The sequence below is a fragment of the Oncorhynchus clarkii genome, chromosome 33 (genome assembly GCF_045791955.1).
Source record: "Oncorhynchus clarkii lewisi isolate Uvic-CL-2024 chromosome 33, UVic_Ocla_1.0, whole genome shotgun sequence".
Classification (NCBI taxonomy): domain Eukaryota; kingdom Metazoa; phylum Chordata; class Actinopteri; order Salmoniformes; family Salmonidae; genus Oncorhynchus; species Oncorhynchus clarkii.
This window is the reverse complement of record NC_092179.1, coordinates 13,872,828-14,161,185: the sequence shown is the minus strand read 5'-3', so window position 1 is coordinate 14,161,185 and position 288,358 is coordinate 13,872,828. Positions and strand designations below refer to the sequence as shown.

The window sequence follows — 288,358 nt, the reverse complement described above, 5'->3', positions numbered from 1 at the left end:
CTCTGTTGTCACCCCCCTCTCTTTTCATCCCATTCACTCCCTCCCTCCCTCCCTCCTTCTCTCTACCTCCTCCTATCTCCCCCTCGCCCCTGGTCCCCCTCCTGCTCTCTCCCCAAAGCCATTGTTCCATTAGTAGGCTACATTAGAGTGCTTCAGGGGTGTGTGTCCTTCACCTTGAGGACCGTCTCAGAGGCCCGACAGTGATCACGGACACAGAAACACACTGCTATACTGAGCACAGAGCCCCCACAGGCACAGGTGTGGTGTATGTGTGCGTGTGTCGGTGTGTGTGTGTGTGTATGAGGTGTGAGTCTCGGCATGTCGAAATGACAGATATACCTAGCAGAACTTCAAGGATGTGTTTGTGTGTGTGTGTGTGTGTGTGTGTGTGTGTGTGTGTGTGTGTGTGTGTGTGTGTGTGTGTGTGTGTGTGTGTGTGTGTGTGTGTGTGTGTGTGTGTGTGTGTGTCCATATGTACCACCGTCCCATATACTGTACATGTGATAAATAGGCCCTTCTCCCATAATAATGAAGCATACATGTAAATGTGAGTCAGATTTGCCCAATTTAGTCTGAATTTAAAGAACATACAGAGGAGACCAGACAAGGTACTGTAGTGTCAGAGACACTGACAACTCCTCTCCTCCCTTCTCTCTGTGCCGTCACAAAGTATTAGACTACAGACTTGAGACAGTAAGACACGCAGGAGTAGCTTGTGCCTGTGAGTGAGCGTACACACCACAGAGAATGCATCTGGCCGGCTTTGGGGCTATGTGTAGATGGAGATTCAGCTGCTTGGCTTGGCAGCAGTGTGTGGGTAACCAACTGCAGAACCAGAAGGAGAGCGCTACACAACCAGATGCTCCATCCATCGCCTCAAAAGAGAGAAACCCATTCAAAGCATCAGCACATCAGCCTTCCCTCTCCCCCTTAACCAGTGCACTAAGTATTCAGCACACACACAGCAGCTGACAACCTCTCTGTTGTCATAATCAGCATCACACGTCTTCAGCTCTGAATGTGCCCTTTTCAAAGAGGATGCTGATACCTACGCTCAACACTGAGGAATGTAGCGCAGAGAAAGAAACACTTATTTGGCATTTATTTTCTGGCGCATCGTGCGGTGTCGGGGAGGAGCAGCACACTGTTGTCAAACGGTTCAGGCTCTGAGAAGAGGTCAGAGGATACAGCGACAGTGTGACAGTGGAGATGATGTCTTACTAAGCAAAGTATTAGAATAGATAAGTCCCATACATAGGATGGTGTGTGTGTGTGTGTATCCACAGCCCTGTGCAAAGAAAAAGCACAAAGCTTTACCAGGCAGAGAATGGGTTAATCCCATGGTTGTCTACCGCCTGACGCTTCATATTAGTATTCCAGTCTTTTCATATCTATTGTCTAGATTTCAACTTTACTGTCTGCTGAAGAAATCCAAGCACTTTGTGTCCTCACTGATTACATACAGACCTGCTGGACATGTCTATTATTATAACACTTCACTTCCCCCTCTTTTGGGCAACCGAGTGGCGCAGCGGTGCTAAAGGCGTCACTACAGACCCTGGTTCAATTCCAGGCTGTATCACAACCGACCGGGTTAGGGTTAGGCCATCATTGTAAATAAGAATTTGTTCTTAACTGACTTGCCTAGTTAAATCAGGGTTAAATATCAATCCTATGTGTGCTAGATAGAAACAGAGCCTACAGTTCTGTCAATTATTATTTTTTGTAGTTTTCATATCAACACATCTTTCAAATAGTCTGTAGTGTGTTTTTCATCAATCTGTGAAATCTGTAAACGATTAATGTTTCTGGTTGACTAATGCTTGCGCGGAGAGCCAGACCCCTCCCGCGTCCCATTGCGCTGCCTGTGACACGTCCTCTCCAGTGTGTGTGCCCGGAGATTAAATTGACACTGGCTGGAAAAGTTCCCTTGAACGACAACATTCAACACTAATATCCCAAAATGTGGCCGATCAATGTTCTGCAGCGTCAAACATATCCGCCAAAAATACATTGAAGTGAACGTTGAGAGCGAATTCAGGGACTCCACAGAAGCAACAAGTGTGTAGGAAAAAAACGGTCAACATCTGTCAGGTCCAGCTGTATTTCGACTCTAGGATATTTGAAAATGTTTCACGTTGCATTTCTGTAACATATTCTAAGATGAAGGAGCACAAATAAAATCGTATTTTCTTGCGAGTGTGCAGTGTTCATGGCACGCTTCAGCAAGTTTAGCTAACTGCGCAACCTGACCGCCGTATCATTCTGATTATAACCCATTATAGGCTACGTACATGTTTGGTGATGGTAGGTGCAGATGTGCGTCCTTCATAGCCGCTGGCGATCGACCAAGCTCAACCCAGCTCAAAGCATGATGAAACCTACAGTAGGCTGGTCTATGACGTTAGCCTATTTCGGAGAACCCGATACATGGTATTAATTGTATCGGATCACAAGTTGGATAGCTGACGAGGCCAGCACATTTATGGACATTGCCACCAACTTCAGCAACATTGTTTCTCATTCAAGCCCGAGACCAAGCTGTTCAAGTTAACTACAGAGACTTTGCAACCGATGCTGGGAAGATAACCACAGAGAGCTATAGGGGGGAGAGAGAACTTACTTGAAGGTGAGGATGCATAACGGTCTGTAGGACTTGTGGCTCGTGTTATCCGCCATCCTCTTGCCCCAAAAGTCGTTGGTGAAGATGTTCTGCAGGCTGGACCCGGGCCGGACGTCGGGGTTATTGCTGATAGCCCACACATCGTCGTGCACGAACTCCCCGTGCAGAGAGTTGCTGTAGCACAGCGCGCACAGAGCCAGCAGCACAGCATATCGACCTGCTCCTCTCCCTGCTTCTAACGGGACCGACAGGCGGAGCGGGCCAGGGGTCTTCTCTCGACCGTGTACTGTCATGTCGGCCCTCGCCTGGCAACAAGCCGCTTGGGTCTGGGAAAAAGCCGGGGTGAGTAGGGAGCCATATCCGTTCCGCTAGACAGACAGGCAGCGACTGTCTTGCCTACTGTGGGCTGCGGGGACTGACTATAAAGCAGCCAGCGAAATGAGAAGCCTCCTCTTGACGCATGCGCACGGAGCAGTACGGTCCTTCCCGGAGCTGGAGAGATTCATTTGCACCATCTAGACCGAAAATCAATAGCGCGCAGCATACTGTTTCAGCCGATTGCTATGGCACCGACATGACCTTTATCTTTAGACTAGGCCAATAATAAACTAATGATTGTCTAGGACGGGCCAGGCGGGGACGCGCTAATAGAGAGAGAGGGACATGCCCGTGTCCTGTCAGTCTGAGTGGGAGAGATGAGAAAACAAAGACATTGTCTGTCCCCGAGCTCGAGGTCACTGACTCTTACCCTGCCAAGCGCGTTATTATACACACAAAACATTTGGGGTTCAACAAGGGTTCTTCTAAGATCATCAAAGTTCTTCGAATGACCTAAGGGTTCTTGGCACTGACATTTGCCCCAAAAAGGTTATTCCAAGAGCCCAATAAGAGGAACCTCTTTAGTTGGTGGGGGTTCTGCCCAACTGAAACATTTGGATTTTGAAAAGGACAGCAAGATGATATTTGTGCAAATCTTTCTAAAACAGAAAATGGACACAATCCAATGGATAACAATCAACAAAGAAGTATGAATATGTAGGCTATGAGAATATGTTGTCTTGGGTGCAGATGACTGAACGGCTCACTTCTGTGTCTGTGTCAGCAGGTATCTGAACAATATCGGAACAAAATCCAAGGTATGAATACTGTCATGTGCATGTTTTGTTAATCATCTGTATAATTAACATTTTTGGTTTCACAGACTTCACCCTCCCTACACCTCTGAATATAACAGGAAACCTGCTCAATCACCATGCACTATAAAATTGTTCTGGCTGTGGATACAGAGAACATCAACACATCAACATCAACAGGCCAGAGGATATACCTATTGGACTTGGTGATCTAATGGGAGTTAATCTGATATTTCAAGTTTTTATTCTGCTTTGCCACTAAAATCATAATAAACACTGAGAACTAAACTATTATCTTGTGCATATTTTTATTAATAAAACCAAAAGATTCCTGGAGTATCATTTAGGGGTTCTTCAAATTGAAAATGTGGGGGAACCCCTATAAGTCTTTCAAAGAACCCTTTAAAAGGGTTCTTCAAAGAATCCCTTTTAATGGATCCTCAAAGAACCTTGTGAAGAACTTTTTGGGGTACATTTAACTACTTCCCCTCCCCTGTTATTATTATTAATATTACACATAACAATAACACAATATTTTTGTTCTCAGTGTTTATTAATAGTGGCAAAGCAGAATAAAAAACAAATCTAAATATGAGATAAACTCCCATTAGAGACCCAAGTCCAATAGGTATATCCTCTGGCCTGTTGATGTTGATGTGTTGATGTTCTCTGTATCCACAGCCAGAACAATTTTATAGTGCATGGTGATTGAGCAGGTTTCCTGTTATATTCATCAGAGGTGTAGAGAGGGTTAAGTCTGTGAATCCCAAAATTGTAATTATACAGATGATTAACAAAACATCCACACGACAGTATTCATACCTTGGTTTTTATGGTGAATGTGAATGAAAAAAACTGTTTTAATAATGGTTTTCATACACATACCTTGTCCATAATGTAGAGGCCTCTGGGATATTCATTGAAGTGGTAAGGGAGGAGGATGGTACATGTGATCTGCATAACATACCTATAGACATACCTTTGTATGCCTCCTTGTCTCTATCCCGACACAGACACATAAGTGAGCAGTTCAGTCATCTGCACCCAATGCAGCCTTCAACATATTCTCATAGCCTGTATATTCCTACCTCTGTTGATTGTTATCCATTGGATTGTGTCCATTTTCTGTTTTAGAAAGATTTGCACAAATCTGAAAAGACAATGTAAGTTTAGATCATACAAGAGACAAACCTTACCTTAAATTGAGGAGATCTTTACATTTTTCAGATAAGTGCGTGCACCTGCTCTCCTTTCAAATTCAAATCCAAAATGTTCAGTTGGGCAGTTAGGTTCCTGTAAGAACCCCCACCAACTAAGGAGGTTCCTGTAAGAACCCCCACCAACTAAGGAGGTTCCTGTAAGAACCCCCACCAACTAAGGAGGTTCCTGAATGAACACCTCCTCCTATGGGGTTCTTGCAGGAACCTAACAGCCCAACTGGTATTGCCAAGAACCCTAAGGTTCTTAAAAAAACTTTGAGGATCATAGAACCCTTGTTGAACACCTCATTTTTAGAGTGTACAGTATATGTGCCATTCAGAGGGGAATGGGCAAGACAAAAGATTTAAGTGCCTTTGAACGGGGTATGGTAGTAGGTGCCAGGCACACTGGTTTGCGTGTGTTCAAGAACTGCAACAGTGCTGGGTTTTTCCATGCTCAACAATTTCCTGGGTGTATCAAGAACGGTCTACCACCCAAAAGAAATCCAGCCAACTTGACACAACTGTGGGAAGCATTGGAGTCAACAGGTGCCAGCATCCCTGTGGAACGCTTTCGACACCTTGTAGTCCATGCCTCGATGAATTGACCATTTTCTGATCAATATTAGGAAGATGTCCATGATGTTTTGTAAGCTCAGTGTCGACACGGGTAATAAACACATGTTTACAAGAGAGATAATCATAATTCAGTGAACCGTGATGATGGCTACGATGTGGGATGTTGACCTGACCATAGCAGGTTATGATGAGTATAAGACGTAACATCCATCCACTTCCTTGTGGGTTACTGTTCTATTCCTACTGAACATCAAGCCATCAAATAAACAGCCACTTGGTCTGCATGTTTAAGCTACACTTTCCAAAAAAAACACCGCACATAAAAAGCCCCTCTTTCAAAGCATTACTTTAATCATTTCTAAATAGGCTGGTGTTGAGTTTGCCCTCAGCAGCAGAATGCAGGTGTAGTGCCAGCCTGGTCGGTGGGAACGGCTGTTGTGTTGTATGATGATCATCCATCCAGCGGGCCCTGCTACAGGCACACCAGCTGGCCACTGCAACCCCACACCACTCCTGCTGCTGTCCTCCACAGAAACCTGTACAGTCAAGACGGCTAGTAATGAAGGGCTACATTCGTGTGCGGCAGGTAAAGGTGAAGGAATCGTCCAGTCCCAGTAGAGACAGCGGCTATTCTCAGACAGCTCAGAGCCCGTGTCAAAACCATCCCCGCTTACGCAATAGGACTAATGGAGAAAATTGACTACAGGTACTTGACTTCCAAATGATGTAGCACTTAAAAATAGAGGTGTGTGTGTGTGTGTGTGTGTGTGTGTGTGTGTGTGTGTGTGCGTGTGTCTGAATATGTCTGTCCAATTAAACAGCCGTTGTCCCTCTTGTGGTTAAAACTACTCATTGCCATTTCTGTCCTGCCATGCCTGGCCAAACACCAGCCGACCACCAGTGTCCATGTCAATGACCCTCTCCATAAAGTTGCAGTGCCAAGGCAGAATCATCACCTGTTGATGGAGAGGATTGATTATACTTCTACAATGGCCTATTTTTCTTACCACCATCTGTTGGGAGGGGAATATCATCACCATCACATCCAGTATGAATTTGTTTGGGTTTGGTGTTTAATAATGCTAACAGTGCTTTAGGATGAATCCAACTCACACAGACTGATATGAGAAACATAGATGAGGATGGACACACACACACACACACACACACACAGACACACACACACACACACACACACATACACACACACACAGTTCCCTTAACTATCCAGTGTTCCCACTCACATTAACACATGTCAGTTCCAGTCTGATGCCTGAGACGACTTTAGCTCTCAGACAAATGAAGGGTAGAGAATTAGGTCTCCTTGTGCCCTGTGGGGATGGTGGGCACAGAGTGTGTGTGTGTGTGTGTGGCCTACTGTGTGTGTGTGTGAGACTGTGAACAAATCCAGTGCCACAACCTTGACAGATTGAGCCACGGGTAGGATGTTTTACCTCCTCTGTTTTAGAGGCTTCAGGACAGGAATGAGCAGTGAGCTAAAAACACAACTGCACTGAAGGACAAGTACAGATGGGCCAGACTAAGTAATGTCTTATTCAAGCAGTGTGGAGGACATCCATAGAGCAGCTACCATTATTACATCAGGTTAGTCAGCTGATCTAATGCATACACACAGTGGTGATTTTAGCATGTACATCTTGAGTGGGGAGGAAAAAAAGTGGGATGCATGACAGCAAAGCCACTACACAACACAACTCTAAACAATACATTAATTGTACTATAACGGTGACAAACGGTGCCCACAAACTGTTAGGGCCTACATAAAGCTGTCCCAACAGCAGTCCCAACACCTTACCACTGCTACACCTGGCTTTCAGCGGAGCCGTGTCTGGCAACGAAACAGTTTAATCAACCTCATTTACTGCCTTTAAAAAAAACGAGCTAATATGGCTAACTTGCTTTTAAAAAATGTGGTTTCTACTGGCAATTGAGATGTACAAACTATGGCATAAGGCGACAAGTGGATAAGAGGCCATCCGTAATTTCGATTAAGACATTAATGAGCGAACTAGGACGGATGTAGTCAATATAACTATTTGTTCAGCACTTTTGAAATGTACAGCGACCCGAATTCAGAACATGGGTCATTCTTATAGTATACTCCCAGTACACCAAGTCAGAACCGTAGGATAAATGAAGGAGGCATATAAGCAGACAATGATAGCTCTTACAATATTCAATGATTACATTTCTCTACAACAGGTTGTAGGCTACATGTACACCATCAAGTCAGAACAGTAGGCAAAATTAAGAGGGGAAAATAGACCAAGTTATTAGGGTGAGGCACATGGGCTACTAACAGATTACTACACAACATAAACTTAGTATTACTTTCTTAGCTACAGTATACATACAGTGGGGCAAAAAAGTATTTAGTCAGCCACCAATTGTGCAAGTTCTCCCACTTAAAAAGATGAGAGAGGCCTGTCATTTTCATCATAGGTACACTTCAACTATGACAGACAAAATGAGAAAAAAGAATCCAGAAAATCACATTGTAGGATTTTTAATGAATTTATTTGCAAATTATGGTGGAAAATACATTTTTGGTCAATAACAAAAGTTTCTCATTACTTTGTTATATACTTTGTTGGCAATGACAGAGGTCAAACGTTTTCTGTAAGTCTTCACAAGGTTTTCACACACTGTTGCTTGTATTTTGGCCCATTCCTCCATGCAGATCTCCTCTAGAGCAGTGATGTTTTGGGGCTGTTGCAGGGCAACACAGACTTTCAACTCCCTCCAAAGATTTTCTATGGAGTTGAGATCTGGAGACTGGCTAGGCCACTCCAGGACCTTGAAATGCTTCTTACGAAGCCACTCCTTCGTTGCCCGGGCGGTGTGTTTGGGATCATTGTCATGCTGAAAGACCCAGCCACGTTTCATCTTCAATGCCCTTGCTGATGGAAGGAGGTTTTTACTCAAAAACCGACGATACATGGCCCCATTCATTTTTTCCTTTTCACTGATCAGTCGTCCTGGTCCCTTTGCAGAAAAACAGCCACAAAGCATGATGTTTCCAGCCCCATGCTTCACAGTAGGTATGGTGTTCTTTGAATGCAACTCAGCATTCTTTGTCCTCCAAACACGACGAGTTGAGTTTTTACCAAAAAAGTTATATTTTGGTTTCATCTGACCATATGACATTCTCCCAATCTTCTTCTGGATCATCCAAATGCTCTCTAGCAATCTTCAGACGGGCCTGGACATGTACTAGCTTAAGCAGGGGGACACGTCTGGCACTGCAGGATTTGAGTCCCTGGCGGCGTAGTGTGTTACTTTTAAAAAATATATATGTTTATTATTTTACAATAAAAAATCAAATAAAAAAGACAGCAATACTAACAATGACATTCATTGTACTGTTGAATGGGATGGCCAATTTAGAGGACAAAACAAAACTTAACTCACACATACACAAAACAAAACAAAATCCTATTAGGTGGTACATGTATAAGAAGACAGTATATAGTCATTACAAGCAGTGTAGTTAAGCCCAAAATAAATATTGAGTGGAGTACAGCACAGAGTAGCAGCAGATCGTCAACCCAGTTATGAAGCGGGACTAGACCATTTATCCAGTATCGGCTGCCATATTTTGTAAAACATTGGACTTCTATTGGAGGTACTGTATTGAATCTTTTCCATATGTATTACATTCCCTAAGTCCCGTAACCACATTTCAAAGGTAGGTACAGTCTCCAGTTTCCAAAATTGCAATATGAGCCTGTTGGCTAATAGAGTACAAAGAGAGACAGCTTTCCCTTCCTGGTTATTCCCATCAACTGTACCAAACAGAGCGGTCAATGGGTCTGGGGCTAGAACTCTATCAAAGGCTCTAGATAAATAATCAAAAATGAAAGCCCAGTAAACATGTAACTTAGGACATGTCCAGAATTATTGGGTCAACGTCCCCTCATCCTGCTTGCACCTCTCACACAGTGGTGAGGTGTCCGGGAATATTTTGTGCAGTTTTACTTTTGAGTAATGTAACCTGTGTATCACCTTAAACCAGGGGTGTCAAAGTCAAATGGACGGAGGGCCAAATAAAAAAATCAGCTACAAGACGAGGGCCGGACTGTTCGAATGTTCATTGAAAATTTTTTAAATGACGCATATAGTCTAGTGAACCTAATTGAACCTACTGAAAACCTAACAAATATATTACAATATGATCAGATAAATAAAGCAATATTTTCTTATGGCTCTGTCAGTAATCTTTAATTTTCAACAGACACAAAAGACAAATTTCCTTTATATAAATATCCCCATAACATGAACATTAAATGAAAGAAACCGGTATTCAAGGCACCATCAGTAGACTATATTTTCTATTTTAGCAAAAGTGGGCTAAATTTACTTCAAAGAAAAAACAATAATAGCAATTTTCTATCATCCACTCAACTGAAATATTTTTAAAATATAATTGGATTGAAATACAAAAAAATAAAGTGCAAAAATCTATTAATCAAAAACAACACTTTGTTTAAGGAGAAGTAACATGCAGTGAAAACAAATATTAAATTTTAACTTTTAAACTTGAACTGAGTAAAAACTCTAAATATGTGATTGCACAGTAATGTTCACTTGTTTGAGGTTGAGGGTGATACTTGGTGGTGTCCCATCTTTTCCACAAGTTCATCAATGTTCGGGGTAAGGCTCTGAGCTGAAGAAATCCTCAGAATTGAGTGGAGGTGTTCAGCAGTAAGTCGACTTCTGTGTGATGTTTTGTTCAGGTTCATCAAAGAAAACAGTTGTTCACACAGGTATGTGCTGCCAAACATAGACAACGTTTGAGCAGCCTGGATGCGCAGCTGGGGCATTGTGCCGGGGAGGAAACGGGCGAACTCCGCAGCACCCACTGCCGCATATTTTGCCCTCAGTGCATCATTGCATTGGAGGTCAATCAACTCCATTTGGAGGTTTGGTGGTGAGCTTTCCACGTCAACAGCAAATGGGTTACCGAGCAGTTCCAACCTGCTTTTTTGTGCTTCAAAGTCAGCAAATCGGCGTCGAAAGTCAGCGGCAAGCATACCTATTTTATCAGCCAACTGTGTGCTCGGGAACGCACTGGTAGAGAGCTTCTCTTTCATGGTCTGGCAGCTGGGAAAGTGGCTCAAATTTTATTTCCGCATCTGCGTCTCCCACAGAGTCAGTTTGGTTTTAAATGCCTTCACTGTACTGTACATATCAGAGATGACACGATCCCGACCCTGCAGCTGCAAGTTTATTGCATTCAGATGACTCGTAATGTCACACAGAAAAGCCATTTCACACAGAAACATTTCGTCTCGGAGTTGTGTTGTGTCTTTCCCTTTGCTGTCCAAGAACAGACAAATCTCCTCACGAAGCTCGAAACATCTTTGAAGCACCTTTCCCTGGCTTAGCCATCGCACCTCTGTGTGATAAGGCAAATCACCATGCTCCGTTTCTAACTCCGTCAGAAATGCCTTGAACTGGCGGTGATTCAAACCTTTGGCTCTGATAAAGTTAACTGTGCGCGTGATGATGCTCATTACATGCTCCATTTTCAAGGCTTTACCGCACAACGCTTCCTGGTGTATGATACAATGATAAGCTGTCAGCTCACCTGTCGCGTTTTCCTCTTGCATCTTTTCCCGTATCTTCGCCACCAGTCCGCTCCTGTGTCCACACATCGCAGGTGCTCCGTCGGTTGTCAAACCCACGAGTTTTTCCCAAGGCAGCTCCATCTCATTTACACATCTTGACACCTCTTCATACAAATCATGCCCCGTAGTTGTGCCATGCATAGGACGTAAAGCCAAAAACTCCTCTGTCACGCTTAGGTTGGAGTCCACTCCGCGGATGAAAATTGACAACTGGGCAATGTCAGAAATGTCGGTGCTCTCATCCACAGCCAAGGAATATGCAATAAAATCTTTTCCCTTTTTCACAAGCTGCTCTTTTAGATTGATGGACAACTGGTCTACTCTCTCGGCAATGGTGTTTCTGCTCAGACTCACATTTAAAAAGAGTTGCCTTTTTTCTGGGCAAACTTCGTCACAAACTTTAATCATGCAGTTTTTGATGAAATCCCCCTCCGTAAATGGCCGGGCTGATTTAGCGATCTCTTCTGCCAAAATAAAACTGGCCTTGACAGCAGCCTGGCCTTGTGATTTGGCTTTTTTGAACAGAGCCTGTCGAGATTTGAGGCCTCGTTTTAATTCCTCTGCCTTTTGTAGCCTTTGTTCCATGTCCATATTCTTGTTTTTGTCCGCGTGTTTCGTTTCATAATGTCGTCTCAGATTATACTCTTTCAGTACCGCCACACTTTCTCCACACAGAAGACACACAGGTTTTCCAGCTACCTTCGTGAACATATACTCCGACTCCCACCTTGTTTGAAACCCCCGGTTCTCAGTATCCACCTTCCGTTTTGCCATTTTTGATGGGTATCTGAAAGTTAATTTTACTGTGATGCTGACGACTGCTGTGCCAATAAATATTGAAATGAAGCAGCCTACTGCTCGGTGCGTCACCTTTGCATTGTGGGAAATGTAGTATTGGTGCGTGTAAAAGATCTGCGGGCTGCCGGCTTGCTGCGGGCCGGTTCTAATAATAAATCAAGATCATCCCAGGGGCCGTAAAAAACCTTCTTGCGGGCCGGATGTGGCCCGCGGGCCTTGACTCTGACATATGTGCCTTAAACTGTACAAGGTTGTGTCTGACATTCACTGAACTGTGGTTTATATTCCTGAGAGCTTCTACCCAGTTCTCATCTGAGATTTCTGACCCAAGTTCTTGTTCCCAAGCCCTTTTAATGGTGTCTGTGGATACCTCTATGTGGGCCTGTAGCACATCATACAGTCTAGAGACCGACCCTTTTGAATGGGGTATGACAAGGATCAAGCTATCTAATGTAGGACTATTTGGCTTCATGCCATACTGTGGGATATGTGTCCTTACGAAATTCCTGATTTGGAGGTATCTGAAAAAATGTGTTGTTGGCATGTTGAACTTTCCCTGTAATTGTTGAAATGAAGCTAACTGACCATCTATGTATAGATTACCAATTGTTGTGAGCCCCTTCTCCCTCCACTGTGAAAACACCACATCATCCAATGCGGGGTGGAAAGCATGATTCAGGCAAATCGTGCTGTCAATGTATACAGTGGGTATGTTAAGAAAATACCTAATCTGTTTCCAGATCCTAAGCGTATGACAAATGACTGGGTTAGAGTCATAAGTGGCTTTTTCCACATATGCTGGACTATTAACAAGTGCAGGGAGTGAGGAACATTGACGGGAGGCCTGCTCAATCAAAAGCCATGAAGGCATATCCTTCTGTCTCATCGCAGGTGAACTTTCCCTCCAGAAAGACACAATGTTCCGATTTTCAGCCCAATAATACAGTTTAAAGTGAGGAAGGCCAAAGCCCCCCTCTATCTTGTACTTGCATAAATGCTTCTTTGAAATTCTGGCTGCCTTGTTATCCCATAAAAATGGAGTTACTATTGAATCCAGTTTCTTAAAATAGCTTTGTGGTATGAAATTGGGTAGACATTGGAAGAGGTAAAGAAACCTGGGTAGGACAACCATTTTAATAGCGTTTATACGACCAACCAAGGATATAGATTTTTGGAAAACTCTGCCTATATTTTGTTTAAGCTGATATATTTTCATGTCCCAATTCGCTTTCAATAGCTGATCAAGGTCTCTTGTCACTACAATGCCAAGGCTTGTGAACTTGTCCATCACTGTTCTAAACGGGGTAGATTGCAGAAATTGCATATCCACAGGCCGTGATATTGGCATCAACTCACTTTTTTGCCAGTTTATCTTGTAGCCAGAGAAGAAACTTGTTTATCAAGTTAAGTAATGGTGGAATAGAAGTTTTAGGCTTGGACTAAAACAAAAGAACATCGTCTGCATATAGGGACATTTTGTGCTGTGTGTCCTTTATTTTAACAGAAGCTATATCGGCACATGCCCGAATGCGAGTAGCAAGGGGTTCCATGGCTATAGCGAAGAGAGCAGGCGAAATAGGGCACCCCTGTCGGCACCCCTTGAACAAGCGGAATGACTGCGACATTTCTTGATTGGTTACCACGGACGCCATTGGGTGTGCATAAATAATTATTATCCAATTAATAAATTCCTTTGCGAACCCGAAGTGCTCCAGAACCGACATCATATATTTCCACTCAATCCGGTCAAACGCCCTCTCTGCATCAAGAGCTATTACCACTGCCTCAACCGTATGATCGTTATACATTACGTTGAAAAGACATCTCAAATTGTAGTGTATATGTCGGCCCGGGATAAAACCTGTCTGGTCAGGGTGTATGATGTCAGAAATATATGTTTTCAATCGGTTTGCCAATATCTTTGTCAACACCTTGTTTTCTATGGGGAGTAACGACACGGGGCGTTAAGACGACATCTCGTTGGAATCTTTTTTTCAAGATCAGTGCTATTGTAGCCTCATACAGTGTTTGCGGGAGTTTGGCATTTTCTTTGGATTGTTTAAACATTCGCAACATAAGTGGAGCTAGACTGGCGCAGTACTTCTTATAGAATTCTATTACATATCCATCGGGCCCAGGGGCCTTGCTGATTGGACATTGTGCTGTCGCTGTGTTAATTTCCTCCAAAGTTATCCCTGCATCGAGTGCAGCAGCTGCCCCCTGTCTAGTTTAGGAAGTTCACATTCAGCGAGAAAGCGTTCCATAGTTTGTGGATCAGTAGCATCGCATTTTGATTGGTATAGCTGAGTAAAACTGCGCAAAGCATTTATTAATATCCTGCGGATCTATTACTATTGTACCCTTCTTGTCTTTTATTTTGTGAATAGCTCTAGATGCCTGTACATGCCTTAGCTGTCTTGCTAATAATTTATGTGGTTTGTCACCCAGTTCAAAATAACTTTGTTGCGTTCTAGCAAGTAAAGAGCCCACCCGTTTCGAAAGGATGGTATTGTATTCATATTTTAACTTTGTGATCTTCTCAAGGACTGTATACGAGGAATTCGTCCTAAAAACGTTCTCTTGTTCCCCTAACTCTCTTTCAATTTCTCTCAGCCTAGTATTGGCGCATTTCTTCCTCTCTGATGTATAAGAAATAATGTAACCTCTAATCACAGCCTTTAGAGATTCCCAAAGGGTGGAGTCGTCACCATCCCCCGCGTCGTTAGTTCCGAGGAAAAAGGCAATCTGCTCCTTCAAATACTGACAAAAAGCCTCATCTTTCAGCAGGACATATTGTCGAGTTTCAGCACCATGGACACAGGAGAGTGGTCCGTAATTAGAATAGGGTGATAGGTAACCGACTCAGCTCCTGAAATTAGTTTGGAGTCCAACAAAAAATAGTAAATTCTGGAATATGATTTATGAACTGATGAAAAGAAAGAGTACTCCCTGTCTGTTGGGTGCGTCACTCTCCAAATATCGACAATGTTAAGGTTTGTCATCAATGTATTTAGACAGACACTGGCGTTTGATTGTTGAAGTGTGTTACTGATGGTAGGCTTTGTTACTTTGGTCCCAGCTCTCTGCAGGTCATTCACTAGGTCCCCCTGTGTGGTTCTGGGATTTTTGCTCACCGTTCTTGTGATCATTTTGACCCCACGGGGTGAGATTTGCGTGGAGCCCCAGATCGAGGGAGATTATCAGTGGTCTTGCATGTCTTCCATTTCCTAATAATTGCTCCCACAGTTGATTTCTTCAAACCAAGCTGCTTACCTATTGCAGATTCAGTCTTCCCAGCCTGGTGCAGGTCTACAATTTTGTTTCTGGTGTCCTTTGACAGCTCTTTGGGTCTTGGCCATAGTGGAGTTTGTAGGTGACCAAATATTTATTTTCCACCATAATTTGCAAATAAATTAATTTAAAATCCTACAATGTGATTTTCTGGATTTTTTTTCTCATTTTGTCTGTCATAGTTGAAGTGTACCTATGATGAAAATTACAGGCCTCTCTCATCTTTTTATGTGGGAGAACTTGCACAATTGGTGTCTGACTAAATACTTTTTTGCCCCACTGTATCTCCCTGGCATATTACATAATTTATGCAGCAGCATACAAGACATTTTTGGACTCACCTTGTTGTGCTGTGCTCATTTGAACAGGAAGGTGGCCAACGGTGCTTTATGGGCAAATTTAGTCATCAAAGTCTGGCATTCTCTGGATTTATGGTGCTTTCAAGACAATTGGAAAAGAACACCAAAAAAACAAGGTCGAATCATGATGACGTCAATGATCTTCAGGTCGTAGCTCTTAAAAGAGGCCCGAGTTCCAGATTCACAATTCCGAATTGGATGACCGTTTAAAACGTATTTACCCAGTCGGAGCTCTTTTTTTCCCAAGTTTATTTTTTAACAACGTTTACAAACTGATATGTGACACGTATTAATGCCAAAATAACATGCAATACAGGCAAGCCAAAACATTGTATTTTTTTTGCAAAAAATGCGGCTCAAAACAACCCCTCCCCCCTTTTGAATGTTGCCACCGCATACACAGTATAGGACTGAAAATCACCGTATCTAACCTGTGGTAGACCTTGGCAGAAGCTATAGTGTGTGTTCATGTGGGGAAATAGTGTGTAAGCAGGGTTGGAGTGTGTGCCAGCCCCCTGCCACTGGACCCAAGTTTGCTTCTAACACTCATTCACGGCAGCGGAGTGTGTGTAACAGTCCCTGGATGTGACAAGTCAGCAGCTACATGAGTGGCGGTGGGAGCAACACAAACTGACAACTATGACTGGCTACAAGACACTCACGCAATACTGCGCTAAATTACACACACACACACACACACACACACACACACACACACACACACACACACGTGTGTTTGCACTCATGATGAAAACTCGTTGGCTATGGCTTTAAATCAAATCATGTGCCGAATACAACAAGTGCAGACATGAAATGCTTACTTACGAGCCCTTTACCAACAATGCAGTTCAAAAGTAAGAAAATCAAAAAATAGATGAAAAGAAAATAGTAACACAATAAAATAATGAAGATATATATGGGGTATCTGTCTTCCCAAGGAAACTAGTTGAAATATATAGGCTAGGCCTACCCTATGGTGAATACATTCTGAAAGATCCACCATTCTGCCTTGTTTACTATATGACCGGGTGGCTCAGATTGGCCTACTGTATGGTGAATACATTCTGAAAGATCCACCATGCTGCCTTGTTTACCATATGACCGGGTGGCTCTGATTGGCCTCCTGTATGGTGAATACATTCTGAAAGATCCACCATGCTGCCTTGTTTACCATATGACCTGGTGGCTCAGATTGGTCTACTGTATGGTGAATACATTCTGAAAGATCCACCATGCTGCCTTGTTTACCATATGACCTGGTGGCTCAGATTGGTCTACTGTATGGTGAATACATTCTGAAAGATCCACCATGCTGCCTTGTTTACCATATGACCGGGTGGCTCTGATTGGCCTCCTGTATGGTGAATACATTCTGAAAGATCCACCATGCTGCCTTGTTTACCATATGACCTGGTGGCTCAGATTGGTCTACTGTATGGTGAATACATTCTGAAAGATCCACCATGCTGCCTTGTTTACCATATGACCGGGTGGCTCTGATTGGCCTACTGTTCAACTTGAGAAGGGTGCTCCTCCCTCACTTCTGCCTGGTCATCTCTAATAATGTTTTACAAGTACTGTAGAAAACTCTCACGTCCCCCCTTCCCTGGAGGGGATCCTGCCCCTTATTGGCTGCCACACACCTCCATTAAACTTAATCAAAAACCCAATAACGACAACCTGGAAAGAGGCAGGGCATTGCTATAAAAGAGTGAATTCATTTGGCCTCTTTCCACCAACCAAACCAGTTCAACAGAGTCCAGGCCAGCTAGAGCACCTGGTGTCAAAGGAAAGCCAAGAAGATCATTAAGGACCTCAGCCACCCAAGCCAAGGACTGTTCACCGGCTACCATCCGACAGACAGTAAAGGTGCATCAGTGCCAAGACCGAGAGACAAACAAAAAAAACTGTTGAACAGCCAACACTAGCCATGTACCAGGTGATGCACAGTCATTCACACAAAACACACAAGCTATGACACACACACACACACCTCATATTCACACACACACGCAGCCAACGCCGCGGTCCCATGCTATAGAGACATTGAACCACTGGTCACTTCCCGTTTCACCCTGTACGTAAATGCTGTATCTGACGTAGCTCATAATTCTACTATTGCACATGGTATTTTAATTACACCGTTTATACACCACATTTATTTATACACCTGACATACAGTAGCTTACTCATATCTACTGCTGTACATATTCTTAGCTGATCTTGTGTAAATTCTCCCGGTGTACATGCATACAGATTGCATTTGATTACTACTACAGTGCTATTTGGGTTAATCCAATTTGTCCTGTCTTTTTTTGTTGTATTTTGTTCCCCATTGCATTTTAATTATTTGACATTTAACTGTTAGTAACATAAGCATCTGACACCCGCTCTAACATCTGCTAAACTGTACGCAACCAATAAACTGATTTGATTTTAAAGATGCTTGTAGAGTAAGGTGCGTAATTGTGGGTGGCAGCCAATATTAAGTCTATCCCAATTTAAATGTAGCCCAAATATGTGTGTGTGCGTGTATATATACAGTGCCTTGCGAAAGTATTCGGCCCCCTTGAACTTTGCGACCTTTTGCCACATTTCAGGCTTCAAACATAAAGATATAAAACTGTATTTTTTTGTGAAGAATCAACAACAAGTGGGACACAATCATGCAGTGGAACGACATTTATTGGATATTTCAAACTTTTTTAACAAATCAAAAACTGAAAAATTGGTCGTGCAAAATTATTCAGGCCCTTTACTTTCAGTGCAGCAAACTCTCTCCAGAAGTTCAGTGAGGATCTCTGAATGATCCAATGTTGACCTAAATGACTAATGATGATAAATACAATCCACCTGTGTGTAATCAAGTCTCCGTATAAATGCACCTGCACTGTGATAGTCTCAGAGGTCCGTTAAAAGCGCAGAGAGCATCATGAAGAACAAGGAACACACCAGGCAGGTCCGAGATACTGTTGTGAAGAAGTTTAAAGCCGGATTTGGATACAAAAAGATTTCCCAAGCTTTAAACATCCCAAGGAGCGATAATATTGAAATGGAAGGAGTATCAGACCACTGCAAATCTACCAAGACCTGGCCGTCCCTCTAAACTTTCAGCTCATACAAGGAGAAGACTGATCAGAGATGCTGCCAAGAGGCTCATGATCACTCTGGATGAACTGCAGAGATCTACAGCTGAGGTGGGAGACTCTGTCCATAGGACAACAATCAGTCGTATATTGCACAAATCTGGCCTTTATGGAAGAGTGGCAAGAAGAAAGCCATTTCTTAAAGATATCCATAAAAAGTGTTGTTTAAAGTTTGCCACAAGCCACCTGGGAGACACACCAAACATGTGGAAGAAGGTGCTCTGGTCAGATGAAACCAAAATTGAACTTTTTGGCAACAATGCAAAACGTTATGTTTGGCGTAAAAGCAACACAGCTCATCACCCTGAACACACCATCCCCACTGTCAAACATGGTGGTGGCAGCATCATGGTTTGCACCTGCTTTTCTTCAGCAGGGACAGGGAAGATGGTTAAAATTGATGGGAAGATGGATGGAGCCAAATACAGGACCATTCTGGAAGAAAACCTGATGGAGTCTGCAAAAGACCTGAGACTGGGACGGAGATTTGACTTCCAACAAGACAATGATCCAAAACATAAAGCAAAATCTACAATGGAATGGTTCAAAATTAAACATATCCAGGTGTTAGAATGGCCAAGTCAAAGTCCAGACCTGAATCTAATCGAGAATCTGTGGAAAGAACTGAAAACTGCTGTTCACAAATGCTCTCCATCCAACCTCACTGAGCTCGAGCTGTTTTGCAAGGAGGAATGGGAAAAAATGTCAGTCTCTCGATGTGCAAAACTGATAGAGACATACCCCAAGCGACTTACAGCTGTAATCGCAGCAAATGGTGGCGCTACAAAGTATTAACATAAGGGGGCTGAATAATTTTGCACGCCCAATTTTTCAGTTTTTGATATGTTAAAAAAGTTTGAAATATCCAATAAATGTCGTTCCACTTCATGATTGTGTCCCACTTGTTGTTGATTCTCCACAAAAAAATACAGTTTTATATCTTTATGTTTGAAGCCTGAAATGTGGCAAAAGGTTGCAAAGTTCAAGGGGGCCGAATACTTTCGCAAGGCACTGTATATATATATATATATATAATCTCGTTTGTTTAACCAAGAGTATTGCTTGATATTAAGGCTATTAAGGCTGTGTTTTACACAGACAGACCAACTGATTTCTTACAGGCAAAATACCTGCTCTGATTAGTCAAAAGAACAATAATTGGGCAGAATATCAGATTTGGGCTGCCAATGTAAAAGCAACCAAAGTGCTAATTGGAGGCCATCTTTAAAGCCTGTATTACTACAGCATCAGTGACTTCATACTGATTGTTACATTTAGAATGTTTCAGTTGAAGCGTTTCCGTTATGCCCACGTCAATATGCCCTGTTGTTTGTTTTATCCTCGTAAATTCAGCAGTCATCCATCAAGACACACCGTTTTTGGGGTCATAAAACTATTTTAATAATGACGTATTGCTTGAAATCCAGTCTTTCTAAAGTACAGTAACTTTACAGTTAATGATAATGACATTTCAGATGCACTCAAGGGATGTGGTTTTTATGATTTTTACCAGCCTTTGGTTGTTGGCCCACATCTTCACAGATGTTTCTGGACAACTCCCAATTTGAGTGCCTATCTCGTGAAAAATTAAGCATGTTCACTCAGGAGTTGTCCATTTTAATTTTAGGGATGGGGGTCCAAAATGTGGAAATCCCACAGGGTGGAGGTACAACCACAATCACTACTATTTGATTACAGTATTACCGGTTGCAAAAATCTAATTACCCCCCCTCCCCCCCCAATTTGTTGAAGTACATGACATTGTTGTGTGTTTTAAAACACATTTTTAATAGGGTATGAATAACATGTTTGACAAACACACAGTTGTACTTTATACGACTTGAGAATAGATTTATGTCACCTTAGCTAGCAGGGGATACGAGGGAGGGGGTTCTGATGGCAGAGTAGAGGGTTGGCAAGGGTACACTGATCACTGAACCATGTATACACCACCAGGAAACAAACTGGTGTACAACACCTGCAGACAACCACCTCCTGTGCCCTGAGTCCAGCATGACAGGACCTGGGGAGGAGGAGGGGGTGGGGCGTGCCCACTGGGAAAGACATGCTAAAGGGCAAAACAACTAAGTTGTCAAGCACTCCTTCCCCTTACTCTTTCCTCCTCCTCTCTTGCTCTCTAGTCATAGCCAGAGGGTTGTGCGGTCATAGGATATCCTATGACAGGGGTGTGCAACTTTGATTGTGGTGGGGGGGCCCCAACAAATCTAAACTCACGAGGGGCTGCAGTTGCTCGCGGGGTGTAGAGAATGTTCGTTTTAAAGCAACTGCTACAGTTCTACTAATTTTGCCATGGGGCAGATAGCTGTAAAACAGCTCATTTTCCTAATTTCCTGCAGGTCTACACATTCTGCCATAGGGTGGAGGAATGTTTGCATCAAAATTGCATCTTGTGTATTCTAACACGCAACAGTTGAAACCTGACTGAATTCCCAAAAAAAACTTTTATTTTGTGGAAATTGATCTGAGGGCCTTCAAATGGGGTGGGGCTCGTGGGCCGCCAGTTGCCCGCCAGTTTCCCGCCCCTGACGTATAAAATGCAAATTATACTATTGCTGTATCCACATCAACATGAAGGCTGGTCCAGGCCATTTCTTCACCCAGCAGCTGGCGTCTAGCCGTCTACACGGATCAAGGTTGTCTTCTCGACCATGTGTTCCATCCATTAGCAGCTCGCTATTCACCTGTGTATAAAAACACCTGTTCTTAGGTAGGCCCATGTATCTAGCCGCTACACGCAGCAAGGTCATTTTGTCCCTATCCATTCTGCACACCAATGTTCCCTCTAAACGCCTCAAGACTGCTGCTGAGAAATATCAGCACACAGAGAGAAGCACAAGATTGAACTTCACTAAACTTTCTAGTGCAATTGTCACCAACCCGATTGGTCAATCTCAAAGGTATTCCTAGTCAATCGCCAAACATTTCTGTAAAAAAAACAACGATAAAGCCTTGTGTTCCTATTTTTATTATTCGTCTCGGGCTGTTGACGGTAGGTGCACCCTACTCAGCTGCCCTGCACGCCGGGTAGACGAACTGTTGCTATTTTTTACTGTGGTAATGGTGATCAACTCAACATTAGCCACTTTCAATTCAAAATATTAGCCACTTTCAATTCAACATTTTGTTGTAGGCAGAACGCATCGGAGTAGGATTCTATTGCAATCAGAGTTGCAGTAGACCAGCAGTGGAAAAGTACTCAATTGTCATACTTGAGTAAAAGTAAAGATACTTTAAATCTTCTTTGGGGCGGCAGGGTAGCGTAGTGGTTAGAGCGTTGGACTAGTAACCGGAAGGTTGCAAGTTCATACCCCCGAGCTGACAAGGTACAAATCTGTCGTTCTGCCCCTGAACAGGCAGTTAACCCACTGTTCCTAGGCCATCATTGAAAATAAGAAATCAGTTCTTAACTGACTTGCCTGGTTAAATAAAGGTAAAATTACATTTGGGATAGGGGGCAGCATTTTCACTTCTGGATGAATAGCGTGCCCAGAGTAAACTGAGTTCCGGATGCTAATATATGCATATTATTATTAGTATTGGATAGAAAACACTCTGAAGTTTCTAAAACGGTTTGAATGATGTCTGTGAGTATAACAGAACTCATATGGCAGGCAAAAACCTGAGAAAAAAATCCAAACAGGAAGTGGGAAATCTGAGGTTTGTAGTTTTTGAACTCAGCCCCTATCAAATACACAGTGGGTCATATACAAAATGGGTCATTTTGCACTTCCCAAGGCATGGGGTCAACCGTCGTTAGAACGTTGTTTCAGGCTTCTACTGTGAAGTGGGAGAGCTGTTTTGACTAAGGGGTCTGGCAGCAGCCTTGTTCTCAGTCACGCGCATTCACATGAGAGGTATCTCTCGTTCCATTGCTTTTCTACAGACAATGGAATTCTCCGGTTGGAACATTATTAAACATTTATGATAAAAACATCCTATAGATTGATTCTATACTTAGTTTGACAAGTTTCTTCAACCTGTAATATAACTTTTTGTACTTTTCGTTGTTTACCAAACGAGCTAACAAAATAAGCTATTTGGACATAAATGATGGACATTATCGAGCAAAACAAACATTTATTGTGGAACTGCGATTCTTGGGAGTGCATTCTGATGAAGATCATCAAAGGTAAGTGAATATTTATAATGCTATTTCTGACTAATGTTGACTGCGCAACATGGCGGATATTTATTTTGGCTGGTTTGGGCTCTGAGTGCCATACTCAGATTATGCTTTTCCGTAAAGTTTTTTTGAAATCTGACACAGCGGTTGCATTAAGGAGAAGTGTATCTAAAGTTCCATGCATAACACTTGAATTTTCATCAACATTGATAATGAGTATTTCTGTGAATTGATGTGGCTCTCTGCAAAATCACAGCATGTTTTTGAACTACTGAACATAACACACCAATGTAAAATTAGATTTTTGGATATAAATATGCACTTTATCAAACAAAACATACATGTATTGTGTACAGTGCCTTGCGAAAGTATTCGCCCCCCTTGAACTTTGCGACCTTTTGCCACATTTCAGGCTTCAAACAAAGATAAAACTGTATTTTTTTGTGAAGAATCAACAACAAGTGGGACACAATCGTGAAGTGGAACAACATTTATTGGATATTTCAAACTTTTTTAACAAATCAAAAACTGAAAAATTGGGCGTGCAAAATTATTCAGCCCCTTTACTTTCAGTGCAGCAAACTCTCTCCAGAAGGTCAGTAAGGATCTCTGAATGATCCAATGTTGACCTAAATGACTAATGATGATAAATACAATCCACCTGTGTGTAATAAAGTCTCCGTATAAATGCACCTGCACTGTGATACTCTCAGAGGTCCGTTAAAAGCACGGAGAGCATCATGAAGAACAAGGAACACACCAGGCAGGTCCGAGATACTGTTGTGAAGAAGTTTAAAGCCGGATTTGGATACAAAAAGATTTCCCAAGCTTTAAACATCCCAAGGAGCACTGTGCAAGCGATAATATTGAAATGGAAGGAGTATCAGACCACTGCAAATCTACCAAGACCTGGCCGTCCCTCTAAACTTTCAGCTCATACAAGGAGAAGACTGATCAGAGATGCAGCCAAGAGGCCCATGATCACTCTGGATGAACTGCAGAGATCTACAGCTGAGGTGGGAGACTCTGTCCATAGGACAACAATCAGTCGTATATTGCACAAATCTGGCCTTTATGGAAGAGTGGCAAGAAGAAAGCCATTTCTTAAAGATATCCATAAAAAGTGTTGTTTAAAGTTTGCCACAAGCCACCTGGGAGACACACCAAACATGTGGAAGAAGGTGCTCTGGTCAGATGAAACCAAAATTGAACTTTTTGGCAACAATGCAAAACGTTATGTTTGGCGTAAAAGCAACACAGCTGAACACACCATCCCCACTGTCAAACATGGTGGTGGCAGCATCATGGTTTGGGCCTGCTTTTCTTCAGCAGGGACAGGGAAGATGGTTAAAATTGATGGGAAGATGGATGGAGCCAAATACAGGACCATTCTGGAAGAAAACCTGATGGAGTCTGCAAAAGACCTGAGACTGGGACGGAGATTTGTCTTCCAACAAGACAATGATCCAAAACATAAAGCAAAATCTACAATGGAATGGTTCAAAAATAAACATATCCAGGTGTTAGAATGGCCAAGTCAAAGTCCAGACCTGAATCCAATCGAGAATCTGTGGAAATCTGTGGAAGAAAAAATACAGTTTTATATCTTTATTTTTGAAGCCTGAAATGTGGCAAAAGGTCGCAAAGTTCAAGGGGGCCGAATACTTTCGCAAGGCACTGTAACATGAAGTCCTATGCGTGTCATCTGATGAAGATCATCAAAGGTTAGTGATTAATTTTATCTTATTTTATTTCTTATTAATTTTATCTTAATTTTATTTATTTTCTGTGGCTTGGTGGTGACCTAACAATCTTGTGGCGCTTTCGCTGTAATGCATTTTTTAAATCAGACACTGTGGCTGGATTTACGAGAATTGTATCTTTAAAATGGTGCCTAATACTTGATTTGTATTTGGCGCCCTGCAATTTCATTGGCTGCTGGCGAAGTCTTAGACAATTTAACAGAAAACGACTCAAGTAAAAGTGAATATTACCCAATAAAATACTACTTGAGTAAAGGTATAAAATGATCTGGTTTTAAATGTACTTAAGTACAGTAGTAGAAAAAGTACTAAATTGTCATACATGAGTAAAAGTACCAAGTAAAAGTAAATGCTATACATCAAATTCCTTATATTAAGCAAACAAGACAGCATGATTTTCATATTATTTTTAATTATAGGGGCACACTCCAACATCATTTACAAACACAGTAGTTGTGTTTCGTGAGTACGCCAGATCAGAGGCAGTAGGGATGACAAAGTGTTATATTGATAGGTGCCATAATGCTGTCCTGCTTGAGCATTCTAAATGTAACTTGTACTTTTGGGTGTCAGGGAAAATGTAAGGAGTAAAAAGTACATTATTTTCTTTAGGAATGTAGTGGAGTAAAAGTTGTCAAAAATATAAATAGTAAAGTACAGATACCCCCCAAAAAAGTAGTACTTAAAATTATTTTTACTTTAGTACTTTACACCACTGCAGTAGGCCTACATGCAATAGACCATTGCCATATATGGATCTTTGCCATTTACTTTGAACTGGACTGTGTTTACAGCATGAGTGGTCATGAGTAGATTCACTTGTTTTGAGATCAAAGTGAGAGTTGCATGTAGCCACATGCACATTTTGTTCATATCCTTTGCTAGTTAGGGAATTATTAGACCTGTCTATGTAGTAATGGTATGAGACTAATAATGCATTTTATTTTGTTAAGTGGTTACTTGCATCAAACAACAAAATTTTCAGTCACCCCCTTGTCTGAAAGACAAGTGGATAAACAGGTTAATGTCAAGCTCTGCATGTTTGTTTTTTTAAGTCTCATGGAATGTAGGCTGGCATTGAACACCACACATTGGCTGCTACTGTAGGCTGAATGATAGAACAGCTATTTCCATGTTAGAATGTTATGGGATGCATTTTCTCCTTTGATTTTGATGGCAGGCCACTCTGGTAGGCCTACATTATGAGCAAATAGTCACAGTAGCCTACTTGGCCACTGTTAAAACTGTGTAACTTAAAGTAGGTACAGCCTCAGTGTTCACAGTAAACACGCACTGGAAGTCGCACAGAATTTTCACAATGTTCAAGTTTGCACTCAGCAGACCTGAAATTTGCTCAGTGCCGGAAAACATTTGAGGGAACATTGCTACACACACACACACACAGCATTGTGAGGTATATATATATATATATATAATATAATATATTCACCTCACAATTCTGGGACCAGGAGAAAACATCTGGCCTCCGACTAAAAATAATGAAATGGTTTTGCCTCCGACTAAAAATAATGAAATGGTTTTGCCTCGTTAATTTGCTTATTAGTTATTTTTTTCATTGGAACGATGCATCTGCGAGTGTTCAAGGTGCCGTTCTGTGCGCTAATTGCCTTCAGAATACATGGTGCACTCACCAACCGCCACACCGCCCAGAAGGGCTAGGCAGGCCTACATTCCTGTGGGCGACGGAGCGTGGTCGACCACAATAGCCTTTATCCATCGGTAATGATACGGTTACATGTTTGAGGCGAGTGCGGGCCCCTCTCTTTCTACAATAGCGTTTGATTTCATTACTCTAGGCTTACAGCTCGGTGGCTGATTGCCACTAAACGAGCCTGCCTGGCAGTTATGCCACCGCTAGGCTCATCGCAGCACGAGGTGATATTAAATCTCAAGGGTGTACTTGAGGATGAATAGCTCATTAGGAGGAGAGGTGATTATAATACTACTACTCTGGAATGAAGAGCTTTGGGATGGAGTCGCCAGACTAAACCTATTGCTAGTTGTTAATAGTAGTTGATGCTATTATACAGTCCTTTGCGGGTGTCACTATCACCTTAGACAGTCCATTATTGCTCATGTGCTATTACTGATTCTGTCTCATGCCGTTTATTCATTCACATCTCTCCTCTGTACAGAACCATCTCACATGGAAAACCTCCCTCTGAGGTTGCCTTATTCCTCTGACCGGGAAAGGTGACGGTGAAGCACAGACCAGCCCAACTGGAGACCCGCTCTCTTTCAAAACCCCTCCGGGGTTAAAGAAGATGAGGCAAAAGGGCAGGAGAGTGGCACATGATTCATGATATGCAATCAGACTCCCTCATTACCAAAGCAAATGCAATTAACTGGCGTGTGAGCAGAAGTTGCAATGTAGGCAAGACCTCCATTCGGAATCAAATATCCCATTACTACTGCAGCGGTGGAGGGGGAGTAGTCAGGAATGAGGCTTGAACCAGTGACCCTGTATTGTTACAGTGCGAGGCAGCACACTCTCACCTGTGCCATAGAAGTCCACTCCTCTTAGCAGAGGCCAGTTTCATAGGGAGGCTACACTGTTTGTGGATGCTCCCTCAAGTCGACACCAGCGCCTGGGAAACTTGACACCTTAATTTATTCCCACTCCTCACCAACTGTGGTGGAGTCTGGGGACCTCTGACTCACACAGCGGAGATAAAGCCACAGTCAGCGCTAGTCAGTCTGCATCTCTCAGCTTCACTGGCGTGAGGAGACAGTCCCTGTGTGCCCTGGACACACACAGACAACATCAGGAGAGAGTTCTCTGTGTGTGTGTGTGTGTGTGTGTGTTTTGGGTGGCTATAAAGGGCAGGGAACTACCACGTGACACAAAATGCACTTCACCTGAACTTTGCCTACCCCCATCCATCCAGGTAAGTGATTCTGACAGAGGCGCACACTGCAGAGAGACAACAGGCAGTTAGCTGCCCCAGAGAGCAAACACACATCACAGTACTCCACTCAATAGTGAGCTGGGGACTTCAGCTCACTTTTGAAACTGTCTGTGGAAATGGGTTATTTGGTTGCTGAACTGCAGTCAGGTCTCTCTCTCCAACTCTGGCCTTGTTTTCCCTTCTCATACTCAGATCTGATTAGCTTTGCCCAGCACACCACAGCCTATGGCCATCATCATTACCTCCACTCTGCTCCCCAGGGGGAAGAGGCCACCAGGCAGGCTGGAGGAGAGACACCCTCACTGGGACACAGTGGCCAGAGAATCCCCTTGATTATTATCAGGGCAGTAGACTAGAGTTAACTGAAGGGAGTGTAGATAGGCATGGATAATTGGCCACATTTGAAACTTTGACACAATCACCCGCAGGGATCAGCATCACTCTTTCTAACTGGTATCTTCTATACTGGGTCTCTCTATACCGCTCTCTTTCACCTCTACTGGTGTGAGACTGAAGATTAATTACTGCAACAGCATCCTAGCATGGCCTGGAACTGTCAGGAATACGCAACATCACCTACAGAAAACGATCACTCAGTCATACAGGCCAATAGAAATGAAGACAGAGAGGGGGAGGGTGTTTGTTGGAGAACATCATTCACTGCGGTGCTTAATTGCAGAGAGAAACAACTCCAGACACTAGTCAACAGCAAATAACAACCCCCCCCCCCCCCCCATGTTGGTTTCACCGCCCGCAGAGTTCGACAGCTCTTCAACGCTTGGCTGCTCCTTACTGTCTCGCACACACACAGTCTTCAGTACAAACTGCAGCTGAACACACACAGAATACTAACATAGAGAGAGGGAGAGCAAGAGCACCGTCGCCTTACCAAAACCCATCCAAGCGTCCAATCTGAAACATCAGGATCTGACTCCCAACCCTGCAAGCAGAGCCCTCTGACTCCACTAGAGAATCAAATACTGACTATAAAACGCAGAAAGAAGCCCTGTGGTATTTGGACATCTCTAACATTCCAGAGGACATTTTTCTGGACAGCTGGGGACATGAGAGAAAGAACTGTCTGGTATGGAGAGATTCTCAGCTGTGATTTGAATTTGATACCCAAGTTCAGATAGTTTGTGGACTGGTGAAAGCCAGATTTCATCCTGTTATTCCCTCTGTCTTGTGTCAGAACCATGGAGGGAGGAATCCCCTTTAAAGTATCTGAACATGGGCCCTGAGAGAAGCCTGTAAATGAAAACATATTTACTCCTGCTGATACTGTTAACCTGCATAATGTTACAGTAGTTGTTCAATCCAACTGTGTGTTACTGGGCTGGATGTTTTATAAATGAGGATTGATCGCAGCAGTGAACTCTGACCTAGTATTGATTCAACAGAGCAGGAAGAGATGTTCAAAGATGCAAAGTTTCAGCTACAGCAATATCCACATGTTCTCTGTGCGAAATCAATATAAAAATCTTAACCCCCACACACACCTGCAGGCAGAGAAGCACAAACCTACAAACACTCACTATAGTGACATAACAGGAAAAAGCACTGGCCTAGATGTTACATGAACGTTTATGATTTTCTTAAGTTAAATGAAAACAGTTATAAAAACAAGACAAAGACAAACAAAAGCTCTCCTCCCAGCATCTTGCCCCCTATTACATTTCATCAGAGTGAAAGGAACCCACCCCCCTAGTGGGTCAAAGGTCACTGACCCCTAACCCTTAACCTTTCACCCCAAACACGTCTGTCTGTCCGTCCATTAGCTCCACAGCCTTGGTTCAGACTAACTGACACATGGTTCTGATTGATGCCATGGCAACCAAGGACATCTGGCCAGTCCTCTCGAGACCATACAAAAGCCAGGCTATAAAGAAACAGGGATTTTGTGTACAATACTTACATTCACTCAGTTACAGAATCACAGACCCAAGGACTGCACTGTACTAGAAGATGAATTCGCTGGTCAGTGATACAGAGTAGGACATCAATCTCTCACACACACACACACACTCTCTCTCTGGGGTGGGTGTGGTCCAATGACGGTCTGGGATGTGAACCGTAAAGTGAGTAAAGTCCTGGTATTATGGTCTCTGGTATGTCTCCACCCAGTTCAGTTACGGATCTAGATGGCCCAGTCTTGGTGGGATCAGTAAAAGTCTAGTTAGATCTGGTCTGATCTGGACTGAAACAGTTCTTGGTGTGTTTTAAATCCACTTCAGATCAGGCCAGAACTCTGCTGCTACTCCTCCTTCCATCCAGGCCTCCAGCCATGTCCCTTACAGCTCTGAAACAACATGACACAGTGTTAGGACTCAACGTACTGGAAAATACAGCATGCTTGTCAAAATACATGTTTAAATCAACAACCTTTTACTGTTGATGTATTTTACACCCTGCATCCTTATTCTTCAGCCTCACCAGCTCCCAACCCATTGGCCCTCTGTCCTCTCTCCCCCCATTGGCCCTCTGTCCTCTCTCCCCCCCATTGGCCCTCTGTCCTCTCTCCCCCCCCCCCCCATTGGCCCTCTGTCCTCTCTTGGCCCTCTGTCCTCTCTTCCCCCCCCCCCCCCCCCCCCCCCCCATTGGCCCTCTGTCCTCTCTCCCCCCCCCCATTGGCCCTCTGTCCTCTCTCCCCCACATTGGCCCTCTGTCCTCTCTCCCCCCATTGGCCCGCTGTCCTCTCTCCCCCCCATTGGCCCGCTGTCCTCTCTCCCCCCACTGGCCCTCTTCGCTTTCCCAACTGGCCTCTCTCCCCATTGGCTCTCGGTCCTCTCTCCCCATTGGTCCTCTTTTCTGCCTCACCATTGGCCCTTGGCGGCGGTGCTCCTCCTCTGCTGGGACAGGCTGTAGATCTCCTGCAGCTGTTTCTTCTGGTCATCACTGAGGGGCGTGGTCAGAGACTGGTACCAAGGCTGGTCAGTGTTCTGGACCCCTATAGTACACACAGGAGAGAGTAAGGAATTAGATGCCTGGCATGTATGCATGCATATTCCTTTTTTCTCTGTGTGTGTGTGTGTGTGTGTGCGCACAAGTAGCTGTGTGTGCGTTTGTGAGCGAGTCGGTGTGTGTAGATGTGTAACCGCTTACTGAGTAGGGCAGCGGTGAAGAACTGGTACTCGTCCTCTCCATTGTCATAGTCCAGGGGCGTGTTGTACTCCTCCAGAGGTGTCCCCTCCAGCCCCTCTTCATCCCAGTAGTCTTCATCCTCCTCATCGTCGTCCTCGTGGCCTACGGGTGTGCAGGTCTGCTGTTGCATCGTGGTGTTACGGTTCGCATTCACCTCATCCTCATCACTGGGGATCTCCTCTGTGGACGCAACACACATGCAGACAGACAGACAGACGCAGCGAATCACACACACATAGAAAAACAGAATGAATAGAAAGAAATGACCTTTTACCTTTTTTGAAAGGCACAATTTTTCTTAATGCCGTTTTAATATACCCAATTACAGTAACAGCTGCTTAGCTAACGTACATAACAATTTCCTTCATCCTAACGTCCCCTGTACCCTGCCATTCTTTACACTTGACTGAGGAATGCCAGCACAGCTGCCCTGCGGCATGTAGGGCAATGTAGTGCAATTAATATGACCTCAAATCAAATCAAATCAAATGACCTGTATTCAGAGTGAGAAGTCAAGCGAGAGAGAGAGTCCAGAGGTGTTGAAACCTGGCCATAGATGTGTAAAGCAACACGCATGATCAGCTGAGGACTGATTCCTACCACATCCATAGCTAGGGCTAATCTTAATCTTCTACCATTGACATTATCCCTGGCCCTACCCCATGGCTTCCAAAAAGAAGGTTTGACTCAACAGTATTAGCATCTCCCTTTCTCTCCTCCTCTCTTGCCTGCTCTCTCCATTCCTCTCTCATTTCTCCTGTCTCCTCTCCTCCTCTGTCGCCCGTTTTCCACCTCTCACCGTTCTGGTCCTCCTCAGGTACCCCAGTGCAGGCCAGTAGGTCTGGCTTGTTGAGGAGGCGGGAGGAGTACAGGTGTTTGAGCCCCAGGAACAGGAGCAGGACGCTGGGGACGATCTGAGCCGCTACCCCTTCTAACACCACTGGCCTGGAGGGTAGCTCCATCAGAACACTCAGTCCGATGATACACATCTTACGGTCATGGAGCCTGGAAGAGGGAAGAGTGGAGGGAGGGAGAGAGATAACTACAGGTAGGTGGTGAATAAATCATGTATAGTGTACTGTAGTAGGTATAAATACTGTAAATCCCATATGTTTTACACTGCTATAGGAAGACTACAGTGTGACTCAGTGATGGCTAACAATATAGTTGATTAAGTTGACTGTATACAGTATGGGTCTAGTAGTATTTAGGCATCATGGTTTAGGGCACGTTGTTTAGCCACTGTGTACTTTATAGTGGGTTGTGTACATGGCATAGGATGTAGGGCGTGTCATGACGTTGGCCTGGGGGGTAGGTTTATGACAGTCATAAATACCTCTTCCCCCCTTTTCCTCTCTCTACCCTACTGATGTGACATTTGCAAAACCCTTGGTTAACATAGAGATTCTGGGAACGTCAGAAGGTGGGGGGAAATTAACTATATCCTGGTAATCCGACCAATTGAACATATGCGGTGGTACTTAATGAATATGATGTCAGTTCGGCTGTCATCTGAGACATTCTCATCAATGATAAGATGACAAACTCTACAGTGGAAAGTCTACACATCAGAGTTATCGGATTTACATGGAATTGTTGTTCAATTTAAATGTTTTCAAACACACCCTTCTCGCTCTACTATATAAAGCCTTGACGAAAATGTAACCTCCCGTTCCGAGGATGTGAGGACGACGGTCCGATGTCAGAATGGTTCAGATAATAACTACAGAACGAAGCCAACCTCAGCGTGAGCTTTGGTTGCGAATGGTATGAACTTTGAACTCTTATTCACTACAGAAGTGACACCTCCTAGCCGTTGAGTTAGCAACAGCAGCTGCAAACGTAGGCTAGGAAAGAACAGACAGAGTATCCCGTCTACCACACAATGACATTACTACAACAGCCCCTTTTCTTTTGTGTAACCAGCTGTCATATCTGTTCCGCCCGCTAGGAACGTTTTCCTTTCGACGTAATTTGTAATCAAGGTATAATTCATTCTGCGTATATGTAATTCTGTGTGATTAGTTAGGAATTTAGTAAATAAATAATTAAACTCAATTTTGTATTGCTGACTCAACTTGTTAGCCAGGGTTCGTGAAGAATTTACAACTTTCAGATGAGACTGAATTAAGGTGACGATTAATATTGACTGCTATTGATGTAAAATATTACTAGGTCTTTAAGAGTTTATTCGGAAGATAACAGCTCTATAAATATTATTTTGTGGTGCCCTGACTCTCTAGTTAATTACATTTACATGATTAGCTCAATCAGGTAATATTAATTACGGAGAAAGGATTTTATAGAATAGCATGTCATATCACTTAATCCGGCATAGCCAAAGACACGACAGGCGTATGGCTTAGTTTATACACTTACCCCAGGAAGAACTCAGTATCATTCATCCACTGGTTGATGAAGTGAGCGGTGATGGGCAGTGGGGTGTGGGGGAAGTGCATGTTGTCCAGCGTGTGGATGAGCAGGGCTGGGTTGTAGTAGAGAGCAGCGATGGCCACCTGCAGACACATGGTCCTCAGCTCACTGGACTTCACACCTCTGGTTAGCCGCTCCAACACAGCCTCCACGAACAATGGGATACACTGGAGGGGAAGAGGGAGTGAGAAAGAGAGAGAACAAGAGATAGCTATTGTTGACTGGGTAATATCTGTCTGACATTTACAGGAAGATCATTAAAACTGTGGCAGATAACATGGGGCTGAGAGAGAAGAATCAATACAATATTGATAGCAATCATCCCTCCCAACCGGAGATTCAGGGTGTGGGAAGGGAAAGCGAACTGGTTTGGGCTGAACTGGGACCACGTCTACCCTTAAATACTACCCAGAAGCCTTCGCGGTCCCTCTCACCTGGTCGATGCCCCTCCCCCGACACTGGAGGACGATGACCTCTAGCAGCTTAGCAGCGTGACACTCTGCATCTTCACCTGCATCACTGGTCAGCACCTACAGCACAGGAGTCAAAGGTCAACATGGGACACTTCATCAAACTCTACCTGAACACATACATACACACACACACACCTTTTTGCACATCGTGTATATGACCTCTAAGTATTTGGGGTTGGACAGGAGCGTGTCTGTATCCACGGTAACGTAGTTGTGCAAAAGAGGCATCATATCTGAAAGAGACCAGACCGAGATCATCATCGTGTTGGGCGAGCATCAGCGTCACCATCATGCTATTCAACATTACATTCACTGTGATATTCAATGTTCACCTACAGTGCCTTGCGAAAGTATTCGGCCCCCTTGAACTTTGCGACCTTTTGCCACATTTCAGGCTTCAAACATAAAGATATAAAACTGTATTTTTTTGTGAAGAATCAACAACAAGTGGGACACAATCATGAAGTGGAACGACATTTATTGGATATTTCAAACTTTTTAACAAATCAAAAACTGAAAAATTGGGCGTGCAAAATTATTCAGCCCCTTTACTTTCAGTGCAGCAAACTCTCTCCAGAAGTTCAGTGAGGATCTCTGAATGATCCAATGTTGACCTAAATGACTAATGATGATAAATACAATCCACCTGTGTGTAATAAAGTCTCCGTATAAATGCACCTGCACTGTGATACTCTCAGAGGTCCGTTAAAAGCACGGAGAGCATCATGAAGAACAAGGAACACACCAGGCAGGTCCGAGATACTGTTGTGAAGAAGTTTAAAGCCGGATTTGGATACAAAAAGATTTCCCAAGCTTTAAACATCCCAAGGAGCACTGTGCAAGCGATAATATTGAAATGGAAGGAGTATCAGACCACTGCAAATCTACCAAGACCTGGCCGTCCCTCTAAACTTTCAGCTCATACAAGGAGAAGACTGATCAGAGATGCAGCCAAGAGGCCCATGATCACTCTGGATGAACTGCAGAGATCTACAGCTGAGGTGGGAGACTCTGTCCATAGGACAACAATCAGTCGTATATTGCACAAATCTGGCCTTTATGGAAGAGTGGCAAGAAGAAAGCCATTTCTTAAAGATATCCATAAAAAGTGTTGTTTAAAGTTTGCCACAAGCCACCTGGGAGACACACCAAACATGTGGAAGAAGGTGCTCTGGTCAGATGAAACCAAAATTGAACTTTTTGGCAACAATGCAAAATGTTATGTGGCGTAAAAGCAACACAGCTGAACACACCATCCCCACTGTCAAACATGGTGGTAGCAGCATCATGGTTTGGGCCTGCTTTTCTTCAGCAGGGACAGGGAAGATGGTTAAAATTGATGGGAAGATGGATGGAGCCAAATACAGGACCATTCTGGAAGAAAACCTGATGGAGTCTGCAAAAGACCTGAGACTGGGACGGAGATTTGTCTTCCAACAAGACAATGATCCAAAACATAAAGCAAAATCTACAATGGAATGGTTCAAAAATAAACATATCCAGGTGTTAGAATGGCCAAGTCAAAGTCCAGACCTGAATCCAATCGAGAATCTGTGGAAAGAACTGAAAACTGCTGTTCACAAATGCTCTCCATCCAACCTCACTGAGCTCGAGCTGTTTTGCAAGGAGGAATGGGAAAAAAATTCAGTCTCTCGATGTGCAAACCTGATAGAGACATACCCCAAGCGACTTACAGCTGTAATCGCAGCAAAAGGTGGCGCTACAAAGTATTAACTTAAAGGGGGCTGAATAATTTTGCACGCCCAATTTTTCAGTTTTTGATTTGTTAAAAAAGTTTGAAATATCCAATAAATGTCGTTCCACTTCATGATTGTGTCCCACTTGTTGTTGATTCTTCACAAAAAATACAGTTTTATATCTTTATGTTTGAAGCCTGAAATGTGGCAAAAGGTCGCAAAGTTCAAGGGGGCCGAATACTTTCGCAAGGCACTGTATACAGGTGTGTAAGCCCAATATTCTCACTAACAGACTGTTGACCAGTGACTCAGTACTGTACCCGTGAAGTAGTCAAAGCAGTCGTGCTGGAAGACCCCGTAGAGAACCACCAGTAGCTGCCACATCTGAGGGGAGATGGTCTGGCAGGTCAACCCAAACGCCAGGGACAGAATCTCCTCGTAGAACTCTGGAGGGGAGGGAGAAGAGGAGGAAACAGATCATCGAATTGATGTTTCCCTTTGAGAGATAAATAATCTTCCACAGTGACCCCTCCACTCGTCCTGAAGGAAACTCTCGTTATAACAGTTTATCACATAATCCATTCATTAACATAGAGCTGTATTCTCTCCTTACACACACACAGCACAGAGGTGATTACACACACACACACACACACACACACACACACACAAGCCAATTACAGGCATGAATGGTGCCTGGTCATCTGGGATTTGGGGAAGTGCAAGGTGAACAGCTTTTGACAGTTAGACAGTGTTCATTGTGAGACGGAAATGGACAAGGTGTTATACAAAAGAGGGGGGTGGCTCACTGGAACAGGGAAGTGAGATGAATATGGTTATTGTGTGAGGTGTGTGTGAAAAGCACACACGCACAAAAGGTCACCGAGAGGAATAGACACACACAGCAAACAAATGAGTATGTGTGTACACACAAAAACAGACAGTGACGTGAGCACACACACCTGCCATACCTATGACGGGCTTCTGCAGCACCAGGCCTATCACCTGTAAACAGATGCCCTCCAACTGCTGAGTGATCTGAGAGAGAGAGGGAGATGGAGAGGGGAAGAGAGAGAACACGATAACGAAAGAACGAGAGGCAGTCAAGAGGGTGAGAGAGGAAAGATACAGGCAGAAAGAGAAAGTGATATCAAAAGGTCAAAGATCATCTATTGATCCCAGGCTAATATCGGTCTGACATAGGGCTGGCACAATTACCGTATAACCGACGGTTACGGATGAAGACCTCCATGAAAATAAGTCATAACCGTAAAATGGGGAAGGAAAAGAAAAGAAAGTGGAACGAACAGCCGGCTGAAGACAGGACGCCAGGGCATTCCCGCAGTTGACCGTTTCCCGCGGTAACGTGGACTCTTAACAACGTTATGAAACTTTGATGCTCCTTGCCCGAAATGTAATTTGTTCATTCAAATGATAACTGATGTGGCTCATGCAATGGTATGTATTTTGTGTAATGTCAGTGGAGGTGAATCAACAAATCACAGCACATGTTGATGGTTAAACACTTCCTGATTTTACTTCTATGGGTACACTCGCAATAGCTGCCAGCACACCCATTACGCCATCATTGACTTGAATGGGGACGCCCATTCTATTCATTCTATTTCTATGGGGGCACATGCAATCAGGAGCGGAGAGGAACAAAAATGCGTAAAAGATCAAACGGTTATTACGGTGAGCACAGTCATTTGGCAGGTCAATTACAGTCACCCAAAATTACATGACCGTCACAGCCCTAGTCTGACATAACATTCACACCATGCTCAATAACACTGTGTGTTCAAACAAAGCAGGGGAGAGGGAGCAAATCAATCACCAATCATCACACATTCAACTGGAGCTCCAGAGGACTCGATTTGGAATAGGGTGAGTGTGTGTGTACATCTGAGGCATGTGTGAGTGAGTATCCAGTGTCTGTCTCACCTCCTTGTGGTCCTCCATAACAGTGAGTATGGTGTCTATGGTGCTGAGGATCCCCAGAGCCATCACAGTCTTGTCTTCACTCTCCTCATACTCTTCACTCTGTAGCACCTTGGTGAAGATCTCAGCCTGGAGACACACATACGCAGGCGGTGTTAAGGCTTTCGCATGCTTCGGTTTGGCTGTGCTGGCTTAAATGACCTTTGCTTGAAAAACGGGGAAAAAAAGCGACAATAGTACTGTTTGTCCGCCTTGAGACACCGCAGCCAAAACAGTCAGAATTAATCTAACTAAAAAAATGGCCTGCTTAGGAGATCTTAGTCATGCATTTTACATCTAACGAAGATGTTTGGTGCAGTCCGCTATCGACTTTGGCTTGCCTCAAGAAAAAAAATGCGGACGCCTGTACACACACACACAGTTAAACAGTAGAGCAAGACAGTGGAGGCGTACCAGGTTCTGGGTCATGTCGACGGCGATGACAGCCACTTCCTGGTTGTACTCGCAGATCATCTTTTGAATGACGTTAGTGAGGTCATCGTTCTCCGTCTCCTTGATGACGTGGAGCAGCTCCTGCATGACATGCCGGATGTAGGGCCTGATGTAGACCTTAGCTAAAGAGAGGGAGAGAGAGGATTCAGTGTGTGTGTGTGTGTGTGTGTGTGTGTGTGTATCCATGCATGTGTGTGAACCCCAGACCTTGCTCCTGGTTGCTGACCAGTGTCTGCAAGGCAATAGCAGCCTCCACCTTGACGGGCATCTCCTTGTCTGCTAAGAGCCCCTGTTTGACCAGCTCCACCGCATTCCTCAGGACCAACTCGTTATGGAAATGCAGCGGGCTGAACGAATGCAGCACCCAGCACGACTGAGGACAAACACAGGGTTACAATCACTGATCTATATCTACAATCACTGATCTATATCCCACACGGATGGGCATCGCTATCAGTTTGGAGCCTATCCACATCATGTACAAATCAGCACTATCCACTTCCAGTCACCAAAAGGTGCAGTGGTGCTTCCCAACACGTTCACCTGCCCGAAGGTGGCCAGTAAGTAAAAGAGCAGGGGTGAGGGGGGTAAAGAAATGCAGGGAGGAGGATGTTTAGTCTATATAAAACAGGACTGACAGATTATTCTGACTCACATGGATGGACTGTATGGAATGTAGCACCCAACAGGACTGTAGATATAAAGAGGGAAGGAGCCATTTTAAAGATTGAAGAACTGCAAACACACTCACACATATTCTTACACACCCATTCTCATCTCCATGAGAAGAGTTGGGTTAGAGGGACCTTGGAGTGAAAGCGCGCTGCGTGTGTGTGTGTGTGTGTGTGTGTGTCTCTCTCTCACCCTAGCCCGGAGGTATCCCAGAGGGGAGTTGAGTAGAGGGAACACATAGTTCTGTAACATCAGCTCCATCTGCTCCCTGTACACCCGCTTCTACAGGACGACAACAGGAAGAGAAGACTCAGTCACAGATAGACTAAACAGGCCATAAAACAATAGGAGAAAGTACAGAGACACACACACTGCTGACCTTCAGTAGGAGTTCGGCCAGTGAGCCGATGACGTGCAGCGCCCCATCCTTCCTGCGGGGGTCAGCAGAGGGCTCCATCATGATCTGGTGGCAGAACTCCATCATCTGGGGAAGAACCTGGGAAGAGGGGGGGGGGGGGGGGGGGACAGAGCAGTGATGAAAGTCATATCAGCGAAGACTCAGTTAAGGAAAGGAAATGAGGAAAATAAGCTATTTAGGACTGTTGGGTAGTTTTTGTTAGGTTCTAGTGTGGTTCTCCACTCACCTCCTTCCTCTTGCGGGCTGCTTTACACAGGAGGCTCTGGGCGGCGGTGGCAGGGAGGGCATGGTCATCATACACATCTGGAACAGAGAAAGAAACCCAGCCAAGCTCACAATTCACTGTATGTCTATTCTATGGAAGCCGTACATTTTCAATCTGACATGTCATTGTGTATACTGACCATACAATGTCCCACTACCTCCGTAACTACTAACTGACTGAGTTACAGAACGTGTGTACTCACTGAACTTCATGCGGATGTACTCGTATGGATCCTCCTGCCACAGTTTCTCATCCTCGTCTTTGTAACACATTAGAGGGAAGATCACCTCTTGGCTGATGGTCTGTGGAACACACAGTACACACACGTTCAGGTTAACTACTAACTACTAGAAGTGGAATTGCAACATAGTTTTTAGAAGCATAGCAGTATTCAGATTAGATCAATTACTAAGTATATAAAACAGTGGATTTAAATGCTGACATGAAGATTGATCAAAGTTACATACTGTAACTCAATCCAAAGTGTAATGTCACAACCTTATATCAAACATAACAATGGTGTAACAAGGTGTAAATTCACACATAATCCCACATTTGTGATGGAGAAGCACTATATATTTATATATATATAAATCAAATCCATTATTATTTACATGTCACAGGGATACAGGTGTAGTGGTGTGTGTGTGACCCACCTGCATGAGTGGCTTTATGTGTTTCCAGGTGAAGGAGTGAGACAGGCCATGGTTCAGGTCGTTCAGAGAAAGTGTGTGTGTGTGTGTGTGTGACCCACCTGCATGTGTGGCTTCATGTGTTTCCAGGTGAGGGAGTGAGACAGGCCCTGGTTCAGGTCGTTCAGAGAATGTGTGTGTGTGTGTGTGTGTGTGTGTGTGTGTGTGACCCACCTGCATGTGTGGCTTCATGTGTTTCCAGGTGAGGGAGTGAGACAGGCCCTGGTTCAGGTAGTTAAGAGATTTCTGGAGAACGTGAGGCGTGACATACTGCTTCTGTCGGTGTTGGTCCAGCACCTTCAACAGGACCTGAAGGAGACCACCCAGAGACGAGGTCACATCAGATGGTATGGGGACAGACTTAACAAAAGACTACCGCTGCTCATGTACACACATACATCAACATTGGTAGATGTGGACAACAGACATATATACATTCAAGGTTTGATGTCATTTTTAGAGTGTTACAAACTCTTACCTGTTGGATCCCTACAGCGTACGTCTTCAAGAAAAAGTCTGCAAACTCAAAGTACTCCTTTGTCACGTTGCCTGGGCTTCCGTACCTGCCACGGAAGTATAGAACAACATGGTTAGACTGAAAAGAAAGGCTACGATCCACAAACAAACATATTCACATCAACATACATCCAAATTCATCAACACACAAATACATCTCCCGTGTCCCCTCACCTCTCGAACAGTCTGGTGATGATGTGTAGGGCCCACTTCTTACTCTTCCACCACACCAAGTCAGGACGGTCGTCCTCATCCACTTCCAACGTCTCCTAGCAACCACACACACACACACACACACACACACAGGTTCGCTACTCCCCTTCAATAAAAAAAAACATAGGTAGAGGAATTTGCAGAAGGTCTACACAATGAAGAAGGATGAAATAAACCTTACTGGGGGGACATCTCTGTCCATAACAGCTCTGAGGATCTCCATCCAATGGGTAATGACTGTGTTATTAATCAGCTGGAGAGGCAGGGAGTACTGTAGGAGCAGAATAGACACACACTGGTATTAGTATCACACAAACGTGCACACGCACGCCACATGCTGTTAGTCACAGACACTTGAGCGCACAGTCACACACACAGTCCCTTCTCTCACCTGTACGAGTGCGTGGAAGATCTTGAGGATCTGTTTCTGTACGAGGACAGAGAAGATGGTGCTGTCAGGCAGTAGCTGGGTGACAAGCTGCTGTATACGGGGCAGGAAGATCTGCATGGCTGCTAGCAGCGGATCCCTCTCCTCCGCCTTCTTATACCTGACACACACAGACATACACAGACAGACACACACAGCACATCAGGATGAGACAGCACGCAGATGTGATATCATCGACAACAAGCTGGGTGCAATGACGGAAAAGTGTAAATGGAATAATAATTTATGTCACTCAGCTTATACACTAGAACTACTAAACTCGGTCTAAAAATGGTGTCTCAAAACACAGCATCGTTATGACTTGATCACTAGTAAATGATCCTCGGGTGGTTGACTCACTCGTAGGTCTTGACCAGCTGGTAGAGGGCCAGGAGGCTGCCGTACCAGCTGCCACTGTTCTGAGACTGCAGATACAGACCGATCTTATCCACTATGGCCGTCCAGCGCCCCGGGAAGTCGTGCTTTATGATGGCTCTCAAACACACTGTCAACTGGGCCCTGGGAGAGAAAATACACACACATACATCAGCATTGTATTCTTTCTCTAACATGCCATCACTAAATGATCCTCCCATCGCTCTTCATTGGGCACTTGTAGTCACAGATTACCTATACAGTCAAGTGACACAATTTCAAAGGCTCTAGGTAGAGCAGAGCAGGGGACCGGAGCACGGCACCACCTGCCCTGAGTATCAGGCTAAGAGGTAAGGGTGAGTGGGTTAAGGAAGGTAAAGGAGGTTAAGACAGCAGGACCCACCGGATGGACTCGGGACACTGGATGATGCCCTCCACGATGTTGTCTCTGATCTGCGTGCGGTCGTTCTCGTGGATGTTGAAGGGGAACACCGCCTCCCCTAGAGAGGGCTCGCGGTCCTGCCAGTACTGGCTCACCATGTTCTTTAGGTAGATGGCCGCTGGCGCACAGAGATATACATCACTCAGACTGGCAAGACTGACACAATTCTACCTTACAATTCATTCATTCACGTGGCAGCTAAAAAGCCAGCTTGATGAAGAATCTCCATTGAAAGTGACATTCTGTCCAGGAGGCTTAATCTGTGTCCGGGACACCGGCCCAAAGTGAGGCTATTATCAGTGTTGTTTATAGCTGTTGCATTGGTCCAGTGATGTTTTAAAAACAGCCAGATGCAGGTCTTTATGTCATGTTCTGGGGCAGGGTTCTTACCTGCTTGGCGAACAGGGAACTCCACCTGTTCAGACACAATGATCTGGAGCAGAGTGGGGGCGAAGTTGATGATCTTGTACGACTGGAACACACAAGATAAGACTGCCTTGAAATGAGCTCAACCCAAATCGGACCACATACAGTCAAGCGCCTGACCACTTCAGCGGTCAGTTTGACAACTACAGCACACCGTGAGCACAGGGGTCAAAACATCTTTATGGTGACACGGCGGAGTGGAAGGAGGTGGATTCCCAGGTTGTTTGTTGAGGTCAGTACTAACTGAAGAATAAGGAAAATACACAACAGGGGAAGCATGTAGCTTATTCACTCGCTCCCAGACCAGTTATCAGATTTAAGGTAGTAGAACAAGCCATGGTCTGTCAAAGATATAACCAGCAACCAACAATTTAAAATAGGAGGGATATTTTGTACCGAACGCTTTCTCTTTCCCTCACTATCTCCCTCTATCCCTCCTCCTCTGCCTGTCAAAACTGCTCACCTGCTGCAGAACAGTCAGCATTCTGTCTCCAGCAAATGCCCCTAATTTCACTTGGTTGCATCACTGACAGGCATTTCACACAGACACACCAATCTTTTGTCCTGATTAGTGCAAACCTACTGAAGTGGACATTATGTAAAGTCAAGGCAGTGCAGGCCTATTGCAGATGTAGTTATTATCAGTGATGCAATCATGACCTAGGTCTGCATAAGCTACAAGTCTTATGTTACACATCTTCCAACTAACACAGCGTTCTGCCCGCCCCTAATTCAGTAAAAAGCTGAGGAAGTGGCTGAAGAAAATGAACTACTCTTAAATTCATAGACAGAGCTATGGATGCAAGGCCTGACCATCCATGAAATAAACACGAGGCTGTAGAGTTTGTTTACATTTCCCTTTGTTTACAAACAAAGTGAAACAAGTTTATATTTTGGATTCTGATGGGGTGGGAGAGTGGAACTAAACTCGGGAGATTCTTCAAGAATCAATGAGTACATATCATGAATTTATAGTCGAAAAAAAGATGTAGCAATTGCAGATTGACCCTTTAAGATGCTTTGACAAGATGCATTTGTCTATCGCATTTAGATTTGGTTTTGGATGAAAGAGCGATTCGGGCGAATTCACCGGTCAAATCCCATCAAAATTGTAAACTTTTACTATCGCTGGCTGAAATTGCTGCAATTGTTACAATGTTTCAACTCGCGCATTATGTCTACAATTACAATCCAATCGGACACTTGCTAGCTAGATTGTTTCACGAACAGCCACATCTCTGGACTGCTGCACAGTGTGCACACTCTGCCTCAAAATTCTATTGTTCTCCGGTGCAACAGTTTGTGTCGGAAGTTACATTAAATGTCAAACTACTGTTTCGTATCCTACAAAATAAACAGAGAGATGGACATATAAGTTAAAGAACGACAAATCATTGATCCCGAAACATGGCCTTATTGCGATCCAAATCATAAACACGGACAACCCTTTCTGGAAATAGGTTCATGCTGCCCGGATAACAAAAACAACAAAGTTATTTTGGCCATTCACCCACCTGATTGAGTTCGTTTTCAGCCGCTATCCGAAGGTTGGGATCTATCGTCCCTTTCAGTGCTTGAATTATCCGATTGGGATCCATAGTGTCTAATCGAGCGGTAATTGGTATGTTTCACAATCACATTTATGAACTGCTCCAAATTCGGCAAAACGTTACGGAACTGCTCTAGCCCTGCCCCATTTTACCGGCAATCAGCAGGCGGTGGACGCAAAGCAATGTAAATAGTGGCGATTTACGATAGCCATCTTTCTTCTTCTCTCTGTAATATGTATTTACAGTGCAGAGATTAGTTTTTACTGCCACCTTAAGACCTGGAGTGGTCATGACTGAAAATATCCCTTCTGTCACAATCATTTGTGGTAACCTTAGATTTTACATTATGTTTCTTAACCAGAGGCGTAGGCCAGGGTGGGCCCAATGGGGAGCCATGGCCCACTAAATCAGATTTAGCAACAACAACAAAAACTGCTCTTTACTTGTCTGTGTTCCAAACAGGCCATTAGTCTTTTTACATAAACATGCAAACACCATCATATAGAGTTCATAGCAAGCAGTGCACTGAGTTAGTCCGATTTGATGAAATATGACAGAACAGATTAATTCACGGGATGTGTTGCCAAAAAGAGCCAACTGAAAGCCACACCCCCAATAACGAACCAATAGGACTGCATCGAGGCATGTCACTGTGCTTCTACGGCTGCGGCAGGTACCCTAGTGGTTAGAGCATCAGACTAGTAACCAAAAAGTTGCTGGATGGAATCCCTGAGCTGACAAGGTAAAAATCTGTTGTTCTACCCCTGAACAAGGCAGTTAACCCACTGTTCCTAGGCTATCATTAAGAATTTGTTCTGAACTGACTTGCCTCGTTAAAATATATGCTGCTCCCTACTTCGTTTGTTAATTTTGCAGAGCTGCCAACTTTTGAAGAAAGCTTGGAGAGATTTGCTATGTGAATTTCCTTGCCCACTGGCACAACCCCTAGACAGGGGGAAACGTTACTATTTTAAAACTAATTTCCTGCAATTCTACATATTTTGACATGGCTTATGACCAGCGTGGAAAATAAAAACAAAATAAAACACGGGTCAGGTGTATTCAGAATGCTTTTGAACATGAAATGAACACTCAAAACTGGACCACTTGTTACATTGCAATTTTTGGTGGATGACAGGTGAAGTGTGCAAAAAAAGGTGGTTTGACACTTTATTCAGACAGTAATGAAATGAGATAGGGAGACAGGCCGATGCGAGAAACAGTGGGAAGGTTGGAAGCAGGGATTAATCCCTGTTCTCAGGTGGACAGTTGTATGCAACACGGTGTAGTGTTTCCACTACACCAAGATTTTGGCCAGGAAATTTTAACGGTTGATGGCAGTGGGTAACCAAATCATAGATTGCAGTCTCCTTGTCCATAGACTGCTTTCAAGGTAAGGACACAAACATTTTGTAGTTTGGGTGAACTATCACTTTAAAAAGGGCTGGAATAAAATCATGCTTGCTCTTCAGAAGGGTTGGCCACCACTGATCCATGTTTACCAAGTGCTGGGTGTTTGAAAATGTTCTTGTTATAACAATTCATTTCTCAAAATCACCAAACCTTCAAGAGAAATCTAATGAATATCAATATTCAGGTGGTTTATGCCTACTGGTTGAAGACTCTTGCCATCATCTTACTCTAGAAAATATGGTGTTTATGAGTTGCCTAGTATTTCTTATTCAAAACTGCCCACGAATGACTGAAAAAATATACAAAACAAAAATGTAAACGCATCATGTAGTGTTGGTCCTGAGCTGAAATAAAAGATTGCAGAAATGTTCCATAAGCACAAAAAGCTTATTTCTCTCCAATTTTGTGAACAAATTTGTCCACCAGAGCTGTTGCCAGAGAATTGAATGTTCATTTCAATTCAACGCAATGGCTTTATTGGCATGGGAAACATATGTTAACATTGACAAAGCAAGTGAAGTAGATAATAAACAAAAGTGAAATAAACAATACAAATGAACAGTAAACATTACGCTTATAGAAGTTTCTAAATAATAAAAACATTTCAAATGTCATTATGTGTTTATATACAGTGTTGTAATGCTGTGCAAATAGTTAAAGTACAAAAGGGAAAATAAGTCAATTTAACCGATGTGAAATGACTAGCAAGTTAGCGGGGTGCGCGCTAATAGACTTTCAATCAGTGACGTCACTCGCTCTGAGACCTTGAAGCAGTTGTTCCCCTTGCTCTGCAAGTGCCGCTTAATCCGCTTTTGTGGAGCGATGGGTAACGATGCTTCAAGGGTGGCTGTTGTCAATGTGTGCAGAGGGTCCCTGGTTCAAGCCGAGGTAGGGGCGAGGAGAGGGACGAAAGCTAAACTGTTACATTGGTGCCGTGACCCGGATCACTGGTTGCTGTGGAAAAGGGGGAGGTCAAAAGGGGGGTGAGTGTAACCGGTGTGAAATGGTTAGTGGGGTGCGTGCTAATAGTGTTTCAATTGGTGACATCACTCGCTCTGAGACCTTGAAGTAGTTGTTCCCCTTGCTCTGCAAGGGCTGTGAGCGATGGGTAACGATGCTTCGAGGGTGGCTGTTGTCAATGTGTGCAGAGGGTCCCTGGTTTGATCCCAGGTAGGGGTGAGGAGAGGGACAGAAGCTAAACTGTTACATAAACATAAATATTGGTTGTATTTACAATGATGTTTGTTCTTCACTGGTTGCCCTTTTCTTGTGGCAACAGGTTACAAATCTTGCTGCTGTGATGGCACATTGTGGTATTTCACCCAGTAGATATGGGAGTTTATCAAAATTTGTTTTCAAATTCTTGTGGATCTGTGTTATCTGAGGGAAATATGTGTCTCTAGTATGGTCATACATTTGTCAGGAGGTTAGGAAGTGCAGCTCAGTTCCCACCTCATTTTGTGGGCAGTGTGCACATAGCCTGTCTTCTCTTGAGAGCCAGGTCTGCCTACAGCGGCCTTTCTCAATAGCAAGGCTATGCACACTGAGTCTGTACATAGTCAAAGCTTTCCTTAAGTTTGGGTCAGTCACAGTGGTCAGTTATTCTGCCACTGTGTACTCACTGTTTAGGGCCAAATAGCATTCTAGTTTGCTCTGTTTCTTTGTTAATTCTTTCCAATGTGTTAAGTAATAATCTTTTTGTTTTCTCAAGATTTGGTTGGGTCTAATTGTTTTGCTGTCCTTGGGCTCTGTAAGGTCTGTTTGTGAACAGAGCCCAAGGACCAGCATGCTAAGGGGACTCTTCTCCAGACCTTACAACCATAAAAGGGCAATGAGTTCTATAACTGATTCAAGTATTTTTAGCCAGATCCAGATTTATGTTCCTTTTTGATGGCATAGAAGGCCCTTCTTGCCTTGTCTCTCAGCTCGTGGACAGCTTTGTGGAAGTTACCTGTGGCGCTGATGTTTAGGTCAAGGTATGTAATGTATAGTTTTTTGTTTGCTCTAGGGCAAAGGTGTCTAGATGGAATTTATCTTTGGGGCCCTGACGACTGGACTTTTTTGGAACACCATTATTTTTGTCTTACTAAGATTTACTGTCAGGGCCCAGGTCTGGCAGAATCTGTGCAGAAGATCTAGGTGCTGCTGTAGGCCCTCCTTGGTTGGTGACAGAAGCACCAGATCATCAGCAAATAGTAGACAGATTCTAGTAGGGTGAGGCCGGCTACTGGAGACTGTGCTAGTGTCCTCGCCAATCCGTTGATATATATGTTGAAGAGGGTGGGGCTTAAGCTGCATCCCTGTCTCACCCCACGGCCCTTTGGGAAGAAATGTGCGTGATTTTTGCCCATTTTAACCGTACACTTGTTTGTGTACATGGATTGTACAATGTCTTGTGTTTTTCCCCCAACATCAATTTGTATAGCAGACCCTCATGCCAAATTGAGTCGAAGGCTTTTTTGAAATCAACAAAGCATGAGAAGACTTTGCCTTTGTTTTGGTTTGTTTATTTGTCAATTGGGGTGTGCAGGGTGAATATGTGGTCTGTCGTATTGTAATTTGGTAAAAAGCCAATTTGACAGTTGCTCAGTACATTGTTTTCACTGAGGAAATGTACGAGTCTGCTGTTAATGATAATGCAGAGGATTTTCTCAAGGTTGCTGTTGACGCATATCCCACTGTAGTTATTGGGATCAAAATTTGTCTCCACTTTTGCGGATTGCGGTGATCAGTCCTATGTTCCAATAAGTGGGGAAGATGCCAGAGCTAAGGATGATGTTAAAGAGTTTAAGATATATTTTATAATTTCATTGAGGATACCATCAACACCACAGGCCTTTTTTGGGCTGGAGCGTTTATATTTTGTCCTGTAGTTCATTCAGTCTTTAATAGTTGATTCTAATATTTTTATTTGATCATGTATATGTTTTTACTGTTTGTTCTTTGTTATAGGGCCAAAAAGATTGACCCATACATCTCCACTTGGATAGATATCTCTTTGTGTTGTTTGGTTAGAGTTTTCCAATTTTCCCAGAAGTGGTTAGAGTCTATGAATTCTTCAATTACATTGAGCTGATTTCAGACATGCTGTTGCTTCTTTTTCCGTAGTGTATTTCTGTATTGTTTTAGGGATTCACCATAGTGAAGGCGTAGACTCAGGTTTTCTGGGTCTCTATGTTTTTGGTTGGATAGGTTTCTCAATTTCTTTCTTAGGTTTTTGCATTCTTCATCAAACCATTTGTCATTGTTGTTCATTTTCTTCGGTTTTCTGTTTGAAATGTTTAGATTTGATAGGGAAGCTGAGAGGTCAAATATACAGTTTAGATTTTCTAATGCCAAGTTTACACCTTCACTATTACAGTGGAACGTCTTGTCCAGGAAGTTGTCTAAAAGGGATTGAATGTGTTGTTGCCTAATTGTTTTTTGGTAAGTTTCCACACTACATTCCTTCCATCTATAGCATTTCTTAATATTATTCAGTTCCTTTGGCTTTGATGCCTCATGATTGAGTATTGCTCTGTTCAAGTAGACTATGATTTTGCTGGGATCTGATAGGGGTGTCAGTGGGCTGACTGTGAACGCTCAGAGACTCTGGATTGAGGTCAGATGTCTACAGTACTACTGCCAAGAGATGAGCTATAGGTGTACCAACCATGGGTGTCCCCTCGAAGCCTACCATTGACTATATACATACCCAGCGTGCGACAGAGCTGTAGGAGATGTGACCCGTTTTTGTTGGTTATGTTGTCATAGTTGTGCCTAAGGGGGCATATGGGGGAGGGAATGCTGTCACCTCCAGGCAGGTGTTTGTCCCCCTGTGTGCTGTGGGTGTCAGGTTCTTGTCCAGTTCTTGCATTTAGGTCGCTACAGACTAGTACATGTCCCTGGGCCTGGAAATGATTGATTTCCCATTCCAGGATGAAGAAGTTGTCTTCATTAATGTGGGGATTCTAGTGGGGGGATATAGGTAGAACAAAAAACATGAGCTGGCACACACCCAGAAAAATGTGTTTGTGTGGAGGTGCTGACTAACGGTGAATAAACTATCAAAATAGAGAGTCGCACACTCCATATATAAACTCCCAGTAATTTATTGGGAAACCAACATTTCGGCATCACTGTGCCTTCTACAGGGTAATGTCATGAATACTTTAACCAGGTTATGTAGACAAACAGTGCAATTAGTGCAACCAATGACAATAGTGAGGGGTGTGTCATAATGATTAAGTTAATTAGAATGAATTAGTGAAACTGTTAAAAAAAAAATAGTTTCTGGCATATTAAATATATTAGGCTATTGTTATATAGAAACAGAATTGAATATTGTACATACTATTAGTATCAACATACACATTGTTTAATTCAATGTCACATATTTGTTTTGCATACCATTTAATTTGTTACATGTCATATTTTGGTTCAACCTTAATGTATAATAAGCATCAGAGGGAACATATTAGGTGTATGCTAATAGGTTGTAGACAGAATATATTAATTTATACGACTTGTTCATAAAATAAAGAATTGTTCATAAGGCCATGAGATCAAAGTCAATAATCAGACCACTAGGGGTCAATGTTTTTAGATATTCAGTGAGCCTCCCTTTGTAATAGTAGGATCTCCATGTTACCTCCTCTCCTTGGTAGAGCAACATGCTCAATGCCTGTGTATTTGAGGGAGGATGGGATGGTTAGCTTCAACAAAGTGAGCTGCTACTGGATAGTCAATGTTTTTACACCTGATTGAGGTGGTGTTCAGCTATGCGTTGTTTTACCTGCATTTTCACTTGTCCTACGTAGGCTTTTCCACATGAACAGGTGATGATAGATTACTCCCTTGGTCTTGCATGAGATGATACCCCTAACAGGGATTTTTCAACCTGTATGTGGTTGTCTGAAGGATGTTTTTAATTGCACTGTGCAAATGAACATGTGTCATTCCCATTTGGAATGGGTGTCAAGAGTGTCTGAGTGGGCTTGTCAGATCTCACCAAGTTATGTCCAATATTGCGACCATGCTTCTAGACCACCAGTGGGGGTTCCTTGAAAAGGTGTTAAATTTTGTCTGATTGCAGAATATGCCAGTGCTTTTTCAGGATTGCTTTCATTTTCTCTGAACCCTTGGTGTACTCAGTGCAAAAGACCGAAGCGTTGTTTTTCTTCCAAGTTTTTAGTAATTCTTAGTTTGAGATATGTCATTGCAGCATCAAGAGTTGTCTTTGTAGCCTCATTTTGAATTTAGCTGTTATTTTTTTTAGCATTGCTGTCAAAATCTGTCTTGTGGCCACAGAATGATTTGACCCTGCATAACTGGCTAGATGGTAGACCATTCTTGAGGGGAAGGGGATGCATACTATCCACACATAGCAAGGTACTCCAGTCTGTGGGCTTTGTGTATTAGTCTGCCCATAATGCGTCCTTCTCTTCGATGATCCATAAATCCAGGTAGTTTATTTATCACTCATCAATCTGCATGGTGAATTTGAGGTATTCAGAGCTCTCCTTTAGTAGAGTTTGGAATTAATTTAGTTCCTGCTGACTTCCTTCCCAGAGCACAAAGACAAAATGTACATAGCTACAAATCAGGTCACCCTACCAAACGTCCCTGCTAAAACTTACTGTAGGTCTGTCTGCTGCCTTTTCGTTGTCACAGCCTAAATGCCAATCACGAAATCGACTTTAGGACATGCTGTCAAAAGGCTGCCTTATGCAATAGGGACGGGAGTAACAACCTAACTTTGACAATATTGTACATAGAGATATTCTTTTCACAGTTTTATCAACTGAGCAGATAACGTTCTTGATCTCCAATATTGAGGCATTTCTTTAAAACATGCATCCAATCCCTTACTTAACTAGACCAATCATATGCTTCAATGTGCCGTGGTTCACAGTGCTGTGGCAAGACAGGAAAATGATGAGGTTACGCACGTGATAAATTGCAGGCGCAGATTTCAAAAAGATTGGAGCGCAGAAGAAAAGTTTACGCGCCGACTATATAAAATGGACGAATTAGTTAAATAAAAGTAGTACTTTTCAAAGCGTGAGATAAATTGAGTGCGTGAGAAGAGGGTCAAATGCGTGTCACTGCCAATGCGTAGTTGGCTGGTCTGCATTTAGCAAACAATCCTGTGCCCTCAGTCAACAAGTAGTTTTCAGCTTTAAAAGTGCTAAATTCTGTAAACGCAAAATGTGTAGAACAGCATGAGATGAGCTATAGATCTGCACATTTCTTTTATGTTTCCCCTGCATCATTCTGTCAGCCTTTATTCAACATTCTATTCTGACATGTAGAGTTCGAGAGAACTTTCCTGACTCAAACACTCATTTCTGCCTGGAGTAGAATTGAATGCAATTTAACGTTGAGCTTGCAGTCAATGCTCAGTCCTACTTATAAGTAGGCCACACTTACTATACTTTTAGTGGGGCCATTTGAGCAAGTAGAAATACACTTGGGTTGTCATCAAGTAGTACTATAATCTATTTAGTACAAATAAAGTTGATCGAAAATAACATGGGCAGCCTTCACAAAACATTTTATTAGGATATTTTAGTCCTAATTGGGACTCATCTTTCAAGAGTCCATAAAACACATTAAAAACAATAAAACAGTTGATGACAGCGTGGTCCTTAGGGAACCGATATTTACATGCCTGTAAAACAGAATGGGGGGGGTTACTATTACACTTTAGCATAATACAGCATATAAATCATATTCATTGTGTTTCTGGTTGTAATGTAGACAACCTGTACGTACCATACTCCACGGGTGACCTGCCTGGGGAGTATGCAGGCCATGGAAGAACTGCGACATTGTCACCCTCCAGGAATTGTGTACAGATCCTTGCGACATGGAGCAGTGCATTAGCATGCTGAAACGTGAGGGGATTACAGCGGAAGAATGGCACGACAATGGGCCTCAGGATTTCGTCACGGTATGTCTGTGCATTAACACTGTCATCGATTAATTGCAATTGTGTTTGTTGTCCGTAGTTTATGCCTGCCCATACCATAATCCCACCGCGACCATGGGACACTGTTCACTACGTTGACATCAGCAAACCACTCCAACACAACGCCATACACGTGGTCTGCAGTTGTGAGTCCGGTTGGATGTACTGCCAAACTCTCTAAAACGGCGTTGGAAGCGATGTATGTACACAGGTGTAACTGTTTAATGATGTACCTGTGTATTGATCATGCTGTTTAATCATTTTATTGATATGCCACACCTGTCAGGTGGATGGATTATCATGGGAAATGCTCAATAACATGGATGTAAACACATGTGTGACCCAGTGTACATACATTTAAAATGTCACACAGCCTACATATCAGCATATACACACAAAATATCTAAGTCAAATAGGGGAGCAGTATTGTGTAATTAGGTGTTGCTTTATCTGTTTTTAAAAAAACAGATTTGCTGCCCACTTCTGAGATGGAACCTTGCAATGATGGCTCTATATAATACTGTACGTTTTCTTGAATTTGGTGGCATGTCTGGTGAGGTAAGTGTGTGTCAGAGCTGTGTGTAAGTTGACTATGCAAACAATTTTGAATATAACACTCCCAATTGAAAGAAAAGTGATGCAGTCAATGTCTCCTCTACCTTTAGCCAAGAGAGACTGGCATGCATAGTATTGATATTAACCCTCTGATTACACTGAAGAGCAAGACGTGCCTCTGACCATACAACTGGGCAATAATCAAGATTAAATTAGATCCTGCAGGACTTGCTTTGTGGAGTGTGGTGTCAAAAAAGAAGAGCATCTATAATCACAGACAGACCTCTCCCCATCTTTACAGCCATTGAATCAATATGTTTTGACCATGACAGTTTACAATCCAAGGTAACACAAAGTAATTTAGCCTCCTCAACAGAAACGTTATTAATGATCAGATTCAATGAGGTCTAGAATTTAGGGAACGATTTGTACCAAATACAATGCTCTTAGATGTTCCAGACTAGTTTATTACTGGTCACCCATTCTAAAACGGACTAAAACGCTTTGTTTAGGGTTGCAGTGATTTCACTAGCTGTGGATGTGTAACCTTTTATTTAACTAGGCAAGTCAAATTGAGCATATGGGGTTGAATCATCAGCGTACATACACACAGGCTTTGTTTAATGCCAGGTCATTAGTAAAAATAGAAGAGTAGAGGGCACACCACACTTGACGTGTTTAATAACATCTGAATCCATGAAATGGCAGAGGTTGAAAAGCCATACGTTTTTTTTAACACGTGGTTCATAATATCAAAAGGCTGCACTGAAATCTAACAGCACAGCTCCCACAATCTCCCCAATTTCGTGACATCCAATTGCGATCGTCTCATCGCTGCAACTCCCCAACAAGCTCGGGAGAGGCGAAGGTGGAGTCATGCTCGCTATTTAAGACCCGCCAGCTTAACCCGGAAGCCAGCCACACCAATGTGTTGGAGGAAACACAGTGCAACTGATGACCAAAGTCAGCCTGCAGGCGCCCGGCCCGCCACAACGAGTACCTAGAGCGCGTTGTTTGGCTCCCCTGCCTTTGACAAAGTGGCCACTGCCTATCAAAGGGCTGCATCAGCAATCACGTAGAAAGTCCATATGCCACTGGTTGAGAGAAATTGTCATTGTTTTGGGGCAGAATTGTGAGGTTTTCTGTGTTTGAGGTGAGTCTTGGTCAGTTTAGCTCAGAATAGGCCGCCCCTGTCAATCTGCAGCCACAGGCGGAGGCCTTGCCGGCTGTGAGGCTACCATCCTCAGTAGCTTTCCATCTAAATTGTCAATACCAGGTAGTTTCTCATTTATTGACAATACATTTTTCCATCTGACCCAAACTAACTAATTTTAAATTGCACATTTCTTTCATTAGGTATTTCATGCATGAATAGCATGGCTCAGTTTGTTGTTGGCATTTCATGCCTACGTTTGCCAATGAAGTAGTAATTATTTAATTGGCACCATCAAAAGGTTGTGATAAATGAGCAATCTGATTCAATTAGTTAATTTAGTCTGTCCATAATTTCCTTTAAAGTATTCGGAAGCTTTTTTTTCCACTATAGGTTATGTCACTTATCTTGGCTTCATAATACAATTTCTTTTCAGTTTAGTCATTTCTCAATCAGATGTGCAGCCAAACATATTCAGTGATGTTTTGGGGCTGTTGCTGGGCAACACGGACTTTCAACTCCCTCCAAAGATTTTCTATGGGCTTGAGATCTGGAGACTGGCTAGGCCACTTCAGGACCTTGAAATGCTTCTTGCGAAGCCACTCCTTCGTTGCCCGGGCGGTGTGTTTGGGATCATTGTCATGCTGAAAGACCCAGCCACGTTTCATCTTCAATGCCCTTGCTGATGGAAGGAGGTTTTCACTCAAAATCTCATGATACATGGCCCCATTCATTCTTTCCTTTTCACTGATCAGTCGTCCTGGTCCCTTTGCAGAAAAACAGCCCCAAAGCATGATGTTTCCAGCCCCATGCTTCACAGTAGGAATGGTGTTCTTTGGATGCAACTCAGCATTCTTTGTCCTCCAAACACGACGAGTTTTTACCAAAAAGTTATATTTTGGTTTCATCTGACCATATGACATTCTCCCAATCTTCTTCTGGATCATCCAAATGCTCTCTAGCAAACTTCAGACGGGACTGGACATGTACTGGCTTAAGCAGGGGGACACGTCTGGCACTGCAGGATTTGAGTCCCTGGCGGCGTAGTGTGTTACTGATGGTAGGCTTTGTTACTTTGGTCCCAGCTCTCTGCAGGTCAATCACTAGGTCCCCCCGTGTGGTTCTGGGATTTTTGCTCACCGTTCTTGTGATCATTTTGACCCCACGGGGTGAGATCTTGCGTGGAGCCCCAGATCGAGGGAGATTATCAGTGGTCTTGTACGTCTTCCATTTCCTAATAATTGCTCCCACAGTTGATTTCTTCAAACCAAGCTGCTTACCTTTTGCAGATTCAGTCTTCCCAGCCTGGTGCAGGTCTACAATTTTGTTTCTGGTGTCCTTTGACAGCTCTTTGGTCTTGGCCATAGTGGAGTTTGGAGTGTGACTGTTTGAGGTTGTGGACAGGTGTCTTTTATACTGATAACAAGTTCAAACAGGTGCCATTAATACAGGTAACAAGTGGAGGACAGAGGAGCCTCTTAAAGAAGAAGTTACAGGTCTGTGAGAGCCAGAAATCTTGCTTGTTTGTAGGTGACCAAATACTTATTTTCCACCAAAATTTGCCAATAAATTCTTTAAAAATCCTACAATGTGATTTTCTGGATTTTTTTCCCTCATTTTGTCTGTCATAGTTGAAGTGTACCTATGATGAAAATTACAGGCCTCTCTCATCTTTTTAAGTGGGAGAACTTGCACAATTGGTGGCTGACTAAATACTTTTTCCCCCCACTGTAGGTGCAACCTCAGATGGTTCCAAACACCGACCCCACACATCCTATGCCAGGACTTGGCCTCCAGTATAAAGAACTTGTTATTTTGTTCAGTACTAAGAACACAAAAGGACATATTTCGTTACTTAGTCTCCACCTTGCTAAAAAAAGAAACCAGGGGAGAGGATAATCTCCCCCAAGGCCCAAGGAGAGACTGACGCACAGACATTGTGGAGACAAGTGATTGGTTCCCCATTACTCACACCATCCCTTCACATGGTTTATATTAGATACATATTCACCTATGGAAACAATGTTCCCTTCTGACCTCCTTTGCCCTATTCTCTTTCTGATATTCTGCATAGCAACAGGGACATGTGACTGAGGCCCATATGAGGAAGTGCAGCTGCCAACACCAGAATCCGAAGGGAGACATTCTAATAACGAGATCAACAGTTCAATTATATAAGCATATTCTGCAGATCAGACATGTTACTTAACTAATTCTCTGCTTAGACTTTGCTGACGACTGGCAGATTTTTCAATCCCTGGATAGGTATTTTATGTATCAGCATGCCACATTTTGGGCACGTTCCTCTGCCCAGATGTTGCAGACACATGCCAGATCTTACACCTGGAAAGGTATTTTACGTATCAGCTAACCACGTTACAGCAATCTGGCCGTCGATAGCACAGTCGATGACGTGGCGCGCAACCATTGTTTTGATGCATGCAACCTCTAAGCAGGGGAACGCCACCTATATGTTAGGCAGCATTCATGTGCTTTGAACACCGATTGGCTAATGGCAAACCATAAACTAAAAGTACAGTGATCATGCTAGTGAACAAATTTGTTAACAATTGCATTTTATGTTTTGTTATATTTAACTGCCAAAAATGTTAGAGGTAATCTCCTTAGTCTGGAATGCCTCTTCGTCTGAGCAGGGGAACACCACCAGCATTTGAGATGCATTATTCTCAAGTAGAAGTGTTGTCACATTATTCATACCCTATAAAATGTGATTTACAATTAAATACAATGTACTCAACACCATATAAATGCACTGATAGACAGATGATCCATTATATTAACCAGATACTCAGTGGTCGCTCTAAACAGAAAGAAGTGTCATAAAGGGAAGGCAGTTGAGAGGCGGCAAGATCACGTGGGACCAGCCTAGCCAATGAGAGGGCAGGTGTGTGTGAACAGGCACACTCCACATTTGACACTCATTGACCGCCATACAATAACTTGTTGCTTGGTGAGCATAACATTTTTAGAAATTCATGTTGCAGAAGACAGATTTTGGGACCAGTTGTCTCGGTCACTTGGCCTCTTTCTCTGCTGTACTGAAAGAGTTCAAAGCTATTGTACTTTTAGTGTGCATGGGATATGCTAGTGACTTTACACACGTGCGGTATTTCTTACCATTTGCTAGTATCCTTTTGTCACTAGCCTAAGATTTTACATTTAAGTGTAATTATACCTGTAGGAATAGCCAACTACTCAGACAGTAATAAATTCACTGTGATCTGTAGGCTGAGGTGCTATGTGAAGTGACATTTCAAACCATACAGAGATGACAATATATCCTTTGGAAAAACTAATACGCTCCTTTCCGCATGGACTGTACATTAGGATGCAGAACTGTACAGCATCTAAAATGCATTTATAAAGTGAGATACAATGCCATAGCCTACTGCTAACTAAATGGATGGACCAACCACTACAAGTGAAGAGGTAGTGCCATGCAAAAACAGAAGGCAACTTATCAACTGCTGAAACATTGTTTTATTCAGGCACATAAGGATCACATCTCCATAGACAATATGGCCTTTAGTGTTCAGAATCAGACCCCACCCCGAACCATTTTACCCCGATCACCCCACACAGCAAGGCAGCACAGAATGCATTTAAAGTGCTTAGCATTGTCAAGTACAGTCCATTATAATTCATATTTCACCAACCATACATTAGCCATTCAATGAATTTACCCAGTCATTCAGAAACAAACAAAGAAAACAATTCATAACTTTTCATTTAAGGTCTTAGAGACCTGACACATTGTAACTAAAGCGGACCTGCTACTAGAACTAAAATTGTGACACCCAATACAGCAGCAGCAGTGTATAGTAGAGGCAGCTTTCTGAGTGAATGTGTAACTATTCACAATCTAACAGTTTGTCAGAAAATGGATTGTCGGTCTCAAAGCACCACAACCAAAAAAACACATTTATGGGAAAATGCTCACATTATGGGTCATGAAAGGTCAAACCAGGAATTCTTCCCCTCAACCCCTTAGTGACCCAGAAGTTAGTGGTTGCAATTTACAGGGTAAACAAAAGGGTGATCCTGAAAGGTTTGAACATACTCCATACACTCCAGGACTGGGGTAGGCAATGAACCCAGCACTGGGTGGATATGCAGTCTGTCACATCAAATGGAAAATCTCAGTTTCTCCTTTTAAGTGCAAAGCAATATTCTCTCCTCCACCTGTATCCTCCATGTTGGCTCAAGACGCCACAATAGCTCAGTCCTGGTAGAGCAGGAAGCCAGAGAATGTGCTGTACTTCCAGCTGCTGCCATAGATGGAGCCGCGGTGCAGCCGCAGCCACACCTGGTCTCCCTGGTACAGCTGCAGGATGGAGTGGTTGCTGGCCGTCTCGTGGTCCGGAGCCCCGTCGTTGGCGTACGCAGACACCATCACCTCGTCGTTGCGCATCAGGTTGACGTAGAGCGGCACGTTGACCGCCAGCTTGAGGATGTGGAAGAGGAAGACGTAGGTGCCGTTGGCTGGGCAGATGAAACGACCCACGTTGGTGTTGAACATTTCCCCCAGGTTGCTGTGGAGCTGGTCAAAGGTGATGGGCTGGTCCAGGGTTCCCGGGGTGTAGTTGGCTGTGCGGGCTGCTGTGAAGGCCACGCGGAGGGGCTGGGGATGCTGGGGGAGCGGGTACATGGGTACGTGCATCAGGGTGTGGGGGGCATGAGGGGTCACCTGGGGGGTGAGGTCCATGCCAACACCCTGCAGCGAGTCGCCGTGGGCGGAGTCCACCAGAGAGTAGTTGCCCTCCCGGTCTGGGCTGCTCACCTGGGAGGAGTCACTCCAACCTGTTGCGGAGTACCAATCAATAGCCAGTTAACTAAGCTCCAAAATACCCAACCAATCAGATTTTGTATCAAGCCAGAAGAATGACGTGAACTTACCACTATTATTGTGCCTTTGTCCTGCATTGCCTCCACCACGCCTGTAGCTGTGCTGGTAGCCAGTGTCCTAATGGTGAAGAACACACCATTACACAAGTCAAAACCTCAACATATCACTTCAGCAATCTATACTAATGTACATACAATATCTGATTGTGCGCACAGAGTCGGGAAGCAGCGTCTTACCCGAGCGCCATACAGGTGAGCCTGGGGGATGAAGCTTCCTCCTGGGGAGAACAGACCAGCCAGAAACCCATCAAACCCAAGGGGAAGGGGACAGATACAAATTGGGTTGTGAAGGCTAACTCAAAACCTTGTAATATTAAGGTCATGTGGAAACTGTTGTGAGGCAAGGGAACGGAGTTAACTTGATCCAATCCATTAAGGTTTAGAAGCTCAATCTGAATCAGTAGCAGACATGCATACGCAGAAGATAGGATAGAGTGAAAGGATGAAAGACGGGATTGAGGGATGGGAGAAGACAAGAGGATAAATACCTCTGTGCCCACCAGAAGAGCGAAAGTAGGAGTGTGCCAGCCCCTTGCCACCACGTGCAATACCTCTAACAGATCCTCTGTAGTATGATTGGTCAGAACGGCCCATGGTGCCACCTGATTGGCTAGGGGACAGGAAGATCTGCCCACCACTACCCACCAGACATTCAGACTGGTTCACTGCCCAAAGGAGAGAAATAAGAGTAGACTTGGTCATATTCATTAAGAAGAAAACAGCCAAACAAGGGGTGTATTCATTACGTCTTGGAAACCATTTACCAATATAAGAACAGGGAGGGACCCAACCATGTCCAATAGAAACATATTTCATGCGTATTGAATACACCCCGGTCTTTTTATTTATCCATTATTTTACCAGGTAAGTTGACTGATAACGCATTCTCATTTACAGCAACAACCTGGGGAATAGTTACAGGGGAGAGGAGGGGGATGAATGAGCCAATTGTAAACTGGGGATTATTAGGTGACCATGATGGTTTGAGGGCCAGATCGGGAATTTAGCCAAGACACCGGGGTTAACACCCCAACTCTTACGATAAGTGCCATGGGATCTTTAATGAGCTCAATCAGGACACCCGTTTAACATCCCATCCGAAAGACGGCACCCTACACAGGGCAGTGTCCCCAATCACTGCCCTGGAGCATTGGGATATTTTTTTTTAGACCAGAGGAAAGAGTGCCTCCTACTGGCCCTCCAACACCACTTCCAGCAGCATCTGGTCTCCCATCCAGGAACTGACCAGGACCAACCCTGCTTAGCTTCAGAAGCAAGCCAGTAGTGGTATGCAGGGTGGTATGCTGCTGACTTGCCCAATAAACTAATTTGAGTTTTCCGTTACAAAACGTTTTCTATTCCCTGCCCTAATGAACACAACTCTGGCATACCCGACTGTAGGTGTTCGTCCTCCAGGGGAGCAAAATCCGGTGGGGTCTGGGTGCTGGTGGTGACATAGCACAGGTCGTTGCCGGAGTCCAAATAGGGGATAATATCAGATTTAAAGTCTCCAGTCGGAAGTAAGGGGGCATTCACCTTGAATACCTTCAGAGACAAAACAGACCCAAGACTCATACTAAAATGTCCCTCAAAGACTACCTGGGAGTGTATTGTATGGGTATTCAGACTAAAGCCTGTTGCCCATTCTAGGAACACGTTAAAAGTATGGTAGGGTAGACTTACCGAATGCATGGTCTGGAAGGGAACAGAGGGGGCCATGCTGAGTGTACGTCTGCTGGGAGGGGTAGAAAATGGCTGCCCCTGGGTGGGGGTTGGGGTACAAGGAGGCACCACCCCGTTACAGGGGGATTGCTTCCCAGATTCAGAGATGGGAGTCTGGGTACAGAGAGGGAACACTGTCAAGGGAGACTTAAACAAAATCAGAATAGTAAGCACTTTAGACTTGCCGATCCTACATGTTCAAGGAATGAGCCGTTTTACCCGAGCAGAGGTCTTCTCGTCCAGTGTGATGGAGATGGAGGACTCCCTACGGTAGAAGGGAGGAGGAGCTGGAGGAGAGGGGCAGGCAGTCTCACTCTCAGACAGCAGCAGACATGGATCCTGGAGAGGACAACCATTGTGCTTTATAAAAAGATTCATAACAATTGTGGATCGAAAATAAGAAAATGTCATTGTTTCAATGGGTTTCATTTAACAGATAGGAGAGTTCTTACAATGGCTATGACGTGAGCCAGGACCTCTGTAGTCAGGTCCAGGTCACAGCTCTCTAGGCTACCCCCGTCTCCATTGGTCAGATTGGGTTCGTCATCAACAGGGAGGTGTTTAGAAGGCAATGGAGTGGACTGAGGACAAAAATATGCATCTTAAAATACTTACTCCATCAGTCAAATGCTTAAATAACTGAGCCCTGGTCAAAATTTGTGCACTGGAATAGGGTGCCATTTCACACTTCTCCAGATCTTACATGCAGTGTTTTGGGGAGATGGTCCACTGGGCTTCTCCTTGACTCTCTTTGTACTGTTGAGATTAAGAGGTAAAACATCTGGTAAGTATTGACTGTTCTGCTAGAAGTCAGCCACTTAAATAACAACTTTGTTGTGGTAGGCTACCGAGTGGAGAGGGGGATCCAGAGGCATGCCGGCCCAGTCTAGGATGGCCGTTAGTGGGCGATCCTTCTCCATCCAGAAGAGAATCCTGGAGACAGGGGATTAATCCAGCATTATTATTATTATTATTTATTAGACACCCAACAAAACAGACTTAAACATTGAGGGACTACATGGACTTAACCAATAAGGAACTTTTATTTTTCGCGCAGTGCCCCGTGTTAAACCCGACCCAGGTGGAACATTGGAAATGATCCATGACTTTTCACCTGGAAGTGATCTTTGAGCAGTACTGTACCTGCATGAAGCTGAAGGAGCCTCTGATCTTGGTCATCAGGTCCTCCAGCTGCTGCTTGCGCAGGATGGGGTCCTTGGGCAGGATGGGGTCCTTGGGCAAGGAAGACTGGGAGTTGAACATCTCCACAGGGGTGTCCACACGAAGTGCCTGATGGAAATTACAATGTGTTGGAGTAGTATGGACAGGTCCATCAAACCTAAGAGATTCAAGAGTCTACTCACAGCTGTGGCGTCCCGCTCCCTTTTAGACTTCGCTCTTCTCTGGGGAAACAGTCATTGAGTTGTATGATTGATCTGAACTAAGATCAGCTAGCCCAATCTTGCCCATTATTAGAAGTCACAACTAGTCTCATGTTCCAACTGCCCTGAGAGTTCAGGTATAAGAACATCTCACCTGTTTGGGTTCAGCATTTTCTTTCTTGGTAGTAACCGGCACTTTGGATATGAACACAGCCGCCCCCCTCCATGGTTTCTGGATTACAGGCTGAGTGGAGTCAGACTCAATATCCCACGAGTCCGGTGGCTCCTGTTCCTTCATGGCCTGGAACTCAGCCTTCCAGTTCTGAGTAACGGGAGTGTCTCGACACCCATTGGGGTCTGTGTCAGGCAGGTAGTGTCTGTTAAGAAACTGGCATCACCCACAGACTATCACCACAACAGTACGATATCCACAGTGCATTCAGGTAAATAGCTTAAGGAGAACACTGGTTGAACGTTGAAAAAGTAGTGGCACACAACTCGCAGGAAGTGTTAGAGGTTCTTACCTCTCTGCTAGGCACGTCTTTTTTGTTTGACGTCATTAGAGCTGCAAGGCAAAATAACACCCAGCTAAATGACAAAATGGTGTATACATTCATTGTTCTATACCCAGTCTGATAAGTGGCTTTTGAAAAAGAATAGTTGCACTGTTGTAGACTTACTAGAGAGGCTGGCTGTTTCAGACACCGTCTTCTTTGTCATGGGAACCTCTACTTTCTTGGGACTCTTGCTCGGAGGCGGCGGTACACAATCAAAGTACCCACAATCCATCAGCTTCGCCAACTTAGCCTTCAGGACCTTGTCTGGAAACATTTAAAGGCATGCCTTTTAAACACGGCAGCTAAAGTAGTTCAGCAAATGGCAGATAAAGTTGAGGATACCAGTTATAGTAAATGGAGTATCTGCAGGTGTGTAAAAAAGGTACAGGACAGGTAGTGTTTAAACTCACAGGTGGTTCCGGCTACGGCTTTATTTTTCCCCTCCAGCAGGTCCAGGTAGACCAGGGCTGCGCTCTCCATCTGCTCCTCCAAACTGGGACACAGTAGAAGGGGATCAGACTAGTCTTCAATCAACACAGACGTGTGAGATTGCGTTTCATAGTAACTTATGCTGTTGTCCCTCAAGTCCAACAGAATGTGTGTGTGCGGTGTGCACATCTATTCCCCAGTACCTCACATTGTTGTCCCTCTTCACCCCCAGTAGTTCAGCGAGCTCAAGCAGGCTTTGTAGCTCTGCAACCTGGAGCTGGGGGTTGCGGGCAGAGAGGAGGTCCTTCCTGATGTGCTCGTGCTGCAGCAGGGTCTGCAGGAGGAACTTAACCTGCAGCACTACACACAGCCTCCTCTTCTCTACCTCCTGCTTGGCCATCTGCTCCTTCCTCAACGCCTTCTTCTGGGCTTTTAGCAGCTAAAGGGGGATGGTTAGATGGATTATATGGACCAATCCCCAAAACTCCTACACCTAGGCCTGATCACTAGACCAATCGACTGGCTGTTGTGGATTTCAAATGTCTGGATTGGTGCAAGATGAAGTTCATTATGTTGTCTTGCAAAATTACAAGATGATTCATCATGAATCTGGACCAAGAAAAAAAAAAAGTGATCTGTTGACCAGATAATAGTTCTACATTACTGACACTATCTGACCATGCACTTAGAAGCAGGGAAGGCTAAAACTAACCACGAAAGCATTCAAGGCATTCAAGAAGCCGAATGGAACAGCAGTGTTCTAACTCCCAACTCAGCTTTGCAATGGGCTGTAGCCTCCAGTATACAATCCATTGATGAGGCTGGACTCCAATCCAATACGTCATACCCTTTCTACCCTCAGCGACCTATTCTCAGACGCGTGAAAATAAACGGAGAAGCGTTACTCAGACTACGCATAAGAAATTACACCCGGTCTACCAAAAAGAATGCATGCAGAGCTGCTCTGCCCACCCCCAATCATACACACAGGAGCACTATGATAAGATTGGCTAACAGAGATCCTTACTTCCTGTGTTAGGCCCCCCAGGGTCTTGTGCAGCTCCTGGGCAAACTGCAGGTTGTGGATCACTTCGTCATACTTCTCCACTGCATCCTGACACACATTGAAAGAGTTCAAAAGACAAGGCAACATCTCAATCGTCTGGTTGAAAGAAGTGTACTGCTTTTATTACCACAGTTGGAAATCCTGTTCTTACTATCTGGTCTTGATTGAGTGATTCCCCGTGTTTCAAACGCTTCCTGTAGTCTTCCAATTTAATCTGTGGATACAAACACTTACGGTAACACGCAGAAAACCCTGAAAGGAACGGTAACTTCTCCTCCTACTCAAACACCCACCAAACCCCTAATCATGTCAAGTCCTCCATCCTACCTTCTTTTTCTCCAGGTTGCGGATCTTGTGCTTGAGGCAGATGAGGCCGTCCTCGATGTAACTCTCGTAGCCCTGGTAGATGGTGGTGGAGGCTCCCAGAGCTAGCTGGAGAGGACTCAGCCCACCATGGGAGCCCATCTTGGGGCTACCTGCCTTCGGGCTCCCCTGCCTCCCCTTCTCGGAGCACTCAGGTGAAGGAGACGCATCCCGGGCTGGGGATGGAGACAGCTGCACCATGTTCAAATCCTCGCTGGAGGGGGTTCAAGACAGAACAGGTAATGGTCGTGACTGGTGTCCACAGGATGAAAATGTTGGCCATGAAATGTGTTGCTTTAATGGGCCAATTTAAGGATGTCTCCCCCCACTATGAGTTTCCATAAATGTGCGAATGTTCTAGTAACGCGCTAGCCTCAACCGCCTCTGGGTGATTGCCAAACCCGTGATAGTGCATTTTTGGCCATTGCACAGTCGGTGTGATTAAGTACGGTGTTGATGGATTTGATTAATTAGAGAAACAGCAGATAGCACGCGACAACGTTAAACAAATTAAAACAATTGTTATCATTTCAAATTATTCCCAAACACATACCCAATGTGTGCGCATTTAGTGTCGCCGACGGGATTCATCTCAGGCTTAAAGTTGTGGATTTTTTTTAAACGTTGTTTGGGAATCAGGCGTGGATGTTCATTATTTAATCTTATTAAACGCTTCCATCTTAATCGGTATCACATTCTTCAGACCCGCCGTGCCCGCATCTCTTCTTCAAAAGCCTACTCTCTCTACAGAGCACAGGCGCCCCAAACACATCCCAAACCAAAATTATAAGAATGAACAGCAACTCGAATACTGCATTTCTTAACCATTCATTATACAACTAGTATGGAGTTCTTGAAAAATTTGTAAACATAAATTGAAAACCCGTGTCGTCATTCTTGACAAAAAACAAGTGCCACGTTTAGAAAACAGCTGACTAACCTCGTGGCTGGTTGTGTGTGTTGAAAATGCTGTTGCTGCAAATCCCGACGCTTGCTATCCAAACACCAAATAAAGTACTCCCTCTCTAACCCGTCCAAACAGTGATGTTAGTTTACAGAAGGAAACGAGTGCGAACTCATACCTTTATATAGGCCTACCTTTCTATGCCCAAACATTGAGAGAGAGTTCGATTAGACCTAATTGCACCGGGCTATGGCCCGTGATATAAATGGGCAAAAGCGGGGAGGGAGGAGCGACCTTCTCAAATCGATCAGTAATCTGTGCCGCTCCGTCTTGTTGTCAAGAAGGCAGCATACATAGTTCAGAAACATAAATATATTTTCCATAAAATATATGTTAGAATTTTCAATTTTGTTTTATGTGGAAAGGCAGATAAAACCTTTTTATCAAACGCGTTTATGCAACAACAACAAAATAAATAACTTTTGCATGTGAAAACAGAATCATGCTCATTAAGCCTTCTCCATCTGCTTAACCTACATCACTTTTATTTTGAGCCCACTTCGCTGTCGGCCAAAATGGGGGACCTGGCTCATGCCTGGGAGGTAGTCTGGTTCCAAAACGTAAACAAACAAACTCGGTTTCGGGGCATTAATCGAATTCCCACATTTGGACTGCTGGGGCACAGAAAATCGACGTGACGTCATATAGCACCTGCTTTGCAAGCGCATCCACCTCCAATCCCAATTTAGGGCTGGGCTGTAAATCGTATAAACTGTATATTTTTTATTTTACTATGTACCTAGTGGGCGACACCGGTAATTCATCCACGGACCGGTTTGGGTTTTTATAAATTTAATGTTTAGTTTGTTAAATGTCAAAATTGAGTAATGGAAGTAAAACAATTATAACATGTTTTTTATTTCACCTTTATTTAACCAGTTAGGCCAGTTGAGAACAAGTTCTCATTTACAACTGCAACCTGGCCAAGATAAAGCAAAGCAGTGCAACACAAACAACAACACAGAGTTACACATGGAATAAACAAACATACAGTCAATAACACAATAGAAAAATCTATATACAGTGTGTGTAAATGAGGTAAGATAAGGGAGTTAAGGCAATAAATAGGCCATAGTGGCGAAATAATTACAATTTAGCAATTAAACACGGGAGTGATCGATGTGCAGAAGGTGAATGTGCAAGTAGAGATACTAGGGTGCAAAGGAGAAGAAAAAAAATAACAGTATGGGGATGAGGTAGTTGGATGGGCTATTTACAGATGGGCTATGTACAGATGGGTTATATACAGGTGCAGTGATCTGTGAACTGCTCTGACAGCTGGTGCTTATAGTTAGAGAGGGAGATATGAGTCTCCAGGTTCAGTGATTTTTGCAATTCGTTCCAATCATTGGCAGCAGAGAACTGGAAGGAAAGGCAGCCAAAGGAGCATTTGGCTTTGGGGGGTGACCAGTGAAATATACCTGCTGGAGGGCGTGCTACGGGTGGGTGCTGCTATGGTGACCAGTGAGCTTAGATAAGACGGGGCTTTACCTAGCAAAAACTTATAGATGAAAACATAGAACTTACTAGCACAGCCAAAGACACTTTATAGTCTATAACTCAGTGTTGGGACCATATACATTATAAGGACAGCTTCCGAAGCGGGAGAAAAGGCCTAGAAATCGGTTCAAAATAAGAACTGCCATTGAATCAATAAAAAATACATTGTCACAGAGGAAAATCAAAAAAAAATAACAGATTTTTTTTACTAAATAGAGGCATATAAAGACAAAAGAAACGTAAGTGTGTAAATAACACGAGTGCATGAAATGAAGAAAATGAGGGACTACAAGGAAATGGTGGAATTGACCAAATAACTTTAGTTCTAATCTAGAGTGAGGCTACAAGAGGATTTTGATTCCTTTGAAAAGTTAATTGGATGCTTCAGTCAATTTTGTCCTATTATTTTTGGTTGACGTTTAGAAGAGTATAAAGCATTCAGTTTTAAAGCCAATGTCCTGTAATTCTGAACATTGTTTTCATGTCTTATGAAGTGTTCATACATTGCCTTGACAGTATTCATCCCCTTGATTTATTCCATATGCTGTTATGTTTCAGCCTGAATTCAAAATGGATTACATAAAAAATCTCACCCAACACATATTTTTTGAAATTTTAGCATTTTTTTTTGAAAATTAAATGCAGACATGTCTAGAAGTATTCACAACCCCAAGTCAATACATGTTAGAGTCACCTTTGGCCATGATTACAGCTGTCTTTCAGGGTAAGCCTAAGAGCTTTTCATACCAATATTTGCACAATTTTCTTTTTTAAATTCTTCAGGCTCTGTCAAGGTGGTTGTTGATCATGGCTAGACAGACATTATCAAATCATGCCATGGATTTTCAAGCAAATTTAAGTCAAAACTGTAACTAGGCCACAGGAACATCAATGTTGTTTTGGTTAGCAACTCGTATATTTGGCCTGTTTTTCCTTTTCACTCTGTCATTTAGGTTAGTTTGTATTGTGGAGTAACTACCATGTAGATCCATTCTCAGTTTTTGCCGATCAAAGCCATTTAACTGTTTTAAAATTGGACTCGATGAAATCCCTGAATGGTTTCCTTCCTCTCCTGCAACTGAGTTAGGAAGGACGCCTGTATCTTTGTAGTGACTGGATATTGATACACCACCCAATATGTAATTAATAACTTCACCATGCTCAAAGGCATATTCAATAACTGCTTGTTTTATTTGTACCCATCTATCAATAGTTGCCCTTCTCTGTGAGACATTGGAAAACCTCTCTGGTCTTTGTGGTTGAATCTGTGTTTGAAATGTACTGCTCGACTGAGGGACTTTACAGATAATTGTCTGTGTGGGGTACAGAGATAAGGTAGTCATCATTTTTTTTCCATGTAAACTGAACAAAAATACAAATGCAACATGCAACAATTTCAAATATTTTACTGAGTTACAGTTCATAAGGAAATCAGTCAAATAAATAAATTAATTAGGCCCTAATCTATGGATTTCATATGACTGGGCAGGGGTGCAGCCATGGCTGGGCCTTGGAGGGCATAGGCCCCCCCACTTGGCAACCAGGCCCACCCACTGGGGAGCCAGCCCCAGGCAATCAGAATGAGTCTTTCCCCACAAAAGGGCTTTATTACAGACAAAAAAAAATCCTCAGCACCCCCCAACAGACGAAAAAGCCAGATGTGGAGGTCCTGGGCTGGCGTGGTTACATGTGTTCTGCAGTTGTGAGGCCGGTTGGAAGTACTGCCAAATTCTCTAAAACGACGTTGGAGGCAGCTTATGCTAGAGAAATGAACATTAAATTCTCTGGCAACAGCTCTGGTCTACATTCCTGCAGTCAGCATGCCAATTGCACACTCCCTCAACTTGATACATCTGTGGCATTGGGATGTGAAAAAACTGCACATTTTACAGTGTCCTATAGGGGCTAGCCTACTTTATAAAGACTGGATTTCACACAATACATCATTATTCAAATAGTTTTATGACCAGAAAAATCATGGTTTGTTTGAGGATGACAGATGGTTGTACTATAAAACACAAACCATGTCAAAACAGGGATCTTCGCGTGGGCAATAAAAAGGAAATATACTTGAACTTTAAGATTCTACACGCTTGCTACAAAATGACCAACAAATCAGTATTAATCACTCAGGCTGTAGCAATGACACAGGCTTTAATTATGGCCTCCAATTAGAATTCTTAGATAAAAACATAGTTGAATACAAAAAAATATATACATTTAGGCTACACACCACACTCATTACTACACAAGCATCTTTATGACTCTGTTGAACTGGTTTGGTTGGTGGGAAGATGCCTAATGAATGCAGGTGTGCACCCTTTATACTAGGAATGGCCCTGCCTCTTTCCAGGTGGTCCTTATTGGGTTTTTGATTTTCCCCAAATCACCACCAAGGGCCACACATGCCTTTATAATACAGTATGATAGTACTCTTTTGTGTCTAATGTAGACCATTTTCATGATGGGCTGGTTCAGACAGTATAGTCAAAGTACACTCACTGAACTAGTCATCTTTCAATGGCATTAAGGTCAGTTATACTTTTCAGCCATCCTATTGTACCCTTGTATTAAAAAGGGACAACGCTTCAAGAAGATTCATGGCTTTTGTGTAAAGATACATCCCTGGCCAAAACAATTAGGCATAGTCCAGAGATAGAGAGAGAAAAAGAAGAGACATACTCAAAAGCAAAACTACATTTAATGAACAAGTTTAAATTGTGTATAAAAATACAAAATTAGCTTTGAGAAAGAATTAGGACTTTCCAAGACAGATAAATAACAGTGCATATCTACCACAGGCGAGTAGCACTACCACAGATACAACAAGCACATTCTACAGCCGTATAGGAGATCTCAGGAGAATAACACCTAGTTAGTTTACATAAACCAATCTATGAGTAATAGTATAGTTTTGAAACAATCCATATCACAGTATATGGCAACATTCACATAATGTGAATTCAACAGTATAAGCCCCCTGAACTTTAATAACCTTTGTTCTATGGTAGGTTACAGGAGAAAGTTCTAAAATTAGTCAACAATAACCGAAAAATGATAAACGCATACAAATAAATTAACAAAGAGAAATGACCACTTCCCCTGACATTCAATCAAACCTGAAGATTAAAGGAACATTAAAAACAACTTGAGTCTGTGTCTGATACCTTTATACATAAATACATTACAAATAGCGTTGCGTAGTAAACCTTTGATCAAACCATCAAACCATGGTTGAAATAGCTGTCGTCATACACTGAGTGTAGAAACCATTAGGAACGCCTTCCTAATATTGAGTTGCACTTCCTTTTGCCCTCAGAACAGCCTCAGTTCGTCAGGGCATGGACTCTACAAGGAGTCAGGGCATGGACTCTACAAGGAGTCAGGGCATGGACTCTACAAGGAGTCAGGGCATGGACTCTACAAGGTGTTGAAAGCGTTCCACAGGGATGCTGGCCCATGCTGACTCCAATGCTTCGCACTGTTGTGTCAAGTTGGCTGGATGACCATTCTTGATACAGTGCCTTGCGAAAGTATTCGGCCCCCTTGAACTTTGCGACCTTTTGCCACATTTCAGGCTTCAAACATAAAGATATAAAACTGTATTTTTTTGTGAAGAATCAACAACAAGTGGGACACAATCATGAAGTGGAACGACATTTATTGGATATTTCAAACTTTTTTAACAAATCAAAAACTGAAAAATTAGGCATGCAAAATTATTCAGCCCCTTTACTTTCAGTGCAGCAAACTCTCTCCAGAAGTTCAGTGAGGATCTCTGAATGATCCAATGTTGACCTAAATGACTAATGATGATAAATACAATCCACCTGTGTGTAATCAAGTCTCCGTATAAATGCACCTGCACTGTGATAGTCTCAGAGGTCCGTTAAAAGCGCAGAGAGCATCATGAAGAACAAGGAACACACCAGGCAGGTCCGAGATACTGTTGTGAACAAGTTTAAAGCCGGATTTGGATACAAAAAGATTTCCCAAGCTTTAAACATCCCAAGGAGCACTGTGCAAGCGATAATATTGAAATGGAAGGAGTATCAGACCACTGCAAATCTACCAAGACCTGGCCGTCCCTCTAAACTTTCAGCTCATACAAGGAGAAGACTGATCAGAGATGCTGCCAAGAGGCCCATGATCACTCTGGATGAACTGCAGAGATCTACAGCTGAGGTGAGAGACTCTGTCCATAGGACAACAATCAGTCGTATATTGCACAAATCTGGCCTTTATGGAAGAGTGGCAAGAAGAAAGCCATTTCTTAAAGATATCCATAAAAAGTGTCGTTTAAAATTTGCCACAAGCCACCTGGGAGACACACCAAACATGTGGAAGAAGGTGCTCTGGTCAGATGAAACCAAAATGGAACTTTTTGGCAACAATGCAAGACGTTATGTTTGGCGTAAAAGCAACACAGCTTAACACATCATCCCCACTGTCAAACATGGTGGTGGCAGCATCATGGTTTGGGCCTGCTTTTCTTCAGCAGGGACATGGAAGATGGTTAAAATTGATGGGAAGATGGATGGAGCCAAATACAGGACCATTCTGGAAGAAAACCTGATGGAGTCTGCAAAAGACCTGAGACTGGGACGGAGATTTGTCTTCCAACAAGACAATGATCCAAAACATAAAGCAAAATCTACAATGGAATGGTTCAAAAATAAACATATCCAGGTGTTAGAATGGCCAAGTCAAAGTCCAGACCTGAATCCAATCGAGAATCTGTGGAAAGAACTGAAAACTGCTGTTCACAAATGCTCTCCATCCAACCTCACTGAGCTCGAGCTGTTTTGCAAGGAGGAATGGGAAAAAAAGTCTCCCGATGTGCAAAACTGATAGAGACATACCCCAAGCGACTTACAGCTGTAATCGCAGCAAAAGGTGGCGCTACAAAGTATTAACTTAAGGGGGCTGAATAATTTTGCACGCCCAATTTTTCAGTTTTTGATTTGTTAAAAAAGTTTGAAATATCCAATAAATGTCGTTCCACTTCATGATTGTGTCCCACTTGTTGTTGATTCTTCACAAAAAAATACAGTTTTATATCTTTATGTTTGAAGCCTGAAATGTGGCAAAAGGTCGCAAAGTTCAAGGGGGCCGAATACTTTCGCAAGGCACTGTACACACGGGAAACGGTTGAGCGTGAAAAACCCAGCAGCGTTGCAGTTCTTGACACTCAAACCGGTGCGTCTCACACCTACTACCGTATCCCGTTCAAAGGCACTTAAATATTTTGCCTTGCCCATTCACTCCCTGAATGGTACACATACCCAATCCATGTTTCCATTTGTCTCTAGGCTTAAAAATCCTTATTTAACCTGTCTCTTCCCCTTCAACTACACTGATTGAAGTGGATTTAACAGATTCCATCAATAAGGGATCGTAGCTTTCACCTGGTCTGTCTGTGTCATGGAAATAGGAAGTGTTTTGTACACTCAGTGCTAATATTAACCATATGCAGAGGATAAAATACTGTATATTGAACATGATAGCTTACGGAATAATGAGTTTGCATTAATTTGGCATGTGAGCTTGCACATCTAGATACTAATATAACAAATACATTGACTGAATGTCCACAATTAGGCTGCAGGCATGCATTGACAGAGCTCTGCAATACCCCCGGTAATGCAACGTAAATACAGAATGTGTCAGTTAAAAAAAAAACAAATCTTACCGTGGTTTGAAGAACATTTAAATTATATGAACATGAGGTACAGAACAAGAAAACACATTTCTTGAAATAAAAGTGAAGACAGAAGTAGCCTACATGAGGGATGTGTTTAGATGAAATTGACCTTGTATTGACAATTGTATAGAACCAGCCTCAATAGCCATGACAGTTTTGGGACAAACACTAAGAACTAAATGTTGGTGGCCTATTCACTACGTTGTATATTCAAAAATATATTCAGAACTGTACAGTATTTTGCCCCAAACAGAGGCAAAGTGACAGACAAAAAAGTGCTATTTCACCCCTAAGGTTATCATGCAAAAGATGTAGATGGATTTGTACAACCGAGTCCTGCAGGACATCGAACAGTTCCTGGGAGGACTCAAACCTAAAGTACAATTACAAGGCATCAAATTTCTCAATAGGAGAAAACCAGGGAATCTTTTTGGTTGGCCTACTCAGCTAGTCTTTTGACATCATAGGCCTAGTTCCACTTAGCCCCTTCCCAGAACCCTGTTTGTGTTCACAGATTTGAAAGGAATAAATGAGTGTCCACAATACCATCACCTTCAGATGTGCTCTAAGGGGCTAGGAAACTAAATGAAACTGTCCGTAGACTGAGATAGGAAGTGCTCAAAAAGTGCCAAGGTCAGTTTGTGGGTTTTAGCTTATATTGGTTCAGGTGAGGACTGGCGATCAAGAGCGCTTGCATCAAGATCACTGCTTAGAGGGCACACTACATGCTCCCTTAAAACGCTTGAATGTGCTTTGTACGTACATCCAAACACTGAACAAGATCACTGGCCTTCCATATTAAACGTGCACTGGAAAGAGTATAGTGTCAATATCTCAACAGAGTACACCTGGTGCACAATCAAGGGTGGATATGACGACATTGGTTGTGTACACGTGTCCCTTTACCAAATAATAAGGCTCTGGACAAATGCTTTAAAATTGCATCATTTCTTCCCACTTTTCACACCTCTGACATAATGTCATTTGATCAATTTTCTACATCTTTACCCTAACAATAATAGGTGTAAGATCAGTGACCATGTGGCGTAAGGGAAATATATATATATTTTTTAAAGTGACCAGGGCCGATGTGTGTGTTTGCACACACATATGTGTGAGGTATAGGACAGGAGAAGGCAGAGTGTGGAAGGCTGTTCTCTATCCTAATGGATATGGCTCTATCCTACTACAAAAGGTGCAGTTCCAGAGGTCGCCATTTCTCATACAGCTTTTGTGAATCCAAAATTTCATATTGAAACCAAATTGTGAATATTCACAATCTCATAGCACTCAGAGAGAAAGAATGGATATTTGTTAACAGATATAATAGAACAAACCTCACTGCATCCTAGTACAGAACACAACATTTGATAAGTAGTCCAGCTGCTCCGGAATAGAAAGCAATCCCAGTAGACTGTCTTGAGAGCGCTCCAGGACGTCATAAAATCCCAACGGTCTCCATCTGACTTCTGTAGAGTGTCATGGGACATTACGACATCAAATCCCCACTCTTCCTCCCGCCCCCCCCCTAATCTTCTTTAACCCGGGGGGGCGGGGAGCTGTTCGGTGGGGCGTGGCGCATCACATTCGCTCTGCTCGCCTGTGCTTCCTCCTCTCCTTCCTCTTTTGGCTGATGCTGCCGTTTCTTCTGGCAGCAAGGCTTGTAGAGGTGGGGGTCTAAGAGTACCTCTCCGAAGCGTCCCTTGTAGATGATTCCACAGCACACTTTCTGCCTAAAACCCACAGAGGACGGTCAAGACAGCAAAGCACTATAGTGAGAGAGGGAATCAAATCAAACAAATGTACCATGAAGGAGTTTTTATTTAACCAGGTAGGCCAGTTGAGAACAAGTTCTCATTTACAACTGCAACTTGGCCAAGATAAAGCAAAGCAGTGCTACACAAACACAGAGTTACACATGGAGTAAACAAACATACAGTCAATAACACAATAGAAAAATCTATATACAGTGTGTGCAAATGAGGTAAGATAAGGGAGTTAAGGCAATAAAATAGGCCATAGTGGCGAAATAATTACAATTTAGCAATTAAACACTGGAGGGATCGATGTGCAGAAGATGAAGGTGCAAGAAGAGATACTGGGGTGCAAAGGAGCCAAAAAATATGGGGATGAGGAAGTTGCATGGGCTATTTACATATGGGCTATGTACAGGTGCAGTGATCTGTAAGCTGATGCTTAAAGTTAGAGGGAGATATTAGTCTCCAGCTTCAGTGATTTTTGCAGTTCATTCCAGTCATTGGCAACAGAGAACTGGAAGGAAAGGTGGCCAAAGGGGGAATTGGCTTTGGGGGGGGTGACCAGTGAAATATACCTGCTGGAGCGCGTGCTACGGGTGGGTGCTGCTATGCTGACCAGTGAGCTAAGGCGGGGCTTTACCTAGCAAAAACGTATATGACCTGGAGCCAGTGGATTTGGCTACGAATATGAAGCAAGGGCCAGCCAACGAAAGCATACATGTTGCTGTGGTGGGTAGTATATGGGGCTTTGGTGACAAAACAGATGGCACTGTGATAGACTGCATCCAGTTTGTTGAGTAGAGTGTTGGAGGCTATTTTGTAAATGATGTTGCTGAAGTCAAGGATCGGTAGGATAGTCAGTTTTACGAGGGTATGTTTGGCAGCATGAGTGAAGGATGCTTTGTTGTGAAATAAGAAAACAATTTTAGATTTAATTTTGGATTGGAGATGCTTAATGTGAGTCTGGAAGGAGAGTTTTACAGTCTAGCCAGACACCTAAGTATTTGTAGTTGTCCACATATTCTAAGTCAGAACCGTCCAGAGTAGTGATGCTAGACGGGCAGGCAGGTGTGGGAGGCGATCGGTTGAAGAGCATGCATTTAGTTTTACTTGCATTTAAGAGCAGTTGGAGGCCACGGAAGGAGAGTTGTATGGCATTGACACTCATCTGGAAGTTAGTTAACACAGTGTCCAAAGAAGGGCCAGAAGTATACAGAATGGTGTTGTCTGCGTAGAGGTGGATCAGAGACTCACCAGCAGCAAGAGCGACATCATTTATGTATACAGAGAAGAGTCGGCCCGAGAATTGAACCCTGTGGCACCCCCATAGAGACTGCCAGAGGTCCGGACAACAGGCCCTACAATTTGACACACTGAACTCTGTCTGAGAAGTAGTATGTGAACCAGGCGAGGCAGCCATTAGAGAAACCAAGGCTGTTGAGTCTGCCGATAAGAATGCGGTGACTGACAAACAAACAAAAAAAGCCTTGGCCATGTTGATGAATACGGCTGCACAGCATTGTCTTTAATGATGCATTAATTATGAGGAAATACAGCATCTGAACCCAAACTGGTGGAGTATAACATGAGATGTATTCATTTGGGCACACTGTAGCAAGGCATTTTGCAACAGAAAACGTGTGTTTCTCAATGGACAAGTTCATGTAATTCCTCATTAGTTTCAGTCTTTTTGGTGCCTGGTAAATATGACCCTGATTCCACCAGACCGGCCATTACCTTTTCCAGTAGGTGAGGTCCAGGAAAGAGAAGACTGGCGAGTGGGTGGCACCTGGTGAGAGTTCCACGTCCGAGCCCTCGTCTGATTGGTTGCTGTAGCTGGGAGAATGGGCGGGGGAGGCACTGGAGGTGGTGCTGTGGGCGTCAGAGTCTGTGGGGGCCAGGCAGAGCACAATCAGAAACTCTTCTCAACTTATTCATAACGTAGCAGGCATGGTTCAGATAAACATCTAATATTCATTTTGGAATTAGTCCAAAAATATAAATCCAGGTCTCTTGTTTCACAGCCCTTTAGGAAGGATAAATAATGGAGAGAAGAGTTGTGATACATTTACTTTTGAAACACCAAAGTTTGCACTGCACAAGGCAGCGTAGCCGAGAGACAGAGTATCAGCTGCTTACTGTGCCTCTTGAGCTCCTTCTGCACTCGGCTGATCTGGCTTGGCCTGGCTCTCTTCATCTTCTTGGACCTCACGGTCTTCCAGCTTGACCCTGAACCTTTAGCGTCAACAACCTGTGACACAGGAGAGAAGGGTTGAGTGACATCAGAGCAGGATGGATGTCTGTTTCCAAGGTAACTGCATGAATGTATAGAATGGCCTATAGGACAGCAAACAAACAGGGTGTACTGCATCTAAGGAAACGTGGTTATTATACGCCTACAGGTGTTGCGTCAGTCCCCCCCTGTAAGTGTTGTCTTACGACTTGTTATTTGGAATACTGAGAGTGGATGGGAGTAGGACAGGGAGTATGGATGGATTCTGAGAGGCCTTACATGATTCCAGTTCTTTATGGATCCGGCTGGGAGTTTCTTCCACCTTTTCACCAGGAGAACACAGGCATTACAGATCTCCCCAAAACGCACCTCACTCAGCCTGGAGGGACACATTATAGGGGAGAGAATGAGGATGAGTTTCATATGGAGAGAGGTGTGTGTGAGAGAGAATGAATGATGACAGCCTTGAAGCTCAGTGCATGGTTATTATTATCCCTGCTCCAGTCAGTGGGAGTCGGTCAGAGCTATTTTCTGCCAGAGCGCTTCTCCTGTTGACTCACATCACTGGTTACCATAGCAATGGACTGACGCATACTGGCCCGGCCAATAGCAGAGAGGCAGAGTGACAAGGTGAGGATGTTAAACTCTTTAAATTCTGGTTTCATACAAAAATACTTATTTAAATGAGATGAAAAGGGAAGTGTGTCCTAGTTTGAGTATTTTACCCAAGGAGTTGATCAATTATTTAGGTTATTGCATTGGGAGTTAAAACAAAACTGTCTCCAAAACGCAATGAATATCTAATTGCATTACAGAGTGCATGGCTCTAACAAGGGGTTGCATAGTCATGAGAATGAGCATTGACAAAAATCCTAAAAAGAACGCGATGACTTTACTGTCCAAATCTGACAGAAAGTCTCAAGGCCTCAGACCTCTCTACCCCCAGAGTTGAGCTGCAGAGGGAAGCTGAGAGCTGGACCTGCCCAGGGTCTGAGCCAGTGTATAGAGGAGTGGTCCACTCACCCGAAGCAGCTGGGAAAGTCCCTCTCGTAGCGCTTGCTGTCGGTAAAGCGGGAGCTGGAGGACTTGGCCCGACAGATACAGCAACCGTCTAGGCTCCGGTACATCTTGGGCTTGTGGAAGCCAAACATCTGGGACACACAGGAGATACAGGAATGAAGCAATGATAGCTTACAATCACATGTACAATCTATGGATTATGTAATCTGGCAAGAATTATGATGGCACACCCATCAATCTATTTCTTGGAGAGGATAGCCTAATCACTGATTCAACAGTATACAGGTCGGGCAACTAACTGTTTCTATTCAAAAGGTTGACTGTTCATACGAGTTTCCTCTTATGAACAGCAGCATGGATTAACAGTCTTCACAATTCACGCACGTGGCCATAACTACATACGGGGACACAGAAGTCCTCAGTCATTTTGTCTAACGTGAAAAAAATATAATTTTAAAACTGTCCCACGACTCCCGTCTACAGATCCCCCAAATAAACAAAAACAACTCCTGAAGAATGACTTCTTATAGATATGTCAGTCAGTCAAGTAGGCTACCGAGAGATCGTGGTGTGGTGAGGCTGAGGCACGCCTGCAGGAGAACGCAGAGGAAGCACTCAGAGAGGTTAGTACAGTGGTTCCCAAACTTGGGAGTCAGTGCCTCATGTGGGGTGGTCTTTTGAGAAAATCTGTAAGAATATTATCAAAAACGTTAGAAGATGAATATACATCTACAATAGATCAATATACATCTTCCCTGTAGGCCTATAATAAAATGCAAACGATACAGTTCTATAAAAATGTAATATGTTTCCATTTCATCTGATGCTACAGTGTGAATCATGTATCATACTTCCCCCCTGAACATTACAATTGTATCGCTAATAGGCTGTGTTTGTCGATTGACTGAGGTGAAACAACCTACAGCAGCCAAGTTTATAATGGCCCAAATAATTTTTGTTGTTCTCCAAATAGCATTTTGAAGTGTTTTAAATTGTATAGAAAAGCAGTAAATGAGCTTCAGGACCTCACTAAAAACCTGGTTATGGCCCTGTTCAAGCATTACTACGAACATAATACAGTCATAGGCCTGCATCACACGATCCCTGCGGAGACGAGCCCCCTTAATGCTTGCACGGCCCAGAGTTCCAGACAGAGAGAACTAGGTTATCATCACGTCAATGAGACCGGAACAGGACAGCCTGTCCATGTACCGTGACGCTGTTATGCAACCACAGTGCTGATGCAACAAAAAGCCATGTGGTCCCAGGCTCCCTATAGCAGGGATGCGGGCATGTGGTAGCATCCATGTGATGCTCGATTGTCCGTGGTAAACAGATCCGATTATGATGTGAAAATGGATAAAAGGGAGTTGATACATCGTGATTGAAGCTTTTTTTGTTTCATCGTGCCAAATACATTAAAAAGGTTAAGCTAACCGCGGTGAATGTAATAGCCTACCCTACATAAAAAAATATATACACTGTAAAAGCCATACATGTGGCCAGCAGGACCAGTCGTAAATCTTTAGCGCACAAACGATTGTATAATACCAGCTCTGATGTAAGCTCTACAAAAAAATAAGATAAAAAAAAAAAAAAAAAGATAATTCATAAAAATCCAAATAACTCCACAAATATTCATTGTAAAGGGTTTAAACTCAGTTTCCCATGCTTGTTCAATGAACCATAAACAATTAATGAGCATGCACATGTGGAACGGTCGTTAAGACACTAACAGCTTACAGACGATAGGCAATTTTAAGGTCACAGTTATGAAAACTTAGGACACTAAAGAGGCCTTACTACTGACTCTGAAAAACACCAAAAGAAAGATGCCCAGGGTCCCTGCTCATCTGCGTGAACATGCCTTAGGCAGGCTGCAAGGGGGCATGAGGACTGCAGATTTCGCCAGGGCAAGAAATTGCAATGTCCTTACTGTGAGATGTCTAAGACAGCACTACAGGGGACAGGACGGACAGCTGATCATCCTCGCAATGGCAGACCACGTGTAATAACACCTGCACAGGATCGGTACATCCGAACATAACACCTGCAAGACAGGTACAGGATGGCAACAACAACTGTCCGAGTTACACCAGGAACGCACAATCCCTCCATCAGTGCTCAGACTGTTCGCAATAGGCTGAGAGAGGCTGGACTGAGGGCTTGTAGGTCTGTTGTAAGGTAGGTCCTCACCAGACATCACCGGCAACAACATCACCTATGGGCACAAAGCCACCGTTGCTGGACCAGACAGGAATGGCAAAAAGTGCTCTTCACTGACGAGTCGCGGTTTTGTCTCACCAGGGGTGATGGTCGGATTCGCGTTTATCGTCGAAGGAATGAGCGTTACACCGAGGCCTGTACACTGGAGCAGAATCGATTTGGAGGTGGAGGGTCCGTCATGGTCTGGGGCGGTGTGTCACAGCATCATCGGACTGAGCTTGTTGTCATTGCAGACAATCTCAACGCTGTGCGTTACAGAGAAGACATCCTCCTCCCTCCCTGTGCGTGATTTTCTGAAAGACAGGAATGTCAGTGTTCTGCCATGGCCAGCGAAGAGCCTGGATCTCAATCCCATTGAGCACGTCTAGGACCTGTTGAATCGGAGGTGTGAGGGATAAGGCCCCCCACCCCCACAGAAATGTCCAGGAACTTGCAGGTGCCTTGGTGGAAGAGTGGGGTAACAGCAAGACCAGGCAAATTTGGTGCACTCTCTTCCATGAGGAAGAGATGCACTGTAGTACTTAATGCAGCTGGTGGCCACACCAGATACTGACTGTTTGATTTTGAACCCCCCCTTTGTTCAGGGACACATTATTCCATTTCTCTTAGTCACATGTGTATGGAACTTGTTCAGTTTATGTCTCAGGTTGTTGAATTTTGTTATGTTCATACAAATATTTACACATGTTAAGTTTGCTGAAAATAAAGCAGTTGACAGTGAGAGGACGTTTATTTTTTTTGTTGAGTTTATATAGGCCTCATTGCCAACATGCTTCGAAGGATGCAAGGCGGGGCGGCATGGCGCCGACTGTACACTGAACAGGTGATGTGCTTGCGAAATTTACTACGTTCAAAATAACTGCTTTTAATCGTTTTTTCATCAATAATTGGATCAAATGAAAACAAACACTGCATTGTCGACTGGTTTTTAGAATAATATTTAAAAAAATTAAAGACTTGCATGTGTCGAATGTACATCGATCACCACCCACCGAGAAAGCATGGTCCCCTCTAGTTCTCCTGCATCATAAACAGCATCTATATTCAGACACAATTTGACCTTACGAGTACGAATGCTGCTTCTACCAGTTCGTAAAACCACCCAAAACAATTACTACCACGTGACACAACACCGCTGCTGCTATACTGTTTCTTTCTCCACGTCTTTGTTATCCGAATTATTGTGCGTCAGTGCGCAGTGGGAAGGTTCCAAACCCACGGCCGGACTGTAAACACGTGCACGTTTCAGAGAAGCTGGTTGCTACCTACTGTTAGGAAGTTTATTAACACAAGTGTTAATTATTTAAGGATAGAAGACCTGAACAACAGTCCATGCATGCAAACAAGTTACAGGGTTGAACAATTTTGGAAGGGGACCAGTGGCATGTTTGGCGCTGAGCCACACACCCACCTACCACCCAAATGTCACTCACAAACGACACCCAAAATATTTTACTCAGATTGTAATCGTTACTTGATAAAATAAAAAAAGGTTATAACACAACGAAATGATTAACTCCTAGTCAAGTATTCAAGCATACACTGTTTGTATTGAAGGTTTTGTTGATGCGGCGGTATGGTGTCTAATGAAAACGAAACCAGCCTAGCCTACATAGCATCAATAAGTTATTTGAAAAAAAGAATATTACATAACTATTTAAAATAGTGTAGGTTAGAATTGTGTTGTTACACAAAAACAAAACATTTGTAGGACTCTAGTCCTGATCAAAGAATGTGAGCATTCATTGTCACTGGATATCAAGCAGAAGAAGAAATGAGCGCCCAACACGAATACAATTTCCAGTGTGTCATTCGCTGACAAAACACTGAAATAAACGTGAATTAACTCAGTTTAAAACAATTTAGAATAAGAAATTAACGTTTGAATGGCTTTTTAGAGATATTTAACCATGTTAAATAGCCTATATCCACGAATAACTTCAGGCATACTGTGAAGCTTGACAGACAGTCAATTCTATTTCAAACAAAGTAATGTCCTTACCTTGATTTATAATCAATGATGAATGAGTTGTAATAGTTATAAAAAACGTCGTTAGTAAGCTATTTAAACTCATGTAACAATGAATACACCATTAACGTCCACACCGTTCGGATGTTGCAGTTTTACTTGCGTGTCTGGGGGAGAATCTCAATTGTTTAAGCTCGCGTCCTCGCTCCTCAACTTGTTTTCAAAACCCATTGGAGGAAAATGTCGGAGGGGCGAGACCTCTGGCTCTCTCATCCAATGGGTTTTGAGAAGGAAGCGAGGACGCGAAGACCCCCTATGAGTAGTCGAAATGTTTACGCATGCGCGTTTGGCAACTCCACCATTTTCTGATTTTCTTCAATCAAACCAATTTACATACGGAACTGAAGTTGACTGCGTCTGCATTCTATTGTCCATATAAGGAGGGGAATTACGCGGGAAATGAGGGGTGGAACCAGTTGAAATCTGCTCCAAAAATACAGAGGTAGCATGTCTGTAGGTAGGCTACGTGTGGTACGTGGAGCACATTAGGTCGTTTTAACAGACAATTTAGTCTATTTTAAACAAGTAGTAATGCAATAAACACGAAATGAAAAAGTTATTAAGCTAGAAAACATTCGTGAAATAACAGGATGTTCCATGTATGTAACAATGATTGGTTTGGTAGGGAAACAGGAATCAGAAGTTGCTCAATGAGTAAAACGTATTGTTTGTCATTGAATTCTCATGAGAATCAGATGTCATCTCCACCCATAGAGGCGATCTCAGTATCACAATGGACATGTATTTTACCCGAGGGCTGGGCACACACATGAATCAAACATATTGAGCAAGTTTTTAATGAAATGCATCATAAATATCAGAACAGTTATCATTTACTTTTACTTGGACATAGGACTCCATTCATTACATGACCTCCTCCCACTGGACATACAGTTTACACATGCACTTGTAGGAAAGGAAAGGTTCCGTAGTAGCATTTTGCCTACCTAGTAATGTTAGGACAGATATTCCACCCAGCGGGGGACAGCGTTTGTCACAGGTTCATGTAACATGAAGACAGAAGTACAGTACAGGACTGAATGAGTCTAGCTGTAGCGGTCTGTTAGGAGAAAGTACACAGTCCAGTCGCAGAGTACAACTGCATGCCATAGCACTTTAGGAGATGCAAAGAGGGACCCTTATTCTCGCCACACTACTGTAGACCGACACTTTGCTCAATGCTATGCGCTAAACACCTATGGAGTCGATCATCCTCCTATGTTTGTTGCTTCTTACAGCTACAGGTAGATCGTTTTTTTTGATTGTTGGAATCCATGATACACAAGACAGTAGGAACCTAGCAGCAGGACCAAACTGTGAATGTTACCGAAGGAAAGTCACATGGCTCAACATGCAGCATGTCATTTCACAGGCGGCTCTTTGCCCCGGTCGCAACCAGTGTCTCAACGTTTCTTGATGACTACCACAGTTTAGAGGAATAAATACATCAAATCAGAACATTAAAAAACTAAATTTGCTGTCCTTTTTTTTGCGTTAATACTGGAAAAGTACTGTGGTAAAAACACAGTTAAAAGTGTGATTCGGAATCTGTCAGTTGTTTTCCCTTTTGGTTGGGTTCAAATCTATTGTCTGGTCATAGTTAGCCTCAACATTTTAGTCCACATGCATTTTGATGACCCTTTTTAGTACACATGCATAAACACCCTATTTACACTTGTTGTTACAGAAATATAAGAACATGTTCATCAAGGTTGATTGAAAAAGTGGCAAGAGATCTATTTTACATTGAAAAATACAACCAGCTAGAAATAGTCCCAGAAGGAGTTGACACTCACCAGAAAATAACCACTTATCATAGGAAGGTTTGAGGCATTTATGATAAATACATCATTAGGGGTTGTATGTATAGGTTCTTATTGTTTAATATTCCAGTGTATTTCACATGTATCACATTAATAAGGGGCTGGAACATTTCAATACCACACAGAGTAATGCAGAGGAAGTGTCCATTTGAGGTCAACAATCACACACACACACACACACACACACACACACACACACAGTGCATGACAGAGACCAGGATGAAGTTGAATACATTGACCATTATGATTTCTAACAAAAATAACATTAGGAGAACACATTCACTGAGTGTACAAAACATTAAGAACACCTGCTCTTTCCATGTCATAGACTGACCAGGTGAATCCAGGTGAAAGCTATGATCCTTTATTGATGTCACTTGTTAAATCCACTTCCATCAGTGTAGATGAAGGGCAGGAGACTAGTTAAGAGGCCGGTTAAAGAATGATTTTTAAGTCTGGAGACAATTGAGATATGGATCGTTTATGTGTGCCACCCAGAGGGTGAATGGCGAGACAAAATATTTAAGTGTATTTTTACAGGGTATGGTAGTAGGTGCCAGGCACTCTGGTTTGTGTCAAGAACTGCAATGCTGCCGGGTTTTTCACGCTCAACAGTTTCCTGTGTGTATCAAGAATGGTCCACCACCCAAAGGTCATCCAGCCAACTTGACAACTGTGGGAAGCATTGGCGTCAACATGGGCCATTCCTGTGGAACGCTTTCGACTCCTTGTAGAGTCCATGCCATGACGAATTGAGGCTGTTCTGAGGGCAAGGGGGAGGTGCCCCGAATCGCAATATTAGGAAGGTGTTCTTAATGTTTTGTACACTCTGTACATAGACACACACAGTTTGAAATAGGGTCAGGTCAATGCCTGTAATTTGTTTGGAATGTCCATGCAACCCTAGAAAAGCCCCTGCCCCCCTAGGAAAGACCTCTCCAATTCAGCGCAGTGTTTGTGTCCGCCAAGATCTGCTAGCTAATCACAAAGCAGAACAAAGATCCAGTCCAACACAGTAGGTGTATCTAGAATGAGCCAACATCCAATCAAAAAGCTGCATTGCACACAGTGTAGTGCTGAAAGCAGATGAGTCCAGTTTTTCTTTCCATGGTAGTTATCTTCACCCAACTGATGGAAGTTTCACCAACTGATATTCCCAGTGCAGAGACTATGGAGAGGCAGCAGGGGCAAACAGTCACTTTCTGTTTTTGGTTTCCTTATTCCTGGCCTACTATGACCCACAGGCATGCTTGCTAATGCTAACGCTAGCTGAAGTTGGAGCAGGATCCAGCAGACAGAGAAATGGCAGACAGGCAAAGATAGGATCTCCATCACACAGGCTAAAAGTGTCCATTGAAAAGCTACCTACAGTGGGCTACACACATCGAGCACATAGGGAAACATCCACAGGTTCTCTTTAAAAACAGTCCCTTCTTATTAAATATCAAAAAGGATATTTTCAAAACCACAAGCTATGTAATAATAATACTGCATCATCACTCATCAATGATTCAAAGCCCAAGCTTCTGTTCTGAAGCAGTGGAATCGATTGCTTTGGTAGCGAACCGTCTCTGGTCTCTTTCTAAAGTACTCAATCTTTACTTCCCTCCCTATAAGACTTTTCCCAGAGTGAATCAGCTGAAGCAGGCCTCGACGACGACGGCGGCGGCGGCGACAGGGACAGTGGAAGGGCAAAAGGGAACAGAGCAAGAGTTTGTGGGTAATGTGGTCCTGGACTGGGTGGTTTCCCAGCAGGCTGTGCGGTAGGGGTTAAAGGTCAATGCCCTTGACGAGCGAGGCCTCCAGGGTGATGGGGAAGTCGTGGAGAGTCTGCAGGACAGCGATGAGATCGTTGACCGTGGTCCGGTCCCGCAGCAGAGCAGACTCCTCGTACATCCGCTGGATCACTGGACACTCCACCAACAGAGGGAGCCACTGAATCAGCAGACGATCTCTGCAGAGCGAGAGGAGATAATTAGGAGTATGTTTGCTAAACAGCTGGTTCCATGTTACGAGTGAGACTATTTAGAAGTGTGATGTTGATTCCCAATACAGCCCTCTGGATGCTTTGTGCCAATAACAACTACAGCTCATTTTTAAAAATGTAACCTTTAACTAGGCAAGTCAGTTAACACATTTTTTTTATTTACAATGACGGCCTACCGGGGAACAGTGGGTTAACTGCCTTGTTCAGGGGCGGAATGACAGATTTTTTCCCTTGTCAGCTCAGGGATTCGATCCGGCAACCTTTCGGTTACTGGCCCAACGCTCTAACCACTATGGTACCTGCCACCCCAGTTCTGCAGCCCCATCTCTGCCTCACTGCGTGTGAGTGGCGCCCTCACCTGGCCCCCAGGCAGACAAGCAGCTGGAACTTGCCGTCCTTGCCAATGTTCCTGGGAGAGGAGTTGATGGCACTGACATAGTGACAGAGAGAGACACAGGTCAGGCCCAGGGGCTCAGCAGTCTCCTGCATGTCCCCCATCTGGTCTGCGGACTCCATGTAAGCCACCGCCTTCTCTGTAGCGGGCGAGAGGAAGAGATATGTTAGGGAGGTGGGGGCAGAGGAGGAGAACAGGAAGAGGAGAGGGGACATGGAGGTTGGGTCTACTGTAGAATAACTTTGTAACAACTCCTAAACAGAGGTTTATAAAATACATTTGATTGATTGATCTGGAGCTAAAAAGAGCATGTCTTCAGGGGTTCACGCTCCATTATACTTGAACCTTTGACCTGTGCAAGTGCTCTATGGAAATCATCATCTCATATCCTTCATCATATCAGTCAATAGCTGTGTTATGAATATTAATGCCGTTTCATACAACAGCTGAAGCAGCTACCTGCAGGGTTACTTTGAGCATCAAAGGGACTTTTTAAATGGACTATTTTATTTCCATTGGGGAAGTACAGTATGCCATATCCCAGTTGTCACCACTAGAGGGAAGCCTCTTACATAGATCTATAATCATACCATAAAGATGGATAGCGGGTGCACCTGAGCACCTTCATAGAAGAAGAATAGCCCCTCAATCCATCTCAATGTATCATACGTCGGGAGACAGATGTGGTATTTCTAGGTCATTCCACTAGATGGAGGCAGCGGTGTGTAGGTAGGCCACTCACCCACAAAGTCCCAGACAAAGACGGTCTTCTGGAAGAGGCGGGCGGACTTGAAGCCGTTGTGGAAGAACTGCTCCAAAGCCCCGACCAGACCGACCTCACCACACAGCAGGATGGTCAGACTGCCCCTCTGGAGAGAGAGAGAAGGTGGGAGAGAAGGAGATACTCAGAACGAGAGCTTTCGTATCATTTCATTAACCTAAAAAAGGTTTTAAAAAAAAGGTACCAATTGTTGATTCTCAAACAACAAACATGATGCAACACTACCCTTTTGAATCACAAATTAGAAACAGTGAAAATGTTCACTTAAAATCAACATAACATTCCCTTTATTCTCCTCAACAGATTAAAAAACACTGTTCTCATTTTCCCCCTCAGAGTTCACCGGCATGCGACAGTGGAGAGCATTTATGCCGCACTATAAAGGCCCTTACATTAGCTGCTGCTAATGCTAAACTATTCCTCCAGTTTAACTAATGAAGATGCTGAGTTAACGGCTCTCTCCAGGGGTTTAGACTTGTTTCACTTTCATTAGTTGTATATACGGACACGCATGGTATACATCGTCCAATAAAATGCTTACTTGAGAGAGAGAGAGAGAGAGAGCGAGAGAGCCCGGAGGGGAGCACAGAGAGAGTAATTCTACAGAGAGAAGAAGAGTATATTTAAAGAGAGAGTGTACAGAAAGGGGTTTGAGGGGATTGTTAAGCACCAGAATGAGTTCATCGTGTTCAGAATGAAAGAGAAACAACATCTGCTCTCTGCCCTGACATAATTCCCCAGACAGAGCACCTCAGAGACTATTAACCTGCCAGATGAGGAGAGTGCTGCAGCAGTCACAAACCTATTATACAGACCCTTCACTGTCTGAACTCAAATTAGCAGAGTTAATGGAGAACATGGAGCAGGTGGTTGTTATTTTCTTCTCTCAGGTCAGTCTCGCACTTTCTCTCACACACACACACACACACACACCTCTTTCTCAGGCTTGTGGAAGTGTTTGCAGATGCTGTTCACTGCCTCGCCAATGGCCTCCTGGATTTGAGCTGAGGTGGGCTCTGCAACCGAAGAGAGAGAAGAGACAAAAAGTGAATATCTATAGTTATGGTCAACAGTAAATCAGGTATTGGTTATGTTATGTCATGTCATGAAGGGGTGTTACTCACTGTATCCGCGTCCTCCCATCGAGGTGATGCTGGCGCGTCTGGTCTGACCCGGCGAATGCTGCATGTCGGGCGTACGACACCCTCTCCCACAATCCTCATCTGCGTTGGGCGATGCCAGCTCACCAATCAGAACACGCTCCAGACTGCCGTCGTCCACGCCTTTGCCAAGCCACCGCCCACACGGGAACTTGTAGGTGTGTCCTGTGATCTCGTTGCGGACCATGACACAGTCCACCAACCATTTAGCCAGCAGCCCAGAGTTATCATGACCCAACTGGACTGTAGTCAGCTTACCCAGGTTCTGACACTATAGAGAAAGACGAGAGAGTGAGAGAGAGAATGAGAAGAATCAGCATCAAGATGTCATTACATGTTTTTTCTACGTTAATTCACAATGATAATTCAGAAATAATCTGTTAACGACAACTATTTCTAGAACTATGCAGTGTAATCTCTATCGAATCTAGTGCGACTCATCTAACCAATTGATCAACTAAAAGACGACATCAAACCAATATACAGCCAATGACAGGTGAGTATTCCCACAATATGCCCTTGAATGCCACTTAGGAGAAAGTTGCGTCCCCGTTCCAAACCCTTTAGTTGAAGGTGAGTTTGGTGCATTGAGTGAGATTTGGCATTGGTCCTGGGTCCTGAGATCCTCAAAAGGTTCTACAGCTGCAACATCGAGAGCATTGACAGGTTGCATCACTGCCTGGTAAGGCAATTGCTCGGCCTTCGACCGCAAGGCACTTCAGAGGGTAGTGCGTACGGCCCAGTACATCACTGGGGCTAAGCTGCCTGCCATCCAGGACCTCTACACCAGGCGGTGTCAGAAGAAGGCCCTAAAATTTGTCAAAGACCCCAGCCACCCCAGTCATAGACTGTTCTCTCTACTACCGCATGGCAAGCGGTACCGGAGTGCCAAGTCTAGGACAAAAAGGTTTCTCAACAGTTTTTACCCCCAAGCCATAAGACTTCTGAACAGGTCATCAAATGGCTACCCGGACTATTTTTATTGTCATACATTAATGTACATACTCCCTCAATTGGCCTGACCAACCAGTGCTCCCGCACACTGGCTAACCGGGCTATCTGCATTGTGTCCCGCCACCCGCCAACCCCTCATTACGCTACTGCTACTCTCTGTTCATCATTTATGCATAGTCACTTTATCCATACCCACATGTACATACTACCTCAATCAGCCTGACTAACCGGTGCCTGTATGTAGCCTCGCTACTTTTATAGCCTCGCTACTTTTATAGCCTCGCTACCGTTTTTCACTGTCTTTTTACTGTTGTTTTATTTCTTCACCTACCTATTGATCACCTAATACCTTTTTTGCACTATTGATTAGAGCCTGTCAGTAAGCATTTCACTGTAAGGTACCTGTTGTATTTGGTGCACGTGACAAATAAACTTTGATTTGATATGCATAACATCAGCATCATGTCAAGGAAATGTTAATGTAATGTTAAACTACACTAAGTGGCATTCAAGGACAAACACAAATGTAGAACACCATTAATACACTATAACCAACAGACGGTACACAGACCAAACCATTGGTGAGTGAAGCCCTCAACCCAGAGAGAGAGCTGGGTCGTATTCATTAGGCCACACCGTAGCAAAATGTTTTGCAACGGATAACAGAAAAAGGAGCGTTTGTTATTGGACAACTTCAGGTAGTCCCTCCCCTGTTTCAGTCAGTTTTCTTCTGTTTGGTTCCGAATGAATACGACCCTGGAGTCTATGGTACACAGTGAACATTGAGTCTGGGATGATCCAAATGGGTGCGGTGGAGAGAAGGAGGGAGGGAGGGAGAGGTCAGATGACGTTTCTAACCTTGAACATGGCGTCGATGTGAGTGTGTGGCCTGAAAGCAGACTGGGGAGATGAAGACACGTGTTAGGACATGATGGACAGCATGAGTGGGAGAGGATGGACTTGGGTTGCTGGTTTCTAGTAGACTACCCTTCACCAGGCTACAAACCAGGTGTGTACCCAAACCATCACCATTGTAGCAAAGCTCCTCTAGAGAGATGCTCTAAAAAGCTACACTGAAGTTAGCCATCACCCAAACTGCTCACAAAGCCACAAAGAGCTACCACCCAACACTAGTGGACACGGCACCACTCAGAACGGTAGAGATGATAAAAAGGCTCAGTAGGTAGAGACATGCACTTCCTGTGAGGAAGGAAGTAGGAAAGAGGAAAAAACGAGAAGTCTGGGTCCATCCGCTCATTGTGCCAGGCAGCATCACAGAGTTAACTACTATTCAAGCACACTTCCAATATCTACCAAGTGGAATCAGCTACATGAACCCAACTTCTAACTCATCAACCCCGGCTCTGAGTGGAAGGTATCAGAGCAACTAGTCACACAAAGACGAATGAATGGATAAATGAACGAGTGAATGAGGAGATAGGGGATAAGTATGGGATGGTAGAGAGCGAGTTAGACAGTGTATTCTGCCTTATGAGACCATGCGAGATCATGCCACAAAAAGGGAACAGCCATCCACTTCACCCCAGCGGGCACCGAACAACGACTTAGTGACGTTCTCAGCAAAACCATCAATCAATGCTGATATAACCTTGCTGCAGAACGTCACAGATACATGAGAGGAGGCGTGGGGGCCCTGGCTGTAGGGTCATAGTTCAGACTCACATCGAAGGTCATCTCCAGGACGTTCTTGGTGATCTGCCTGACGCCCGAGTCGCCCAGCTCACCCGACACACACACCCACGGGTTGGAGGTCGTCATGGCGTTGCTCAGCTTCTTGATTGGGATGATGACGGCGCGGTACGGGATCACTGCAGGGACAAAAAAAAGAAATAAGTATTTCATTCCAACAGAGAAAGAATATATGTATTCATATTTTTATAGTAAAATATAACTAGGGCAAACGAAATCGGGGACATTTCAGTGGATTGCACTGCTTTAGAGTAATAATTCATTTATGAATTTGGCTATAAAAAATTATCCCAGTTTCTCTAAAGGCAGACAAGGGTTCCAGAGAAAGCAAACCCAGGGCTATTGATGGTGTGTGTGTGTGTGTGTGTGTGTGTGTGTGTGTGAGTGTACGTGTGTTAAAGAAATATTTTTTTTTATGGTGCTGCTTTAGAGAAAACTGCTATGTGAATAATGTAATCCTGCTCTCAATCTTTGATTACATGTACATAGCCTCATGCTTTACTCAGGTTAATACCGTCTCTGCCATTGGTCCAAGTTAAAGTCCTATAAATCTACATTAACATGAACCTCCATGGAAAACAGTGATCGGCCAAGGCAAGCACACCAATTAGGACTCTCCAAAGCCACCGAAAGGTTTGATGTTGTTGACTTGTGGTAAGTTAAAGTGGTTGACTTGTAGTTACATTGTTTTAGCTAGTGTGCAGACTGATCGAGGTAATGGCACCGGTGAAGTAGAATTAGTCAACCGTCTTATGATGTGACTGTTCTGTACAGGTTGTGGTAAATTAGTGGTTATATTATGGTCACATTGAGGTTGAATCGTGGTTATGTTGAAGTCCTACTCACTGATGGTGGTGAAGACACTGGTGAAACAAAAGTAGTCGACAGTGTTGAGGGAGAGCAGGTGAAACAGGAACTGCTCCTTCTCCTCCTCACAGCGCAGGAAGGCGTAGCGCTTATACAACTTTCTGGAAACGCCACAACACACATTAACCATGGCTTCGACACTGTCGACGTGAATAATATTGTGTGTTTATGTGTGCGTGCGTACTTGGTTAAGGCTTGGCGGGACAGCAACCGTTTGAGGTGTTGTGAGAGCAGCTTCTTCTCCAGAGAAAGACGGATCCAGGCCCTCGCTCTGCCCACATCCGTCTTTATCTCCCCCATACTCTGGATGTGCCTGAGAACGGGGAGGAGGGAGGCGTGGGGATGTGAGAGAGAAGGTGAAGAGGTAAGAACAAAAAAAGATATGTTTTTTTAAATAACAGCATATAACAAAACAAATAGTTGACTTACATGGATAAAGTTGTGAGATAATACCATCTATCTATGTAACATCGTAATGTACAGGTTCAGTGGTGGGGAATTCATACCTCATATCCTGTATGACGGACGCTCGCAGCGATGGCATCCCTAATGACGACTCAGACTTTCGTCTCTCTGGACCATTTGACACTGTGGGAGGGAGAAAGAAGCACACACACACACACACACATCTCAGCTTTGGCAGCGCTCCAATTGAAATCAGATGCCACTCGAGTGTGAAAGGTCTGTAGATTAATTTTAACAAATTAGTTGAATTTCAAATGGAGTATTTCATGGGATCATTGGCTATGGATATTATGTGACTGAATGAATTGAGGGTAGGAGGCACATGTGTTTTATATTAAATGGACCATGTAAGGTGTGTGTGTGTGTGTTCTTACCTGGTGACTCTGCCTGCTGCTGCTCCAGTGTCTCCTCTCTGGCCTGGTAGTGCAGAAGGTGGGACCACAGAGCTGACTTCCCCTACAGCGGTCACAGTCCAGAGGTTAGAGGTCAACCCACACTCTGTTAATAGCCAATACACTCCCTAATACAGGAATCACAGCTCTGCCAATAGCTAATATATTCACTAATACTACTAGACTATAGATGGATGAATACCAGCCAATAAGCCTAATGAAATAGGGTCATATGGTTATGACTATAAGACCTGATTAATCAAAGTGTTGGTAGACTGAAGTCTGACCTATAGCAGGTTCTTCCAAGTAGAGCACTGAGCATGAGAGTGGGTTTATTTTGTAAATGCAATGTTGTCTTTACGATAAAACCTGATTAACGAGAGAAAGAGAGAGTGTGTGTGCATGTATGTGTGTTTCTGTTCAGTGCATGTGTGTGTGTGTGTGTGTGTGTGTGTGTGTGTGTGTGTGTGTGTGTGTGTGTGTGTGTCTGCACGTGTCTGCACAGACCTGTTTGACCTGCAGGCCATGGCTCCAGATCCTCTCCAGCAGGTCACAGAGGGAGGCGATGAGAGTGTTCTCCTCCAGACCTGTGATGTTTGCCTCCCCATGACCCAGCTCCACCGCCTCCCTGCCCATCTTCTCCACCAACATACGCTTAGTCTGGAGACAGGAGACACAGCAACATGGTCAACACAACATGACCACTACACATAGGATACAAACAACATGTTTGTAGACTGGAACCAATCCGCTCATAACATGAATTAACAAAATTGCGCCGATGTACAGTACCAGTCAAAAGTTTGGACACACCTACTGATTCCACGTTTTTTCTTTATTTTGACTATTTTCTACATTGTAGAATAATAGCGAAGACATCAAAACTATGAAATAACACATATGGAATCATGTAGTAACCAAAAAAAGTGTTAAATCCAAATATATTTTATATTTGAGATTCTTCAAAGTAGCCAACCTTTGCCTTGATGACAGCTTTGCACACTTACTTGGGATTCTCTCAACCAGCTTCATGAGGTAGTCACCTGGAATGCATTTCAATTAACAGGTATGCCTTGTTAAACATTTCTTTCCTTCTTAATGCGTTTGAGCCAATCAGTTGTGTTGTGACAAGGTAGGGGTGGTATACAGAAGATATCCCTATTTGGTAAAATACCATATTAGGGCAAGGACTGCTCAAATAAACAAAGAGAAATGACAGTCCATCATTACTTTAAGACATGAATGTCAGTCAATGACATTACTTCAAGTCCAGCCGCAAAAACCATCAAGCGCTATGTTGAAATTGGCTCTCATGAGGACCGCCACAGGAGAGGAAGACCCAGAGTTACCTCTGCTGCAGAGGATAAGTTCATTAGAGTTACCAGTCTCAGAAATTGCAGCCCAAATAAATGCTTCAGGGTCAAAGTAACAGACAAAATCAACATCGACTGTTGAGAGGAGACTGCGTGAAATCAGGCCTTCATGGTCAAATTGCTGCAAAGAAACCACTACTAAAGGACACCAATAATAAGAAGAGACTTGCTTGGGCCAAGAAACATGAGCAATGGACATTAGACAGGTGGAAATCGGTCCTTTGTTCTGATGAGTCCAAATTTTAGATTTTTGGTTCCAACCGTCGTGTCTTTATGAGACACAGAGTAGGTGAATGGATGATCTCTGCATGTGTAGTTTCCACCGTGAAGCATGGAGGTGGTGGTGAGATGGTGCTTTGCTGGTGACACTGTCAGTGATTTATTTAGAATTCAATGGACACTTAACCAGCTTGGTTACCACACCATTCTGCAGCGATTTGCCATCCCATCTGGTTTGCACTTAGTGGGACTATCATTTCATTTAAACAGGACAATGACCCAACACACCTCCAGGCTGTGTAGGGGCTATTTGACCAATAAGGAGAGTGTTTGAGTGCTGCATCAGATGACCTGGCCTCCACAATCCCCTGACCTAAAGCCAATTGAGATGGTTTGGGATGAGTTGGACCGCAGAGTGAAGGAAAAGCAGCCAACAAGTGCTCAGCATATAACACCTTCAAGACTGTTGGAAAAGCATTCCTCATGAAGTTGTTTGAGAGACTGCCAAGAGTGTGCAAAGCTGTCTGGAAAAAAGGTGACTACTTTGAAGAATCTAAAATCTATTTTGATTAGCTTTTTTGGTTTCTACATGATTCCATATGTGTTATTTCATAGTTTTGATGTCTTCACTATTATTCTACAATGTAGAAAATAGTAAAAATAAAGAAAAACCTTGAATGAGTCGGTGTTGTCGTAGCTGAATCAGAATTAGTTAGGTAACATAGATAAATAAGATGTTTTATTTACTTTATACTTGTCATTAGAATGTCTTCGTTTGGACTATACTGTTGGCAGTTGCATTTTCCTCTCTCTTCTCTAGGGAAAGGTCACTTGGGGCCCAGAGAGGGGAGAGGTCAGGCTTGTCTTTTACATGTCTGGTAATAGGCAGAATATCAGAAAGGGAGAAGTCAGGTTTGAACATTGTCTTCATAACAAATACATCTGTTAAACCATGTGAAGGGCTCCACTATGTCTGTACTCCAGTCATTCCCTCCTTTTCCCATTGGGGGGAGGAGTATGGCAGTGTCTGGAACCATTGTATGTCCCCTCTGATGTTGAAACTTATCTTTTATAGTATATGACCTAGAGGCTCACTCCCCTCAGTGAGCTTGTCCAGGGGTGGGGTGTATTTGAGATGGGAGTATCTAGAATTGACAATTGATATATGCCATTGGATGAGGTAATGTTTTGGTAATAGGAAGTACCAAGAACAAGAAGTAGAACCTCGTCTAAGAGACCAAACTGAACGATAATTTATAGCTAATGCTATCGGGCTATGGGATACTCCTCTTTAATGTAAAAGGCCCTTTGTGAAGTTCCTAAGATCTGTGGTTCATCATTGTGAGTTGAGAGGGGTGTATCTTGGCTATGAAAGATTAAGTATACTTTTGTAAGCAATCTCAGAATTAATTTATAGACACTGAATTGATCAGAGAGTCACAGGGCTATGGTGAAGCTCATATAATTAAAGATGAAGTTTAAATAACTCTGACTGGTGTGTGGTTTGCGCCCTCATCATTTGGTAATACAGGAAATTGCCACGACAGGGTGTCCAAACGTTTGACTGGTACTGTACATTGGAGACACACAGCAACTGCAACCACAATACATTTCACCTGTACAGACTCACCTTCATGCGACACTCCTTGAGTAGTCCCTCTACAAACTTCCAGTTGGTCTGAGCGATGACGGCAGGTGAGAGGTCAGACAGCTTGGGCTGACGGAGGTTCTTCCCCAGGCTCCGAGCCTCCTGCATGTACTTCTGATGGAGACAGACACAGAGCAACAGTCAGTTCTGTCTATAAAACTCTACATCTACTATTAACCATTACAGGTCGATGGAGGGACATTTCTCAGCTGGGTCAAACTTTAAGAGGTTGTGTAAGGATAGGAGTGAGGGTTTTGTACAGTCTTGAATACCTTTTAACAAACATTGGGTTGTGGTGAGGGGTTATGTGCTGGTGGAGAAAACAAGGCAAAGTGAAAATAAAATGTTCTGTTTTCTGTTAACTTCTCCACAGTGTTTTGAGGCGCTAAGCCCATTTCAGTGGGTTCAGTCTAGTTGACTTAAATTGGCTTGAATTTGAAATGATTCCGGATTTTGTATCCGTTACAATTCAGCAATTCCTTTCTCCTCTCTCTCCTCCCCACAGAGATCATACAGTAGATACAGAACTGTAAAAGGGTAGGAGGAGGAGAGAGATGAGGCAAAACAAGATCCTCTGCAGAGCCATGACTCACTCTTCAGTGCTGTTGACTTTAACTAATGTAACAGGTACATGAGTCATCTATCAAACAGAGCCAGTGTGTGTGAACAAGCAGGGATTGTGTGTATGTGTGAAGCAGGACTGGAGTGGAGAAGTGGAGTGGGGGTCGTCTTGGGGGTTGGGGTACTTTTTAAAGGGGTTAGTGGGAGGGTCATTGGGGGCGTCCATCACTCCTCCACGTACCAGGCAGCACTCAGAGGCAGACTTTTTTGGTGGTTTGAGAGGCGGGGGAGACGACTTGTCCCACTCCCAAAACGCCATGGAGTTCTGCAGGACTAGACACCCCTCTACCTGCTGAGAGGTGGTACGGCCCAACCCCAATGCACAGGACCCACAGAAAAGACAGGAACGAGAAAAGGGGGAAAAAAGCACCATGCACATGAATGCACAGGACATTCAAATAATAGAAAGAAACTAATAAAACAAAGTAGTAAAAGAGAAAACAAGCTACAGAAAAAACAAACATGAAATCAGTTAAGACAAGGACGGACAGGCTTTGAAAATGGAAGAAAGCAGAGAACAAGCTCTCAAAAGAAATCAAATAAGAAGGAACATAAAGGCATACAATGGAACCAGAGGAGGAGGAGGAGTGAGGATGAACAGGGAGGGATGTCTGTGTCGTGTCCGTACCTCTTTGAGGTCGTTATCTAGAGTCAAGTGTTCTGTTTGTTGTCTGTGACGGTCTTTCCTGCGCTGAGCCGTAGCGGTACGATTGGACCACCTGCTGACAGACAACACTGTCAACTGCATAGACATTTATAAAGATCTCTACTCACCTACATACCACAGATTAGGGATAAATATTTGTTAACTTGGACTACATCACCGTAGCACAACTGTAGCATATATACAGTTGAAGTCAGAAGTTTACATAGACCTAGGTTGGAGTCATTAAAACTAGTTTTTCAACCACTGCACAAATTTCTTGTTAACAAACTATAGTTTTGGTAAGTCGGTTAGGACATCTACTTTGTGCATGACAAGTAATTATTCCAACAATTGTTGACTTACATGGATTCTTTCACTTATAACTCACTGTATCACAATTCCAGTGGGTAAGAAGTTTATACACTAAGTTGAAATTGCCTTTAAACAGCTTGGAACATTCCAGAAAATTATGTCATGGCTTTAGAAACTTCTGATAGGCTACTTGACATCATTTGAGCCAATTGGAGGTGTACCTGTCGATGCATTTCAAGGCCTACCTTCAAACTCAGTGCCTCTTCGCTTGACATCATGGGAAAATCAAAAGAAATCAACCAAGACCTCAACAAAAAAATTGTAGACCTTCACAAGTCTGGTTCATCCTTGGGAGCAATTTCCAAACGCCTGAAGGTACCACGTTCATCTGTACAAACAATAGTATGCAAGTATAAACACTATGGGACCACGCAGCCATCATACCGCTCAGCAAATCAATCCCAGAACAACAGCAAAGGAAGATGCTGGAGGAAACGGGTACTATAGCCACAGTAAAACAACTCCTACCTTGACATAACCTGAAAGGCCGCTCAGCAAGGAAGAAGCCACTGCTTCAAAACCACCATAAAAAAAGCCAGACTATGGTTTGCAACTGCACATAGGAACAAATATCGTACTTTTTGGAGAAATGTCCTCTGGTCTGATGAAACGAAAATAGAACTGTTTGGCCATAATGGCCATTGTTATGTTTGGAGGAAAAAGGGGGAGGCTTGCAAGCTGAAGAACACCATCCCAAACGTGAAGCATGGGGGTGGCAGCATCATGTTGTAGGGGTGCATTGCTGCAGGAGGGACTGGTGCACTTCATAAAATATATGGCATCATGGAGGAAAATTATGTGGATATATATTGAAGCAACATCTCAAGACATCAGTCAGGAAGGTAAAGCTTGGTCGCAAATGGGTCTTCCAAATGGACAATGACCACCAGCGTACTTCCGAAGTTGTGGCAAATTGGAATAAGGATAACAAAGTAAAGGTTTTGGAGTGGCCATCACAAAGTCCTGACCTCAATCCTATAGAAAATGTGTGGGCAGAACTGAAAAAGCGGGTGGGAGCAAGGAGGCCTAAAAACCTGACTCAGTTACACCAGCTCTGTCAGGAGGAATGGGCCAAAATTCACCCAACTTATTGTGGGAAGCTTGTGGAAGGCAACCCAAAATGTTTGTCCCAAGTTAAACAATTTAAAGGCAATGTTACCAAATACTATTTGAGTGTATGTAAACTTCTGACCCACTGGGAACGTGATGAAAGAAATAAAAGCTAAACAAATCATTCTCTACTATTATTCTGACATTTCACATTCTTAAAATAAAGTGGTGTTCCTAACTGACCTAAGACAGGACATTTTTACTTGTATTAAATGTCAGGAATTGTGAAAAACAGAGCTTAAATCTATTTGGCTAAGGTGTATGTAAACTTCCGACTTCAACCCTATTACATTCAAATAGCCGTTCTATGTTCAATTTTTTTTTTTAAATCCCAGAAACAATGCCTGTCATTGGTTGGCTCTTCGTTGATGGCATCATATACGCACTTGTTATTGGTGGGTCCGACTGAGAGCACATCAGACTGCAGCTTGGGGAAGAAGCCTTGTTCATATTTGCCCTGTCCAATCTTCATATCCAACAGGTGGGGGTGGATGGCTGTGTGGTCGATCTTCAGCAGCCGCTGTTCGATGGCCTGGGCTGGAGAGGGAGATCAAATCAATGAAGGGGGATTTGAGTAAGGCCTTCTTTTGGTATAACCACTAATTGAGAATACATTTATTACAATGCTAGAACTAAACCTTTTGAGTTCACTTTGAATGAAGAGACATACACAAAGACACACACAAGCGCGCACACACACACACACACGCGCGCGCACACACAAATAAGCTGCCACTCGTGCTCCTCTACACAAAGCTTAGCAGGACATAAAAGCATTGTGTTCGTTCAATTCATCATCTCAGTGCTTACTCTGTCTTTCTCAGTCTCTCTGCTTGCTCTCCAAACCTACCTCCTTCTCTAACCATTTCCTTTCTTTCTTTAACGAACACAAGGTAGAGAGAACAGATGCAGTACACCTCAACCCAAACCAACAGGCATCTGTCAATTAACCCCTGCTCGTATCTGTTGGCGAGGTCATTATTTACATGGCAGATATGAGCTTTTTTAGTCTAATCAAAACCCTCTGAATTTATCTTCCAATCTCAGTCCTCTTTGTTTGTCAGACAGGAGAGAGAGAGAGAGGAGCACCGGAGCGACCGAGGGAAATTAAGCAGAATAAAATAGTTTCTTTTGTGTGTGTGTAATTGGGGAACTGCACGCGCCACCACCTCTGAAAGAGCTCTCCCTGAACAATTAGGCTTTTACAGCATTAAAATCTGCCAATGTCAGACCCTGTGAATTGACTCCCCATATACCTGTAGCGCGCACGTGCAACACACACACTTCATTGTCTGTGAGAGTGTCTGGTCAGGTCTTTTTTTAAGCTTAATTAGAACTCATTTGGCTTGCCCTCGTTAAGTCTCGGATTGCTGCTGCGTAGACAAAATGAAGTGAGGAAGCCAGACTCAGTGGGGTAGGGGAGGCAGGGGTGTTTGGGGGGGAAGCGTGTGTGCGTATATATATATATATATATATATATATATATATATATATGTGTGTGTGTGTGTGTATGAGAGAGAGAAAAGAGAGCGTGAAGGAAAGAAAGAGAAATAGAGCGTAGAAGAATGAGCTTTGTGGGGTGAGGCTTTCTTTGAGACAAAGACAAAGGGGCAGAAAAGGCCAAGGGGAGCACCTGCTGAGTGGAGAGAAGTTTGCTGTTTCCAATGAACACATGAAATAGAGGTCAAGAGGGGGAAGAGGATGATGAGACAGAAAGTAATAGGATGGATGTGGAAAGAGATGGATCTTAAAGCATCGTTGGTATGCCAGCCAGGCAGACACTGACAGACAGCAGTCATCTACAGCATGCTGATCAGACAGACAGCACAGAGGAGCACATTCTCATTCAAGACCAATCTTTCAGTTAGTCCCTCTCCTCTATCCATATTTTTCTGCTAACTACCAAAAACTCATTTTAAACGACTATAGATTTGTCCTTCAATTCCACCTGTCCCTCTCGGTCTTTCTCTCTCGCCCCCCCCCCCCCCCTTCACACACACACACCCGCCCCCTTCCCCACTCACCACTCTTCAGACTCACCCGACTCCTTAAGGACGGTGCACCTCTGGTAGTTGGAGGATCGCAGACTTGGGGCTCTAACATTGTATAGACGAGCTTTATCGATGCGTCCGTCAAACACACGGAGCAGCGGCTCCTTCTCCTCCCACTGGGACATTATCTTGTTGTCGATGAAGGTGGCGAACATCTGGGTCTCGATGAAGTGGGACAGGAAGGGCAGGTAGGGCTCCGGCTGGTCAGACAGGAAGGATGCCTGGAGAGAGGGGAGATCTGTTAGTACAGATACACGAAAGAGTAGGGAAAGACATGAAGACAAATACTAGTAGGTAGGGAAAGACATGAAGACAAATACTAGTAGGTAGGGAAAGACATGAAGACAAATACTAGTAGGTAGGGAAAGATACAAATGTAATTACAAAATGATATTAGGTGCACACAGGGATGGACAGAAATGACCAAATAAAATTACAAAATACCATAAAGATCAACGTGTCAAAATAAACTAAAAAATACTTGTCTTTTGTATTAAATACATTTCAAAAGACATGTCTTTTGTATTTAGAAATACATTTACTTGCTATGACTGTGTTATGTTGTTTATACACCTTAGTTGAATGCACCGACTGTAAGTCCACCTGGATAAGAGTGTCTTCTAAATGACCAACATGTAAATGTAAAAATGAACCTAAATGAACTGCAATGTACACTGGGTATTATTATTGGCCTCGTTTCAGGGCAGAGTTCCTTAAAAGGCATGCTGTGAAATTGTTCATTTTTGTAAGTTTATTTAGTTAATTTATCACACCATAGTACCATTCAAATTACGTACTAAGTACCTTGTTACAAAATACAGTGCCTTTAGGAAGTATTCAGACCCTTTGACTTTTCCACATTGTGTAGTTCGGCCTTATTCTAAATTGGATTAAATAGTTTTTCCTCCCTCATCAATCGACACACAATAATGACAAAGTAAAAACAGGTAGAGATTTTTGCTAATATTTTTTTTAATACAAAACTGAAATTACACTGACATAATAACTATTCAGACCCTTCACTCAGTACATTGTTGAAACACCTTTGGCAGCCACTACAGCCTCAAGTCCGGGCTCTGGCTGGGCCACTCAAGGACATTCAAAGACTTGTCCTAAAGCCACTCCTGCGTTGTATTGGCTGTATGCTTAGGGTCATTGTCCTGTTGGAAGGTGAACCTTCACCCCAGTCTGAGGTCCTGAGTGCTCTGGCGCAGGTTTTCATCAAGGATCTCTGTACTTTTCTCCGTTCATCTTCCCTCAAACCTGAATAGTTGCCCAGTCCCTGCCGCTGAAAAATATCCCCACAGCAGGATGCTGCCACCACCATGCTTCACTGTAGGCATGGTGCCAGGTTTGCTCCAGACATGAACGCTTGGCAGTCAGGCCAATCTTGTTTATCATGGTCAGTGTCTTTAGGTGCATTTTGGAAAACTCGAAGCAGGCCGTCATGTGCCTTTTACTGAAGAATGGCTTCCGTCTGGCCTGATTGGTGGAGTGCTGCAAAGATGGTTGTCCTTCTGAAAGGTTCTACCATCTTCAGAGGAACTCTGGAGCTCTGTCAGAGTGACCATTGGGTTCTTGGTCACCTCCCTGCCCAAGGCCCTTCTCCCCCAATTGCCCAGTTTGGCCAGGCTGCCATCTCTAGGAAGAGAGTCTTGGTGGATCCAAACTTCTTCCATTTAAGAATGATGAGGCCACTTTGTTCTTGGGGCCTTTCAATGCTGCAGAGTTGGTTTGGTACCCTTCTCCAGATCTGTGCCTCGACACAATCCTGTCTCTGAGGTCTACGGACAATTCCTTCGACCTCATGGCTTGGTTTTTACTCTGACATGCACTGTCAACTGTGGGACCTTATATAGACAGCTGTGTGCCTTTCCAAATCATGTCCAATCAAATGAATGTGGACTCCAATCAAGTTGTAGAAATATCTCAAGGATGAACAATGAAAACAGGATGCACCTGGGCTCAATTTTGAGTCTCATAGCAAAGGGTCTGAATACTTAGCCTATTTCAGTTTCTTTATTTTTAAAACACCTGCTTTCACATTATCATTATGGGGTATTGTGTGTAAATTGCTGAACATTTGTATTTATTTAATCAATTTTAGAATAAGGCTGTAACGTAACAAAATGGAAAAAGTCAAGGGTTCTGAATGCCCTGTACATTGGAGTGCAGTTCAGCCCACTGTAATACAAGTGACTAAATACTAAGAAGTAACTGAAATGCATGTATTTGAAATATGTAACAGAAATACTGCCCATCTCTGGGTGCATAGCACGTAGCATAAACTCACACCAACCAACTGTTATCTGGCTGTTTGCTGATATGAATGTATTTCCCCCGTGATTTTATCAATGCAAACATTGTTATTGCCAATACCGTGTCTTAACAGCTCCAGCTGTGTTCGTCTTACTTATTTATCAAATGGAATATTTTCATAGCGGACGGGTTTCAGGAAATAATTTAATCCAGCATCTCACAAACATGATAATGCTCCAGTGGACTTCCACTATCACACAACACAGGCCTCAATAAACAGCCCGTTATATCAAGGTAAACAGTGTGTGTGTGTGTGTGTGTGTGTGTGTGTGTGTGTGTGTGTTTGTCAACCCATCTCACCTTATCAAAGTTGTGCATCTGCTCTCGGTTGGTGAGCCAGGACTCCAGGTCTGGAGCGCTCTGGATGACGAAGGCCTCATAGTCCGCAAACATCATGGTAAACCTGCTAGCGAACACCTCCCTCAGCTGTACATTCAGCTTAGCGTTCCTCATCTCCTCCTCATCGACTGCCGTCCTCCCCCCCTGAGCCTCTCCCTCACCCCCTACCCCCCTCAGGGCTTCCACACGGACCCCCATTCTCTTAGCCAGAGCCTGGAGTCTTTCCAGAGTAGCATTCCCTTGGAGAAGCTCCAACACAGCTAACTGTTCCCCTCCTAGGTTCCCATTCCTCCCATCGTCCTCTAGCTCCCTCAGGGCCTGTTGGCTCTTCAGACCAGGGTGACGGGTAGAGACAGAGACAGACCCAAGGGTGGTGGTGGAGGTGGGGACAGAGGTTGGAGGAGCGCCCCCCACTGGGGATATGCCGTAGCGGAGGAGGACTTCGCTGAGCTCCTGGATTAACTCTGGTTTGTTAGGGAACTGGGGGAAGTCTTCAGGCAGCTCGATACAGTGGTTGTCAATGTCCACGAAGCACAGGTTAGCCTGTTAGGAGAGAGAGAGAGGTTTGGAATAACATGGAAGTTTATACAACAATTATAAAATAGCTATTGCTCAATTAATAGATACTCAGGGAGGGGTGTGTTGGGGACTGGACATGGACAGATTGAGTATTGGGTAAGTGGGTCAGTATGTGATTGTCAGTATTAAACCCAAAACACCAGTCTCAACATCAACAGTGAAGAGGCGACTCCGGGATGCTGGTGTTTACTATTTAATGAAGCTGCCAGTTCAGGACTTGTGAGGCGTCGGTTTCTCAAAATAGACTAATGTACTTGTCCTCTTGCTCGGTTGTGCACCGGGGCCTCCCACTCTCCATATATATTCTGGTTAGAGCCAGATTGCGCTGTTCTGTGAAGGGAGTAGTACACAGCGTTGTACGAGACCTTCAGTTTCTTGGCAATTTCTCGCATGGAATACCCTTCATTTCTCAGAACAAGAATAGACTTTAGAGTTTCAGAAGAAAGCTCTGTTTCTGGCCATTTTGAGCCTGTAATCGAACCCACAAAGGCTGATGCTCCAGATACTCAACTAGTCTAAAGAAGGCCAGTTGTATTGCTTCTTTAATCAGAACAACAGTTTTCAGCTGTGCTAACAATTGCAAAAGGGTTTTCTAATGATCAATTAGCTAATCCAAGTTGATCATTTTAAAAGGCTGACACAACGTGCCATTGGAACACAGGAGTAATGGTTGCTGATGACAGGCCTCTGTACGCCTATGTAGATATTCCATAAAAAAATCTGCCGTTTCCAGCTACAACAGTCATTTACATTAACAATGTCTACACTGTATTTCTGATCAATGATGTTATTTTCTTTCAAAAACAAGGACAATTCTAAGTGACCTCAAACTTTTGAACGGTATACACATGCTGTGTTATAGTGTATACTTCCAGGCTCTACTGTCCCTGTGAGAGGATGACTAGGGGTTCCTGTACACCTGAATACATGACATTAGCATTTACTGTCTGGCATCTGAAACGCTGGCTTTTCCACCAATTGACTATAGTTTTATAACAGCATTTGCTAGGCTCCAAATGTGCATTTCAAAACATTTTCTTCTCTGTGTACTTCTGGGTCCAGGTTTGACTCCATGTGCATTGCTCTGTGAGGGCTGAATCAGCCATCTGTGCACAGATCTGACCTGACGTGGATTGGCTTAACGGAGGTTTATTTAGGTAGTGGAGAAGACTGCAGGCCATCCGCCTGATTTACGAGATGAGGAAAATGGAGCACGCACCCCCGCTGGGTGATTGTACAGGCATACAATGTTTGGCCTAGTTTCGGGTTAAAAGACATTGGTTCCTCTTTCGCATTAATAAGAAAGGATGGAGGATCAAGATGGACAAACTGATATGAAACGGTTGGTATTCATGAGTGTGTGCATGTACTTGTTTGCTATTTGCTATGCAAACATGACTAATATGATTAGGAGACAAATTATTGTTCTGCCATTTGAAATGGAAATGAGATTCATTCTTTCTACAGAGCCAGGGTTAAAAAAAAGTATTTCATTCATTCATTCACATCCTCTCTCTATGATCCTTCCCTTCTTTCCGTTTGCTTTCAGCCGTCCATTTCTACGTCATCCTCCTCACTTCAAAGAATCATTCAGAAATGGAGATATTTCTAAATTAAAACATTTGGCACCGTGTGATCTTTAAGGGAGGATCCGGAGGAACACAAAAGGGCAGAAAATTGGATTGTGAGGAGGAGGCAGGAGCAGCACCAGGGAACGCCATCGGATGCTGCACTGACTCAGATAATTAGCATCCATATGGAATGGGCCAGATTAATGAGCGGTGGGAGTGGGGGAGAGCCCTGAAGCTGGGAATTTCTTTGGGATGTTCCAGACCATTAGGAGTCTTATCTTGTACACACACACACACACACACACACACACACACACACACACACACACACACACACACACACACACACACACACACACACACACACACACACACACACACACACACACACACACACACACACACACACACACACACACACACACACACACACACACACACACACACACACACACACACACACACACACACACACACACACACACACACACACACACGAGGGTTCCATCACTTTCACTGTCTGAGGAGGTCGCTTGAGCCTTTCCAGAGAATTATCAGTTTGAGTTGAGTTCCTTCTACAAAAGAACAATAGGGGGCTATGCAAACACATTGGGCTGCGAGTGATACTTCTATTGGGTTTTATCTCCAATAGACTAAAATAACCTTTCAACAGACGTTCCTCTACAATAAGGAGTCTGAAAGCTGCATTTCCACTTCCCGCTCAGTCTGAATAGGAGGCAGGTAGTCTGTCTGTGTGCGTGGGAGGCACATTGTGGAGAGTCAGGGTTGGATGGCATTGGACAGTGTGCATTGAGCAACAATGAGTCCTTACTGTAACTGCCTACTGCATGAGACACACACTTACAAATAAAAAAACAGACCCAGTCTCACACACAGTCACAGAGACACACCTCCTGTGGCAGCTCTAGTTTGGAGCGGTCGGTGCCCTCCTTGGACTGCAGGCCCATGAGGTAGGGCACGGGGGCATCCAGGAAGTGCAGCAGTGACGCGGGTAGGATGGGCACGTAGACATGCTGCCACTGGAACGGGAAGAGCAAGGTGGTGATGCCCTCCGCAACTGTCATCAACCGCTGGTAGTCTGGAGAGAGGTAAGGTGAGGGAAGGGAGAGAAGTTGGGAGGGGGAGAGGTGGAGGAAAAAGGAGGATGGAGTGAGTGATTGGAAAGGTGGATGGGAGGGGGGAGGGGTAATACAAGGGAGATGTTAGAGGAGGGAGGAGAGAAGAAGGTGCAGAGAATAACTTTAAATCAACAGATCAAAATTGAATCTGGGGGCAATACGGGATGAAAGAAATTCTGTTCTGATGGATTCAATTTAAATCACCATTCTCTGTGTGTGTGTGTGTGTGTGTGTGTGTGTGTGTGTGTGTGTGTGTGTGTGTGTGTGTGTGTGTGTGTGTGTGTGTGTGTGTGCAGTACGTGTGTGTGTTGGCCCGCACTGGTTCCTGATTAAAGATTAGGATCAGTGGTCTCACCCTGGCTTTGGTACTGAGGTTCAGGAGTTCCATCATCAGATATGAATAAAATGATCAGACCGCAAGCCTGACTGACCTCCATAATAAAACGGCACGCTATACCAATTTATCCACGCAACCCCTCTCCCTCTACCCTTTTCTCCATCCCTCACTCGCTTGCTTTCACTCTCGCCGCTGCTCAGGCACAGAGGTTCTGTGTACTTTCATTCAAAATGCATTACACTTTTCAAGGTCGACAAAGCATTAAACAAAGACCTAGCCAATTTACATTCTACAAGAGAACTAGGGGACCTGGCATTTGTATATTGCGTGTGTGTGAGCGACTGTGTGTGAGCGACTGTGTGCGAGCATCTACCTTGCCTCAAAGTCTGTCTGCAACTTGACCATCTTGCCATAAACACACAGACCAGCGCATGCGTCTCACACACAGATGGACGGACAGACACTAATTTACCCTCTCTCTATTCCCAATTCGCCCCCTCCCCCTGTACGCATACAAGGTCTCAGGTCAGGGAAAGACAGCTAGATGCATTGGACATTACACTGGACTAAACACTGCACATACAATATATTCCAATACAGAGGATGGATCCAGACTGGCTATATCTACTCTCTGTTCCGGAGACCAATGGTCGGTTACTGTGTATTAGACAGAGTGGCTGTAAGGATCCAGATGCTCTTCCAGAGAGCTGAAAAACAGCTCCACTTTAGCATCTCCTCCCCTCGGTCTCATGAGCAACTAATCATACTAATAACACACTAACACTGTGCAGAGAGCACACCAGACCTGGCCATTCATCAGTGTGTGTGTGTGTGTGTGTGTGTGTGTGTGTGTGTGTGTGTGTGTGTGTGTGTGTGTGTGTGTGTGTCCATTAGCCAGTGTCTGCACCTCAAATTCTCAATTTTGAGGCCTAGCTACAAACAAGTCATTAGGAACAGAACAGGGGTGCTTGCAGTTGAAATTGTAATGATGTTATATATATATATATATATATATATATATAAAGTATTTAGTCAGCCACCAATTGTGCAAGTTCTCCCACTTAAGAAGATGAGAGGCCTGTAATTTTCATCATATGTACACTTCAACTATGTCAGAGAATCACTCTGAGAGCCATCAGGTGACCACTTACACATTGTAGCCGCTTACGGGTATTCTTCAACATAAAGGCGTAAAACTATGTCACAATGCTGTAGACACCTTGGAGAATACATAGACAAAGTAATCTGGTTGCTAGCCCATTCACCGCTCAATAGGGATGCATTGGAACGCAGAGCTTTCAAAACATGAGGCACTTCCGGATTGGATTTCGCTCAGGCTTTCGCCTGCAATATCAGTTCTGTTATACTCACAGACAATATTTCTACAGTTTTGGAAACTTTAGAGTTTCCAAAACTATCCTAAGCTGTCAATTATATGTATATTCTATCATCTTGTCCTGACAAAATATCCCGTTTACTTTGAGAACTTTATTTTTCCAAAAAGGAAAATACTGCACCCTAGTCACAAGAGGTTGGCTCCTCTGTCCTCCACTCGTTACCTGTATTAATGGCACCTGTTTGAACTTGTTATCAGTATAAAATACACCTGTCCACAACCTCAAACAGTCACACTCCAAACTCCACTATGGCCAAGACCAAAGAGCTGTCAAAGGACACCAGAAACAAAATTGTAGACCTGCACCAGGCTGGGAAGACTGAATCTGCAATAGGTAAGCAGCTTGGTTTGAAGAAATCAACTGTGGGAGCAATTATTAGGAAATGGAAGACATACAAGACCACTGATAATCTTCCTCGATCTGGGGCTCTATGCAAGATCTCACCCTGTGGGGTCAAAATGATCACAAGAACGGTGAGCAAAAATCCCAGAACCACACGGGGGGACCTAGTGATTGACCTGCAGAGAGCTGGGACCAAAGTAACAAAGCCTACCATCAGTAACACACTACGCCACCAGGGACTCAAATCCTGCAGTGCCAGACGTGTCCCCCTGCTTAAGCCAGTACATGTCCAGACCCGTCTGAAGTTTGCTAGAGAGCATTTGGATGATCCAGAAGAAGATTGGGAGAATGTCATATGGTCAGATGAAACCAAAATATAACTTTTTGGTAAAAATTCAACTCACCGTGTTTGGAGGACAAAGAATGCTGAGTTGCATCTAAAGAACATCGTACCTACTGTGAAGCATGGGGGTGGAAACATCACGCTTTGGGGCTGTTTTTCTGCAAAGGGACCAGGACGACTGATCCGTTTAAAAGAAAGAATGAATGGGGCCATGTACCGTGAGATTTTGAGTGAAAACCTCCTTCCATCAGCAAGGGCATTGAAGATGAAACGTGGCTGGGTCTTTCAGCATGACAGTGATCCCAAACACACCGCCCGGGCAACGAAGGAGTGGCTTCGTAAGAAACATTTCAAGGTCCTGGAGTGGCCTAGCCAGTCTCAAGATCTCAACCCCATAGAAAATCTTTGGAGGGAGTTGAAAGTCCGTGTTGCCCAGCAACAGCCCCAAAACATCACTGCTCTAGAGGAGATCTGCATGGAGGAATGGGCCAAAATACCAGCAACAGTGTGTGAAAACCTTGTGAAGACTTACAGAAAACGTTTGACCTCTGTCATGGCCAACAAAGGGTATATAACAAAGTATTGAGAAACTTTTGCTATTGACCAAATACTTATTTTCCACCATAATTTGCAAATAAATACATTAAAAATCCTACAATGTGATTTTCTGGATTTTTTTTCTCATTTTGTCTGTCATAGTTGAAGTGTACCTATGGTGAAAATGACAGGCCTCTCATCTTTTTAAGTGGGAGAACTTGCACAATTGGTGGCTGACTAAATACTTTGTATATACACTGCTCAAAAGGGAACACTAAAACAACACATCCTAGATCTGAATGAATGAAATATTCTTATTAAATACTTTTTTCTTTACATAGTTGAATGTGCTGACAACAAAATCACACAAAAATGATCAATGGAAATCAAATTTATCAACCCATGGAGGTCTGGATTTGGAGTCACACTCAAAATTAAAGTGGAAAACCACACTACAGGCTGATCCAACTTTGATGTAATGTCCTTAAAACAAGTCAAAATGAGGCTCAATAGTGTGTGTGGCCTCCACGTGTCTGTATGACCTCCCTTCAATACCTGGGCATGCTCCTGATGAGGTGGCGGATGGTCTCCTGAGGGATCTCCTCCCAGACCTGGACTAAAGCATCCGCCAACTCCTGGACAGTCTGTGGTGCAACGTGGCATTGGTGGATGGAGCGAGACATGATGTCCCAGATGTGCTCAATTGGATTCAGGTCTGGGGAACGGGCGGGCCAGTCCATAGCATCAATGCCTTCCTCTTGCAGGAACTGCTGACACACTCCAGCCACATGAGGTCTAGCATTGTCTTGCATTAGGAGGAACCCAGGGCCAACCGCACCAGCATATGGTCTCACAAGGGGTCTGAGGATCTCATCTCGGTACCTAATGGCAGTCAGGCTACCTCTGGCGAGTACATGGAGGGCTGTGCGGGCCCCCAAAGAAATGCCACCCCACACCATGACTGACCAACCGCCAAACCGGTCATGCTGGAGGATGTTGCAGGCAGCAGAACGTTCTCCACGGCGTCTCCAGACTGTCACATCTGTCACATGTGCTCAGTGTGAACCTGCTTTCATCTGTGAAGAGCACAGGGCGCCAGTGGCGAATTTGCCAATCTTGGTGTTCTCTGGCAAATGCCAAACGTCCTGCACGGTGTTGGGCTGTAAGCACAACCCCCACCTGTGGACATCGGGCCCTCATACCACCCTCATGGGGTCTGTTTCTGACCGTTTGAGCAGACACATGCACATTTGTGGCCTGCTGGAGGCCATTTTGCAGGGCTCTGGCAGTGCTCCTCCTGCTCCTCCTTGCACAAAGGCGGAGGTAGCGGTCCTGCTGCTGGGTTGTTCCCCTCCTACGGCCTCCTCCACGTCTCCTGATATACTGGCCTGTCTCCTGGTAGTGCCTCCATGCTCTGGACACTACGCTGACAGACACAGCAAACCTTCTTGCCACAGCTCGCATTGATGTGTCATCATGGATGAGCTGCACTACCTGAGCCACTTGTGTGGGTTGTAGACTGTCTCATGCTACCACTAGAGTGAAAGCACCGCCAGCATTCAAAAGTGACCAAAACATCAGCCAGAAAGCATAGGAACTGAGACGTGGTCTGTGGTCACCACCTGCAGAACCACTCCTTTATTGGGGGTGTCTTGCTAATTGCCTATAATTTCCACCTGGAAATTATGTGAAATGTGTTGTCAATCAGTGTTGCTTCCTAAGTGGACAGTTTTATTTCACAGAAGTGTGATTGACTTGGAGTTACATTGTGTTGTTTAAGTGTTCCCTTTATTTTTTTGAGCAGTGTATATATATATCATCCTGCCTCCCATGGGGATGACTAAAGACACATGATAGATAGGAGTAATAATACTCTCATAAAAGAATTGCACCACAGGACACGCAGAAAATGGAATGAGAGTCATGTAGAGGCACTGTGAAAGCGTGGTTTGAGGATCACAGTAACGCATTATATGATTGGATGCCAGATAAGAAAAGGGAGACAGAGAAATGAGATGAAGACCAACACACAGAGAAAGTGTGGTAGCGAAAGAGCGAGACGGAGTGAGAAAGAGTGGGAGAAACCGAGAGAAAGAGAACTAAAAGGAGAGTGTGAGAGTTGCTGAGTAAACTTTCTAGCTCATCTGTGGTGCACTGCACACCCACACACTCGTACAATAACACACTGACCGTACGTACACAAGCCAAACGCTCACACTGCAATACTCAATTATGTATGAGGGGAAACCTAGTAGAGCTGCAGATAACTTGGGACTTTTACATGGCTTTACTTAAGCAATGCATAAAATAAAAGGAAACTACACAGCAAACTAATACCCATGTATTTATATTGCATAAATGCACCAATTTGCCCTTCAGCTTCTAGTCTACCAAAGAAACGCTTGCTATCATTTTAGCGGTAACTACTTCAAAGTGCCGCCAACATGCCCTTTTGGCATTCCCTGTGGGAAACCAGTCGCTCTGAAATGAACAGTGCAATAGAACCACAACAAGGAACATGAGAGAACAAAAATCAGGAGAACCTAGTTTATAACCAAACATCACAAGCCTCTGCATGTTGAGGGTTTTGACTTGGCACAGCCTGCTCTGTGATGGAGAAAGATAGTGATTCTCATTAAAGGATGAGTCACAGTACTTTACTCGTGTCTCAGCAACTCTATCCCCACTTTCCTTCCTCTCTCATCCACTGTTATGACCGTATTATGTGAAGATAAGTTTATTTTACCTTTATTTACCTAGGCAAGTCAGTTAAGAACAAATTCTTATTTATTTTCAATAACGGCCTAGGAACAGTGAGTTAACTGCCTTGTCCAGGGGCAGAACGACAGATTTGTACCTTGTCAGCTCGGGGATTCGAACTTGCAACCAACGCTCTAACCACTAGGCTACCCTGCCGCCCACTTGCAGACTTGTTTTCGAGTTGCTGTGCGTTTTGTTGCCAACCTGTTTTGCTACCTGACAAATTTACGGTTTTTACTTTTTAATTACCGTTGAGATAATATATATATATATATTATTTTTTTTCCTCAACTTTTTCACTCCGGACGCTTTATCTGGACACGATTCGTCAGGACCTCCAACAGCCGAAGCTAAGTAGTAACATTAACATGATGCCTTCTAATTGCAGTCGCTGTACTCGCCTTACGGCGAGGATAGCTGTGCTACAAGCTCAGCTTCAGACGCAATCGTTAGGCAAGGGTAATTTCAGTGTAGTAAAGGATGAAACAGCGTCTGTGCCACCAGTAAGTACAGATAGTAGTATAAATCCCCTGGCACAGTCCCCGCAGCCGGACAACTTTCTCACGGTTTCTGGAAGGAAATGCTGTAGGAACGCTCAACCGGTGTCGCTCATTCAGCCGACAGAAACTTTCAACCGGTTTTCCCCATTAAGCAGCGGGTCGGAGTCAGAGGCCGAGTCTTCTCTGGTCTCTACTCCTCCCGTTACGGGGTCTGAGACACCGAAGCTTCCCACCATTAGCTCTGACAAATTGAAGACTCTAGTCATTGGCGACTCCATTACCCGCAGTATTAGACTTAAAACGAATCATCCAGCGATCATACACTGTTTACCGGAGGGCAGGGCTACCGACGTTAAGGCTAATCTGAAGATGCTGGCTAAAGCTAAAACTGGCGCGTGTAGAGAGTATAGAGATATTGTTATCCACGTCGGCACCAACGATGTTAGGATGAAACAGTCAGAGATCACCAAGCGCAACATAGCTTCTGCGTGTAAATCAGCTAGAAAGATGTGTCGGCATCGAGTAATTGTCTCTGGCCCCCTCCCAGTTAGGGGGAGTGATGAGCTCTACAGCAGAGTCTCACAACTCAATCGCTGGTTGAAAACTGTTTTCTGCCCCTCCCAAAAGATAGAATTTGTAGATATTTGGCCCTCTTTCTGGGACTCACCCACAAACAGGACCAAGCCTGACCTGCTGAGGAGTGACGGACTCCATCCTAGCTGGAGGGGTGCTCTCATTTTATCTACCAACATAGACAGGGCTCTAACTCCTCTAGCTCCACAATGAAATAGGGTGCAGGCCAGGCAGCAGGCTGTTAGCCAGCCTGCCAGCATAGTGGAGTCTGCCACTAGCACAGTCAGTGTAGTCAGCTCAGCTATCACCATTGAGACCGTGTCTGTGCCTCGACCTAGGTTGGGCAAAACTAAACGTGGCGGTGTTCGCCTTAGCAATCTCACTAGGATAAAGACCACCTCCATTCCTGTCATTATTGAAAGACATCATGATACCTCACATCTCAAAATAGGGCTACTTAATGTTAGATCCCTTACTTCAAAGGCAATTATAGTCAATGAACTAATCACTGATCATAATCTTGATGTGATTGGCCTGACTGAAACATGGCTTAAGCCTGATGAATTTACTGTGTTAAATGAGGCCTCACCTCCTGGCTACACTAGTGACCATATCCCCCGTGCATCCCGCAAAGGCAGAGGTGTTGCTAACATTTACGATAGCAAATTTCAATTTCTGGCCTGGTTTAGATCTTATCTGTCGGAAAGATATCAGTTTGTCTCTGTGAATGGTTTGTCCTCTGACAAATCAACTGTAAATTTCGATGTTCCTCAAGGTTCCGTTTTAGGACCACTATTGTTTTCACTATATATTTTACCTCTTGGGGATGTTATTCAAAAACATAATGTTAACTTTCACTGCTATGCGGATGACACACAGCTGTACATTTCAATGAAACATGGTGAAGCCCCAAAATTGCCCTTGCGGTCTGCCTACCCATGTCAGAGACGCAGACTCGGTCTCAACCTTTAAGTCTTTACTGAAGACTCATCTCTTCAGTGGGTCATATGATTGAGTGTAGTCTGGCCCAGGAGTGGGAAGGTGAACGGAAAGGCTCTGGAGCAACGAACCGCCCTTGCTGTCTCTGCCTGGCCGGTTCCCCTCTTTCCACTGGGATTCTCTGCCTCTAACCCTATTACAGGGGCTGAGTCACTGGCTTACCGGGGCTCTCTCATGCCGTCCCTGGAGGGGGTGCGTCACCTGAGTGGGTTGATTCACTGATATGGTCATCCTGTCTGGGTTGGCGCCCCCCCCCTTGGGTTGGCGCCCCCCCCCCTTGGGTTGTGCCGTGGCGGAGGACTTTGTGGGCTATACTCGGCCTTGTCTCAGGATGGTAAGTTGGTGGTTGAAGATATCCCTCTAGTGGTGTGGGGGCTGTGCTTTGGCAAAGTGGGTGGGGTTATATCCTTCCTGTTTGGCCCTGTCCGGGGGTGTCCTCGGATGGGGCCACAGTGTCTCCTGACCCCTCCTGTCTCAGCCTCCAGTATTTATGCTGCAGTAGTTTGTGTCGGGGGGGCTAGGGTCAGTTTGTTATATCTGGAGTACTTCTCCTGTCCTATTCGGTGTCCTGTGTGAATCTAAGTGTGCGTTCTCTAATTCTCTCCTCTCTCTCGGAGGACCTGAGCCCTAGGACCATGCCCCAGGACTACCTGACATGATGACTCCTTGCTGTCCCCAGTCCACCTGACCGTGCTGCTGCTCCAGTTTCAACTGTTCTGCCTTATTATTATTCGACCATGCTGGTCATTTATGAACATTTGAACATCTTGGCCATGTTCTGTTATAATCTCCACCCGGCACAGCCAGAAGAGGTCTGGCCACCCCACATAGCCTGGTTCCTCTCTAGGTTTCTTCCTAGGTTTTGGCCTTTCTAGGGAGTTTTTCCTAGCCACCGTGCTTCTACACCTGCATTGCTTGCTGTTTGGGGTTTTAGGCTTGGTTTCTGTACAGCACTTTGAGATATCAGCTGATGTACGAAGGGCTATATAAATAAATGTATTCTCTCCGCCCGATGTTGACCTCAGCTGAACTACATGGGGGGAGGGGGTGATTTCAGGCAGAGATTATGGGAGTGTTCAACTCTATTTCACAGCACCCTCCAATACTGCTTTACAATATTTTACACAACACCCTCCATTGGATGTTATTGCTTGATAAGTAGGGGAATGCATTGAATTGTCATCATCTGCAAACGTCCAATACAGATACAGTTGACCACAATGCTGCGGAGGCCAAGTGAAAAATGCTAACAGAAGAGACAAAAGATCGGCATCTGTGTTTCAAGGCTGAACATATGAAACGAGGCAACTCATAGTGAAACTGTCAGTCATTGGGACTGGTCCCTATCAGACAGTGTCAGAAGGGAAGAGACAAGCCAACAATGGTTAACAACAGAAACCAGGTCCGCTCATTTTCATACTAACGCTATGCTTTTGATCAACCACCTTACTGGGCGCTCTGACTGACTAAGTCTCTCTGGATGAATGCAGGGAATTTTCTGCTATTGAAATCCTTGGGCAGGTCGCCTAGGCGTTTTTTTTCTGGTCGCCTAAAGTTCGGGATGGAAAAGCGCTTTCAGTGTCAACTTAAACCAGATATAATGTATGTTTAGAAGATATTGGAGCTATATATGTTTTATTATATAATCTTTGAGAACTAACAATCACCAAAATAAAAGTATAAAAGAGAATTTTCCCCAAAAAATGATTTTAGCTCTAAAACAGCAACCTTTCTCTCAACTGCATGTCAAAATGCTTAGCTCCATGGAGAAATGTAGACTTGTCAGAAAGTTGCTTAAAAATGACAAAGTCTCTCTACACCGCCAAGAGGCCTCATCATGTTGCTCTAAAACTCTGCTCCTGGAATGACTAAAATATAAAATGACTGATTAATCATCTTATTAATTACATCTCAGACCCACGCCCTCCACAGAGCTGCAGGATTGGACTAAATGCCTGCTTGTCACTTCCTTCCCGTGTCTCGGCCAATGAGTGAGCGAGGATCATGGTGGCCACTGGGCAGGTTCCGTCTGTTGTAAATTCATGGGTTGTTGATGGATAATATATGGCCAAACTTGTCACATTAACACACATGCTGCATCCTATTCACAATATTGTGCACTAGTTTTGACCAGAGCCCAATGTGCCCTGGTCAAAGATAGTCTGCAAAATAGGGAATAGGGTGCATTGGGACCCATCCACAGAACATTTTATAGATGCAGTTTCCGTGCAACAACCCTTCCATCAAATTGCCTCCAGGCAAATCAAGCACAGTGTTTTTATTATAGAGAAATTAGAATGCCTTTTAGCAGCCGCGTCGCAGGGTAGGCGCTAGATGGGATGCCTTCAACGCTTCCCGGTGAAAAATGAGGAACATTAAAATGTTACTGGAAATGTTTTTCATTCGGAAAGAGGTTTTAAATTATTTTGTTTCAGAAGCGATTCCATCTGACAGTTGGTTTGATAAATTAAACATGGGAGATCATTTCTCATCAAAGGATAGATGAGTGGGGATGGATGAGCGCGAAGGGGTGGATGAGGATGAGTGGTAGGAGGAGGGAGAGGCCCGTCTGTCACTTTTCTCTCAAGCAGACAGAAATGGCATGGTGCTAGTAACAGTGGAGTCCCTTTGTTTGACTGCTATCAACCCAACTAATGAACTCCCATGCATTACAGATAATTACATTAGAGACATTAAGCTCCAAACAACTCTAAAACAAAACAAGAACCACTTAATGGAAACTCACAACCATTCATTCATTATGCAAGACTAGTTTCCACTCCAAAAGGATGTCAATGGACCAGGACCACCCAATCAAACATTCAACACACAATAAGCTCTCTCGTTGTCTCTTTCTCTGCAACAGTCAGATAATGGCATCCTGTAGTGTAGTCTACTGTAATCTACAGTGAAGTCTATGGCAGATACAGTCAGTCTTGGCCTGACGTCTACAGACTACTGTCTGTCTGGCCGTTTGCCCTTTGACTGACCATGCTTTCTAATCCCAGCCACTACCCTGCTGCTGTCCAGTCAGTCAACCCGCATAACTCCAGTCCCAGGGAGAGGAACAGCTCTCTACCCCACCCAGATTACAGTAGTCTAATCCTAAACTAATTTGGGCCAGGGAGTCAAGGACAGGCCTGGACCACAGATTACACCCCAGTAATGACACAGCCAGTCATGTTCCATTGGCTCCAGCTGAGGTGATGTGTTGAGGAATAGGGAGGATTGACTTATCCGAACCATCCCCCAACCTGGTATCTGTCATCACCATACCACCTGGCTGGAGAAGCAACTCCCACTCAACAACCTGCTGCCAAGGAATGTAGAGGCAGAGAGGAGTGTGTGTGTGTGTGTGTGTGTGTGTGTGTGTGTATGTATAATAAGCGTCCCTTACCCTGTGAGTAGAGCAGAATCTGCATCTCCAGCAGGGTACAGTTGAACAGCTGCACCAGGTTCTCTACCCCCAGCAGAGGGAAGGTCTGGCCCAGAGGGAAGTCAGCCAGAGGCAGCTCCCCGGGCCCAGGACGCTGACACACGATGGGCTCGTACACCCCGTGGAACTTCAGCGAGCGCCCCGGAGGGGGCAGGGGCACCTCGTACAGGATGTTGTGCACGTAGCTCTCCAGGGGGAGGGGCGGAGGCAAGGAGGCCGTGACGGCCCGGTGCACCTGGGACAGGAAACGGCGGCAGGCATGCATGAAGGGCATGGGCGTGATCAGACACAACGCCTTGGAGACGTAGAGCGTGTCACGTGACGCGTCGTAGCCGCCGCACGCCGCCGACCGGCACGAGGATGAAGACGGAGAATCTGCTTCGTCGAGGCTGCTAGCCAGAGAGTCCATACTGGAGGAAGAGGAGGAAGAGGAGGAGGGGGTGGCGGAGGAAGGGTTCTCGGCCTGGTGCATCTGGTAGAGGGTCTGCATGGCCGAGCAGATCTGAGGCGACGTCACCTCCTCGTAGAAGGTGTGGACGAAGCCGTAAGTGCGAGAGCCGTCCTCCCGCGTGATCAGGAACGAGTGGAACTGGGGCTCGCGGCTGTCTGCCTGTGTCCTGAAGGACAGGCCTTTGGGCATACAGAGCTACGAAGAGAGAGAGGGAGAGGGACAATAATAATAATAATGATGATTATTAATGTGGTATTAATAATTGAGATAGTTGACAGAATCAATGAGGAGGCCTTACATCAGAAACGACTAAGACTGCATGTACCAGAATGTGTGTGTGCCAGACTGTGTTGGTGTGTGTACATCTACAGTTTGAATATATGTGTGTGTGTGTGTGTGTGTGTGTGGGCGCGCGTCGCATCCCTAATCAAGTCAGCATAATCTGCTTTGATAGCAGCCCAGTCAGCAACACAGCAGCCAGCATGAAATAAAATATGGTTGATTATCTCCATTATGTTGATTTGCAGAGCTGAGCTGAATACAAAATTAATCATCACACACACAAATTAACCCCTGTCGCTAACACAGATAAACAGGCCTGTAGTTGGCCAATGTTCTGTTCAGAATGGATTATAAAAGTGGTGAGTGAATCATGGTTTCAACTGATCACTACTGACAAGATAATCACTCCCACACTACCTCAAACTGTTGTGTGGAAACCGAGAGGCAAATGAAAAACATCCGAAATGCTGCAATTTATCCCCAGAAACAAGATTCCATACGCTTCCAAATCAAATCCGTCTATCCCAAGAAATATCATGAAACCATATGGATCAAGGAAAAAATATTCCTCCCTGGAAAAGAGGGAGCGAATTCAAAACTACGTTGAAGATAAGGATAAGACAACAGGATTCTAATATCCCTTTGCAACAATGTGGCCATCTGTGCTAATGAGCAACGGAGCTGGTCCCAGATTTGTCGTCTTAACCTGCACATTTTCAACCTACTGCCGGTTGAAACTGGGGAAACATCAACAGGCGATCAAAATCAGTACAACTCTGCATGCATGTTAGAGCACATTTGCCTAAACCAACACTGCTCTGAAACACATTACACAGTATCAACAACTCAACACCGTCTGACATGTTGCATACAAGTGACTCCGTAGCACAGCAGCTTCATCTAATCCCATTGAAACACTTCCGTTGAAGTCTCCCTCAAAACTCTTCCTGTTCTAACTGTGTCTGGGGCCATCAACCTGGGCCTCAGCTCTGTTAGGCTCAAAATTACTTCAGATAGACATTTCAGAATTCCTAGCAGAACATTTCACAGTGTTCTTGAATAACCCCAGGTAATCTGTTAAACTATCCCCTTATTCCGGCACGGACACGGGAATTGTGGGGGTTCCAGGTGAGTGACCCACTGAGGAGTATGGAGCAATAAGCTTAACAAACTGAAGCACATACACATTCATATCCTCGGGCACTAGCTCGCACACACACACACACCTTCTGACTCAGGGCCCAATTAACAAGAAAATCAAATCAGTGCCAACAGCAGACTGTCTGTCTGACAGAGAGAGAGACAGAAAGAGAGAAGGAAAGAAATAAATAATAATCGAGGGAGGGATTTATGAGAAAAGGATTGGGATATGAAAAGCAATCATCAGAACGGCTTTGTTGCCAGGCCCACAGGGGCAGGAAGTGTGATTACACTAAGGTCACCCTATGAGCAGGGAGAGAAGAGATGAGAGAGGATGGACATGGAGAGTGGGAAAGGGGATATGGATGGTGGGATGGGATGTGGGATGGAGATACTATACATAGAAATGAATGGGGTTGTGTTGAGGCAAGCAGGGAGAGGGCTGAGATTCATTATGGTTCTGCCATTGGAGCCTTCATAGCTGCACTGCATTGGTGTTCCATTTCATTGGAACACACCGCACAATGGGCCATCGTTTCCATGCCGACGTAAACTGAGAACCCGATGTGAATAATTCAGCGGTTCTGACGACAGTGTGTGATGTAATGGCCAACGCCAACGGAAAAAATAGTGACCTTGCATCACGAGAGGCAACGGTCAGCAGACACCAAACGTTTCCAGGGCCTCCTCTATGGGGACTTGAGGGACAGTTATCAATGTTAGCTACCTCTACTGGGGCTCAATATGCTGGGCTAGGCAAACACACACACACACACACACACACACACACACACACACACACAGAGACATATGATCCCTCAACCACATACGCTTCAGTGTATCCAGATCCTTGAGTGACAGGTCAGCGGGACCTTTAGCAGTCTCTTCCATGACAGGTCTTGAGTGATTCAAAACATGTTTAATGTAGTCTCCTGGTTTGTAATTTCCTGCAGTGTATGGGTTATATTGGCCATCTATCACAAACCCCCAAGGAGACTTATTGCTGTTATAAACTGATTACCAACGTAATTAGAGCAGTAAAAAATACATGTTTTGTCATGCCCGTGTTATATGGTCTGATATACCATGGCTCAAACCACCAAGTTTATAAAATGTTTATAAAATGCTATAAAGCACCTTTTTTCTCATGAACGCAGATATTTGACAATATAAAGCTTTGTCTTATCAGATATTCCCTCCCCTAATGTACCCTTCCACCCTTCCCCTCCCCTTGTCCAGTCAACACGAAACAACTCAATCTAAACCAAGACTGCAGAAAAGCAACCACAGTCCGTGTAGCGCAGCCTACAAAACCCTCTGGGTAAATCCATAGAGACAGAGGGGATTTGGTGCCTTCGCCACATTACCCAGGATACCCTAGAGAGAAGGCACTGCATTGTGTCTTAATCCTGGGCCTCTCTGCTCCATTGGTGTGTGTGTGTGTGTGTGTGTGGTTTCCTAAAGCATTGGTTGGAATAATCCTAGCATGCCCTTCCTTTCCACTGTATATGATCTAAAAGGCCTTTCAATGCCTAGTTGGGGTATTGTTAGAGTCAATAGCCCCGTTTATCGTCCTCCTGTTCCCCAATAAGGTCCCTCCATCCATTCCTTCCCCCAACCCAGTTTGGTTCCCTGCTGCCCACACATTAGATATTGAATAGAGCCTGTTTATCGTCCTTCTAGTCCCCTCATTCAGGATTAAGTAGGTTACTTTCTAAATGTAATCCCTTACTAGTTGCCTGTCCAAAATTGTAATAAGTAACTTTTGGTTTACCCAAACTCAGTAATGTAATCGGATTACTTTCACTTACTTTTGGATTACTTTCCCCTTAATAGGCATTAGATGAAGACAAAAAGGATCCATCAAACGCATTTGGAGTGTCATTATATGTCCTTGACTTGTGATCAGACTTGCTCATGTGGAACAAATTTAAACTTGTCCTGATTTTCAATGCTGAATTGAATGTCACTGAGAAAACAGAAAGGTGTCATAATCTATTTTTTCCACAAACATCTAGTTCATCTAGTAATCATCTAGTTTTTCAGAAGTGTCTGTAATCTGACTACACATTTCTTTGCCGACAACATAACTGATCAGTTACTTTTTTTGTAATCAGATTATATGTAACTGATCACCCCTCAACCCTGCAATATGGTCCCTCCATCCATCCATCCGTCCATCCATCACTCAGTTTGGCTCAGAACTCAGTGATGGTTCACCCACCATGTTGACAGCATCCTGGTCGAAGGGGTTCCACTCCACGTTCTCAGGGTAGTGGGCCAGGACTTTAGACTTGAACGTCCTCTTCAGGGGGCTCTGCTCAAAGTTCTCCCCTAGAGAGGGAGAGAAAGAAAGAGGTCAAGTCTCAGGTCCAGTTGAGAGGTTTACCTGGACAACCAAGTTGACATCCAACTAAAGATATTGGTGCATGTCAAAGTGTGCGTGTGAGTGTATAAGAGGGGGATCAAAGATTGTCATAAGAGAATACTACAAGGAAGAAAACAAGCACAGGTGTATGTTGCACAGCATTCTGCCCGCCCGTCCAGCATCACTACTCTGGACGGTTCTGACTTAGAATATGTGGACAACTACAAATACCTAGGTGTCTGGTTAGACTGTAAACTCCCCTTCCAGACTCACATTAGGCATCTCCAGTCCAAAATTAAGTCTAGAATCTGCATCCTATTTCGCAACAAAGCATCCTTCACTCATGCTGCCAAACATACCCTCGTAAAACTGACTATCCTACCGATCCTTGACTTTGGCAATGTCATTTACAAAGCAGCCTATAAAACACTCTACTCAGCAAATTGGATGCAGTCTATCACAGTGCCATCCGTTTTGTCACCAAAGCCCCATATACTACCCACCACTGCGACATGTATGCTCTCGTTGGCTGTCCCTCGCTTCATATTCGTCACTAAACCAACTGGCTCCAGGTCATATACGTTTTTGCTAGGTAAAGCCCCGCCTTATCTAAGCTCACTGGTCACCATAGCAACACCCACCTGTCGCACGCGCTCCAGCAGGTATATTTCACTGGTCACCCCCCCAAAGCCAACTCCCCCTTTGGCTGCCTTTCCTTCCAGTTCTCTGCTGCCAATGACTGGAACGAACTGCAAAAATCACTGAAGCTGGAGACTCATATCTCCCTCTCTAACTTTAAGAACCAGCTGTCAAGAGTAGCTCACAGATCACTGCACCTGTACACAGCCCATCTGTAAATAGCCCATCCAACTACCTCATCCCCATACTGTTATTAATTGTATTGATTTTGCTCCTTTGCACCCCAGTATCTCTATTTGCACATTCATCTTCTGCACATCTATCACTCCAGCGTTTAATTGCTATATTGTAATTATTTCGCCACTATGGCCTATTTATTGCCTTAACTCCCTTATCCTACCTCATTTACACACTGTATATAGACTTTTGCTATTGTATTATTGACTCTATTTATTCCATGTGTAACTCTGTGTTGTTGTTTGTGTCGCACTGCTTTGCTTTATCTTGGCCAGGTCGCAGTTGTAAATGACAACTTGTTCTCAACTAGCCTACCTCGTTAAATAAAAGGTTAAATAAAAAATTACAAATTCAAATCTGGGATCTCTCATAGGTGGGATTCCTATCTGTCAGCACCTGTGCTATGAAGCTTTCCACTCCACCCCCATACAAAACAATAAATATTTCCCCTTGCCGGCCTTCCTTGTTCTGGTTCCCCTCATTTTGCTAACCTTGTGAAAAACAGCAAGGTGTAATGAACAACACATCTACATCATCATGAAGCCCCAGCCTTGATGCTAGGCTGCTAAAAGATAAAATGTTACTTGTGTAGCATTGCATCTAAATGGGGCAGCAGCCGTGTGTCTAATGGAGTATAAGCAGGACCATGTTGACTCATGTGTCAGACAACTGCACTGACTACAACAGGTCCCATAAGCAAGGAGCAGCTGGGACCATGTCATTAGCTTAGTTAAGCTAAGCAGCAATAAGATGTGTGCAATCGGAGTCTTATCCATTTCCTTCACTACTGTGTAGGGTTGCAAAGGTTCAGAAACTTTACAGTAAATTCCTGGAATTTATCCTGAACTTTTCCATGAGAAGTTAAGCCCAGGAATTTTGCTTAAATTCATCAAAAAAAGTTAGCTTATAACTGTGAACCTTTTTTGTGGGATACACAAGGCAATTCTTGTGGCATATTTTGGTTAAACTATCCCCAATTCAATGGAATTGCAACCCTCTGCATGCACAGTGCATTCTTCCATCACATGTGCAGTGCACACTTTCAATCACATGTACAGCGGATTCTCAAGATCTTGCACACTAATGAGATGCTATTGAGCCCACACTACTACACTGTCGGAGTCAAGGACTACATGCTTTCTGGTAAGTTTTGATTATAATACTGGGTGGGGTGAATATATTTTATATGACATAACAAAAAATAATTTAACTAGTAAATAGTAGCCTACAGCAAAGTGTGTTTAATCATTTCTAACTTTTTAACAATTTCTGCTAGTTAGTTTTTGCTACCATGTGGGTTTTAGCTTGCTTGAGCCTGCTAACTGAGGAGTGTTAATTCACCTGTTTCCATACATGTTTCATTTTAAAGCATGTGCAGTTGAAGTCAGAAGTTTACATACAGCTTAGCCAAACACATTTAAACTCAGTTTTTCACAATTCATGACATTTAGGTCAGTTAGGATCACCACTTTATTTTAAGAATGTGAAATGTCAGAATAGTAGAGAGAATTCTTTTTGAGCTTTTATTTCTTTCATCACATTCCCAGTGGGTCAGAAGTTGACATCCAAATACTAATTGAGTGTAAGCATTGTCTTTAAATTCTTTAACTTGGATCAAACGTGTCAGGTAGCCTTCCACAAGCTTACCACAATAAGTTGGAAGAATTTTGGCCCATTCCTCCTGACAGAGCTGGTGTAACGGAGTCAGGTTTAGGCCTCCGTGCTCACACACGCTTTTTCAGTTCTGCCCACAAATTTCTATAGGATTGAGGTCAGGGCTTTGTGATGGCCACTCCAATACATTGACTTTGTTGTCCTTAGGCCATTTTGCCACAACTTTGAAAGTATGCTTGAGGTCATTGTCCATTTGGGAGACCCATTTGTGACCAAGATTTACCTTCCTGACTGATGTCTTGAGATGTTGCTTCAATATATATCCACATAATTTTCCTCCCTTATGATGCCATCTATTTTGTGAAGTGCACCAGTCCCTCCTGCAGCAAAGCACCCTCACAACAGGATGCTGCCACCAACGTGCTTCATGGTTGGGATGGTGTTCTTCGGCTTGCAAGCCCCTCCTTTCCCTCCAAGCATAACGATGGTCATTATGGCCAAACAGTTCTGTGTTTGCTTTATCAGACCAGAGGACATTTCTCCAAAAAGTACAATCTTTGTACCCATGTGCAGTTGCAATCCATAGTCTGGCTTTTTTATGGCAGTTTTGGAGCAGTGGCTTCTTCCTTGCGGAGTGGTCTTTCAAGTTATGTCGATATAGGACTCGTTTTACTGTTGGATGTAGATACTTTTGTACCGGTTTCCTCCAGCATCTTCACAAGGTCCTTTGCTGTTGTTCTGGGATTGATTTGCACTTTTCACACCAAAGTACGTCCATCTCTAGAAGACAGAACACGTCTCCTTCCCGAGCGGTATAACAGCTGTGTGGTCCCATGGTGTTTATACTTGCGTACTATTGTTTGTACAGATGAATGTGGTACCTTCAGGCGTTTGGAAATTGCTCACAAGGATGAACCAGACTTGTGGAGGTCTACAATTGACTCAAATTATGTAAATTAGCCTATCAGAAGCTTCTAAAGACATTACATTTTTCTGGAATTTTCCAAGCTGTTTAAAGGCACATTCAGCTTAGTGTATGTAAACTTCTGACCCACTGGAATTGTGATACAGTGAATTATAAGGTAAATAATTTGTCTGTAAACAATCATTGGAAAAATTGTGTCACAAAGTACATGTCCTAACCGGCTTGCCAAAACTATAGTTAACAAGAAATTTTTGGAGTGGTTGAAAAACAAGTTTTAATGACTCCAACCTAACTTCCAACTTCAACTGTATCTTACAAAGGAGTTATTTAAGCTAAGTGCTTAACTATTCATCTGTACATGGAATTGTTTTTTTTTTTTTAACTTTTTTTTTTTGTACAGGCAAATGCCACGGGCACTATCTGATGTGTGGAGACATTTCACTGGAGCAAATGTAGAAGGAAAAGCTGTGTACATTTGCAAATACTGTGCAAAATCATGCGTGAGACTGTGGTGGGAGATCTGTCAACGTGCCCTTGAGCAGGGCATTGACCCTGGATGCTTCTGTGTGTCGCTCTGAATGGAAGTCTGTTGGATGACTGGTGTGGTGTAGTTGTTGAGTGGCTTCACTGCAAGTATATTGTATGTGTCAGATATTAAATACATTAAAAAAAGATGAGGCCTCAGAGTCTGATGTTCACGAGGTGGACATTGATAAGTTCCAGGTAGAAGACATGGAAGCCTGAGAGGAAGACAACCAAAGCTTTAGTTTCTAGACTATCATTTTACAGATGTATGTTGAAAACATTTTTGGGAGATGCGATGGATCATTGGGGATCATTCAATATTTATTTTATTTTGTTCAGTGAAATCATCCCAGGTGAAGAGTCAACTCATTTAATTAAAAAGTTGAATTTGTAACTAAATTTTTTTAGTTTTTTTCTATTGGAAGGATTTAATCATTTGCAATTATATCTACTTAAAACATGTTTATGTTTCTGTCTCCATATGATATGGTAAATATATCCAATGCAAAAAAACATCTACATTTAAATGGTATTAATATGAATTCACCTATATTTCTGTTAATTCCCACAGAGAGTTTCCACCTCTGAATATTTAACCCTACTAATGTGTGCCTTCTCTGTAGTTTCCTAGCATGGAATCACATGACCTAGTTACTACAGACATTGTCTCTTTGTCGGAGTTCAATACCAAAACTACCAAGCCATGATCATGATTGTCCAACTATTGACTGTAGCTTCCAATGGAGATATTAACTCTGTATACTAAGAAGTCTCAGAGTGGGCCATTAAATCTTAGTGCTAATCCAGGAACATTAGTTATTTAACTGTGGGTAGCCAGGTCTCCAATACTACAGCAACAACAGGGAGACTAACACCCATTGATTTTAGATAAGTGAAAAGAACCGTTAGATGGGCCGGGGTTGTATCGATCATGATGACCGTTTCCGCACCTTTTGATGATGCGAGTGAGGTCAGAGGGTCGTGGAAAGATGAGGAGAACGGAGGGAGGAGCAGAGATAGTAAGATGAATAGTCTATCACCATCAGTAAGAACGGTTGGAAGGTTACAGTGTTTCCAACACAAGATGTACATGTTGTTGATTTAGTTTGCTGTAGTAATGGGACAATCTCATGGACAGTTACCATGGCAATCTTCTCCTATACTAGTAAACAACAAAATTACATACACACACAAACAGTTCATCACCGAAGTGCGAGGGCTGGAACTGGTAGGAAATCAAACCTATTTAGATCAAAAGAGCGTTAAGAGGAGGTTGCACGCATGCACAGTCAAAGGGTGAGCTGTTGTGAGGATGATTGCAGGGCATAAACCAGCAGCAGGAGTCAGAGGTCAAACACAAGCAAGGGGCAGCAGAAAGAACCAGTGGCAGGGAGCCAGACAGCAGCAGGGGAGAAAGCTGGAGAACTGGAGAGAGTGGGGAAGCAATGGGGCGAGATGGGGACACACAGCGAGGTTAATGTAAGGAGATGGAAGAGTAGAGATGTTAGACAAGCCTTAACCTGCACTGCTTTGATGGATATTCATGGCTGATGTGAGTTAGGGATTAGGTTAACGCTTTAGGCATTAGTGTTATTGTGTTATTGTGTTATTGTGTGTGTGAAGAGATGAATAATGCGAATGGAAGTTGGTAAACTCAACCACTCTGTCATGTAGAGACTAGAGAAAAAAAAAACAAAGGTCACAGCTGGATAACCTCTGTCCTCTAGAGGGATGTCTGTCTCTCTATGTGTGTGTGTGTGTGTGTGTGTGTGTGTTTCCAATTTCCAACACTAGACTTTCCAGATTTCCAGTGCTAAACAGAGTCTTTAGCATGTAAACACAATGCCAAGATGTTCAGCTGCTGTTAAGCACTCTGCACTCTTATATTGTCTCTGTATCTCTATTGCTCTGTCTCAAAACACACAGACACACAATCCTGCCATCTCTTGCCTAGGTGCCTTGTGGGTTGGTTGCAGTGCCAGTGGGTTAGCTCTTGGTTTCAGTGCCTGTGTGGAGGTGCAGTGATCTGAGCTGGCAAGTGAAGGATGCCTAAACTCTCTGAAGGCCTTTTGCTGAGACAAACAGGAGTGGACAGGACAGAGTGAGCATAAGCCTCTTTCCTCTGTAATGACTCTCTCTCTCTTACTCATTCTCTCCCGCCCTCTTACTCACGCTGTCTGTCAAAGTTAAACCAGGACATGTGAAATAAGAAAGAAAGAGAGAGAGTGCGAGAGAGAAAGAGAAGAAAGCCAAACCTCCAAAATCAAAATCAGTGAGTGAAGAGAGAAATAGCCTGGTAAAACACGTTCAGTAGAGAAAGAGAAGGAGGATGAGGAGGATGAAGTTAAACTGCCTGCTTCAGAGGAGAGTGACTGATTTAGAACAACAAGATCTGAGAACCTGACCCACATACAACGACTGGGGAAGGGTCGACACACACACACACAGAGAGACAGAGAGAGAGAGAGAGAGAGAGAGAGAGAGATACGAGAGAAGGAGGGGGTGAAAGGGAGAAAGAGTGGACAATGGAGGCAAGGGAGATATGGTAGACCCAATTAAATAGAGAGTGGTGGGGGGGGAGGTCTACGTTTCAGTAAGGAAGGGTCTTAATAAGGAGGAGGTGGAGATGAAGGAAGAGAGGAGACACCATACAAGTTAGTATCTGAAGGGAGAGAGAGTTGTACACCTCTAGACGGGATACAGTTGGTGGAGTTTACCTGTGGCTGCTGTATCGGGGTCCCTGCCTTGGCGGTCAGCCTCTAGCCATTGGTACAAAGCTATGGTGGAGGCACATGCAAAAAAGGGACAGAGGAAACAAACAAAAAAACAGCCCATGTCAAACCAAACGTAAAAAATGAAAGCACACAAAAGCAAAATTAATCAATGATTAAAGCACGATGAATGAGACAAGCATGAACATGAAACGTAGTCGGACACATCAAAACAGAACATGACATCGTGGCAAAAAAACAACATGGCAAGTCCCAATAGTCTCAAACAGCTTCCTTTCCTTCACGACCACTGATCACAGAACATTTGGTAGGTATAAGCAAGATCAATCTATCCAGATCTTACATGTATTAGTGGTGGTGAAGGAGAAGAGACAAGCTGGAGAGGCCAGTATTGGGGACAGAGAGAAAATGCATTAGCATGTTTTAGTGACTGTGACGTATGATGGCGCAGAGGGTGCAGTGGCTTATGGCTAGTTAGTGAGCAGCAGGCTGTCCGGCTGCAGGCTGCAGACTGGACCATGTCATTAGGATGACATTCCCTGGCATCATCAAAGCAGAAGCAGCCTGCACAAACCCCAGACCAGCAAACACCTTTAGTATCCATCAGCCCAATGCCTGCTGTGTAGCAGCACTCACACCTTCAACCAAACACCACGATAAATGATGTTTCCTGTATATTTCCTGGGTAATTTCCAGTGATACACTGAGTATACAGAACATTAAGAAAAATCCAAGACAGACTGACCAGGTGAAACGTATGATCCCTTATTGATGTCACTTGTTAAATCCACTTCCATCAGTGTAGATGAAGGGGAGGAGACAGGTTAAAGAAGGTTTTTTAAGCCTCGATACAAGAGACATGGAGTGTGTATGTATGCCATTCAGTGCCTTTGAACAGGGAATGGTAGTAGGTGCCAGGCGCATAGGTTTCTTGTCAAGAACTGCAACGCTGCTGGATTTTTCAAGTTTTTTCAAGGACATCCAGTCAACTTGACACAACTGTGGGAAGCATTGGAGTCAGCAGGGCCAGTATCCCTGTGGAACACTTTCGGGAACCTTGTAGAGTCCATGCCCCAACGAATTGAGGCTGTTCTGAGGGCAAAGGGGGGGGGGGGGGACCAACTCAATATTAAGAAGGTGTCCTGTTTGGTATACTCAGTGTGCATACACTCTCAAGCAGAAAACGACATAATCTTGAATCTCACACTATCAAATCCAAATATGCCTAAATCATGCATGCACACTGCACAGCCCAGTCTCTCCTGTTCCAAGCATAGTCATTGGTTTGTTGATTAAAAGCCCTAGCTAAGTCATTAAAGCGCTCCTAGACGACTGACTGACTAAGCCACAGAGCTCCGACTGTCTCATGTCTAACCAGGTGAATGATCAGAGCAGAGCCACCAGTGTGTGTGTGTGTCGTGTGGTCTCTCACTTAAGGGATACCCCCTGAAAACCGAGCTCCACAAACACACAAGCAGAGGAGACTGAAGGGTCATTATGGTGAGTATGACACAGTGTCTCACTCTCTGCCAGACTTTTATTACAGCACAGCAAAACAGCAGCGTAATGCGTCCACTCGCCTGGGCGGGGGGGTCAACACTTTCTGAACCATACAGCAACATAGGGCTCTGTCAAGGCATTACAGCGGTCACGATCATTACTCCAACCCTGACTCTGCAACACTCACATGGAGATCACACACACTACAGCATGTACGCATACAGGCAGGCACACGCCAACCCAACACCTCTATATCTATGTTATATAATGCCATAGCACTCATCCTATTTGTAGGCTGCAATCTCTCCCTCCCTCTCCCCCTCTATGTCCTTGTCCTTCTCTGCTGCGGACACATTCTTTATCCCAGTCTCTATTTACGGACTAAACTGTCAAGAATCTGCTTTGTAAACAGCTTCAAATCGGTTGTTTTGATATGTCTGTTGTAACTGAACTGGAAGATGGTTTATATTGAATGACCCTGATGAACTGGGATAAGAGAAGATAAGAGTCGTCATGGGCACACAAACACACTGTGAGAAACACACACACACACACAGCTGCCTGTGCAATGTCCTGTGCAACACGTGAGGCCCAATGCCAACCCCTGCCTTATCTCATAATCTATATCACTCCATCTCTCTCTCTCTGTGTGTCCATGACAGTCTCTCCATTACAGATGCAGTGTGTAGACCAGTGGCGGTACAAGGCAGCTAGCTCTCTTATCTCCCGGTTCTCACGGCAATTAATCTTGCCAGCACCACACTGGTATTACCTGATGCAGGGCTCATGCATGCACACTCACAGAAACATACACACAGAGATCCACACTCACAGTAACATACACACACAGAGATACTTCATTTCTCAGAACAAGAATAGACTGACGAATTTCAGAAGAAAGGTCTTTGTTTCTGGCCTGTAATTGAACCCACAAATGCTGATGCTCCAGATACTCAACTAGTCTAAAGAAGGCCAGTTTTAATGTCTACACTGTATTTCTGATCAATTTGATGTTATTTTAAAATGGACAACAAAAGAAAAAGTGCTTTTCTTTCAAAAACAAGGACTTTGTTTGAACGGTAGCATACACACACACACACACACAGGCTTGCAAAAGTATTCACCCCTTTGGCATTTTTCCTATTTTGTTGCCTTACAACCTGGAATTATTTCAAGATGTAAAATATTTTTTATTGTGAAACAAACAAGAAATAAGACAAAAAACTGAACTTGAGCGTGCATAACTATTCACTTCCCAAAGTCGATACTTTGTAGAGCCACCTTTTGCAGCAATTACAGCTGCAAGTCTCTCTATAAGCTTGGTACATCTAGCCACTGGGATTTTTGCCCATTCTTCAAGGCAAAACAGCTCCAGCTCCTTCAAGTTGGATGGGTTCAGCTGGCGTAAGTCATACCACAGATTCTCGATTGGATTGAGGTCTAGGCTTTGACTAGGCCATTCCAGGACATTTAAATGTTTCCCCTTAAACCACTTGAGTGTTGCTTTAGCAGTATGCTTAGGGTCATAGTCCTGCTGGAAGGTAAACCTCCATCCCAGTCTCAAATCTCTGGAAGACTGAAACAGGTTTCCCTCAAGAATTTCCCTGTATTTAGCTCCATCCATCATTCCTTCAATTTTGACCAGTTTCCCAGTCCCTGCCGATTAAAAACATTCCCACAGCATGATGCTGCCACCACCATGCTTCACTGTGGGGATGGTATTCTCGGGGTGATGAGAGGTTTTGGGTTTGCGTCACACATAGCGTTTTTCTTGATGGCCAAAAAGCTCAATTTTAGTCTCATCTGGCCAGAGTACCTTCTTCAATTTGTTTGGGGAGTCTCCCAGGTGCCTTTTGGCAAACACCAGTATTTTTTGGTGCTTCTTTTTTTCTTTAAGCGATGGCTTTTTTCTGGCCACTCTTCCGTAAAGACCAGCTCTTTGGAGTGTACTTAGTGTTCCTATGGACAGATACTCCAAATCGCCGCTGTATAGCTTTGCAGCTCCTTCAGGCTTATCTTTGTTCTCTTTGTTGCCTCTCTGATTAATGCCCTCCTTGACTGGTCCATGAGTGTTGGTGGGCGGCCCTCTCTTGGCAGGTATGTTGTGGTGCCAAATTCTTTCAATGTTTTAATAATGGATTTAAGGGTGCTCCGTGGTATGTTCAAAGTTTCGGATATTTTTTTATAACCCAACCCTGATCTGTACTTCCCCACAAGTTTGTCCCTGACCTGTTTGGAGAGCCCCTTGGTCTTCATAGTGCTTCTTGCTTGGTGGTGCCCTTTGCTTAGTGGTGGGGCCTTTCAGAACAGGTGTATTGGTGCACATGAGATCATGTGACATTTAAATAAAGTCCACCTGTGTGCAATCTAACTAATTATGTGACTTCTGAAGGTAATTGGTTGCACCAGATCTTATTTGGGGGCTTCATGGCAAAGGGGGTGAATACTTTTGCAAGGCACTGTACACACACAGATCCACACTCACAGAAACGTACACACAGAGATCCTCCCTCACATGCATACACACTTGCAGAAACGTGCACACACACAAAATGGATCTGTTGTCCCAAATACAAAGCTAGTCGTGAGTGATTGTAATGATTAGAAATTGCATGAGGATCAATGTGCAGCAGTATTAAGCTGATTACCCACTGGGCTGGAATGGGTTGCGGGGTCCTAATGCAATTCTACTGGGAGACCAGGCTCAATGAAAACCAAGGCTAAATCAATACACACTGGTCTGAAATGATACCACTCATTATTGGTGCCATAAACACTAATAGAATAGACTGGACCAACTCATTCCAATGGTAGAACTGAATGATCTGACTACAATATCCTGTAAAGCACCAATACAACATCAGCTTTAAGCACAAAATGAAAAAAGTCCTCACACAATCATGGATGATGGCATCGCTATAAAGCAAAATAGCACACACTAGGGCTGAACCCAATTAGTTGACAGGTCGATTGTTTTGTCGTTAGGCTGTTGGGTCAACCGAGATTGTTTTAGTCGAGCAGCAACAAATAAATCTCAGTGAACTAATCCATTGCGGAGGCCGAGAAAAAGACAACTTATGATTGATCCAAAAATGTGGAAGGAGGCTCCATACGGAGGTTGTAATGTAAATGCGGAGCCTCCAGAGGCCAAATGGAGCTGATCGCCATCCACCTCCCAAATGGTGTAACAATACGGAGAGCTATGCATAGCGCCACATTGACATGATTTGTTGACGGTTGGAGGGGATGGTACATCCTGTATAAACACAAACACACTTCCTTCACAACAGCTCTGCACTGCTCTGTGAAGCGCAAGACGTACGAATGCCCTGACTTCTGCTGAGGCCATATCACCATAAATGCTGCACGGCCAATGCAGACGTCTGGAATGCACTCTCCTGCCAATTTGTGCACATTCATTGTTTCATAACTTCATTGTGTGAATTGTTTGCGTTTGATTGTTAGCATATCACTTCCCCATTACATATCACCAGTACTACGTTTATTAAATTATATACCATTTCTAAATCTACAACGTTTGTTTATAATAATTTATTTTAATGCGTTCAATGTTATTATTCCAGTCTTCCCGTTGTCATTGTCGGAGTGGACACATTATTTGCAGAGTGCACAACCTATGCTACACTTGGTTTATTTCATTCCATTTACGAGTCAACAATTGAGTCATTGTCTTTTGTTTGGAGCGCTCCTGTCAATGTTGAGTAAGAACGCGCACACATGGTAGTAGGCCTATAGGTTACATGGCCTGTGCACAAATGTAGGCATATAAATGTGCCCATTTGAGGATCTGATAGTATTTCTGATTCGCTTAACACACCACTACTAATGAGCTGTGGAACTTCTCAAAGTAATGTTGTTTTCTTCACCTCAAAACAGCAAGCAAACGTTTGCTTTTACATCCATTGAGAATGACAATAGTTGCTCAACGTATTTGAGAAATCGTTCCAACTCTCCCTCTTTTGATAACCACTGTGTGGAAGGGAAACATGTCATGCTCTGATCCAATGGAAACGTCCTAAATTAGGTCTACCTTACTACTTCTCATCAGTGCTCGACTTGGACTGAAATAGGTTCCGGGGCTCATTTTGATTGCTGGTACTGTTTATATTTAGGTGCAGGAGCTGGACAATACTTGTACCTAATATTCTATAGGAGGAACAGGAGCTCAAGCAGTAGAACATTAGAGGTGCCGGTACTCAGCTCAGGTGAGCTCCTGTCCAAGTCCATCACTGCTTCTTATCCCTTGATGAAATAGCCTACAGGCTTGACCCAAGTTAATAGTTGATACAATGTTTTAAATTCCTTGCAGGCAGGCCACGTGTAGCGAATCTGATTTATAGGATATTTATTTTGAGAATATTTTCTACATGCAGGCTGCATTGTTTTTATTTGTTGGCTTTAGGTAGACTATTTTTACATAGTTGGCAATGGCAATATAAGTTATTTTTTATTTAGGTTTGTATCATTATCATTTAGATTTGGATAGAATTTTGATTAACCACACAATGATTGAGGTACGAAGACGTTATTATAAATTAAAATGAAATCGTTTCATGAAAATCTGCATATGAAAACCATAACTGGCATGCAGATCGGTAGAAATAGTAAGATAAATTGGCGTTCCAAATGAGAAATGTTGCAGACTCCTCGTGTAGCCTATTTCAGGAGAGTAATGGCAGGGGCAGGAGCAGGAGAAGAATAGTTGGGTCAGGTTAAGGAGAAGGAGATCCCCCCCACAAAGGACACAGTGCTGACTGAGTCACACCTGTTCACCAGTGTTTTTCCTGTTGTGCCACCTTGTTTTCCACTATACCTTTATGTCACATGGAGTCACTGAAAGTGATCTTACTGGCTATTATACTGTAGTGGTTGGCAGTCTATAGCTGTCCATCTCTTTAATGTCAGGCAGTTCATCAACTTCTTGGATCCAGGGTTGGGCAGTGTTCATCAGATCTCACTATGGTCCATAAAACTAGGCGATTTTTCCTGGGAGACCATTACATCACAGCACAAGGCCTGTAAAACAATAACCGTAAAAGTGTGTTTGTGTGTGTGTGTCTGTTGGAACTTGCTACCTCAAAGAGCAACCAGCTGAGGAGGAAGATTGCTACTGTTTAATGAAGTGCATCCTGAGCTACGGGAGATAGAGAAATGGCCTTTAAGAAAGGATGAGCAATGAAAAAGATAGCAATTTCTCATCTTCACACACACACACACACAGTAGGAAAGGGGGAGGATAATAAGAGACAGTGTGACCTTTGAGCGATAAGAAGGGAAAAAAACATGAGATTCATCATGCTGTCAGTGTGACAGGTTCACTGAAGTTCAGTGGTGGGAGGTCAAAGGGGGCAGATAAGGACAGTGTATGTTCCACAACATTCCTAGGGACAGGCTGTGCTTGGTCTCTGTATAGCACACAACAATGGAGCTACGCAGGCATCATAAACTACAAGCATGATAATCTACTACACTGGAATGTGTAACAGAGATGCATAGATGTAGAATTCAGGAGTACAAAAAGAGAGAGACATGGGACAACACATTGAACTCCTAGCACCATTTGAGCTCTGACCAGTCAACTCAAGCCAAAACCAATGCCCTGGTTGTCAGAACCAAGTCTCCTACTCTGTATGTGTACGATATTTGTTATTTTGGGAAATGACAGACAGTGGTCAAAAGCAGCCCGACCCAGGGCTCGCAGTAATTGACCGTTAATTAACAAACATGTTTAGTGTGCCTTTGGAACATCTCCATTTTAAAAAGTCAAATAAATCCATTTTATATAGCATTCACCGTCACAATGAAATCATTTATTTAGTTGTGATAGGCCTACAAACCTAGGAGTGCCTCAGAAATCACGTAGAAAACCTAAGTACCGCATAGTGTGACTAATAAGTCAGTAAATAAGGCATACGGATGGTTGCACTTCCAGCGGAGAGCGATCATTCCATTGCTGCTCTGCTTGTGTAGATTAGGAGATCAATTCCAAAAATGGAATTAAAATGACAGAATTAAAAGTGAAATGAGAAAGAAAGGCAACAACAGGTAGGCTGCTATTTACACTATAATCTGAATGGAGTGGTTATGTGTAGGATAACTGCAGGATGGTGAGAAGTCGTTATGGCTCGCCTCAATTAGCCTCGTTAGCTAGCTTCTCTCGGTTTGATTCAGTCCAGACAGGTACTCTGTAATCAGATGGGATGATAAATAACTAGCAAGAAGTTAGTCTATTGCGAATTGCTCTCTCCCTCCATCCTGTGTGTTACACACACACACACACACACACACACACACACCCCCCCCACCCCCCCCCCCACGGGGCCTCTACGCCCTAATCGCCTACAGCTGCTTGCTCTTTGCCTTCTGGTACGGGACCTCAAACTCCCATCACCATTTGTCCTCATTCAGACCATTCAGATTATTCAAATTCAATCATGAAGTGTTTAGAGAGTGATTATAGGGACACTAGAGCGCTTGGTACCGGGCCATTAACGAGGGCCGTTAGCCAGTTTGGTAGGCTACTCATCAATGCCATTTATTTGCGCAGTTTTGGATTGGGATTACCGTGACCAACGGTCACAGGGAATTTGACTGTGGTCATGACTCGTGACTGCTGGTGCGGCGGTAATACGGTTACCGCGACAGCCGTAGTCTGAGCCAGACCAGAACACCTAACAGACAAAGTGAGCCGACCACAAATCAAGGACTTGGATGGAGCAGCGCAGAGGAGCACACAGATGACCATCTCATAAGTGGCAACACCTTTAAAAAAACACAAGACAAGTAGCCTCCCCTTTTTCAGGCATTTCTGAGTGTCATTTTCTCATCTATCTAGCGGTAAATGTAATGTGCTGAATTCTATTGACAGGGTATGAAGTAATGGGATTTTATTCAGTGTGCTCATTCATTTCATGGCCTATCAAAAGGCAGCAAGTGCCACTCTCCCTCTCTCCCAACCTCACATTCTCCCTCCATGACATTATAATTTGCCGTAATTATTTCCATCCATAAACTAAACCCCACCCACCATTCCCAATCTAGTCCTCTGTAGCTCCAGTTGACTGTGTGATGATTGAAAGCAGAGACCAATTATTGCACCCCTTTTACCAGCTAAAATCCCCCCAGAGAATGACACACACCCACGTGCTCTCCCTCATTAGGAGGGAGACCCCAACTCCCCCTTCAGCATCAGCACAAAAAAAACACTGGCCAATTACAGCAGCAATCAGCTCATCTACACAATCAGAAAGTCTCATACACACTCATCAATACGCAGACACATATACACACAGTGTAGCTCCAGGCAGTGATGTATAATGCATGCGTTGTGTTCAGCAAGCTGGGCTGCAGGGTGTTCATACGTGCTAAACTGAGGGAGACTATAGTAGACAATACATGCAGCTGGGGATGGCAGCCACAGAAAAGGAGGCTTTGTTGCCATGAAAGAGTTGGCGTCTGTCAGATGTGGCTGTGTGTCTGTGTGTGTGTGTCTCTGTGTGTGTTTCTCTGTGTGTGTGTGTCTGTGTGTGTGTGTCTGTGTGTGTGTGTCTGTGTGTGTGTGTGTGTCTGTGTGTGTGCACACATGGCTGTATATGCATGCATGCATGGGTGTGTCATTGGTTTGAATCAGCTCTGTGGGATCGTAGCAGACAGAGTTGCTTTGTGGATGTTTGACAACACAGTCTGTCCCGATCGTCACCCAGCCCTGACAGAGACGGGAGCCGGCACTATGAATGGATAGATGTGGCATTCTGCAGTAGGGCCCATCATGACAGACAATCCCATGGGCTTTTAGACTAACTTCAAAAAGCTTCTCCATATCGGAGTGTCTCCTGAATACATTATGCCACTATCCTCAACGAATGAAGCCTGTGATATGACAAAATAGGAACAAAGAATTCTGAGGACAAAATGTGATAATTATGACAGAGAAATGTACAGGTTGTAAAATGATAAAGATAAGTTTTAAGTCATGATTTAAGCTATTAAAGCTATCTAAGCTATTAACATTTCATTATTTGGCTAATACTTTACTTCCCCAGCTAGGAACAGTAGCTCAGTGTTAAAGTTAGCTTTGCTGCCTCCTGCAGTGCTGGCCCTGTCCCCATTGGCCTTCTGAACACATTCCCGTACCCACCAGACCAGCACCTGCTCAGGCTGGGCACAGGGCCTAGTCAGGACACACACACACACACACATATATACAGAGACACACACACATACATACATACATACATACATACAGAGACACACACACATACATACATACATACATACATACATACATACATACATACATACATACATACATACACACACACACACATACAGAGACACACACATATGCACACACACACACACACACACACACATTGCCAGGTGAATGCAGCCAAACTTTCTCAGACACAATCTTGTACAATACACATACACAACTCTTACCCCATAACCTCCACCCACACCACCCACAGCGCTGAACCCACCCAACCAAGACTGGCAGTGCTTCAGTGCTGAAATCAAATCAAATTGTATTTGTCACATGCGCCGAATACAAACCTTACCAGGAAATGCATACTTACAAGCCCACCCAACCAAGACTGGCAGTGCCACAGTGACACCAGAAAAAAAAAAGAGAAACATGTATATATATATTTTTAACCTTTAGTGATGCAGGAAGGGCAGCGATCGGTACTCTGTACGGTTCTGACTTCAGAATATGTGGACAACTACAAATACCTAGGTGTCTGGTTAGACTGTAAAACTCTCCTTCCAGACTCACATTAAGCATCTCCAATCCAAAATTAAATCTAGAAATCGGCTTCCTATTATTTTGCAACAAAGCACCCTTCACTCATGCTGCCAAACATACCCTCGTAAAACTGACTGTCCTACCAATTCTGGACTTCGGCGATGTAATTTACAAAAATAGCCTCCAACACTCTACTCAGCAAATTGGATGCAGTCTATCACAGTGCCATCCGTTTTGCCACCAAAGCCCCATATACCACCCACCACTGGGACATGTATGCTCTCGTTGGCTGTCCCTCGCTTCATATTCGTTGCCAAACCCACTGGCTCCAGATCATCTATAAGTCTTTGCTAGGTAAAGCCCCGCCTTATCTAAGCTCACTGGTCACCATAGCAGCACCCACCCATAGCACGCCCTCCAGCAGGTATATTTCACTGGTCACCCCCCCAAATCCAACTCTTCCTTTGGCTGCCTTTCCTTCCAGTTCTCTGCTGCCAATGACTGGAACGAACTACAAAAATCACTGAAGCTAGAGACTCATATCTCCCTCACTAACTTTAAGCACCAGCTGTCAGAGCAGCTCACAGATCACTGCACATAGCCAATCTGTAAATAGCCCATACCAACTACCTCATCCCCCATACTGTTATTTATTTGGATCCTTTGCACCCCAGTATCTCTACTTGCACACTCATCGTCTGCACATCTATCACTCCAGTGTTTAATTGCTATATTGTAATTAATTTGCCACTATGGCCTATTTATTGCCTTACCTGCCTTATTTTACCTCATTTGCACACACTGTATATAGATTTTTATATTGTATTATTGACTGTGTGTTTGCTTATTCCATGTGTAACGCTGTGTTGTTGTTTGTGTCACACTGCTTTGCTTTATCTTGGCCAGGTCGCAGTTGTAAATGACAACTTGTTCTCAACTAGCCTACCTGGTTAAATAAAGGTGAAATTAAAAATAAAAAAAATGTAACTAGGCAAGTCAGTTAAGAACAACCTATTATTTACAATGACTGCCTACACCAGGCAAACCTGGACGCTGACGGGCCAATTATATATAGCAGCACAGCATCTGTCTCCTGGCAACAAGATAATTAGGTAGGGGGCAGGGTCGCCACCTTGTAATCTCTTAATTATCATGAATTATCTTTACATGAGGGGTCTTGATGTGCAGGGCCGAATGTGTGTGTGGGAGTGTGTGAGACAGAAGAACAGTGTGTGAATGAATACGTTGGTGTGAGTGTGCATCTGCTTTCAGTTTGTTTGCCAGTGGCAGCCCGTGTGTGTGTGTTGTCACAATGGTCATGTATCACAGCCCAGATTAGCCTGGCTCTGATGGCCCTATTCAGCACTCTATTGGCCCGAGTAAAGGGACAGAACACTGGCACGGTGATGTCACCACTCTGTCATTCTCTCAGCCACTGCTTTGTCCTCTCCATGAGGAGGAGAGAAGAGAGCGGGAGGAGAGGGGTAAAACAGAGGGAGAGAGAAATGTGAGCCTGGGTTAAGTGGGAGGAGGGGAGAGGAGGAGGGTGAGGAGAAGGCGAGAGAAAAGAAAGGAAGGGGGAAGGAGGAGGTGTATGGATGACACATTTTTATTCAGGCGCATACACCACTCTCCCAGGGGTCCTTCGTTGAGCCAGGTTGAGTTATCCCAGCTTAGTGACTCACTGTAACGTGATCCTCTGATAGGTCAATTAGAAGGTGTTGCTGATCCCTATGCTAAATGTGGAGGTGTAGCTGAGGAAGGGAGTGAGTACAGGTGCCGCTTAATAAACACTGTTTACACTAAGAATAATAATCATCATCACAAAACAAAGGAAATAACAACCCATTAATCAACATAAGATGCATTTCCACGCCCTGTAATAACTGATGGATCTGAACAAAACAGAGGGAAAAATATGACACATGTTTGTGACGTGGGATTTAGGAGGGGGAAAAAGCTTCTGCAACAGATCTTTTATCCCTGCTAAGTTGGGTTCACCACAGTGGAACCTGTCCAACATTCTTTCCCCATGACAACGGCATCATCAGCCCCATTTGTTTAGGAGAGAGAAAGATGGCGCTTTATTGGGAAGTATTGGGAAGAAAAATAAATTGATAGTTACATAAATCGGTATATTATTTTTCGGATCGTTTTGACAAATGTTGCAATATAATTTTGCTCTAGTTCGCTGTAGCTGCCTCAAAACTAGCTTGTTCTCTAACTTCTTATTAAAATAGGGAGACAATTAGTTTTCAGCACGCACTTATTTCCATGACTGATCAAAACTCGTTTTCTCAAGGCTCTGTGCAGCAGGCATGGTGAGCAATATGTTTCAAACAAAAATCATAGGATTGAATCGCAATACATATAGAAACGTGACAATCGCAAAACATCTCGTATTGGCACCTAAGTTATTGTGATAATATGGTATTGTGAGGTCCCTGGCAATTCCAGCCCTACTTTAAGGGAGATACAGAACAGAGAAACCGTGAAGTTGATGCTACACCATTGTAATTCATGGTGGTGACAGCACAGTTTCAGCCAGTTTTAGTTTACAGTTTCAGACACGGTTTCTTCCCTTATTCAAAATAGTCTCGGAGCTTTGTTTTTTTAATGACAGACATGCGACTCTTGCATCTTGCCCCAGGTGGCAGGTATATGCAACTGGGATTTCCCAGCATGCTGTGCAGGAGGTGTGCGTGCTGTCGGCTGTAACACCGTGCGAGGGGCGGGTACAGGCTGTTTCAGGAGTGATAAAAGGATATAAATAAAAGTAAGACACTCCAGGAGGGGTTTAGCACACAGGCGGTCCTCAGAAGGGAGTTTGTCAGGGGTGCACTGGGGAGTGAACATGAAGAAGGAGACGTCAGCCCATCCTGGAAGTGGGACCTGATGAAAGGGGGGGAACAAACCGACCTGTGGAGAAAACTGTAGTAGGGCGGCTATTAGCTACCTATTCTAATTATGTTTTGAGGGTAGGAGCAACTTATAATTAAGCAATTGGATGAGAGCACTACTAACAGCTGTTTTCATGGGAGCATTGCAATAACAAGGTGATGAAAACAATGACTGGTGACTGGTCTGAGCTGAGTCAGTGTCCACCAAGCTGTGTGGTACAGAGGTGTATTCAGGTGGCCAGGTGTTCCTCTAGAAGAGTCATCTGGGTTCAGTGGGATCATGTGGGGTTATATAAAAAGTTAATGTAGGTTCGTCCAAATGTTTCTTTCCACAGGGCTAAAGCCAGCTGCAGTAGTATACAGCCTGACTGACCCAGCCTCCTGTTGAAAGACAAAGAGAGGAGAGAGCCTGCCAGGAGAGAACACTGAAGAGGGAGGGTGGGATTGTTAGACTGAAAAATACAGAGAGCAAGTGAGAGAAATGGTAGATGGAATGTGGGAAAAAAAAGGGAATGAGTGAGCCTTAGAGGATGAGCACAGAGCAAAGGAGACCAGAGTGAGGGAGTGTGTGGATGAAAATGTCGAAGAGATGGATAGATGTAGGGAGAACAAAGGAGAGTGAGTGAGAGATAAAAAAAGAGAGATAAAGAAGAGAGAAAACAGCTGTAGAGTTCAGTGTAGTGTACACTAGGGAGAAGTGCCAGCTCTCAAACCTCCAGGGGAAAAGTCTGCCAGCCTGCCTGACGTTTTCACAACCCAAAAGTAACTAGCCACATCCCATATAAACATTTCCCTTCCCTTAGGTTTATCTTTTGAAAGAAAAGCCTAGCAATGCCATTCTTACAAAATAAACAGTCTTTCTGGCAAAAAATAAAATAAAAAACACAGTATAATGGCGTAAGGGAGGTTTTGATTCAGATGTCAAGGTTATCAATATTTCTACACCCGTAATCACATGGTAGATTATTTAAATAAAGTGATCATGAACGAAATAAAAACATTTAACGGTGGTAAAACAATGCCACTGGCAGCACATTTCAATTCCTCAGAGGCAGAGGAAAGGACTAGGAACACATTGGCCTTGAGGAGAGGGAACGGTCATCAGTTAGAGATACGGGGAGGAAGATCGAAAGAGGAACAAAACATCTGAAACGCTCTCCGTCTCCTTTGGTATCCACAGAGAAGGCTTTGGCTTGGTTGGCCCTCAGACTAATTACGGTATTATTACGGAGCCTTCTGTAGAATAGTTCCTCCCCACAGTGCTGTACGCACATCCCTGCAGCATGGCCATGTAAGAGCCCTCTGTAGCCTTGTAAGAGCCCCTCACACAAACAGGCACATTGAAGGCCAGCGGCGGCCATCTTTGATCCATTTGTCTCTAAGAGCTGTGCATAGTCTCAGTGAGGGCTCTGAAGAAAGGAAACTATTTCTTAAAATTACTATACTTGTACATTGAAAATGATGTGTTTTGTGTGTGGCTGTGCATAAAGGGTCAAATATGTTGCTGCCTCAATGCTTCCAAAACGCCAACCACTGACAGCCAATGAAAATTATCTGAATAGAATTAGGCCTAAGCAGAGTGAGAATGGGACTATAGTGGTGGAGAGGGTGGGGTCTCCCTCTACCGAACAACCCATCTACCCCTACGGCATAATATGGACTTGCTTAAAAGCCGTTGGTTACCATGGCAACCTGTTACGCATCCCAACGCTCTGAAGAGACTAATGGCCCTGGTTGAAGTGAGGTTACATCATCCTATTTCAACCCTATAAACACATGTTAATTGCGTTGCACCCATTAGAAGCCCCATGTCCACCTCGAAGAGAGGGGTACCTGTGTGTTGAGACGAGTGGACACATGAGTTGATTGACAACCAACAGACAATGCTAAGGTCATTTCACAACAAAGAAGGGTCACTTTTATTACAGAGAGTGACAAAGGGTAGAGGTGCGTGAGAGAGGGAGATCTGTACTGCACAAGCTCAGGCCAACAAAGCGGAGTGCTCACTTGAAGCCAGGCAAGAGGGTGTAAAGGACAGAGAGCAAGAGAGGGAAAGAAAGAGATAGACAAGTGTGTGGGTGGTGGGTAGGGTAGAGAAGGGCAAATAATTTGTTCACCCCTAAATGTTTAGAAAAACAGACAAATAATCCCTTGTTGTTTAATGTCAACAGTCCACTACTATCTGGTGATGCTTACTGCTACAGATGGGCTTCATACCAAACACCCAGAGAGGAAACAGATCACTGAGCACTAACGACACCTGAGCAACTGTGTGTGTGTGTGTGTGTGTCCCGCTCTCTCTAAGCCAACATGCAAATGACCAATCTGTGTTCATCGGTTGGCACGGATTGCAACAGGCTGAAATTACATGTCACTTTACAGCTGCTCTCACAGATGGAGGCCTCGACAGTGGAGTATAAAGACAACACCACCGTACAACTTGACCACAGAAGGATAAGACGAAGGAAAGCTGAGAGACAAAAAAAGAGAAAAGAGATGAGAAAAGAGATGAAACAATGGTGGATGGACAGATGGACTTCAAGGCTTTCAGAAATCAGAACCAGTTGAAATTCAGCACACCATCCTCCACGAGCCAGCACAACAAGCCACCATCCCCATCCTCCACGAGCCAGCACAACAAGCCACCATCCCCATCCTCAACGAGCCAGCACAACAAGCCACCATCCCCATCCTTCACACCAGATAGAGCTGTAAGATAATACATTTGGACTTCCCCCATCATAACGCCACTGACACCTTTCATCAATCACCATGGCGTGGAGCTCAGCGTTCACCAAGGCCCCATCAGATCTCATACAACAGTCCATCTGTCTCCATTACAAGTTTCCTGCTATCACTCTCTACATATCCGACCAAGTATGGTGTGAAAACGCACTTTGGTGATGAATTTTCACTTTGATAAAAAATAAAAAAATAAATTATTTGGGTTCTGAAATGTTCAGTGGGGTCGCTCAAATATATAATTAATCTTATGTAAAAAAAGAAAATTGGATTTCGTAACCTAAGACATCTGATAATAAGCACCGAACTCTGTTGATATAGCAGTGCAGGTTACTCGTAAACAACTTTTGAGGATTTTACGTTTTATGGTCGTCGTCTTTAAAGTTGTTTCCGCGGGTCGCAAAAAACTAAATTAGCATGACGAAAAAGCTATGAAAATAAAACGATTGGTATGCGCTCAGTGCTTCAAATAAATGCTTGCTTTCGTGAGGAATCTTTCGAATTAATATGAAAAATGTATACTAAAATACTACATGTCATGTCTCCATCTTTAAAAAAATAATTATTTATTTATTTATTTAACCAGGTAGGCTAGGTAGGCTATTTGAGAACAAGTTCTCATTTACAACTGCGACCTGGCCAAGATAAAGCATAGCAGTGTGAACAGACAACACAGAGTTACACATGGAGTAAACAATAAACAAGTCAATAACAGTAGAAAAAAAGAATTTAAAAAAAGTCTATATACATTGTGTGCAAAAGGCATGAGGAGGTAGGCAAATAATTACAATTTTGCAGATTAACACTGGAGTGATAAATTATCAGATAGTCATGTGCAGGTAGAGATACTGGTGTGCAAAAGAGCAGAAAAGTAAATAAATAAAGACAGTATGGGGATGAGGTAGGTAAATTGGGCTATTCCCTCTATATTGTTTTATGTCCTGCGGATTTGAGAAGAAAGATGGCGAGTTCAATGGGAAACTGAGCCCGTCAGGTAACCATCATCTTTAATTCTAGCACAGAATCCAGCCTAGCTGACAGAATGCAATTTTCCACTTTTTTCTCCTAGCCTCCATTGATTATTATTGCTTTGAGGTCAGTTCGGTTTCGGTTCGATTATTTACAAAATAATCACGGTTGTCAATTTCAGTTTCAATAAAAAAATATAACAAATGCATTTGCTCCCGAGTGGCGCAGCGGTCTAAGTTTCAGTGCTTCAGACGTCACTACAGACCCTGGCCATGATTGGGTGTCCCATAGGGCGGTACACAATTGGCCCAACGTCGTCCGGGTTGGCCGGGGTAGGCTGTCATTGTAAATAAGAATTTGTTTTTAACCGACTTTAGTAAAAAATACAATTAGGAAATAATGATATTAAAATACAAATAAAATAGTAATTTCCTATGAAATAAAATACTTCCTTTTTAAGGACTCATTTTGTATATCATCATCATCTCATGCTCAGGCAGTAGCAACAAACAGCCAGACAACGTTCTCTGTTCTCCCCATACTGTACTGTCTTCAGTCATCCTATTTAGCTGGGCTAGCCTGCCTAAGCATGCTGCAGAGCCGTCCGACCATCATTTTACTAGTTTATCAAAGTAAGTAAGGCATACTTTCACGAACTGTCTCTATCCCTCTCTCTCGTCGATGTGTGGTTTCCTTTCCTCTCTCATGCGGTTTGTGTGTATTTAACCTAATGTAGCAGGCGTACAAGTGTATCCATCTATGTCAGAGCCAGAAAAAAAAGACCCAATGGATTATGGTCATAGTAGTTAAATCACCACGTTTCTGCGCTGAACTAGACCGAATATTTGCTTAAATGAAAACTACAACTCCCTTCAGCTCAGCGTCTCACTCTCTCATAAATTATTTGATTTCTCTCTAGAGAAAAGGCACGTTGGGCCCAGAAAAACCTGAACTAACTGTAATTCAAGTAATTGAACCGACATCGGTCAATAAATTGTTTAATAACCCCCCCAACCAAAAAATTACATTAAATAAAAAGTTGGTTAATCGCTCAGCATTATTGACCATCCTACAAGGGTAACAACTACATAAGGTTTGGACCATTGGTTGTCAAGGGGGATTAGCTACACAATTTTACCCATTGGTCAAAAGATGCACCCTATAACAAGGCTTCCATGAGGAGAACAGTTGCTCCTGAACTGGGTGGAAAGTAAATTGGTGTAATGGTTAGTGTTGAGGGTCGACTCGATCCATGTTACACAAGCACTAGAATGAATACTATCAAAAGGATAACAGACAGCACCACTCCTAACCCTAACCTGAACGTATGGGAATAATCTATGTTCACTCTGAATAGTTCAGCACAACCCTTTGCTATGATCCACTGTAACAGTCATCTTCATGTAACCGACAGCATACAAGACAGAAAAACATGGCCCTCACAAAGAAACTGAAACAAAACAGAAAACGCACATAAACTAGTTTGACTAGGAAGAACATGGACAGATTGCTTTTAGTCAGTCTGACGTTTACGGCCTTGATCGTCACGGACGCAGCCGGGGAATCTAACGCAAAGTGACTTTTGCAACAACCTCCGTCGGTGTGGCCAACAAACCAACTCAAATAAAACCAAACAAGAGCAGAGCGAGGTACAACAAAACAACTTATTAACCCTGGTGTGGAAATGAGGCTTTCAGAGAACAGAGATTTACGCTTTGTGTTTCATCCAGGAAAAACACACAATGACATTGGCGTTTGCCCTGATAAATGTTTAACAGCTGGAGGGAGATTACGCCCATCCACATATCAAGTAGCTACTACTGTTCATTCACAATCTCGGCACGCCAATCCATTCTCATTTTAACAGTATTACAGACTCCAGCCAATTCCCTCTCAATGGTGGTGTGGAGAGCCTACAGCAGCGAGCCATCTGAACTGAACTCAGAATGAATCAACTGAGAATGTCTCCGTCAGGTTTTGTCCAAGTATATTTTTCAGATCGGAAAATACCGAATCGTTCTAAAGTCTCGCAATTCATGGTAGATGGACAAAGAAATGTGTTTCGTCTTGTAATAGGCCTAAGAAGCAGGAGGGAAAATAACTGAACTACAGCCAACCCCTGCCTCCTACTTCCCTCTTCTCAATGGAAGTGTCCTCATTAGAAACTCCACTCCAACTCCTAAACACCAAACTAATCTACACTGTCACGGCACAGGAGTTCTGTTGGGGGGGGGGGGGGGGGGGGGAGGAATAATGAAGCTTGGGAGGGGCTGCGGGCAGGGAAAGCATGTGACAGCACTGATAAGGGGAGAAACTGTGGGGTATGAATACCACCACGGGGGAAGCCATGCCTGTGTCTGAATTACAGCTGTGTCGACCCGTTGGGGTTAAGCTTCTCTAGTGCCCGTGAGTTATTTACTCTGATAATTAGAACCTAACACTGCTGAGTGTGACTGTTACAGAAAAGCGCTTAAGCGGCAAACAATCACAGTCCTCCAGCAGTGTGAATGTCTACATCGCAAATGACACTCGGCTTCCAATAAAGTGCACTACTTTTGCCTTCGCCCTCTTGTGCACTCTACCTGCCTCATTCTCTCGCTCCCCCATTTAATGGTCTGCTTTAATGAGCAGATTACTAAATGAATGATATTTCAATGGAGCAGACAGGAGAAGTATAATGTATGTTGTGCATAGAAACAGAATGGCTAGAACATACAGGGTTCTCTGTTAGCTCTAGTCCTGCATTGCCAGCCCATTGTCCCCCTCTGCTCCATCCTTTTCCACAAACGCCGCTCTTTTTGAATCATCAGCGTGTGACGGAGAAGAGACAGTCCTAGCCAATGACTACCCACAGTCTTTCAGGGTTTATGGTCACCGTGACACTACCACCGGAGCTACTTATGACATGTCTTTATCATGGCGGTGTGTCTGTAGGCCACTGAGGAGCTCTCAGCCTCTGCCGATCTCTCTGTCAACATGAGACCTGTAGGGACAGCCTGGGGATGTAGCGACAGCCACAGTGTATGTGTGTGCGCGTCTTTATCCCGTGCAAGACACAGAGAGGGAAAGAGAAACAGAGAGAAATAGAGAGAACAATGTGTCCTATCAGATTGCGGTCACGTATTGTTTACCCAGCAGGCTTATCACAGGGCACAGGTCGCTGGATGAGTTGGAGCTCGGTCAAAGAACAAAGTCGACATTACCGGCCAGCTAAGCATCCCCAGAAAGACATAGACACACACACACACTGAAAGATCGTTTCCCAGCAGCCACAACAGAGAATGCCTTCCAATTAATCCCTAGCAGATTGACCATACTGTGAAGCAATTGGATACATATCCCGGGGTTGTCATGGCAACTAGATGTTCTGGAATGTTCTGGGGGCCTTGGAGGTTGTTGGTTTCCTTCTGGACTGGACAGCCAATGTGACTCAGCTTTAGCCTCTATCAAGTCGTTGAATCAACATTACTATTGGCTGCACTGGAGCTCTTCAAATATATTCACAAATGTATCCAAACATCCATAATCTAACTAAGTAAATTGAAACCGATATTAAAATAGAGATTCATACATGTTGACGTTACATAAAAATGTTGGACAGATTCACAGATGAGAAAAGGGCTCGAAAAACCATATCTGCTACACCAAGCTCACATATGTTGCATGTCTGTGATCATCTCTTCTCATTCATCAACTGGTCTGGCTGGCACACAGGAATGACGTAATTAATACATTTCAGCTATTCAATGTTCTGATTTACACAACATGAATAATCCCCAACTGTCCAGTAGCATCACACTGGCTTCACACTGGACGCCGCGGCGATAATCCTGTTGCTAGGCACCGCCAGCAGCCTACCACTGCCCTGTGCTGTAATCTGTCACGGGAGATGGCCCTGGATGGCTGCCGTGGTGATGGCTATCGGGTGTTAGTTACGTAAGGAGAGAAGGAGGCCGGGTGCTGTTCTGCTGACGATGTGACCCGTGTTGCTAGGGACGCTGGGCAGTGTTGTATTATCATCCTGTGATTGATGGAAATGAACCAGCGTGCACTAAACCACACACGGCTCTTCATCTGAGAGGGATTTTCCCCCTCGCTTTCATCCAGAAGCATCTTTCTTTTTCTACATTTCTATCCCTCTCTTGCCCTTCAGAAATTCTCTCTCCCTTTTCTTCATCATTTGATTCTCCCAAGATATGACTCTTTCCTGTCTCCCTGGGTCCCCACCTCCCTGTGTGTAACCCTCTCATTCTTTCTCCCTGTCACATATCTATTTATCTCCATCCTTCTCCCTCTCATTATTTCTCTGTGTTGCCTCTCTGTATCCCTTGCCCTTTTTCTCAATCCCAGTTAGCCATTTCAACAGAAGCCTGGTCTCTTTGAAATGTCTTTCAGTGACACTGCCCTCTCTGGGTCAGCCCACTCCAGGGCAGAGACCAAACAAACAGGACATAGCACACAGACCGCAGAACCCTGGCTGTACCATTTCACCACTGGGTATAACCACCATCCATCCATACACACACCAGCTGCAGCAACAACACTTGTTGCCCCTTGTATGACAGAGAGACTGAGGGGGAGGCGAGAAAGGGATGGCTAGAGGAATATACATGAATTGCTTGAAACCTGCATATTGGGGAAAGGGGGGTAGCTAGTCAGTTGTACAACTGAATGCATACAACTGAATGGTGTCTTCCGCATTTAACCCAACCCCTCTGGATCAGAGAGGTGCGGGGGGGCTGCCTTAAATCGACATTCACGTCGTCGGCGCCCAGGGAACAGTGGGATAACTGCCTTGCCCAGGGAACAGTGGGATAACTGCCTTGCTCAGGGAACAGTGGGATAACTGCCTTGCTCAGGGAACAGTGGGATAACTGCCTTGCTCAGGGAACAGTGGGATAACTGCCTTGCTCAGGGGCAGAACGACAGATTTTTATCTTGTCAGCTCGGGGATTTGATCCAGCAACTTTTCGGGTACTGGCCCAACGCTCTAACCACTAGGCTACCAGGACAAGCAGCATATGTTTTGTATAAATTGTGTTGTATAATGAGCATTAAATATATGTTGTGGTTCTATTGTTGGAGATGCTATTGTTGGGGATGGAGAAGTCAGCCAATAGGAGGAACTCAGAGAGAGAGTTCATGGAAGACTTTATACTATACCTGGCAACTGACCATGATGACGACACAAACAATACATTCTATGGGAATGGAAAACCATTATGTTATAGTATTTTTTATTTTACCTTTATTTAACTAGGGAAGTCAGTTAAGAACAAATTCTTATTTACAATGACGGCCTACCCCGGCCAAACTTTCCCCTAACCCGGACGACGCTGGGACAGTTGTGTGCCGCCCTATGGGACTTCCGATCACGGCCGGTTGTGATACAGCCCGGGTATCGAACCAGGGTCTGTAGTGACGTCGTCTCTAGTGCCTTTGACCGCTGCGCCACTCAGGAGCCTACGTGTACCGGATAGGCTTTGCATGGCTACCCAGACTCCTTGCTCCGTTCAAACGCTATGCCACGCTAAAATAGGAACAAATTCGGGCCGTCTGATTGGTCCCAGAAAACAATGGGTTGGGCCGGAGCCAGAACACACATGGGTGAAGCGGCGCATTTGAAGTACATAATTGGCTTTGATACTTTGATTGGTTATAGACGATCCAATCATTGACCACTTTGTTTTCACTACAAACCACGTCACCCAAACAACTTTAAATGTGTCATATTCAGACTAAAGTCTGTCGCGAACAACAGAACAGAGGGCAAATGAGTCAGGCAAGGGTAGGATACCACTGATTGTCATATATTGTGGCTTAACTGACATTGACTTGTATGTAATATACATCAGGATTCTCATAGTTGAGCAGAGTGTACAGACTGACTCATTGTAGAAAACCACAGGAAGTCTTCTTGAAATTGACAAGAAACAATGGCATTCTACAGTGTCTATTCAAGTCCAGCTTCAATCCCCTCCAGAAGGGACATATTTATAGAAAAAAACACAGCCATAGTGATTTTTAAGTACATTTATGTTTTTTCCAACAAGGAAAGAGTGTCATTTGAACATCAAATGAGGATAATGGAGGCTACCTTAATGATGTATAGTTATTCCACTAGTCTCTGCTCTCGTCACCTAAAAAAAAGTGTAGAGCTACAGTATTTGGTTACAGTGATTTTCAGCACATTCCTGTGGCTTCTATTGTGGCAGATACTTATGTTCCTAGTGTTAGGTTCTAATTTTAAGAGTAAAAACACTATGAAAGATTAACCAAGTTTATTCTTCCCAGAGGATCAATACAGCTGCAGTAGACAAAAACATTTCCACACAAGCACTGATATTTAACCCTTCCTCCTAGGCTGAGTCTCCTCCTATACATCTGTACAAGCACTGATATTTAACCCTTCCTCCTAGGCTGAGTCTCCTCCTATACATCTGTACAAGCACTGATATTTAACCCTTCCTCCTAGGCTGAGTCTCCTCCTACACATCTGTACAAGCACTGATATTTAACCCTTCCTCCTAGGCTGAGTCTCCTCCTATACATCTGTACAAGCACTGATATTTAACCCTTCCTCCTAGGCTGAGTCTCCTCCTATACATCTGTACAAGCACTGATATTTAACCCTTCCTCCTAGGCTGAGTCTCCTCCTACACATCTGTACAAGCACTGATATTTAACCCTTCCTCCTAGGCTGAGTCTCCTCCTATACATCTGTACAAGCCCTGATATTTAACCCTTCCTCCTAGGCTGAGTCTCCTCCTATACATCTGTACAAGCACTGATATTTAACCCTTCCTCCTAGGCTGAGTCTCCTCCTACACATCTGTACAAGCACTGATATTTAACCCTTCCTCCTAGGCTGAGTCTCCTCCTATACATCTGTACAAGCCCTGATATTTAACCCTTCCTCCTAGGCTGAGTCTCCTCCTATACATCTGTACAAGCACTGATATTTAACCCTTCCTCCTAGGCTGAGTCTCCTCCTATACATCTGTACAAGCACTGATATTTAACCCTTCCTCCTAGGCTGAGTCTCCTCCTATACATCTGTACAAGCACTGATATTTAACCCTTCCTCCTAGGCTGAGTCTCCTCCTATACATCTGTACAAGCACTGATATTTAACCCTTCCTCCTAGGCTGAGTCTCCTCCTATACATCTGTACAAGCACTGATATTTAACCCTTCCTCCTAGGCTGAGTCTCCTCCTATACATCTGTACAAGCACTGATATTTAACCCTTCCTCCTAGGCTGAGTCTCCTCCTATACATCTGTACAAGCACTGATATTTAACCCTTCCTCCTAGGCTGAGTCTCCTCCTACACATCTGAACAGCCAATGCATCTCTGTTGCTAAACAGAAACTTACTGATATCTGTTCTTCCTCACTTCATCTGACCTGACCTCTGCCCCAAAGTGCTCACTCCTCCCCAACTCAAGGCTGTCATGGTGGTACCAGACTGTGTCTCGTCTCCCCCCAGAGGATCCCTCCCATAGGATCCCTGATGGCTAACCATAACATATCCTGACAATGTAAACGTTATACATTACCCTCTCTCCCTCAGTGACATGAATAAGCACATTTCATATTCTCAGAACCAAACACTAGTCAATAGGCTTCTCTGCCAGTACTGTTCCAACATAGATAGCAGCATAATAAATAACTGACAGAAACAGAGTGAAATGTCAGATAGTGACATTTCCATATACTGAGCGCCTCGTTTGACTTTCAGAGATGTAACAAATGGTGTTTTTACCACAGGATGAATCAAGGCCAGTTCATACAAACAGCGGAGCTAGTTGGTACACTCCAAACCTCTACTAAACAGTAAACATGGTCCGTAATAGACTAAATGTGGCACTTCAAAAAGAGCCAAGGACACAGCACACATTACCTCACTATAACCATTTAGATGTATACCTAGTGTCTATTCTGGACTGCGAGGCATTCTATTGTAGAATAAAAAGTAACAGAAAAGCAACAAGAGAGTAACTTTTGCCTCAGAACAATCAAATCGACAAAAGCTGTAAGAGAATCTGTTAGAAGCTTATAACCACAGAAATGTGATTTCTCCAAGAGCCTACTAACACTGAACACCCCCATCTAAACATGGCTCCTAGGCCACCAGTATAAATAACGTTACGCCCCTGGTTGGCCTTACCAAAACAACAACTCCCTGTCCCAGTTGGGTTAAATGCGGAAGACATTTTGGTTGAATGCATTCAGTTGTGATTGACTAGGTATCCCTTTTCCTTTCCCCCTCACCCACTACACCCCATTCTCCCACATCTGCTGCTGCCGAGCCTAGGGAGAGAGGAAGCATATTGGAGACCGGGTCAAGGGTCACCGGGAGGGGTGTGTGAAATGGGGCGCACAGCCCTCAGTGATCAACTGCTCGTTTTGAGACTGGTCGGGGGTATATGTGTGTTTGGACGGGGTTTGGGGGACCGACGGTGCTACCGTGGCAACAGGCTCCCAGCAACAGCAGCCCCACCTCTCGCCCACTCCTCCCTGAGGCTGGGTATCCATCATGATCAGGTGGGTCGGTTCCAACTCTTAACCTCTGATCTTGATCTTTAACTTAAAACACTTGACAGGTCGACAGTGATCGATGGGGATAATGGGGGTGACAGTGTCCCTGACATTGATCTAACAAGCTTCTTGCTACACTACGCTGTAAGGACAGAGTAGCCTACGTTGTACCTAACAAACAAACCGTTTTTTCCCCCATTGAATTCCAGTATGCGTCAACTTCAGTGTCTGGCCCTTTTCACAGCTTTTTGGCATAAATGTTATCACTAAGTTACTACTAGTATTATCACTAGGTAATAGGAGGTAAATCCCCTGACCTCCTTGGTGAAGACTACAAACAAGCAGACAGGGTGACTCTGTGGGAGTGGAGTTGAGTAACCCTCATGTCTAAAAGGGTCAAACGTTCAGGGAAGCAGAGTGCAGAGGCTGTGGTTGCATGTGTGCGTGCGTGTGTGGAGGCCTGCGTTAGATTAGAGAGATTGTTAAAGCGTGGAGCACTGCTCAGTGTAGCCTGGAGGATCTGTCTGAATGGATTAAACTAACAGGCTTAACACAGCCCACAGATAGATGGCCCTGCCTACTGCCTCGCTAACTGGCCTGACTACAGATCACACTATTACACACAGGAGACGGTGGCATAGAGAGATGGAGGAAATCACTACACAGTGGAGAGAGAGAGGGGGAGGGGGGGGGAGCGCAAGAGCGGAAGAGGGAAGAAAAAAAGTCATCCGAGAGAGAGAGAGAGAGAGAGAGAGAGAGAGAGAGAGAGAGAGAGAGAGAGAGAGAGAGAGAGAGAGAGAGAGAGAGAGAGAGAGAGAGAGAGAGAGAGAGAGAGAGAGAGAGAGAGAGAGAGAGAGAGAGAGAGAGAGAGAGAGAGAGAGAGAGAGAGAGAGAGAGAGAGAAGATTTCAGTGTGTGACCATTAAAAGAGTACTCTGCTTTGGAGGACATTTAGCTTTTGTCTAGAGAAACCTCATTGGTCACATTACCAGAGAACTGAAGGTGTTAGCCAATGTTTACCTATTAATATGAACTGGCATCAGTGTTAGCCTATGGTTTATGTTAATTAACAGATTCCTACATGGTCATTAGCATATGTCAACAAGGGCATGCATCAGCGCTGGCCTGTGTCATCATTAGCATATTTCAGTGTTGTATTAGCATTAGCCAAGGACTGCATTGTTCTGACTTCCAGACTGGCCCCTGGAGGACAGATGGCCAAGGCCAGCAGTAAAGCCCTTCAAATGCCTTTGTGAGGCTCCTTCACTGGGCTTGTTGACACTCCCTGTCCCACCTCAGGCCAGTTTAGGTAGTCCCTACATTCCATTATCAACGTGTAGGTCATATCACCAGAAACACTAGTACACTTGTAGCCTACACTCTTGCACTCCAGGGACACGTATAGAGTTCTAGAGACAGACGCTAGAAAATATGTGCATGTATTAGCCAATACAGTTTATGGATGGGGTTGAATTACTCGCACGATTTCACTAACCCAACCTTAATCCGCCAGTATCAAATGTGCCAGTTAGGATAAAAGACTGGTGTGAGGAGTCTGCGGTATGAAAGAGGGAGACCTGATGAAGTACATAGCATCATTGCAGGATTGCGTACTGAAAGCTGAACATCTGTTGTTCACTGGTACAGGCTGCATCTTAAGTGTGTTTGTCAGTAAGACTACTTCATTTCATATTTATGGATGCTTCGTGCATGCCTTTCCCATCAGTGGGGGGTTAGGTGAGGAGAGGGGAGGGGAGGCTCACGAGGATGGAACACTGACATAATAACTTTCCCTGTACAGCTGGTGTGCCAACCTCAACTCCCAGAATAGCACACACCCTTTCTCACTTTTCAGCTACACACACACACACACACACACACAGCAGCTGGTCCTAGAATACAGGGAGCAAACAACACATTGGTGGCGGGCCTCTGTTAGAGTGGAACCATTTCTGTCGCTCTCGTCACCAGCCAGGATATATATATAAACCACTTCAAGACTCTGATACAGTCATTGAGTAAGACTTCTATTATAGTGCCACCATTAAAGTGATACGAAAAGGATTTTGGCAATGAAGCTTTTTATCTACCTCCCAAGCGTCAGATGAACGTGTAGCATGCTAGCTGTTCCCATAGACTTCCAGTCGTTACGCTACAGCTAGTTAGTTTCGCGAGCCAATGCTACCTATTAACTTCCTTCATATTGGATACAGAGACATAAAAATGGTATCCATGAGTTCATCTGACTCTGGGACAGTAGCTTTTTGGCTTCATTGCCAAAATCCCGAACTATCCCTTTAATAGGAGTGACACACACTTCAACTCTCCTCTACTTTGGAAATGTTTCATCTCTGAAGGACAAACATTGAGGTCAAAGCCAACAAAAAGTGTGGTACTACCATGCTCACTGAATGAACAAATAGGGAGATAGACGGAATCCACTGGGACAGTGACCTCCCCAGCAGCCACACATGCAGGCGGGAAGGCCGGTCAAATACACAGGAAGTCTGGCCCTGGCGCCTAGAACAATGGGCCTGGGGAAACAGGCCTACTGCCACACAAAGGGAATGGCAGGGGTATGGAAGGAGGGGAGTCAGAGCCACATTCACAGCTCAAAATAAGCAAGGCCAAGCCTGAGCCTAATGTGGATCAGACTGAAACCAGCCACTGTAAAACAGGATACAAGCCAGGCTTGGGCTGCTATAGCGAAGGCTAATAAAGAAGAAGCTCACAGCGAGTGGCGACATGTTGATGTCAATGATATCCATCATGGCCATCTGAGGAGTGTCGTGGGGGAGGAGAGCAGTGGGCGAAGAGCAGCTTGATCGGAATTGTAAATGAATGTCAGTTTGGATGTTCAGTTGCTCACTGGGGCAGATGACAAAGCCCTGTGGATGGGATGCTGAATGAGAGGGGGAAGAGAGAACGGTCTACCAATGGCTCCTGTAATGGATTCTACTAGAACTTTTCCCACTGCGTCTGTGGATAAACAATACTACGTTAACGGACCTCCACAGCAGCCCACAATAGAGCACTCAAAGATCAATGGAGAAAATGTTGCAGCAGACTACCATATGCCAAAAACACACACACAAATCAGAGAGACCGATTGACATAGTGTAACATAATGCCCAAGTATAGGTATAGTTCTTTCTGAGAGACTTTGCTGAGTAGTATTCTGTAGGATTAAGAACAGTAGAGTTAGGATTTTGACAGGTGGTGCCATCTCAACTATCTAATCATGTCTGGAGACAGATTTATCAAATCCCCTAAAGAAACTTAAACTCAGTCCCACAAAGCTTGGTTAATCATCACACCAGAGATAGTCTCTGAATGATCTAAATCAACAGCAACACAGACATTACCACTCTGGCCACTCTTCTAACGAATCACTCCAACACGCCATCTCTTTCTCTCACCCTGTCCTTTCCTAACAGCCGATGGCTCAACTCCTCCGACTGTTAACTTGTGCCCCAGTTCAACACAGACACACAGGCAGATGATCAGAGGGTTGGGGTGATCAGTGTGAGGGCAGCAGACAGGGAGGCATATGGGCTCAGTGTGGTGGATGCTCAGCAGTGTCACATCTGAGGATCAACGACACGCCATAGCCTGAGATCAGCACACTGGCAACAAATGGCTCCGGTGCAGACTTAACCACAAGCAAATAAAGAGAAACAGCAACATGAATTTATTCACAGAGACAACACACACACATTTGTAGAGACGAGACAGGAACACAGACAGGAAACATCCCACAGTGTCATAACCTGATAGCCGTTGAACTGCCTGTGCCATATCATTCATGATGCCTCCTCACCCTGGCGCAAATTAATCCTCACACAATCTAAATATTAGCCCCAAAATAACACCCCGATTAGCACTCGGATTGTCCCAAAATCCTGCCCCCCATAGAGAGGCTAAATGTGTCTGATTAAACATCCAACGAAAGGAATCCTGAATCCTCACATTCTGGAGTCTTGTGCTTGGAAAGTACTAGAAGAGATGTTTCCCGAAGGACAAAGGATTCACATCAGAAGCAATCACAGCTCACTCACTTCAGGTAAAGCTGTTCCATGAACACGGCACAGACCGTTAAGTAATTCTGAACTTCTAGTTATATAGAGACTCAGCCATGGAGACGTGATATCATATGCAACAACAGCATGACACGACCATACAGGAACATTGTCTACTTCTCCAACAGAACCACGTGCAAAGCACTCAATGTCAAAGAAAGCTCCCTTTCTATAGAAGGACTATGTCACAGAGGAAATATTTGAACACAACAGGAGAAGACGAGTCTGAATCTGCCAGGTAGTTCAATTTGAACAGGATGCAAACTAATTAAAAACATGCAGCAACACCAGAATACTGCTATTTGGCAGTGTTCCAGTGACTCTGAACGCAGCTCAGTTGGCCCCTGAACGTAGCCAAGCGATCGATGGAGGGCCTCTGCTTTTGTTCTTAGCGGGCTGTGCACTTTGTTCTGTCACTGATGCAAAACGGGAGGGGTGACCCTGAAATCAATACTGGACCTGCATGGTTAACAGAGAGTACTTAAAGCTTGCTATCGCCCTGAACAAACACGCAGCCTCGCCAAACACAAACAGAGAGAGGACCTGAGTCCAACGCTGATTGAACCTAAAATATGTGCAGAGATATAATCGCAGTTCTTCGTAACTGAGGAAGGGTTCATGGGGTTTCAACTATTTTATTAGTAAAATAATGCTGATTATCCTCAGTTGCAGCCTTTGTAAACAAAAACATCCTAAAAGCCTCCACCTTTGCATCCTTCACTGAAACACCAGCATCATAAGAAGTGTTGGCGTTTTATCATTGAAATAATGACATTATAGCCATTGCTTTCTTGCGCTCTCTTTAGTCCACAAAAACAGCCTGGACAGGTCTGACAAACATGTGAAGAAATGTCCCCAATACCTTTCAAATACCTTTAACCCAGTTCACCAGAGACTACAAGAATGTAAACAACGTGATATCAGCCTGCAACTCTAGCCATTGTCCTTATGTTGTTGTCTTTAAATACAGCACATCATGTATTACCTTCAAACTGTAAAATATGTTCCAAATAAATGATATGCATTGACAGTGTCACTAAGATTCAAGTGTATTAGTTTAAAATCAAATAGATCGTTTTAAGAAAAAACGTTGTTTTTGCATAGTTACCTCATAGGGAAAAGGTTAATAAATTAAATAAGAAAGTAATCTTACCGGCTAATTCGTCCGGTTCCAGCCCAGTTTCGGTGTCTATTCCGCATATCACAAAGTAGTGAGCAAAACGGCAAGGCGCCGCTCCAGAAGCCGCGTTGGTCCCACTCATCTTGGATCACAGATCAGCGTGCTCCCGTTACTAGTACTCCAACCGAGACATCTACATAGCGAGAATGAAACTGGTTTTTAAACTATTCTTTAGTCTTTGTAAATGGCAGAATGATAGTTCCGACGCACGATTAAATTAGTTTTCGGTTCATCAAAGATATATTTAAATTGACTGAAATATCGAAGGGAATACTTGCTGGTTGTCAGCTCTTGGTCGCACTGACAATACTGACGGAACCGAGTTGGAAACGCTAGCTGTGTCTGTGTGCGTGTGCGCTTGCTTTACTGCCTCGCGAGGGCGGACGCGTGGCAAGCGTCGCAGGGCGGGACATTTAAATCAAATCGGATGCATATATTAGGTCAATTAGGTGCAAAATGTGCACTGTATGTGGTCTACATATTAATCAATATATTGCATGCTAAAGCATATGTTTAATTTTCTCTAAATTGATTGTTAATAAAACATCGTTATATAGACATTATCTCATTGCTTTTCTTTCTGTTATCGTTTTCCTCAACTCCAGTTTTTTACTTAATAGGCTACAACAGTGGTTCCCAAACTTTTTATAGTCCCGCACCCCTTCAAACATTCAATCTCCAGCTGCGTACCCCCTCTAGCACCAGGGTCAGCGCGCTCTCAAATGTTTTTGGCATCATGTGTTGCCACACACACACTCTAGAATACATTCATTAAACATAAGAATGAATGTGTGTTTTTGTCACAACCCGGCTCATGGGAAGTGACAAAGAGCTCTTATAGGACCAGGGCACAAATGATAATAATAATCAATTATTGTCCAATCAATGTCCTTTATTTAGCCATCTTACATATAAAATATTTGTTCATCCAAAATTGTGAATAACTCACCACAGGTTAATGAGAACGGTGTGCTTGAAAGGATGCACATGATAATGATAACTACAATGATGTATTGGAGAGTGTATATTATCTTATTTTTTTTTATTTTTTTTTTACCCCCTTTTCTCCCCAATTTCGTAGTATCCAATAGTAGCTACTATCTTGTCTCATCGCTACAACTCCCGTACGGGCTCGGGAGAGACGAAGGTTGAAAGTCATGCGTCCTCCGATACACAAGCCGCTGCTTCTTTAACACAGCGCACATCCAACCCGGAAGCCAGCCGCACCAATGCACCTGGCCACCTTGGCTAGCGTACACTGCGCCCAGCCCGCCACAGGAGTCGCTGGTGCGCGATGAGACAACCCGGGCGACGCTAGGCCAATTGTGCGTCGCCCCGCGGACCTCCCGGTCGCGGCCGGTTACGACAGAGCCTGGGCGCGAACCCTGATGGCACAGCTGGCGCTGCAGTACAGCGCCCTTAACCACTGCGCCACCCGGGAGGCCTGGAGAGTGTATCTTAAATCATTTTCCACACACAGTCTGTGCCTGTATTTAGTTTTCATGCCAGTGAGGGCCGAGAATCCACCTTCACATTGGTACGTAGTTGCAAAGGGCATCAGTGTCTTAACAGCGCCATTTGCCAAGGCAGCATATTCTGAGCGCAGCACTATCCAGAAATTTAGCAGTGGCTTCTGAAATGGCTTCTGTAAATTACATTTTCACAGAACCGCTTGTTGCAATTTCGATGAGGCTCTCTTGTTCAGATATCGGTAAGTGGACTGGATGCAGGGCATCAAAGGGATAACAAATCCAGTTGTTTGTGTCGTCCGTTCCGGGAATGTGCCTGCGTAATTTCGCACCCAGCTCACTCAGGTGCTTCGCTATATCACATTTGACATTGTCCGTAAGCTTGAGTTCGTTTGCACACAAAAAAATCATACAATGATGGAAATACCTGTGTGTTGTCCTTGTTAATACAGACAGAGAAGAACTCCAACTTAACCATAGCGTCAATTTTGTCCCGCACATTGAATATAGTTGCGGAGAGTCCCTGTAATCCTGGATTCAGATCATTCAGGCGAGAAAAAACATCGCCCAGATAGGCCAGTCGTGTGAGAAACTCGTCATCGTGCAAGCGGTCAGATAGGTGAAAAGTATGGTCAGTAAAGACAACTTTAAGCTCATCTCTCAATAAAATAAAAAAAACGTGTCCATACTTTCCCCCTTGATAACCAGCGCACTTCTTCTGTATGTTGTAAAAGCGTTACATGGTCGCCGCGCATATCAGTTGCATAATGCTGAAAATGGTTATTTCGCTGAACACTAGATGGTTTAATTTTATTTTTGGTAGTGAAACGAGGCTACTCAGGCAAGAAAAAAACATCACCCAAATGTATAGCCCTGTTGAAAAGTCTAAATGGACTGTTTGAAAATGTGAATCACATTTTTTTTAGGCATACCCCGGACAGCATTGCTACCCCAGTTTGGGAAGAGCCAGGCTACAGGATTCTGTACATGGCTGACCTTGCCTGGGGGATCGGAGGGTTAAATCCAGCCAGTGTTCACACAATCCATGACAGACAATTATGGAGTCAGCCAATGTAATAATAGCTTTTCTCCTTTATCATCCTCCCTGTTCTCCCCTCTTATTCCTCAGACTATGTGACAGGAAGATAGGTTCTCACAAGGGGTCATAATATCCCACTGTCCTCTGAATGGCTGTAAATGAGCTGTGTGTGTTTTGATCTCAGCAGGTGTCAGATGAGAGGCGCTGGGCTGTGGCGGAAAAGGCCCTTCCCAACACAGTGCTAAAACTCTCATGTTCATTCTCCTCACCTCACCAGTCATTAACCTGAGGAAGTCCATTGTGTCTGTTACATGGGATAGGAATATCAGGGAAATAACAGGCTAGGTACTGTATGTAAGGTTAGGACTTTTCAACTCCTGAAGAGATACATCTTGTATTATAAACTGGGTGGTTTGGCTGACAGCCGTGATATATCAGATCATATATCACCAGTATGAAAAAACATTTATTTTTACTGCTCAAATCACAATTTAAAAAAACCGTTATTTAACTAGGCAAGTCAGTTTACAATGACGGCAATTGTGCACCACCCTATGGGACTTTATAATAGCAATAAGGTATCTCGGGGGTTTGTGGTATATTGCCAATATACCATGACTAAGGGCTGGTCTTAAGTACGATACAACGTGGACCATATGCCACCCCCCAACCCCCATGCCTTATTGCTTAACTATACACTACCAGTCAAACGTTTTATAACAACTAATCATTCAAGGGTTTTTCTTTATTTTTACTATTTTGTACACTGTAGAATAATAGTGAAGACATAAAACTATGAAATAACACATGGAATCGTGTCGTAACCAAAAAAGTGTTGAATTGAAATTCATTCCAGGTGACTACATCATGAAGCTGGTTGAAAGAATGCCAAGAGTGTACAAAGCTGTCATCAAGGCAAAGGGTGACTATTTAAAAAAATATTTTGATTTGTTTAACACTTTTTTGGTTACCACTTGATTCCATGTGTTATTTCATAGTTTTGATGTATTCACTATTATTCTACAATGTAGAAAATAGTAAAAATAAAGAAAAACCCTTGAATCATTTGGTTTTCTAAAACTTTTGACCGGAGTGTACATTCTCAACAGGCCTCCACCACTCTTGTCCTTGTAGGCAGCAGTTTCTGTTTGGTTTTCTCCAATAAATATACAATAAGTGTTGTGTAGAAACAGAAAATATGACTGAAAATTCCTCTCTGTTATCTGTTCTGAACCATTCACATATGTGAGTCTTTCAAGTCTCAACACATAGGAGAACCCGAGAAAGAAGCCTTGCACAAGTGAGTGACTGAAACGAAAGGAACATTGTACTTTGCTTCCCTCTGGTGGTGTAACTGTGTGTGTCTCAAATGTGGTCTTTGACTGGTGGTGAAGGCAAATAATACTACAATTACCTTCATTGGATGCTGGGTAGCCTGAGAAGATGTGTAACAACAACATATTTTCTATATTTATATTAGTTCAGTGCCATAACAATACAGTAAACATCAGAGGAGTATATATAAAACAATACAGCATCAAAACGGACAAATATTAAAAACAAAACATGGGATTGACAACTTTAAGACGTAGTATGAAACCAGTGACCTGTAAACTACACACATTCCTCAATACCCGAAACATCAGCAGCATCAGTTGAATTTAACTACAAACATCATCTATAGCCACAGATAACTATAAACCCAGTGCAAGGAACCACATTAAACAAATGACAACAGCTTTCAAATATCATTTGATGTCAGACATATATAATACATTTATCACCAGTGTTAAAAAACACGTTACAATTGACATGTTTTGTGTATGGGACAACAGAAACTCGTCTGGTTTCCCCTTTAGCTTTGGTTCTGGCTGCAATAGGTAGAGTCAAAAAATACTGTAAACAAACAAAATACAATTTCCAATACCATCATTATGATGATGGCCTAACAATGCAGGCAAACAATACTGTAGGAATACGGATAACCAAACACCAATCACCCTTACATGCTGACCACACCGCTTTCTTCGCATGCGCGAGCGTTGCAAAATAAATGTAAACATACATGTTGATCAATCATTGTGCGTCAGCGAGCGCCTGCGCGGCCAGGAGCTAAAATAGAAATTGGTTCTATTTGCGACACTCAACGTGCTGCAAGTCCGGCCTCTCCCAGCTCCTCATTGGTTTTTAGGAGCATATACCCACCTGGGGGATTGAAAGATGAACTTATATCCACACTCTGGTCGGTTGTAGTAATGCTGTAATGTTGGTTGCCAACCGCCATATAAAGTTCAAAGAAGAAAAAGAAGCCTGAAGGAAGGAGAGATGATGAGAAACGAATTCGGTTTACCCTTTTATCTGTGGATTAATTGTCAGAGTAGAGGACCTTGTCCATTTCAGGTAAAGTAACAACCCAATATTTATATACAGTGGGGCAAAAAAGTATTTAGTCAGCCACCAATTGTGCAAGTTCTCCCACTTAAAAAGATGAGAGGCCTGTCATTTTCACCATAGGTACACTTCAACTATGACAGACAAAATGAGAAAAAAAATCCAGAAAATCACATTGTAGGATTTTTAATGAATTTATTTGCAAATTATGGTGGAAAATAAGTATTTGGTCAATAGCAAAAGTTTATCTCAATACTTTGTCATTGCCAACAAAGGGTATATAACAGAGGTCAAACGTTTTCTGTAAGTCTTCACAAGGTTTTCACACACTGTTGCTGGTATTTTGGCCCATTCCTCCATGCAGATCTCCTCTAGAGCAGTGATGTTTTGGGGCTGTTGCTGGGCAACACGGACTTTCAACTCCCTCCAAAGATTTTCTATGGGGTTGAGATCTGGAGACTGGCTAGGCCACTCCAGGACCTTGAAATGCTTCTTACGAAGCCACTCCTTCGTTGCCCGGGCGGTGTGTTTGGGATCATTGTCATGCTGAAAGACCCAGCCACGTTTCATCTTCAATGCCCTTGCTGATGGAAGGAGGTTTTCACTCAAAATCTCACGGTACATGGCCCCATTCATTCTTTCTTTTAAACGGATCAGTCGTCCTGGTCCCGTTGCAGAAAAACAGCCCCAAAGCATGATGTTTCCACTCCCATGCTTCACAGTAGGTATGGTGTTCTTTGGATGCAACTCAGCATTCTTTGTCCTCCAAACACGACGAGTTGAGTTTTTACCAAAAAGTTATATTTTGGTTTCATCTGACCATATGACATTCTCCCAATCTTCTTCTGGATCATCCAAATGATCTCTAGCAAACTTCAGACGGGTCTGGACATGTACTGGCTTAAGCAGAGGGACACGTCTGGCACTGCAGGATTTGAGTCCCTGGCGGCGTAGTGTGTTACTGATGGTAGGCTTTGTTACTTTGGTCCCAGCTCTCTGCAGGTCAATCACTAGGTCCCCCCGTGTGGTTCTGGGATTTTTGCTCACCGTTCTTGTGATCATTTTGACTCCACGGGGTGAGATCTTGCGTGGAGCCCCAGATCGAGGGAGATTATCAGTGGTCTTGTACGTCTTCCATTTCCTAATAATTGCTCCCACAGTTGATTTCTTCAAACCAAGCTGCTTACCTATTGCAGATTCAGTCTTCCCAGCATGGTGCAGGTCTACAATTTTGTTTCTGGTGTCCTTTGACAGCTCTTTGGTCTTGGTCATAGTGGAGTTTGGAGTGTGACTGTTTGAGGTTGTGGACAGGTATCTTTTATACTGATAACAAGTTCAAACAGGTGCCATTAATACAGCTAACAAGTGGAGGACAGAGGAGCCTCTTAAAGAAGAAGTTACAGGTCTGTGAGAGCCAGAAATCTTGCTTGTTTGTAGGTGACCAAATACTTATTTTCCACCATAATTTGCAAATAATTTCATTACAAATCCTACAATGTGATTTCCTGGATTTTTTTTCTCATTTTGTCTGTCATAGTTGAAGTGTACCTATGATTAACATTACAGGCCTCTCTCATATTTTTAAGTGGGAAAACTTGCACAATTGGTGGCTGACTAAATACTTTTTTGCCCCACTGAACCAGGACAAATTAGCTAGCAACTAGCTATCTAAATTGCCATAAATGTTTAATGCTTTTTGACCTGTCCACAAATTAATCTAATCAGAGTTTGTTTTGATATTTCAACCTGCGTGTCCTGATCGCTTCTGGTGTGGGTGAACAAAATCAACTTGCATGCGATGGCGTACCCACGCAAGCGGGCGGTTTGGTCAGCATGTTAGGTGTCAAGAGTAACAATGTACATAGTATATAATACACACTCCTGACTGTTTCAACCGCAGATAATCAACCTTATTATAGGGAGAGAAATAAGACATTTATTCATTTAAAAACATGTAGAAAAGTAAACTGCATAATGTAGCCTAAATTTAGGCACTGTCTGTAGTGTTTCAAGTTTTTTTAAACAGCATAGGCACAATGTCATTGTCTTTGCAGGTTGCATCAACTATTGTACTGTCTGGTGTATCCTGTCATGGCCGACTGATTGGCTTACGAATCACGTCTGTCTTCTGACCACCGCTCGTTCCATTCGTCCACCGGAAAGCCATGGTTCCTGGCCGTTGGCTCAATTCTTTTCCCTTGGCTGGAGGATGAATGGTGACCACGAGGGGGGCTTACAATCTGAGAGGAACCTGAATGATGACCGTGACGGGGACTTGCATGCAGAGAGTCAGTAGGATGGTTACCGTGAAGGGGACTTGCATTCTGAGAGGAAGCTGGATGGTGACCGTGAAGGGGACTTGAATTCCGAGAGGAACCTAAGAGGCAAGCATAAGCAAGCAGGTGAGAAATAGCCGACCCCCAGCTACTGGCTTTCCAAGTGCAGATGAAGGATCAGTAAGGTGACTTTTCAGTTCAAAAGTCTATTGAACGTACACAAGATCACTCTGAACAAGTACATCATCTTTTTCCCCGAGCTTTCTCTTTACTTTATGGGTCGTTCCATTTGATTGCAATCCCTTTTTGACTGCACCCCTCTTGATTTGAACAAAACATTCCATACATGCAAGTGGTCAGAAAGTGTATTTTTGGACCTGAAGGCCAACACTTTTAGGAGTCAGAGGTGCTCAATGTAAACCCATTTTGCATATCCCATTCAAGATACGCAAAAACATGTGAACACACACACACACACACACACACGTTCAAACGTTTGGGGTCCCTTAGAAATATCCTTGTTTTTGAAAGAAAAGCACATTTTCTTTCTCCATTAAAATAACATCAAATTGATAAGAAATACAGTATAAACATTGTTAATGTTGTAAATGACTATCGTAGCTGATTATTTTTATGGAATATCTACATAGGCGCAGAGGCCCATTATCAGCAACCATCACTCCTGTGTTCCAAAGGCACGTTGTGTTAGCTAATCCAAGATTGTCATTTTAAAAAGGCTAATTGATCATTAGAAAATTCCTTTGGCAATTATGTTAGCACAGCTGAAAACTGTTGTTCTGATTAAAGAAGCAATAAAACGGTCCGTCTTTAGACTAGTTGAGTATCTGGAGCATCAGCATTTGTGGGTTCGAAACTCGTCAGTCTATTCTTGTTCTGAGAAATGAAGGCTATACCATGCAACGAAATTGCCAAGAAACTGAAGATCTCGTACGCCGCTGTGTGCTACTCCCTTTACAGAACAGCGCAAACTGGCTCTAACCAGAATATAAAGAGGAGTGAGAGGCCCTGGTGCACAACTGAGCAAGAGGACAAGTACATTAGAGTGTCTAGTTTGAGAAACAGATGCCTCACTGGCAGCTTCATTAAATAGTACCCGCAAAACACCAGTCTCAACATCAACAGTGAACAGGCAACTCTGGGATGCTGGTCTTCTAGTCAGAATTCATCTGTCCAGTGTCTGTGTTCTTTTGCCCATCTTAATCTTTTATTTTTATTGGCCATTCTGAGATATGGCGTTTTCTTTGCAACTCTGCCTAGAAGGCCAGCATCCCGGAGTCGCCTCTTCACTGTTGACATTGAGAGTGGTGTTTTGCGGGTACTATTTAATGAAGCTGCCAGGTACAGTGGCTTGCGAAAGTATTCCCCCCCTTGGCATTTTTCCTATTTTGTAGCCTTACAACCTGGAATTAAAATAGATTTTTGGGGGGGTTTGTATCATTTGATTTACACAACATGCCTACCACTTTGAAGATGCAGAATATTTTTTTATTGTGAAACAAACAAGAAATAAGACAAAAAAACTGAACTTGAGCGTGCATAACTATTCACCCCTCAAAGTCAATACTTTGTAGTGCCACCTTTTGCAGCAATTACAGCTGCAAGTCTTTTGGGGTATGTCTCTATAAGCTTCGCACATCTAGCCACTGGGATTTTGCCCATTCTTCAAGGCAAAACTGCTTCAGCTCCTTCAAGTTGGATGGGTTCCGCTGGTGTAAAGCAATCTTTAAGTTATACCACAAATTCACGAGGCCATTCAAAGACATTTAAATGTTTCCCCTTAAACCACCCAAGTGGTGCTTTAGCAGTATGCTTAGGGTCATTGTCCTGCTGGAAGGTGAACCTCCGTTCCAGTCTCAAATCTCTGGAAGACTGAAACAGGTTTCCCTCAAGAATTTCCCTGTATTTAGCACCATCCATCATTCCTTCAATTCTGACCAGTTTCCCAGTCCCTGCCGATGAAAAACATCCCCACAGCATGATGCTGCAACCACCATGCTTCACTGTGTGGATGGTGTTCTCGGGATGATGAGAGGTGTTGGGTTTGTGCCAGACATAGCGTTTTCCTTGGTCAAATAGCTAAATTTTACTCTCATCTGACCAGAGTACCTTCTTCCATATGTTTGGAGAGTCTCCCGCATGCCTTTTGGCGAACACCAAATGTGTTTGCTTATTTCTTTCTTTAAGCAATGGCTTTTTTTCTGGCCACTCTCCGTAAAGGCCAGCTCTTTGGAGTGTACGGCTTAAAAAGTGGTCCTATGGACAGATAATCCAATCGCTGTGGAGCTTTGCAGCTCCTTCAGGGTTATCTTTGGTCCCTTTGTTGCCTCTCTGATTAATGCCCTCTTTGCCTGGTCCGTGAGTTTTGGTGGGCGGCCCTCTCTTGGCAGGTTTGTTGTGGTGCCATATTCTTTCCATTTTTTAATAATGGATTTAAAAGGGTGCTCCGTGGCATGTTCCAAATTTTTTTATCTTATTTTTATAACCCAACCCTGATCTGTTCTCCACAACTTTGTCCCTGACCTGTTTGGAGAGTTCCTTGGTCTTCATAGTGCCACTTGCTTGGTGGTGTTGCATTATCTGGGACCTTTCAGAACAGGTGCATATATACACTGAGATCATGTGACAGATCATGTGACAGTTAAATAAAGTCCACCTAAGACCATCTAATTATGTGACTTCTGAAGGTAATTGGTTGGACCAGATCTTATTTAGGGGTTTCATAGCAAAGGGGGTGAATACATATGCTTATGTTATTATTTTCATTTCATCAATTTTGACTATTTTGTGTATGTCCATTACATGAAAAACACATTTAAAAATTAAATTACAGGTTGTAATGCAACAAAATTCCAAAATACATTTTGGACACTACAGTTTAAATGGTTAACTTCTGTTAAAGCAAGGCTCCTGAACTCTGGTGTATTTTCTGCATTATGCAATGATATGGGCAGCGACCATGTCACGCTTTTACAACATAGAGAAGTTATCATAGAAGCTGGTTATCAAGGGGCAAAGTATTGACACATTTTTTTTAATTGAGAGATGAGCTTAAAGTTGTCTTTACTGACCATTTTCACTTGTCTGACCGCTTACATGATGACGTGTTTCTCACACGACTGGCCTATCTGCTTCATGTTTTTTCTCACCTGAATGATTCGAGTCTATGATTACAGGGACTCTCCGCAACTATATTTTCTGTCTGCATTAACAAAAACAACACACAGGTCTTTCAGCCATTTAATTAGCTGTTCAGGAGTCTTACGGCTTGTGGGTAGAAGCTATTTAGGAGCCTTTTGGACCTAGACTTGGCACTCTGGTAACGCTTGCCATGTGGTAGCAGAAAGAACAGTCAATGATTTAGGTGGCTGGAGTCTTTGACCATTTTTAGGGCCTTCCTCTCACACTGCCTGATATAGAGGTCCTGGATGGCAGGAAGTTTGGCACAGGTGATGTACTGGGCCGTACGCACTACCCTCTGTAGTGCCTTGCGGTCGGAGGTCGAGCAGTTGCCATACCAGGCAGTGATGCAACCCGTCAGGATGCTCTCGATGGTGCAGCTGTACAATCTTTTGAGGATCTGAGGACCCATACCAAATCTTTTCAGTCTCCCAAGGAAATAGGTTCAATGGAATCTACAGGAATAGGTTTTGTCATTTCTTCGTCACGACTGTCTTGGTGTGCTTGGACCATGTTAGTTTGTTGGTGAAGTGAACGCCAAGGAACTTGATGCTCTCAACCTGCTCCACTACATCCCCGTCGATGAGAATGAGGGCGTGCTCGGTTCTCCTTTTCCTATAGTCCACAATCATCTCCTTTGTCTTGATCACATTGAGGGAGAGGTTGTTGTCCTTGCACCACACGTTCGGGTCTCTGACCTCCTGCCTATAGGCTGTCTCGTCGTTGTCAGTGATCAGGCTTACCACTGTTGTGTCATCAGTAAACTTAATGATAGTGTTGAATTCGTGCCTGGCAGTGCAGTCATGAGTGAACACTGGGTACATTAGGGGACTGAGCATGCACCCGAGGGGCCCCCGTGTTGAGGATCAGCGTGGCAGATGTGTTGTTAACTACCCTTACCACCTGGGGGCGGCCGTCAGGAAGTCCCGAATCTAGTTGCAGAGCGATTTGTTTAGTCCCAGGGCCCTTAACTTAGTGATGAGCTTTGAGGGCACTATGGTGGTGAACGCTGAGCTGTAGTCAATGAATAACATTCTCACATAGGTGTTCATTTTGTCCAGGTGGGAAAGGGCAGTGTGGAGTGCAATAGAGATTGCATCATCTGTGGATCTGTTGGTGCGGTATGTAAATTGGAGTGGGTATAGGGTTTCTGGGATAATGGTGTTGATGTGAACCATGACCAGCCTTTCAAAGCATTTCATGGCTATCGACGTGAGTGCTACGGGTCGGTAGTCATTTATGCAGGTTACCTTAGTGGTCTTGGGCACAGGGACTATGGTGATCTGCTTGAAACATGTTGGCATGACAGACTCAGGCAGGAAGAGGTTGAAATGTTAGTGAAGACACTTGCCAGTTGCTCAGCACATGCTCGGAGTACACGCACTGGTAAATCGTCTGGCCCTGCGGCCTTGTGAATGTTGACCTGTTTAAATATCTTACTCAAATCAGCTGTGGAGAGCGAGATCACACAGTCGCCCGGAACAGCTGATGCTCTCATGCATGTTTCAGTGTTACTTACTTCGAAGCGAGCATAGAAGTTATTTAGCTCATCTGGTAGGCTTGTGTCACTGGACTGCTCTCGGCTGTGCCTCCCTTTGTAGTCTGTAATAGTTTGCAAGCCCTGCCACATCCGACAAGCATCGGAGCCGACAAGCATCGGAGACAAGCATTGTAGTACGATTCGATCTTAGTTCTGTATTGACGCTTTGCCTGTTTGATGGTTTGTCAAAGGGCATAGCGGGATTTCATATAGGCTTCCAGGTTAGAGTCCCGCTTCTTGAAAGCGGCAGCTCTACACCCTTTAGCTCAGTGCAAATATTGCCTGTAATCCATGGCTTCTGGTTGGGGTATGTACGTACACTCACTGTGGGGACGATTTCTGGATAGGGCTGCGCTCAGAGTTTCTTGCCTTGGCAAATCGCGCTGTTAAGACACTGTTTCCCTTTGCAACCACGTACCTATGTGATTGTGGATTCTCGGCCCTCACTAGCATGAAAACTAAATACAGGCTGTGTCTGTGGGAAATGATTTAAGACAGAGACTCTCCAATACAACCCAACATTGCAGATTTATGTGCATCCCTTCAAGCACACCCTTCTCATTAGCATTCACAATTTTGGATGAACAAATAAGGTTTTATATGTAAGATGGCTAAATAAAGAGCAAAATTATTGATTATTATTACAGTGCCTTGCGAAAGTATTCGGCCCCCTTGAACTTTGCGACCTTTTGCCACATTTCAGGCTTCAAACATAAAGATATAAAACTGTATTTTTTTCTTCCACAGATTTCCACAGATTCTCGATTGGATTCAGGTCTGGACTTTGACTTGGCCATTCTAACACCTGGATATGTTTATTTTTGAACCATTCCATTGTAGATTTTGCTTTATGTTTTGGATCATTGTCTTGTTGGAAGACAAATCTCCGTCCCAGTCTCAGGTCTTTTGCAGACTCCATCAGGTTTTCTTCCAGAATGGTCCTGTATTTGGCTCCATCCATCTTCCCATCAATTTTAACCATCTTCCCTGTCCCTGCTGAAGAAAAGCAGGCCCAAACCATGATGCTGCTACCACCATGTTTGACAGTGGGGATGGTGTGTTCAGCTGTGTTGCTTTTACGCCAAACATAACATTATGCATTGTTGCCAAAAAGTTCAATTTTGGTTTCATCTGACCAGAGCACCTTCTTCCACATGTTTGGTGTGTCTCCCAGGTGGCTTGTGGCAAACTTTAAACGACACTTTTTATGGATATCTTTAAGAAATGGCTTTCTTGCCACTCTTCCATAAAGGCCAGATGTGTGCAATATACGACTGATTGTTGTCCTATGGACAGAGTCTCCCACCTCAGCTGTAGATCTCTGCAGTTCATCCAGAGTGATCATGGGCCTCTTGGCTGCATCTCTGATCAGTCTTCTCCTTGTATGAGCTGAAAGTTTAGAGGGACGGCCAGGTCTTGGTAGATTTGCAGTGGTCTGATACTCCTTCCATTTCAATATTATCGCTTGCACAGTGCTCCTTGGGATGTTTAAAGCTTGGGAAATCTTTTTGTATCCAAATCCGGCTTTAAACTTCTTCACAACAGTATCTCGGACCTGCCTGGTGTGTTCCTTGTTCTTCATGATGCTCTCTGCGCTTTTAACGGACCTCTGAGACTATCACAGTGCAGGTGCATTTATACGGAGACTTGATTACACACAGGTGGATTGTATTTATCATCATTAGTCATTTAGGTCAACATTGGATCATTCAGAGATCCTCACTGAACTTCTGGAGAGAGTTTGCTGCACTGAAAGTAAAGGGGCTGAATAATTTTGCACGCCCAATTTTTCAGTTTTTGATTTGTTAAAAAAGTTTTAAATATCCAATAAATGTCGTTCCACTTCATGATTGTGTCCCACTTGATGTTGATTCTTCACAAAAAAATACAGTTTTATATCTTTATGTTTGAAGCCTGAAATGTGGCAAAAGGTCGCAAAGTTCAAGGGGGCCGAAAACTTTCGCAAGGCACTGTATTTGTGCCCTGGTCTTATAAGAGCTCTTTGTCACTTCCCATGAGCCGGGTTGTGACAAACTCACACTCATTCTTATGTTTAATAAATGTAACGCATGTTGAGTTTGAGGCAGGCTTACAATTATGGCAAAAAACAACATTTGTGAGTGCACTGACCCTGGTGCTAGAGGGGGTACGCAGCTGGAGGTTGAATGTTTGAAGGGTAAGGGACGATAAAAAGTTTGGGAACTACTGATCTAGATGATTCCAATCAGAACCCAACACCGAACTGTCTAGATCTGACATTTTTATCAAAGTAAAAATACATATACAACAGTTTGAAATACTGGGAAATCATTGGTGCAATTGTAAAAGTAGCCTACGATGTGAGGCTAGCATAGCCTGCAACTTACCTTCAATTTCATTTGGCCTCTTCTGCTTCTCTGACTTGATGTAACCAACTCCATTTATTTTTGCTGTAACCAGAAGAACTTGTCAATGACTGGAAATCCAACAAAATGTATCTAAATATTGACCTGTTGTGTGTTATTCTGTGTGTTTGTTTTTCATGTCCCATGCTAGCTATACATATTACACAAAAACTTTGAGGGAATACATGCCGTTTTATTTTGCCAGTGGCTTGCGATAGTGTCCTTACCTGAGTGTCTGAATTCTTTTGGAGGATCACGATGGAGAGACTTCGTCCAATGCTTTGCCTGAACAATGCTCTCCTTCATCAAAATGGCAGCAGGCTCCTGCATTTCCCACTTCCTTTTGAAGCGCTTTTCACATAAACCGCTTGGTCCAGGCTTCAGCTCCCCTATATCTTGCTGCTTCGCCTCCATAACGGGGGACTGTTCCTTCGTGTTCTGGCAGTTCACAGAAGCATCTTCCTCTTCATCATCAGAGCGCTGTGCATCTTCCGGATCTGTGTAAGACCTGTTGAACATGACGTAATTTTCATATTCACAGGGCTTGAAGTAGTGCACGTTCCTTGGATTCAAAGGAAAGCTGATGTTCCGCTTGGGTTTCGGCGGAGCATCGACACGTTTTAGAATGGGTCGGATGATCCTGGTCCCCGAGCTGGACCTGGGACTGGCCTGTGAACCTTCCACTTCCTCTGGAGGACACCCTGATCGCCTGCGAGTCCGGGGGATTGGTGTCGGGACAAAGCTGCTCTCCCAATCTGAGAACACTTGCTGCCTCGCAGAGACTTTTGCCCCAAAATGGCGGTTGTCATGTTCCGGTGATAACCTGGCCGGATTAGGGCAAGCATGACTACCTGGGCTATAACCATTGGGCCTGGCAGGCTTGTTAAAAGGTTTGGGCTTGTGTGCCACTCTTGCAGATTTGTTCAGCGTTTGTGATTCAGGTGAAGCACTGGGATATGTCTCTTCTCTGTTCTCTCTCTCACACCAATCCTTTGAAACCTCTGGAGTCCTCGGAAGCTTCGGAATCCTTGGCAGCTTTGGCTTGGGGGGCAGCGAGTCGTACTCACACTCACTTTTTGACAACCTTCCTTTCTCATTCTTTTTCAACACCTTCGGAATCTGTGTCAATTTCTGTTGGGATGTCAAGTCACTCTCTGCCGTAGGTTTTAGTTTCTTGGACAAGTCAGGAATCTTAGAGACCATTATCCCTAAACCCCCAGACTCTCCTCTATCCGCCACCCTCTTCTGCCTTGGTGGGGAACCTTTCTCTCTCTTCCGGCTTGGTGGAGAATCTTCCTCGCTCTTCCGGCTTGGTGGAGAACCTTTCCTGACAAGATGTTTGGGTAAGGACAGCTTTTTCAATCTGACTTTTTGGCATTTAATTTTTTGCTTGTGTTTGATGTCGTTCCTCTGCCGCTCTTTGACAACAGGAGACATTGACTTTGCAGGGGAGCGGTGTCTGTTAGTTTTGTTCTGGGCTTTAGTCTTTGGCATTCTGGGGACTTCAGTATGTTTTGAGGGTGAGGCGTTTATGGAAGGCTTTTTGGGGATGTTTATGGAGATTTTGAGAGGAATGGTGGTGGTTGAGGATCCCTGCACATGGAGGGTTTTCACCCCAGGGCACGGGAGTGAGTTTCCACTGGCCCTCTCTATGTCCACCAACTGGCACTGTAACTCTTTGGAGTCTGAGTTCCTGCCGTCAGTTTCAGTTGAATTTCTCCTCTTCGATGACATTTTGTCCCTACTTTGATTGTCCTCTCTCTCTTTCTCAGTTGAATGTCTCCTCTTCGGTGGCTTCTTGTCCCTGGATTGACAGCCCTCACACACTTTCACAGTTGATGATCCCCTCTTCTTGTCTTTACATCGATTTTCATCACTCTCAGTTGAATGTCTCCACTTGTGTGATGCATGTGGCTTCCTGTCCCTGCATTGATTATCCACAGTTGCCTTCAACCCAGAGCACTTAGTGGTTTGGGATGGTGTCCTTCCCCTCTCTGCTCTCCCATGGCTTTTCTTGTAACTTTGCCTGTCAGATGACGTTGGATGGAGGGTCTTCTCCTTTTCCATTTTTTTATGTCCTTTTTGCTTTGACTTGCAGGTTTTGTATTGGGTGACAAAGTCAGCAACTTTGTCATACTTTTCTACAGGTGAACCACAGTCCTCTATAGGTGAACACCAGTTGTCTGCTATGATGTTAGCTCTTAACTTAGAGGGGTTTTCAACCTTGGGAAGTGTTAATGTACTCATCCTACAGTCTTGGTCCTTCTCTTGCCATCTTTCCCTATCCTCAGAACCAGGACTGACTTTGCTTTGGGTCGTACGTTCTTGGGCTGACTCACATGGTGTTTTGGCATCAGTTTCAGGCTCTGTCCTTTTCACATTAGAAGCATGAGCCTCAATCTGAGCATGTTGTTCATTATAGCTCTCCTCTGTCTCCTGATCTGAATCCTCACTTGTATCTGACCACAAAAAAAAGTCAATGATCGGTATGACGCCTGTCCATTGCTGCATTTCACCCTGTGTCTTATTGTCATCACCCTCTTCTTCAGTTGAATGTGTCTGCTTCTTGTCCCTGCATTGATTGTCAACAGCAGTCACCTTCCCCCCAGAGTCCTTAGGGACCTCTGTCTCCTGATCATTTCTACGTGACATGGTAAAGCAGTGAGCGATTGTTATGCATCTTGTATCTTGCTGCAATCCTTTCTCTCTCTGACAAGTGGAGCATAGGCCCATTTCAAACCCATTGTCAGTTTCAATACCACAAGGACAGTGCCAGGACTTATCTAAGCTGCCACTTTCTATATTCTCTAGTTGGTTTGTCTGTGTCTTATCTTTGTTTTTAGAGCAGGATTCAGGGGACGCGAATTGGAGGTCAGAGCCATTCTCGATCTGGCAAAACAGTCTCATGGCATCCTCAGATGTCAGGATGGTCAAATTCATTGGGGAAAGGGGTTCTGTGTCCGAGTCTGTTGTGAGGTCTACGACCGTTTTGAGGTCTGTGTCTGGTGCCTCTGTTTCAGCAAGCAGTTTCACAGCGTCCTCTGGTGTGAGGACGGTCAAAATCATTGGGGAAAGGGGTTCTGTCTCTAAGTCTGCGTTTGTTGGGAGGTCTGTGTTTGTTGGGGGGTCTACGTCCATCGTGAGGTGTGTGTTTGTTGTGAGGTCTGAGTCTGTTGCTTCTGCAGGAAATTCCACAGTCTCCATCTTGCTGTGGAAGGTGTCATCCATCTGGACACCCCCAACCACTTTGGAACTGTCCTCTGCTTTATCTGGTATGAACCACAGAGACCAAGCTCTTCCAGAATCTTTGTCAATGTCATTCAGCTTCTCGTTGATATTTAACCATGACGACCTGTAACCCACTTGGGAAGAGGTGTCAACATGTACTGGAATAGGAAACTTCTCGAGCACTTCCCCTAGTGATATACCACTGACTGCAAAGAAAACCACAGCCTTCTCATCCTCTGCGGCCCAGGCAGACACATCCTGCATGATTTTCTCATCCATTTGATCTTTTAAAGCTTCTAACAGGTTAGAGGTATCCCCTCCCCAATACAACTCCAATATGGCCTCGAGACAACCATCCTTTGCCTCTGTGACTGTTGTCGCACTCTCCAGATAAGTAACCAGTCTCTGCAGCGCACATAACTTGAACTGAACTTCAGCAATTGTGGACAAATCAAGAGTGCTCTCATCTGGAACATTAGAGCTACCTTCCACGATTATCTGGGCACCACCGATGCATACAATATCAGTTGCATGAGGGTTGGTGTGGACAAATGGTGAAGGTGATATCTTGTCCATTTGTGTGATGACCTGAAGGACATCATCATTGTCCTCTCCTGTAGATGCCATTGAACTTGTTGCAGATGCATCTACAGGTTTATCACACTCCAGAAGACTCTCAACTTGAACCATCTCATTTAGGACAGAGAGAGAACTTGCATCATCTTTAGCTCTTTCCCACAGGTTTTCTGCCTGTTTTTCGTTGATGGACCAGGCCTGTAAAATCTTAAATGGCAGCTCATTGCCTGCATTCTCTGTCTCCATGGGCTCTGGGGACTGCTGTGGACCCATTGGCGGGACGATAGCCACGGTGGGCGGCGGAGCGGTGGCAACTGCCGTCAGGGTCATGTACCTGGGGGTGGACTTAATCTCCAGCCGTATAGTGGAGTCCTCATCACTAAACCTCTCAGGGGGCCTCGCCTGGTAGTCTTTGGTGTTTAGATGTAGTTGTGTTTTGCCTGCTTGTAAAACATACATCTTCTCTGTGCTGAATTGTAGGGACTGAGAGGGGTCTTGTGTTGAGTTATTCCCATTTGCAGGTCCATTTTTAGATCTTAAAACACTCTGGGGCCAGTGCTGTATTTCCTTGAGTGAGATCTTATGTTTATGAGGTTTTTCCTGAGGGGTGTCAGTGAGAGAAGGAGAGGAAGCATGTTGCTGTTCAGGGGTGGTAGAGGTCTGTGTGTGAGAAACCAGAGCAGCATTGCCAGGAAGATGATCTGTATGTTGTGTTATGGCTTGGGAAGGAACACTAGGTCCTAGTATACCATGGGTGTCTGCATGTGTTACCTGGGCTGCTTTTAGGTCAACAACACCAAATTCTGTACCTCCCGTGGAAGGGAAATCCGTAAAAACACACTGCTGTGCAGTCGTAGTAAAGGTCTGCACAAGTGATGTAGAATATCTCGCAGGACCAGTTGTATGTCCTGATGTTGTTTCACTGTGTTTGTTGTTGACCATAGGAACAGTTGGAGTGATGTTGGCGTTCTGAATGTCTGTAGAACTGTTGGTCATAGTTTGAAAAGGGTTGACATGCTTAGCCTGGAAGTCCAGCCAGGGAGACCTGCTGGAATAGACGCTAGAACTTCCACTAGAGCCACCCCTAGAACGTCCACTAGAGCCACCCCTAGAACGTCCACTAGAGCCACCCCTAGAACGTCCACTAGAGCCACTCCTAGAACGTCCACTAGAGCCACCCCTAGAACGTCCACTAGAGCCACCCCTAGAACGTCCACTAGAGTCACCCCTAGAACATGCAGTAGAGCCACACCTAGGACGTGCACTAGACCCACCCCTAGAACATCCACTAGACCCACCCCTAGAACTTCCCTTTGAGCATTCAGTAGAATGAACCATGAAATAGGAATGTCCCCTTGAATGTTCATTAAAATGACCTCTAGCATGTCCATTGGAATGGGTGGGATCTAACATCTGCCATTTGCTTTCCAAGCAATGGAGATTGTTATGTTTCACTATCCGACCAACCATATAATCCCGGTCAGCTTTATGGTGATGGGTTATATCCTCATCCCCTCTTTCGACAATGAGTGGGGGCAAAAACTCATAGCTGGGGAAGTGGGGTTCATGCTTAGCCCATGTTTCTGTTATCTCTCCACTGCGGTGTAAGGTTACATTAGGGGATGCCTGGCCTCTCAGGGGTCCATAGAGATTTGGCCAATCCCTTATGTTCTGACTCGGAGCCATTCTGTGATGGTCCTGATGATACAGATGCGGCGGCTGGGTCTCTTGTGCCCCATGTCCACGGAAGTCCATTGGAGAGTTTTGTCTAAGGGAGTTGTAGTGGGCCCGTATGGCAGCTTCTTTCTCATGGTTCAGCCACTGGCGTTCCCTTTCCTGTTGGGTGAGGTACTGTCTTTCACCAGCAGGGGGAGCACTTTCCCACTGAGCCATATTATTGTGGCTGTATCCATCATCATTATTCCATTCTCTTGCTCTGGCATTTTCACAGGCGTTATCCATGTTGTGTCAGTTCTATCCGTCCCAGCACATTGAGTTGGGCTGCATTACAAGCACATGGGGCACCATACTCAAAAGTTCAATTGTGATAGGTCAATTCTGGAGAGAGAAAAAAGAGAAATTATTGTGAAAACTAAGTAATGGTTATCCATCAACCAAGTTATTGATTATTCGAAAATACACTGCAACATGTTTATGATATATGACTGCCAGTTGACATTATGGGCTGAAAGTTAGTTAGAGTGCAGATCACAATCAACTAACACAATCAATATAGTACACGCTCATATAGGAGGAGCCTGTTCCCCACAAATAGCAGTCTGGGCAGGAGTAGAGTTCCACCTCAGATCAGGTTGACCCTCCAGAGGAATCAGAGAGGGTGTTGATCACTCCACATCTATTTGGTATATAATATCGGCATTGTTGATATCCAAGGCCCTTTCTCAGGGTTAAACCAAGGTACCTTGTCTCAGGCTAATCATTATTATAACAATTGACCACACAACAACTTTCTCCAGCCTTGAAGTGATGCGGAGACGTAACCTTGAAGTGCATGAATCACACTGGTTAAACGGTTAACATAACAATGGAGCCTATTCATTCTTAGCTATGTAGACAACTTCCCTAGTCACACCAGGTTTCAAGCTATTGGCCCCTCTAGGTTTGGACCAGAGTGGTATACTACGATCACAATCAATTAAGCCAGCTAACTTTAATAAGCAACCAGATACAGCTATTGATTTTCTGGTTCATAAAAAGAAGATATGAGATATGTGTTTTGTTTGTTGAATCTATTAGACCATGCCCATTAAAAATGTAGCTTTCTAAAAAAGTTAGCTGAAATGCTTATGTTACTAGCTCCTAAGAATGCAGTAAAATGTCAAACAAGTACAAAGTAATATTTTATAATAAAATGTCGTAATGAATCAAATTCACAATCCAAATAGGACTGTAACAGCAGTCTAAATGCAATCTATATGTACATACACCGGATGAATTTACACAAGATATAATAAGAATTATATATTAGAGTTATGGCAAGAATATCTTTTCTGTTGTCATTTAGCAGAGGCTCTTATCCAGAGAGACTTACAGGAGCAATTAGGGTTAACTGCCATGCTCAAGGGCATAGACAGATTTTTCATCTAGTTGGCTCGGTGATTCAAACCAGCGACCTTTCGTTTAATGGCCCAACACTCTTGGCTACCTGCTGCCCCAGTATATAAATAAATATGTAGTGTGTATTGTTGGATTCTAGCTTAAAATAGACTTATTAAGGTTACCATATCTTATTGATTACATGTCTAAGGAAGGTTGGGGTCAATGAAGGGGGTAATAAGAACGTGGCATATGGAAAGTTAATGAGTGAGACGAGTGGAGGACAGAAAGTTTACATTCTGTCAAAAATGTTATGGTTGAATATCAAGGCTCCTAAGGAGAGAGGCAAAGCAAAATAATCTGGTTTTAGTCACTGATAATGGTGGGACAGGGAGGAGCGAGGAATTCAGCCCAAGGTCAAGTAAACTGATGAAGTGAGAGAAAAAAAACAGTCCTATCCCACACACATATCCTTCCACGCCAACACAGGTTATAGCATCCGGCAGGGCCATGACTACACCAGTGAGAAGAACCAGTCAAGTTCCTGTTAGGAAAATGATGATTAAATGACTGAACAAATCATTTTAAATGGAACTGTAACTAAGTAAACTTATGCTCTTTTTTATTATATCTGATTAACAATATGAGTTCATAAGAAGGGATTGTGTAACACGGACAAGGAGTAATTCAAGTTAAGGAACACCATTCCAACTAGGAAAAAATAAATGGGTTGTGGATTAAGTAAACAGATAAGGTAGTTAACCTATGGTTGAACCGACAAAACTTAGCTCTGGGGTGTTTTAGATAAGACAGTGAGTGCATTCTTAGGTTTTCTGTTAATTAGAACTGTCAGCTAAGTGGTGATCGATAATGTTGAGGGGTCAAAAGTTAATTCAGTTGTGTTCTGTGTATGTGCTAGGGTGGTCAGAATGAACTTTTAAAGTTCCCTTTGTCCCGGTCGAGAGGAGGGGATTCTGTTAAGCAATGAAATTACGTCATGTTATTGTATATAAACTGTTGCTCGTGGCAACATGGCAGCGCGCTCCGAGAATAAATTCTGTTACCTATTATTGAAAAGACTGTTCTCCCTCTATTTTATGCAAACAAGAATCTTACAAATTCTCATAAAATAGATTAAGGGAATTCAATTAATGAATTCAAATTGGTATAATTAAATTACAGTAACAGTTCCTGACTAGCAACAGAGATTTATTGGCTGTCTAGATGTGCAAGGAGTTGACTCCGCCTAGTAGGAGGGTATAAATATTTGTGCTCATCTTTTTCAGCTATTTGACCTAGTGGGTGATTAAACTTGGTTTGCACTTTTTCTAGTCGTCCGTTTGAGTTTTTACTCTGTTTGTTCAGAAACTTTTAAGGTTGTATGTATGTAATACATTTTTTTATTGTATTTGAAAATTATTTTATGTAACCTATATTAAACTAAGCAAGTCAGTTAAGAACAAATTCTTATTTACAATGATGGCCTACACCGGCCACACCCGGACGACGCTGGGTCAATATTGCGCCGCCATATGGGACCCCCTATCACGGCTGGTTGTGGTACAGCCTGGATTCGAACCAGGGACTGTAGTGATGCCTCTTGCACTGAGATGCAGTGCCTTAGACTGCTGCGTCCATGTGTATGTGTTACCTATTTAACTGTACAAGAATACTTAAAAGGCAGCAAATTTTTTTTATATATCGGTTATTGAACTGTTTTTTTGGGGTGAGGAAAATATTGGATATCGGTATCGGCCAAAAATGTCATATCAAATCAACATTTTATTTGCCACATGCGCCAAATACAACAAGTCTAGACTTTACCGTGAAATGCTTACTTACAAGCCCTTAACCAACAGTGAAGTTCAAGAAGAAGAAAATATTTACCAGGTAGACTAAAATAAAATGTAATAATAAAAAGTAATACAATAAGAATAACAATAAAGAGGCTATATACAGGAGGCACTGGCACCGAGTCAGTGTGCGAGGGTACAGGCTAGTTGAGGTAATCTGTACATGTAGGTGGGGGCGAAGTGACTATGCATAGGTAACAAACAAACAGCGAGTAGCAGAAGTGTACAGGGCGGGGGGTGTCAATGTATATAGTCCAGTAGCGATTTTTATTAATTGTTCAGCAGTCTAATGGCTTGGGAGTAGAAGCGGTTGAAGGTCATTTTGGTCCCCAACATGGCGCTCCGGTACCACTTGTTGTGCGGTAGCAGAGAAAACAGTCTAGAACTTGGGTGACTGGAGTCTCTGACAATATTGGTGCATCACTAATAATAATAATAATAATGTCCCCCTCACTTCTAAAAACCAAAGTTGCGCCCCTGGAGATATTTATACTACGGGCTAAGAAAGTAATACTAAGTGTATGTTGTGTAGTGAGCTGTTAGTTACCCATGTGCCTCACCCTAATAATTTGATCCCTTTACCCCTCGTAACTAAGCCCACTGTTATGACTTGGTGGTGAAATGTCTTCATCGAATATTGTAAGAGCTTTTATTGTCTGCTTATATGCCCCCTTTATTTTTCCTATGGTTCTGACTTGGTGTACAGGAAGAATACTGTAAGAACAGCCCATGATCCGAATTCCTGTACATTTCAAAAGTGCTGAACAAATATTTATGTTGACTGTCTTAGCTCGCTCATCAATTTCTTAATAAAACGTATGGATGGCCTCTTATCTGCTCATTGTTCCATAGTTTGTACATCTCAATTGTCAGTAAAAACCAAGAAACCACAGTTGTTTAAGCAAGTCAGCCATATCAGTTAGTAAATGAAGCTGAATACACTTTCGCTGCCAGACAAGGCTCAGTGGTAAGCAGTGGTTGTAGCAGTTGTAAGGATTCAACCCATGTTGCTGAAAAGAAAGCTCTGCTGTTGGGACAGGTTAATGTGGGCACCAACAGTTCCTGGGCACCGTTTGTCACCGTTATAGTGCAATTAATGTATTGCTAAGTGCTGTGTCTTTGCTGTCATGCATTAACATTTTTTTACTTGTTTGCCCCACCAACATTTACATGCTAAAATCGCCACTGACTATATAGCCTCAAAACGTGGTTAAAACTATAATTTTTGATATCATGGATAGTCAGTCTTTGCATCCACAGCGATGTATATGAATTTTAGAGTAGCTACATTTTTCCAACCCCATCCCTCAGCTTTTTATAGAAACAGTGGCAGGGATTCACTTCGTTATTGTTTCCTCTGCTGATTGCCGCTTTAAGATGTGTTACAAAGTGACGAACCACACCAAGATATTCCTCTCCCCCTAGGAGAGGGGGTGACCTTGATAATTTATTGTTGAAACAAGAGGCTGCCTGGATCTTTACTTTAAAGACCCTTGCGCCCTTCGGTCTCAACGTAGACTTTGATCTGAAGCCATTCTTGTGATTGTGACTTTGCCATTGTAATTGTTTGTAAACTTGTGTAGTCAAATTAATATATGATCGTATGCTATCCATTTGTTGTTTGTATGCTGTTCTTTGAATGACATTTTAATATTTGATTATTAACCAATGATATTAGGCCACTCTTGCCATGATTACAGACACCTGTGTCTTTTGACACTATATAAAACGAGTCATCCCGCAGTGTTTGTGATTATACCCTGATGAATACAGCTTGGCTGTCGAAACGTTGGGAATTACATTTTTGCACATGAGCTCCTAGAGTGTGCGGCTCTCTTTTATTTACAAAGTGACGAACAAACATATTAAAACGGTCGTCCATGTATTTACTTGGATAGCTCCTGGATTATGAATACCCATGCGTAAATCCGATGCTTTTTTTGGGGCACAAATGAACTACTGTTCAACATAGATAGCATTGTTGTTCATGTCAACCATGATTGCGCTAAAAATGTGTTACAAAGTGACGCGCAAACACCTTGAAACGGTCATCCACGCATTTGCTTGATATCTCTTGGGGAATGAATACCCATACGTAACTCTGCTGCTTTTTTTGCACAAATATAACACTGTTCAACATAGATAGCATTGTTGTTCATGTCAACCATTGGATGTTCCTAGGATACTTACAGAAAGTCTGCCCCGTTCCTCTCTCTTTCACATACGGCAGATCAGCTGAACACATGGATATCCCCAAACGATATCTATCAATCAACAACTCGCACTCTTCTTCTTCTGGGGTGGGGTTTATCAGCATCCAACGTTATAGTGCATTATTGGTAAAAACACTCCTGTCTTCTGTTAGAACTTCTTCAAATGTATATGTGGGAGCGCCCGTGGCTGGTACTAGTAGATTCAAGTTCCACGCCCCCAGAGTTTTCGCTCCTTCGCAACTGATCCGCAGTATTCTCTATTTCAAAGCAAATGACAAAAAAAAAAAAAAACCAATATTACAACAAGACAAATTAATCTACAGAAATACGTTATAATTTCTGCGGTTTTTGCTATAATTTGTATATTTTTTCTATTCCTGCTATAAATTGACCGTTGATCAAGCTCAAAACAATAACCAGTTGTTTCGTTATCTGATTTATTACTGAACTAATGCTTAGTGATATGGAAGAACTGACTATAGATCTGCAGCTATTTATAAAACATATTCAATGGTGAAATTGTCATGCATGTCAACTGTGTTAGACAACTGTAAAGAGGTTATCCAAGTAAAAGAGACAAATCAGGATTTCAGAAAGGGGAGTATGAAAAGTGGGAACCCCACATGTATGTCTAATAGATAGCTTGGCAAGTGTCGTGGAAATTTTCTCTATTTACCAAATCATCAGCGCAAACCACAACACAAGTCAGAGTTAGTTATCAAAGTCCATCTTTAATTATATGAGCTCTATCACAACCCTGTGACTCAGATCAATTCAGTGTCTATCAATGAATTCTCTGAGAGCCCCCTCTACATTGCAACTGAGATCCTTTAATAGCAAAGAACACACAGTCAGACAGCATAGACATAAATCGTTCAGCTTTGTCTCCTTACTCAAACCCAGAATCATAAACCATTCCTACATATTGTTACGAATCCCTTTTGGCCCGACAGTCTAGGGGGGGGGGATGGTAATGAGACCAGTAACATAACTCATGTAAATTATAGCTGTGACAAAGTAAGTGTGAACGAAATAACCACGACAACTGAAATAATACCGTCAAACTCAAGGTTTATTTATAAACACACGGTAATGGGGGGAGCAGGAAAAGGGGCTGAGCTGGACCCAAGGAAAGAAACAATAAGTATACAAAAACACCCCTAAGCTAGACTAGCCTACTTTAACAACAGCTAACTAACTAACCAAAAATACAGTGGGTGGTCCGCCCAGTTCTAACTAGTGTGTTTAACAAAGTCTACCTACGGGTAGTGTATGCCCATGGGCGACTTGTCTTGGTTTCCCCTTTTCCCACCAGCAACAAACAAACACCTTAACTAAAAACAATACTCACAGGAGATGACAAAGTGATTTGGAGGTGCTCAAACAAAAGAGAGGTTTAAGACACAAAGAGAGAGTGAAACACAGAGAGCTACAGACATGGCATTTACAGAGAGATTGAGCTACTGAAATCTATGAAGAACAGCAATCTACCAACATGGCATTTACAAAGAGATTGAGCTCTAGAGCAAACAAATGATGGGGTTTTTAAACCATGGGGAAGGAACTGTGATAGGGTAGGAAACAGGAGGAGGTGTGTCTTCTGATTGATGGGTTGATTGTTGACTGATTGGGGAGTGATGATTTTCACCTGTGAGGGGAGACGGAGAGAAAATAAACACACACAGGATACACACACACACAGGATAATGGTATCCGTAACAATATCCACAGGCATATATCAAATTGTCATTTAGATACAACCAATCCTGGACAAGCTCACGGCGAGCATAGAATGATTCCAGACACTGCCATCCAGTGACTGGCACACAGACACAGCGGAGCAAAAAATATGTTTACACATGATGACACCTTGACCTCTCCCCTCTCTGCGGCCATGCAACTTAGTCTTGACATAGAACAGATACTGCAACCCCGCCACAGTATTATACAAAAATAACATTCTGATGAGAAGCAATTTACAAACATATGATGAATATAAAACATCTTACATCTATGTTACCACCTAATTCTGATTATTCCCCAACACAAGAAAACTCTGTGCTTGAGGCGTCACTACAGATACCGTGGTTTGAATCCAGGCTGTATCACAACCAGTCGTGACTGGGAGTCCCATCGGGCGGTGCACATTAAGCTGAACATAAGTGCAGGACAGATCAATACCAGAAGGACACACCAAGGAGAGTGCTTGCCATGATAGATATATATTTTTTTTTTAGGGCATGAAAGAGTCCTGCCACCTTTATAACCTAACTGAAAGCAGATATGGGCGTTATTGGGCGTGAACATGCAAGAAACTTAAGCCAAAAGATAATGGTGGCAGAAGGACTGAGGGAAGGAACTTCATTTGCATGTGGGATGGACTCATATGCTGTATGTGTATAAAAGCAGGGCCAGTGCACAAGGAAAACGGTTGTTCCGCGGACCAGCACGGCCTGTGATACCCTTGTATTAAAGGCCTTTATTGAATTCACAAGTTATTGTAAGTGTCATATTTCTAAGACCATTTTCCACCACACTCTTCACACAAATTATGAAATACAAATTATGTGTAGGAAATTTGATTAAGTATATGGGATTTAGTATACAATGGTCTACACCGGTATACTCCTCAATGGTATAACTATTGATTTATAGATGAACAGTGCCATTGTACCTATCCCCTGGGTGTAAACTATCACTTCGGGGAAACTCCCACTAAGGTTTGTCACCTAAAATCCTGAAACTTTTACAGATACACAATTGAGAGCATCCTGTTGGGCTGTATCACCGCCTGGTACGTCAACTGCACAGCCCACAACTACAGGGCTCTCCAGAGGGTGGTGCGATCTGCACAACGCATCACTGGGGGCAAACTACCTGCCCTCCAGGACACCTACAGCACCCGCTGTCACAGGAAGGCCAAAAAGATCATCAAGGAGAACAACTACCCGAGCCACTGCCTGTTCACCCCGCTACCATCCAGAATGCAAGGTCAGACTGTTAAACAGCCGTCACTAACACAGAGAGGCTGCTGCCTCCATACATACCTGAAATCATTGGCCACTTTAAAAAATAGATCACTAGTCACTTTAATAATGCCACTTTAATAATGTTTACATATCTTGCATTACTCCTCCCATATGTATATACTGTATTTATACCATCTATTGCATCTGGCCTATGCCGCACGGTCATCGATCATCCATATATTTATATGTACATAGTCTTATTCCATCCCTTTACTAGGAATTGTGTGTATTCGGTAGTTGTTGTGGAATTGTTAGATTACATGTTAGATTATACTTCAGTCAGATCTAGAATCACAAGCATTTCGCGACCCTCGCAATAACATCTACTAACCATGTGTATGTGACCAATAACATCTGCTAACCATGTGTATGTGACCAATAACATCTGCTAACCATGTGTATGTGACCAATAACATCTGCTAACCATGTGTATGTGACCAATAACATCTGCTAACCATGTGTATGTGACCAATAAAATTGGATTCAATCATATACAGTATAGCCATTTTCCTATATGCTGTTCGCAGTTTAGTGAAACTAAACCTCTGTAGGGATCAGTATGTGTTATAAATCACAAATTAATTGTTAAACCCAGCAGAGATCGAACCCATGACCCTAGGTCTACAGCGCAGATGGCCCGGGAGGAGGGGTAGGCACAGAAACCGTAGGGGGCCGGGACGAGGCTGCCTGGAAGAGCTCTGCAAATGCCGTGAACACCTCTCTCTGAGAAAGAGGAGAGAGGGGAGGGGTGAAGTGTGAGAAGGGGGTAGAGAGAGAAAAAACAGGGGGAGGGGTAGACAGAGAAAGATGACAGGTGAAGATAAGGACAGAGGGAAAGAGAGAGGATGGGAGTAGAGAGAGAACAGTAACAACTATATTACCTACAGTGTTGGGGGTAACGCATTAAAGTTTCCAGTTTTATTAGTCATATGTACAGGATACACATTGTCGACACCGTCCAACTAAATGCTTACTTGCAGGTTCCTTCTTGACAATACAACGATAAGAAATAATAAAAGAGTACGAACAAAGTAAATGGCAGTAGAATAGAACAAACATTTTAGCATAAGTATGATACGACTCTACAAGGTGTTTAAAGCGTTCCACAGGGATGCTGGCCCATGTTGACTCCAATGCTTCCCACAGTTGTGTCAAGTTGACTGGATGTCCTTTGGGTGGTGGACTATTCTTGATAAACACGGGAAGCTGTTGAGAGTGAAAAACCCAGCAGTGTCGCAGTTATTGACACACTCAAACTGGTGCTCCTGGAACCTACTACCATACCCTGTTCAAAGGCACTTAAATCTTTTGACTTGCCCATTCACCCTCTGAATGGCTCACATAAACAATCCATCTTAATTGTCTCAAGGCTTAATAATCCTTCTTTAACCGGCCTCTTAACTAGTCTCCTCCCCTTCATCTACACTGATTTGAAGTGGATTTAACAAGTGACATCAATAAGGGATCATAGTTTTCATCTGGATTCACCTGGTCAGTCTATGTCATGGAAAGAGCAGGTGTCCTTAATATATTGTATACTCAGTGTATATGCTTGTGTGACTTATGCTATTCAGCTGAAGCATCCAGTTGAGTGAATAAATCTGGTTTGTGCTTTTATCAGTGTCTGTCTGGTCTGGACCTGGAGTAGAACCTAACAGTAAACGTTGTTTAATATACCTTCATTAAGTTTAGGTAATAAACATGTTGGAGTCGCAGTGAAAAATACTGACTTGCTGTTGTGCCAGATTGCATATCTGGGGTCTTCGGTCACACAGACACTTCCCCAGACATGCAGCAAGCCTTTTCTCTTCTCATAATACGACTTTATACATCAAAACATCCCAAAGGTTTAAAGCCTAATTGCACTTCAACTTAAATCACACTAAAGCAATTATTTACACATCAGTATATATGGCTAATTAAGCATCCCATATACAGCGCAGCACTTGTAGACTAGCACAGGAAAGCAGCGCCACAGATGAAAGGGGAAACTAGTGATCGTCAAACCTGAGTTAGTAGTTCTGCATAGTGACACCACACATACACACTACTGTCTATTATCTATCCTGTTGCCTAGTTACTTTACCTATTACAGTGCCTTCGGAAAGTATTCCGACCCTGTGGCGGAAGAATCAGAATTAGCTCGGTAACATTAAGATGTCTTATCTACATAAAATGCATATATGATTGAACTGTTGAACAATTGTAATTCGAATGTATCCCTTCTGTTAGGTTCTAATATATCAGGGTAAGAACTCGAAGGACACTATGAAAGCTTAAACCGTGTGTATTCTTCCTAAAGGATCGAACAGCTGAACAGACAAAGACATGGCTCCACCCGTGGTAGTATACATACTCCACTTTGGATGGAGTCTCCTCCTTATAGCTAAAACGTGCATGTTTATTGCTAGGTTGGAAGTTAAGTGATATGGGCAATAAACGGTTCCTCTCCTTATCAGTACTGCCATATGTGACTGTTTTCCCTGCACTCAGCCCCTCGCAAGCTTCATTATGGCTCCCCTCGTGTCTCTATTATAACTAATGATTAATAATAGTTCAAGCTCAGAAATCTAAACCCATCACTTCGGACTCTGGTGTTGGTAGTGTGGGAGTAAATGAGACACACAGGCACCTAGGAGAATTGGATACACTAAAGTAAGAGGAGACACATAGTCTATTGATCCACATACAAAAGAAACATTACACCTAGGAGAAGTGGATACACTAAGAGGGGACACATAGTCGGCTGACAAAAGCATACACACAAAAGAACCATAAGTCAAATGTAGGGTCATAGAATAGGCCTATAAGAATAGGCCTATAGAAATACACACACACAAGAACCATAAGCTAAATGCAGGGCCAAAGAATAGGCCTATAGAATAAAGGGACGCATATTATTTTTAGGACAAAGCAAGGGTACTGCCACCATTATAATCTAACTGAAAGCAGATATGGGCGATTTTGGGCGTGAACAAGCAAGAAGCCTGAACTAAAATATAATGGTGGCAGAAGGATAGGGGAAGTATGTTTATTTGCATATGGGATGGACCCATATGCTATATGTGTATAAATACAGGAGCCGGGGCTCTGGGAAGCGGTGTGTGTTCCGCGGACCATCCCGGCTTGCTATACTCTTGTATTAAAAGCCTAATTGATTTCACAAGTTCTGGTATGCGTTATATTTGATCCGATTATCCACGACAGTAGTTGCACTTCCGCCCTCATATGGGCCTCAGTCACCTGGGGTCCAGAGAGGGGAGGAGTCAGGCTTGTCTATCACATGTCCCTGTTGCTATGCAGAATATCAGAAAGAGAATAGGGCAAAGGAGGACGACAGGGAACATTGTCTTCATAAGTGAATGTGTCTTTACCTATTGCAAAGCATGTGAAGGGATGGCGTGATTAATGGGGAGCCAAATACTTGTCTCCACAATGTCTGTGCGCCAGTCACTCCCTCCTTCGGCCTTGGTGTGTGTGTGTGTGTGTGTGTGGGGGGGGGGGGGGGGGGGGGGGTGTAAGGTCTGAGACAGGATGTGTGGGGTAGTGTCTGGAACCATTGTATGTCATCTCTGATGTTGCACTGGGACAATGACCCAGAGGCTCACTCCCCTCAGTGAGCTATGTGAGAGAAATATCTGGTATTTACCTGATTTGTTTAATATTAATAGTTATATTAATAGTTAACAATTATATATACTTAACAAATAGTAAAACATTTATGTTCTACTAAGGCTGTGTTTTTGCAAAGGGATGGGTTATACTCAAGCTCCCTGCAGCTAGTCTAGGCGTGTGGTCAAGACATGGGTTTTACGTGAGAAAGGAGTATCTGGAGCTGACAATTGATTTATGCCATAGAATGAGTTGGTGTTTCTGTGCTGTGAGGTACCAGGGACGAGATAAGAGCCTTGTCTTAGGGGCCAATTGCTGTACAATAAGAACAGTCTTCATAGCAAATGCTATCTGGCTTGGGGATACTCCTTTCTTATATATATCAAGTCTTACCTTGTGACCCATTCCATACAATCGGGGGAGAAGGGCTTTGGTCAGGGAGGTGAGCAAGAACCCGGTGGTCACCCTGACAGAGCTTTGGAGTTCCTCTGTGGAGATGGGATAAACTTCCAGAAGGACAACCATCTCTGCAGCACTGCATGTGATAGGAAAATGACATATTTACCTGATTTGTTTGATATTAATAGTTAACGATTATATACTTAACTAATCGTAAGACATTTATGTTCTATTAAATGTCTGTGTGAACTGAGAGAATCCTAAAATCCTACAGCTGGCATTCTGTAGATAAGATGTGGTGGGTGTATCCAAGATGAGGATAAGCCTGGGGAGCACAATATAATCCTTATTGTGTCTACAATAAGAGGCAGATAGATAAACCCATAGGTGCTTATGGTGCACTCTCAATCTGCATGAGATGGGTGGAACCAGCCATGACTAAGCATCTTTAATGTCAGCTATATAAAAACTGTGCATTGTCTGTGAAGTGTAGTCTACTTGAGAATGTTGGGTTGCCTTGTCTCATTATTGCAATAATTAATTCAATATTAAATAAAGATGATTTCTTTTGAAGAAATGACAAAGACTCTCTCAGTATGAATTTCCTCGACACACTTCACCAACTCGGGACTTATGGTAGAGTGGCCAGACGAAGCCATTCCTCAGTAAAAGGCACGTGACAGCCCGCTTGGAGTTTGCCAAAAAAGCACCTAAAGACTCTCAGACCATGACAAAGAAGATTCTCTGGTCTGATGAAACCAAGATTCAACTCTTTGGCCTGAATGCCAAGTGTCACGTCTGGAGGAAACCTGGCACCATCCCTATGGGGAAGAATGGTGGTGGCATCATCATGCTGTGGGGATGTTTTTCAGCTGAGGGACTGGGAGACTAGTCAGGATTGAGGCAAAGATGAACGGAGCAAAGTACAGAGAGATCCTTGATGAAAACTTGCTCCAGAGCCAAGACAATGCAGGAGTGGCTTCGGGACAAGTCTCTGAAAGTCCTTGAGTGGTCCAACCAGAGCCCAGACTTGAACCTGATCAAAACATCTCAGGAGACACCTGTGCTAGCTGTGCAACAATGCTCCCCATCCAACCTGACAGAGCTTGAGAGAATCTGTAGAGAAGAATGGAAGAAACTCCCCAAATACATGTGTGCCAAGCTTGTAGCGTCATAGAAGACTCAATGCTGTAATCGCTAACGAAGGCGCTTCCACAAAGTACTGAGCAAAGGGTCTGAATAGTTATTTATATTTCCGTTTTTTATTTATAATACATTAGCAAAGATTTCTATAAACATGTTTCTGCTTTGTCGTTATGGGGTATTGTGTGTAGATTGATGAGGGGGGAAAAACAATTAAATCAATTTTAGAATAAGGCTGTAACGTCACAAAATGTGGAAAAGGTCAAAGGGTCTGAATACTTTCCGAATGCTATGGTATGTACAGTACATCGACTTCAAACTGGTGCTCCCTGTATATAGCCATGTTATTTTTTACTCATTTCTATTAGTTATTCACTGTTTATATCTTTCTTGTCACTATTTATATATTTTTATTTGATCTTATCTTTAACTCTGCATTGTTGGAAAAGGACACGTAGGTAAGAATTTCACTGTTAGTCTACCCGTGGTCTACAAAGCATGTGACAAATAACATTTGATTTGAGTAAGTATCCTGTCTCTGGTAGCGTATCTCTGACAGTCAAACAAATGAGTGAGATTTAGATTTTTCTCATGAAAGTAATATAACGCATTTACTATCCACACAAAGTAATATTGCAAAGTAGCGGGTTACTAAATGTATTACTATATATTACCTTTCCAGGTAACTCATCTCTGATTATGTAAAAGAGTTACAGAGAAAAGCCGGGTGTACCCTACACAATTTTGGCCACGATATACCTGTCCTAGACAAGTTTGAGATCAGAGACAATATGCCCATGTTGCTTACTCGGGTCGCTAGGCCGTCACCGAAGCTCATTTAATGTGAGCGGGTCAAAGACGCAATCTAAGGGTTACCAATCTAGGCTTTGAGCAATCCCAGAAGTCCCAACACGTTCAAACATAATTGATTTCATCTGCACAAAATCTGCAATGCTCTTGCAGTGCGAGATGTGCAACGACAATGTTTGAGAACAATGATCAGCAATAGCAAATGGGAGCTCGCCAGAGAAGAAGCCATGGAGATTACTTGTTTCACATCACCCAGAATGTGTCGACTCTGGGGCAGGATCCATGACTACTACTAGTATGTGTTTGTACTCGCCTTTAGCCAAAGCGTCAAATCGTTACAGCTCTGAAGTTCACAAGCAAATGTTACTCAATTCAAAATGCTGACTAGATATTTCAACTGAATGTCTGACTGAAAACGTTTATGAGGCTGCTTTGAGCCACAGGTCGTTGTAGCTACATTAAATCACATCATTGTTTTCGCGAGACAGCGCGGTATCAACAATCCTCACGACCAAGTGAAGTATCTTGTAGTGTGTGACCCCCCCCCCTCCCCCCTTCTGTGCCACGTTGTTTAGTGTGAGAACCACTACGTTGGTAACACCCCAACAAAAATACAGGAAAGACGGTCGTTTAATGTTGAAAGTCGTAAAGTGTCCACCCATCTTAACTCACACACAGACACAAGCGAAAGATTAAAAGTGTGCGTTTACCTCAACCTCTTTCCATGGATACTGAGGATACTGCTTTTCAAACATTGGTATGAATTCGTCGTAGTGAACCTGGGGCAGAGAGAGAATACAGTAGACGGCATGTCTCTGAAAGTGATTGATGACCTATTTTATGTATCACGTGGTTATGCCCATTTATGTACATCCTGTCCGGATGTTCTCACGCTATCGAGTGAGTGCTTATGTAACCTGATAGTGCAACTGTTTTGGGTAAAACATGTGTTTGCAATCAAGCTGTCCTGGTGATTGATGTGTAGTGACGTTGTTGAACTGTGGAATGTGTTTGAGCATTTGAAAGAGTTGGGAAATGTACATGAAAAGAAACATGGATGGCTCTGGAGATACGTCATGGAAGAGACAATGTCTGAACCAGTCACATCTTGACGGTGGTGATTTACAGACTGATGGAGGTGTTGGTTTACCATAGATCATTCCCCAGGCCTTTTTCTCTTGTAAAGGAATTAAAGAATAATTACATATAAACATGTACAGTTGAAGTCAGAAGTTTACATACACCTTAGCCAAACACATTTAAACTCCGTTTTTTACAATTCCTGACATTTAATCCTAGTAAAAAATGTCCCTGTCTTAGGTCAGTTAGGATCACCACTTTGTTTTAAGAATGTGGAATGTCAGAATTTGTATTGTATTTCTTTCATCACATTCCCAGTGGGTCAGAAGTTTACATACACTCAATTAGTATTTGGTAGCATTGCCTTTAAATTGTTTAACTTGGGTCAAAGGTTTTGGGTAGCCTTCCACAAGCTTCCCACAATAAGTTGGGTGGATTTTGGCCCATTCCTCCTGACAGAGCTGGTGTAACTGAGTCAGGTTTGTAGGCCTCCTTGCTCCACACGCTTTTCCAGTTCTGCCCACAAATGTTCTATAGGGTTGAGGTCAGGGCTTTGTGATGGCCACTCCAATACCTTGCTCCCTTCGGTCTCAACATAGACTTTGATCTGAAGCATTCTTGTGATTATTGTGACTTTGCCATTGTAATTGTTTGTAGGCTTATGTAGACTAAATTGAAGCTATGATCATATGCTATCCATTTGTTTTTTGTATGTTGTTCTTTGTATGTCCTTTAATATTTGAGAATTAACCAATGATATTAGGCCATACTTGGCCATGATTACAGACACCTGTGTGTGTCTTTTGACACTATATAAACGAGTCACCCTGCAGTGTTTGTGATTATACCCTGACGAAGACAGCTTGTCTGTTGAAACGTCGGACATTACATTTTTGCATCTGAGCTCTTAGTGTGCGGCTCTCCTTTATTTTCAAGTTTTCTACTCCGCTAGCCAGCACCTCGCCTAAATAGGTGTGCGTTTCTTTTTCCTCTTAAGTCTCAACACATTGGAGAAGCCTTGCACAAGCGAGTGACTGAAATGAAAGGAACATTAATATTGTACTTTGCTTCTCTCTGGTGGTGTAACTGTGTGTGTCTTAATTGTGGTCTTCGCCTGGTGGTGGGGGTAAATAATACTACAATTACCTTCATTGGATGCTGGGTAGTCTGAGAGGACAGGTATCAATCAACAAAAACATATTTTCTATATTTATATTATTTCAGTGCCATAACAATACAGTAAACAGAGGTGTACATAAAATAAACAATACAGCATCAAAACGTACAAAAATTGACAAATATTAAAAACAAAACATGGGATTGACAACTTTAAGACGTAGTATGAAACCAGTGACCTGTAAACTACAAACATCCCTCAATACCCGAAACATCATCTATGGCCACAAAACTATAAACCAGTGCAAGAAATCACATCAAAAAAAGCGACATAATGGCTTTCAAACATCATTTAATGTCGATATCCATGATACATTTACCCACTTTACCACCAGCGTTAAAAAAATAACATATTACAACAACAACAAAAAGTTGTCGGGTTTCTTCCCTTAAGTTTTGGTTCTGGTTGCAATAGAAAACACTGTAAACAAACAATGTCCAATACCATCACTATGATGGTGTCCTAACAATGTAGGCAAACAATACTATAGGAATACAGGTAACCAAACACCAATCACTGTTAGGTGTCAAGAGTAACAATAACACATACTATATAATACACACTTCTGACTTCAACCACAGCTAACCGAACCTATTAATTAGGGAGAGAAATCAGACATTTATTCATTTAAAAACAGATGAAAACATGTAGAGAAGTAAACTGCATAATGTAGCCTAAATATGTAGGGTTTCAAGTTTTTTTTTTTTAAAGAACAGCATAGGCACAATGTCAGGTTGGAGGTAAAAGTATTGTCTTTGCAGGTTGACATCAACTACTGTTCTGTCTGGTGTATCCTGTCATGTCCGACTGATATGCTTACGAATCACGTCTCTCCCGACCACCGCTTGTTCCATTCATCCATGGGAGAGCTATGGTGCCTGGCTGTTGGCTCAACTCTTCTCCCCTGGCTGGAGGATGAATGGTGACCACGAGGGGGCTTACATTCTGAGAGGAACGTGGACAGTGACCGTGACGGGGACTTGCATTCTGAGAAGAACCTGGATGGTGACCGTGACGAGGACTTACATTCTGAGTGGAACGTGAACAGTGACCGTGACGGGGACTTACATTCTGAGAGGAACGTGAACAGTGACCGTGACGGGGACTTACATTCTGAGAGGAACCTGGATGGTGACCGTGACTTGCATTCTGAGAGGAACATGAACAGTGACCGTGACGAGGACTTACATTCTGAGAGGAACCTGGATGGTGACCGTGACTTGCATTCTGAGAGGAACGTGGACAGTGACCGTGACGGGGACTTGCATTCTGAGAGGAACCTGGATGGTGACCGTGACTTGCATTCTGAGAGGAACCTGGATGGTGACCGTGACTTGCATTCTGAGAGGAACCTGGATGGTGACCGTGAAGGGGGCTTGCATTCAGAGAGGAACCTAGAGGCAAGCATTAGTGAGAAGGTGAGAAATATCCACATTAGCACTGTAGGAAATAGCTGTCACCCAGCTACTGGCTTTCCAAGTGGAGATGAAGGATCAGTAAGGCAACTTTTCAGTTCAAAAATCTATTGAACGTACACAGGATCCTGAGAACACTGCCTCAGAATATACTCAAGAGCATGAACAGAAAATGTTCCAACCCAGTCAACAGAAGTCACCCTTACAGTGGGGCAAAAAAACTATTTAGTCAGCCACCAATTGTGCAAGTTCTCCCACTTAAAAAGATGAGGCCTGTAATTTTCATCATAGGTACACTTCAACTATGACAGACAAAATTTGAAAAAAAACAGAAAATCACATTGTAGGATTTTTAATGAATTTATTTGCAAATCATGGTGGAAAATTAGTATTTGGTCACCTACAAACAAGCAAGATTTCTGGCTCTCACAGACCTGTAACTTCTTCTTTAAGAGGCTCCTCTGTCCTCCACTCTTTACCTGTATTAATGGCACCTGTTTGAACTTGTTATCAGTATAAAAGACACCTGTCCACAACCTCAAACATTCACACTCCGAACTCCACTATGGCCAAGACCAAAGAGCTGTCAAAGGACACCAGAAACAAAATTGTAGACCTGCACCAGGCTGGGAAGACTGAATCTGCAATAGTAAACAGGTTGGTTTGAAGAAATCAACTGTGGGAGCAATTATTAGGAAATGGAAGACGTACAAGACCACTGATAATCTCCCTCGATCTGGGGCTCCACGCAAGATCTCACCCCGTGGGGTCAAAATGATCACAAGAACGGTGAGCAAAAATCCCAGAACCACACGGGGGGACCTAGTGAATGACCTGCAGAGAGCTGGGACCAAAGTAACAAAGCCTACCATCAGTAACACACTACGCTGCCAGGGACTCAAATCGTGCAGTGCCAGACGTGTCCTCCTGCTTAAGCCAGTACATGTCCAGGCCTGTCTGAAGTTTGCTAGAGAGCATTTGGATGATCCAGAAGAAGATTGGGAGAAGGTCATATGGTCAGATGAAACCAAAATATAACTTTTTGGTAAAAACTCAACTCGTCGTGTTTGGAGGACAAAGAATGCTGAGTTGCATCCAAAGAACACCATACCTACTGTGAAGCATGGGGGTGGAAACATCATGCTTTGGGGCTGTTTTTCTGCAAAGGGACCAGGACGACTGATCCGTGTAAAGGAAAGAATGAATGGGGCCAAGTATCGTGAGATTTTGAGTGAAAACCTCCTTCCATCAGAAAGGGCATTGAAGATGAAACGTGGCTGGGTCTTTCAGCATGACAATGATCCCAAACACACCGCCCGGGCAACGAAGGAGTGGCTTCGTAAGAAGCATTTCAAGGTCCTGGAGTGGCCTAGCCAGTCTCCAGATCTCAACCCCATAGAAAATCTTTGGAGGGAATTGAAAGTCCGTGTTGCCCAACAACAGCCCCAAAACATCACTGCTCTAGAGGAGATCTGCATGGAGGAATGGGCCAAAATACCAGCAACAGTGTGTGAAAACCTTGTGAAGACTTACAGAAAATGTTTGACCTCTGTCATTGCCAACAAAGGGTATATAACAAAGTATTGAGATAAACTTTTGTTATTGACCAAATACTTATTTTCCACCATAATTTGCAATGTCCTAAATCCTACAATGTGATTTTCTGGATTTTTTTTCTTCTCATTTTGTCTGTCATAGTTGAAGTGTACCTATGATTCAAATTACAGACCTCTCTCATCTTTTTAAGTGGGAGAACTTGCACAATTGGTGGCTGACTAAATACTTTTTTGCCCCACTGTACATAGGTTTCAGTTACCTAACAAGTTGGTATTGATGTTCTCATCGATAAGGCTGATTTTCTAGTGAAGTTTTTGTACACTTTGAACAAGTACATCAACTTTTTCCCCAAGCTTTCCCTTTACTTTATGGGTCGTTCCATTTGATTTCAATCACCTTTTGACTGCACCCCTCTTGATTTGAACAAATCTTTCCACACATGTTTGACCGGTCAAAACGGGATTGAAATCAAATGGAATGACGCTTATCAATTACATATGGTAATGTATTAAGTCACATCCTGTGAGAGTTGGGAAATACACCGGTCTGTTCACCCCTATTCTCTGTCACCCCTCTCACTTTGACTCCCAAGTTTGCTTAGGTCAAATTGACCCAGACTCAATATAGCATGATACATTTGCATTCACTACTCAGCTCCTATAAATAACATAATACCCTTTCATCTAGATGATTCCAATCAGAACCCAACAGTCAGTCAGTCTAGGTCTGAGATTTTTCTAAAAGGAAAAAAACATACACAACAGTTTGAAATACTGGGAAATCATTGGTGCAATTGTAAAAGTAGCCTACGATGTGAGGCTAGCATAGCCTGCGACTTACCTTCAATTTCATTTGGCCTCTTCTTCTGCTTCTCGGACCACTTGTAACCAACTCCAGTTATTTTTGCTGTAACCAGAAGAACTTGTCAATGACTGGAAATCCCCAACAATGTATCTAAATATTGACCTGTTGTGTGTTATTCTGTGTGTTCGTTTTTCATGTCCCATGCTAGCTATACATATTACACAAAAACTTTGAGGGAATACATGCCGTTTTCTTTTGCCAGTGGCTTGCGATTAGTGTCCTTACCTGAGTGTCTGAATTCTTTTGGAGGATCACGATGGAGAGACTTCGTCCAATGCTTTGCCTGAACAATGCTCTCCTTCATCAAAATGGCAGCAGGCTCCTGCATTTCCCACTTCCTTTTGAAGCGCTTTTCACATAAACCGCTTGGTCCAGGCTTCAGCTCCCCTATATCTTGCTGCTTCGCTTCCATAACGGGGGGCTGTTTCTTCTTGTTCTGGCAGTTCACAGAAGCATCTTCCTCTTCATCATCAGAGCGCTGTGCATCTTCCGGATCTGTGTAAGACCTGTTGAACATGACGTAATTTTCATATTCACAGGGCTTGAAGTAGTGCACGTTCCTTGGATTCAAATGAAAGCTGATGTTCCGCTTGGGTTTTGGCGGAGCATCGACACGTTTTAGAATGGGTCGGATGATCCTGGTCTCCGAGCTGGACCTGGGACTGGCCTGTTGACCTTCCACTTCCTCTGGAGGACACCCTGATCGCCTGCGAGTCCGGGGGGTTGGAGTCGGGACAAAGCTGCTCTCCCAATCTGAGAACACCTGTTGCCTCGCAGAGACTTTTTCACCAAAATCTACGTTGCCATGTGACGGTGAAACCATGGCCGTATTAGGGCAAGCATGACTACCTGGGCTGTAACAACTGGGACTGGCAAGTTTGATAAAAGATTTGGGCTTGTGTGCCACTCTTGCAGGTTTGTCCAGCATTTGTGATTCAGGGGAAGCACTGGGAGATGGCTCTTTCCTGTTCTCTCTCTCATGCAAATCCTTTGAAACCTCTGGAGTCCTCGGAAGCTTCAGAATCCTTGGCGGCGAGTCATTCTTACACTCACTTTTTGAAAACACTCCATTCAACACCTTCGGAATCTTTGTCAAATTCTGTTGGGATTTCAAGTCGCTCTGTGCCTTACGTTTTAGTTTCTTGGACAAGTCAGGATGCCTAGAAACCTTTACCCCTAAACCCTCAGGCTCTCCTCTATCTGCCACCCTCTTCTGCCTTGGTGGAGAACCATCCTCCCTCTTCCGGCTTGGTGGAGAACCTTTCCTGACAAGATTTTGGGGTAAGGACAGCTTTTCCAATCCGATTTTTAAGCATTGAATTGTTTGCTTTTGTTTGCCGCCATTCCTCTGCCTCTCTTTGACAACAGGAGACACCGACTTTGCAAGGGAGCAGTGTCTGTTAGTTTTGTTCTGGGCTTTAGTCTTCGGGATTTTGAGGATTTCCTCTGCATGTTTTGAGGGTGAGGCGTTTATGGAAGGCTTTTTGGGGATGTTTATGGAGATTTTGAGAGGAACGGTGGTATTTGAGGATCCCTGCACATGGAGGGTTTTCACCCCAGGGCACGGGAGTGAGTTTCCACTGCTCCTCTCTATGTCCACCAACTGGCACTGTAACTCTTTGGAGTTTGAGTTCCTGCCGTCAGTTTCAGTTGAATATCTACTCTTCTGTGACATCTTGTCCCTACTTTGATTATCCTCTCTCTCTTTCTCAGTTGAATGTCTCCTCTTCGGTGGCTTCTTGTCCCTGGATTGACAGCCTTCACGCGCTTTCACAGTTGATGATCCCCTCTTCTTGTCTTTACATCGATTTCCATCACTCTCAGTTGAATGTCTCGTCTTGTGTGATGAATGTGGCTTCATGTCCCTGCATTGATTATCCACAGTTGCCTTCAACCCAGAGCACTTAGTGGTTTGGGATGGTGTCCTTCCCCTCTCTGCTCTCCCATGGCTTTTCTTGTAACTTTGCCTGTCAGATGACGTTGGATGGAGGGTCTTCTCCTTTTCCATTTTTTTATGTCCTTTTTTCTTTGACTTGCAAGTTTTGTATTGGGTGACAAAGTCAGCAACTTTGTCATACTTTTCTACAGGTAAACCACAGACCTCTATAGGTGAAAACCAGTTGTCTGCTATGATGTTAGCTCTTAACTTAGAGGGGTTTTCAACCTTGGGAAGTGGTAATGTACTCATCCTGCAGTCTTGGTCCTTCTCTTGCCATCTTTCCCTATCCTCGGAACCAGGACTGACTTTGCTTTGGGTCGTACGTTCTTGGGCTGACTCACATGGTGCTTTGGCATCAGTTTCAGGCTCTGTCCTTTTAACACTAGAAGCATGAGCCTCAATCTGAGCATGTTGTTCATTATAGCTCTCCTCTGTCTCCTGATCAGAATCCTCACTTGTATCTGACCAGAAAAAAAAGTCAATGATCGGTATGACGCCTGTCCATTGCTGCATTTCACCCTGTGTCTTATTGTCATCACCCTCTTCTTCAGTTGAATGTGTCTGCTTCTTGTCCCTGCATTGATTGTCAACAGCAGTCACCTTCCCCCCAGAGTCCTTAGGGACCTCTGTCTCCTGATCATTTCTATGTGACATGGTAAAGCAGTGAGCGATTGTTATGCATCTTGTACCATGCTGCAATCCTTTCTCTCTCTGACAACTGGAGCATAGGCCCATTTCAAACCCATTGTCAGTTTCAATACCACAAGGACAGTAGCAGGACTTATCTAAGCTGCCACTTTCTATATTCTCTAGTTGGTTTGTCTGTGTCTTATCTTTGTTTTTAGAGCAAGATTCAGGGGACGCGAATTGGAGGTCAGAGCCATTCTCAATCTGGCAAAACAGTCTCATGGCATCCTCAGATGTCAGGATGGTCAAATTCATTGGGGAAAGGGGTTCTGTGTCCGAGTCTGTTGTGAGGTCTACAACCGTTTTGAGGTCTGTGTCTGGTGCCTCTGTTTCAGCAAGCAGTTTCACAGCGTCCTCTGGTGTGAGGACGGTCAAAATCATTGAGGAAAGGGGTTCTGTCTCTAAGTCTGCGTTTGTTGGGAGGTCTGTGTTTGTTGGGGGGTCTACGTCCATCGTGAGGTGTGTATTTGTTGTGAGGTCTGAGTCTGTTGCTTCTGCAGGAAATTCCACAGTCTCCATCTTGCTGTGGAAGGTGTCATCCATCTGGACACCCCCAACCACTTTGGAACTGTCCTCTGCTTTATCTGGTATGAACCACAGAGACCAAGCTCTTCCAGAATCTTTGTCAATGTCATTCAGCTTCTCGTTGACATTTAACCATGACGACCTGTAACCCACTTGGGAAGAGGTGTCAACATGTACTGGAATGGGAAACTTCTCGAGCACTTCCCCTAGTGATATACCACTGACTGCAAAGAGAACCACTGCCTTCTCATCCTCTGCGGCCCAGGCAGACACATCCTGCATGATTTTCTCATCCATTTGATCTTTTAAAGCCTCTACCAGGTCAGAGGTATCCCCTCCCCGATACAACTCCAATATGGCCTCGAGACAACCATCCTCTGCCTCTGTGACTGTTGTCGCACTCTCCAGATAAGTATCCAGTTGCTGCAGCGCACATAACTTGAACTGAACTTCAGCAATTGTGGACAAATCAAGAGTGTTCTCATCTGCAACATTAGAGCTACCTTCCACGATTATCTGGGCACCACCGATGCATACAATATCAGTTGCCTGGGGGTTGGTGTGGACAAATGGTGAAGGTGATCTCTTGTCCATTTGTGTGATGACCTGAAGGACCTCATCATTGTCCTCTCCTGTAGATGCCATTGAACTTGTTGCAGATGCATCTATAGGTTTATCACACTCCATAAGACTCTCAACTTGAACCATCTCATTTAGGACAGAGAGAGAGCTTGCATCATCTTTAGCTCTTTCCCACAGGTTTTCTGCCTTTTTTTCGTTGATGGACCAGGCCTGTAAAATCTTAAATGGCAGCTCATTGCCTGCATTCTCTGTCTCCATGGGCTCTGGGGACTGCTGTGGACCCATTGGCGGGACGATAGCCACGGGGGGCGGCGGAGCGGTAGCGACTGCCGTCAGGGTCATGTACCTGGGGGTGGACTTAATCTCCAGCCGTATAGTGGAGTCCTCATCACTAAACCTCTCAGGGGGCCTCGCCTGGTAGTCTTTGGTGTTTAGATGTAGTTGTGTTTTGCCTACTTGTAAAACATCCATCTTCTCTGTGCTGAATTGTTGGGACTGAGAGGGGTCTTGTGTTGAGTTATTCCCATTTACAGGTCCATTTTTAGATCTTAAAACACTCTGGGGCCAGTGCTGTATTTCCTTGAGTGAGATCTTATGTTTATGAGGTTTTTCCTGAGGGGTGTCAATGAGAGAAGGAGAGGAAGCATGTTGCTGTTCAGGGGTGGTAGAGGTCTGTGTGTGAGAAACCAGAGCAGCATTGCCAGGAAGATGATCTGTATGTTGTGTTATGGCTTGGGAAGGAACACTAGGTCCTAGTATACCATGGGTGTCTGCATGTGTTACCTGGGCTGCTTTTAGGTCAACAACACCAGATTCTGTACCTCCCGTGGAAGGGAAATCTGTAAAAACAAGTGATGTAGAATGTCTCGCAGGACCAGTTGTATGTCCTGATGTTGTTTCACTGTGTTTGTTGTTGACCATAGGAACAGTTGGAGTGATGTTGGCGTTCTGAATGTCTGGAGAACTGTTGGTCATAGATTGAAAAGGGTTGACATGCTTAGCCTGGAAGTCCAGCCTGGGAGACCTGCTGAAATGGACGCTAGAACTTCCACTAGAGCCACCCCTAGAACATCCACTAGAGCCACCCCTAGAACGTCCACTAGAGCCACCCCTAGAACGTCCACTAGAGCCACCCCTAGAACGTCCACTAGAGCCACTCCTAGAACGTCCACTAGAGCCACTCGTAGAACGTCCACTAGAGCCACCCCTAGAACATCCACTAGAGCCACTCCTAGAACGTCCACTAGAGCCACCCCTAGAACATCCACTAGAGCCACCCCTAGAACGTCCACTAGAGCCACCCCTAGAACGTCCACTAGAGCCACCCCTAGAACGTCCACTAGAGCCACCCCTAGAACGTCCACTAGAGCCACCCCTAGAACATACACTAGAGCCACCCCTAGAACATGCACTAGAGCCACCCCTAGAACGTGCACTAGACCTACCCCTAGAACTTCCCTTTGAGCATTCAGTAGAATGAATCCTGGAATAGGAATTAGAATGTCCCCTTGAATGTTCATTAAAATGTCCTCTAGCATGTCCATTGGAATGGGTGGGATCTAACATCTGCCATTTGCTTTCCAAGCAATGGAGATTGTTATGTTTCACTATCCGACCAACCATATAATCCCGGTCAGCTTTATGGTGATGGGTTATATCCTCATGCCCTCTTTCGACAATGAGTGGGGGTAAAAACTCATAGCTGGGGAAGTGAGGTTCATGCTTAGCCCATGTTTCTGTTATCTCTCCACTGCGGTGTAAGGTTACATTAGGGGATGCCTGGCCTCTCAGGGGTCCATAGAGATTTGGCCAATCCCTTATGTTCTGACTCGGAGCCATTCTGTGATGGTCCTGATGATACAGATGCGGCGGCTGGGTCGCTTGTGCCCCATGTCCACGGAAGTCCATTGGAGAGTTTTGTCTAAGGGAGTTGTAGTGGGCCCGTATGGCAGCTTCTTTCTCATGGTTCAGCCACTGGCGTTCCCTTTCCTGTTGGGTGAGGTACTGTCTTTCACCAGCAGGGAGAGCACTTTGCCACTGAGCCATATTATGGCGGCTGTATCCATCACCATAGCTCCATTCTCTTGATCTGGCATTTTCATAGGCGTTATCCATGCTGTGTCAGTTCTATCCGTCCCAGCACATTGAACTGGGTAGGATTTCAAGTATAAAAAAAGAGAAATTATTGTGAAAACTAAGTAATGGTTATCCATCAACCAAGTTATTGATTTTTCTAACAAACTGCAACATGTTTTTGATATGTGACTGCCAGTTGACATTATGGGCTGAAAGTTAGTTAGAGTGCAGATCACAATCAACTAACACAATCAATATAATACACGCTCATATAGGAGGAGCCTGTGCCCCACACATAGCAGTCTGGGCAGGAGTAGAGTTCCACCTCAGGTCAGGTTGACGCCCCAGAGGAATCAGAGAGGGTGTTGATCCACCCACATCTGTTTGGTATATAATATCGGCATTGTTGATATCCAAGGCCCTTTCCCGGGATTAATCTAAAGTAATTTGTCTCGACTAATCAGTATTATAACGATTAACCACACAACTGTCTCCAGCCTTGAAGTGATGCAGAGACGCAACCTTGAAGTGCATGAATCACACTGGTTAAACGGTTAACATAACAATGGAGCCTATTCATTCTTAGCTCTCTAAACAACTTCCCTAGAGCATCGTATCTTAAAGTATTGGTCGGGTCGCGATGTGTCAGAGGAAATGTATAATTATTATATAAATTACTGGAATTGATTTGGCCAAGTGCATCTGCGCTCTCGGGTTCAGTGCGCTCTCTGCTTAGCAGCGGTGCCTCTGCTCAGTTTGACAGCTTTGCGAGTGGGAGAGAGATGTCTGTGCGCTTCGTGGTTTAACGGATCTTTTTTCGGCTGTATTCTTGTAGATCACTCCCCGCCCATGCAGCGTCTGTGCGGCAGGTGATAAGGTATCAGACACTGACTTGTCAGTCCCACTCCTCAGCAACTCACCGCCGTTATCGAGTGGACTCAAGCTACCCACAGGTGCTGACTGAGCTCAATCGTCATAAAACGCAAATAGCGATGACTTTCTCTCTTATTTTCCATACAAACTTTGAGAAATAACGAAGAGCGCCCATAATGTGTTTTGTGGGGTGAAGAGCTTAGTAATGATTGCGCTAAAATGTGTTACAAAGTGACGCGCAAACACCTTGAAACGGTCATCCACGCATTTGCTTGGATATCTCTTGGGGAATGAACGTAAATCCCATACGTAAATCTGCTACTTTTTTGCACAAATATAAAACTGTTCAACATAGATAGCATTGTTATTCATGTCAACCATTGGATTTTCCTAGGATACTTACAGAAAGTCTGCCCCGCTCCTCTCTCTTTCACATACGGCAGATCAGCTGAACACATGGATATCCCTAACCGATATCTATCAATCGACAACTCGCACTCTTCTTCTTCTGGGGTTGGGTTTATCAGCATCCAACGTTATAGTGCATTATTGGCAAAAACACTCCTGTCTTCTGTTAGAACTTCATCAAATGTATGTGTGGGAGCGCCCGTGGCTGGTACTAGTAGATTCAAGTTCCACGCCCCCCCAGAGTTTTCTTCGCTCCTTCGCAACTGATCGGCAGTATTTTTTAACTATTTTATTGAAGCAAATGACAAAAAAAAACATGAAACCAATTTTACAAGACAAATTAATCTACAGAAAAATGTTATAATTTCTGTGTTTTTTGCTATAATTTACTTATTTTTAAAAATATAAAATCCTTCTATAAATTGACCGTTGATCAAGTAAAAAACAAAAATCACCAGTTGTTTCGTTGATTTATTACTGAACTAATGCTTAGTGATATGGAAGAACTGACTATAGATCTGCAGCTATTTAGAAAGCATATTCAAACGGTGAAATTCCATAAATTGCCGAAAGCAGGTGGAGTCCGGAGAACGTTGTCATAGAATGAGAAATGCTCACAGAAGGAAAACGTTATAAGCTTAAAGACAACTGTACTGTGTGCTTTAAAGCTATTATCCAAGTTGAACTAGAACCAGACAAATATGGATTTGAGAGAAGGTAGTATGAAACGTGGCAGTATCCAATTGTTAATTTGCCAAGAAAACCCAGCAGAAAAGAGAATACTTATTTAAACCCGATGTTCCGTGCCTATATAAGCTAAAAATGGATGTCTGTCCAGAAAACGGTATTCCCTGCGCAGGTCACTATTGAATAAACCTTATGTAAATGCTTAACAGTTTTTGTTTAACTACAAGAGCAAATTTTTCTACAACACTGTAACCCATCAATCACCATACTTCTGACTGGGGTATGATTATGAACGCCTCTTCACACTAATCACCATACTTCTGATTGGGGTATGATTATGAACGCCCCACACAAATTAATAGTAATACACCAGTCTGTCTGACAGTTCATTTAACATTTGCATGAGGTTTAATACCGATCAGAACACTTACAAAATAAACCAGTGTTCCTTGGAAGTTGGAGGATCTAGAGAGAAACCACAGCGCATAACAGTGCAATTTCGTTACTTTGCCTGCTCAGCAGTCCTCTCCAGCAGGAAGTGCAGTGGTCGACCTCCTGTACTGGAGCTGAGAAAAACTTGCCTTTCCCCTTGCCCTCCTTCTAGATCACTTTCCCCTTGCCCTCCTTCTAGAACACTTTCCCCTTGCCCTCCTTCTAGAACACTTTCCCCTTGCCCTCCTTCTAGAACACTTTCCCCTTGCCCTCCTTCTAGAACACTTTCCCCTTGCCCTCCTTCTAGAACACTTTCCCCTTGCCCTCCTTCTAGAACACTTTCCCCTTGCCCTCCTTCTAGATCACTTTCCCCTTGCCCTCCTTCTAGAACACTTTCCCCTTGCCCTCCTTTTAGAACACTTTCCCCTTGCCCTCCTTCTAGAACACTTTCCCCTTGCCCTCCTTCTAGAACACTTTCCCCTTGCCCTCCTTCTAGAACACTTTCCCCTTGCCCTCCTTCTAGAACACTTTCCCAACCTCTAGCTTGTTCCCAATCTTTCCCCACGTCAGCCCCCCCCCCCCCCCCCCCTAACAATTTCCTTACTAATTTTGATGAAGATGAAATATAATCCATTTGAAGTGCGATCCTCTGGACCTCAGTAGTGAACCAATGCAACCCACGGGGAAACATTTATTTGGCACTGCTGGTCCAGACCATTACTCATGATCAATTCCTACTAGAAACAAATTGTCCAAATGGACCTTTTCAAGTGTGTAATATGGGTTCAAGATCAGGGGTTAGAGGTCATCATGAGACCTGAGTGACAGGGCACTGATCAGCCTCATCCAGGAAGAGTGTTTGAAACATGTGGTCGTAGAAACCAGGGTGATGGAGGCAAGCCCGGGCGCAGTCTGGACTGAAGTTCACCTCCAGGATCTGAGGCTTCATCACACGTTCACCTGATCCAGGAACAGATCAAAGAGGGTTAGATCATACACTGAATATTATTAGCAGGGGATAATAATGGATTACATTATATAACTAAAATATGAGTTTTATAAAGAAATACAAATTAAGTGTGAGAAATGTGATTAAGTATATGGTATGTAGTGTACAATGGTCTATACTGGTAATACTCCACAATGGTATAACTATTGATTTATAGATGAACAGTGCCATTGTACCCATCCTCCTGGGTGGAAACTATCACTACGGGAAACCCCCTCTAAGATACATAGCAGTTTTCCTACACGCTGAGGTGTGAAACTAAACCTCTGTTGGAATCAGTATGTGTTATACATCACTAATCAACTGTTAAACCATCCAATCTACCTCTGACAGATCTGAGCATGTTATTTAGCAGATACTTTTATCCAAAGCGACTTAGTCATTTTATTTAACTAGGCAAGTCAGTTAAGAACAAATTCTTATTTACAATGACGGCCTACACGGACAACGCTGGGCCAATTGTACACCGCACTATGGGACTCCCAATCACGGCCTATTGTGATATAGCCTGGAATCCAAACAGGGTCTGTAGTGACGCCTCTTGCACTGAGATGCTGGACCAGTCGGGAGTCATGTGTGCATACCTTTTACCTATGGGTGGCCCCAGCGGAGGTCGAACCCATGACCCTTGCCATTCCAAGCGCCATGCTCTACCAACAGCCACACAGGACCACATTTTAAATAACAAATCAAATCAAATCAAATTTTATTTGTCACATACACATGGTTAGCAGATGTTAATGCGAGTGTAGCGAAATGCTTGTGCTTCTAGTTCCGACAATGCAGTAATAACAAGTAATCTAACTAACAATTCCAAAACTACTGTCTTGTACACAGTGTAAGGGGATAAAGAATATGTACATAAGGATATATGAATGAGTGATGGTACAGAGCAGCATAGGCAAGATACAGTAGATGGTATCGGGTACAGTATGTACAAATGAGATGAGTATGTAAACAAAGTGGCATAGTATAGTATAAAGTGGCTAGTGATACATGTATTACATAAGGATACCGTCGATGATATAGAGTACAGTATATACGTATGCATATGAGATGAATAATGTAGGGTAAGTAACATTTATATAAGGTAGCATTGTTTAAAGTGGCTAGTGATATATTTACATCATTTCCCATCAATTCCCATTATTAAAGTGGCTGGAGTTGAGTCAGTGTCAGTGTGTTGGCAGCAGCCACTCAGTGTTAGTGGTGGCTGTTTAACAGTCTGATGGCCTTGAGATAGAAGCTGTTTTTCAGTCTCTCGGTCCCAGCTTTGATGCACCTGTACTGACCTCGCCTTCTGGATGATAGCGGGGTGAACAGGCAGTGGCTCGGGTGGTTGATGTCCTTGATGATCTTTATGGCCTTCCTGTGACATCGGGTGGTGTAGGTGTCCTGGAGGGCAGGTAGTTTGCCCCCGGTGATGCGTTGTGCAGACCTCACTACCCTCTGGAGAGCCTTACGGTTGAGGGCGGTGCAGTTGCCATACCAGGCGGTGATACAGCCCGCCAGGATGCTCTCGATTGTGCATCTGTAGAAGTTTGTGAGTGCTTTTGGTGACAAGCCGAATTTCTTCAGCCTCCTGAGGTTGAAGAGGCGCTGCTGCGCCTTCTTCACGATGCTGTCTGTGTGAGTGGACCAATTCAGTTTGTCTGTGATGTGTATGCCGAGGAACTTAAAACTTGCTACCCTCTCCACTACTGTTCCATCGATGTGGATAGGGGGGTGTTCCCTCTGCTGTTTCCTGAAGTCCACAATCATCTCCTTAGTTTTGTTGACGTTGAGTGTGAGGTTGTTTTCCTGACACCACACTCCGAGGGCCCTCACCTCCTCCCTGTAGGCCGTCTCATCGTTGTTGGTAATCAAGCCTACCACTGTTGTGTCGTCCGCAAACTTGATGATTGAGTTGGAGGCGTGCGTGGCCACGCAGTCGTGGGTGAACAGGGAGTACAGGAGAGGGCTCAGAACGCAACCTTGTGGGGCCCCAGTGTTGAGGATCAGCGGGGAGGAGATGTTGTTGCCTACCCTCACCACCTGGGGGCGGCCCGTCAGGAAGTCCAGTACCCAGTTGCACAGGGCGGGGTCGAGACCCAGGGTCTCGAGCTTGATGACGAGCTTGGAGGGTACTATGGTGTTGAATGCCGAGCTGTAGTCGATGAACAGCATTCTCACATAGGTATTCCTCTTGTCCAGATGGGTTAGGGCAGTGTGCAGTGTGGTTGAGATTGCATCGTCTGTGGACCTATTTGGGCGGTAAGCAAATTGGAGTGGGTCTAGGGTGTCAGGTAGGGTGGAGGTGATATGGTCCTTGACTAGTCTCTCAAAGCACTTCATGATGACGGATGTGAGTGCTACGGGGCGGTAGTCATTTAGCTCAGTTACCTTAGCTTTCTTGGGAACAGGAACAATGGTGGCCCTCTTGAAGCATGTGGGAACAGCAGACTGGTATAGGGATTGATTGAATATGTCCGTAAACACACCGGCCAGCTGGTCTGCGCATGCTCTGAGGGCGCGGCTGGGGATGCCATCTGGGCCTGCAGCCTTGCGAGGGTTAACACGTTTAAATGTCTTACTCACCTCGGCTGCAGTGAAGGAGAGACCGCATGTTTTCGTTGCAGGCCGTGTCAGTGGCACTGTATTGTCCTCAAAGCGGGCAAAAAAGTTATTTAGTCTGCCTGGGAGCAAGACATCCTGGTCCGTGACTGGGCTGGGTTTCTTCCTGTAGTCCGTGATTGACTGTAGACCCTGCCACATGCCTCTTGTGTCTGAGCCGTTGAATTGAGATTCTACTTTGTCTCTGTACTGGCGCTTAGCTTGTTTGATAGCCTTGCGGAGGGAATAGCTGCACTGTTTGTATTCGGTCATGTTACCAGACACCTTGCCCTGATTAAAAGCAGTGGTTCGCGCTTTCAGTTTCACACGAATGCTGCCATCAATCCACGGTTTCTGGTTAGGGAATGTTTTAATCGTTGCTATGGGAACGACATCTTCAACGCACGTTCTAATGAACTCGCACACCGAATCAGCGTATTCGTCAATGTTGTTATCTGACGCAATACGAAACATCTCCCAGTCCACGTGATGGAAGCAGTCTTGGAGTGTGGAGTCAGCTTGGTCAGACCAGCGTTGGACAGACCTCAGCGTGGGAGCCTCTTGTTTTAGTTTCTGTCTGTAGGCAGGGATCAACAAAATGAAGTCGTGGTCAGCTTTTCCGAAAGGGGGGCGGGGCAGGGCCTTATATGCGTCGCGGAAGTTAGAGTAACAATGGTCCAAGGTCTTTCCTCCCCTGGTTGCGCAATCGATATGCTGATAAAATTTTGGGAGTCTTGTTTTCAGATTAGCCTTGTTAAAATCCCCAGCTACAATGAATGCAGCCTCCGGATAAATTGTTTCCAGTTTGCAGAGAGTTAAATAAAGTTCGTTCAGAGCCATCGATGTGTCTGCTTGGGGGGGGATATATACGGCTGTGATTATAATCGAAGAGAATTCTCTTGGTAGATAATGCGGTCTACATTTGATTGTGAGGAATTCTAAATCAGGTGAACAGAAGGATTTGAGTTCCTGTATGTTTCTTTCATCGCACCATGTCACGTTAGTCATAAGGCATACGCCCCCGCCCCTCTTTTTACCAGAAAGATGTTTTTTCCTGTCTGCGCGATGCGTGGAGAAACCTGTTGGCTGCACCGCTTCGGATAGCGTCTCTCCAGTAAGCCACGTTTCCGTGAAGCAAAGAACGTTACAGTCTCTGATGTCCCTCTGGAATGCTACCCTTGCTCGGATTTCATCAACCTTGTTGTCAAGAGACTGGACATTGGCAAGAAGAATGCTAGGGAGTGGTGTGCGCTGTGCCCGTCTCCGGAGTCTGACCAGAAGACCGCCTCGTTTCCCTCTCTTTCGGAGTCGTTTTTTTGGGTCGCTGCATAGGATCCACTCCGTTGTCCTGTTTGTAAGGCAGAACACAGGATCCGCGTCGCGAAAAACATATTCTTGGTCGTACTGATGGTGAGTTGATGCTGATCTTATATTCAGTAGTTCTTCTCGACTGTATGTAATGAAACCTAAGATGACCTGGGGTACTAATGTAACAGAAGACTTATGAACTACACTCTCACCCTCCTAGCCTGTTGGGTCCTAAATTATTCATGCCCACTAAATTAACTTGTAGCATCTGGGTGACCTCATCGCCATAAAGCAGAATTTGATATCCTAGGTGACCTTCCTGAGGCTAAGGCCGATAGCTATAACTCAGCTATAGGCACATTCAAATGATAGAGTTTACTCTGACCCAGAGGGTGGAGATGTTTTGACCATTTAGTGCCCTGTCACTCAGGTCTCATGATGACCTCTAGGCACTTGGAGAGCAAACAGAGATAAGATGAGTGGTTTGTCCTTCAGTAGATAAGTACAGACCTTCCAAGGAACATGTGTCTCCCCATATGCATGTGTGTCTATTAAACATTTTAAAATACTAAAACGTGTTCACTATATTTTTATCCAGCATTTTCCACACCTTGAAAAAATGTATTGTTCCCAACAAGCCCCAGTAGCCATACAGTTTTAGGTCTGTAAATGTAGGAACCCAACGAATACAGAGTAACAACCCCCCCCCCCCCCATACTGGCAGTACCACACATCAGATCAGGTTCTTTACTTCTCACAGTGCAGATGCATGGTGTCATCATTACAACACGATCAGTTATGGGGGTCTCCTGTAGCTGGTTCAACTAGTCTGGTCACAGAGACAAGAGGCTGATTTGGCTGCGTTACCTTGCATACAACGTGGGTACTGGTCAGCTGGTCTGGCCTTGAACGGGCTATTCTCAGAAACAATAGATCAAATCAAATGCATTTGTCACGTGCGCCAACAGGTGTAGACCTTAACGTGAAATGCTTACAAGGCCTCATTTACCAATCGTGCGTAAGCACACATCTGTGTGTAACCCATGCGTGGGATCACTGCCACTCAAAGTGGGAGATTATCAATGAGAACGTGGACAATAACAGTTAGCTTATCTATTGTTTGAGACTGTAGCCAGTTCAAGGCCAGACTAGCCGTCCTCCTGTTCCTGCAGTGTACACAGTTAGCCCATCTTGTGAATGTGTGAGGAACTCAGTGAGGAATGTAGCGCTCTCACACGTAGACACACTTGGAGGTACAGAAACATGATAAGGACGCATTAATACAGCCAGGCCTCACCTCTGTCCCCAGTGCCCCACTTGAGCATAAGGTCTACAGCGTAGATGGCCCGGGAGGAGGGGTAGGCACAGAAACCGTAGGGGGCCGGCCGGGACGAGGCTGCCTGGAAGAGCTCTGCAAATGCTTTGAACACCTCTCTCTGAGAAAGAGGAGAGAGGGGAGGGGTGAAGTGTGAGAAGGGGGTAGAGAGAGAAAAAACAAGGGGAGGTGGTAGACAGAGAAAGATGACAGGTGAAGATAAGGACAGAGGGAAAGAGAGAGGATGGGAGTAGAGAGAGAACAGTAACAACTATATTACCTACAGTGTTGGGGGTTACGCATAAAAGTTTCCATATGTACAGGATACACATTGTCGACACTGTCCAACTAAATGCTTACTTGCAGGTTCCTTATTGACAATACAACGATAAGAAATAATAAAAGAGTACGAACATAAAGTCAATGTCAGTAGAATAGAACAAACATTTTAAAATAACGTATAATACAGGAAGGCACAATTTATAGTCCAAAATATACACTTGTTTTGGGGAAGGGGTGATTGGGGGCATGTGTTTGATTACTTTTATGATTAACGGAGTAAAATCATTTTCTCATATTGGGTAATATGAGTTACTTTGTCAAACAACACGTATGTTACTTTCAGAATCATCTCTCTACCGGGAGTGTTTCCATGATCCGAGCTCAACTGGTTCCCTCATTTAGTTCTCTAGCGAGCGGAGAAAGGCTGTTTGGAGGAACGTCATGACAGCTGCTGTCCATGGAAATGAATAGAGGCACCTCCAATCTTTGCCATTGATCGCTTCTGAGATCGATTTAATAATTACTCGCTATTTCAACATACATTTTCCCCATTCTACTACACTTGACAAGCAGTTCCCTTATTCCACCACTTGGCACTGTGCATACGCATGGTCATGGCTGTGCATACGCATGGTCATGGCTGTGCATACGCATGGTCATGGCTGTGCATACGCATGGTCATGGCTGTGCATACGCATGGTCATGGCTGTGCATACGCATGGTCATGGCTGTGCATACATTTTCACACACTCAAGCAAACACTCATATTGATAACATCACTTTGCGTGGAAATCCCATGCATGGTTTACACATAGATTTGTGCTCAAGCATGATTGATAAACGACACCGCTGGGGTCTTTAGGTCACAGGGAATACACTTCTCCAAACAGATGCCCTTGGAAAAAGCACACAATCTGCTGGAAGGTATTGGGAATATTCCAGTACATGTGTTATGCATCTTACAGAATCCATGTGAATGTGCAAAGTTGGATCAGAACAGGCATAACCATTCTGGGCCATGCCTGGTCTTGTGAAGGCCATACACATTAGTTAATCATTTATAGGCGCCAGAAGACATCTACCCGCATTAGGAGCATAGGTGTGTATTACTTAAGCACCATTAGACATAAAAGTGTGTGCCGAGGCTGGGAAGACAGTTGGTCCATGGGCCAGCTCGGCTTGTTACTTTGTAATAAAGTCTATTTGAATTCACAAGTTCCGGTATCTGAGAAATATGATTGAGCAAATATTTCTATGACAAAGGGGGGCCTCAGGGGCCCACATTGAAGAACATCTGAATACAGTCCTCTCTCACATACTCACTCCCATCCGGGTCCTAGAGTTAGGCAGGGCCATGACAATACCAGTAAAAGGAACCTACGGCATTTCTGCCTAAAACCAAAGAATGATTGCTTATCTTAGACCTGCAAGGAGGTGACTCCAGCTAGTTGGAATGTACAAAAGCTGTGTTTGTGTGACATGTATGTTGTCTTTGCAACTGTATGACCCAGTGGGTTGAATAAACTCGGTTTGAGTTTTTTCTAGTCGTCCGTGAGTTTCTCTTTTTGTTCAGAACCTAAACAGGTGAATAAATCTGGTTTGAGCTTTTATCAGTGTCGGTCTGGTCTGGAGAAGAACCTAACAGTAAACGTTGTTAAATATACCTTCATTAAGTTTAGGTAATAAACATGTTGGAGTCGCCGTGAAAAATACTGACTTGCTGTTGTGCCAGATTGCATATCTGGGGTCTTCGGTCACACAGACACTTCCCCAGACATGCAGCAAGCCTTTTCTCTTCTCATAATACGACTTTATACATCAAAACATCCCAAAGTTTTAAAGCCTAATTGAACTTCAACTTAAAATCACACTAAAGCAATTATTTACACATCAGTATATATGGCTAATTAAGCATCCCATATACAGCGCAGCACTTGTAGACTAGCACAGGAAAGCAGCGCCACAGATGAAAGGGGAAACTAGTGATCGTCAAACCTGAGTTAGTAGTTCTGCATAGTGACACCACACATACACACTACTGTCTATTATCTATCCTGTTGCCTAGTTACTTTCTCTACCTATAGAAACCTAGCTAGCTCAGTTACCTCGTGCCTCTCTGGACATTGACTCAGTACTAGTACTTGCGGTATATAGCCATGTTATTGTAACTGTTTATTCACTTGATTTCTTCCTTGTGTCACCATTTATATTATTTTATCTTTGTTGGAAAAGGACCCGCAAGTAAGACATTTACTGTTAGTTCACACGTTGTCTATGAAGCATGTGACAAATAACATTTGATTAAGTAGCTCATCTTTGGTAGAGCATGCGCGTGTTGCCTTGTTCTGACAGTAACACCGGTGAGATTCAGATTTATTTTCATGAGTGAAAAGTAATAACTCGTTAGTTCCGACAAAAAGTAATATTGCAAAGTAACATTACTTTGTTAAACGCAATAGATAATATATTACTTTCCCAACTAACTAATCTCAACACTGATTATGTAACAGAGTTAGAGTAAAGCTGAGTGTACGCTACACGATTCATCAGTCCTAGACACATTTTTGAGACCGGAGACAATATGCCAATGTTGTTACCTATTCGGGGCGCGCGGCCGTCACCGGCCGCTCATTTAATGTGAGCGGGTCAAAGACGCAATGTGAGGGTTACCGATCTAGTCTGACAATATCGGGACGTCTGGGACTCCTCAAACATTTTTGATTTTATCTGCACAAAATCTGCAACGCTCTTGTAGTGTGACAATTTTTGAGAACGATGATCAGCAATAGCCAATGAGAGCTCACCAGAGAAGACATCACCCAGAATGTGTCGACTCCGGGGCAGGAGCCATGACTACTACTAGCATGCGTTTGTACTTGCCTTTGTAGGAGCAAAACTCATGACAATGATTACACTTCCAGTATCCGGACTGACCACTGAGGTATTGAGACAGAAACATGTATAAGGGATAAAACATATGTGAGCTGAATATCTGCTTAGGTAAATGGGCAGAGCTAGATAAAATAAAGAGTTAAGCATTGGACTACAGTAAAAAAAGTCAGCGGAAAGGTATATGGACCTGATAACTAGACATGAAGAAACTGAACGTCAGCAGGAAAGGTATATGGACCTGATAACTAGACATGAAGAAACTGAATATCAGCAGGAAAGGTATATGGACCTGATAACTAGACATGTAGAAACTGAATGTCAGCAGGAAAGGTATATGGACCTGATAACTAGACATGTAGAAACTGAATGTCAGCAGGAAAGGTATATGGACCTGATAACTAGACATGAAGAAACTGAATGTCAGCAGGAAAGGTATATGGACCTGATAACTAGACATGTAGAAACTTAACGTCAGCAGGAAAGGTATATGGACCTGATATCTAGACATGAAGAAATAGAATGGCAGCAGAAAATACAGAACCAATACAGGAAACACAAGTATTATTTTTTGTATAGTAACAAGGACCCGCAACCGTTATAATCTAGACTGAAGCAGATGTGGGCGTTAACAAGCAAGAACTGAGACTGGAAGATAATGGTGGCGAAGTAAAGGGGACTTATTATTCTCCATATAGAGGGAGGTGACTCTGCTTAAAGGTGTTGTGGAAATATTGAATCAAATATTTGCACCAATACCGGAACTTGTAAATTCAGTTTTTAATAAAGTCTATGTAACAGAGCCGAGCAATTCCATGGAAGAACCGACTTTCTTATCATAGAGCCCTGTCTATTATAGTTTTCCCTCTTTACATAACACAGTGTCATATTGTTACAGCTCTGAAGTTCGCAAGCAAATGTTACTCAATTAAAAATGTTGCCTAGATATTTCAACTGAATGTCTGACTGAAAACATTTGAGGCTGCTTTGAGCCACAGCTCGTTGTAGCGACGATAAATCACAGTGTCGATACCACGCTGTCTCGCAAAAACAATCCTCACGACCAAGTGAAGAATCTTGTAGTGTGTGACCCCCCCTTCTGTGACACATTGTTTAGTGTGCGCACCACTACGTTGTTAACACCAACAAAAACACAGGAAAGACGGTCGTGAGGCTCAGTGATGTTAGGATGTTGAAAGTCACGTAGTGTTCACCCGTCTTAACTCACACATACAGACAGACAAGTGAAAGATTAAAAGTGTGCGTTTACCTCAACCGCTTTCCATGGATACTGAGGATACTGCTTTTCAAACATTGGTATGAATTCGTCGTAGTGAACCTGGGGCACACAGAGTATCAGATTTAGGAAATACATTCAGGTGGTGTGTGTTTATTGTAGCTGTGTGTATGTTTTTGTGTTGCTGCCTTGTGTGTGCGCGCGTTTTCTTTGACAAGTGTTTGTTTACTTTTCTGAGTGTGTGTGTGGATGTGTGTGTCCTTTTCAGTCGGTTGGCTTCGTCTGCTTTTGATGTAGGCGGGGGTTTGCTTTGTCATCATTACCTGTTTGAGCTGGACCCCCTCTACATAGTTCATGACAGTGAAGTGCTTCTGGTAGTCATCAAAGTGGTCCAGAGAGAAAGGCCTGTGTGGAACAGAGATGAGACCAGCATAAAGCTCAGGGCCTGTATTCACAAAGCGTCTCAGAATAGCAGTGCTGATCTCGGATCAGGTTCGTCTTCTATTGAGGCAAAACAGATCCTAGATCAGCACTCTCATTCTGGAAGTGTTAGGAAAATTAGGATTAAAATGACTGAACAAATCATTTTAAATGGAACTGTAACTAAGTAAACTTATACTCTGTTTTATTATATCTGATTAACAATATGAGTTCATAAGAAGGGATTGTGTGACACGGACAAGGAGTAATTAAAGTTAAGGAACACCATTCCAACTAGGCAGAAACAAATGGGTTGTGGATCAAGTAAACAGATAAGATAGTTAACCTATGGTTGAACCGATGAAACTGAGCTCTGGGGTGTTTTAGATAAGGCTGTGAGTGCATTCCTAGGTTCTGTTAATTAGAACCGTCAGCTAAGTGGTGATCGATAATGTTGAGGGGTCAAACGTTAATTCAGTTATGTTGTGTGACCTGTGAGTGTGTTAGTGAGTTAGAATTAACTTTTAACCTCACTTGATTCTAGGTCGGGAGGAGGGGATTCATTTTAGGAGCAATGAAATTACTTCATGTTATTGTATATAAACTGTTGCTCGTGGTAACGTGGGAGCGTACTCCGAGAATAAATTATGTTACCTATTATTGGTGAGACTGGTCTCCGTCTATTTTATGCAAACAAGAATCGTACAAATTCTCATAAAATAGATTACGGGAATTCAAGTAATGAAAACACATTGGTATATTTAAATTACAGTAACAGAAGTCAACGCATCATAGGTGGCATTTATGGAGGGACACTCGAGTGTTTTACTACTATATCTCTTGACACACTGATGAAAATAATCATGGCCTCTAAACCGTCAAGCTGTATTGTATACTGGACCCTATTCCAACTAAACTACTGAAAGAGCTGCTTCCTGTGCTTGGCCCTCCTATGTTGAACATAATAAACGGCTCTCTATCCACCGGATGTGTACCAAACTCACTAAAAGTGGCAGCAATAAAGCCTCTCTCGAAAAAGCCAGACCTTGACCCAGAAAATTTAAAAACTAATCGGCCTATATCGAATCTTCCATTCCTCTCAAAATTTTTAGAAAAGGCTGTTGCGCAGCAACTCACTGCCTTCCTGAAGACAAACAATGTATACGAAATGCTTCAGTCTGGTTTTAGACCCCATCATAGCACTGAGACTGCACTTGTTAAGGTGGTAAAATACCTTTTAATGGCATCAGACCAATGCTCTGCATCTGTCCTCGTGCTCCTAGACCTTAGTGCTGCTTTTGATACCATCGATCACCACATTCTTTTGGAGAGATTGGAAACCCAAATTGGTCTACACGGACAAGTTCTGGCCTAGTTTAGATCTTATCTGTCGGAAATATATCAGTTTGTCTCTGTGAATGGTTTGTCCTCTGACAAATCAACTGTACATTTCCGTGTTCCTCAAGGTTCCGTTTTAGGACCACTTGTTTTCACTATATATTTTACCTCTTGGGGATGTCATTCGAAAACAATGTTAACTTTCACTGCTATGCAGATGACACACAGCTGTACATTTCAATGAAACATGGTGAAGCCCCAAAATCGCCCTCGCAAGAAGCCTGTGTTTCAGACATAAGGAAGTGGATAGCTGCAAACTTTCTACTTTTAAACTCAAACAAAACAGAGATGCTTGTTCTAGGTCCCAAGAAACAAAGAGATCTTCTGTTGAATCTGACAATTAATCTTGATGGTTGTACAGTCGTCTCAAATAAAACTGAAGGACTTCGGCATTACTCTGGACCCTGATCTCTCTTTTGACGAACATATCAAGACTGTTTCAAGGACAGCTTTTTTCCATCTACGTAACATTGCAAAAATCAGAAACTTTCTGTCCAAAAATAATGCATAAAAATGAATCCACGGTTTTGTTACTTCTAGGTTAGACTACTGCAATGCTCTACTTTCCGGCTACCAGGATAAAGCACCAAATAAACTTCAGTTAGTGTAAAATACAGCTGCTCGAATTACATGGGCTTGCTCCTACCTATCCATCTGATTTGGTCCTGCCGTACATACCTACACGTTCGCTACGGTCACAAGACGCAGGCCTCCTAATTGTCCCTAGAATTTCTAAGCAAACAGCTGGAGGCAGGGCTTTCTCCTACTGAGCTCCATTTTTATGGAATGGTCTGCCTATGTGAGAGACGCAGACTCGGTCTCAACCTTTAAGTCTTTACTGAAGACTCATCTCTTCAGTGGGTCATATGATTGAGTGTAGTCTGGCCCGGGAGTGTGAAGGTGAACGGAAAGGCTCTGGAGCAACGAACCACCCTTGCTGTCTCTGCCTGGCCAGTTCCCCTCTCTCCACTGGGATTATCTGCCTCTAACCCTATTACAGGGGCTGAGTCACTGGCTTACTGGTGCTCTTTCATGCCGTCCCTAGGAGGGGTGCGTCACTTGAGTGGGTTGAGTCACTGACGCGATCTTCCTGTCTGACGCGAACCCCCCTTGGGTTGTGCCGTGGCGGATATCTTTGTGGGCTATACTGGCCTTGTCTCAGGATGGTAAGTTGGTGGTTGAAGATATCCCTCTAGTGGTGTTGGGGCTGTGCGTTTGGCAAAGTGGGTGGGGTTATATCCTTCCTGTTTGGCCCTGTCCGGGGGTATCATCGGATGGGGCCACAGTGTCTCCTGACCCCTCCTGTCTCAGCCTCCAGTATTTATGCTGCAGTAGTTTATGTGTCGGGGGGGCTAGGGTCAGTTTGTTATATCTGGAGTACTTCTCCTGTCTTATCCAGTGTCCTGTGTGAATTTAAGTATGCACTCTCGGAGGACCTAAGCCCTAGGACCATGCCTCAGGATTACCTGGCATGATGACTCCTTGCTGTCCCCAGTCCACCTGGCCGTGCTGCTGCTCCAGTTTCAACTGTTCTGCCTGCGGCTATGAAATCCTGACCTGTTCACCGGATGTGCTACCTGTCCCAGACATGCTGTTTTCAACTCTCTAGAGACAGCAGGAGTGGTAGAGATACTCTTAATGATCGGCTATGAAAAGCCAACTGACATTTACTCCTGAGGTGCTGACTTGCTGCACCCGACAACTACTGTGATTATTATTATTTGACCATGCTGGTCATTTATGAACATTTGAACATCATGGCCATGTTCTGTTATAATCTCCACCCGGCACAGCCAAACGAGGACTGGCCACCCCACATAGCCTGGTTCCGCTCTAGGTTTCTTCCTAGGTTTTGGCCTTTCTAGGGAGTTTTTCCTAGCCACCATGCTTCTACACCTGCATTGCTTGCTGTTTGGGGTTTTAGGCTGGGTTTCTGTACAGCACTTTGAGATATCAGCGGATGTACGAAGGGCTATATAAATACATTTGATTTATGGGTTGCAGCATTTGACTTTCAAATTCTGCCCCTGCTTAAATGTTATGAGCCTCACACCCCTCCCCCACACATTCTAAAAGATGAGCGACGAACAGAATATGCAGTCTTGAGTGGAGCATGTCGATAAAGGGGGAAGCTGTGGTTAGCAAGGCAGCTGGTTTCTAGCTAAAAACAGGAAGTACCAGTGACGTGCTCAATACGGACGTGGTCGGATGAAGCAGACGCGAGGCTACAAGACTGTTTTGCTAGTACAGACATGTTCCGGGACTCATCTGATAAAAATTGAGGGGTTAACCACAACAGCCAAGTGCATAGATGATGTCATCCCCACAGTGACTAAGAATGTATGCAAACCAAAAACCTTGGATTACAGGTAACATCTGCACTGTGCTAAAGGCTAGAGCTACCACTGACAAGTAACAGGACACAGACGCATACAAGAAATCCCACTCCGACCTCCGACGAGACACCAAAAATGCAAAAGGACAATATAGAAGGAAGGTGTTATTGGAGAAAACACGTATACTGGAATTATGTTTTTATAAGCTTCACTGCATGCATCTTACAGGGTTTTACCACATGTAGAGGAAAGGTTACTAGGCTGAAAGTCATTACTTAGTCCAAAGAGTCCATTATAATGTATGTGTGTGTCATGGTCACTGGACTAGAGGAAGGGTTACTAGGTTAGAAGTTGTGTGTGTGTGTGTGTGTGTGTCATGGTAGGTGGACTAGAGAAAGGGTTACCTGGTTGAAAGTCATTGCTTAATCCCAAGAGGCCATTAGATCTGTGCTTGGGAGCCATTGACCAACTATATGGGCACCAGTGGACACAGACCTACATTAGGAGTGTGCGTCCAAACTATTTTTGCATTAACACTGTGGTTTCGCCACCAATATAATTGATGCTTGGAAACTAAGGCCAGGAAGAGGGGTAATCAGATATTGTCAAGGTTACGCCACCAATATAATCTAAACACGGACCAACAAGGGGAGCAGATTAAGATGGGAGTAAACATAATGGAAGGAGACGAAGATAATGGTTGTGAGAAGCCAAGGGGTATAGATCATTTACACAAGAGGAAACGGCTATGAATATGATGCAAGGATGAAACTGTATAAAATAAATGTCCCGAGACTGGAAAATCAGTTGCTCTGCAGACCAGCTCGGCTCTATCGCTTTTGTAATAAAGTCCATCTTGATTCCACAAACTTGGAGGAGATGCTTTGCTTTTTTGAAGGAAACTTGAGGACAATTTTCCACAACAGTGGTAGGGCTTGCAGACTATAACAGATTACAAAAGGAAACCCAGCCATGAGCTGCACAGCAATGCAGAACTGCCAAACGAGTTAAATGCCTTTTATGCTCACTTAGAAGAATATAACACTGTGCCTTGCGCGAAAGCCCCAGCTTTTCCAGATGACTATGTGATCTCGCTCTGTGGCCGATGGGAGTAAAACATTTAAACAGGTTAACAATCAGACAGAATACCAGGGTGCATTCTCAAAGCATGCCCAAACCAGCCGGCAGGTGTCCCAGACATTTTCAAATCTTTCCTTGCCCCAGTCTGTAATACCAACGTGTTTCAAGCTGACCACCATTGTCCCTGTTCACAAGGTAACCTGCCTAAATGACTATTTCCCTGTAGCACTCAGATCTGTAATTATGATTTGCCTTGAAAAGGCTGGTCATGAAAAACATCAACACCATCATCCCAGACACCCTAGACCCATTCCAATTCCCATACGGCCCAAACAGATCCACCTGGACAAGAGGGGAAATAATGTGAGAATGCTGTTAAGACTACATCTCAGCGTTCAACATAGTCCCCTCCAAGCTAGGGACCCTGGGACTGAACTCCTGCAACTGGATCCAGGACTTCCTGACGGGTCGGCCCCAGGTGGTGAGGGTAGGAAACAAGCTAACATGGTCAAAGCACACCATGACAGTCGTGATGCGGGCACGACAAAACCTATTCCCACTCAGGAGACTGAAAAGATTTGGCATGGATCCTCAAAAAGTTATACAGCAGCACCATCGAGAGCATCTTGACTGGCTGGATCACCGCTTGGTATGGCAATTGCACCGCCCTTGACCACAAAGCACCACAAAGAGTGGTGTGGACAGCCCAGTACATCACTGGAGCCAAGCTTCCTGCCATCAAGGACTTCTATATCAGGCAGTGTAATTGCCAAAGACTCCTGCCACCCAAGCCATTGAGTGTTCAGTCTGCTACCGTCCGGCAAACGGTACCAGAGAAAATATGTGCACTGACCCCACACAGCCACTCCCACACACTCACTCATTGCTGCAGCAACTAATTTCTTTATTTTACTCTTATTATCAATCCTGATGCCTAGTCACTTTACCCTGCCTTCATGTACATATTATTATTATCATCATATATCCTGATGCCTAGTCAGTACCATTGATCTGGTACTGGGACTCTCTGCATGTAGCTCCATTTGTGTGCATATTTTATTTTATTTTCTTTTTTTACTCCACATCGTTGGGAAAGGTTTGTAAACGAGCATTTCACTGTAAAGCCGAGACCAGTTGTATTCGGCGCATGTGACAAATAAAACGTGATTGATTGGTTTCCTACTGGAAAGAAACCCAGTATAGACCAGCATTTTGTGGTGAACGCCACAAACGTGGACAAACAAGTGTTGCAAGCAATCTCCACCTCCTGTAGCAGTTGATGGGAAGTGTCTCGAACCTGTTGGCGAAGCGCAGCCAGAACACGTTGTAGGAGTAGAGGCGTAGAGGCTGAACGGAGCGCAGCAGCAGCATGTAGCGGATATCAAACTTCACCATTCCCACCTCCTCCCTCTCAAACAGCACCGGATCCTCCAGGTACTTACACACCACCTGGGAGACACACACACACACACACACACAGGCGTAAATACACACACCTTCAACAAATAGGCTAGTCAACAACTTAATTCATCAGGCAACATCTAATTGCTGTGTTCACTTCATAATGTGCTGTTTTGACTGGATGTGTATAGGTATTATGGTTCTCTCCGAGGCTTGCCTTAGGCTTACACCTGTGGTGGAAATCCTAACGAAGAGACTAGATGATTTTTAGCAGAAATTGAACAATTCAACCATCACTCAAATAGCTCACAGCTGAAAATCCGAACGATCAGAGTTCTCTCCTTTTATAGAAAGTACATCCTCTTATCCACGTGACAGTTAGATGTGCAGGGGCCCGGGGAACAGAATTGTAAAAAGTAATTTAGCTCATCAGTGCGGATCAAGAGAGCTGATATCGCCACCATTCTCTGTAATTCCCACATAGCTAAAATCCTGCCGATCGTAAACAGAGGTCACAAACCGCATTCGCACCCAGGCGGCTCACAAATCTGTACGCTCAGATTTATTGCTAAGTCAAACAAGACAAGTTACCAGCAAAAAAATACCAGCATAGAACAATGGACAAGTAACAAAATCGCATAGTATGTCTAATTAAACCACATAGTATGTAATTCATTTCCTCCACATACCAGAGTCTAAAGCCACAGTTCACCAACGGTGACTTGAAAACAGTTAGAGTTTATCGGCTGTGATGGGATAATTGAGGATGGATCAACATTGTCGTTACTCCACAATACTAACCTAATTGACACAATGAAAAGCAAGCATGTACAGAATGAAAAATATTCAAAAACACATATCCTGTTTGCAACAAGGCACTAAAGTAGCCTAGTGGTTAGAGCGTTGGACTAGTAACAAAAAGGTTGCAAGAATGAAACCCCGAGCTGACTGATAAGGAAATGATATATTTAAGGCAATGACTATTCCACCCAGTCACTGTATAATGGAGTGAAATGTATCAGAATCATAAGACTAGAATTCTTTAATGTGTGTGCATAGGACAAGTTAAGACTGTATTATTTAGAAGTGTAGTCGAGACAGTGTGTGCACAGGAAAAGAGGAATTGTCAGACAACTTGTGACAGACCGCTTGTGACCACTGTGAAACTGACAATAGGAAGGAGGTCTCCCCAACCAGAGAGGGGAGAAACCGTTAGGCTTGCAGTAGATTATGCAACATGTTGCAGGATATGAAAAGCAACGTATGTGTTGGAGTAGACTTGTAAATAGCATTGACAGTGTTAAAGAAGAGGGGCATTTATAAGGGGTATGGTATATGGTATGACCAAATGTGAGGTATAAGAGGCTATGTGCTTATATGATTTTCAGAGCTCCCTGAATAAAGAATTTACCTTTTGCAGACTTCTGGGACTTGGTCAAATTCTTCTATTAACTGAGTTAATATCATTGGAACTAGAAATTCTTGTGACACTGACAAGGTAGAATTCTGTCGTTCTGCCCCTGAACAAGGCAGTTAACCCACTGTTCCTAGGCCGTCATTGAAAATAAGAATTTGTTTAACTGACTTGCCTAGTTAAATAAAGGTAAAACATTTTTAAGGAATACCGCAAATGTCCTGAATACAAAGTGTTATTACTATTACTCTATATTTCCAAGCACAGCGATGGCTGCATCATGTTATGGCTATGCTTGTAACCATTAAGGACTGGGTAGTTTTTCAGGATAAAAAATAAATAAATGGAGTAGACCTAAGCACAGGCAAAGTTCTATAGGAAAACCTTAGTCTGCTTTCCACCAGACACTGGGAGATTAATTCCCATTTCAGCAGGACAATATCCTAAAAACACAAGGCCAACTCTACACTGGACTTGCTTACCAAAAAGAGACAGTGAATGTTCCCGAGTGGCCTAGTTACAGTTATGACTTAAATCTACTTGTGATCACTAAAGGGTGAGTAGTGCAAAGTGACATGTCATTTAACCTCTTAGAACTACATTGGGAAAGAGATGGCTGCACTAGGTGCTAAAGGGTTACAAGCATGTGTGAATGGCCTCAATTAGCCTTTTGTTGGCCCAGAGACACCTCTGTTGGCGATAAAGTGGGGTAGTGAGGGGTTAACGGCTTTGATCATGAGGCCATCTGGACCGGGTCTCAGAGGGGTTTAAGATAAGACCACATGGGACACAAAACTCCAGGCCTTAGACAGAGAAGACTAGTGGTGTTAATATTTAAGTCTGATGTAAATAGATACAACTGCAGGGGGTTAAATTAGCATTCTTTTCCATAATTGTTATTCCATATGACCATGGTGTGTGTGTTACCTTGGGCGTGCTCTCTCTGTCTGATGATGTAGTCTAGGTTGTTGGTGATGTGTGTGTGTGTTACCTTGGGTGTGCTCTCTCTCTGTCTGATTATGTAGTCTAGGTTGTTGGTGATGTGTGTGTCCAGCCCCCGAGCCAGGTTCCAAGGCTTACAGATCCAATGATTGTCTTCTCCCCTGGAGCAGACACACACCCACAATGACTTCGATGAAAACATATCAAGGTAGCAAGTTATGTCCTATATGAAGGGAGACATCTGATTATCTGAGCTTACCTCCCTTGTCTTTGTTGGTAATGTCTGACAAACTGAGGCAGCTCGGTCTGCAGGTTGAATGTCTCTGGCAGCCACTCGGCCCCCTGGCCTCCCCGGACCCTCCGCGACACGGCGGAGACGCAGTCCTTCACTGTGACAACCGTCTCACAGGGAAACTGATTAGTCATAACGTGAGGACGCTCCTCGCTTAACTTCCTGTGGAGACACAGACAGACTCCGTGTTTGAGGGAGAGTGAGTCAGATTAGGATTATTATATTCGTTTGGTATTGTTCACATCAAGGCTAGGATTGAGCGATCCTAGATGAGTAAATTATCAATAAATCACTTGTACTCTCATTAATGGTGTCCTAAAAGACAGATAAGTCTTATCTCAATCTCATCTCACCACCCAAACAGCCTGGAGGCTTTGGTTAAAGTGTCTGTGGTGTGTGTCATTGGGACAGAGAGCAGCCATCTCTAGACAATAACTACAATTTGAAGCATCTCATCATTTACATGTCACCTAACACTTCTTACTAAAAGGTGGAAGGCCACCAGCGTTACATATGCACCTGTGACGTCGGTGGTTGACATAAGATATGGGTTGTGGTGAAGTGAGCCCTGATCTTACTAAGACGACAGTGCGGTGTCAGCCAAAAGCAACATTCTCAGAGAGCACACCAAAAAGACCACATCTAGTGAAAACCCCACATTATTTGTAGAAGTGAACAGTATCATTTCTGAAATAATGCAGGCGTTTGATACGTCGGGTAGATTCTCATCGGGCGTCAGTGTGATTACATGATGGAACAGTGTTTTGGGTACATGTCGAAAGAGTGTGTGTTTGTTCACCTGTAGTCTCTGATGTGGGAGAAGGTCCAAAGAATATCCGCCTCCTCTTCAGTCTCGGTGAAGGTGAACCGGGGGTGATGGAGATTGTTTAGAACTTGTCCCATCTCTGTGAACACCCTGCAAGGCATGCACGCAGAGAGGTGTGTGAGCATGATTATGTCACATCTCGGTAATGAAATCAAGATGGACTTGGACTGACTTGAGCACTTTGTCTTTGGGGACAGTATGGGGCTGAATGTCCAGAGGAAGAATCTCCTTGTTCTCCTGTGAAATGGTCTGAGGAGAGAAAGGCAGGGGGAGAAAGAGGGGTTGGCAGTTTAAAATGGCACTCCAGTATGCTTTTCACTCCATTTAACAAAAGGCACATCTCAATAACTGGTCCAGGTAAGTCATGACATGGCACAAGTGTGTGTGTGTGGGGGGGGGGGGGGGCTTTACTTATTTGTTTTCTAATGCTCCTCAAGCAACAGATCTCCATCAGATCAACTCCTTGAATTCCCTACTCCATGCAGGTTTGCAGTTGTCTAAATAAACACTTTTGTTAAAAAAATGTTTTTTTTTAATTACCCTTTAGTGTGTGTACTTTACTGTACTTATACTTGGGATATCACTTTTCAACAGGATCTTAAAAAAGTATTATTATTAATTACATAATTCACTAGAGGACATATTTAAATGTAGTTACAATTTTCATTCATTTGACCTCTGCAGGTTTCATGTGTAGACTTTTCACTTATGAACTTCCTCAAGACATTGCGTGAGTCATTCATTGGCTGACTGTATTGACACTAGAAACATGTTTCCGGTCTCCCTACCTCATAGTAGATATCAGAGGGTTCAGGGGTCAGAGTGCTGACCCCTTCCAAGTCAGCTGGTACCCATGGCAACAGTCGACATCTCCTCACCAGAGGGTTGCTTTCGCCATAAGCATAGTCCCGTGTCACTTCCTCTGGGAGAGAAACTTAGTTAAGAGAGAGACACTGGGGAAAAAGGGTTATGGGGACATAGGGGGAACACACACGAGAGAAAGAGAAGCACTGACCGGTTCATCACACCTAGCCTATAGATTACGTGGACCATTTTTAAGCAGTGTGTTGTTGGGTTCTAGTTTGAAATACTTGCTATACTAGAAGTATACATTCGTCATGGAGGGTGGATAAGAGCCATGGGCCTGGAAAGTTACTAAGTAAGGGGAAAAGGGAATAACATTGTTGCGGTCACTGATAAGGGTGAATTGGTGAGGTCAGGTCAGATGAAAGGAGAAGGAACAGTTTTATTACACACATTTTTCTTTAAACCTTTATTAAACTAGGCAAGTCAGTTAAGAACAAATTCTTATTTTCAATGACGGCCTAGGAACAATGGGTTAACTGCCTGTTCAGGGGCAGCACGACAGATTTGTACCTTGTCAGCTCGGGGATTTGAACTTCCAACTTTTCGGTTACTAGTCCAACACTCTAACCACTAGGCTACCCTGCCGCCCACATTATGTAAGTTCCTGCCTAGCAACAGAGATGTATTGGCTGTCTAGATGTGCAATGAGTTGACTCCACACAATATATGTACTTGTGTCTGTCTTTATGGCTGTCTTTTTCAGCTGTTTGAACCAGCGGGTGAATAAACTTGGTTTGGAGCTTTGACTAGTTGTCCGCCAGGTTCTAAATAAAGAGAGTTAAAAAGGAACCGTGGTAAACATTAGTTCAGAAGCTTCATGTAGGTATTGTGATAACCTGTTATGGATGATGCGAATTTTCGCAGCTTTTTGTAAAAAATCGCGCAACATTTCAAAGTCCTGCTACTCATGCATATACTATATTCCTGGCATATGATAAGATATGTGTGTATAGAAAACACTCTGAAGTCTCTAAAACTGGTTAAATCGGGTCTGTGGCTATAACAGAACGTGTTTAGGAGTAAAAATCCCTGGTAAAACTGTTTACCAAAAACACAAAAAAAATATTTGTCCGTCATTCAATGTATTATTTAAGGCGACAGAAAATATATGCGAATCCCCTGTAAACGCCTACAGCTTCCACACGATGTCGCCATTGCTGTCAATTTCTGACTCATTTATCCTTGGTTACGTCACGAATAGGCCCCTCCTTTCTTGAGGCGCACCACAGTATGTTGTGAAACTGAAAAAATGGACGATGATTTCCAGACTTGCTGCTATCGAATACAGATCGCCCCGTGATCAATTTGATACATCATTAACGTTTATTAATACCTAAAGTTGGTTTAGAAAAGTCGTTTGAAGTGATTTGTAAAAGTTTATAGGCGACTTTTGTAATTTTAAAAAGTGACGTTGCGTCTTGTAAATGGGCTTTTTGCAGCATCAGACTGGCCTTCAGCAAATGACATTTTGGGTATACAATGACGGATTTAATCGGGAAAAAGACCCAATTGTGATGTTTATGGGACATATAGGAGTGCCAACAAAGAAGCTCGTCCAAGGTAATGAATGTTTTATATTTTATTTCTGCGTTTTGGGTAGCGCCGGCTACCGCAAAATCTGGTGTTTACGTGTCGTGCTGGTATTTTGGGGGGGTGCATGCTATCAGATAATAGCTTCTCATGCTTTCGCCGAAAAGCATTTTACAAATCTGACTTGGTGGCTAGATTCACAACGAGTGTAGCTTTAATTCAGTACCTTGCATGTGTATTTTTATGAAAGTTTGAGATTTATCGAGTACTATACTCGAGTACTATAGGTGGCGCTCTGAAATTTCCGCTGAGCTGTCCCTGTGCAGGGACCACCTCCGTAAGTCGATAAGCTGTAGACCACACTATCTACCTAGAGAGTTTCTGTATTCTTCGTAGCTGTCTCCATACCACCACAGAACAAGACTAGCACTAAAACCGCACTCAATGAGCTGTATAGATTGAATCGTACTACACCGGCTCCGACACTCGGATGTGGCAGGGCTTGCAAACTGTTAGACTACAAAGGGAAACACAGCCGAGAGCTGCCCAGTGACATGAGCCTACCAGACAAGCTAAATAACATTTATGCTCGCTTTGAGGAATTAACACTGAAACATGCATGAGATCAGCTGTTTCAGATGACTGTGATCATGCGCTCTCTGCAGCCGATGGGAGTAAGACCTTTAAACAGGTCAACATTCACAAGGCCACTGGGCCAGACGGAATACCAGGACATGGTCTGCGCATGCTCATAGTACAACTGGCAAGAGTCTTCACTGACATTTTCAACCTCTCCCTGTCTGATGCTGTAATATCAACATGTTTCAAGCAGACCACCATAGTACCTGTGCCCAAGAACATTACGGTAACCTGCCTAAATGACTACCGACCCGTAGCACTCACGTCTGTAGCCATGAAATGCTTTGAAAGGCTGATCATGGATCATATCAACACCATCATCCCAGAAACCCTAGACCCACTCCAATGTGCATACCGCACCAACAGATCCACAGATGATGCAATCTCCATTGCACTCCACACTGCCCTTTCCCACCTGGACAAAAGGAACACTTGTGAGAAAGCTATTCATTGACTAAAGCTCAGCGTTCAACACCATAGTGCCCTCAAACGTATCACTAAGCTAAGGACCCTGGGACTAAACACCTCCCTCTGCAACTGGATCCTAGACTTCCTGACGGGCCGGCCCCAGGTGGTAAGGGTAGGTAACATCAACTCCGCCACGCTGATCTTCAACAGAGGGGCCCCACAGGGGTGCGTGGTCAGTCCCCTCCTGTACTCTCATGACTGCACAGCCAGGCACAACTCCAACACCATTATTAAAAGTTGGCTGATGACACAACAGTGGTAGGCCTGATCACTGACAACGATGAGAGAGCCTACAGGGAGATGATCAGAGATCTGACCGTGTGGTGCAAGGACAACAACCTCTCCCTCAACATGATCAAGACAAAGGAGATGATTGTGGACTACAGGAAAAGGACTGAGCACACCCCCATTCTCATCGACGGGGCTGTAGTAGAACAGGTTAAGAGCTTCAAGATCCTTGGTGTCCACATCACCAACAAACTAACTAAACTAACATGGTCCAAGCAGACAAAGACAGTCTTGAAGAGGGCACGACAAAACCCATTTCCCATCAGGAGACTGAAAAGATTTGGCATGGGTCCTCAGTTCCTCATCCTGACGAGTTGCATCACTGACTGGTATGGCAACTGCTCGGCCTCCGACCGCAAGGCACTACACTACAGAGGGTAGCGCGTACGGCCCAGTACATCACCGGGGCCAAGTTTCCCGCCATCCAGTGCCTCTTTACCAGGCGGTGTCAGTGGAAACCCCCTAAAATTGTCAAAGACTCTAGCCACCCTAGTTATTGACTGTTCTCTCTGCTACCAGATAGCAAGCGGTAACAGAGCACCAAGTTTAGGTCCAAGAGGCTTCTATACAGCTTCCACCCCCAAGCCATAAGACCCCTGGACAGCTAATCAAATGGCTAACCAGACTATTTGCATTGCAATTGTAATTATGAGATTTGTGGTTTGAATTTGGCGCCCTCTATTTTCACTGGTAGTTGTCATATCGATCTCGATATCGGGATTGCAGCCATAAGTTAACACAGGTGTGAGTGTTGACGAGGACAAGGCTGGAGATCCCTCTGTCATGCTGATTGAGTTTGAATAACAGACTGGAAGCTTTAAAAGGAGGGTGGTGCTTGGAATCATTGTTCTTCCTCTGTCAACCATGGTTACCTGCAAGGAAACATGCCGTCATCATTGCTTTGCACAAAAAAAGGTCTTCACAGGCAAGGATTTTGCTTCCAGTAAGATTGCAACTAATTCAAAAATGTATTGGATCATCAAGAACTTCAAGGAGAGCAGTTCAAATGATGTGAAGGCGGCTTCAGGCCGCTCAAGTCAGTCCAGCAAGCGCCAGGACCGTCTCCTAAAGTTGATTCAGCTGCGGGATCGGGGAACCACCAGTACAGAGCTTGCTCAGGAATGGCAGCAGGCAGATGTGAGTGGATCTGCACGCACAATGAGGGGAAGACTTTGAGGATGGCCTGGTGTCAAGAAGGGTAGCAAAGTAGCCACTTCTCTCCAGGAAAAACATCAGGGACAGACTGATATTCTGCAAAAGGTACAGGGATTGGGCTGCTGAGGACTGGGGTAAAGTCATTTTCTCTGATGAATCCCCTTTACGATTGTTTGGGGCATACGGACAAAAAGCTTGTCCGGAGAAGACAAGGTGAGTGCTACCATCTGTCCTGTGTCATGCCAACAGTAAAGCATCCTGAGACCAATCATGTGTGGGGTTGCTTCTCAGCCAAGGGAGTGGGCTCACTCACAATTTTGCCTAAGAACACAGCCATGAATAAAGAATGGCACCAACACATCCTCCAAGAGCATCTTCTCCCAACCATCCAGGAACAGTTTGGTGACGAACAATGCCTTTTCCAGCATGATGGAGCACCTTGCCATAAGGCAAAAGTGATAACTAAGTGGCTCGGGGAACAAAACATCGATATTTTGGGTCCATGGTCAGGAAACTCCCCGGACCTTAATCCCATTGAGAACTTGTGGTCAATCCTCAAGACGCGTGTGGACAAACAAAAACCCACAAATTCTGACAAACTCCAAGCATTGATTATGCAAGAATGGGTTGCCATCAGTCAGGATGTGGCCCAGAAGTTAATTGACAGCATGTCTGGGCGGCCTCAGAGGTCTTGAAAAAGAAGGGTCAACACTGCAAATATTGACTCTTTGCATCAACTTCATGTAATTGTCAATAAAAGCCTTTGACACGTATGAAATGCTTGTAATTATACTTCAGTATTCCATACTAACATCTGACAAAAATATCTAAAAGACAAGCAGCACTTTGTGAAAATCAACGTGTCATTCTCAAAACTGTACAATGCCTTCAGAAAGTATTCACACCCCTTCGCCTTCGCACATTTTGTTATTACAAAGATTTTAACAGTAAAAAATAATTATATATATATATATATATTAGATAAGTATTCAACCCAGAGGCAATACATGTTAGAATCACCTTTGGCAGCGATTACAGCTGTGAGCCTTTCTGGGTAAGTCTCGCAGACGTGGATTGTACAATATTTCTACATTATTCTTTAAATTATTAAAACTGTCAAGTTGGTTGTTGATCATTGTTAGACAACCATCTTCAAGTCTTGCCACAGATGTTCAAGTCGATTTAAGTCAAAACTGTAACAATGCCACTCAGGAAGGTGGTGTTTTCTTGATAAGCAACTCCAGCATATATTTGGCCTTGTGTTTTAGATTGTCCTGCTGAAAGGTAAATTCACCTCCCAGTGTCTGGTGAAAAGCAGACAACCAAGTTTTCTGCATGTGCTTCGCTCAATTCCACTCCATTTGTTTATCCAGAAAAACTCCCCAGTCCTTAACGATTACAAGCATAGCCATAACATGATGCAGCCACCACTATCCTTGAAAATATGTAGAGTGGTACTACGTAACATGTTGTATTTGATTTGCCCCAAACATAACACTTTGTATTCAGGACATTTTTTTTTACAGTATTTCTGTGATGCGGTAGCACAAGAAAGGGCTCCGATGACACCTCCTTTACTGGATCCGCCCACACCTTCACCACTGGCTCCGCCTCTTAAGTGGGAGCCGAACAACTGGTTCGATGAGATACCCCAGGTTCAAGCACCATCCACGGACAAAGGAGAATGCGAGTCACTAAACAAACCGGAGAAAGTCAAACCAGAAGTAGAGTCTGACTGGGTGAACTTGATGTAAGATTTGGGCTTAGAGGATGCATAGACACTGTCACTAGTGATAGTTTCACAGTGGCATTTCACAGTGACAGCTGGCCGCATCTAAAAATGTGTCGGTGTGATGTGTCAGTGTGACATGTCAAACTGACCCTTTGCAGAAATAGCTAGCCACAAGATTAGAATGTGCCTCAGCGCTAAGGCTGACTTGGTCCTGAAGAGAGAGTATACAATAAGCATGCTTTCAATGGAAAGGCATGATAGTGCTACTTGACTTATCACTGACAGACAGCTTGTGATACTTCACCTATCATCAACCTAAAAGGTCATATCTGACTTTCATACTCTAGAACAATTGTAACTTTTGATTTCTGGATTTTGTAAAGAGACGAACAGAGACAACTACCCTGTACACTCCTATTGCTTAATAAATCCACTCCGTAACTGGAGTAGATACACAGCCTCAGTGGAGATACGAAGGGTCTTGACCTCGACACAGCCTTTTAACAACATTCAGCGAATCATAGTACAACTTCTAGTAGGAGAAATAGATACATATCCGACTTTCATACTCTAGAACAATTGTATCTCTTGACTTCTGATTTCTGAACGAGACATACTGAGACAACTACCAAATACCCTCCTCGTGCTGAATATACCCACCCCCTAACCGGGGTAGATAAATAGCATCGGGGGTGTTACCAAGGGACTTGATCTCGAACCGTTCTCTTCACTAATCAGTAAATCATAGTACAAACATCTAGTAGGAGAAACAGATACTGAGTGATTGGATAAGCCTCTAGAGAAATTGTGAGTGGAAAAACACTCTTTGGAGACGAACCAGGTCAACCTACGCTAAGGTAATTAACCGCTTGTTGTAATACATATATAAGGCATTAATAGTAGTAAGTGTTTTGATGATTGTTGATGTTATAGATTAAGGACAAAAAATACAACTGTAATAACGTGTACAACTGTGTGAATTGCAAACATTGAATAAGAAGTAGAAACTAGACCCAAAACCCTAGGGGAGAGAACACCTCTGACACTCCCAATCTAGGGAAACAAGTCTAGTTTCTACACTAAAGACAATATAATGGTCTGGGCAGAATAATCATTTTATTGTAACAGTTATCCTCAATATTAATACTCAAGTAGTATTAGTCGACGGACATAGACTATAAATCGTAACCAAGTTATAACTTGCGCGAGTCTAGATGTAAGAGCATTTAAAGGGAAAGTAAAACAAGAGGTACTCTAAGTCTGATTGATATTATCTAGGATCCCGAAACAAGCCTAACGGCATCACACAAGGCTAATCTCTGAATAAAGGGTAGGATACATAACCAGGCCAGTCCGGCGGGCCTGTGAGTCACCTGTTAGCTGGGTGGCATAAGAACTTGAGTGAGACGACTTATATCACTCTCGACGGGGGTACCTTAACGGTCCTACAGCAAAATCCCCTACCGCGACAACGGTTGTGCCTTGCAAACAGGATGCATGTTTTGTAATATTTGTATTCTGTACAGACTTCCTTCTTTTCACTCTGTCATTTAGGTTAGTAATGTGGAGTAACTTCAATGCTGTTGATCCATCCTCAATTCTCCTATCACAGCCATTAAACTAAGTTTTAAATTGGCCATATGGTGACAAACCTGAGCAGTTTCTTTCCTCTCCAGCAAATAAGTTAGGAAGGACACATGCATATTTTTAGTGACTGGGTGTACCGATACACCATCTGAAGTGTAATTAATAACTTCTCCATGCTCAAATGCTGTAATGCTTTGCACACCGAGTGAGTCCATGCAACTTACTGTGTGACTTGTTAAGCAATTTTGTACTCCTGAATTTATTTAGGCTTGCCATAACAAAAAGGGACTGACATCTCTGCTTTTCATTTTATTATAAAAAAGAAAAGGAAAAACACAATTCCACATGCCTGAGACTCAAATCTCAATTTAAGAACTTTAATGTTCAGGTTGTAACAACAAAATACAAAAAAAGTCAAGGGGTGTGAATACTTTCTCAAGGCACAACACACTATCACCACAACATACACATAACGTGCATACTGGAAACACAAACACTGCTGGCACAGTCTTATCTATTCTGTTGCCTAGTTACTTTACTCCTAACTATATGTACAGTACATTGCTAGCTCAATTACCTCATACCCGTGCACATTGACTTGGTACTCCCTATATATAGCCATGTTATTCTGTTTCCAGCCATGTTATTTTTATGTCACCCATTGAGCATGTTTGGGATGCTATGGATCAACAGAGTGTTTCAGTTCCCACCAATATCCAGCAACTTCGCACATCCATTGAAGAGGAGTGGGACAACATTCCACAGGCCACAATCAACAGCCTGATCAACTATGCAAAGGAGATGTGGTCACATCAGATACTGACTGGTTCTGATCCACACCCCTACTTTTTTTTCAACGTTTGTCACCAACAGATGCATATCTGTATTCCCAGTCATGTGAAATAAATAGATTAGGCCCAAATGAAATTATTTCGATTGATTTCCTTATATGAACTGTAACTTAGTCAAATCTATGAAATTCTTGCATGTTGCGGTTATTTTTTTCCAGTAGTTTCCTTCTGTCATAATCACATTATGATTAGTATTGCATGGATTCTACAGGTTGAGGAAACGTCCCTCTCTCTAATGTAGATCAAGTGGTGATTGAGATCCATGTGTGTTGGAAGTTTGTACGCTGCATGTGTACAACTCGTCATGGCTCGTCATTTATAAAACCTTGAATTGAAGTGTTTCTGTCATTTTGTTCTCGGGATTCATCAAGACTCAGAACCCTACACTGTGAATGTGTGTGTGTGTGTGTATATGCACATGAGTGTCTATACCTCCCTCCTGCAGGTCTGCGAGAGGCCAGAGCACAGTGTAGGCCAGCTGGCCCTGTGTGTAGAAGAAGGGGGCCATGCAACAGCTAGGCTGATCAGAGTGCTGCACCTGGGAGCCAAACTCATCCATGATGTACCAGACGGGCACTTTTTCCTCTGCTGACTGGACACACACAGGAGAGGGGGGGGGGGGGTGTTAGAGAGAGAGAGAAATAAATAGTGTGCGTGAAAAAGAGAGAGTATGTGTTCATACCCCCTGGGCCAGCTGGTAGGTCTGGTTGTACTTCCACATTTGTTCCAGCACCAGCTCCACAACGTCTGGGTCAGGGGCCTCTCCGTGGAAGTCCACCCCCATGAGGGAAGCCATCCTGGGCAGGAGGCCGGGGATCTGCTCCAGCTGCTGCCTAGAGCTCTCCACACGGTACGTCCATGCATGGTCAACCAGGAAGATACTGGAGGATGTAGGAATTAGAGGATATGAGGTAAAAGAGATACAGGATATGGAGATGGAAGAGGAAGTGATGAGGCAGGACAGACAAAGAATAGAAGAGATGTAGTTGGAGGTGAAATGCTAGTATGTGGGATGTCTTTAAAAAAAATGGGTAGGCTCACCAAAGCGTAAGAAAATAAGTGTACCCACTTTACACAATACTATCTGTAGTTTTACACCTACTTATGAAAACACTGCACTTGACCTTGAGAAAATAAAGAAAAACAATATATCTCCATGAAAAAGTGAGGTGGTAGGTGACATGCACTGATGACTTGCATGAGATGGTAAACAGGTGGTTATTTATTATGACTAAAGCGCCCTCACCTGGTGGGGTCCGAGGCTTGCATGCCAGTCCCCCTGGTCACAACCACTTTACACCTAATCTCTACACTAGGATAAGCCTTCTTTCCCTCTTCATCTTCATCGTCCTGTTCTACCTGCATGACGCCAAACACTTCTCCTGCATCGTACACCTAGATCCGAAGAGCAAGGGCAGATTTAGATAGGCTAGCCAGACAACAGCATGCACAGAACGTTTAGCTCACATAATATAAATTAAAAGTGTACATTAAGGTGCCTGCAATAGAATTAACTAATGTAAATCTTAATAAATGCATTTCTATAGCTTCCAAAACACATCAAGTATCAAGATGGCTGTGCAGTGGGTTCAATACAGCAGCCCCTGTCCTGTCATCAAGGATTTTCATTTTATTATACACATCTTCTAGAAACATCAATAATGATCACTTTCGGTATGGCTTTGAAACATATGGCCCTTTATCTTTCATCAGCGAGAAAGAATCCTTAACATAAAATATTTAAAAAACACTTACTGTAGCAGTTTTGCACAGATCCATATAACCATGGATCCATACAGCCATACGAAACGACACTTCCTGAGTTACTTTTACACATACACTACATGAGCAAAAGTATGTGGCCACCTGCTCATCGCATATCTAATTTCAAAACCATGGGCATTAATATGGAGTTGATGTTGGGCGATCAGGCCTGGCTCACAGTTGGCATTTCAATTCATCCCAAAAGTGTTCGATGGGGTTGAGGTCAGGGCTCTGTGCAGGCCAGGCAAGTTCTTCCACGGCAATCTCGACAAACCATTTCTGTATGGACCACCCTTTGTGCACATGGACATTGTCATGCTGAAACAGTGAAGGTCTTGCCCCAAAAAAGTTGGAAGCACAGAATCATCTAGAAAGTCATTGATGGCTGTAGCATTGAGATTTCCCTTCACTGGAACTAAGGGGCCTAAGCCCAAACCATGAAAAACAGCACCAGACCATTATTCCTACTCCACCAAACATCACAGTTGGCACTATGCATTCGGGAAGGTAGCATCCTCCTGGCATCTGCCAAACTCTAACAAGGCAGAAATTTGACTGAGTTGTTGGAAAGGTGGAATCCTATGACGGCGCCATAGTGAAAGTCACTGAGTGCTTCAGTAAGGCCATTCTACTACCAATGTTTGTCTATGGAGATTGTATGGCTATGTGCTCGATTGTATACATCTGTCAGCAACTGGTGTGACTGAAACAGCCACATACTTTTGTATAGATAGTGTAGGTGTTCGGAGCATGCTACATAGCTAATTACCACAGGTGCTCGGTCTCCTTTTGTTTTCCGTTAATAAACGCGCGGTAAAAAATTTAGGGGTTACTGTTCCTTCACGGCCATAAACGTGTATATCAATTTAACCTAACCTTTTGTTTTTTGACAATTCTTTCTCACTGATTTCAACGATCCTTATGTTTGCAAAACCGTACCTCAAGCTTTGCATGTGTTCAGACCGAGCGCCCAGGATCTTAACAAATATCTCCCCTTCGTCCAATGACTTAACGTTACGCGTAATGTAATTGAACAGTCATGATCAAGGGCTATATCTAGCTTCAGCCATTACGCTACCGACCTCGTTGATAAGTTTGTAGTACAAGCTCTTCCAATACAGCGAAGGGATTCTTGAGGACTGTAATGCAGCGGAGTGCAAAGACAGGAAGGTATTGAAATGTTCCTCCTCGCCATTCATAACGTTTGTGTTAGATTCCGTGTTTGGCTGCTCCATCTTTAACGTTACGCGTGAATAGCATGAGGTAAACAAGAACGTGTACCGAACTACCGGGTAGTACCGGAGCATACTGGCGGTGCATTATGGGAGATTTCTGGAAGGAACCATCGACTTGTAGACATGTTGTCATTGTATTTGTCCCATTATTGCGTCTGTTAGAGCAGTGGTTTCCAAACGGTGGGGCGCTCCACCCAGTTTAAAGTTGTAATAGTAGAATGCACAAGGTGCAATTTCGAAATTGGTTAGTGCATCATAAGTTATTCTTGTCATGTTAGTCATTGCATACCTTCAACTAGCCCATGTCAGATACCGTTTTTTTTGTCACTCAAATATCACATGTATACACATTAGACATGGCAAAACGATAGAATTGCAAGAACATTTGCTTTAAAACTGATAAATGTTATTTTTACCCCATGACAAAATGTGTATAATTTCAGGAAATAAACCTGTAAAATTATCTCCACCAGCAGGAGAGTTGTGAACAGTTTGTCATGAACAGTGCTTGTGCCCATAGAAATAGATGTGGTGCGCGCGGGATGTTCCCCAATGCTGGAAGGAAAGCCCTGAGGGAAAACGTTTGGGAACCCCTGTGTTAGAGCACCCGAGTGGTCAGCGGTCTAAGGCACTGCATCTCAGTGCTGGAGGTGTCACTACAGACACCCTGGGCCGAATCCAGGCTGTATCACAACCGGCCATGATTGGGACTCCTATAGGGCGGCACACAATTGGCCCAGCGTCGTCCGGGTTTGGCCCGTGTAGGCCGTCATTGTAAATAAGAATTTGATCTTAACTGACGTTGTGGAAATATTAAGTCAAATATTTGCACCGATACCGGAACTTGGAACTTGTAAAAGTTTAGACTTTATTACAGAGTAACACAAAGTAACAGAGCCGAGCAATTCCATGGAACGACTGACTTCTCCTGCCCTGGACCTCTGTTTTTATAGCCTTCATTCTTTGCATAGCATAAAGAGCTACCTCCTTCTATATGGATAATAACTCCCCTTGCCTCTCCGCCACTATTATCTTCCAGTCTCAGTTCTTGTTAACGCCCACATCTGCTACAGTCTAGATTATAATGGTGGCTGTGATACAAAAAATAATACATTTATTACATACATGTGTTTCCAGTACAACCATTGTTTTGTTGCATTTTCTGCTGACATTCTGTTTCTATATGTCTGGTTTTTAGCTTCATGCACCTCTTCCTGCTGACATGCAATGTCTACATGTCTGGTGAGGGTTTCCAAATGTATTTTCTGCTGACATTATGTTTTCACTGTAGTCTAATGTTCAACTCTATGTTTATCTAGCTTTGTCCATCGTAATATATGTTCATCTGTCCTAAGGCTTCAAAGTGGTCAGTCTAAAAACTAGAACTACAATCATTGACACATGTGTTTTTGCTCCTACACTGACTTGCCTAGTTAAATAAAGGTTAAATAAAATAAATATATATATAAATAAAATAGAGCATTTACAGCGGTTTCCACTAGCACAGCCACAAAGTCAAAATTGGCAGTATCGTAAACATTTATGAAAACAAAATAATCCTTTTTAGTCTTAATTAAAGGTTAGGCATGATTTTGGCAGTGTGGTTAAGGTTAGGTTTAAAATCACATTTTAATTAGATAAATTGTAGAAATAGGCGGGGTTCACGACTTTGTGGCTGTGGTAACGAGACCATGAGCGCCATTGAGGCCATCTTCATTTTGAAGTAGTCCATTTTCTTCCTCTACTACTTCTTTGAGTTGGAAAACATACATACTATAAAGCCAAGGTTGACGATTTACTTCCACTTTCAGTTACGGAATGTTTCCTCACAAGGTATAATTAATTGGCTGATCCCTCCCAATGACCTGGATGTAATTAGGTGATCATCCCTTAATCCATAGGGTTGATTAATCCATAGGGTTGAATCATGTCTTACAAGTGGGCTACACTTTAAGTGTGGTAATTTTAGCATATGGAAGTACACTTTGTTGTCATTTTATAGTACTATTACAAAGTACAAAAATATATGCACTCACAAAGTCGCTCTGGATACAAGTTATTTTTTATTTTGTAGGGGTAATTCAACGAGAATTACCCAGGCCACCTTGACCTATGGGATGGTGGTTTATTTTTGTAGAGGTAATTCTGTGAAAATTACCCAGTGAATGAGCTGTTTGTGAAAATTACCCAGTGAATGAGCTGTTTGTGAAAATTACCCAGTGAATGAGCTGTTTGTGAAAATTACCCAGTGAATGAGCTGTTTGTGAAAATTACCCAGTGAATGAGCTGTTTGTGTGAAAATTACCCAGTGAATGAGCTGTTTGTGAAAATTACCCAGTGAATGAGCTGTTTGTGAAAATTACCCAGTGAATGAGCTGTTTGTGAAAATTACCCAGTGAATGAGCTGTTTGTGAAAATTACCCAGTGAATGAGCTGTTTGTGAAAATTACCCAGTGAATGAGCTGTTTGTGAAAATTACCCAGTGAATGAGCTGTTTATGAATAGTGCGTTGTATGTTTCATTTGTTTGTTTGTCTGTGGATTATGGTGGGGTTTATTGGGTAATGGCCCAATGGTGGAATAAAAAGTTAGGAGTAGCACAGAAGTTATTTGAATAAAAGGTTGAACATATTTGTTAATGACATTTTTCTACCATAGGAAATGTACAACCCTTAATATACCAGTACAATTATTACAAGGAAGTTGTGTTCTGTAGAGATTTTCATCGAAAATGACTGTGACGCTTTCACCAGGGGGCACTGGTGTATAACATATTACTGTTACTCTGCACCCTTAAGATATAATATTAGGAATTGAAGTATATCATGCGGTTGTCTCTGTGAGGCCCATGTGTAAAATATATTTGCGTTTAGTAGAACCATTTACTATAGCCTGGATTAAGTGAGCGTAGAAATAGGATTACAGCATCATCCACTGTTGTTTAACACACACTAAAAGGAGATAGAGAATTATTTATATAGGCATCCTGCTACATATTACGCCCACTTTAGGATAACCCTATAGAAATTAAACAATACATTACACGCAGACTAGCTAAATAAAAAGCCGGAGCACCATGGCACAGTCAAACCAGAATGAGGAGATGGGAGCAATGAAGCCTGTACAAGAATAGGTTGGATTTAGTCAAGGAGATCATTCAGACAAGAAAAATGGACAAAAAGAAAGGGATGAAGAAGAGTACCCTCGTATCAGAAACTGTGATAGGAATGATGATGCTGAAAGGACAGATCTTTCTGAACAAGGCTACCGTGACCAAACTAAAGCTGGAGAGAACAATAGAGTGCGGGAGGAAAGAAATGAGTCAGGACAGAGGCAGAACAGGAGTACTCCCCACCGCCGTATGAGACTCAACCCAGAGGACACCCCGGGTGACTATACACAGATCTACCCTCTCACACCACTGAGAGAAGAAAATGGAGAAGCAACCACAACTGTCCTCACGGGGACTCTGATGAAGGAGGTGAATGACACAACAGCAGCAACAAGCGGCGTGATAACAATAGAATTGGATGGGGGAAAAGGAGGCACAGTTCCTGGAGGGAGTATCCTTCGACACCCCAACTCACTCCACAAAAAGAAACACACTGGCAGACCCTAGACATATGGCCGTCTGTAGAAACACACTGGCAGACCCTAGACATATGGCCGTCTGTAGAAACACACTGGCAGACCCTAGACATATGGCCGTCTGTAGAAACACACTGGCAGACCCTAGACATATGGCCATCTGTAGAAACACACTGGCAGACCCTAGACATATGGCCGTCTGTAGAAACACACTGGCAGACCCTAGACATATGGCCGTCTGTAGAAAACACACTGGCAGACCCTAGACATATGGCCGTCTGTAGAAACACACTGGCAGACCCTAGACATATGGCCGTCTGTAGAAACACACTGGCAGACCCTAGACATATGGCCGTCTCTAGAAACACACTGGCAGACCCTAGACATATGGCCGTCTGTAGAAACACACTGGCAGACCCTAGACATATGGCCGTCTGTAGAAACACACTGGCAGACCCTAGACATATGGCCGTCTGTAGAAACACACTGGCAGACCCTAGACATATGGCCGTCTGTAGAAACACACTGGCAGACCCTAGACATATGGCCGTCTGTAGAAAACACACTGGCAGACCCTAGACATATGGCCGTCTGTAGAAAACAAACTAACAATTAAAGAAGTAAAAGAACAGTGTTACCATCCATGGGTGACCTATTCAGAGACCAGAGAGAAATGGAAGAAATGAAGAGAGAAGAAGGAAGACTGGAAAACGATAAGTTGTATACACTGTGAAAAGAGAAGAGAAAGTTGAAAGAAGATCTGCAGGTGCTAATTGCTGATAAGGTTAAAGAGACAATGGACACAGATGATGTGGACAAAAGTAAAAAGCTAAAAGAGGAGGTCAGACAAGCCACAGATATGGTAAGACAATTCCAGAGGGAGATAGAAGAGTGTGAAAGGAGGACACGACACTGCACTGAAGAAGGCCCAGCTTGCACAGATTGAGACAGGAAGTGGTGATTTTACTCACAATATGATGGTGGCTCAAGTTGTTTCGACAGGCTCACCACATCCACAGTCTGCAGCTCCCCCACAGTCACATCAGTCACACCCGTGAACCCAGTGCATGCAGGGTATGTGCTTTTCACCACTCAGCATTATGGTGACCCACAAACATGGACCGGAAGAGGAGGTGGGCCCGCCCTGGAACAACACTCAATGCTGGACCTGTGGGCAGTTTGGGCATGTGAGTTTGCAGTGTGGGGGAAATGAAAGAGGAAGAGGTGACTAGAACAATGCTGGACCTGTGGGCAGTTTGGGCATGTGAGTTTGCAATGTGGGGGAAATGAAAGAGGAATAGGTTACAACAGGGGCAGAGGAAACTTTGGGCCTTGCAGAGGAAGAGGAATCTATGGCAACATGGCAACAATATGCTCCTCAGCCACAGTACCACTCGCCCGGAGCTGAAAATGCTCCCCAGGGGCCACCTATGCCCTATGGACAAGGTGGACAAGTTAATGACAGAGGACAGCCATGGCCAATGGGAAATCAGAACACCAACAGTTGTTATTTCCCTCCTTGCACCAATTTGAATCAGCATGTAAAACAGTTCATTTATCATTGCGTAACATATTTATTATATAATATAGACAAGGGAACTCCACTGCAACCAGGGAAGTTCCCCACTCCAAAATGATATTTTATCCACCTTGCTATGGATTTCATAGACATGGTAGAGCAAAAAGAAAAAAAAGAGATGCTGCCTGGTGATAATTGACAGGTTTAACAGGTGGGTGGAAGCATTTCCCACCACCAACTGCGATGCACGAACAGTTGCAAAATTGCTAGTCAGGGAAATTATACTGAGGTTCGAAGTGCCTGAGGTTTTGTCTGCAGACAATGGGACCCATCTCATAGGAGATGTGGTTGCCAAAATGATGGGTGTTGACCAGAAGTTTGTGTCCATCTATCACCCGCGGAGTAACGGGAGTTACTGAGAGGGCTAATCAGACCCTGAAAGGCTCCCTTGCCAAACTGCCATTCCACAGGAATGACATGGGTAGAGGGATTGCCCCTTGTTCTCATGAAAATGCGCACCAGCCTTAACAAAGGTATTGGGTGTACACCTTACGAGATGTTAACAAGACGACCAATGAACACCCCAGGAGTGAGACCTGTGACTGTCCGACAGACATAACTGAGGCAGTGTGATCACATTGAGTACATGAAAGAACTAACTTCTATTGTCAGTTTTCTCCACTCTCACACTAGGAAAGCAGCCGAACCAATCCCAGGTGAGGATCCAGATGCTCTGACCATCTGCATGGAAGTCTGGGTGAAACTATGAGTCCATAAAAGAAAATGGAACCAGCCAAGATGGATGGGACCCTTCCAGGTAACCATGGCAACACCGATTGCAATCCAGGTAGCGGAGAGGTCCGGCTGGCATCATCTCTCCCACTGCAAGAATCTCCCAGAGTGGAAGCCATGGATGAGTGACTGGAGGGAGAGCAGGGCCCCGAGAACATCTGAAGGAGGAAGAGGGTTTTGAGCCAAAGGACAGAAGCAGAGAGCCCAGACCAAACGGCCGGAAAGAAAGATGAAGAAGAAGGCTGTAGCCAACGAGCAATTGGTAGTAGTTACTGTCTTGTCTCATCGCTGCAACTCCCGTACGGACTCGGGAGAGGCGAAGGTCGAGAGCCATGCATCCTCCAAAACACAACCCAACCTAGCCGCACTACTTCTTGACACAACACACATCCAACCCGGAAGCCAGCCACACCAATGTGTCGGAGGAAACACCGTACACCTAGCAACCTGGTCAGCATGCACTGCACCCAGCCTGCCACAGGAGTCACTAGTGCGCGATGAGACAAGGATATCCCTGCCTGCCAAACCCTCCCTAACCCGGACGACGCTGGGCCAATTGTGCACCGCCCAATGGGCCTCCCAGTCGCAGCCGGCTGCGACATAGCCTGGGCACACACCCAGAATCTCTGGTGGCACAGTGCCTTAGACCACTGCTCCACCCAAGAGGCCTTGAATGTGGGTTTTTATACTTTATAAAGAGAGGTAGTGAGACACAACCTATTAGGAGAAGGGAGACCACAGGACTGTTCTGCCGTAATTACACAAGAATGTTACAAAACCTCCAGGGCGCCCTATTGTAGCAGGCATTGATGTGGTAATGGCTCCTCTATCAACCTTTGTTTACTTTTTTATTAGACCACTCGCAGAACAGCTCCCCTCCTTTGTAAAGGACACCAGCAGTATGATCTCTATCATTGAATCTCTTGATCCTCTCCCTGAGAATACTTTGTTACTTTTGATGTTGAGTCGTTATACACAAATATTCCACACGAGGGCGGTATTGAAGTTATGGAACATTTTCTTCTGCAACTTGACCCTAATGAACTACTTTCCAGTGCATGCATTATAACATTAGCTGAAATAGTACTCACACACAACTACTTAATGTTTCTAAATGATTTCTTTATTCAAACAAAGGGTACTGCTATGGGATCCCCCAAGGCTCCTAACTATGCTTATTTGTATGTGGATTACATGGAGAAACAGTCTATTTTCAATCCTCTCAAAAATGTTTTCATGCCTCACATCATTATTTGGAAACGGTATATTGATGATATTTTTGTTCTATGGAGGGGTGATGCCAAACAGCTCCAGGCGTTCCATGCTTTTCTTAACTCCTGTTCTGAGCATCTGAGATCTACTATGCAATCTGATACAAGTCAAATCAGTTTTCTTGATCTTCTGATCCTGTGTGAAGATAATGTTCTATACACTGATCTTTACAGGAAACCTACTGATCGTAACAGTTTGTTGAGGGCTGACAGTTGTCACCCACTTCCCTTGAAAAACAGTTTGCCCTACAGCCAAATCTGTCGAATCAAAATCATTTGTAAAAAACAATCAGATTTCGACAGAAATATGGCTGAGACGCAAAGACAATTGAAGGAGAGGGGGTACAAAAATGGTCAGATTGATGCTGCCATTCAGAAAATTCAGAACAAAACAAAGATAAGCATTCTTGCGTTCTAACTGCCTGCCATTCAAAGTGCTCTGAACAAACTAAGGGAATCGTTCACAAACATTGGCACATTCTAAGATCCGATGAAAAGTATTGGTAATATGTTTTTGGACCTTCCCTTGGTCGTATTCTCGCGGGGCAGAAACCTCTGAACCTCTAAATTACCACCCCAAGATATCTCTGAACAACGTCTATTTGCTCCCCAACTGGATGGAAACTACAAATGTAACGGCTGTGCTCAATGCAATGGCACTTATAAATGTAGATCCTTCAAACACAACCAAACAGGGAAACAGATCCCAATCAAAGGTGTTATCACGTGCTCCACTAAGGCAGCTATTTATCTTAGAACTTGGCCTTGTGGTAAAAAGTTTGTGGGTAAAACAAAGCGCAAATTAAAAGTACGAATCTCGGAGCGTCATAGCACATTTAGGTGCAAAAACTCGACTTACTCAGTACTCGATTTCGTCTACGTTATATTGGCATCGAACATGTCACCCTCCCTAGGAGAGGGGGTGACCTCGACAATTTATTGTTAAAACGAGAGGCTGCCTGGATCTTTAATTTAAAGACCTTGCTCCCTTCGGTCTCAACATAGACTTTGATCCGAAGCCATTCTTGTGATTATTGTGATTTTGCTATTGTAAATGTTTGTAGGCTTATGTAACCAAATTATATCTATTATCGTGCGCTCTCCGTTTATGTTTTTTGTATGTGTAACAGTACTCGTCTTGCGTTGTGTACAATCAGTCATCGACACGGAACTCCAACATGTAGCACCAGTCATGTAGCTTTATTCTGATAAGAACGACACAAAATTGCACGTCATGCAATGCACGTCTCACCATCCAACTCTGCACTCACGCACTGTACAAAATATATGAACCCCCCCCACCAGACACAGTAAGTTGCTAGCTAATACTGGCGGGAATTCTCTACAACAAAATGCACAACAAATATTATCCAAAAACCGCTGCATCTTATCGAATAACATTTACAAACAATTTGATATAAATTGTACATTTAAATTATCACTTGAGAGTATAAAAATCACTTTTGATGTACAGTGCTTTGCAACCAACAACTTACCGCTGGTTTGGTGCTTGTTCACTGGGACGATTCTAACTGGAACATCCCCCCTCGTAAGCAAGCTACGCAAACCAGCCAATAAGATGCCATGTTGAGTAGGTGAAGGCAAAACAAACTCAAACCAAAAACCCATTGGCTTAACAATAAAGTGGCAAGTGGAATCACCAATATAACCCTGTTACACTCCCCCCTACTGAATTCCACTTGCCAAGAAAAATAACAAAATACAAAACGGCACTGTGCAAACATACCAGATACAGAGACACTCAACATATGTACAGAATAATCCAGAGAAAAAAAAATATATATATATATATATATATATATACTACCTAATAGAGAGAACTAAAAGGTAAAGCTGTGTATATCAAGGATGCAGACCCAGCTTTAAATCAGTCACTAAATATTCCAGTCATTAGACTATTCTCCTTGAGAATTAGAGTGAAAAGCAGTTGATCAAACCCCTTAGCCCTCATAGGTAAACATGCCTGTCACATGTTAAGTACACTCGGTGACTTTAAAACATCCAAGTAATAAAATAAGCCACCATAAGAGACTATCATATCCGTCACATTACCATCCTGCAACCTCTAATCATGGTCACAATGATGTAAAAGCAAAACAAATAAAAGATGTCAATACCATTGACCCTCTATTCACATATTTAACCTTCAAGAGCTAACTTTCTGCTGATTCATAATCTCAATCAGTCTTGACACTGGTTTAAATAGCCTTCCTGCCCTTGACCTAATATGACCCCGACTACCTTCAACTGCATAAGGGTAACAGTGTTGTGTACTGTTGCAATAGTGTGTCCGTCAACACAATCAGTACGTAACTGATCAGGTAAGGAATGGTCCGTGTTTGGTAGGTCAGTACGGATATCGTAAGCAGACTGGTCAATTAGCTCACTCACTACACTGTTACAGTCTCGGTCAGATTCTTGAAGACTCTCTGATCGAGGCAGACCTTCCAGCTGCAGTATATCATCCACGGAATCCAAAGGTGAAATATCCTGAGCATCCAAGGATCGCACATCACCCTCCAGGCTTGTGTCACCTGTTCCTTCAGAAGACAACTCTGACACCCACACTCTGGTTCTGTACTCAGCACCATCATCCACTGCAGTGTCCATGGCAGCTGAGACCACAAGGCTGTCATTCATGTCCTCAGACTCTGTTAATCCAGACATGTCTGTTCTCTCCTCAACAGCAGCATGGGGAAGAGGAAGAAAGTTGACTGGCATTATCAGGTTGCGATGTACCGTCTTCTCCCGTCCAGTGGAGCTGTTCTGAATCTTAAAAGTGTGACTGACAGCATTCAATCCAGTGACAAGGTAGACAGTATCCTCCCAACGGTCAGCGAGCTTCCGCTTTCCCCGCTCCCCCTTGTTAGCCAGCAATACTCGATCCCCAATCTCCACTGGTGCTCCTCTGACTCTTCTGTCATAAAGGTCAGCATGCCTCTTCAACTGCTTCGCTGCAGATGCCTGTGCTGCATTCATGGCTTCTTTCAGATCTCTCCTCAAAGACTGAACAAACTGGTCATAGTCGACAACTTCTGGGTTCTCTATGACAGAGCCAAAGACTATGTCAACAGGCAGTCTTGGCGTCCTCCCAAACATTAGCAGGAAAGGGGCAAAGCCTGTGGTCTCGTGGATTGTACAATTGTATGCAAACGTAAGGGACTTCAGCGCCTGAGGCCATCTGTGCTTTGCTCTCGTTGGCAGGGCCCGGATCATATTTCCCAAAGTCCTATTCATCCTTTCGCAGGACCCGTTCCCCATCGGATGGTATGGCGTGGTGTGAGACTTCTGAACGCCTGCAACACTCAACAGTTCGGCTATTAAAGCGCTCTCAAAGTTGTCTCCCTGGTCTGAGTGTATACGGCGAGGCATCCCGTAGACACAGAAATAGTTGTTCCACAACTGATGAACTACTGACTTAGCAGACTGGTTCGGACACAAGAAGGCATGAGCCAATTTGGTAAAGTGGTCAGTAACAACGAGCACATCCAAGGATTTGTTTGAAGAATCTTCTGCAGACCAGAAGTCTATGCACACTAGTTCAAGAGGCTCAGTTGTTATTATGCTCTCAAGAGGAGCTCTTGCTTCCGGATCAGGAGTCTTGCTCACCACGCATCTCCTGCAGCACTTCACATAAGCTTTTACCTCCCTCTCCAGGCCATGCCAGAAGAACCTCTGTCTTGTCAGGTAGACTGTTCTCTGTTGGCCCTGGTGGCCAGCTTCATCATGGACACCCTTCAACACCATTGCTTTCATGGAGGCTGGAACCACATACAGATACATTTTCCTCTTTGTAACCACATTCTTCGAAACACGATACAGTACACCCATCTTCATGGTCAACTTGTCCCAACTTCTGAGAAGACACAAAACCTCAACACTCTCATGGGCACGCTCTCTCCGGGATGGCCTTCTCCCCCTCTCCACAAAGAAGATGACTTTGCTGATCACGTTGTCATCACGCTGCTTACTCATCAGTAGGTCGTGTGGCAGAACATCGACATCGGTCTGCTCTGATGGCATAACAGCCTGTGGGAGCTGTGGCAACAGCAGTGCATGTGAGCCCACTTCACCCACCCAGCACCTGTGTGAAAGTACCAGATGGGGGGGTCAACAGTAGCCTGACAGCTAATGACCACTTCGTTGGAGTCAGAGGCTTTGTCAAAGGGGTGGCTGGACCAGCGAAACACATCTTGCACTCTGTCTGTGCGCACAGCGTCGGCTTCAGCTAGTAAGGTCTCGTACGGAACCCTTGTCAGGCGATGGAGTGCACTGGGTCGTACGAAGGGCTCTCTGCTCAAAGCATCTGCAACAACATTTATTTTTCCAGGGATGTACTTGATGTCAAACTCGTACGGTGCCAGCTTGGCGACCCATCTCTGTTCACAAGCATCAAGCTTTGCTTTGGTCAGAATGTATGTCAAGGGATTATTATCCGTCCATACCGTGAACTGCTGTCCCCGTAGCCAGTGGTGGAACTTGTCACAGATAGCCCATTTCATGGCAAAGAACTCGAGCCTGTGCGCAGGATACCTCGACTGTGCATAACTGAGGGACTTGCTCGCGAAGGCTATAGGTCTCGCTGTAGTTCCCGGTTCCTGCACCTGAGATAGCACAGCACCTAAGCCATTGCTGGATGCATCCACCGAGAGTAGAAAGGGTTTTTCGAAGTTGGGGTGGGCCAACAAAACCTGGTCCAGTAAGGCTTGCTTTAGCTGGAATAAGGCCTGTCTGCATTCTGTTGTCCAGTCGGCAGCCGTCAACTTCCTGACAGGTGAGCTTCGCTTCTTTTTCCAGCGTGGAGCCTTGTGTCCAGTAGTCAATCCAAAGAGAGGCTTTGCAATGGTCGAGCAACCTTCAATGAACTGTTGATAATACACCACCATCCCAAGGAATGACCTCAATTTCTTCTGAGATGGAATGTCAGTGCCATCTTTCATCAGATCGGCTTCTGTTACTCCTGTAATGGCCCTCACCTTCTCAGGGTCTGTAGCTACACCATCCGCACTAATGATATGCCCCAGAAACTTCACAGACCTCTGCAGAAAGTTACACTTTTTTGGCGCCAACTTCAGGTTGTGAGCCTTGAGACGCTCAAAAACCATTTCCAGGCGCTGTATAGCCAGATCTTCAGTGGGCGCATAGACCAAGACATCGTCAAGGTAACACAGCAGGCTAAGAAAGTTCTGATCCCCAAAGATGTTTAGCATCATCCTCATAAAGGTTGCCAGACTATTACATAACCCCTGTGGCATTCGATTGTATTCATACAATCCAAATGGTGACGTAAAAGCTGTGAATCTCCGGTCATCCTCATGCACTTCCACATTGTAGTAGCCAGAGGTAAGGTCCATTGTCGAGAAAAAGGCATTTCCACCTAACGCAGCCAGCGCGTCAGCCTGGTGAGGGAGTGGGTGGGCGTCTTTGATGGTGCGAGCATTGAGCAAACGAAAATCAGTACAGAGTCTCAGGTCTCCAGACTTCTTCCATACAAGGACAAGGGGAGAGGCGAACTCACTACTAGACTTCCTTATGATATCACGTTCTTCCATCTCATTCAATGCTTGTTTGAGCTTCTCATAATTATTTGGTGAAAGGCGTCGGTAGGGCATCCGAAAGGGTTTCTCATCACTCAGTTGAATGCGGTGAAGACATCCGGAAGCTTTTCCACAATCCAACTTGTGCCTGGAAAAAATAGACTGGTACTCAGCTATGAGCTGGATGAGTTTCTTCTTACCAGCAGGAGACGCTTGACAGGAGGAGACATCAATATCAGTCAAACCTAAGTCACGTAAGACCTCAGGATCGCTTGAACTGTCCGGTCCGTCAGTATCGTGAAGTTGGCTGGAACCGTCAGTCAGTGTCAAGTCATCTTGGCAGTCAGTGAGTATATCAGCCGTTCTCTGCACTTGCTGCTGATGAATCATCATTCACACACAAACAGTCAAAGTCCTCTAGAGCCATGCAAGGAAAGACATCGGCTAGAGTAGCGTTTCGTCTCAATGTCACTGTCTTCTGAGAAGGGTTAATCACTCTAACAGGGAGCCACCCATCCCCCCGCAATAGAGCTACTGTCCTCCCTACCAGTATTGACCTTGGTGTTGACCATGAACTGCTGGGCTCAATGACAACAGCACTGCCAGCTGATAGATTCTGAGTGTTTCGTAGTCTGCCCCAGACTAAGTGCTCCTGCATAGGCTCTAGAGTCACAGCCCCTTTTAGTCTCACAGTTCCAACTTTGTCAGGTACTTCACTGTCTCTCCATCTCTCCACATTAGCCATCATATCGATTAGCTTGCTCTCCTCACCCCCGTCACACACAGGAGTATAAACCCTCTTCCAGAGATCTCCATCCGTCTTCAGGTGGCGAATCAAGTGCTTTAGGAGATTGCTGCCCAAGATGAGGTCATCACTCTGGCCTTCCACCACCAGTGTAGGCACAGCAACTCTACATCCGTACACCTCCATCTCCAGCTCACATACTCCCAAAGGCCTCGTCTTCAACCCACCACAACCAACCAAGACTACCTCTGTAGGACTCAATGATGGACTTTTCAACACTCCTGCATGCAACAGTTCAGGTAAGACCCTAGAGCTCAAGGTACAAGCCATGGATCCACTGTCAAGCATAGCTCTCACTTCTACTTCTCCTCCTATTAACACCTTGGCATAGAATAAATCGTCATACGGGGTAAGCCTCTGTGTGTTCTGCATTATGATACTCTTCTCAGTTTCCATTTCGTCACAAACACTTTTATATACAGACTCCAAATCAACAGCTCTCACTGATGGGGACTCTACAAAAGGCCCAACACTCTCCCCTTCTACATGCAGGCCTACTAGTTTTCCGGAAGCTGAGCAGTGATTACTGTAGGGACTCCACCAGCTGTGCTCAGAGCTGCGGCCTTGGGGCACTGAGAGCGTGCGTGGCCAGCTACATGACAAAGAAAGCAGAGGTGATTGGCCCTGCAGTGAAAGTAAGTATCATGTCCAGCATCCCCGCACACGTTACATGGCCCATTAGACTTCACTTTGCTCCTATTCCTTTTTTGGAACTTATGGTCAGACTGTTGTGGCCTCTGCTCCAGCACACGCTCCAGCATGGCAAGGATACGTTCCATCGGCTCAGCTGAGCCCTGAATAGTCTGGGCTGGGTAAGGCAACGTATTGGGTACTTCCATGTGGGTTCTCACAGCAGGCATGGTGATCGGCATGACAGCACCAACTTCCTGCTTCATTGTTGCGATGGCTGGGGTCAACTTAGATAAGTGAGAGTACCTCCGCTCCCTCCTGTATTCATCCAGCCTCTCATGAACATCTGCAGCAGTCCACTGCTGTAATGGCTTGCACTTAAAGATAAGCGACAGTTCAGCATTAGGGCAATGTCTGATAAACATGACTGTGAGCTCACGAGATGGGTCTTCAACACTTTTTCCCTGTCTCTTTAGACAATCTTCAGCAACCTCCATAGCCCTGTTCAGTCTGAGCCAATATTCAAATGGTTGTTCATCAGTCAGAGGTAATGTGGCATAAAAGTCAGCAAGGGGCATGCTTGAAAAAACAGTGTCACTAAAATGTTGTTTCAGTATGTCAAAGATGGGACTCAGGCCTTTAGATAAATCAATGGAGGGATTGCTGCGTATGCCAACTTTAACAACATCGCGGGCCCTTCCCATTAGCCTGCCCATAACCTCAACTGCTTGGTCCATCACAGACACGCCCCTCTTACGCATGTAAACCCTTACCATATCCTCCCACTCATGCACTGTGCACTTTTCAGAGCCATCCCCCCAAAAGTACACCGGTTCCCTGATATCAGACTTCAATACCAGGTTCAGGCCTGACACATCCATACCCCTCGAGCTGCATACACTCCCCATAACATTGTGCCCAACATGCCCAACAATTGCCTTTGACTCCAAACAGGAGGCAATGTTCTCCCCAATGGAATGACCAATCTGCTGTACTATGTCTGCTATCAAATCCATGGAGACCTCCCCACTCCCTGTATTTGGCAAAACTCTTTCATACACATCCTTGGGCGTGTCCATGAGTAACCTATCATCAAAACCCTCCAGTTTGGGCATAGGTGTAGAAGTAACTGGAATTTTGGCTGAACCCCTACCAACAGATGGTGACATATTAAATGACAGGAAACCCCTACCTCTCCCAACACCTTCCATTTTAACAATGGGAAATCAACACCTAATAAAAATGTAAATAGCAAAACATGTATATATATATATATTTTAAACCTCACGTCAAAATCTAACCTATATCTAGTACACTGGTAAAACTCACCCTACTTATATCAGATATACATTAGAATTGCAATTAAACAAGTAACACAAAAGTTCATCAATTTCGATAATAAAACGTTCTAGTGGCGCCCTCTTGTGGCGAAATGCGATTTCGCCATAAACTGCACCAGCAACGTCTTATCTGATTCTTCAACAGCAACCACGGCGAAGTTCTGAGATGGAAATCCAGCGAAGGATGATCCGATCCAGAAGAACGGTCACGGCACCACTGTAACAGTACTCGTCTTGCGTTGTGTACAATCAGTCATCGACACGGAACTCCAACATGTAGCACCAGTCATGTAGCTTTATTCTGATAAGAACGACACAAAATTGCACGTCATGCAATGCACGTCTCACCATCCAACTCTGCACTCACGCACGCTGGTTTGGTGCTTGTTCACTGGGGTAGTTACCAAAATAATACAATTACAATATACAATATAATATATTTAACAATGTCCCTGATAAGAACGACACAAAATTGCACGTCATGCAATGCACGTCTCACCATCCAACTCTGCACTCACGCACTGTACAAAATATATGAACCCCCCCACCAGACACAGTAAGTTGCTAGCTAATACTGGCGGGAATTCTCTACAACAAAATGCACAACAAATATTATCCAAAAACCGCTGCATCTTATCGAATAACATTTACAAACAATTTGATATAAATTGTACATTTAAATTATCACTTGAGAGTATAAAAATCACTTTTGATGTACAGTGCTTTGCAACCAACAACTTACCGCTGGTTTGGTGCTTGTTCACTGGGACGATTCTAACTGGAACATCCCCCCTCGTAAGCAAGCTACGCAAACCAGCCAATAAGATGCCATGTTGAGTAGGTGAAGGCAAAACAAACTCAAACCAAAAACCCATTGGCTTAACAATAAAGTGGCAAGTGGAATCACCAATATAACCCTGTTACATATGCTATTTTAATATATGAGAATTAGCCAATGATATCAGGCCATACATGGCCATGATTACAGACACCTGTGTGTGTCTTTTGACACTATATAAATGAGTCACCCTGCAGTGTTTGTCATTATACCCTGATGAAGACAGCTTGTCTGTCAAAACGTTGGACATAAAACATTTTGCATCTGAGATCTTAGACTGTGCGGCTCTCCTTTGTTTTTTTTAAGCGTTCTACTCCGCTAGCCAGCACCTTGCCTAAATAGGTGTTCTACTCCGCTAGCCAGCACCTTGCCTAAATAGGTGTTCTACTCCGCTAGCCAGCACCTTGCCTAAATAGGTGTTCTACTCCGCTAGCCAGCACCTTGCCTAAATAGGTGTTCTACTCCGCTAGCCAGCACCTTGCCTAAATAGGTGTTCTACTCCGCTAGCCAGCACCTTGCCTAAATAGGTGTTCTACTCCGCTAGCCAGCACCTTGCCTAAATAGGTGTTCTACTCCGCTAGCCAGCACCTTGCCTAAATAGGTGTTCTACTCCGCTAGCCAGCACCTTGCCTAAATAGGTGTTCTACTCCGCTAGCCAGCACCTTGCCTAAATAGGCGTTCTACTCCGCTAGCCAGCACCTTGCCTAAATAGGCGTTCTACTCCGCTAGCCAGCACCTTGCCTAAATAGGCGTTCTACTCCGCTAGCCAGCACCTTGCCTAAATAGGCGTTCTACTCCGCTAGCCAGCACCTTGCCTAAATAGGTGTTCTACTCCGCTAGCCAGCACCTTGCCTAAATAGGTGTTCTACTCCGCTAGCCAGCACCTTGCCTAAATAGGTGTTCTACTCCGCTAGCCAGCACCTTGCCTAAATAGGTGTTCTACTCCGCTAGCCAGCACCTTGCCTAAATAGGTGTTCTACTCCGCTAGCCAGCACCTTGCCTAAATAGGTGTTCTACTCCGCTAGCCAGCACCTTGCCTAAATAGGTGTTCTACTCCGCTAGCCAGCACCTTGCCTAAATAGGTGTTCTACTCCGCTAGCCAGCACCTTGCCTAAATAGGTGTTCTACTCCGCTAGCCAGCACCTTGCCTAAATAGGTGTTCTACTCCGCTAGCCAGCACCTTGCCTAAAATAGGTGTTCTACTCCACTAGCCAGCACCTTGCCTAAATAGGTGTGCGTTTCTTTCGCTTCTAAAAGAGATTCATAGACACATAACCCTACAGGGGAGTGAAAGAGATAAGAGACAAGTCAGACATACCACTATAAAGCAACTTGGGGAGTGGAAAATGACTGCTGAGCCCTTAGAAAAAACTGGAACTATTGTCTCTCCTGCAAGGTTGTATAACTGTATATGCATGGGCTTGGTCTCATGAGTAGAAGGCCTTGACGTAGGCAGTTACATCACTAGGGGTTGACTGCAAGCATATTAAAGCAACTTGGAACCTTTCCTATTTTGTCGAACTTATTCGGAAACATGCGTGCTATGTTCCCGTTGTCAACTTCTGTCTGCAATTGCATTAATAAAGGTTTTTGATTGATTTACTTAAAGATATTTTCTTATTGTTGATTTCACCAATAAGCAAATATTTGACAACGAACAAGGAACCTACCCCAACACTTGAAACAAAGTGTATTGCGTGAACATTGGAATCGATTTTTCCATACTCCAAACATACAACAGATATGAGCTCTGTTGTATCTTTGCTGCTCACCTGCTGTGGGATTTATGTAGGGTGTGAATGAAAAGTTACCATATCCACTGTCACCAGGTAGTATGTCCACTATGTTGTCCTCTCTGAAACTGAGCACACAATGAAGTGTTGAGAAAAATCCTTGAATCATGAATCAACGGGCAACAGTGATTGAAAACTCTAAATTAAGAGTGCATACACCCTGAACATTGATGGAAAACCAGTTCTTACGGTTCCTGTACTCCTCAGTCAGCATCAAGAGTTGATGGACACTTGATGGGAACATGACATCCATCTATACAGTCAATCACTCCTGGGAAGTGCCCATATTCATAGAACATTATAGTTGGCTTGGCCTGTAGTATCAGGAAACTTGATGTAAAGCCTCCTCAGTTCACAAATGGCCCTGCAGACTTTGAACTATTCTACACACAGTTGCTTCACTAGCACCACACAAATCACCAGTTTCACAATGAAATATTCCAGATGCCAGAAACCCCAAAGTGATCAGAACTTGGAGAGAATTGGGAAAAGGCCTTCCTCTTTGAGACAGAAAGGAAAGTCTAGGCTCAAGCAGAGATATTATCTCCAATGCATGTTCTTTGTACATACGAAGGCGGTCTCAAAAAGCTATTTCATCAAAGTAATTTATTGGATTACTCCTATCCACAAATCCTCATCTGGCTGGCCTCTGTAGTGCATGTTGGTCTACATTAGATATTCCAAATAGTCCATGTTCCCTCACAAAAGGTACTAAGCAGAAGTTAAACATGCCTCTTTGAAGGATTAATTTAAACTTCAATTTAGTCCTTAGAGTAGCTCTAATCCTCCATCTTGCAATCGGCTTTGTTTAATCCAGAACAGGATAAATCTACGACTACTTTAAGATAAATCTGTGCAAGTCGCTTTGAGTTAAGACAGCTCAAACAGGCATTTTAGTCTTGGACTAACTAGGCTTAAGCCTTGTCTGTGAAACCGGCCCATAGATGGTTTAATGAGAGATCACCTCATGTTGAGCCGGTGCTCAATGTTGGTTGCAATTGACCCAATGTTTTCAGTTTTCACTTGCACAAAGAAAGTACAACAATATGCAGTACATACTGCGGCAATATTGAAAACACGTATACACAGTTTCCATAATGATGAGGCACCACAATAGGATTTGAACAGTTACAGTATATTTAAACACAGAATGTCACGACTTACGAATGTACACACCTGGTTTCCATTCCCATAATTATATATTTCCTTATTTAACCCGCTGGTTCCCCCATGGTTTTGTGCGTGTTTAATCGTTGTAAGTTGGTCTGTATTTGTGAACTTGATTGTTTTCCTTCTTGGAATATTTGTTGTTTTGAGTAAAGTTACGTGAATTACTCATCTCTGTGTCCTGCACCTGACTCCGCCTTACCTGCTACACCTAGACGCCTTACACATCATAACATGTTTTTGTTGTGCTTTATGTTATTAAGATAAGGGCCAACTGTGCAATAACAACAATAAAGGATAAAAGGAACAAGTAGGTAGAGGTTTTCAGTGTAGCACATATAGTAGCAGTCAAAGGTTTGGACACACCTACTCATTCAAGGGTTTTTCTTTATTTTTGCTATTTTCTACATTGTAGAATAATAGCGAAGACATCCAAACTATGAATTAACACATATGGAATCATGTAGTAACCAAAAAAGTGTTAAACAAATCTAAATATATTTTATATTTGATTCTTCAATGTAGCCACCCTTTGCCTTGATGACAGCTTTGCACACTATTGGCATTCTCTCAACCAGCTTCATGAGCTGGTTGTCACCTGGAATGCTTTTCCAACAGTCTTGAAGGAGTTCCTACATATGCTAAGCACTTGATGGCTGCTTTTACTTCACTTTGCGGTCCAACTCATACCAAACCATCTCAATTGGGTTGAGGTTGGGTGATTGTGGAGGCCAGGTCATCTGATGCAGAACTCCTTCACTCTCCTTCTTGGTCAAATAGCCCTTACACAGCCTGGAGGTGTGTTTTGGGTCATTGTCCTGTTGAAAAACAAATGATAGTCCCACTAAGTGCGAACCAGATTGGATGGCGTATAGCTGCAGAATTCTGTGGTAGCAATACTGGTTAAATGTGCCTTGAATTCTAAATAAATCACAGAGTGGCACCAGCAAAGCACCCCCACACCATCACACCTCCTCCTCCATGCTTCACGGTGGGAACCACACATGCAGAGATCATCCATTCACCTACTCTGCGTCTCACCAAAACATGGGATTGGAACCAAAAATGTCTAATTTGGACTCATCAGACCAAAGGACAGATTTCCACCGGTCTAATGTCCATTGCTCGTGTTTCTTGGCCCAATCAAGTCTCTTCTTATTATTTGTGTCCTTTAATAGTGATTTCTTTGCAGCAATTCAACCATGAAGCCCTGATTCATGCAGTCTCCTCTGAAGAGTTGATGTTGAGATGTGTCGGTTACTTGAACTCTGAAGTATTTAATTATAAATATTATTATAGTCAACTAGTATACCATTTGTATGATTTATGGACAAATTACAGCATCATATTTGGTGTCTTATTCATATGATATTAGGTTGTCCTAAATATATTTTTTAAATAAAATGACTTAATTTTTTAATCCGAAAGCATTTCAGTAAAGAGAATTTGGGGTAAAATAAAATAAAAAATTCTGGCAAAAATGTGAAACGTATTGAAAATAAGACACTTTCGAAAAAACTAGACATCTTAATCCTCTGAATGATAGTTGATTTTGCAGATGCATCATGGTTTTGTAACTCAGTTTTCTACATACATTTTAAAACTGGTTTCATGAAAATGACCCATTTGAGATGCCATATAAAAATTGTGAATCCTATGCAAGTTATTGTGCAAAAGCAACGGTCAACATTAAGAGAAGTTCTGAAAGGAACTTTCAAGAACATTGTGATTCAAATTTCTTGACATCACAGCTCATCACAGTAGTTCATAGTTCAGTTCAAGGGTCCTGTCTAATAGTAGTCAGGAAAACGCACAGCTCATAGTCAAGGAAGTCAACTTTAACTCAGGTCAACAGTCCATTAGGAATGAATGCTACATTTAATTGAACACACGTAGGTAGGTACTGTTGCAAAGGAGGCTGCTGAGGGGAGGACAGCTCATAATAATGTCTGGAACAGAAAACACATGGGAACCATGTGTTTGATACCATTCCACTACCGCCATTGCCACGAGCCCATCCCCCCAATTAAGGTGCTACCAACCTCCTGTGTACTGTAGGTAGGTAGCAGAGGAGGCTGGTGGGAGGAGCTATAGGAGGACAGGCTCATTGTATTGGCTGGAATGGATTAATGGAACAGAGTCAAACATGTGGTTTCCATATGTTTTTTATTTTAACTAGGAAAGTCAGTTAAGAAAATAGTATTATTTACAATGACAGCCTACCGGGGAACAGTGGGTTAACTGCCTTTTTCATGGGCAGAACAACAGATTTTGACTTTGTCAGCTCAGGGATTCAATCCAGCAACCTTTGGGTTACTGGCCCAACATTCTAACCACTAGGCTACCTGCCGCCCCTGTTTGATGTGGTTGATACTGTTCCATTTATTCTATTCGAGCCATTACAATGAGCCAGTCATCCTATCGCTCCTTCCACCAGCGTCCTCTGGTAGGTAGGTACTGTAAGTAGGTAGGTATAGTTGTAGTGACAACAAGTTATCTGGAAAAACTAGACATAGTTATTTATAAAATGTATAATTTCAAAAAATAATTCACTTGCAGAGGTCTTTGGTGGTGATCTGGTAAATTGTTCTACAATGTGTACTGTAGAATAAAATATGATCGTTAGAGTGATCAAAATACATGATTAGTGTGTCTATAGCAACAGTTCTGGATCCCAAAGCTATTCAATCACATGACCATCATTTGTCCATCCCAGTTCCTATAGCCTATAGACAGGCCCTGTGGGAGGGATCGTGAGCTGGACTGCCCTATCATCTTTTAAAACAAAGTCAAAGTGTCCTCTCATTGGTGGATGGGACTGTCAGTCAGTCTCGTCCTGCGAGCCAACAAAGAAGCAGATCTGTCGTGGGGAGGGGCTGGGCATGAGGGGGCTGGTGGGGCGGCGGGAAGAGGGGGCTGTGGGGATGTTCCAGTATTGGCTTTGGAGGTCAAGAGCAGAGAGCGAGAACCCGGAGAGGTGACAGTCTCTCTCCCTGGGTCCGTCACTGTCCAGGGGTAGGGGCAGGCTCATGCAATTCCTCAGGGAACCATCACTGCAAAAATAAAAACACACAAGGCCATTAGACTTTATTCATACTGTATGACATACATCCAAATCTACAAGTAGACTCCATCCATCAATAATAAAACCCAGTAGTAGAAACTCCATGTCTCTCACCTGGTTATGTCTGCTGGTGCTCCTCTCCGGGTCTGTCTGTACAAGCTCCCAGCCACATCCCCAGCCACCCCAGCTAGCCAACGCATATCTGCAGGCACCTCTGGGATCCACTCCACAAACCTGGAGTACAGGAGAGGGACAAGAAGAGTCAATGTACTGTGATGTAGCACCAAGTGTGTGTGTGTGTGTGTGGGGGGGGGGTCCTCAACAATTCCTGTGGTGGATTGACTTGCCAACTAGGTGGAGTCCCTGTGCAGCACATTCACATTTATTGCGTTTAGTAGGAAACCTGTTTGTATTCCTAGTTCGTTTGCGTTCACAGTGTTATTTGGTTGCTGTGGTGGGCTAATGACTACTTTAAAGACTACTTTGTTGTCAGTGGTTGCTGTCAGGGCTAGTTTGAAGGTATTGGCTGCTGTATGCTAAAGGCTAATTATGCTAAAGGATAGTTATGCTAAATAATATTTCTGGGCTTTTTAAAAGCTGATTTGTTTGCATTACTGTTGTCATTGGTTGCTGTTTGAGCTACTGTGACTGCATTGAGTTCATTGAGGGCTTGTTAGTTTGTGGTAGGTATAGTGGTATAGGATGTAGACTTACCTCTTGCCCACTGAGTAGGCTGATACCACAGGTAGTGTGCAGGGCAGGAGCATGTAGGAGGCCACTCTGACCGGCAGCATCTCAGACACATGAGCATACAGACCAGGCTTCTGCTGGCACGCCTCACAAAACACTACAGTCATAGAGACAAAATATGTCACACTTCGCTGACACGGGCACAGCCTCAGATGACTTTCAGATACACACAACAACCACACGTCACTGACAAGAGCATGATAACAACACAATGTTAATGTCAGTGTTATAACTAGATAACAACAGTTTCTAACAGCTTTGAGCAGAAAACATCTGAGTCTAGGTTAACCTCCCATCTACCTTTTTTGATTTGGGTTGGCAGGTTGTCAACAATCTGCTCGTCCAGCCACCAGTGCCGCTTCCTCAGGAGGCGGAGCCGGCGGAGCATCCAGTCCTTAGTGGTTTCCGTGGCGATGGGCTTGCAGCAGCAGGTGTGTGTGGCTTCTGATAGGCTGGGGCCGGCAGTCGGACACTCCAGCTTCAGCAGATCTGACATCATAAACAATACATTCATCATCTTTGTAACACAGCATAAAAACATTACCCCATAAATAAGTGCAGGTTAACTCCATACTTCATGTTAAACCCTGTACATCATTGATGCCCACTGCATGTACTGTATATCACATTAGCTTATGATCTTAGCACAGCCCACTACTACTGTCAAAGGCAACATAGTCATACTCACGGTTCTCCTCAAGAAAGCGAAGGGCGTCCTTGTAGCCACTCTGACATATCTCTGCCATGACCTGTCAAAGAAAACACAAAGATCATACCTATTGAGGTAAGGGATCATATGCAAGAGGTAGATTGAATAAATATAAGACAGTCCTAATCATATGACAGGATCATTAGGACTCAGATATACCCACCCAAACACGATACAGAGCATGATCTCACATTATGTGATTAGTTATAACTATCACTACCGCTGACTGATTAGCAATCATGTTATCGCTGACAGTTAACAACCGTGTTAAACAAGTACAGCTGTTTACAACCACATAAAACAGAGGGGAATGACTAATATCAGCCGGAACCCTCCTGTGCAACAGTGTTTGACTAGGGGTTAAAGGTCAACGTGGCAGAGTTCTTTCTGTTCTCTGGCTACTCCTTATTCTGTGTTACTACAACAACAAAGCAACAGGGAGAGAGGTATCTGGACAGATAACTTCACAGTGGCACGACATATGTGTGATTTTAGTCAGGGTAGGTTGAACACTATTACACGTGAGGGAAAAGGTAGGGTGGAGTCTTCTATGTGTGTGTGTCTGTGAATGTCATGTGTAAACAATATGTCAAAGGTGGCAGAGTGAAGTGAAACACACACTTCCTTTTCTAAGTAGGGCCTCTGCACATGGCTTTGTCGGTGGGATTTGGCATAATCCCAAAATTCCAGTTACAACATTCCAGGCACACATGAAGGGAAAAGACGGTGGCAGATCTTGGCAAAAACTGAACCAAGAGACAAAGACCAACCTCAAAGAGGGCAAAGTTCACCTGATGCTAAAAGTTGACTCCCATGTTATTATCCAGACAGTGAAGAAGTATGTGCAATACAGGAAATGTAATTCAACAAGGATAGAAGCCAATAACGTCCTGCCAGTATTGATCACAGTGTTGGGGAGGAACAGGGGAGGGCAAAGTTCAGATAGGAAGTATGGTGGGGGGGGCGGTAAGGATAGGAGTCCAAAGAGGAGACAAGGTAAGGGGTGAAATGGGGGAGTTGGGGTTATATAATCAGGGAATAGGATAGTGGAAGGTCAGGGGCCCAGTCTCCCATACCAGACTACTACGCTCTCCTACAGAAATGTATAGAATGTTTAGACTATTTCAAGGGTACCTATATAAGGATTTCATAACACACAACCCATACATAAGGCTTATATTTACAAGTAGTCATAAACAACCCATCTGATGAATTGGACTAAGGAGCATCCTGATCCTCCATCCTACCTTTGGGAATAGGGCCGACATAAGGACTACAAACCTCTTCCCAGGGCCATGCATAACTCATTGGTAAGCAGTCATAGCGGTCTACCTACCTTAGGTTCTGGGGGAAACAGGGCTTTGCTGAGGCGGTACATATTGTCCAGGTTCATCTGGATGGAGGTGTTGGTGAAGCGCAGCTCGTGGAAGTTGAAGGAGGTGTCCCGGGGACAGATGTCGCTCTCGCCGGAGAACGGAGAGATGCTGATGGTGTTCTTCAGCTCCGACTGAGGAAGGTTGTCACTGATTCCCCCATCCACGTAACGCTACAGAGAGAAGAGGGGGAGACAGGGAGGAGGAAGAGAGCGAGAAAGTGAGAATAATTGCCGAATAACAAGCCGTATTTGTTTGACTATTTCCAGGACCACAGCCTTTACATAACAACACCCCAGGCATACTGTAGTCCGGACGTCTCAGGGCTGACATAGATGACTGTTCTAAATCTCTATTTATATATTATAAATATTTGTTGTTGACTTCCTCTGCCTATCTTCTGCTAAAAAATATGTAACTTACAACCCAACTTGGTTATCACTGAAATCTAACATGATACGATACAACACATTCAAGGAAACATTCCCCTCTTGAGGGCATATTAGGCATGTCAGATTTCCCCTTAGCCAGCTTCTCCACACTGCCAACTCATGACCAAACAATCTCACATTACTATTTGGAGAATTAATCAATTTTTACACCAGTCTCATGTAATTATCCGATGCAGCTCCATTCCAAGTTCAGATGCTACCCTCTAACATTTCAACACGAATGAATCGTTTTCCAGTGTAAAACGCTGAGAACATCTGAGGGGAAAAAGGATAGCAGTGCCAGTTCCAAAATATGATCAAGACTCAACTTGGCAGTGAGTTTAGCAAAGAGAGTTCAGGGCTGAGGACAAAGAATGCACTATATTTCCTTGTTCAGAGTGTCAAAGCCAACTGTTACGAGTCCAGTGATGAAATCTAGTTTAAATGAAACTTCATCACTTTCACAAGAAACTTAAATAAATAGTATGCACATTATTCTGAAAAAGTACATGCTCCGTCAACTGGCAGATAGTTCAACTTCATGCCCTCAGATATGCTGTTTATAAGTCATTTATGACTGTTCTATATATTTGTCATTATAGACCTAGTATAGGGCATATATCTATATAGAGACATGGTGTCACACCCTGATCTGTTTCACCTGTCTTTGTGCTTTACTACAGGACCGTCTCCTAAAGTTGATTCAGCTGCGGGGTCAGGGCCCCCCAACAAGTACAGAGCTTTCTCAGGAATGGCAGCAGGCAGGTGTGAGTGCATCTGCACACACAGTGAGGCTGTCACGCCCTGACCTTAGTTATCTTTATTATTTGGTTCGGTCAGGGTGTGACAAGGGTGGTTTGTTTAGTTTTTGTATGTCTAGGGGTTTTCTGGTCTAGGTGTTTATATGTCTATGGTTGCCTAGATTGGTTCTCAATCAGAGGCAGCTGTTTATCATTGTCTCTGATTGGGAACCATATTTAGGTAGCCATATTCCTTGGTTATTTTGTGGGTTGTTATTCTATGTTTAGTTGCCTGTTCTGCACTAGCCATATAGCTTCACGGTATGTTTGGTTGTTTTGTATAGTTTTGTTCAGTGTTCCCTCTTTCATTAAAGAGTTATGTACGCTTACCAAGCTGCGCCTTGGTCTCATCAATATGACGAACGTGACAGAGGCAAAGACTTTTGGAGGATGACCTGGTGTCAAGAAGGGCAGCAAAGAAGCCACTTCTCTCCAGGAAAAACATCAGGGATAGACTTATATTCTGCAAAAGGTACAGGAATTGGACTGCTGAGGACTGGGGTAAAGTCATTTTCTCTGATGAATCCCCTTTACGATTGTTTGGGGCATCCAGAAAAAAGCTTGTCCGGAGAAGACAAGGTGAGCACTACAACCAGTCCTGTGTCATGCCAACAATAAAGCATCCTGAGACCATTCATGTGTGGGGTTGCTTCTCAGCCATGGGAGTGGGCTCACTCACAATTTTGCCTAAGAACACAGTCATGAATAAAGAATGGTACCAACACATCCTCCGAGAGCAACTTCTCCAAACCATCCAGGAACAGTTTGGTGACAAACAATGCCTTTTCCAGCATGATGGAGCACCTTGCCATAAGGCAAAGGTGATAACTAAGTGGCTTGGGGAACAAAACATAGATATTTTGGGTCCATGGCCAGGAAACTCCCCAGACCTTAATCCCATTGAGAACTTGTGCTCAATCCCCAAGAGGCGTGTGGACAAACAAAAACCCACAAATTCTGACAAACTCCAAGAATTGATTATGCAAGAATGGGCTGCCATCAGTCAGGATGTGGCCCAGAAGTTAATTGACAGCATGCCAGGGCGGATTGCAGAGGTCTTGAAAAAGAAGGATCAACACTGCAAATATTGACTCTTTGCATCAACTTCATGTAATTGTCAATAAAAGCATTTGACATTTATGAAATGCTTGTAATTATACTTCAGAATTCCATAGAAACATCTGACAAAAATATCTAAAGACACTGAAGCGGCAAACTTTGTGAAAATTTATATTTGTGTCATTCTTGTCACGGACGTCGTCGTGGAAATGACCGGACCAAGGTGCAGCGTGGTGAGCGTACATTTTCCTTTATTTATGTAAATGTCGCCAACAAAACAAGAAACAAACAACGACCGTGAAGCTTACTAGGGCTATACTGCCACTAACAAAGATAACTACCCACAAAATAAAGGAAAAAAGGCTGCCTAAGTATGATTCCCAATCAGAGACAACGATAGACAGCTGTCCATGATTGAGAACCATACCCGGCCAAAACATAGAAACAGAAAACATAAAAATAAAGAAATGAGAATGCCCACCCTAGTCACACCCTGGCCTAACCAAAATAGATCATAAAAGCCACTCAATTCTCAAAACATTTGGCCATGACTGTAGATGTCCTATCCGACTTGTCAAAACTGCAGTTTTGTTAACAAGAAATGTGTGGAGTGGTTGAAAAAATAGTTTTAATGACTCCAATCTAGGTGTATGTAAACTTCCGACATCAACTGTACATCTATATAGATAGATGGGTCATATATATATATACACTGCTCAAAAAATTAAAGGGAACACTAAAATAACACATCCTAGATCTGAATGAATGAAATATTCTTATTAAATACTTTTTTTCTTTACATAGTTGAATGTGCTGACAACAAAATCCCACAAAAATTATCAATGGAAATCAAATTTATCAACCCATGGAGGTCTGGATTTGGAGTCACACTCTAAATTAAAGTGGAAAACCACACTACAGGCTGATCCAACTTTGATGTAATGTCCTTAAAACAAGTCAAAATGAGGCTCAGTAGTGTGTGTGGCCTCCACGTGCCTGTATGACCTCCCTACAATGCCTGGGCATGTTCCTGATGAGGTGGCGGATGGTCTCCTGAGGGATCTCCTCCCAGACCTGGACTAAAGCATCCGCCAACTCCTGGACAGTCTGTGGTGCAACATGGTGTTGGTGGATGGAGCGAGACATGATGTCCCAGATGTGCTCAATTGGATTCACGTCTGGGGAACGGGAGGGCAAGTCCATAGCACCAATGCCTTCCTCTTGCAGAAACTGCTGACACACTCCAGCCGCATGAGGTCTAGAATTGTCTTGCATTAGGAGGAACCCAGGGCCAACCGCACCAGCATATGGTCTCACAAGGGGTCTGAGGATCTCATCTCGGTACCTAATGGCAGTCAGGCTACCTCTGGCGAGCACATGGAGGGCTGTGCGGCCCCCCAAAGAAATGCCACCCCACACCATGACTGACCCACCGCCAAACCGGTCATGCTGGAGGATGTTGCAGGCAGCAGAACGTTCTCCACGGCGTCTCCAGACTCTGTCACGTCTGTCACATGTGCTCAGTGTGAACCTGCTTTCATCTGTGAAGAGCACAGGGCGCCAGTGGCGAATTTGCCAATCTTGGTGTTCTCTGGCAAATGCCAAACGTCCTGCACGGTGTTGGGCTGTAAGCACAACCCCCACCTGTGGACGTCGGGCCCTCATACCACCCTCATGGAGTCTGTTTCTGACCGTTTGAGCAGACACATGCACATTTGTGGCCTGCTGGATGTCATTTTGCAGGGCTCTGGCAGTGCTCCTCCTTGCTCAAAGGCGGAGGTAACGGTCCTGCTGCTGGGTTGTTGCCCTCCTACGGCCTCCTCCACGTCTCCTGATGTACTGGTCTGTCTCCTGGTAGCGCCTCTATGCTCTGGACACTACGCTGACAGACACAACAAACCTTCTTGCCACAGCTTGCATTGATGTGCCATCCTGGATGAGCTGCACTACCTGAGCCACTTGTGTGGGTTGTAGACTCATGCTACCACTAGAGTGAAAGCACCGCCAGCATTCAAAAGTGACCAAAACATCAGCCAGGAAGCATAGGAACTGAGAAGTGGTCTGTGGTCACCGCCTGCAGAACCACTCCTTTATTGGGGGTGTCTTGCTAATTGCCTATAATTTCCACCTGTTGTCTATTCCATTTGCACAACAGCATGTGAAATGTATTGTCAATCAGTGTTGCTTCCTAAGTGGACAGTTTGATTTCACAGAAGTGTGATTGACTTGAAGTTACATTGTGTTGTTTAAGTGTTCCCTTTATTTTTTTTGAGCAGTGTATATAGATAGATAGATAGATAGATAGATAGATAGATAGATAGATAGATAGATAGATAGATAGACGACTGGGCGGGGGTGGAGGAGGTTAAACAGGATATCTAAATAGCTATCTGTGAACCTGACACACCCGACAATGGGACACACTAACAATAGCCTATATTTATTGAACAATCTAGTGTGTTCCGCCTGTGTTCTATGGATGTATAATTTGGCACTGAGCAAGGGACATGCCCAGATAGAGGCTATATGCCCTCAATGATAACAAGAGCAGATAGCAGTGAAATATACTAGAGAATAAGTGGCAAAAATAGATCATTGTTACATGGTAGTTGATGTTTTGGAGGACTGTGCTCCTATGTCCTAGTGACTCAGTTTAGAATGGAGCCACCCTGGACTTCCTGGTCCCAATCTGCTGAGGCCAGAAACCAGTCTGGAAGTATATAATACACCACTGGTCTGCCAAGAGAAATGGTTCACGGGCTGATTAGCTCCTAGAGTAAGGTAGACTGACACATGAACAAGTACCGGAGTGTATGCACAGACCGACAGACAGACATACACACAAACAGAAAAACACAACATTACGCTACACTTGAACCTAGCCACCTTATGACTATGACCTGAGCAATAAAGGCATTAGAGACGAGACCATAATAAACCCAGTCTAACATCTGCTGCTTTTTCTTAGAAAACAAGGAAACAGTGCTCAAAGAAACGTAAGAAAGCAGTTGAGGCATTAGGGCCTTGGGCACTTACCACTCCTTGGAAGGATGGAGGGATCAGGCCACAGTATATGGGGATGAAACAGCTACACAGCAGTGCCTGTAGACACATCAGAGAGAGAGAGATGTTACACAGTCCAACCCAGTTTAAATGACATGCAACTCATGTAAACAGTCAATGGCAAGGCCAGTAGGTGAAAGGTCAAATATGTATGGGATATGTATGGGATATGGAAAAACTCAAGTGCTCAGGGGTGTTCAGGGCCCATATTCACAATGCGTTTTACAGTATGAGTACTGATCTGCGATCAGGTGCCACCTCCTTATCCAACTGATCCTAGATCAGTACTCGTACTCGGATATGTTTTGTGAATAGCAGCCCAGGTGGGTTGAGTGGGGACACTCACCTGGATGAGCTCTTCCTTGGACTTGAACTCGGACACAATGACGTTTTGTCCATCAGACACGCGAGTGAGTGACACACACAGCCTCCCGGAGGCGAGTGTGTGCGCGTCGGCGGGCAGGTCACGCTCCAGGCCCGATCTGATGACCTTGACCAGGTTGAAGGAGGGGTGGAGGGGACCCAGGTTACGCTTCCGGGCCTCCTTGACTGTCTCGATCACATCCTCACAGCATTTAGCTAGAGGAGGGGAGAGATGGAGAGACAGTGTGTTAGTTGTGTTTGAGCCTTCCATTGGGAGGGATTGGATGTTTTCTATTCAAAGGAAGATTGATTCTCAAGGGAACTAAACAGTGATCTGCAGCTCACAAAAAAAACTTTCTCCACTGGTTTAACTTATTTACTGCTCTGCACCTGTACTGAGCTAGTTATGTGTGTTCATCTTGTCTACACTTGGATGGAATGGATCTAAAGACTGTTATACACACAGACAGAATTCCAGTAAAGAAAATCAAGTGATTACAAAAACACTGAGGTAGTCTTATCTGGCTGAAATAATGATGTTACTCGTACTATCAGTGGAACACATTGGAGTCACTGAGTGACAGTGAAACTCTGAGGTCATGAAACTCTGAGGTAATGAACGATAACCTATATCTTCCTTCTGCCAATTTTCACAACAATCCAGTACTTTCTTTTGACTCTTAATGATGCCTTTATTGACTGTTCACTCGATTGTTATCCCTCTATTACTATTTCAATCTTTCACCCTCTTTAACTCTCTCTCTCTCGCTCTCATTTAGATAGGACACAACTGGGACACTTACTAAGTTCCCCAGTCTTTTGTCTCTTCACTATAAGGTTATTGGGTTTAAAAGACAGTGAAAGAGACATGGTATCACACCGAGACTCAGCTAAGAGTCACGTTCTATGTCAAGCTGGGGCATGTTTGCTCTTAATCATGATTGTGTTTTCCCTCAGTCAGCGAGATCTATCAGTACCATTGGGAGGCCTCTGATCTAGAGGACCAATAGGTCAATAGTCCTATAACTGACCCAGATGACATTTATCAATGGTGTGACATGATCAATGAGTGGAAGGCTACCATATTTAAACACAGGCAGCCATTTTGGCTCTAACCATGTAATTATGTCATTCTTAATAATTAGTAGTTTATTACATGAAAATAATTACATGCCATTTAGCAGATGATTTTATCCAAAGAGATGTACAGTCATGTGTGAATACATTTTGTGTCTGTGTGGACCCGGGAATTGAACCCACTACCCTGGCGTTAAAAGCGCCATGTTCTACACTGAGCTACAAAGGAGCCCCAGTATAACCACCTATCTATTACATAAGAGCAAAGTTTTAAGCATTGCTGAAATAATTTCCCCCGTGTATCAAGGCCACAAGTGATTATTCTTTAAAGGTAATTTAGTTGCTAAAATTGCTACTAAAATTGCGACTTTTGCGTAAAAGTCACCATCCAGGCATTCATTCCACTGATGACAGGGTGCGATGAACTCAAGGGGCCAGTGTAGGGTATTGGATGCTCACCTATGGATGCCTGGCTGGCGAGCACCGAGGCGGTTAGGGCACCGGCCGAAGCCCCGTAAATCTTGGTGGCACCTTTGATGAGGTAGGGCGCTTGTTCCAACAGGCAGCTGGCCACTCCGATGTGATAGATCCCCAGGAACCCGCAGCCGGCGAACGACAGATTCCATTCCTTCGTTAGGTCGAACATCCCGGGTGGACAGTCCTTGGAGAGAACCTAGACGTTTGGGTAAATGCGCTTGTAATAATGACTCCCAAATGTTACCCTTGGAGTCTATGACAAGTTCCCTTCATTACTGAATGTCAACACCAGTTCCGAAAGAGGACGGCTCAAACTAGCGCACACTACTCAGTCTACTCCTCTCGTGTAACGTACAAAGAGACAGTTATGTATTGAGAATCGCGGGAGGGCTGACTTGCCATAAACTTCCCGGTTCTAGAACAGGGCAAGTCTGGCCAATCCGCATAAGGAGGCTGAGCCTTATTTTAGGTGGAGCCACGCCCCCACATTCTGCATCGGTAACACATGAGAGCGATGCAATCCATTCATGTCTATTCTATTCTAATATATTATATTCAAATATATTTTCGTTTCACCTGCCTGCTATTACTGTGACAAGTCGAACTTTATTATTAACCGATTTGAACCTATAGGCTAACATCCAGAGCATTCCATAGGCTCATGATACCATTCACGTATATTTAAAAACATAATCTGTTGATTTGATCTTCCAAGAACAGGCCTACCTGCATCATATTGAATGCTTCGCGTACGCTTGAAGGCGTTCCTCTTCCGGCTACAGAGACTAGTGAGCACGCGCATACCCAGCCACAGCGAACTGGTGCTGAAGCTGAAGAGGAGGCGCTTGCATTACATGATCGCATACAATTCCATCACGTTGCAACGACGTGATTGGCTGAAGCCTGAAGGCCAAGGAGTACTTCGCTCACGCACTATCACGTCCTAGCCAAGCCATACTCAAGAGGAAACAAATTATCGCTCTCAAAACAAATCTAATTATAACCGTTGAATTGATTACAAAGATATTTTCGTTTGGTGCCCGTCTTGAGGATGGCCGAGAGCGGAGGATGGCCGAGAGGAGGCAGACACGCCAAGCAGAGCAAATACTTCAAGTTTGATGGAGTGCGGCTCCCACCCTTCTGCAGAGGAAAGATGGAGGAGATCGCCAACTTCTCCCTCAGAAGTAGTGAATTATGGATTGTCATGTATCCCAAGTCAGGTTAACAATATTGACATGTGTTGATGCTATGCAATATGTTAGTGCAGTACCCTCACTACCCTGAGATGCAGCATGCTGTAGGCTTGAGAATGCAGGGTCTTAGGTGTATCAGTGGAGGCTCCTCAGAGGAGGGAGGGGAGGACCATCCTACTCAGTGAATGTAATAAAAATAAAAATAGTGAACAATTAAAAAGTTATCCTTTTTAGATAAAACTATACAACAAATATTGATATCACCACATAAACGGATTAAAACACACTGTTTTGCAATGGTCAGTAGCCTCAACAGCACTCTCTGGGGTAGCACCATGGTGTAGCCGGAGAACAGATATTTTCCACACTCCTCTGGGTACATTGACTTCCATACAAAACCTAGGAGGCTCATCAACCTTCCATAGATTTACACATTCATTTTGACAACTTCTGGAGGACGTCCTCCAACCTATCAGAACTCTTGCAACATGAACTGATATATTGTCCACCCAATCAAAGGATCAGAGAATTAATCTAGTATAGAAAGCTTAAATCTAAAGCTAGCTAGCACTGCAGTGCATAAAATATGGTGAGTAGTTGACTCAAAGAGAGAGAAAGACAATAATTGAACAGTTTTATACAGAAGCAGCAGAGAGAGAGCTACAATGCATTGCTTTGTCATTATGGGGTATTGTGTGGAGATTGATGAGGATTTTTTATTTTATTTAATCAATTTTTAGAACAAGGCTGTAACGTAACAAAATGTTGAAAAAGACAAGGGGTCTGATTATATTCCGAAGTATAGCTTACAGCTAATTAGCTAGCTAATGCAGCTAGCTAATTTAGCCTACTCAAATACCCGGCTCAAACAGAGAGGAATGCTATTTATGCTAGCTAGCTGGCTAAGGCTATCCAACACTGGAACTCTTCCAAGTCAAGGTAAGCTTTCGGTTTTACTTATTTATTACCATCGGGTCCCGACGGTGTAACTGCTAAACTGCTTGCTGTACACTGTACTGCGTGATTTTAACTGGTTAACAAACGTTTTAGTTCTAGTAGCTATGTTAACTATGACATTAGCTAATATGGTGACAATGATGTAGGCTGTGTGTAATGGTTAGCGGTTATGGTACTGTATGAAGGTTTGGCTTGGAAAGGTTTTTGGTCACAGACAGCTGTTGTGTTCTGCACTGAACTCTATGAGCAAAGGGAAAAGGTGAGAGGAGGAGAGCACATAGATGCGAGAAGGAAATATACAACGAGCAAAGTGATGATGCTGTTCGTATGTGGCTGCTATGAAAGTGAATTGTGTGTGATCAGTGGTGTATTAACTCGGCCGAGTCTGTTGAAAAAAGTTTCTTAAATGAAACAAATGGAACGAAACGGGGATAAACCTACTTGAATTTGTCCAATAGAAACTCTTGCTTGCAACTGTTTGATTACACTGTGGATCAGCTTGATGCAAGCAAGAGTGTGCAAGGCGGTATTCAATGTGACACTCTCTGTCATCTTAATTACTCCAACTTGTACCTTGGCCTGTGCACCTACGTTACAAACTTTCATTTGTAGGCTAGGCTGTAGGAACCTCATGAAGGGTATAGGAGAAAGTAGAGTAGTAGCCTAAACCTATCGATGTTACATTGAGCTTGTTGAATTGAATATGAATGACTGTCCTCCCTAATCTTAAACAGCTACGACCGCCACTGGTGTAGGTTGCTTTAGAAAGACAATGTCCCGTGGCAGCAGCTCAGGTTGATGTTATTTTGATCTTTCCTTGAAGACAACTAATAGAAAGGCTTCAGAATGGCCAGTGAAATATGTGAAACATATTTGGTGGACAAAAATAACTAGCCTGTCATTGCACAGTATTTGCATATTTCCCAGTGATCTTTGCCCAAACTTAACTTTTCAGTGAGGTTTGTTGTGTGAACCCTACAAAAATGCTGGCACAATGGCAGTGTTGAACTGCCAAGCCTGACTCTTTTCTCTGTAAGTGTGCCTTAAAAACTTCTTGGTGACAGGGGGGCAGTATTGAGTAGCTTGGATGAATAAGGTGCCCAGAGTAAACTGCCTGCTACTCTATTATTGGATAGAAAACACTCTGAAGTTTCTAAAACTGTTTGAATGATGTCTGTGAGTATAACAGAACTCATATGGCAGGCGAAAACCTGAGAAAAATCCAACCAGGAAGTGGGAAATCTGAGGCTTGTAGTTTTTCTTAACTCAGTCCCTATTGTAGATAGATACAGTGGGATATTGGTTATGTTGCACTTCCTAAGGCTTCCACTAGATGTCAACAAACGTTAGAACTTTGTTTGAGGATTCTACTGTGAAGTGGGACAGAATGAGAGAGGAATGAGCCAGGTGTCTGGCAGATTGCCACAGGCTCTGAGGCGCGGTGACGAGAGAGTTAGCTCTCGTTCCATTGCTTTTCTACAGACATAGGAATTCTCCTTTTGGATTTGTTTACCAAACGCCCTAACAAAAGAAGCTATTTGAACATAAATTATGGACATTATCAAACAAAACAAACATTTATTGTGGAACTGCGATTCCTGGGAGTGCATTTTGATGATCATCAAAGGTAAGTGAATATTTATAATGCTATTTCTGACTAATGTCGACCACCCAATATGGCAGATATATATTTTTGCTGCTTTGTTGTCTGAACGCTGTACTCAGATTATTGCATGGTTTGCTTTTTCCGTAAAGTTTAAAAAAAAATCTGACACAGCGGTTTCATTAAGGAGAAGTATATCTCTAATTCCATGTATAACAGTTGTATTTTCATCAACATTTATAATGAGTATTTCTGAAAATAGATGTGGCTCTCTGCACAACCACCGCATGTTTTAGAACTACTGAACGTAACGTAATTATCAAACAAAACAAACATTTATTGTGGAACTGCGATTCCTGGGAGTGCATTCTGATGAAGATCATCAAAGGTAAGTGAATATTTATAGTGCTATTTCTGACTAATGTCGACCACCCAATATGGCGGATATCTTTTTGCTGCTTTGTTGTCTGAACGCTGTACTCAGATTATTGCATGGTTTGCTTTTAACGTAAAGTTTAAAAAAAAATCTGACACAGCGGTTGCATTAAGGAGAAGTATATCTCTAATTCCATGTATAACAGTTGTATTTTCATCAACATTTATAATGAGTATTTCTGTAAATAGATGTGGCTCTCTGCACAATCACTGCATGTTTTAGAACTACTGAACGTAACCACGCTGCGCCTTGGTCTCCTCCATACAACGACCGTGACTCACTGGCTGTTGGCGAGGTGGGACGCTACCGTCCCACATATCCCAGAGAGGTTAAAGGTCCACTGTGTAGTTTTTGTATGACCTGACCAATTTCAGATAGGTGGGGGAAGAAGGTTCTTCTCATCACTCCTATCAATGCCAACTAACAGGTACATGGGGGGAGGGCTTGAAATTGAGGTTGGTTTAGGAGTTGGGTCTTGTAATACTGTGTTCGTAACCAAGTGGGAGGTTGGAATTTACCAGTTGTGAAGTCGTAAATACCAGATTTATTTAAGTGCTTGAACTCGTTTGAAACGCTGATTGGCTAAAGGCCAACAAGCTGCATAAACAATGAAGGAAAAGTACAGCAATCATGCTTGTAACCAAATTATAGTGTTCAAAACCACATTAATAGAATGATTTTTATAAATAATGTTTTGATGTTACATGTAGCCCTTTACACTCATATACAGAGCTGTGAAGGACAGAGCCTGGGGTCTGACATCATGTATAGCATGTTACTGTTCAGTCACAATGTTCCAATTTTGCCGTTTATCAGTGCCCAAATCAGCCGTTTTCAACCCGTATACAATTACTGTTGATGTTTACACAATCCAAAAACGGTCCATTATAAATCGCAATCTGGGTCAGGTGGGCATCCTTTGAAAGCCTGTTCGATTGTCAACATGACAATCTAAGCTAAGTTAAATACAATATTACAGTGTTAGGCTTTCCCAAAGCAAATCAGTGAAACTAATTCTGGTGCGCATGGATAGGAGTCATGAGTCATTATGAAGCGTGTGCCGCGGCATATTTTCTTCACAGTAGACAAACACAGGCTCATTGTGTTCAGAATAACATGACGTGACACAATGTCATCTTGTCAACATAGTCAAACATAGTGATCATAAACGTTGGTGTGTTTTATGATATAGAATTGTGAAGTGCACATTTGACTTGTTTGGTTTGCTTGTATGACAATTAAAGCAGCATTTATTATAATCCTCAACGTCTCATCTTTCAAAATACAAGGAGTCCTCTTAACTTACAGCATTTCCCTCAGTCAGACAACAAAAGATTTGCAAAAGTTGCCCAATTAGCAGGAGGGACGGGGGCAAATTCCTGTCGCATGAGGTGCTCAAGTTCAGAATGGCTGTCAGTCAAAACCCATACAGATTTTGACTGACAGTCAGTAATTGTGTGCTGGTGAGGATGCAGGGTTGTGTTCCAAGCAAAACAACTACAAAAGTGTGCTTTCTCTAGTTCCTCGATGACACAGCTAGGAGCTCAAAAAAGCACCTCAGAGTTTAAGACTCTTTGAGTCATGAAAGCGCTTTGAAATGACTTAAATGTGCACACTTTGGAGAGGTGTGTGGTTAGTTGTCTGACTGGATACACCAGTTAGTCTTCTCACTCAAACCCTTGTCATGTGTTTGTCTTATGTTGCATCTACACCACATTTTCCAGGAATATTCTTATCGGGTCACTGAATGTATACAGAGTATAACATTTCATCATCAAGAAATGCAGCGTAAATGCACATAAAATCAACAGTTTAAGTGTTTCCAATGACATCAGTGTGCATTGTGTGATTTTAACCAATTATGAGTAGGTATTGCCTACTAATTGGTTATCTTCCTCTTTTTTTAACTACAAAACATAGAAACGTGCAATTTTCATGTTGATGTTGGGGTGATGCTGGAGATAATGCAGCACATTTTTTTTTAAATGTCTCTTTTAAACACTGTACAGGAAATATGTATTCTTTTGCATTTGATGTGATATGAAAGTAGAAGGCTTTGTGATTGTAGACCCTTATCGCAATTGAGATTGTTGGGGGTGGTGCTGGAGATGATAGATATGATAGATATAGATATTTCCCTTTAACACAGTTGCAGCCAACAGTACTTCTCAGTTTCAACAATTTTCTGCCGTCCATCCGTTTCACACGTCATTCAAAGACGCTTCCGTAAACAAGCCGTAAACATGGAAATAGAGCCGTGTGGTGGTAAGAAGGAAGTGGTGGTCTGGAAGGGGGATACAAAAAGGAAACATTAAGAGCACGTTAACATAAAGGTGCTCGAAATGATAAAGTAGGGCCAGGTGACTAAAGGAAATGGACATATAGCGACAATAAACTTAGGAGCCTGCCAGGACTAAACATAACTAGAACAGAGCATTAGCATAATCGTTAGCATAAACGGAGGGGCATAGATATATTACATAAATAACACTTACTATATAATAATATAATAAACGACTATATAATAATATAAAGGCACTTACATCATCATATCATGCACGTAGGATTGATATGCTGCTTATATGGGGAAACAGGAGAGACAAATGCAGAGGGGAGGTGATTAGGGAGTGGGAACAGGTATGGAGGGAAAGGGCTTGACATGTTTTGACAGTTGGAGTCCTGTAGGGGTGCACCCCGCATTTAACCTAACCCCTCAACGACTACTCATTTACATTTGAGTCATTTAACAGACGCTCTTATCAATAGTGATTAGGGTTAAATGCCTTGCTCAAGGGTACAGACAGATTTTCCACCTAGTCATCTCAGGGATTCAAACCAGTGACCTTTCAGTTACGCTCATAACCGCTAGGCTACGGCTAAAACATTAAATTAGAAAAATATTGTGATATGACATTTAAGCTATATCACCCTACACACAACGCATCTCGTTAATAATAAAACAATAATGCTTGGGTTTTATATAGCATTCATCATGGAACCAAATATGATGTTATTAGACTCTTTATTGTAAGCTTTGTACATCTTGTCCCCACTGCAAGCTCAAAACATGATGTCCCTAAAGCCAGTATTAGACATGGTTATGGCAGACAGGCATTCATTTTGCGGGACATGATGTGGCCTGTCATTACTTCATAAGCCTCGATCACATGAAGCCAATTCTAGTGAAGCTAACTGTTGGATTATCTTGAAATTCCTATTTTATTTGATTGTGGTCAGTGCCACTGGGCTCTGTTTTGAGACTTGGTTTCCAGAAAGACATCCTAACTACTGAGAGACATGATTGTTAATTGTAATGTGTTGGATGCATGGATTCTGTGGGACTTGCTGATTTTATGGGATTTAATGTGGTGTGTCATTGCCTCTGGATCTTACATGCCCAATGATGGGTAACCAGGCTGTCTAGTATCTGATCTCTACTTCACAGAAACAGTGTTTGTTTCCCTTTAAGAGAGGGTTCATGGAAGCCAACTACATAATTTGGGGTGTGAGGTTGGCATAGCTGTGAAATCTCTTGTCCTAGGCTACTGTAGGGCAAGTCTCTGTCACAGACAGTGGGAGACGCTAAAAGCTGACAAGTTGCACATTGAGAAAGACCAGATTTGGAAAGAGAAATATAGTTTGGTAAATGTTTGCCTGACATAGCACTATACTGGTTTAGTTTGGGCTGTGAATATTTCCCTCATTGGTGTCATATTCCATTTTAACTAATGACTAACCATTTAACTAATGACTAACCACTAATGACTAACCATCCGCGACGCATATAAGGCCCTGCCCCGCTCTCCTTTCAGAAAAGCTGACCACGACTCCATTTTGTTGATCCCTGCCTACAGACAGAAACTAAAACAAGAAGCTCCCGCTGAGGTCTGTTCAACGCTGGTCCGACCAATCTGATTCCACACTCCAAGACTGCTTCCATCACGTGGACTGGGATATGTTTCGTATTGCGTCAGACAACAACATTGACGAATACGCTGATTCGGTGAGCGAGTTCATTAGAACATGCGTTGAAGATGTCGTTCCCATAGCAACGATTAAAACATTCCCAAACCAGAAACCGTGGATTGATGGCAGCATTCGCGTGAAACTGAAAGCGCTAACCACTGCTTTTAATCAGGGCAAGGTGACCGGAAACATGACCGAATACAAACAGTGTAACTATTCCCTCCGCAAGGCAATCAAACAAGCTAAGCGTCAGTATAGAGACAAAGTAGAATCTCAATTCAACGGCTCAGACACAAGAGGTATGTGGCAGGGTCTACAGTCAATCACGGATTACAAAAAGAAAACCATCCCCCTCACGGACCAGGATGTCTTGCTCCCAGGCAGACTAAATCACTTTTTTGCCCGCTTTGAGGACTATCGCTTTGAGGACTATACAGTGCCACTGACACGGCTCGCAACTAAAACATGCGGACTCTCCTTCACTGCAGCCGACGTGAGGAAAACATTTAAACGTGTCAACCCTCGCAAGGCTGCAGGCCCAGACGGCATCCCCAGCCGCGCCCACAGAGCATTTCGCAGACCAGCTGTCTGGTGTGTTTACGGACATATTCAATCAATCCCTATCCCAGTCTGTTGTTCCCACGTGCTTCAAGAGGGCCACCATTGTTCCTGTTCCCAAGAAAGCTAAGGTAACTGAGCTAAACGACTACCGCCCCGTAGCACTCACTTCCGTCATCATGAAGTGCTTTGAGAGACTAGTCAAGGACCATATCACCTCCACCCTACCTGACACCCTAGACCCACTCCAATTTGCTTACCGCCCAAATAGGTCCACAGACGATGCAATCTCAACCACACTGCACACTGCCCTAACCCATCTGGACAAGAGGAATAGCTATGTGAGAATGCTGTTCATCGACTACAGCTCGGCATTTAACACCATAGTGCCCTCCAAGCTCATCATCAAGCTCGAGACCCTGGGTCTCGACCCCGCCCTGTGCAACTGGGTACTGGACTTCCTGACGGGCCGCCCCCAGGTGGTAAAGGGTAGGCAACAACATCTCCACCCTGCTGATCCTCAACACTGGGGCCCCACAAGGGTGCGTTCTGAGCCCTCTCCTGTACTCCCTGTTCACCCACGACTGCGTGGCCACGCACGCCTCCAACTCAATCATCAAGTTTGCGGACGACACAACAGTGGTAGGCTTGATTACCAACAACGACAAGACGGCCTACAGGGAGGAGGTGAGGGCCCTCGGAGTGTGGTGTCAGGAAAATAACCTCACACTCAACGTCAACAAAACTAAGGAGATGATTGTGGACTTCAGGAAACAGCAGAGGGAACACCCCCCTATCCACATCGATGGAACAGTAGTGGAGAGGGTAGTAAGTTTTAAGTTCCTCGGCGTACACATCACAGACAAACTGAATTGGTCCACCCACACAGACAGCATCGTGAAGAAGGCGCAGCAGCGCCTCTTGAACCTCAGGAGGCTGAAGAAATTTGGCTTGTCACCAAAAGCACTCACAAACTTCTACAGATGCACAATCGAGAGCATCCTGTCGGGCTGTATCACCGCCTGGTACGGCAACTGCTCCGCCCACAACCTTAAGGCTCTCCAGAGGGTAGTGAGGTCTGCACAACGCATCACCGGGGGCAAACTACCTGCCCTCCAGGACACCTACACCGTCCGATGTCACAGGAAGGCCATAAAGATCATCAAGGACAACAACCACCCGAGCCACTGCCTGTTCACCCCGCTATCATCAAGAAGGCGAGGTCAGTACAGGTGCATCAAAGCTGGGACCGAGAGACTGAAAAACAGCTTCTATCTCAAGGCCACCAGACTGTTAAACAGCCACCACTAACATTGAGTGGCTGCTGCCAACACACTGACTCAACTCCAGCCACTTTAATAATGGGAATTGATGGGAAATTATGTAAAATATATCACTAGCCACTTTAAACAATGCTACCTAATATAATGTTTACATACCCTACATTATTCATCTCATATGTATATGTATATACTGTACTCTATGTCAGCTACTGCATCTTTATGTAATACATGTATCACTAGCCACTTTAACTATGCCACTTTGTTTACATACTCATCTCATATGTATATACTGCACTCAATACCATCTACTGCATCTTGCCTATGCCGCTCTGTACCATCACTCATTCATATATCTTTATGTACATATTCTTTATCCCCTTACACTTGTGTCTATAAGGTAGTAGTTTTGGAATTGTTAGCTAGATTACTTGTTGGTTATTACTGCATTGTCAGACCTAGAAGCACAAGCATTTCGCTACACTCGCATTAACATTTGCTAACCATGTGTATGTGACAAATAAAATTTGATTTGATTTGGATTGATCTTTTCCTCTAGATTTCAACTACCCATTACCCTTTTTTCTTAATTCTCTCTACCTCCCTCAGCTTGGCCTAGACATCATACAGGTAGGCCTACAGTACTGAGTATTACTACTGTTCTGTAGTACCCTCATACAGATAGGCCTACAGTACTGAGTATTACTACTGTTCTGTAGTACCCTCAGCCTAGACATCATACAGGTAGGCCTACAGTACTGAGTATTACTACTGTTCTGTAGTACCCTCAGTCTGGACTAGACATTATACAGGTAGGCCTACAGCACTGAGTATTACTACTGTTCTGTAGTACCCTCAGCCTGGCCTAGACATCATACAGGTAGGCCTACAGTACTGAGTATTACTACTGTTCTGTAGTACCCTCAGCCTAGACATCATACAGGTAGGCCTACAGCACTGGGTATTACTACTGTTCTGTAGTACCGTCAGCCTGGCCTAGACATCATACAGGTAGGCCTACAGCACTGATTATTACTACTGTTCTGTAGTACCCTCAGTCTGGACTAGACATCATACAGGTAGGCCTACAGCACTGAGTATTACTACTGTTCTGGAGTACCCTCAGCCTGGCCTAGACATCATACAGGTAGGTCTACAGCACTGAGTATTACTACTGTTCTGTAGTACCCTCAGCCTGGCCTAGACATCATACAGGTAGGCCTACAGCACTGAGTATTACTACTGTTCTGTATTACCCTCGGTCAGAAAAATATTGTGATATGACATTTTGGCTATATCACCCTACACACAACTCATCTCTCTAATAATAATAATAATAATAATAATGTTTGGGTTTTATATAGCGTTTATCATGGACCCAAATGTGATCTTTTTAGACTATATTGTAAGCTTTGTACTAACACTAAAACCGCACTCAATGAGCTGTATACCGCCATAAGCAAACAGAAAAAACGCTCATCCAGAGGTGGTGCTCCTAGTGGCCGGGGACTTTAATGCAGGAAAACTTAAATCAGTTTTACCTCATTTCTATCAGCGTGGTAAATGTGCAACCAGAGGGAAAAAAATTCTAGACCACCTTTACTCCACACACAGAGACATGTACAAAGCTCTCCCTTGCCCTCCTTTTGGCAAATCTGACCATAATTCTATCCTCCTGATTCCTGCTTACAAGCTAAAATTAAAGGAAGCACCAGTGGCTCAGTCTAAAAAAAAGTGGACAGATGAAGCAGATGCTAAACTACAGGACTGTTTTGCTAGCTCAGACAGGAATATGTTCCGGGATTCTTCCGATGGCATTGAGGAGTACACCACATCTGTCACTGGCTTTATCAATAAGTGCATCGAGGACGTCGTCCCCACAGTGACTGTACGTAATTACCCCAACCAGAAGACATCAAACAGGCAAAGCGTCAATACAGGACAAAGATTGAATCATATTACACCGGCTCCGATGCTCGTCAGATGTGGCAGGGCCTGCAAACTATTACAGACTACAAAGGGAAGCACAGCCACAAGCTGCTCAGTGACACGAGCCTACCAGACAAGCTAAATGTTTCAAGCAGACCACCATAGTCCTTGTGCCCAAAAACACTAAGGTAACCTGCCTAAATGATTACCGACACATAGCACTCACGTCTGTAGTCATGAAGTGCTTTGAAATGCTGGTCATGGCTCACATCAACAACATTATCCCAGAAACCCTAGACCCACTCAATTTGCATACCGCACCAACAGATCCACCGATGATGCAGTCTCTAGGGGCTTAGACAGCTGCCCTAGGGAATTCCTGATTCTATCTGTATTATGCTGGAGAGAACACCCTCTGTGTTTTGTTAGACAGGTAGCTCTTTATCCACAATATCGTAGGGAGTGTCAAGCCATAAAACATACATTTTTCCAGCAGGAGACTGTTATCGATAATGTTAAAAGCCGCACTGAAGTCTAACAAAACAGCCCCCACAATCTTTTTATCATTATTTTCTCTCAGCCAATCATCAGTCATTTGTGTAAGTGCTGTGCTTGTTGAATGTCCTTCCCTGCTGAAAGTCTGTTGTCAATTTGTTTACTGTAAAATAGCATTGTATCTGGTCAAACCCCATTTTTTCCAAAAGTTTACTGAGGGTTGGTAACAGACTGATTGGTCGGCTATTTGAGCCAGTAAAGGGGGCTTTATTATTCTTAGGTAGCAGAATGACTTTAGCCTCCCTCCAGGCCTGAGGGCACACACTTTCTTAAATTCAATATGTGGCAAATAAGAGTGGCAGTATTGTCCTCTATTATCCTCAGTAACTTTCCATCCAAGTTGTCAGACCCCGCTGGCCTGTCATTGTTTATAAGACAACAATAATTTGTGTGTGTGTGAGAGAGAGAGAGAGTACTCGTACACCCTGGGCAAGCTGGTAGGTCTGGTTGTACTTCCACATTCATTCACCAGCTCCAAAACATCTGTGTCAGGGTCCTCTCTATGGAAGTCAACCCTCATGAGGAAAGCCATCCTGGGCAGGAGGCTGGGGATCTGGGATGGCAGGTAGTCTAGTGGTTAGAGCATTGGACTTGTAACAAAAAGGGTTGGCAGATCAAATCCCTGAGCAGACAAGGTACAAATATGTTGTTCTGCCCCTGAACAAGGCAGTTAACTCACTGTTTCTATGCTTTCATTGAAAATGAGAATTTGTTCTTAACTGACTTGCCTAGTTAAATAAATATAAATCTGCTCTATGTCCATGCAAAGTCAACCAGGAAGATACTGGAATTATGGGATAGGGAGATGGAAGATAAAGTCATTAGAAGGCAGAAGAGATGTAGTGGGATGTGAAAGAACATTTTAATTTGACCCTTTTTCTCCCCAATTTCGTGGTATCCAATTGTTAGTAGTTACTATCTTGTCTCATTGCTTCAACTCCTGTACGGGCTCGGGAGAGACGAAGGTCGAAAGTCATGCGTCCTCCAAAACACAAACCAACCAAGCCGCACTGCTTCTTAACACAGCGCGCATCCAACCAGGAAGCCAGCTGCACCAATGTGCCGGAGGAAACACAGTGCACCTGGTCAGCTTGCACTGCGCCCGCCACAGTAGTCGCTAGTTTCGCGATGAGACAAGGATATCCCTACAGGCCAAACCCTCCCTAACCCAGACGACGCTAGGCCAATTGTGCGTTGCCCCATGGACCTCCCGGTCGCGGCCGGCTGCGACAGAGCCTGGGCTCGAACCCAGGGTCTCTGGTGGCACAGCTAGTACTGCAATGCAGTCAGTGCCTTAGACCACTGGCCACCCGGGAGTAAGAACATTTTTAAGTATAAAAAGAGTACCCACTTCATATAATACTTTCCATTGTTTTACACCTGGGCCTACTTATAAAAACATTCGGTGCTCTTGAAATGCTCAACTGCATATCTCTATGAAGAAGTGAGGGGGTAGGTGACTTGAGTTGGTTACTTGTCTGAGATCCAACAGGTGGTTATTTATTATGACTACTGCGCCCTCACCTGGTGGGCTCTAAGCCTTGCATGTCAGGCCCCCTTGTCACAGTCACTCTTTTGTATCTCTACTGGACACCAGGATTAGCATTCTCTCTTGATCTCCTTCCTTATCGTCCTTTTGTACCTGCAGTGATGCCGAACACATCGCCTGCATCGTCCACCTAAAGCAAGGGCAGATCTAGGTAGGCTAGCCAGATAATAAGAACAACATGACCAACAAAAAAAAACAAACAATTAAAACGCAACTGCATGCACAGAACGATAACTGTAAAATTGCGTTAAACCAACTGTAAAATATGCAAACCATTCAGAAAGGCATTTGATCTGATACTGAGCCGTAGCTAGCCATAGCCATAAGGCTACCAACCTCACTGATAAATGTGTAGTACAAGCTCTTCCAATACTGCAGTGGGAATTTTTCTTTTTTGCCTGCACTACAGTCTCCACTAATACAGAACTAGTAAAGGCCCAGTGCACTATATATTTTTTTGTATTACATTTATTATTATTATATATATATATATATCATTATTTTTTACTTCCCGAGCCTATGCCCATAAGCACTCTGTTATGTTGTGCTGGATGTCATGCACGGATGCTGCTTTATAATGTTTCTAAATTTGAGTCTTCAGTCGAGCCAGAGTCCTTAAAAGAACAGCAAGTTACCAAACCACAAGAAGATTAAAATTTGTTTTTTGGTGATGGCTTTATGGGATACCTAGCAACTTGTAAACAACTACCCATTCCTATGAGTGAGTACTATTTTAATAGTTATGTTAAATAATACACACAAGGTCCAATTATATTATATGACTGTTGCCTCACGTTTATTGGGATGGTAATGCCGTTTGTTTTCTGATTTTTTATATATATACACACATACAGTTGAAGTCGGAAGTTTACATACACTTAGGTTGGAGTCATTAAAACTTGAATTCAGAACCAAAAATTAACCTAACTTCAACATCTGGGAAAATACTTCTTTCAGATGTGTACAAAACAGGAACACCTTCCTAATACTGTGGCAGGTAGGTAGCCTAGTGGTTAGAGCGTTGGACTAGTAACCGAAAGGCTGCAAGACCGAATCCTGAGCTGACAAGGTAAAAATCTGTTGTTCTGCCCCTGAACAAGGCAGTTAACCCACTGTTTCTAGGCCGTCATTGAAAATAAGAATTTGTTCTTAACTGACTTGCCTAGTAAAATAAAACTGCACTCCCTTTTGCCCTCAGAACAGCCTCAATTCGTCGGGCATGGACTAAAAGCGTTCCGCGTGGATGCTGGCCCATGTTGACTCTAATGCTTCCCACAGTTGTGTCAATTTGGCTCAATGTCCTTTGGGTGGTGGACTATTCTTTACACACGGGAAACTGTTGAGATTGAAAAACCCAGCAGTGTTGCAGTGCTTAACACACAAAGCGGTGTGCCTGGCACCTACTCCCATACCCTG

At 43.7% G+C, this 288,358-nt stretch overlaps 9 protein-coding genes across 26 annotated transcripts in view; all 9 read right to left on the bottom strand.

Moving 5' to 3' along the window:
- LOC139393271 (protein O-mannosyl-transferase TMTC1-like) overlaps nt 1-3,046 on the bottom strand; it is a 115,543-nt gene extending 112,497 nt beyond the window's left edge. The window contains exon 1 of the mRNA XM_071141774.1: nt 2,624-3,046. Coding sequence (XP_070997875.1) covers nt 2,624-2,916 — 293 coding nt within the window. The 5' untranslated portion in view covers nt 2,917-3,046. The remainder of the gene's footprint in view (nt 1-2,623) is intronic.
- A 26,136-nt stretch (nt 3,047-29,182) lies between these two features.
- On the bottom strand, nt 29,183-43,952 carry LOC139393270 (importin-8-like). Of its 3 annotated transcripts, none has more exons than XM_071141772.1 (25): nt 43,754-43,952; nt 42,204-42,285; nt 41,775-41,931; nt 41,357-41,515; nt 40,961-41,117; nt 40,751-40,840; nt 40,531-40,625; nt 40,319-40,403; nt 40,015-40,149; nt 39,351-39,450; nt 39,110-39,186; nt 38,845-38,961; nt 38,658-38,747; nt 38,001-38,166; nt 37,755-37,915; nt 37,305-37,430; nt 36,323-36,398; nt 35,681-35,806; nt 33,799-33,896; nt 33,625-33,720; nt 33,137-33,357; nt 31,557-31,762; nt 30,719-30,937; nt 30,434-30,563; nt 29,183-29,915 (listed from the first exon to the last, which is right to left on the bottom strand). In XM_071141772.1, coding segments are annotated over exons 1-25 (3,054 nt in total). In that variant the 5' UTR covers nt 43,838-43,952; the 3' UTR covers nt 29,183-29,914. The 3 variants fall into 3 exon arrangements, with proteins under 3 accessions (XP_070997873.1, XP_070997874.1, XP_070997872.1); XM_071141773.1 differs by having other exon boundaries at nt 36,332-36,398; XM_071141771.1 differs by lacking the exon at nt 29,183-29,915 and having other exon boundaries at nt 30,430-30,563.
- Nucleotides 43,953-57,559: 13,607 nt separating this feature from the next.
- LOC139393023 (caprin-2-like) lies at nt 57,560-64,898 on the bottom strand. Its single transcript, XM_071141341.1, has 21 exons — nt 64,861-64,898; nt 64,272-64,521; nt 64,096-64,158; nt 63,906-63,992; nt 63,082-63,317; nt 62,860-62,942; nt 62,573-62,713; nt 62,417-62,457; nt 62,047-62,280; nt 61,875-61,913; nt 61,654-61,800; nt 61,359-61,443; nt 61,214-61,266; nt 60,963-61,091; nt 60,730-60,849; nt 60,472-60,624; nt 60,180-60,333; nt 59,277-59,453; nt 58,966-59,006; nt 58,780-58,846; nt 57,560-58,683 (listed from the first exon to the last, which is right to left on the bottom strand). The coding sequence occupies exons 1-21, from the start codon at nt 64,896-64,898 to the stop codon at nt 58,103-58,105; spliced, it is 2,919 nt and encodes a 972-aa protein (XP_070997442.1). The 3' UTR covers nt 57,560-58,102.
- Nucleotides 64,899-69,453: 4,555 nt separating this feature from the next.
- Nucleotides 69,454-81,877, bottom strand: LOC139393231 (SIN3-HDAC complex-associated factor-like). 2 transcript variants are annotated; one of them, XM_071141685.1, is made up of 7 exons: nt 81,714-81,877; nt 77,489-77,616; nt 76,745-76,844; nt 76,372-76,483; nt 75,970-76,120; nt 72,024-74,208; nt 69,454-70,295 (listed from the first exon to the last, which is right to left on the bottom strand). In XM_071141685.1, exons 2-6 carry the CDS (start codon nt 77,614-77,616, stop codon nt 74,004-74,006), a joined length of 696 nt encoding a protein of 231 aa, XP_070997786.1. In that variant the 5' UTR covers nt 81,714-81,877; the 3' UTR covers nt 69,454-70,295; nt 72,024-74,003. The 2 variants fall into 2 exon arrangements, with proteins under 2 accessions (XP_070997786.1, XP_070997785.1); XM_071141684.1 differs by having other exon boundaries at nt 69,454-70,143; nt 71,988-74,208; nt 81,714-81,875.
- Nucleotides 81,878-82,521: 644 nt separating this feature from the next.
- Nucleotides 82,522-159,405, bottom strand: LOC139392517 (DENN domain-containing protein 5B-like). Of its 12 annotated transcripts, none has more exons than XM_071140550.1 (23): nt 159,048-159,388; nt 128,383-128,442; nt 121,582-121,691; nt 117,446-118,130; nt 106,033-106,220; nt 102,933-103,514; nt 100,303-100,534; nt 98,649-98,799; nt 96,763-96,856; nt 96,316-96,426; nt 95,496-95,627; nt 92,781-92,933; nt 92,256-92,337; nt 91,923-92,004; nt 91,601-91,729; nt 91,396-91,517; nt 90,523-90,668; nt 89,698-89,739; nt 87,850-88,156; nt 87,659-87,741; nt 86,687-86,813; nt 85,909-86,083; nt 82,522-85,517 (listed from the first exon to the last, which is right to left on the bottom strand). In XM_071140550.1, exons 1-23 carry the CDS (start codon nt 159,154-159,156, stop codon nt 85,334-85,336), a joined length of 4,086 nt encoding a protein of 1,361 aa, XP_070996651.1. In that variant the 5' UTR covers nt 159,157-159,388; the 3' UTR covers nt 82,522-85,333. The 12 variants fall into 12 exon arrangements, with proteins under 12 accessions (XP_070996651.1, XP_070996653.1, XP_070996654.1 ...); XM_071140552.1 differs by having other exon boundaries at nt 96,763-96,853; XM_071140553.1 differs by lacking the exon at nt 89,698-89,739.
- Nucleotides 159,406-166,062: 6,657 nt separating this feature from the next.
- LOC139392921 (uncharacterized) lies at nt 166,063-184,467 on the bottom strand. Its single transcript, XM_071141245.1, has 4 exons — nt 184,276-184,467; nt 173,599-179,233; nt 166,279-166,350; nt 166,063-166,175 (listed from the first exon to the last, which is right to left on the bottom strand). Exons 2-4 carry the CDS (start codon nt 179,135-179,137, stop codon nt 166,063-166,065), a joined length of 5,724 nt encoding a protein of 1,907 aa, XP_070997346.1. The 5' UTR covers nt 179,138-179,233; nt 184,276-184,467.
- An 11,102-nt stretch (nt 184,468-195,569) lies between these two features.
- LOC139392824 (serine/arginine repetitive matrix protein 2-like) lies at nt 195,570-206,687 on the bottom strand. Of its 2 annotated transcripts, XM_071141107.1 has the most exons (5): nt 206,470-206,687; nt 199,610-205,266; nt 199,361-199,426; nt 199,196-199,257; nt 195,570-196,942 (listed from the first exon to the last, which is right to left on the bottom strand). In XM_071141107.1, exons 2-4 carry the CDS (start codon nt 205,230-205,232, stop codon nt 199,241-199,243), a joined length of 5,706 nt encoding a protein of 1,901 aa, XP_070997208.1. In that variant the 5' UTR covers nt 205,233-205,266; nt 206,470-206,687; the 3' UTR covers nt 195,570-196,942; nt 199,196-199,240. The 2 variants fall into 2 exon arrangements, with proteins under 2 accessions (XP_070997208.1, XP_070997207.1); XM_071141106.1 differs by lacking the exon at nt 199,196-199,257.
- A 1,502-nt stretch (nt 206,688-208,189) lies between these two features.
- On the bottom strand, nt 208,190-240,502 carry LOC139393230 (tubulin tyrosine ligase-like family, member 12). 3 transcript variants are annotated; one of them, XM_071141681.1, is made up of 14 exons: nt 240,298-240,502; nt 238,698-238,846; nt 238,134-238,332; nt 237,884-238,043; nt 229,123-229,256; nt 228,507-228,583; nt 228,308-228,424; nt 227,476-227,670; nt 227,266-227,377; nt 224,757-224,908; nt 218,549-218,630; nt 218,259-218,327; nt 213,800-213,938; nt 208,190-208,553 (listed from the first exon to the last, which is right to left on the bottom strand). In XM_071141681.1, exons 1-14 carry the CDS (start codon nt 240,448-240,450, stop codon nt 208,402-208,404), a joined length of 1,890 nt encoding a protein of 629 aa, XP_070997782.1. In that variant the 5' UTR covers nt 240,451-240,502; the 3' UTR covers nt 208,190-208,401. The 3 variants fall into 3 exon arrangements, with proteins under 3 accessions (XP_070997782.1, XP_070997783.1, XP_070997784.1); XM_071141682.1 differs by lacking the exon at nt 240,298-240,502 and adding an exon at nt 240,155-240,274; XM_071141683.1 differs by lacking the exons at nt 238,698-238,846; nt 240,298-240,502 and adding an exon at nt 240,155-240,281.
- Nucleotides 240,503-262,222: 21,720 nt separating this feature from the next.
- LOC139392776 (patatin-like phospholipase domain-containing protein 2) lies at nt 262,223-273,666 on the bottom strand. The gene is made up of 10 exons (XM_071141024.1): nt 273,643-273,666; nt 272,899-273,112; nt 271,346-271,578; nt 270,973-271,038; nt 265,610-265,819; nt 264,253-264,313; nt 263,865-264,053; nt 263,529-263,661; nt 262,929-263,048; nt 262,223-262,803 (listed from the first exon to the last, which is right to left on the bottom strand). Exons 1-10 carry the CDS (start codon nt 273,649-273,651, stop codon nt 262,572-262,574), a joined length of 1,467 nt encoding a protein of 488 aa, XP_070997125.1. The 5' UTR covers nt 273,652-273,666; the 3' UTR covers nt 262,223-262,571.
- Nucleotides 273,667-288,358: the final 14,692 nt, after the last annotated feature.

Coding starts and splice junctions, on each gene's coding strand:
- LOC139393270 (XM_071141771.1), bottom strand. CDS start 43,837: ATGGATCCCAATCGGATAATTCAAGCACTGAAAGGGACGATAGATCCC. Junction 38,167..38,657: donor TGGGATACCTCCGGGCTAGG/GTGAGAGAGAGA, acceptor GTTTGTCCTCAG/TCGTGCTGGGTGCTGCATTC. Junction 37,916..38,000: donor GGTCAGCAACCAGGAGCAAG/GTCTGGGGTTCA, acceptor CCCTCTCTTTAG/CTAAGGTCTACATCAGGCCC.
- LOC139393023 (XM_071141341.1), bottom strand. CDS start 64,898: ATGAATCCCGTCGGCGACACTAAATGCGCACACATTGG. Junction 64,522..64,860: donor ACTAAATGCGCACACATTGG/GTATGTGTTTGG, acceptor AACCCCCTCCAG/CGAGGATTTGAACATGGTGC. Junction 59,007..59,276: donor CTCTTCTGGTGGGCACAGAG/GTATTTATCCTC, acceptor TGTTCTCCCCAG/GAGGAAGCTTCATCCCCCAG.
- LOC139393231 (XM_071141685.1), bottom strand. CDS start 77,616: ATGTTTGGCTTCCACAAGCCCAAGATGTACCGGAGCCTAGACGGTTGC. Junction 76,845..77,488: donor GACTTTCCCAGCTGCTTCGG/GTGAGTGGACCA, acceptor GTGTCCCTCCAG/GCTGAGTGAGGTGCGTTTTG. Junction 76,484..76,744: donor CCATAAAGAACTGGAATCAT/GTAAGGCCTCTC, acceptor CCTGTGTCACAG/GTTGTTGACGCTAAAGGTTC.
- LOC139392517 (XM_071140550.1), bottom strand. CDS start 159,156: ATGAGTGGGACCAACGCGGCTTCTGGAGCGGCGCCTTGCCGTTTTGCT. Junction 106,221..117,445: donor GATTCTGCTCTACTCACAGG/GTAAGGGACGCT, acceptor ACCTCTCTCCAG/ACTACCAGCGGTTGATGACA. Junction 88,157..89,697: donor ACATCGACGCCATGTTCAAG/GTTAGAAACGTC, acceptor CTTTCTCTATAG/TGTCAGAACCTGGGTAAGCT.
- LOC139392921 (XM_071141245.1), bottom strand. CDS start 179,137: ATGGATAACGCCTGTGAAAATGCCAGAGCAAGAGAATGGAATAATGAT. Junction 166,351..173,598: donor AAAAGAATTCAGACACTCAG/GTAAGGACACTA, acceptor CTTGCCTCTTAG/GTTCCTCTCGGAATTCAAGT. Junction 166,176..166,278: donor GAATGCAAGTCCCCTTCACG/GTAACCATCCTA, acceptor TTCATCCTCCAG/CCAAGGGAAAAGAATTGAGC.
- LOC139392824 (XM_071141106.1), bottom strand. CDS start 205,232: ATGGATAACGCCTATGAAAATGCCAGATCAAGAGAATGGAGCTATGGT. Junction 199,427..199,609: donor AAAAGAATTCAGACACTCAG/GTAAGGACACTA, acceptor TTCTGGTTACAG/CAAAAATAACTGGAGTTGGT. Junction 196,943..199,360: donor GAGGCCAAATGAAATTGAAG/GTAAGTCGCAGG, acceptor GCTTGCCTCTAG/GTTCCTCTCTGAATGCAAGC.
- LOC139393230 (XM_071141681.1), bottom strand. CDS start 240,450: ATGGAGCAGCCAAACACGGAATCTAACACAAACGTTATGAATGGCGAG. Junction 238,044..238,133: donor CCTACCAGCTGGCCCAGGGG/GTATGAACACAT, acceptor GTGTGTGTCCAG/TCAGCAGAGGAAAAAGTGCC. Junction 227,378..227,475: donor TACCAACAAAGACAAGGGAG/GTAAGCTCAGAT, acceptor TGTCTGCTCCAG/GGGAGAAGACAATCATTGGA.
- LOC139392776 (XM_071141024.1), bottom strand. Junction 264,054..264,252: donor TCGCTTTCTTGAGGAGAACC/GTGAGTATGACT, acceptor TTATGATGTCAG/ATCTGCTGAAGCTGGAGTGT. Junction 262,804..262,928: donor GCACCAGCAGACATAACCAG/GTGAGAGACATG, acceptor TTATTTTTGCAG/TGATGGTTCCCTGAGGAATT.